This window comes from Cupressus sempervirens, chromosome 10 (assembly GCF_028749045.1).
Source record: "Cupressus sempervirens isolate cs-2001-9-10 chromosome 10, ASM2874904v1, whole genome shotgun sequence".
Classification (NCBI taxonomy): domain Eukaryota; kingdom Viridiplantae; phylum Streptophyta; class Pinopsida; order Cupressales; family Cupressaceae; genus Cupressus; species Cupressus sempervirens.
In genome coordinates this window covers 551,997,410-552,285,767 of record NC_143127.1, presented here as the reverse complement: position 1 = coordinate 552,285,767, position 288,358 = coordinate 551,997,410, and the positions used below count along the sequence as shown (strand labels likewise).

The following is a 288,358-nucleotide window of genomic DNA, read 5'->3' as shown; positions in this document are numbered from 1 at the left end:
AATAATTTGTTTGAGGACTTAGTCATAGTCTTCCTATAGCCTACCTTAATTGCAAATCTTTCCAATCTTGAAATTGAAAGCCAAAATATTCCATAGAATTTAAATAGAGTTCACAAAAGTCCAAAGTTAGAGAAGAGTAGACCTACTTGAATAACTTGATTTGATGAAAGTGGAATGTGGAAATTAATGTGGGATTAGTGATTAAATTATAGAGAAAAATAATTGAATATAATAGTACTCACATAGTCCCATCAACGGAGGCAAATTCATAATCTTTGCATCTAGCTTATGCCCTACATTAATCATGACAAATAAATGCATTTAGTATACTAAAATTGAGAAACATGAGCACACTAAGATAGTCACGTAAAGAAATTTGAACACAAAAATATCTGATGATTCTATGAATGATTTTCACATTGAAAACCTCCACACATGGTTCATACAATAATAGAGTCAAATAAGACCTTCCTTAGGAATACAAGAAGGAATCAAATAGTTTATTTTCTTAAATGATCAAATGTGTGAGGGGATATGAATGGGAGAAAATAGTCCAAATAAGTAATCAATATGAAATGGGAGTTGTGTTGATGTGGTAGATGGAGATATAAATGGAGCATATTTATAGGGGTGAGATGGGATCATTGCATGAGAAATGTGAAGAAGAAAGACTGATAAAATAGATAATTCTTTGTGTTTGATCACACTCTATGATCAGAAAGAAAGAGTTCTTAAGAAGAAGAAAAATGAAAAATAATATTTTTTGTAGTTATCATTTGTTTATTGCAGACAACGTATATAGTGTTTACGCAAAATATATTTCATATTTATATCAAGTTTGACAACTTACTTATTGGGATTCACAAAAACAACATATGTTTACAACAAAAAGTACTCAAATGATATCATATGGTCAAATTGTATTTATATGTCACGTGTTGTACAACCCGTAAGCACATTATAATGCAATTCATTGAAGAAATACATGGTGATTTTAATGCACTTTACTGAAGAAATACCTTGTTCAATAATTATACTATCTTCAAAACCATATGTGCAGATATAAACATTAAGTACAACATGTCCAATATTTTTGCGGATATAAACATCAATTACACCAATTTTTTCTTTCAAAACCATATGTGCAGATATAAACATTAAGTACAACATGTCTAACATTTTTGCAGATATACACATTAATTACACCAATTTTTTTTTTCAAAACATATGTACAGCTATAAACATTAAGTACAATATGTCCAATTTTTTTGTAGATATACACATTAAGTACACCAATTTTTTCTTTAAAAACCAACTCAATAAGGGTACAAGAATAAATTATTCTTGTGAAGAAGGATCATGTTAGATAATACAAGGGATTTTGATCAAAATAGGGAGACAATCACTAGATTGTTGTCTAACTTTCAAAGAGAAGGCAATGAAAAATGTTATTTTCTTTGCAAGAGTTGTAATGACTCAAAGACAAGAAGAATCAAAATCAAAACAACTAAGAGACAATGTAGGGAGAATGGTAACAATGAAGAGGGGTTTGATTATCATCTATTGGTGAGTTGTTTGTTATATTGTTTTTGCAATTAATATGCATATGAACCAAAAAATGGGGGTTTGATTATCACATTGAAGTGGGGTTTAATTATCATCATTTTTATATAGGTCAATCTCCCTAGGTAGTACATAATATGGACCACCACATCTTGGAGGAACATGGAGATGTGAATATGGAGGAACATGGTGGTGTGAGTATTGAAGGAGAAGATCATGATCCCATGGAAGATGATGATCATGCATCAGAAAATATATTGGAAGATGGTGGTATAAATGCATTGATCCATGACACATTTTCTACTAATGTTGTTATTGTTGGTGATGATTATGATGATAATGAAATTGAGATCATCCATGATATACCTCTACTTGAGAAGGAAAGCATGACCCTTTACAAAAGATCCCAATCAATCCTTCTCTATGTTATATTGTTGTTTGTGAATTTGAAGCTTATGAATTGTTTATCCAACATAATAGTGTCACATATGGTAAGGTTTGTCATATATGTCATTATAGTCTATACAAGGTTAAACATGTACCATTAAGATTGTTTATACTAGTGACTTATATTTTTTTCTTTACATTGATAGGTGACTATTTTTTGCCACCATCAAATGTTCTCACTCACTCGTACCAAGAATTATGCATCACTATGAAACATATTGGAATGGAGTATCAAGCAATAAATTCTTGTCCTTAAGATATCATGTTATTTATCATAAAGAACATGAAAATGCAACAAAATGCCCCAAATTCCATATGAGAAGATATTGAGATGATCAAGTAACAAAAAGGGTGCCTCACAAGGTTCTTTGTTATATCCTCATAATTCCATGTCTTAAATGATCATTCAAGTGGAATAGCTTGGCATAATTTATGGATTACCATGTACACAACCGAAGTCAAGATGACATTATTCAAATGCCTATGGATGGTTCAGTATTTATGGACATAAAAGAAAAGTGGCCACACTTTAAAGAATAACCTTGAAATCTTAGGCTTTCTCTAACAATTGACGATGTCAATCCATTTGGAGAGATGAGATATGTTTGCTCAGTGTGGCCTATTTTTTTTATCAACAATAACCTTTCTCCATGGATGTCAATAAAGAGGGAGCACATTATGTTGGCAATGATTGTTTCAGGTATTTTATTACTTTATTATTATCTACATGTAATTATAAGTCTTGCAATAAAATGACCACAATAATTATTTGATGTTGTTCATTCAACTAGGTAAGTACCAAGTGAAAGATATGAATGTATATATTGCACCTATTATCGATGAGTTGCTAGTGTTATGGAATGGTTTTACTATGTATGATATCTCTAGACCAATTGGACAAAAACAATTTCAATTACATGCAATTCTTGTGTGGACAATTCATGATGCCTCAGGGTTGATAGATTTATGTGGTATGTTATGCTAAAATCTAGTTGTATGTGATAATACTAATTCCAAAAATGAACATATTTAATCCAATTGTATTGTTATCTTGTAGGTCTTCAAACAAAGGAAAAATTTGCATGTCCAATGTGTGGTCCAAAGATGAAATCTTGTCATTCCAAAAGTTTGAAAAAGTAGGCATTTGATGAGTATAGGCACTTCCTCCACATAAATCTTGAGTATCGAAGTGCCAAAAAAAATCTTTTCAATGGGAAAGAAGAGACTACCAAAGCTATAAAGAATGACACCTCACCTATGGAAGTTGGAATATAATAGAATTGGAGGTAATATTGCTCCACCTAATGGTTTATGTTTGCAAATTATATATGTTGATTATGTTTTTTTGGCTAATTATGCAATTGATGATCATGGAGGTCATCAAAACATCATTGACCACCTTCTAAAGGGATTAAAATGTTATCCCAAAGAATTTAGTAGGCTTCCCTACTATGAGCAGCTACAATGTGTGCATTATTTTGATACTATTCATATTTGATAGAATCTAAAAGAGACATTGTGGAAAATATTGGATGGAAGTCATGACAAAGAAAAACTTGCCAAAATTTTGTAGTGACATTTATGATTCCAATCATGCAATGAAACATAATATCGAATCAAATAGAAATGGAGACCAGAATAATGCAAGTGTCCTTTCTTGGTTATTAACTAAGCAGCAAAGTAATGTCATAAAAGAAGTCATACGAAATAATCAATTTCCTATAGGATTTTCTGTGAATATAAGCAATCTCATATATATAAAAAAGTGAATTTGGGCTAGGGCTGAAAATGCATGATTAGCATACCTTCATCAAGGTAAATCACGATCTTTTGTATTTGCAATATATTTGTGAAGCTACATTCAATTTTCATTGTATTACATTAGAAAATAATGAAATGATCAGTTGATAATTGTTGTAGTATGTGCTACCCCTATCATTCCCAGATAAATTCAACAACAATATCAAACAAGTGATATATGATCTTGGAGAATATGTGAGGTAAGAAATTATATTTTTCCACTATATCAAACAAGTAATATTTTGTAAAGTCTCCTATTTATATGTTTTTGTGTCTTGAATCCTTGTAGGAGGTTGTAATCTAAAGAAATCCATAAAGAAGATATTAAATATTGGAAGAAAATAATTTGTCTACTAATGTGTGAAATGCAAAAGTGTTTACCTTAACTTTTTCCAATGCACAAGAACACTACCTCATGCACCAAGTTGAGGAGATTGAATTGTGTGGACCTGTACAGCCTAGGTCAATGTGGATGGTTGAGAGACACTTGAAGTTTTTGAAGGATTTGGTTTGACAAAGAGAATGTCCTAAGGGTTCTATGGTTGAGGGATATACGATATACCAAATGATGATGTACATTACTCAATATTTTCCTAATCTTGCAGCAAAGACCCATATAGATTACGTTTTCGATCTTGACTCCATTAAAAAATTTGAAGGGGAGTACTTGGTGGGGAATGGTAGATTTAGGAAAGTGAAAGGTAATAAATAATGAGATGTTATTGTAGTAAGACTCCATCATGCATTGCATCCATAGAATGTCTCCCAAACCTTTGGCAAGTCTATCATTTGCAACTTCACACGGACAATCTGCTCCCACACTAGATTGTAGTCCAAATTGATTGGAAGGCTACTTATTAAGTACAACTAACTCACTTAAACCACACTAACCCAATTCTGTGACATACTTATTTTCACCTACTTTACTCCTATTTTCATGTGATAGCTAGAGCTTGAAGCCTCTCTGATAGTAGAAGCAACCTAAGTGTTAAAACCAACATTTTTTATTTAATAGATCAACTAGTCATCACAATTGCAACGTCATGTTCCTACGGCTAGCCGTCACTTGCACAATATAGTTACCACAAAAGCATCACAATTATGATGACTAGTCCCTACGGATGAACTTTGCTTCCATAACACAGCTATTGCAATTATGACAAATGACTAGAATATTAAGATGTTGTACTTACAACAATGAAGTGTCACAATTGTGATGTCATGAACATGAACTATTTTCCCTTCCTTCTACCAAGTTACAACATTGTCATCCATCGTTATTACAAGACCATTGTTTAATGGCTACAAAGATAACATATAAATGTCAAAAGCATCCTAGAACAATGCTAATATAGTAGAAAGACATAATTCATAATTCGACAATCTTTAAGCATTAAAGTTACCACACTAGTACAAAATAATACCAATCATAAGAGAACAAGCTACACACTAAAAACCTATACTAAATGTTATTCTTGTGTTGTTGATTTATTTGTAAAAAAAAAATTGTAACTTTTCTTATTCTATTTCAAAAAAGGTTATGGTTATAAATTTCATTTATATATAAGGAATTGGGAACCTCATGATATAATGTTTCAAAGAAATATGGCTCCATTATTTACGTTGATTCTAAGATATAAGACATTGATAAGTAAATTTTATTTAGAAAAGTTAAAGAAATGTAGTTGTATTATTAGCATTCTCATAGCACATGTAATATAAGAGTATTGGAATATGGTATGTATGTCTACACAATTATAGTTCAAAGTTGATGTTAAAAAAAAGTTATTCTTGCAACCACTCCAACAATTCTACACATCTAATCTAGAAGTAAATATTATGCACATTTTTTTATAACCTGGTCAAGAAATATTAATAGTTATGAGTAAAAATTATTTAAGTTCAAAATATCTTAAAAATGTTCATATGTAGAAAAGGCTCACCAAATATTTGATAAGAAAACTCAAATAACTTTGAACCCACATGAGATGTCATTATTACCTTTTATGCCAGTAAAAAGAAAAAAAAAGTGATCAATATTTTAGGTAATCTTTAGTGCAGAAGTATTAAAATATTAACCTACATCTTTTAAGAATTTGAAAAAGAATAAGTAATTATCAAACTTACTCGTATATTAAGGGACTCCTTGCTTCTAAAGAATAGCCAAAGTTGGTTATTCTTTTATTTCTTATAGCTCAGTATTAGTCAATCAATATCATTAAAGAGAAAGGACTATAAGAATTTGGTATAGCTTGGATACCATTTAAGAATTTTCCTTAGGGAAAAATTCACCCAAGACCAAGAAGCACAATAACTAGCACAAATAGACGAAGAGAGTATGATCAGAATAACAATATGATATTCAATTCATTATATTGATTGATGTATTAATTGTACACTAGAGGTTCCTATATATAAAGGCCTCTAAGATGCATCTAGAATGTCTATGAGTTAGCCATATGATAAGGCTCACAACTAAGCACATGTCCACCAAGAATGGGTTATCCTCCATTAAGCACAGGAGTTAGTGTGGTGATGAGAGGATAAGCCTACAAAGGTGTGTCATGTAAAATTATGTTGTAGACACCATGTGCTCAATTGAGAGTGCAAACAATTGTGTTGTCAACATGACAACTCATATGAGTACGCAAAATCCTAGGTGTCTATCCTAAGAAATAATAAAATAATGCATTTATCCTAAGTAAACTTAAGTAAAGTCTAAATAATAATTATTTGCACTAATAGGACAACATTTTAAAATGGTGAGAATGGACAACAAACTTCTTATTACATTAGCACACTAGATATATTCTATTACATGATATGTAATTTATCCAATTCAGACACTTATATATATATAAATGTTATTCATGAGACTTTATATAGTTTTTAATCATATAACTATACAATCATTCAATATTTAAAATATGTTTTTGGTTAAATCAACAAGGAGAGGCTCTAGTCGCTTACATAGATAACTCGACAAAAAATAAAACACAATAGCAAACCACTTCTAGTATCACACACCTAGAAGTGAAAAAACCCTTGCAATTAAATAGTCAAAATTTTGTAGAGGCCTTATACCCAGGTAAATATCAACATATATAATCATAATCATATAAGATCTCACCATTGAATATATATCAATAAAAAACTAAAACTAGAGCTATGGTATGAACAATACTTATCCCAATTGACCATGTTGTTTATAGGCACAAATACCATAAAGTAAAGGACAAACTAATTATAGAACATTATAAGACTAATACTAAGAGAACTAAGCTCTAAACTACTACCCTCCCTTCACAAGATATAAATATATTTAACCAAAAAAAGGCCTTTAAACTCAAAGGGAAACATCCACTCCATTAATCATTAGCAAGAAACAACTCCCTCATAGTCACTACAAATAGTGATGAAGGGAACTCCCCTTATTAATCCAAACACACAACATAAAAAACATGTCTCAAAGTTACAAATGTTGAAAATGTCAAATGAATAAGACTTTTGATGAAAAAAATAGATATAACAATAATAAGGAATGTTCTATTATTTCTTAAAATATTGTAAATCTTTCAAAAGAGGGTTTCAAAGGTTTTAAGTACCATTACATAGAATTTCCTAAAAACTTCTTAGTATAAAATATGTTACTAAAGTTGTTCTCTCTCTCTCTCTCTCTCTCTCTCTCTCTCTCTCTCTCTCTCTCTCTCTCTCTCTCTCTCACACACACACACACACACACACACACACACACACACAATTTGCAAGAAATTGAGAATCAATTGCGATCAACATTTGTTATTAAAAATTTCCTTTAAGAGTTTATAAGGTAAGTGATGGTAATTTAAAAGAATCTGTTAAGAGTATCTTAATAATTATGTAGAAGATGTAAATTGTAGTTGCAATGCAAAAATCCATAACTTCTACACATCCTCTTTCCTATCCTAAATTGAGGTCCTTGTAACAAGTTACGCACATTAGTCAAAAAAAATTGCAATAGAATCAACTAAATATTTTTTATATTAATCAGTAACAATCACTAGGGTGTTGACACTTACAAGTCTGTTGTCTAATGGCTACAAATACAACATATAAACGTCAAAATCATCCTAGAAAAAAGATAATATAGTAGAAAGACATAAGTCATAATTCAACAATCTTTAAGCATGAAAGTTACCACACTAGTACAAAATAGTACCAATCATAAGAGATCAAGCTACACACTAAAGACCTAAATACTAAATGTTATTCTTGCATTGTTGATTTATTTGTAAAAATTTTTGTAACTTTTTTTATTCTATTTCAAAAAAGGTTATGATTATAAATTTATTTTATATATAAGAAATTGGGAACCTCGTGATATAATGTTTCAAAGAAATATGGATCCATTACTTATGTTGATTCTAAGATATAAGACATGGATAAGTAAAGCTTATTTAGAAAGGTTAAAGAAATGTAGTTGTATTATTAGCATTCTCATAGCACATGTAATATGAGAGTATTGGAATATGGTATGTATGTCTACACAATTATAATTCAAAGTTGATGTTAAAAAAAATTATTCTTCCAACCACTCTAACAATCCTACATATCTAATGTGGAAGTAAATATTATGCACATTTTTTTATAATGTGGCTAAGATATATTAATAGTTATGAGTAAAAAATATTTAAGTTCAAAATATCTAAAAAATATTCATATGTAGAAAAGGCTCACCAAACATTTGATAAGAAAACTCAAAAAAATATGAACCCATATGAGATGTCATTATTACCTTTTGTGCAAAAAAAAAAGAAAAAAAAAAAGAGATCAATATTTTAGGTAATCTTCAATGCAGAAGTATTAAAATATTTATCCACATCTTTTAAGATTTTTAAAAAAAGAATAAGTAATTATCAAACTTACAAGTATATTAAGGGACTCCTTGCTTCTAAAGAATAACCAAAGTTGGGTATTCTTTTTTCTTATAGTTTAGTATTAGTTAGTCAATATCATTAAAGAGAATGGACAAAATTTTAAAATGGTGAGAATGGACAACAAAGTTCTTATTGCATGCACACTATATAGATCATATTGCATGATATGCAATTTATCCAATTCAAACACTTATATAGAAATTTGTATTCATGAGACTTTATATAGTTTTAATCATATAACTATACAATCATTCAATATTTGGAATATAATTTTGGTTGAATCAACAACAAGAGGTCCTAGTCGCTTACTTAGATAACTCAACAAATAGCAAACCACTTCCAGTATCACACACCTAGAAGTGAAAAAACCCTTGTAATTAAATAGTTAAAATTTTGTAGATGCATCATCCCTAGGTAAACATCAACGTATATAATCATAGTCATTTAAGATCTCACTATTAAATATATATCAATAAAAATCTAAAACTAGAGCTATGCTACTAACAATACTTATCCCAATTGACCATGTTGTTTATAGGTACAAATGCCATAAAGTAGGGACAAACTGATTATAGAACATTGTGAAACTAAGACTAAGAGCACTAAGCTCTAAACTAATATACTCCCTCATAAGATATAAATATCTTTAACCAAAAATAGGCCTTTAGCCTCAAAGAGCAACATCCACTCCATTAATCATTAGCAAGAAACAATCCTCTCAGAGTCACTATAGATAATGATGAAGGGAACTCCCCTTACTAACCCAAACACACGACATAACAGGAAAATCTATAGGAAATTACAAGAACCCAATAATCACAAGGACATAAATACTTTCTTTCTATTATCTTCAATGAAATGACATTACAATATTACAAAATACATACTACAACCATATGAACATTTTCACTACAATAATTTGCAAGATAAAGCCACTATATGCATGATCCAAACTACCCCTAGTGAACCCATTTGTCTTCTTTATATTTGGAAATTTAACCACTCTATAAGTTTTTTGGAATTGTAACCCACATTCTTGAACCACCTCTATATTATTTCTCCCTACATAGGAATACACCCAAAATGTGTTTCGACACTTATTGGAGTATTTCAAAGGACTTTGTATTTTTCTCCTAAAGTAGCATAACATGTACAGGTCATGTCTTTTGATTTGGCAAATGGATTTTAATTATGATACATGATTAGAAAGCTTGAAAAGAGATCTACAATTGTGTTTAGTCAAATATATAAGATTTGGCCTTTTTAACTCAATATGGGGCTTATAAGGCCCTCAAAATGTATTTGAAATTTTATAGAAGAAAATTCCCCAAAAAATGAATATTTCCCAAACCATACATGATATTCCCATAATGGTCCTTGAGACCATTTTTTAAGCTCCAATATACACATATAAAATCTTACTAAAAATAGTAACATTTTCCAAAATAACATTTATTAAATAGTTAGACAATATTTTTGGGATATGCATGATTTCTCTTACACCCTAGATGTTTTTGAATCAAACACCCAGGGTAACTTGAGAAGTGAACTTGTCATATCTCAAGTGTTCAAAGGAAGACCAAGGTGATCATGAATGCCCCACTCAGAGATCCTTGGAACAAGTCTTCAATATAGGCCAAGATTTTAATAATAAATAAATAAAGTATGGATGTACGCAACAATCGACATAAAAGGATCACAAAGATTGCAATGGAAGACTCAGCAAAATTTTGACAACCAATGAATCTCCAAACATCACTACCAAACTAAGACACTCAAATAGAGAAACAAAAACCAAAGACAATAATAGAGCCAAGAATCTTAGATTTGTCAAGGCATGGAAAATTAAGATTACCCAATGGGTAATCAAAACACCAAATTGTTTTTCATAAAAAACAATAGAGATGCCCCTTATTTTCATGTGAGAAAGTGCAGCTAATAGATTTTCACATGAGGATGTACTCCTCTGTGCGAGGATGTATAGCAATCCACGCAAAGATTCTCCCTTTCACACGAGGACTTGCTTGGTCAAGTAGCCAAAACACCCCTAACTGGTGTGGGGTTTCGCATAAGGATACTACAAGAGCTACACAAGAAAACCTAGCACACCATGCGAGCTTTTGAATTCTCATACAAGAAAGTACATTTTCAAGCAAAGATTCAAAATAGGAAGCCAAAAAACTCTAAGGCAAAAACTAGGAAATGAATTTCCTCCACATCGAGGAGTACAAGATCCACAAATTGAGGCAAGGACACTCAAATACCATAACTGCATAAAGGAACTACATCCTACCATCAAAAGCATAATAGTAAAAAAATGTATTGAAGAAACATCGTAGTGGACAGAAATAACATTGCAGTATATAGAAATAACATCTCAATGAACAAGAATAACCAAACTCATGTGTGGTTTATCCCAACCATAATAGCATCGTGAGAACCTAAAGGTCCTAGCAATCCCTTGTGTGTAACATCCCAAACTACCAACTAGATCATTGGAGTTGTCTTATGACAATGTCACTACTAAAATGTACTACAACATAAGAATAAGGAAACCTAACATGCTAAAAGTAAAGCATAAGATAATCCCATAAATTAAACTCATCATCTAATCATATATGCCTAATATCATAATATAGAAATATGTCAAATACTACATCATCCAACATGATATCCAAGCATTCCAAATAAAAGCATAAATTACAAGATAACATACTCTAGAATCTGAAGTACCAAGTGAAACAACAAGAAATCATTGCACTGGAATAAAAGACTATCTTTGTACACTAATCCCTGGTAGTGGTGAAGGTAGCTACGCCTCCCAACCACATGGAACCTGTAGGTCCACTCCTGCCATGCTAATGGAGATAATGATCCAACATCAAACACAAAAAAACCATAATGTCCATGGCTAACACTCATGCCAGACAGTAATGATGACTAAAACCAAGATCATGCAACAATGCAAGTAGAATAGGTCCTAGTCAAACACTCTATAGGTCAACTATGTAGGGACTTTGGTGGAGAGTTGGTAACTCATAATTACCTAAGCTGTAGCACAAAGAAAACCATTCCCCTCAGTACTCCCTTGGGAGGCTAATATACTAGAATAAAAACCATACTCCTTGGTACCACCCTTGGGAGGCTAACCATAATTTCTTATCTTATTTAATTTTCTATCAATTAATTAAGTTATCACTTATTAGAAACTCCTTAACACCAACCTAGGCTAGGATACCATGGTTGTGAGAAAAGCACCTCCATCGACCTTTCCCTACATACCCATGCTCATCCATAATGAGTGCTCATAGGCATGCATATTCCCAACCCAACCCCACATGAACATAACTCAACCAAATTACATACAAGAGATCAGGCCTCATAAGTCACTTGAAAAATGCATACGCACATGCTCGTGTGTGGTGCAGCACCATCATGAAGATCAAACACAAGGGATAGATGAGAACACAAATAGAAACAGAACACTCAACCAAATAATAGCTCAGGAGGATAGATGTCGCATACATCCCAATGCAACATAAAAGTGCAAAAATGATCTGATTAACATCCTATGGATTAGGCAAGTCCATGATCAATAACATGCCAAGAGAACTCAAGAAAACAAGGTGACACATAAAATGAGGTAAAAAACCCAAAACTCAAAAAACTTGAAAACAAAACCCATTAGGTCTTTGGGAACAAAATCCCTGTAAATCCAATAAAATTTGGGTTTGGAAACCGTATGCAAAAATGACCATCATAATGGCTCAAACTCCTAAATCCCTATCTCCAAAATAGGGAAAACGTTCATACCCGACCAACTGGGCAGAACCAGCAAACAAAAATGGAGGGGAACACTAGTTCTTAGCCCCCTAACAAAAAAATATCATAAATGAATACATAAACTAAGTTGAAACAAGAAAATAGAAGAGGCTACCTAACAGCTAAAAGGGTTAAAATGGAAAACAACTAGGTATAATAAATAATCCATAGATATAGTTATAAATTATGGAAAAGCAAGGTCTCCCTTAGCTAGATCCAATGAGTCCATCCTCACAAAGTTCCCACACCCATAGCTCTCACAATGAATAGAAAATCAATCATTCAGAAAAGGATTTTAGAAAAAGCTCTCAATTTTCCAAATTACAGAAGTGAGGAATTAAATTTCAATACTTATTCACTTTTCAAGTGAATAATCAGTTAAAATAAATAACCATTTAAACTAGTTATACTCTGAATCAACCCAAACAAAAATAGGTTATTCCTAGAGTTCATCTATGGAAAAGCTACCAAAAATTAAATTCAAGAAAAACTTAAGCCCGAAAACCCAAAATCACATAAATTTCCTTAATAAATTTTGTGAAAATGTAAACCATTAAAATGCATAAACACTTTCACTAGTCTAGTCACATAATGCAAATGATTTCAGATTCAATCAAATCATTGGAAGGTTTAGTTTAAACAATTAAATAAGGATACTTTGACCATATAGGGACGATATTGGTAATAATGAATAGTTGAATCACTATCTCCAGGTGCCACTACCAAGGATATAAATCTTGGGCACTAAAACACATTATCAAGTGCAATTGCATATAATAACATAGTCAAAGCAATAAATGCATTAAATACCTAATTAAATATTTATTCAATTATACTGAAATAATCCATTTATATCACTCACATTCGCATAATGCATAATAAAACAAGAATGAAGTAAATCACCATAGCAATAAATCCAACATATAACATAATCAAAAATATGTCCAAATAACAGATAACCACATATCATCATAAAACATTTTGTCATCTCAAAATGGCATCAACATACAAATATGATCAACTAAATAGCATAAAGGTCTAACATCTATGATATGATATCCAAGTATAACATACAACCATCAGGTCATCTCAAATACAAATAATAAATCCAAGTATAACATATGACGATTAGGTCATCTCAAAATAGAAATAATAACATGAGTACAAGTATCTCCAAAATCAATATACAACAAGGTACAGATTGCAAACACGAGAGGCACTATAGATCAGCCTCTTTCTTTGACATCCATGTTGAATCTTCAACATGATTTTCTTACCATCCGACCATGTACTCTTTAGATTTCTTGTTCTTGTGCACTTTCCAACATAACTATCAAAGATTTATTCTACCTCCTTTGTATTTGAAGTAGGTGTGGAAATATTCTATTGTTCTTCTACCATCTCATTTTGTATACTTCCTTCATGATACTCTATCAAATCTAAAACATTAAACACAAGTAAATTATCAATTTTACTAGGGAACTACATTTCATAAATATTTCAAGAATCATTTTTCCTCAAGATTTTACATGGTCTGAAATTTTTCATCTTTAACTAATTATAGGTTCCCATTAGAAATGTATTGTTTCTCAAATGAACCATTACCTCATCTCCAATCCAAGATTTTTTATATATCCTTTTCTAATCTACCTTAGCCTTGTATTAAATATTATTTTATTAATGTGTTTTCTCACCTCTTCATGAAAATTATTCATGTGTTTTGCAAAGTATTTATCTTGGGCACTACTTTTCTCTTCATTTTCCAAATTATTTAGTTGTGAAACATTTCTAGAACTACTTCCATGTAAAATCTAGATGTTTATTTATAAATAATCATATTAATAGAATTTTTGTATGCCAATTTTGCCTGTAGTAAAATCAATTCTCACCCCTTGAGTTTATCTCCCTCTAAAGACCTCAACAAATTTTCCAAACTCCTATTCACCACTTCTATCTTCTTATCACTATGTGGATGGTGTGTTAAACCAAACTTTAAATCTATATTTATATTTTTGCACAATGTCCTTCAAAGTTACCCAATAAACTTAGTGTATCAATTTGAAACTATTCTCTTTGGTAGAAAATGTAGTCTCGCCACTTCTCTAAAAAATAATCCCACCACATGAGCCTATCTACCACCAAATAAATAGAATCATGTCCTCTTTAGGTCCTTTGTAAACCAAGAACAAATTCCATACTAGAATATCAACTAATATCATATCTAGTATAGGTAATGACTAATATGATAATATATTCTACTTGGTTCTTTTTCCACTCTAATATATTCTATAACTTTGCACAAAATTATTAACATCTTGTTAAAATTGTGGCCAATAATAAATCTCATAAACTAAGAAATGGTTTTATCTCAATTGAAATGTCTAGCCAATCCTACACTAGACTTCTCTTGAGTTAGATTCTCCCTCGTAGAACTCTTCATAATAGACAATTGGATACCTCTAAATAACATATCATTTGGGATTAATTAAATCCAACCACCTAGTCCTATCTAGAATAACATTTTATGTGTAAACTCTCCATGTGCCAAAAAAATCATAATCATTGAGATACATGATCTTGAGTTTTTGGAACCCAACATCTTTTATTTGCATCGCTGTAAAAAATTTAGGCCTTGGTCTTGGGGAATCTACAACCATATTATCCTTTCCACTCTCATGCTTATAAATAAAAGTATATAACTCTACAATAACTTAACCATTTTAACTGTCTTTGATTTAATTTTCCTTTTCTATTCAAATACAAAGCTTGATGATCATTAAACAAAACAAACTCATTAGAAAAAAAAACAATATCTCCAGTTCCTCAATGCTTTAACTATAACATAAAGTTATTGATCATAATTTTTGTTATTTACTATGGGATTATTCAACTTCTTGCCAAAATAAGTTATGATCTTGACTCAAAACAACTCCAATGACATTTCCACTAACATCATAATTTACTTGAAATACTTAGTTAAATTTAGAAGTTAAAAAAATAGGTTATTTTATAATTTTTATTTTAACAAATTAAGACTATTTATTCTCCTATAGTCCACCTGAACTCTTTTCTATCCTTGTTCATTGTTTCAGTTAAGGATCCACATATACTACTAAAATATATTAAAAAAATTTGTAAAAGCTAGCCAAACCCAATCTTGACTTAGTATTACTCCTTGGAGTAGGGCATTCAAGGAGAGTCATCACTTTCTGTGGCATGTTTTAAGACCATCTGCTTAGATAAAACCTTATGTACACTAACTCCATAAAACCACACTTCTTTAGGTTAATCAGCAATTTTTATTCCCTATAAATATGAATTACATGCTCTTATAATGTAATACTGACAATTAAAATATCATCTAAGTAAACAATAACAAGCTTACTCATACCTCATTCTTGAGATGCATTAATGTGCTCAATGCATTGGTTAGCCCAAGGGGCGTGATCAACCACTCATACAAGGCCTCCATTTCTTGAAGGTTGTTTTCTATTCACCTCCTTATCTAATATAGATTTTTTGATATTATTGTTTAAATATACCATTTATAAAGTACTTAGTTCTACTCAAAAAATGCATAATGTCATCCATTCTTGCCAAGGGAAACTTATCCTTGATAGTAATCATATTGACAACCCAATAATATTTTTGCATCCTTCATCTGCATTTTTTATTGGTGCTAGTACTGTTAAGATAACACATGAACTCAAACTCTCTCAAATCAACCTCATCTACCATAACTCTTGCACTTGTCTGTTCAACTATTCACTCTAATAGATTCATCCTATGGATTATCTTATTCAGAAAATAGGCTCTGGGATTCAACCTTATTTGATGACTAATATTTCTTATTGGTGAAAATCTATCAAGTACATTATAAAATACAATATCCTAAAATTCATTCAAAAAATTTAAAAATTCCATAGGAACATATTTTACTTCTTCTTTATCAAAATTTTCAATTAAAGAAAAAACATATATGCTCATAATTTGTGCCTTATAGAAATTCATTTACATCAACTAAACATACTCTTGCAATGCTACATACCCTTTCCTCTATTTTACTAAATAAATTCAGCTTGTGCTAGAGTCCATCCTTTGTCAAAGAATAATTATTTGCATATCCATCATGTACTAGATGATGATCAAATCATCATGGTCTCCCTAACAGCATATGAAAAACATCCAAATGAATCGTATCATATAATACCTCATCATGATAATTTATAATTTTTAACTTTATGAGATATTGATAAATGACCAAAGCCTTCTGATCCTACTACAACCAATAAATTTGGTAGGAATTTAGATGCTTTCTTCTCTCTATCTTAAATTTATCATCGATTTCCTCTAAAATAAGGATACCATCAATTATGACATTTCATACTTTATGATTGCACATATGACTTGTGAGAATCAAATTCCTCCTTTGGTTCCTATTGACATAAAAGTCTACACCCTTACTTGAGGTATGACCCTCAAGTGACCTCATGTAAAATGGAAATGACCTCTAACTGTGGGACTTGTGCTCTAAGGTTGAATCTCCGGCGAAGATTGGCTTCCATACAATTAAGATGCACCTAACTACTCTTGAGAGGAAAAGGGAGAAAGAGATGCATGAAATCAAACTACCTAATCTAATATAAAAGGGGAGTGATGCACCTAATTGAAATGGTTGCAACTCTGCTCAAGGATGCATAACACATTAATGAAAAGCCCAAATACACAGATCTTAGCTCTATCCTATTTTTAAAGAACTCATATGCAAGTTTAGAATTGATTAAGTGCTGAAAGGAAAGACATCTTCACAAATACAACAACTACTGCCAGACTTGACACAACATATAAATCTTAAAAGCTAGAAAGAAACACTTAAAGTAAGGCAAAACATATGCATAAATCGTGAAAGGTAAGAAGAGGTAAAGAAGATCTATTTTATTAATGGAAAGTAAGGGGTACAGTTACAAAGCACAAGGCTACTGCAAGTAAACATAATAGGACAGAGGAGAACCCTTTTCAATTATTTACAATTGCCTTTTATAAAGTTCAGGCATAACTCTGATACTTGCATTGAGAGTCTAAACTCAATTACTGAGTTGGATTGCAGAGGAGGGTAATAACTATTGATCAGAGAAAATTATGATCAGATGCATCTTTCCATATAGGAAATCTAATCTTGCATGCAAATCTAGTTAGAAGGGACATAAATGGTGGTCATTATTGCTCTAGCTAGTAGATGGATCAAAATGGAAGTAGAAGAATAAAATATACATTTAAATGGATACGGAAAACACCAAAAGGTAGTTGTAGATGATCAAAAGATCAATTTTCCATTAATAAGTTGTTGGTATTGTGTTCTTGACCATGCTAGATCACCCAAATCAGCAAGTCAACTGGAGTCAATCCTTAGACTTTCCACATGGCCCAATCCCCTTGAATTATTTCTCCACCTCATCCATCATTCATCTGTTTGTTGACCCGCAACCCTCATATGTTTTCGTGGCTTTGCAACTAAAAATCTTTATTAACTATTTGACCTAGTGAAACCGTGACCATCCTTCATTTATTAACTATCATTGTTTTGCATCCCTTTTCCTAGCTGGCATTAGATTTTTATGACCTCATGATCATCATGGATCTAACTATTTTCATTTTTGTTCACACAATCACAACTTAAAACTTGACTACATCTTGCACCTTGTGACCCTATGTAGACTGCCTCCTTAACTGCTTGATGCTATCTTGCCACATTGCAACCTATTTTCTTAAACATAGCTCAAACCTTACAAGGTTGTAAAACCTACCTCAAACCATAAATTGCACTATCATGACTTAAATTATCAACTATAGTGTTAACCCCGTGACAATGTGCCTCATGTATGTTGCTGCTTCATAGACCAAACCATGATCAATCCTTGACTTCATGCAATAGTGTGAGCTAAAATGAATTTCCAGTTCACAACTCTGACTGTGGTTAGGTGATAATTTCTTGTGATCATGCAAAGACACCTAACATGACTGCAATTGACTATTGCGTCGTCACAACTTAAAACTTTTGAAGCTAATCAATGGAATTAAATTGATCCAACTAGTTTTCTTTCATTTGATTAACAATTCCATCAAAATCAGCCCTTGTGATAGTGCAATGAAGAGAATCAAATTTAACCTAGCCCACCATGATGCATGTCCATATTTCACCTATTTGTGACCTTAACCTCAATTCCAAAATTTAAACCTATGAACATTCACACAAGAGGGAATCACCATGTCCCAGCTTTAACCATGGTTATCTCTTAACCTTTTGTGACTATGCAACCACCATGCATTTTTCAACCTTGAAACCTACATCTGAATGTGAATCCTTTATCCTATGAAGTTGCACTGACTATTGGGATAACCATGTTGCATATTCACAACCTCCTTGATAGTTCAGTGCTAATTACCTATGACCAAACGATGAAAGGCAATTGCAAGGTCATGACTAACATCTTCAAATGATACAACATGAAAAGATAAAGGTTGAAGATTTTGGGGATAAAAAGAAAAGACTTAGATTTTTTATGTACCCCTATATGCTTGCATATAAAATAAATTTGAATAGTCAAATTTGCCCGTTGATCATAGCTACCACCCTAGTTTTCATGAGATTGGAAATATTTGGAAAACAACAGGGGGGGGAGAAGGCAGTACAAAATTGGTTAAATTTATGGTGATTTAGAGGGGGTGCTTGCCTAGTAAGAATAGGTCCAATGGCCTTAAGCAATCCATTAGGCAATAGAGTCACAAAAGATGAAACTGGCTCCTACAATCAACTAGAAAACTGCAACCTCTACAACTACAAAATTTCAAAAAAATCTATCTCACAGAGAGATAGCCTATGCTTCTGCACTTCTTGGAAAGGAAGAAACATCTAACCTACTATATACAAGAATTTACAGAGATAAAAAGTTAAATGATCCCATTGATTGGTTTGTTAAAGTAGTTTCCCTTCCTTACCATCTGACTTCTTCTTTCGTACATGAGGTTAATTGAAGGTGGCAACAAGCATGACAAGCATGTCATTACACAAAACATCTTCCTTGAAATGTTGAAGATAGTGAAGCTCTCTAGCACTGGGACACTGTCAATCTAGGAAAAACATGCTTGCTCTTCTTTCTAAAACTCTCCCTGATACTCTAGAATGAGCATGACTAGGGGAACTTCTTGTTTTGTTGTAGAGCTAGATTCCTTATGGGGCATCCTCTTGATAGTTTTAGCTCTAATAAATTTTCCTTGACCACTTGGTTGTGCTCTGCAAACTTTGAATCTTCTCAGGCATCAAGGACTAGCTCTACTGGTATAATTGGTGGTGTATGTCCTCCCTCATGTTGCGGCTAAACATGTATTCTTCCTTGAGCCTATTTGAATCCTTGCAAACATGGGGCCGCACTTCTTGCACTTGTATAGATTCTCATGATGTGGAATGGAGGGATATTTTTGTCTCTTTTGCTTCTGGTGTAGCACTCATCATGTTCATCAATCTCTCTTGTAGCCCCTTTCACATTGTTCCTTTTGTGCACCCAACTCCCTTTCAAAAATTACTTCATGCTCTTGTTGTTGGGCATCTAGCCTTCTTGTACACTATACCTCAAATCTCCTTGAGTGCTCTACTTCTAGTTGTTGTAACCTCATCTCCCCCTATAGGGTGTGTGATGCTTCATGAACAAGAATTGATTTTTCTTGAACTTGGGGTAGCAGAGGCAAGGCCTCTTCCTTCATCATATCATGGAAGGCCTCTTGTAGCAACACTAGATCTAGCTTCTTTTCCTCCTACAGCAGGTCTTCAGACTCCTTAGGCTCAAGAGCCAGTTCATGTTCCTCATGAATAGGAACAACCTTTGTGTTATTTGTCTCTCTCTTCTCCACCATTGGCAGTGGCTCAACATCAACTGAGGATTTGTAGACTCCTGATTATTGTGGCAGGGAACATGGACCCAAGGAGGCTCACCCTTTTTCCAAATTGGAAAACTTGCATTTAGGTGGCTCCTCTTCATATGGATTTGGAAATGTTGTTTTTGAGTGAGCCTTTGGCTCTAATAAGCTATTCTGTAGAATGAGAGGGTCATTATGCAAAAAGTGAGAAAACTTTCTCTTTGGAGGCTCCTAGGTATTTTCTTGCAGGATAGGAGGGCTTCTCTACAAGAAGTGGGCATATTTTCTTGTTGGAGGCCCTTGTGCCATAGTAGCTTGTATAGTTGTGGCTTTCTACATTTGGACAAGCTTGAGTCTTGCCTCCCACATGAAATTCTTTAATCTTAACTCTTCTTCCTACTCTTGCTACAAATGGAGGATAATCTCCTGAGCCTCATTCAAGATAAAAAATGCCTCAAATACCATGGTACAAACACCAAGATCATTCTTCCACATTTCCATATCATCATTTATCTCTTTAAGCTAGAAAATCATGAGAAACTTAATATGAGAGAGGTTCCCATAATCCATGTCTAGTTATGGGTTTTCCACATAGTCAAAAACCATTAAAATCTTAGCAAACCCAGATTGCACATTATTTGAACCATCATGAAGCTCAAAAAGCTTTGAGTTGAGGTTTGAGTAATCAGGTAGTGACTGGTATAGGGGGTGGAAGGGTTGAGGAATAGCCTCTTCATGATATGGGGAAGGATGGGAAAGATCTTTATGAAGTGGATCCATAATATGGCATCTAAGAGAATAACCTCATAAAAACCTTAGGGAAAAATGAAGACTGAAGATCATACCAAAAATTGGTCTGTGAAACCAAAATATATATAGAGTTTCCATGGTGTTATATGAATGCCTCCAAAGACTAATGACACTAATAATAACACCCAATTTATGAGTGAATGAGGATCAACTAGCTAACTAGCAATCTTATGAATCTAAATCTCTATCCCACCGAGCGTGCCAAAAAGTGTTGACACAAAATTTTGCATCTTTGCTTGAGGTATGATGCTCAAGTTGTAATCACCTAAAAATGGTCATCTAGACTATTAGCCCCCTTTTCAACATTTTGGCTAAATTAATTTAATCATTTACCTAGACCAAATTGCTAATAATCAATTTATTTGATTATAACCTATAGTTTGACTATGCTATCCTAAGTTCATTATTTGATTAAAAGAACATGTCCCCTTTTAATTAAATAAAAGACCCCATTCTTCTAACCCACTTAAAGTGCACACATAAAGTCCTTTTTCTATTTTGCAATTAAAAGAAAAGGCTTTGTGACTTTTGTCTTATATGACAAGTCAACTTATATTCTATTGGTTGACTTGTGTGTGCACATGGATCACTCCTATTTTCGAATTCAACCATTGATCATCCACCATCTTCATCTTGATCTCCACCGTCCATACATCTTTAAAAGGGAGAGAGCTTTCCCCCTCAAAGGATCCATCCTCATTTTGAATATTGTTATGCTACAGGTTTTCTAATAGGTTTCTTGGAGCTTTGTGGAGAACTTCTCATTTCTTGTCTCATTCTCTCATTTCCATCACATTAGCATAAGATCATATGGCATTCTTAGCATAGTTGCATTTTAGTTTAACTTTGATTCATTTGCAAATAATTAGATCACATAGATTAATAGTTGGATTTGTAACATTCCCATCTCATTATTAGCATAGCTTGCATTGTGCATCTCATCCTAATTTAGTTTCATTTTTGCATTACATGATCTAAAGAGTTCTTTGACACTAGCACTCTTGCTCTTGTCTAAAGAATCTCCCATTTTGTGGTTTACTAGCAAGGGTTGTATTTCTAAGGCTCAGCTAAGAGCTCCTATATACTCATTTGTATGCCCCTTGCACTCCATGACTAGGGAGCTCTAAGTCGGCATTCGAGCTTTCCAATCTATGAAGAATTTCAGATAGAATGATTTAGAGAAGTGCACCTTTTCTAGTGTACATACATTCTCTCATACCATAGCATTTTAGGTTAGATTCATGTTGCATGTTTTTGATAAGGTAAACAGGTTTTAAGGGGTCCTAAAACCCATAAGTTTAACAACAAGAAAGGCTGAAAATAAGCAAAAAAATGCCCAGCCAAAACATAAGCCTTACGGCTGAAAATAAGCCCAAAGGCCTAGCCTGAAACAACTGCCCACTAAAAAGGCCAGAGAACCAACCAGAAAAATAGAGACCAAACAAAAAGCCAAAGCCAGGAGAAACAAAAACCAAAGGACAGAGACCCAACCTAGCAGACTACTTCTCCATCTCGAGCATGGTCTGGGCAGCTTCGACGCACTCTTGTTGCTCTTCTGCCTTATGATCCTGGGCGTTCGTCAAATCCTGCTCCATAGTGCTGTCCTTGGCTTTATCCACATCCAGCCTATCTTTGTCTCTGTTCTGTTTATCATCTTCCTCCATCTGGTTCCTATCTTTGAGATTTTCCAAGAGAGAGAGGATGTTTTCGTTGATCGAAGCGAGGAGGGAGATCATTTGACTTGCCAGGTTGTGATTTTAGTTCTCAATATTTTTTACTCTCCTCTCCATCAGAGTCTCCCAGCTTTTCCGGTCGCCTTGGCTTTCTGCACCTGTCTTGCTCTTGATTTTTTCATTTGGGAAACCCTATCTCTGACATCCTCAAGCTCATGGAAAAGCCATTTAATTGATCTGAAGTTTTCGATCATGCTATTGCGGGCATTATTCAACAGATTCATGCCCGTTTCTCTTGCATTATCAAAAATAGCCACCATAGCCGGGTTAATTAGCTCATTGAGTCTAGGCTTCTCGAGGTCATCCACCAGGAGTTGGGGGTTCATTGCCTCTCTATAGATTCCCATAGTGGCCGTTCTCACATTGAAGTTCTTCCAAGCCTTCCTTCTGTTATTAACTTGCACTTCCCCCTCAATCTGTCCAGAGTTGTCATTTTCCTCCAAAGGAGGCTGAGGATGTTGCATGTTAGTTTAGCTTCTATTTTGCAATAATCTAATCTCACATAGCTTAATATTTGATTTTTTAATACTCTCATTCATGTTTAGAATAGCTTCACTTTTCATATTTATTCTAGTTTAATCTTTAGTTTCATTGCATTCTTGAGGAACTCCTTGGGACATTTGCATTCTTGCATCTTGTCTTTGGAACCTCCCATTGCATGGTTTACTAGCAAGAAGAGTATCTCTAAGGCTCATCTAAGAGCTTTTTTATTCTTGAAATATACTCTCTTGCACTCCATGGATAGGGAGCTCTAAGACGGCATTCGAACATTCCAAACTCATGGAATCATTTGGATAGAAGGGTTTAGAGAGTGACACAAATCAAGTGTACATTTTTAACATCAAGTTATCTTCTAGACTATTTTATACTTGGCTTTGCATCTAAAACTATGGGATCTAAACCTTGTGCTACCAAACTTCAACCAAATCTAGATGATCATGATATCCTCCATGTCACTAAAGAGTTTCAAGATCTATATGCACAATACAAAGAACTAGAAGAGACAAATGATCTTTCTTACCTTCATCTCTCTAAGCGCATGACAGAAATCAAGTCTAAACTTGAAAAAAGGTTAGAGGAGAAGATTGCATCATTACATGAATCTTCCTTAAGGTCTTTACATTCATGTGAGTCACCTTCTTTGAGGTCATCCTCTTCTTCTAGGTCTACATGCTCTACTTCAAGACATCAAATGTCTTCATCTTCTAGATCTAAAGACCTCTTTAGAGAACAAGCAAGTGATACCTCCTTTGAGCCTATGCTAAAATTTCATGATGGACCTATCTTTGACCAAGATAATGATGAATACATGGATACATACCATTCACTTGAGAAACAAAAAAAGGACTCTAGACATACTTTTGAGAGAAATTTTACTCCCTTGGGGAATTCTTATGATGACATTTTGAGAACACTTCTTGGCACCAAGCTCATCATGTTGCCTAAGTCTAGCTCCTATGGAAATCCATTCTTGGATACCTATTGTGCCTATCATCGATCTAATGACCATGCTACTTTAGATTGCATTGAGCTAAAACATAAAATCCAAGATCTTATGGATAATGGAATTATTGGAACCTCTAGTGACTCATGTGCTGAGGATACTTCTCTTGAGCAAGATTACGTTGATGAACCTATGTCTAGTAGTGGCTCCATTACATCCTCCACTTCTTCCAACACTTGTGCATCTCCCAACACTTCAAAGATTTCCAACATGCCTCCATCAAATAAAGAACCTAATGCTTTCCACATTGACTACGTGTATCCTCAAGGGCTACCTCTAAAAGAAACTCAAGCTAACCTTCACTTGGCTGCAAACCTTTTCCATGCTACTAATCCTAAACATCCTCAACCTTCATGCACTACTATGCCTAATCCAAGCACTACTCCATTCACTCTTCATTCTCCCTTGTCCTTAGAAGTGGCTCCATGTCAAGAGGGCTCTCAAAATGAAAAAGTTATAAATGTCAAGAAAGATCAAGATCAAGCACCCTTTCATCTCTTTCAAGATTTTTCCCCTCCATATCCTATATCTTGTCCACCTCCTAAGTATGATGAAGATATCACTTCCACTATCTCCCTTGAGCTTACTGAAAATTATGAGAAAAGTTCTCTTCCTATGCTATCCAAAGCTACTTGTCAAGATCAAAGTGTCCCCTCGTGTTCTACTTCTCCATATCCACTTCAAAATTGTGCTCAAGCTTCAAGTGCTACTATTAAAAATGTTGTTCCTATCAAAGGTAATCATGAGTCTATTTATGGCTTTGACCATGTTGCTCATTCTAAAGATTTTGATATCCCTTCCCACTATCCCTTTGCATCTTCTAAATCTATCCTTGGTCCTTATCCATCTAAGCTAAAGCATTCAAACCTTCCATCCATATTGGGGCCTTATGTTCCTCCATCTCCTACATTCACTCCTAGCTCATCCCCTAGTTCTCCTATATTACCTCAAGATCAACAAAGACACTCATCCTTGATGACTTTTCACCCATCTATACATCTAAACTAGTCATATCATCCTTATTCATCCACAAATCCCAAGTCCCTTGGAAGTGAGAATAAACATAAGAATCCATTGAAAAAGAAAGATCACTATGTCCCATCTAATCGACATGTGAATGCTAAGAAGGAGAATGCACAAAAGAGACCACAAAGGTCCACTGTTAAGAGAGCTAGATCAAAGAGAATATGGGTTCCTAAACCCATTATTGAAGAAATGTGTTTTGAAGTATCCAAAGGAAAATCTAAAGCTATGTGGATTCCCAAGTCTCTTTTAAAAGACTTGAATATTGAAAATATTTCAAAGTTGACATTCAAGCTTCCAAAGGCTTCCATTCCATCTTCTTTCAAAAATCTTCCTAAAAATATTCCAAAGCCTTCCACTCGACTTTTTTCCAAATCTCTTCTACTAGCTCATACATCTAAATCTCAAGCTATTTCATCCATGATTCCTCCATCATTCCAATACCCTTCAAGGTGTGTGTCAATGTCGATCTTGTACAATATTTCAACTACCCTCATGAAATCCTCTAAAGCTTACACTAACTTTCTATACATGAACTATTATCTTCCATATACTCTTCCTACTACCATTTCTCTTTCATCACCCTATCAACATCTTTGAGCATACCTTTCTATGGTCTTGGCTTATCATGACTTGTCTTTCCTATAGGAGCACTATCTACATTCAAAAAGCTTGAGCTCTTTCTAAAAATTCAAAAAAAAATCAAAAATTCAAAAAAATTAAAAAAACTAAAAAAAAAAAGAAAAAAGAAAAAGCGAAAAAAAATTAAAATTAAAATGTGCCTTGGTGAAAACTACTTCTTGTGGCACCGTGGTAGCAAAAGTAAAGAGAAATAAATGCATCCTATGGTGAAAACTACTTCTTGTGGCACCTTAGATAAGTACCATGATGAAAACCTGGCAAATAGGTGTCATGCATAATTCTTCCATCATCCATCTATCCCCTCTTCTCTCTTTGATCTTGACAATGTTGAGCTATCTTTGCATATTGGCTATCTTATCCACCAGATTTTCTATTGTTCTCTCCCATTCACTCATAGCCTCTATCTTGAGCTTTATTCTTATTGCTCTATCCCATTTCTATACTATCTAGTTGACCCCTTGATCTTGATCATAATAAATAAAAAATGGTTCCTAGGTCTCTTGACATGTCTACTCTTTTGGACTACACACTTCATGCTATCGCACTCATTGGCTTCCATCACTTATCTTACATGCTATCGCACTTGTTGGCTTCACCACTTATCCTACATGCTATCTTGCTCATTTCTTCCATTGCTTATCCAAAACCTACTTTATATGGCTATCTTTTCTTAGCTTGGGTATTCTTGAGGAGTGTGTCCTTGAGGATCACTTTGACTTGCTTCATACTCCTTTCTTATCCATCTTTGCTTATCCACTGGCTCGTTGCTCCATCATATCCTATACCTTGCTAGACATTGGGAGAAAATGATGTGATCTTGCTTGAGAACTAGTGATATCTAAAACCTTCTAAATAATTCCAAAAAAAATCATATATGATGCTGAAAAAATCCAAAAAATGTCCTGAAAAAATGATCATCTTAGTGAAAACCTCACTTTGATGTATCACCAAAAAAAAAGTCCTGAAAAAATTTGTCAAGTGGTGAAAACCTGGAAATAGGCGCTACTTGAAACCCTTGCACCTATGTCTATCAAACTCAATCATCCACTTTGCAACACATTTCCTAGCTTGGAATTTTTTCTTGTCCTCATCTTGGGGGCATAGCTACTTAGCCTATTGAGGTATTCTTGTGCATTAGGGTTTCTTCGACAACTCACAAAATAGTGTTTCTCAACACTTCCCCCACTTTGACATCAAGTTTTTTTCAACAGTTTTCAGATAGTTTACCTACGGTCTCCGATGTCGCGATATCTCACTATCAAAATCAAGTCTGGAAGAAATGGCCAAGTGACTTACACACACGCACTTTAACACTTAAACGACTGAGCTATGCTAACATTTATCTATTTGTGTGTTGTCTATGATGATTTCTTTGCCATGTATTCCCTCCCTAATAGTCTTTCAAGGATGTCATTGACTAGAAGACTAGGGGCATGGGACATATTTTCTTGATTTCTGCTTGTGGGTATACTTTTGTTTGTCTATAGTGTTGTAAGCATTCATGCTTGTCCTATTCAACACTTTGACTTATAAATGTATCATCCTTGACTATTTTGCAAGACCGCACTCAGGGTTTATCCTGGTGCTTATGCCTTGATACAGGTGTAATCTTGCTAAATTAAACTTAGGGAATCTAATCACGTAGTTATCTTGACTTACATGTCTCTGATGCTTAGATTGGATTTCCACATACCTATATGATATCGATCATATTCATATCCTCATAGTTATACTAGTGATGGTTGTATGATCTCATGATGTCCCTAATAAATGCTCAATGATGAAATTAAGAGTCTAAATGTTATGCACTTCTTGCTGGTAAACCACTTTTCATATTAGCTTGCATTTTAGGTTCATTTTCTAGCTTAGTCTTGCATTCTTGCATATGGGGAGAGCTCTCTCTTCATCTTTTCACAAACATATCAGCTAACTCTTTTCATATATTTCTTTACTTTCTTCTTGTTCATGTCTTTTCACCTTCTTAATCTTTCACTTCATCTCTTTTCTATCTTGTCATCACATTATATAAAGTTTTGACCTCTTAAATAATTCAACGTACTAGATTCATTTTTGGGATCGAAATCCAAATTTGAGTTCATCTTGATGGTCAAAATTATCTTTTAAAATTCTACTTTCTTCTAAGAAGTTAGCTGACCTTTTGAGGTCTAATCTCTGAATCATCACTAGGGCATCTTCATTTCTTCATGTCTTCATCATTTCCATACTTCATATCTACTTAAATTCACTATTTCATGTCTAAAATCACCTTTCTACTCATTTTGACCTAATTTTTATGCTATATCCTTCAAGGTCAACTCTAGTCAAACTGGGGCATTTTATCAATTTCTTATAGTCATTCTTGGGTTCTAATCATCTATCTGTCATCTTGGACATTGCTTTATTCTATTTTTCTCATGTCTAGCCAGTTTCTGTTTTCTCTTACCTCATTTCAATTTCGATCCCGAGGGGGCAGAAATACTCTATTGCTGAGTGTTATACTCTATCACTTCTTAGGAGCATTTGTTTGATCTTCTCACTTTCTCTCACTCTATCTACTTTTCTAGGTGTTAAAATTCTTCTTGAATTCTAACATTGTTCTCTTCCTAGTGTTCAGTGCTACCACTATCAGGTTGTGCATTCAGGACTTGCTATCTATTTTTGCATTTCATTCTTTGGAATCAGATATCTATATCTATCACCGCCTACTTGGCTTTCTATTTTCTTTGACATAATGTGTTCCCAGATCGATCAGGCATTAGTCAAAGAGGGGCAAATGTAATCACCTAAAAATGGTCATCTAGACTATTAGCCCCCTTTTCAACATTTTGGCTAAATTAATTTAATCATTTACCTAGACAAAATTGCTAATAATCAATTTATTTGATTATAACCTATAGTTTGACTATGCTATCCTAAGTTCATTATTTGATTAAAAGAACATATCCCCTTTTAATTAAATAAAAGACCCCATTCTTCTAACCCACTTAAAGTGCACACATAAAGTCCTTTTTCTATTTTGCAATTAAAAGAAAAGGCTTTGTGACTTTTGTCTTATATGACAAGTCAACTTATATTCTATTGGTTGACTTGTGTGTGCACATGGATCACTCCTATTTTTGAATTCAACCGTTGATCATCCACCATCTTCATCTTGATCTCCACCGTCCGTACATCTTTAAAAGGGAGAGAGATTTCCCCCTCAAAGGATCCATCCTCATTTTGAATATTGTTATGCTGCAGGTTTTCTAACAGGTTTCTTTGGAGCTTTGTGGAGAACTTCTCATTTCTTGTCTCATTCTCTCATTTCCATCACATTAGCATAAGATCATATGGCATTCTTAGCATAGTTGCATTTTAGTTTAACTTTGATTCCTTTGTAAATAATTAGATCACATAGATTAATAGTTGGATTTGTAACATTCCCATCTCATTATTAGCATAGCTTGCATTGTGCATCTCATCCTAATTTAGTTTCATTTTTGCATTGCATGATCTAAAGAGTTCTTTGACACTAGCACTCTTGCTCTTGTCTAAAGAATCTCCCATTTTGTGGTTTACTAGAAAGGGTTGTATTTCTAAGGCTCAGCTGAGAGCTCCTATATACTCATTTGTATGCCCCTTGCACTCCATGACTAGGGAGCTCTAAGTCGGCATTCGAGCTTTCCAATCTATGGAGAATTTCGGATAGAATGATTTAGAGAAGTGCACCTTTTCTAGTGTACACAAGTGACCTTGTGTAACATGGAAACAACCTCCAAGTATGGGACTTGTGCTCTAAGTTTGAATCTCTAGATAAGGTTAGCTTCCTTAGAATCAGGATACACATAACTACTCTTGAGAGGAAAAGGGAGAAGGAGATGCATGAAATCAAACTACCTAACCTAATCTAAAAGAGGGGTCATCCACCTAATTGAAATGGTTGCAACTCTTCTAAGGGAACAACACATTAATGAAAAGCCCAAATACACAGAACTTAACTCTATCCTATTTTTAAAGAACTCATATGCAAGTTTAGAATTGATTAAGTGCTAAAAGTAAAGACATCTTGACAAATACAACAACTACTAGTAGACTTGACACAACATATAAATGTTAAAAACTAGAAAGAAACACTCAAAGTAAGGTAAAATATATGCACAAATCATGAAAGGTAAGTAAGAGGTAAAGAAGAGTTATTTCATTAATGGAAAGCAAGGAGTACAATTACAAAGGACAAGGCTACTAAAAGTAAACATAATAGGATAGAGGAGAACCCTTTTCAAATTTTTAATTGTCTTTTATAGAGTTCATACATAACTCTAATACTTTCATTGAGACTCTAAACTCAACTACTGAGTTGGATTGCAGAGGAGGGCAATAACTATTGATCAAAGAAAATCATGATCAGATGCACCTTTCCATACAAAAAATCTAATCTTGTGTGCAAATCTAGTTAGAAGGGACAGAAATGGTAGCCATTATTACTCTGGTTGGTAGATGGATCAAAATGGCAGTAGAAGAATGAAATCTACATTTAAACGAGTAGGGAGAACACTAGAAGGTAGCTACATATGATCAAAAGATCAATTTTCCATTAACAACTTTCTAGTACCATGTTCTCAACCATGCCAGATTAGGCAAATCAGCAAGTCAACTAGAGTCAATCCTCAGACTTGCAATGTGACCCAATCCCATTGAATTATTTTTCCACCTCATCCATCATTCATCTGTTTGTTAACCCACAACCTACATATTCATTCACTACTTTTTAATTGAAAATATTTATTAACTATTTGGCCCAGCGAAACCGTGACCATCCTTCATTTGTTAATTATTGATGTTTTGCAAGCCTTTTCTTGGCTAGCATCAAATGTTTACGACCCCGCGATCATCATGGACCAAACTATCTGAATCATCATTCGCACAGTCACAGCTTAAAACTTGACTGCATCTTGGACCCTTGCGACCCTACGAAAACTGCTCCTTAACTACTCAATGATATCTCACAACTTTGCAACCTATTTTCTTAACCACAACTCAGACCCTATGATGTTGTAAAACCAACCTCAAACTGTAAATCATGCCATTACAACTTAACTTATCAACCTTAGTGTTAACCTCGTGACGATGTGCCTTAGGTATGTTGTTGCTTCACAGCCCAAATCATGATCAACCCTTGACTTCATGTGACAGTACAAATAAAAGGAACTGCTACTTTGCAACTCTAACTGTGGTTAGGTGATAATTACTTGTGATCATGCAAAGACACCTAACCTAATTGTAGTTGACTGTCATATGGTCACAGCCTAAAAGTTTCAAATCTTGTTGATGGAATTAAATTGATCCAACTGGCCTACTTTTATTCAATTAACAATTCCATCAAAATCGGCCCTTGCAATAGTGAGATAAAGAGAGTCAAATTCAACCTGGCCCACCATGACGTGTGTCTGCCTATTGCCTATTCACAACCTTAACCTCAATTGCAACTTTTAAACCTATGAACATTCACACAAGAGGGAATCACCATGTCTTAGCTTTAACCATGGCTATCTCTTAACCTTTTGTGACTATTTGACCACCATGCATTTTACAACCTTAAAACCTAGTTTGAATGTTAATCTGTTATCATGTTTAATCCGTTATCATGTGAAGTTGTGCCGACTACTGGGATAATTGTGTGGAACATTCACAACCTCTGTGATGGTTGAGTGCTAACTACCTATGACCAAGTGATGAACGATAGTCACATGGTCACGACTAGTATCTTCTAAGGATATAACATGAAAATCTAAAGGTTGAAGATTTTGGGGATAAATAGAAAAGATTAAGGTTTTTTATGTATCCCTATATTCTTGCATATCAAATAAATTTGAATAGCCAAATTTTCCTGTTGGTCATAGCTACCACCTTGGTTTTCATGAGATTGGCAATATCTAGAAAACAAAGGGGGGTTGGACAGGGGGGGCAGGGGCGGGCAAAAATGGTTAATAGTTCCTTATTATCTAGCAATGATCTTTTGGTAACAAGGATCTCTCCACTTTCAACATCTTCAAAATGTGATGATTCAAAATCTTCATTTACATTTGCAACTTGTACATTATTGTTTTTTCCTTAATATTTTTCCTCCCTTGATGTTGAGGACACTTATAAGCTCTATGTTCTTCTTCTCCTCACAAGGATTTAGTTTATTTTAATTTTTCTATTTTCATCTCCTATTTAGAATAATAGAAGATGAAAGGTTAGTAAAACTAATTTTTTTATCAAATAAAAATTTAATAGTTATATGAGAGTTTATCTCCTTAAAAATTACCATATAATTTCAAAGAAGTTATTTATAAGGGAACCCCCATATTAGTTCACCCTCCAAGGCTTCACAGAGGCTAAAGATTAGGGATATTAACCATCCTAGTTAAATATTATTTTTTGGCCAAATTTGATATTGAACCTAAGAATAAGACTCAACATATCTTTGGGGTTTGGTACTTTTTTGATTTGGAACCCAACAAGGAGACACTCCCCATACCCACCCAAAACAACATTAACTATAAGGCTTAAAATTCACAATTAAAGGAAGTACTATGCACAAACCAAGGAAAAATAGAATGTTCAAACAACAAAAAATTCATATCCAACCGAATCGTTGGTTAAAATAATTTGTCTACATCAAAAGGGGAAAGGTCCCAAAATAAGATCAAATGACGTAATGTAACTCGATTGGATAGTGTGCCAAGATGGTGGATCTCAATAAGATCTTTTGATACTAGAACATACCCCAATATACTAATAAGAAAAAATACCATATCCACACTATTTGAACATAAGTAACTTTGAAAGTAAGGCATACATGCAAAAAGAACAATTAATTAGTGTCATATACAAAAATGCAAGTCCCTAAATGGTCTCTATTTTATTTTCTATTAAAGTCCTAGATGGCCCCTATTATATTTCACAACATAAAGAAATATTCAAGTTCATAAAAATATAATGCCCCCAAAAGATTGATTGTCAATAAAAATAGAAATCCTCCACAAGACCACTTCATTGATCACAAAACCAAGAGTTCAAATCCCAATGATCCTTAAATGAAAATCAAACATAAAACTTGCATTACACATTGTATCTACATATAGAGAACTCCAAATTCCAAGTTTCACAAAATTTTAATCATGGTTAAAATTTTTGAAGATGATGTTATTGATGGACCTCTCAAAACACTCATAATTCAAACACAAATTTTCATAATTCTCAGAAATTCCATTAGTTCCTTAGTCAAAAAAATCACAGCTATCAAATAAAATTCACATTTCAATTGCAAATAGAGATATAAATACCATAGTAACATGCAAAACCTCATTTCCAGGATTTAAATTTTAAAAAATATTTATTATGACTATATTGTCCAAAATTAGAAGGTTTAGCACCCATTTAATGTGATTTCATCATTAATTGCATTATCCCCTTTCTCCATTATCTCTTTTCATTCCTCCTAGATGGAATTGGGTAGGACCTAATAAATTCTCCTTGGAATTCCTATTTCATGGTACAAAGATTAAGGTAGGACCTATCTACTTGGTTCCTCTCATCCCTTCCTCTAATAACTCAAAATCTAATTTCTACAATGAAACTAGGCTTTCTCAAGATCTACAACTAATTTCCCAATTTTGGGACCTATTTTTAGACCTTGAGGGTAGTATACTAGGGGTTTCCATACCTAGGAATTAGGGACTTAGTGCACCCCTAATGATGTAGTGCATCATTGATGATATAGTGCATCCTTGCCAGGTACACATTTTGGACCCCCTTCTCAGGCCCTATGTCTAGGTTGATTTGAGGTGTTAATCTTGTATTTGGTTGGATGGCACGAGAGATTTTATTATGAGCCCTTTATAAGCACATCCATTCCCCTCATTTTACAATTAATTTGATAAATCCTTCAAGCATTCCAAGAATCCACACATGCATAAAGCAAAAATGCTCTAACATTCAAGAATTCAAGGCATTCAAGCAAGTTCTCCATGGAAGATTAAGAACTCAAGAATTCAAGAAATTGAAGAATTCATTCCCTAGGTGAATTTCAAGCACATTCACTCATGAAGGTTTTGATCTGATTTGATTTCCTTTCCTATGGTTTTTGAAGTTGAATCAAGGCTATTGAATCAACATACTTTACTAAATTCTAAATTCAATAGAATATTCATGGATTTACAATTATTCATGTTAGGTTTTCTTCAACTACTTGCTAGCATTCTCTATTTTCTATCTTAACTTCAAGGTTAATTCCTAAATTGGGGTTTAACCAAGAAATAAACCCCATCAACAAAAAAAAAAAATCTTTTTCTTGCAAGTTGAAAATTTTAGAAGAAAACATATATAAAATATTTAAATACCCTTTTCACTAGACTTTGGTGAGTAAGAAATTGTTTTATGCTTGGACAATGCAAAGTAGAGATGTAGTGTGACCCTACCAGATCAACCATGCTTCTCTAGATTGACCCTACTTCTCTAGGTCAACCCTATGAGTCTAGGCCATCCTTGAAAAAAAGCCTAAAAAATTCTATTTTTTTTAGATTACATTATTATAGGTTTGAAATCCGAATTCCAACGAGTTTTGTCAACATTTGATAGCTCATCTAGAGGTTTTTATTTTGCAAGGTGCATTATGTTTCCTTATTTATTTCAGTACACATTCCCATTCTTCTTAATTTCAACTTCACATCATATATCTATCTACATAAAAATCTTTCTTTATGGAGGTGGGGGAGAATTAATTGCAGACAATTCACCCTTTTATATTAGGTTATGATTTGAAACTTTATCTTGTGTTAAAAAGGGCCTACATTAGGAGGTGAATTTTGGTTTTCACCCTTCATATCTATGCATAGGGTTTTGAATCCATTTTCCCCTAACACATATTGGCAAACCCGATTGTCAACATTTCCACTTGTGATATTGGAGTTAGCTTTTTGTATTCTATTGTGCGATCTTGGTTCACAAGCTATCTTGTTGTATTAAATTGTGCAATCTTGGTTAGCCTACATCTTGCATTATTAACATAAAGATATTTTGGTATATGACTATTTTCCTTAATATTCTTTTCTTTCATCTCTTTATAACACTTATTAAGTATATGAGAGTTTCTTGCATTTCATATTTTTCTCATCTCTTCATATTTTTTTTCTTATGCTATTATGAGATTAACCAACACACCTTTTTCATTTTTTCAAATCTATGGTTAGGTTTTTATGTGATTAGCTTACTTCTGTTTTAGATTATGTGAGATCCTTAGTTGATGATCCTCTTCCTAATCCTCATAATCCTTTTCCTAACCTTCCTAATCCTCCTCACTCTCCCCCTTTGTCTCCTAGCACTTCTCAAACATACGTTCAAGTTCAAAACATCATTAATAATGAGGTTATTCAAGAGTTCTTCAATCTACCTTCTCCTCTTTCTCCTATTCTTGATGATATTAAGGTAAAGAAAAAGGTCAATTTTCCTTCTCCTATTGTTTCACCTTATACTACCTTTTCTCATGAATGTTGTGAAAAATATCCTTTTATCAATGCTTTTCAAGATATGTATACTACAAGATATAACATGGTTGCTAAACAGGGTTACAAAGGCTTAGGGCTTGGAATTAATGAACATGATATTATATATCCTATTCATATCCATCCTGAGGAGAATAAAAATGGTGTAGGTTTTTTAAAATCTTCAAGAGGTAGTGGATTGTATTGTTAGACCTCCTCTCCATCTTCTACTACCTTCTCCTAATCTTGTTTTTTTGGATACTCATCACAATATAGCTAAGAGATTTTATGTTCAATTAAATGTTGTTGACAAGAAAAAATCTTATACTCCTATTAAGGATGCTATTTCAAAAAATTTGTGTCCATTTCACTATAATCTTTCTCATATGCTTGATGATAGTATCATTTTATGTTTGTATGAAAAGGAAAAAGCCTCTTAAGGAATAATCCCTTATACACGGGAGGTGTTACAACTTCTTCATGATTTCACTGAGCCTTTTCTTTTCACCTATTTGGAAGGTTCCCCATTACATGGCATATAATGAACATTACCTACTATGTTTATCTTCCTTATCCCTTGGTTGGGAGGCAAGGCTCATTTCATTCTTTTCTTGTTTGAGATCTATTTTTCTTCCTATATGTATGTCTTTCATTTTGGAATCATGTGTGGGAGATTAGTTTGGTATCCCTCATTTTCCACCTTTTTATCTATTTTTAGGACCCCGCCTTCTCTCTTGGAAGTTTGTTTCCTTCTTGCATGAATTTTTAGTTTTTTTGAAAGTGCATGGAAATCACATAGAGAGTTAATTTGTTCCTTTCTTCTCATCAAAATTTTTCCCACTTGATTTTATCTTCTTTGGATCTATTATCTCTATATTTTACATCTCTATGAGCTATCTAGGTGTTAACTCTTTTCTTCAGCATGTTTCTTATATTTGTAGGATGTTCTTTAGATTTTATAATAGAATCCATCCTTTCATCTCCCTATCTATTTTCTATATAAATTGGTATTATTTTATGGTACATTATTATCTATGGGTATGTAGTGATTTGTTAAATGCAAGATCATGTGTCTCTGCCTAACAAATTTCTTTTATGCCTTGAATTTATATGCTTCTCATTTAATAATCATATATATTTCCCTTTATATGTGATATTTTTCTAGAAACTTCTGTTGTTGGACTCGATTATCCTATAATGTTTCTTGCTATAATTTTCTCTATGGCATTGCATTATTCTAGGATACTTCTTGTTGGATATAAGGTGATTGTGTTTTGTGCATGGCTGGGATTTTTACTTATAGCTCTCCTTTATGTATTCAAAGATTTTTTTATATAATCTACCTTAGACTTATTTATATTTCCTCACACTTAGGGGGCAAGGTAGTTTGTACATTATTTTTATTTATAAGGATCTACTTTCCTTGGGTTTAAGAGGCACTTGTTTATTGTGTGATATTATTCTTTCCTCATAACTAATTGGCTTGACTATGGATTCTCTCCTTTGTAAGAGTGTATGTCATATGTCATCACCTCTTATTTATCAAAAAATTTATGTCCATTTTAAATAGTTTCCCTTCCTTTGGGTTAAAGTAGGCATCCTTCATTGAAAAATATTATCTCCTCTGGAAACATGGGGCTAGATAGAAGAATGTTTGTTCTTCTCTTCTTTTTCTTAGAGATTTTGTCTTGTTCAAGAAATCCTCTTAGGTATATTTCATCTATCCATGATTTCTCCTATTTGAGGTTCCTCTTTCCATAAGAAAAATATTCTTTGCATGATTATCTTTTTTCTTAGATTGTAAGGGTTAATACCCTTGGGTATGACTATAGTCTACATTGTTGCTTTAAGAAAAAAAAATTTGTTGTCTAAAGCATGTATCCTTGTTCTCTTCCTTATCATGTCTATTATACAAACATGTTAAGGAGGGGAAACATATATGCCTTCCTTTGTATATAGTTTCTGCAAATATATGTTAAATCTTGTACATGGGTAATGCATTGAAAAATATGCTAAGTCCCCACTTGGGTAATGCATTAAAAAATATATGCTAAGTTCCATACATGGGTAACATATTCAAAAATATATGCTAAACACATACATGGGTAGCATATTCAAAACACAACACATTAAGTCTTCCTATGGTTCATAGTAGGGTGGCCAACTTACTGGGAGAGGTAATCACTTCTCTTTCTCTTTCTCTCTTTTTCTTTCATGCTAGTAGGAATAGATAATGAAGCTATGTTTTTTATGATGTTTCTATTGTATTTCTTATGTCATCATTTATGCTCTTGTAATATCCTTCCAAATATGATATTAGTGGGTGAGGCATTAATAATCGGGGTCTCTTCATTGGTTGACGTGGGTTTGTTTTAGTACTAACCCTTTTTTTTTTGTCTTTTTCTTTTTCGCTTTGTTTCTTTTGCTTTGATTTCACACCCTTTGGCATGAACGTGGAGCTAGGACCTTTTATCTTGGGCACTTATTCCATTTGACTTAGTGATGCTCTATCTCATTGTGATTTACTGAAATATTCTTTCTTTACCTGACCATAAGTTTAGGTTGACTCGTACTCTCGCTAAAGTTGGTGCTAAGTGTACCATATTAAATTATAAGCACTTCAATTTAATGATGTCTTTGAACCCATGTAATGTAATTTCATCATTAATTGTGTTCTCCCTTTTCTCTCTTATCCCTTTTCATTCCTCTTATATGGAATTGGGGTAGGACTTAATATATCCTCCTTGGAATTCCTATTTAATGACACAAAACTTGAGGTAGGAGTTATCCACTCGAGTCCTCCCTTCTCTTCCTCCAATCAATTTGAATGGTTTTTCTACACTAAAACTAGGTTTCCTCAAGATCTACACCTGATTTCCCAAAACTGGGACCTATTTAGAGACCTCGAGGGAATCCCAAGGGTTTTCTTACCTAGGAATTAGGGACACAATGCATCCTTGGTGATTCAATGAATCCCTAATAATGCATTGCATCCCTATCAGGGATCCATGTTTGGATCTACTTCTCGAGCCCTATCTCTAGGTTGATCCAAGGTGTTAATCTTGTGTTTGATTAGCCATCAAGAGATATTTTATTATGATCCCTTTATAAAACATCCTTTTGCCTCATTTTTTATTCAATTCAATCTATCTATCAAACATTCATAGTATCCACACATCCATTATGCATCAGTACTCAAGCATTCAAGAAACTTCTCCATGGAAGATCAAGGATTCAAGCATTCAAACAATTGAAGGAATTTATGCAAGATCTAGCATTTTCAACATTCAAGATTTCCCTTCATACATCCAAGATCCTTTGTTCCATCTTAAACACTCATCTCATCAAGATCTGCATTCATTCCTAAGGCGAATTCATAGCACATTCACTCTTGAAGGTTTTGTTTACTTTGATTTCCTTTCCTATGGTTTTTGAAGTTGAATCAACATACTTGACTACATTCTAAATTCAATAAATATTGATAGATTTACATTATTTCATTCCTAAATTGGGATGTGACCAAGAAAAATCCCCCATCAAATAGAAACAAAACCCTTTTTCTTGCAAGCTGTAGATTTTGAAAGGAAAAATAGAGTGCAGATTGAGATACCCTTTTCACAGAACTTTGGATATTCAAAAACCATTTTGCACTTGGATATTGAAAAATAGGGACACAGTGCAACCCTACTAGATCATCTTTGCTTCTCCATATCGACCATGCCAATTGATTGACCCTAATAGAAAGCCTAATGATTTTTGGGTTTTACAAACTTTGTTATTAAATATTTAGAACCAAAATTCCAACAAGTTTAGATATAATTTGAAAATTCATTTATATGTTTATATTTTGCAAAGTGTGTTATATTTCCTTCTTTACTTCAATATACATTTCCATGCTTCTATATTTTAGCTTCACACTGTATATCTATCTACATAAAACCCTTTCATTGTAGAGGTGAGGGAGAAGTAATTCCAAGGATATTTCTATTTTGCATTAGATTATGGTTCAACACTTTATCTTGTGTTAAAGCATGCCTACATTAGGAGGTGAATCTTGGTTTTTCACCCTTCATCTGTGCATAGGGTTATGAATCCATTTTCCCCCAACACACCAACAAGCTAGAATTTGATGGTCACCCCTACCTTGGATCATAATTTTATTTTATGATGACTTAGTCATTTTAACGTCTATCATTTTACATTTTAAGATAAATATTGATTGTCAATTTTTTCTAATGTTTGATAAATCTAATTATTATTTTAAAAGTACTATTGTATAGTATATAATTTCTATTAACTAATTTGAGATACAAAAATGGAAATCATCAATGATATGAAAATATTTTAAAATTAGAAAGTAAGTAAAAATTAGTAATATATGCAAAAAATTCAAATATTATGCATGTTTCTATATTCATATATTTTATCCAAAACTTGTATTTGTGATAAAAATAATATAATATTGAAAATTAGTTATTAATTCATAATATATATACAAAAATATCTAATTAATTTAGAAAGTTTCTAAATTTATATGCTTTATTTTTAAAAGGGATTTTAAATTTCATAAATATATAATAAACAATATTGCATACTAATATTCTTTCATTTCTAGGTCTCATTTTTAATCTATTTAATAGATTATTGGAGCATATGGTTATATTCTTATCATTTCACTTTACTTTTTTTTACCTTTTGGCTTTTATTGTTTCAACTCGCATTATATATATAGTGTTATTTAGTTAACAAATCATTATAGGCCCATTTTTCTTTTAGCTCGAATATGGAAACCATCATTAAACTTTGAGGGCCTACTTTCCAAGCTACCTTTGATGGGCCTATTACGGGAATCATTATTAAAGATATGTTGGTATCATCTCACTTTTTGGTCATAAGACCGGTTTATCATATATTGGGCAAGGAGTTCATCTTCAATCTTGATAGGTACAAAGTATTCTTTGACATTGCTTCAATGTTTTTTGCAAGGGTCCACATGGTGGAAGCCAAAAAATATAGCATTTGAACTCCTATGTAGAAGATTGTTCATGAATATGTATCTTGGTCATTTAGAAAAGGTGTTAATTAAAAATGAAAAATCATATGATCCCAAGGCCCTGCAACTATGACATTAATATTATGGTAAGGAATAATGTCCCACTTTTTCCTATTGTATTCGATGAAGATTGAAAGAGGTTTAATAAGTGGAAATTTGTTGTATGAAGAAACATGGACTTCCTAATGTATTTTCTTCATGTTAGATATCCTCTTGGGTTTGATTCGATTGACCAATTTATGAAGGAGGATCAAGATGGATTATGGGAGGATATAGAAAATATCAATCTCGAATTCATTAAGCCAAATAATCCTTATGACGAAATATTAGATTCTAATACTCTTTCTCAATAATCTGGCTTCTAGCCTTCTCTTTTTTTCTAAGCTAAAGAAGGAATTATTTAATATTTCCTCCATGTCTATGTTCAAGCTATAATATCGAACATTTTGCAGATTTTATGTTTAAATATGTAAGTTAAATAATAATAAGTATCATACTTTCAATTTTTTCTCATGTTCCATTGGTCACTAAATAATAGTTTAAAGGGGATAAATTCCATTGTATTTATGAAGCATACATGTTTTGCTCTAACAACTTGACCGTAGCCTAGTTAATTTTCAAGTGATATCACAAAGAAGTATTAAACTCAAAAATCAAAAGTGGGTGTTAAAATTGGTTTGAATCATTATGAGATGTATATGTAAGGGTTACACCAAGAATACATATCCATCTCTAATCTTTGGTGCTCAGTTAAGATTGATTTTAGTTAAAATACAATATTAGGCCTCACGGCCTCTTACCTGTAAATAGAATATTGCATGCTAATATTTCAAATTGGTAGAACAAGTTTCTAAAAATATTTATTTATTTTAAAATAGTCTAAATTAATAAAACATGTAATAAAAAAAATAGAAACATTTATATTAACAAAGATTTGAGGATAACTAACATTTTTTCAATATGGATATTACTATTGAAAACTAGAAAAATAATGGCTCTCCCATCAAAAACTCTACGAGAAAAATTTCTTCCATCAAAAGCTCGTTCGTTGACCACCCTATGGTCAAATGTTCTACGGTCCTCGTCGAACGCTTCAACGAAAAATGTAGCCAGAACTTATTCATATTTCCATAATATAAAATATGGACAGGAATTGAATCTACCTATATCAAATCAATACGATGTTTTGTATTTCCTCAAGGATAGCACTCCAAAGATCAAGGGCTTAGCGAAGACCACCAATGTTTCAAATTACCAACTCAACCAGAAGAAGCAAAATTATCGAAAGGAAAGCAATAAATCTCAAGAAATATAGAGAAATTATTTTGATAAAACCAAGTATGCGAAAAATATAGGTCAAATATTTTCTGCCCCAAATAAGGACCCATGGAAAGACATGGAAAAAGAACACAAAATCTTAAAGAGGTTGATTCCTTAATCCCCAGTATAAAGGAAGAATCAAAATGGATCCAAGTTTTTAAAAAACACACACAAGAAGTTTTCTCTAAAATGAAGTATGGGAAGATGGATAAATTTGTTCCAACCAGGTCTGGAATTTGATAGCCACCCCTGCCTATCATATTCAACTTTTTCATGACCGCTAAATTTTTTTTATACCTTTCATTTTATGTTTAAAGAAAAAAAATTGATTGCCAATTTTTTTATAAAAATAATTTAATAGATCATTTTAAGTTTAAATATTTTACATTTTAGATAATTATTATATAAATTGGTAATATATGCAAAATTTTCTATGAATGACTTATAATTATAAATTAGTAATCTATATAAAAGTCTCAAATTAAAAAAGCAAGTTTCTAGTTCATGTATTTAATTTAATAAATTTTTTAATTAATAATAATAATATTATTATTATTATTATATATAATATAAGAAAACATATCTGATTTTGTAAATTACTAAAAACAAGTTTTTAAAATTCATTATATTCTATTTCAACAAATTTCTAAATTACTATAAATATGCAATCATCAAAATACAAAATAGAAATATATATAAACAGAATGAAAAAAATAGAAAGATATAAATATAAAATATTATATATTTATCATACATATATATTATACATATTATGAAATCACATTTATGTATATTAAATAAAATACTAAATTTCCTATAACAAATATTGACGGTTTAGTAATAAATTTGCTTGTCATATTGACGGTTCTCTAAAAATTTAGCCTATCAATTCATATGGTCTTACATTTTTTTAGCTCGTCATATACGATTCAAAAGTGCAAAAATGGCCAATACGACCATCAAATTACAGGCCTGGTTCCAGCAACCAATTACCCAATACAATGTCTACATTCTTTCAAAAGTCTAGCAAAAGTAAAGGAGTCATTTTTTCAAGACCCTTTATCTAAACAACAGGTTGCTAAAACATGTATGAAGATTCCCAGATTAGTAGAAATTAATAAGGGATATAAAACATCAACAAATAAGATGCAAAAGAATTTTTTTAAGTCATTAAAAAGCAAAACCCATCAATAAAAACTATAAGGGTTTTAAAAGAACCAAAGCTTACATTGGAAAGAACACCCTCAAATATAATTCAATCCCCTGATAAAATTGTTCAAAAAAAGACAAATACATCAACAGAAAAAAGATTGGAAGGAAGAAATCATAAGGAAAACAAAGTGGAAAAAATAAATATGAAGGAAAGTACACAAGTTAATAATACAAAACTACTTGGAAAAGAAGAAAAAACTTTATTATAAGTAATCATCACTCAAAAACACAATGTTTCATCTATTAAAACTTTGGAAACTATGCCATCTAGAATAATCTTGATCCGACAGAATCAACTTTAGAAAATTGGATAAAAGAAGGTACCAAAGACCAGGTAAGTTTGATTTCTCTCTCAGACTCCATTCTATTTAGTAAATGTGTTAATGAATTGATAAAAGGGGGATTTTTACAGAAACCTATTAAATTTTTTAACGGATATAGTGTAACAATCTATAATTGGGTTTGGTTTAAAATCTAGGTGTGTTTGGTTTAAACTTGTCAGACCTTGTAAAACCTATTTTTTTTAAAAAAAATTGCTCGATTCTAGGTTTCAGGTCCTTGTAAAACCTGGCTGGTTCTTAATGTTGATCTTTAGCTTTTATTAAAGGGTTTCAGGTCCTTTAAAAACTTGTTTTTACCTTAATCTAAAACAATCCATAATTGGGTCCCTGATTTTGATAATATGATAAGAAATAAATGATCTTATTTAAAAACGTACCTATAGAATTAATCCATATTCATATCCTTTAAAAAATTGGAAATTCCTTAGGTGAATTCCTAGGCATTGGTTCAAAATTTTCTTCTTCTAATAAATTAAGATTTTAGTTAATTTATGCTTTGTTAATCTTCAATTAAAATCCCATCAAAATCATTACTAATAGATCTATATATTTATTGGAATGTAAAATTTACCCTAACCATGTTATAAACTTTCAGTTTTTTGACCTAGACCAGCCATATCCCTAATCATTGTTCCCTTTAGAAATTTCACATAAAAATTCTCTTACACAAAATATAATCCATAATCCCTCCATAGAAATAGGAGGAGAAATTTTAGAATTTGAATTCCTTATCCCTTTAAATTCACCCTTAAATTCAAATTTGAAAAAAAAAAAATCAAACGAGAGAAACTCTAAAGATTCTAAGAATCAACAACCTAATAATCATCATTTAGACACCTATTTAGAAAAAACCTACCTCTCAGATCCTTTCTTTTGTAATCAACAAAATACATTTATCAATGACATTAGAGAAAACTTAAAATCACACAATAAACTAATGGAAGAAATCATGTTGATCCATAATGATATATGTGACACACTCGTCATCTGGGATCAGGAATATAATTCAAACTCAACCATTCCTAATTTAGATAATAATGTTTATAGTTTACCTCCTAATTCTAATTTACCATTAAATAAACTAGAGATAGATTCTAAAGATTTGAACTCTTTAAGTAGAGCATCATTTAATACATTAGTACAAGTAGATAAAAATATAGATTACACAAAGCAAAAAAAAACAAGAAAGGTAACAAAAATCAAATCTTAAAACGGAAAAAAAAAAATAGGAATAATATTAACAAAACAATCCTTAGTAAGAATCCCTTGGTTAATCCAGATAAAATTGATAACTATGTTAATAAATCAGATATCATAAAACACCAATCAAAACAAAATTATAGAAGGATCATCTGATTACCCATAGAATTGGAACAAGATAACAATTTTGTTGAAAGAGAATTGCTAGAAAATCTGATAAACACACTTCTTATAACTAATAAAGAAATAAATTTATCTAAATTTTGGAAAAATCAATGAATAAAACTAGACCCTCAAAAGTAGAAGACAATCAATGTCAAAGTTTAATAAAAGATCAAAAACCTAAATTTTCTTTAGAAGAAAACAATAGCTCTAAAAGTGATGATGAATGAGGTGAAGAAGCTCAAAAAGAAAAATAATGGTTGATCGGAAGAATTCTGGAGTTAGATAGATAAATAAGATAAGATAAGATAAGATAAATCTATTAATGTCCAACAAAAGACCACCAAGGGTCTAAGGGATTGAAAGAATACAACCAAAGAAGCAACAAACTACAAGACACGAAACATTGTCTAGGCAAGGGCAAGCAAGAACAAAATAAAAAGAGCAACAAAGGAGTCATTTTTATTTTGTTATCTAAGAACCATATATTCTCACATATATGGTTCTTAGATAACAATTTTTTGAATAATATCAAATAATGGTCGAATGAAGAATCTTTTGAAGGATACAAAATGTTGTGTTTTGTATCAAAATTAAAATCTATAAAAAGAAAATTTAAAAGATAGAATAAAGATTATTGTTGAAGAAAAACTAAGCAATGAGGCAGAACTTATAAATCTAAATGAAGAAACTTGTTGGAAATAATCAAGACTAGCTAGGTTACTGAGAGGGGAGGGGTGAATCAGTAACCTTAAAAACTTTAATTCAATTCAACACTCAACCATATAAATCATTCACCATTCATTCTTCTAATCTACTGCATGCATGAGAAAAGATAAACATTCATAATGCAAACACAGTATTTTGGTGACCCAGAAATCTTCCAAATAGAAAGTAAAATTGGGGTGGGGATGATACCCACAAAACTTCACTACTGTAGTATAAAGTTGGCATGTTAGGGCTTACATTGATCACTTCTAATGATCTACCTTGTTAAGAGCAATTTGGACTGCTAGGTCCACCTTGTTAGAGGTTTTACAAACATACAATGAAGTATGCACTCTGTTAAGAGATTTATACAAAGACTGTTAGGTCTATCCTATTAAAGGATTTAGAAAATTGGTTCACCTATTAGGATGAAGCAGTAGAACTAACTTACAACTTGATTGCTGAGTAGATCTTGAAGTAAAGATCACCTCTTGTGACTGATATGTCTTTGTTGCTCCTTAATGACCTTGTTGAATACTCTGCTCTACTGTTGATTTGCATTCACTCTTCTCAAAACATTACATATCCATTCCTTAACATACTCATTATCATCATATTGCAAATGATACAATACATTGCATATACACCATTTCAATAATTACAATTGCAAGGTTGGCTAAAACACAAGTAAACAAAATATTATTGACTCGGCCAAATAGTAGAAAAATCATGCTCTTCAAGCTGACTTGGTGACCTTCTGATACTCGGTGTCCACTGCATTCCTCGGCATCGTATGCACTCGGTAGCATTAGAAGCTCAGTCCATACTTATCACACAACGTAGCTTGGAACTCAGTAACCATTGGAGACTCGATAGATATAGTGTCACTTGGTAAATATTGAATCCTTTGTTTACCTTACTATCACTAGGTAAACACTACACATCCATCATTCGATAGAAACTGACTTCATAGTACTCAAACTGATAACTAGGTAGATATTGTGAAGCTTGGTGATCACTACATGTTCGGTGAACACTGTAAGCTCAGTATACACTAGTGAACTACACATTCACTCGGCAACTTCAGGAATACTTGGTGAGAACTGCTTAACTGCTAAACTTACAAGGTAACCATTGAATGCTCAGTATAAAATGTAGAGTGAGTGATGAGCTCGGTAAGCATTTAGAATCAAATAAGTGTTGTCACTAATGACAAATACACCATAATGCCAACAAAAACTATCAAAGTAGGTATTGATAGTGAGAAAATTAATAAAGAGAAAGACCTATTAGCCAAACAAGAACCAAAGAGGAAATCTTCTAGAAACAAAAATTTTGAGAAAAATGGTTACTTGAAGGTGACATAAACACTAAATTCTTCCATAATAGTACAATAAGTAAAATAAGTATTAACAAAATCCCAAAAATCAAGGATCATTTAGGTAATAGAATGCTAAACAAATATCATAAACCTTAGCCAAACACTTCTCAAATATGCTTAATAATTTAGAATCTTCAAACTTAAAAGCTCAAACTAAGATGTTAAAATCAATTCCTAAAATTCATGCAAATGAAGATAATATATTTCTTAATAAAAAAATCACAAAAGAAGAAATCAAAGAAGGTCTTTTTCAAATTAGTCCAGATAAATCCTTGGGTCCACATGGCTTTCAACCCTTCTTCTTTCAAAAATGATGAAATATTTTAGGAGAGGATCTTTGGGAAGCAATAGAAGCTACTAGGAACTCAAGTTCCCTCCTAGAAGAAATTAATAACACCTTCTTCGACCTTATTCCCAAGAAATCAAACTATGAAGATCTAGGAGATTTTAGACCTATAGCCTTACGCAATACAATCTATAAGATCTTATCTAAAGGATTAGCTAATAGAAATAAAAAGTTTCATCCTAATTTAATATTAGAGGAACAAATAGGTTTTGTTCCAAATAGATCAATCTTTGATGGGATAATAATCATAAAAGAATTGACCCATTCAATCCAATCAAACAAAGAATCATGCATGTTAATGAAACTATATATTCAAAAAGCCTATGAAGAAGTAGACTAGCACTTCCTATGTAAATCTCTTGAAGCCTTTAGATTCTCACAACAATGGATCAACTTAATTGTTAATTGTATATCTTCTCCCAAAATCTTTCTCTTAATTGATGGTTCACCGGAAGGTTTTTTCAATATTTCTCAAGGTATTAGACATCAAGATCCTATATCTCCATTTATATTCATTATCATAGCTGAAGCATTTGGTAGAGAAATCAACAAAGCTACCATGGATGGGAAAATTAAAGATATTAAAATCAAAAAAAGGAATCCCTAATATAACACATCAACAATTTGCAAATAACACAATTCTACCAGGAATAAGTTTTCTAAAAGAAGCAAGAAAAAAAAAATTTTAATGATTACATGGAGGCCTCGGGAAAAATGGTTAATGCAAATAAATCTGAAAAAAAAAATTCATCAACACTGAAGAAAAATTAGAAAGAGAAATTTGTAAAATAATAGGTTATAAAAAAGGTATAATCCCATGTAAATACTTGGGTATACAAATAGAAAATGGAGTAAAGGAAGGAAAAGTTTTAGATTCAGTAATCAAAAGAATTGACAAGGTTGTAAATCGATGGAAGGGCAAATGGATAACTAAAGCAAGACATGCTAGAATGATTAAATTAGTCCTAAGACCAATTCCAACCAATTGAAAGTCTTGCCTTCCTTTAACCAAAGGTATCAAAAGAAAGATGGATGTAAAACTCAAGAATTCCTTTTGGCAAGGGATTGAAGGAAATAAAAAATTAGCTTTGATAAAATGGGATATATGTAAACCCAAGAATTTGGGAGGACTAGGTATAAAAAATCTCAGTTGGCAAAATGAAGCACTAGGAGCCAAATTAATTTGGAAAATGTATAAGGAAAATAATAGTAAATGGGCTAAAATTCTATTTTTTAAATATTTAAATAATTATAATCGGATAACATTATTTAGGACTACTAAGCCCTCTAAAGGTTCAAGAATCTCAAATTTTATGATGCACTATAGGCCATTAATTTCATATTATCTTACTTGGGATATAGGTTTAGGACAAGATACCTTATTTTGGGAAGGCTCATGGAATATACTCCCACCTCCAGATAAAGCCAACCTTCCACCATATATAAAAAATACATTAATAGGAATTTGGGACAAATATGTATATATTTTTAAAAAAATCTATCTAGGGATGGCAATAGAAATCATTGGACAATACACCACTTACATTAGAAGAAAAACAAATCTTGACTCAATTCCTAAGCATCAATCTAATCATAAGGAAATGAGAGACAAACTTATTTATGAAGTTTCCAAGGGTGAGAATTATAGAGTCAAATTAGTATATGAAAAAATTATTAACTTCAATAAATGGAATAAAATTGATATCCCTCTCAATCTCTATTGGGACCCTATTTGTTTACCAAAACCAAGTATCTTCGTATGGGTGACTATACAAAGGAAAATACTTATAGAGGATAAATTTACCAAAATTGTTTATGAAGGACTTTCAAAATTTTATCTATGCAAACAAGAATCTAAAATGTTAGCACATATATTATACTCATGCACATTCACTAAATCATGTTGGTACTAGTTAAGCAAAAAACTTAACTAGCATTCAACTTTCCCTAATAATTTCTTAAAATTCCTAACTCACTAGCCAAAAAAATTCAGTAGTAAAATCTATAGTAACTTATGGAAAATCTCACCTTCAATTATTTCATGGAAAATTTGGAAAGAAAGAAATAGATGCACATTTTGCAATAAAATTTTGGGTATTGACTCTCTTTGCAATAAAATTGAAGCTTGTATAATTAAAGTAGTGAATAATAATCTAAGAAATACATACAAAGATGAAGGTACTTTCTTAGATTGTGATGTTGAAATGTAGAAAAATTGGACTAACTTAATTAATCCCCCTCTTATATATTACAAACCAAACAAGTTAAAAATGCTTCAATGTAAATGGGAACCTCCTCCTCCCCAATGGACAAAAAACTAAATTTTGATAGAGCATCTAGAGGTAACCCTAAACCAACAAGGCTAGCTTGTATAATCCATTGTGATAATGGTAAATGTCTAATCAAAAGAACTAACCTTTGGGGATTATGTCCAATAATTTAGCAGAACTCAAAGCCTTAATTGAAGCTTTAGACCTTAGTCTTAAGCTTGGTGTCAACAGATCATTATCAAAGGAGACTCACAAATCATTCTTAATGTATTAAGGAAAAAGAAAACTCCTAATTGAGTATTGAATTCCAAATTAGAATATGACTTGTCATTAAGTGAACTCTTTATCAAAATCAGAATCAACCATATTTTTAGGGAATATAATAAAGCAACAAATGCCCTAGCAAACTTAGGAGTAGAAGGTCTTAATATCCTGGAATTTTTTCACCCTTCTAGCCCTTGATTATTTCTCCCTGGTTTTTTAAGGTCCCCTTAGTTCCTTATCTATTTTTATGGACTCTTCCAAAGTTCTCTTCGGCTTAGAGTAGATATATTTAATTCCTAATCCTCAATTCCTAATTATTGTGTTTTATTTAATAATACATATTATATATATTGTTGTTCTCTCCTTTATCTATCATTCCCCTTTATGCCCTTCCCTTAGTAATATATATTCTCTTGTATCACTTCATTTTCTTCATCCTTAATCTTATTTCACTAGTTTCTTAGTTGTTCTTATGACCTAACCCTTTTCAATTTGTATTATAATCAAATATTATACCTGAATCCTTAAATATTAATATCTTTTTAATTCCTCATTACAATACTTAATTGTTTTTAGGAACTATTTTATCTAGTCGAAGAGTTCTATATTTTTTATTCTTGAAAGTTAAACCATGTTCTACTCATTTTCCTATCTAAGTAGTTGTACCATCTTTAATAATGATCTAAACCAAGAATTATTAAAACTATTGTTCTATTTTAATTTTCTTTTTCTTGAATCTCAAAATCAGTGGAAATTGTGTATCAAATTTTGATTAACATTTAGGTGACATCTATTAACATCATTAATTTTCTTGGTAATGATGTTTGCTTAACTATTCTTTTTTTTGCCTAATAAGTCCCCTCATCGAATTCTAGAATTATCCATCACCATGAGACTAGCCTCTTTGGCTCTAATTTTCAAGTTTGCACTTGTTCCTTGGATAAATCTCTTTAAAGATTTTTCATCATGAATAGTGGTATTGTCCTTTTTCATCAATACAAAAATAGGAAAATGTTTTTTCTGGGTTCATTTAAACCTGAGAGATGGAATATTATACTTAAAAGCAAGGAGGATATGGTCTAGTTTGTTGTTGGCAAAGCCCTAGGTGAAAATAATTTCAACTAAAACAATACATAGAGAAACAATAGTGATATTCTAGGTCACTTCATTCCACTATCCTTAAAGTATGGCATGACTCAGTCTGATATGGTCAAACTATGTGAGGCCATTTTTGTGCCAAACTAGTTGAAAGGGTTGCACAATGCGGTGTTTTAATATAAATCACAATATGGAAATTTCCTTTCCAAAATGGTACATGGATTGGCCAATCAAAATTCTAAAATGGGAAAAGGTTCCGGAAAGACAAATCTTATCTATAAGAAATCAGCTGGCATTTGACAAAGTATGGCCATAAATGGAAGCGAATATACATTTTCTGGTTTGGTGATGCACAATCATATAGGAGAGGAACAATTTATGGCTTCTTCCCCTCTTTAAGAAAGGCAATCTAAATCCTACTCTGATTTCAATAAATGACAACCACTTTGGTTTTAATGGCAGACTTCTCCATCTAAAATGATCAAACTATCCTAATAAGGGCAAGAATGCAATTGCTCCTTCTTCTAAGGTCAAGGAAGGAGAGGAGACGAATCAAGTATTTGTAGTAACTTGTCATTCTATATGATATCCTATTAACTAGAATTTTAATCTATGTTTCTTTATAGTTTTTGGTTTGTTATCATATAGTTATATGCACATTTTCATTTATGGTGCAAATTATTTAAATATTCTTTCAAACATACAAACTAATTTCTAATTTGTACTTAATTCCTTAATATAATAGTTTAACTTATTAGAATCTCAAGTTTTCACAAGAGGGCTTTTAAAATAGTAATTTCACATCTAATTTTTCTTATCATAATTAGGAAGATTCGACTATGAGTAAGAAATAGTGAGAACATTGTCTCTTTGCTCTATTTTTAACACTTAGTTATTAGAAATCTTTTGAATTTTTGTCTTCTAGTTATTAGAAATCTTTTGAATTTTTGTCTTCTTAAAATTACAGGTTATAAAATGGTATTTGAATTATTTCCAATATTTACAAAATCAATTTAAGGATGTCAATTTAAACAAATTTAGTAACCATGTTAAGTTTCTAATTGTTTTAAGTTAGTTCATCCTAAAAATCAAGAACCCTTCTAATATAATGTAATTTGTTATGTGTTTTAAGCACAATTGAAGGTTAGTCTTTTTCATTTCAGTAACATTCTATTTTAGCTCTCTTATTTAGTTCTCTTTTCTATTTAGTCCTTTTGTATGTTTATTCTCTTCCTTTCTTTTAGTTTTCCTCTCAGGTTCTTTTCTAGGATTCCTTCTCCCCCCTCCTAATTTTCTTTCCATTTAGCTTCTTATTTAATATTTGTCAAATCCTCCATCTTGTAGTTGTATTTTTGGAATTATTTTTCTCTGTTTGTACTCTTATTTTCTAATTAGTATTTTTCGCTTGAATTTCAATTTCCTTTTTCCACTTCCTTTTTCAACATTTTCTCTAATTTGCAGGACGTACCTATCAATCATTTTTCTTTATAGCCTCTTGTTTTCCTTTTTTAACCTATATTTTTTTCCCTCTTATTAAGTCACAGTTGGATGTTAATGCATAAGGTTTCTTTTCAAAGATGAATTTCCCTAGAGACATTGTATGTTCAAAATAGCTAAAATTTGTTATAACAAACATAACAATGTCACTAGAGATATTATTCCTCTAGTTTCCTCTATTCTTCATTCTATGTCCTCTTGAAGATCATATGTTTCTAAGTATTTTCATGTGTTTTCATGTGGTTTCCTATTCCTTATCTCAAATTTTGGTAAGTCATTTTCTCTTTTTTTTTCATTTGTGCCTTTCAGCCCCTTTATTTCATTTTGAACAATAGTCCTATTTAGTCTTTTCATATTCTTTATCTCTTAGTTTTTTAATTTCGTTAATCTTTTGAAGTTTACTATTTAAAGCGTAGTAGTTTCTAACTTTTAGTAGGTCCTCAAAATCAAGATGGAAGTTGTTATTGAACTTCAAGGGTTTTTACATGAAACAACCTTTGATGGACCTATTTTGAGTATTATGATTAAAGAGATGCTTCTATCAACTCATTTCTTAGTAACAAGTGTGATATATCGTATCTTAGGGAAGGAATTCATCTTCAACACTAATAAATAAAGAGTTCCTTCAAATATTTCTTATATGTTTGTAGCTATGGTTCATACAGTTGAAGCATAAAAATTAGGGATAGATTTACTTTGTAGAAGAGTATTTAAAAGCTTGTACTTAGGTGATTTGGAAAGAATCGTGACCAATATTAATGAAGATGGATTGATTCCAAAACCTTACAATTATGATCAAAATATCTTGAGGAGAAACAATGTTTTTCTTTTTCCAAAAGTCTTTTTTGAAGATCAAAGAAGATTAAATAAATGGAAGCTACTTAGAAGAAATGTTGATTTCTTGATGTACTTCCTTCACATTAGATTTCATCCAAACTTTGGGTGGATAGATAAGTTTATGATAGAAGATCAGGTGGGATTCTGGGAAGATATAGAAAATGTTAGCCTTGAGAATAGATTACCTACCAATCCCTTTGATGAATTGTCAAACTTAGAATCATCTATGTAATAAATTACTGATTTCTTTCATTTGAAATACATAAATGATGTCATAAAGGTTTTCCTAAAAATTGATTATATTCATGCTAACTAAGATTAAGAAATTAAAAAATAGTATTATATTCATATCAATAATTTATAAGTCTCTAAAAAGTTGATCTTAGTCAATATTTCTTCACAGCGTAATATAAGGAGTTCAACTTTAAAAAACTATAAGGTAAGATTCAACTTTTACATATCAAGGAAATTTATTAAAGACACAAATTTATCAAATAAGTATGAGCCCTTGGGCTTTTTATCTATAAAAAAAAAAAAAAATAGTTGTTCAATATGGCATTGTCATGCAACATATATGAAGGCAAAAAGTGGAATCATGCAAAACAATAATAATGTGAAGATAGCAAAACAAATGAGCATTTTTGCCTCAACAAAATATGTGGAGTCCAATCATTGTATGGTCCTGACGATTCCCTTCTATAATCAATTTAGTATATTAAAAAAAGATTCAATTAACAATTTATCACTAGGAAGAACATTTTCCTCTAACCTGGAAAAAAGAAGTACTCTTAGGGAAAATGCACTAACAAGAGATTCACAAGTGAACAATTTTTTAGAAGAATTCAGAATGAACAAAAATTAAATGGTCAAACTGAATTTTTCACTAAAATGAAATATGGACAAAAACAAGTTAAACTAGGGAAAAATAAATCAACAACTTTACAATTTTAACAACTTAGCTTGCAGGATGGAACAGAAAAGATTTCCTTCAAGACATCTGGAGAAGCATTTTGGGTCGGGTGGTGAGGATTATCAAGAATAGGGGATCCACCCTAATTTTGGTGAGAAGTATGTTGGTACACCAGGGGTTGTTAAAGGGATGTATGGTAACCCTGGCGCTATTCTAAAATAAATTGGGGTTATGAAAAACCAAATGCAAATGCTTGGTAGGGATATGCAAGATTTCAGGAAGGAAATTGGACATGCCAGCAAAATTGCCTGCGGAGAACGCACTATTGGGCAACACATTGACAGATTAATGGAGGTGGTTGAAAGTGTTGAGGATGTTAAAAACCTAATGTAGAAGATCCCACATCTGGAGACAAAGAATAGGGAAATGGACAAAGATTTTACTGCCAACTAGGGAAAGATCACAAAGATGGAAACTAAGATGAGCAACCTTGAAAAATTGATTAAACAAATGGGTGAGAATGTGAGTACTCTGTTGAAGAAATTGGAGATGGAGAAAGGTCAGGACTCCCCTTAGGCTATTAACAGTCAAGGTCCCAGCAAGTGCACTAGGGCTCATTCAAAGAAGATTGAGGACATGGGCAAGAAGGATTTTTTTTGTCTTTGTGTTTTCTTTTTCAACAGATCTCTTTGTGAACTCTTCTTTGTTCCTCTTGAGAGGTATGTTTTGTGTTTTCTCTTAACTGCTATCTCTGTCTCTAGCTAGACCTTTTGTATAAAGGTTTTGGGTCCTTTAAAACCTGCTTTTACTTAATCAAAATAAGCTTGAAAGTCTCTCCCATTATCGCGACTATGAAACAATGAATCAAAAGCAATTCTTACACAGGAAAAAGAAAAGAATAATTAGCGATATTCCTAATAAAAGAAACAAGAAATTGTTAAAACTAAGGGACAAACTCATAGAAACTTAAAGAAGGAAAGAAATGCCCAGCAATATTAGCACAAAAAAACTACAATATCAAGGTCAATAAAGATATCGAAAGTAATGGGCTCACTAAATCCTTAGTCCAAAACACCAAGAACTTCAAACATGAACAGAATTTAGATTGAAAAGAATGGTCAAAATCTATGGATAATAATCATCAAACATGTCATGAAGAAGCAAAGAATGGTAAGAAAAATGTATGAATTATTAGTATTCAATTCTAAGAAAATCAGATGTTCAAATGCATTTTAACCTTGGATTGCTTGCAATCTGGAACAATTCAAATCTGACAAAGAGCACTTTGGTAGATTGGTTAATGTAGGTTGCAAAGGCCAAGTAAGTATCCTATCCATATCAGATTCTTTAGTTTTCTTATATTGTGAAAATAAGAAAATCAAAGAGAATTTTTTGATGAAGTTTGAACTTTTTCTAAAAGGTTTGAGTGTGATTTTCAGTAAGTGGTATCCTAATATCGATAAAACCTATATTAGTAGAATTCATAAACCGACATGGATAATCATTAAAAATATTCCAATAGAATGAATAGACATTCATATATTTAAAAGAATTGGTAATTACATTGGGGATTTTTAGGGCTTAGATCCCAATTTTAAAAGTTCCAATGATGTTTAAATTCTAATAAACATGTCTAATGTTCAAGCCTTAGATCCAATTAAGATCCTAACTAATACATTATTTGATCATCTTAAACCTAGTTTCTATGATAAAGAAGTTCAAGAAATTATGTTATTTAATTATGAATCCAGATATAACGACTATAATGTTTAATCAATTATTATTCCAACATTTGAACTTAGTACTAACTCCAATTTGAAGTTAGGGACTCCTTGTAGGGAAGATAGATCTCCATCTTTAGTCAATCAAGTGATTTTAGGAAAAAGTTTGGAAAGCTTGATTCTTTACCCAAACTTAGACATTGAAGAGGGTGAAATAGTGGAAGAAGCAACTAACCTAAGTTCATATTTTCATCCAGATCAAAACATTCCAGAACCTAGTAATCAAATAAAGACTTTATCCAAAAAATATGTTAATGGGGTATACAATGATATAGATACGTGTGTTACAATAGATAATAAAAAGGACATAGTTGTGAATAATGAGGGTTAGCTAGACAATTCAGATTTGGAATATAAGATTGAAAGTTTACAAAAGTGTGAACAATGTAAGAATTATAATTTATTCATTAATGATATAAGAGAAAACTTAAGAATGCATAGTAAACTTATGGAAGATATCATGTTGATACAAAATGATATTTTTGATCAACTTACTTTATGGGAAAAGGCTCATTATCCTCACTTCAATATAAAAGATCAAACCATGGATGACAAATGAAAGTTTAAAAGGTTCAATCGTTAAGAAGTAGTAATCCTTCTGGAAATCAAAAGTTAGAAGAAGGAAAATTGTTGTCAAGTAAATTCAACTCCTCCAAGCAATCTTTTAATCAACAGCTTAGTGCAAACTTGTGTGATACCTAAAATCAAGTAGTAATTAAGTCTCATACCAATAATGAGTCAGTAAGGATCAATTCTATAATTTACCTGTCAGGGTATTATCCCTTAGATCATATGAATATTTTATATAAGGCTTTCAAGAAGCTTGAGTATACAAAGCAATATAGAGGAAAGCCCTTAGAAAGGGCCAAATATAGAAACTTAAAAAAAAAAGATTTGATATACAAGAAGAAGAAGAAATCTAAACAGCCTAGAAATAGAAAACCACCTTTGCTAAAAGGTAAAGACTTTGTAGGAATGGAAAATGATGATGAATTGGAAAATTCCTATGAACAAATTAGAAATAAGAATATAAGTCATTTAGTAACACCTAAGAGGAAGAATAGGCTCTATATTAAAGAAGCATCTAAAGATTCTACAAATCAAAGTTGTCAAAAGACACAAGATACAAAAAAACAAGTTGATATTATAACTCCCTATCAAGGAATCAAAAGTGAAATGAAAGCTATATAAGTTCTCGCAAATGCCAAATAGAGGTAGAATTTCTCCAAAAATAAATTCTTTAAATAAGGTAGACTTATCTACTTCCAATTTCTTCAACTATTAAGGAAAGAGACAACTTTAATATTACTATTCCCAATTTGTCAAACAATCTAACTAATTCCTTAGATCATAATGATCTTAATGAGAACTTTCCAGATTAAAAATTAGGGATGAAGGTGACAAATCATTTCAAGGAGCTAAATTAAGTATCTTGATTAAAGATTCTAATTCTTTTTTAGATATGGTAGTTTAAGAGTACAATGATTTTGTGGAAGACATCGAGACAGATCTAGAATATGAAAAAAGTAAAGAAGGGAAAAAGGGAAAAAGATGGTTGGATGAAAGAATTATGGAAATGAATAAGGAATTGAAAATTGAGGTCCATGAGCAAGCTATAGATTCCAAAGAAAAAAGTGTCTTTGTTCAGATAAAAACACATCTTTAGCACTTTTAGGGGATGAAAATTGTACAACCCTAGCACCTTTAAAAGATAATGAAAAAAATAAGGAATCCATTTTACTATACAATGACAATGCAAATAACTATATAAAATCTTGTTATAATATTCCTATCAAAGTTGAAATTTTTGTTAAAGGAATATAAAATAAATTTTGATGAAGATCCTCAAAATAATAAGGAAGTGGATAATATAAATAGAATTAATCCATAAATAAATCAAAATTGGGAAGAGTTCAAGCTCTTGAATTTTGAAGGTTTCAACAAGAAAAAATCTAATAAAGAAAGTAATGTTGTTCAAAAATCTATAAGATTGGAAATAGAAGGGAAAAATGAAGACGCTAATTAAAATATATAAAAAGAATTGGTAAAAGAAGATTTAGTTTACAATAAGGATGATTCCATAAAAGAAAGTGTACTAAATGCAAGCAATAACACAAACAATCTTGGTATTAAAGAAAATTTGCAAGGATTAGAAAAACCTAATTATGGTATTAAAAAAAAAGGAAGAGAGGGAGAAAATCCTTAGCTGAAATTAGAGTAGTTGCAGATCTGGTTGGCAACCACAAAAAGATTAATAATCTTCTGAATGTAGGGAAGGGGAAGCTCCCCTCTACTTAATCATGAAGTTAACAACCTAGAACATAAGGGGTCTTAATGCCCCTAATAAAAAGCATTAACTAAATTATAACTTGTCATTATTTGAATCTAATATAATTTTAATTCAAGAAATAAAACTTATAAAGAAGGAGAGAAACTCAAAAGAAAATTGGGATTTTAGAAAACAGAATTGGTTGAATCAGATAGGGCCTCGGGGGGTAGTTATGTAATAACCCAATAGGTTATAACTTCTTCAAACACCAAAATCTTCTCTAGTTTAGTGTTCGACATTTTGTCAAACACTTTGCAAGCAAGCTCTGATACCAATGTAATATCCTCTTACAAGGAACTAATATGCAAGTGCAATTCTTTTGGTATTTTCAATGCAAATACATGGAAACTAGATATGAAATGGATACCTATAGCCAATTGATATTTTGAGAAATAATTGATGAACAATAATGACTACAGTAATGTCAAAATTTGATTCTAAATTATCATAGCAAAATCATATACTTATAAAGTACAATGATAACTACTAATAGTTACAAGAGGAACCTGATAATAGTGATGCCCAAGAATGGAAATGAATCAAACATAGATACTACAGTGTGGCATCATGCATGCATACTGTAACAGCCAAAATCTATTCTCCAATTTAAATACAAATAGAACTCCTAAATTGAAACTCTCCTTAATACCAAATTCAGTGGATATTTCACCATCTCAAATAGTTGCAACACTGAAGAGTTGACATTCTCCAATGGCTAACTAAAATCGGAAACCTTAGTTTCTTCTCCCAACTTAATAGCAAATGTAATTCACAATAATCGGATGATAAAAAATGAACCTCTCACCTCTATTTATACTTTTCCTTCACCCTTCTAGAAGGAAATAAAATATTTAATAATTGCATTCTCTAGAAGTTTCTCCCTTTCCAATAATTAATGTGCTTTTAGGAAATTAAATTACTAGAAGTTTCCCCCTTCCAATAATTAATGCACTTGCTAAAAGCTTCTCTCTTGCAATACAATAATTAATTGTGCTTCTAGAAAATTAAATTACTAGACAATTCCCCCTTCCAATAATTAACGCACTCTCAAATAATTGAATTAATTAAATATAAAGTCAAGTTTTTATTTTAATTTATTTAATGACTTTATAAGAAATTAACTTAATCAATTTCTTCTTATTTCTCCACTTAGCCTTCGGAGAATGTCAAGGCTAAGAACTCCACTGAGATGCTAAAAAGAAGGGGACATTACAATCTACCCTCCCTAAAATTGCTTGTCCTCAAGCAACTTCAAGTTCAGATGTTGCAAAATCTCCTCATTCTCCCATGTCACATCCTCTACTGGCGGGTCCTTCCACTTAACCAAATACCCCCTTATAAATCATCGCCTCAAGTTCCTTTCCCTGAAATCAATGATAGCCTCTGGCACCAATATCATTTTTCCCTCACATTCCAAGGGTGGGAACACTATAGAAGGAACAATATGATGTCCTAGCACCCTCTTGAGGCGTGACACATGAAAAATGTTGTGCACCTTACTCTCTGCTAGCAAATTTAACTCATAAGCCACCTCTCTCACTTTCCTAATAATCCTGAATGGGCCGTAGTATTGTGGCTTAAGTTTCTCGACACCACTCTTCTTGAGAGTGGATTGACAGTAAGGTTGCAACATAAGATACACCATATCTCCAACCTCAAAAGTCCACTCTATCCTCTTCTGTTCTGCATATTGCTTCTGTTGATTCTATGCCTTGGTTATATTATCCTTGAGAGTCTTAACAATGTCTTGACTCTCTTGTAACAAATCACCTGCACTGGGCACTCTACTATCACTCAAAAGAAGATCCATAAAATTGGGTGCCTCATACCCACACGGGGACATAAAGGATGACATCTGAATAGACATGTGATAAGTGGTATTGTAGAAATACTCACAAAGATAAATCCACTTTACCCATGGCTTTTGTTTCCCTGCTATATAATTTCAGAGATATCCCTCCACCCATTTATTCACTATCTATGTCTAACCATCTATTTGAGGGTGGTAGCTAGTACTCAGAGTGAGCTCTGTCGCACATAACCTAAATAGTTCCTACCAAAAATGACTCATAAACCTATTGTCTCTGTCACTCACAATGCTCTGATGTAAGCCATGTTGTCTGAATATCTCCTTGAAGAACAACTCTACCATCTATGTAGCAGTGTATGTAGTAGTGATCGGAAAGAAGTGTGCAAACTTCATGAGGTGATCCACAACCACATATATGTAGTCCCTATCTTGGGCTCTAGGTAGTCCTGTGATGAAGTCCATAGATAAACACTCCCACTTCCTATCAAGAATTGGAAGTGGTTGAAGTAAACTGCCTGGATAGGAGTGTTCCTACTTATTCTACTGGCAGGTGGGACACTCCTTAATATAATGAAGTACGTATGCTTTGAGCCCTTTCCATATGAAGTGCTCTCTAATCTATCGATATGTCTTGTAGAAACCAGGATGTCATATCATAGGTGAATCATGAATAGATTTCAGAACCATCCTCCTCACTGTTGAGCCTAGAACAAAAAATATTCGCCCTTTGTAAATGATGAGCTCATTCACAAGTGTGTATCTACTGTCCTGAATAGTTCCATCTATGAATCTAACAATCCACGTGTCCTTTGCATACTCTGTAAGGGTCAAGTGTCTCCAATCCTCTGATATATCTTTCACTAAGCTCAAATGGGGCCTATGTCATAAAGCATCAGCAACTACATTTTGTGTCCCTATAAAATATGTAATATCAAAGTCATAGGACTGTAAATTTCTCACCTACTTCTACTACCTATCATTGAGATCTTGCTACCCCAAAAGTATTTTTGGCTATCATGGTCGATTTTGATACAAAATTTGCCACCTACCAAATATTGCCTAAATTTAGCCAAAGCAAGCATAATGGCTAACATCGCCTTATCATATATGTTGAAGCTCCACTTTGACCCTCTTAATTTCTTGCTTTCATAAGAAATGGGGTGCTTCTCCTGCATAAGCACTGCTCCAATGCCCTCTCCGGAAGCATCACAGTGTAGCTCAAAAGGTTTGCTTAAATTTCTCAAAACACTCATGTGCCTCAGGAGTCCACAATGGCACGAATATTTTTAAGATCCATGTGCATGCCTTCTACACTAATGATGTGACCCAAATACAACAACTTTAACATACCCAAATCACATTTTGACTCCTTTGCATACAAGGACTCTCTGCCCAATATATTCAACATCGTGTCAAGGTGAACCAAGTGCTCCTCCCATGATCTAATGTACACTAAGATATCATTGAAGAAGACAAGTACAAATTTCCTCAACTGACGATGGAAAACCTGATGCAGGAGCATCCAGTGGTGTAAGGGCAATCCTGTATCACCCAAAAATATGCTTACAGATAGTTTTTTTTTAATTTGTTTTTATTTTTGGATACCCATTTGGGTCAAATAAAGGTTCCAACTCTCACAGTTCCACTATTAGTTTTTTGGGATAGAGTTTTTAAGCACCTTGGGATATTTGTAAATGTAAAAAAAAAAAGAGTTATTTTGTAATTAAGCCAAAATTATGATGAGTTAGAGGGTGTAAGTTGGAGGGATGATTATACTTGTAATTTAAAGCACTCCAAAAAAAGAATCAAGTCAAAAGGCTTTACGGTTAGAAAGTTATTGCAGTTTTAATTTTCCTAGAGACCTCTTAAGAGCACTTCAAAGTCAGATTTGGGGCACAAAATGGCCTCCTACGGGGCCAAAAAATGGGAGACGAGAAAAGCTGGTCCATAGGTCTATAGAGCACTTTGACAGCTTTCTAGATATGTAAATGGTTCGTCAATCGAAATCCCAATTCAAAAGTTATGCCTCTCAAAATTTGGACTACCGTTTATGGATTCTTATGATTTTACACCAACTTCTAACGTGACTTCTGGAACCTTCTATTTTGGCGGTTGATGCCAACAAGCATATGCTAGCATGTATTCCTAATCCTAAACCATTTGGGGCTTATTTAAGAACACTTCTGGCATTGTAAAGGCGGTTCTCAAAGGAGTTAGAGAGAAGGTACTATGTGAAGGATTTCTTTCTTCAAAATCATACTATTGTAAGCCCATAGGGCATTTTTCATTGATAATAATATTTCCCTTTTCCTGTTTGTGTCCATTATGGTCTTTGGTTGTGTTTCCATCAAGTGGTATCCGAGTGGGAGTTCTTGAACATGCAGACAGATCACCAAACGTGAGGCAGTTTGCACCAAGACCTTAAGTTGGGTGAAGTTTGTCAAGAATTTCTTGATTGTGTAGACAGATTGCCAACTATGAGGCAGTTTGCGCAAGGTTCTTATATTGCATCAGATTTGTCTTCTAAAGACTTGATTATGGAGAAGAGAAAGAAGAAGATGACTTTTGTGATTGGATGGATTCTAAGGATTCCTCGACTTAAGAAAATTAGAGCAAGCAATTAAGAGGCATTGCGAGTTGATTTGTAGAAGCAAGTGAATAAATTAGAAGCTGAGTTGCAAAAATGAAGAGCGCATCACCAAAAAAAAGATGTTGATAATTCCTTGGATGTGGAAAAGAAAGAAGATCCAGTGGAGTATCAGACATGTGGTACAAAAGAAGAGCAAGAGGATGAAGAGGAAATTATTTGTGAACCTAAAGTTGAAGAAGATGAAAGAGAAGAGGAAGAGCATGAAGATAACCATATTTGTGCGCCAAAAGCAAATGGAGATGATTTGAAGACTACAGTAGTAGAGGATGCATATAATTCCTTGGTTGGAAGCCAAATAGTGAAGCGGTTACATGCCTTGTTGAAGACATGGAAGAAGAAATCAAAGATGAAGATGTGAAAGAGGTAAATTTCTATGAATTATGGGATGTTGAATTTGAGATGAGTTTGAAAGATATTTATGATGGTTTGCATGAGGATCTTGTTAGTGATGTGTGGTATGCAAAGGAAGATTGGTATGGTCTTGCTAAGTTTATTATAGGTGTGATTAATTCAACAAGATTGGATGAGGATGAGATTTATACTTGGATAGAGTTCATTGCAAAGGAGAAATTTCAGCAACAGACACTTGTTTTGGCTAGGTGTTGGAAAAGAAGAAAGAAGGAAATATATCGACATCAGATACTTGTTCTAGCTAGGTGTTGGAAGAGCAAAAAAAAAAATTGTCAGAAATGGCTACTTCATTTTGTGAATCCATATTCAAAAAAAATTCCTACCATGGCAGTCTGATGTAGGAGCATCATGCATTAAAAAAAAAACAAAAAACAAAAAAAAAGTGGGCATCTTCAAAGAAAAAAAAAATTGTGGAGGAGAGAGAAAGTGATGAAAATAGAAAGAAAATAATAAAAAATAGAAAACTAGAAAAAGTTGAGGAAAAGAGAAATTCCTATTTTCAAGGTGCATAGGTGGCATGAATTAAAAAAAGAAGAAAATAGTTGGCATTCCATTTATCGAGGTGTGTAGGTGGAATTCTAGGAGGTTGTGGATAAATCACGTATTTAATATTTGTTGGGTGCTTAGTTGTATTTGGGTGGGAATTAAAATTTATTTAAAGGTAGTTGTATTTACCTTTTATCCCACATTGGTTGTGTTTGTAATGTCTTGGGTTAGAAGTGCCTATTTAAGCAAGGCTTATTATCATTTGTAATCAAGTTTGGGAAGTTGAAGTTCTTGAAGTAGAAGCTCTTGGTGTGCAAGCTAGTTTGGAGCTCTTAGTGAGGAATCTCTCTTATATTGTAAGAATTTGGAGTTCTTTCATTTGGAGAATATTGTAATGAATTTCAAGTATTAATAGATACTTTATGAAGCATTTTGTCATCTCTTTGTCTTCATATTGTTGTGATCTTGGTTGTGAGTTGGTAAGGGTGGTTTGGCCCCTGCATCAAAACCATATTCATTGTTGCCTGAAAAGTAGCAGCTACATTAGTTAGCCCAAATCACATAACTACAAACTCAAAATAGCCACAATGACATCTAAAGGTTGTCTTCTCGATGTCCTGCTCTCTAACTCTAATCTAGTGATAACCTAATCTCAAATCAATTTTTGAGAAGAAGCAAGCTCCATGAAGCTCATCTATCAACTCATCAATCCTGAGAATGGGGTACCTATTTTTAATTGTCTTCCTATTAAGCACCTTGTAATCAATGCACATCCTTAATGTCTCATCCTTCTTCACCAACACCACTGAAGAAGTGAAAGGAGACTTACTTGATCTAATGTGGCCCATAGCAAGTAACTCCTTTATGGTTTTTTCAATTTCATCCTTCAACCTCTTTGGATGCTTGTAAGGTGTAATCATGATGGGCTTAGCCCACTCCTCTAACTCAATGATGTGCTCAATACCCCTATCTGGTGGTCTACCTGGTGGAATGTCATTGAACACCTTAGAGTGTTTAACTCTAAGCTTCTAAATATTAGGAGGATATTTAGACTTCTACTGCCCCTCCTGTGATGGCATTAACATGCACTCTGCTACCCACTCTACCTGATCATGTCAAATCAATCTAGTCATCCTCTAGAAAGAGAACATTCTAAAATCACTATTCCTAATTACCTTAAGAATTTGTGTCTTTCCATTTACTTTAAACCTCATCTCCATCTCCTTGAGATTAAGAGTGAACTCAACAATATCATGCAACCAACTCATCCCAAGGACTATATCTCTATCTCCCATAAGCACAACATAGAAATATGCCTTAAACGCATAATTATTAACTTCCAATGGGAGTCTAGTGATCTTACGATCACAATTGAGGACATAGCCATCAGCTATCCTCACTCTAATTCCCTCAAACTCCTTCGTTTGTATGCCACGCCTTTCCACCAACCTAGCATCAATAAAATTATGAGTAGCACTAGTATCAACCAAAGTTATAACTCATTGTCCAGCAAGTACTCCTCTCATTCAAAATGATCCATCTTTCTTAATACTAATTAGATGAGCTTCCCTAAGTTGCCCATCTCCTTCCCCATCCTTGAGTTCCATTTTACACAAGTTTTCTTTTTTTTTCACCATCTATTTCCTCTATATCAAATTTTCAGTCTGAATTATCTAATTCTGATTCCTCATAATATGCCCACATAACTCTGTTAGCTTTGCCCTTCAGTCTAAGAGGATAGTCATGGTTTGCATCATAGGGTCCCTTACAATTGAAATATTATTTTTTCTTTCTCAAATCATTTAATGTTTCCCTATCAAAAGGTGCTAGAGTTTTATCTTTAGAAAAATCAGTCATCTCTAGTTTTTTATAAAATGGTTCATTATCCTTATTAGAAGATGCTCCTTTGGACTAAAATTTGTTTGTTGGGACTGCATGTTCCACACTTCTTGCCTTTTTCATAGCTTCCTGTAAAGAAATGGGATCAAATTCTTTTATCCAACCTCTCAATGGTTTGGATAGGCCTTCAATGAAAATAACTACCAATCTACGCTCTGAAATGTTTGGCACCATGACTACCAACCACTGAAATTCACCAATGAAATACTCCACTAGTACATTTGAGACCATTTTTCGACCATTAATGGTCGAAATTTTGACCCAATTTTTGACCAAACTTTGACCAACTTCAACCAACCCATTGGTCAAAAATTTTTTGGTCAAAATTTTGACCAACCTTATGTTGGTCGAAATTTTGACCAATACGTTGGTCGAAAAACCTCAATTGCCATTTGCAAGTTCTGATAGGAATTGGTCGAAATTTTGACCAATAAAGGTAGAAATTTCCACCAATGAAGGTCGAAAGTTTCGACCAAGAAAGGTAGAAATTTCGACCAATGAGCGTTAAAAATTTCGTGGATTAAGGTAGAAATTTTGACCAATGAAGGTCAAAAATTTGACTAGTGAAGGTCAAAAATTTAGACCAATGAAGGTAGAAATTTCAACCAACGAAGGTCAAAGAAGTTGAACCAAAAAAAGTAGAAATTTTGACCAATAAAGGTCAAAAATTTTGACCAACGAAGGTAGAAATTTCTACCAATAGAAAGGTGTAAATTTTTTTCAGGCATTCTATAAAACAGTCACATGTCTTGCGTATTATATGACATTTTGCATGCATCCTGCACTCTCTCATCTGGCCGATGATGGATTACGGAGAGTGATCTGAAACCATGATGCTAAAAAACACACACAATCAAATCCAAAATGAACTTGCATTACAACTGGATTGTGGAAATCTGATATTGTTAATTTTGCATGCATGTCTACCAGGACAAATATATGTTTAAGTTGTGATTGTCCTGGTAGACATGCATGCAATTTTACCAATATCAGATTTCCACAATCCATTTGTAGTGCATATTCATTTTGGATTTGATTGTGTGTTTTTTAGCATCATGGTTTCAGATCACTCTACACAATCCATCATTAGCCGGATGAGAGAGAGGGCAGGATACATGCAAAATGTCATATCATACGCAAGACATGTGACTATTTTATAGAATGCCTGAAAAAAAATTTACCAGTGAGTTGGTCAAAATTTTGACCAGATAAATTTTGACCAATGGGTTAGTCAAATTTGGTCAAAAATTTGATCAATGAAGGTCGACAAATGAACCCAAATGCACTAGTATGCTCGCCAAGTTGATTCTTTGAGTTCGGTCATCAAGTCACCCCACCAAAGTGCCTCAACAAGGTCAATCTTTAGGTCTGCTCATCGAGCTTACTCACCAAGTCAGCTTGCCATGTCACATCTCTAAGTGGCCTCACTAAGTCGGCTCGCCAACTTGCCCCACCAAGTTGCCACTTTAAGCCCACTCACCATGTTAGATCGCCAGGCTGGCTCCTAGCCAAGTCAGCTCACCAAGCTAACAATTGAAGTATGCTCACCAAGTTGACTCTCTAAGTTCTCTCACCAAGTCCGCCCCCTAGGCCAACTCTCTAGGTCAGCTCACCAAGTCACCCCCACCCAGTCACCTCAACGAGTTGACTCATTAAGTCAGCTCATGAAGTTGACTCACCCAATGGTTTTACCACCTTGCCCCACCAAGTGAGATCACTCAGTGTGCTTACGAAGTTGCCCCATACAGTTGCTTCTCTAAGCTCGCTCACCATGTAAACTCACTTGGTTGGCACGCCAAGTTTTGTCATCAAGTCACCCCACCAAAGCACCTCATCAAGGTTAGTCTTTAATTACACTTAGTAGGTCAGCTCACCAAGTTGCTTCGCGAAGTCACCTCACCAAGTGGCCTCGATAAGTCAGCTCACCAACTTGCACCACCAAGTTGCCACTTTAAGTTGACTCGCCATATCAGCTTGCCAAGCCGACTCTCATAGTCAGCTCGACAAGCTAACAATTCAAGTACGCTCACCAAATCAACTCTTTAAGTTTCCTCACCAAGTCCACCCTAGGTCAACTCTCCAGGTCAGCCCACCAAGTCACCCCCACCGAGTCACCTCAACGAGTTGACTCTTTAAGTCAGCTCACCAAGTCTACTGTTCAAGTACACACGCCAGGTCGGCTCGCCAAGCCCACCAAGTCATGTCACCAAGTTGATTGTTCCAGCTTTGTTACTTTTATACCAACTAAAGCTTGTGCTTGGACTATTGACTTGACCTATCAGAGGCTCTGCAAATGATTCTTCTTTTACATTGACTGAAGGAAGTGTATAGCCTAAAAAAAAATTTGTACTTGCAGAGTTAAGGGCACTACTGAAAAATGGCCCAATTCCTGATGTTGATGGTTGAACTTCCTAAAATAAGAAAAGACGACATCAATGCATCAAGCAAATTGTTATGTGCTCTACTTTTCTAACAGAAATATTGGAAAAGCACCCAAATGCTATTGTAATAATCAATAAAGCACACAAAATAATAATATGAAAGATTAAATTATATAATGAACATATAACCCAATCAGACTTAAGCCAAGAAATATGACATAACTTCACATTTCATTACTTTGTAAGTCCAATAAGAAAGAAAGCCAACCTGGTTTAATATAGTTTTTCCAATTATAGTTACCTTTTGGTCAACTTAACTAAATTGCTAATATAATAATTTTTTTAGCTCAAAAAAGGGACATGTCCCCTTCTCAGTCTTAATGCATATTAAAAACTTGGTGTATGCAATGTAAAGGCGGAAGGCGATTCAATGATCATTAGCCATGCCACTCAAAGCAGGAGATTTTCAAACTGGACAAGCATCAATATTAAACAAAAACATTGACTTATCCTATATCGTCAGAGCCCTTTCCCTACACCATGTATATAGACTTTAGAGAAATCAATGATGAAGCAACTAATCAACTAACTATACCATTGATAAATAAGTGGAGTGCGTAATTGACAAACGTGTAGATGCGTAGAAATCTTTTGATACTATGAAATTATTAAAAAGCTGTTGTCTCCAGCATTGATCTTCAATCATATAGTTTGGCAAAGGATAAAATTTCATAGGATTTGGCCTTACACGAAAAATTATTGATTTGCAGCATTGGTGACTTGAGAAGCATGCAAATAAACTAATTTCATAAAGAAACATAATGGGTGAGTACAAAAATTGTAATGACATTTATGTAGGAAGAATTATGAACATTAAGTTGAAAGTGACATCTATGCTAGTTGTGATATTCATATCTGTTGATATATAACAGCTTCGGTCAGATTATCTTCATAACAAGTCTGAAACTATACCAGCTTCATATCTAAGTAAGTTGAATCATGTGCATAATATATATATTCAATATCTTGTATATGGATCAATTATATTGGATTCAGTGAGTTACTGAACACTAACTAATCGTGACCTTTCACAATTAAGAGCCATGACCGATCCTAAAGTTGCTATTGAATATAATATATATATGCTTTCCTGATGGGAAGATACACATTGAAATAAATAAATGTGACATACTTCCTACAGTTTGAAGATCATCATATTTGCAGAACAATACTTATCATCTTAATCAACTATCTCATTTTAGCTGGTATCAGAGCAAAATCCGGGAGACATAAAAGTTACAGTAGGATAGTCAATTGGCAGGTGAAAAGGATTCTAGTTGTCCTATATGAAAATAACTTCATGAAGCGATAATGGAAGAAGGGCGTTAACATTAGAGGAATTATTTCAACACCTTCTTAAAATTGCAATATTAGAGCCACTCGATCTTAGGGGTCTTTTGAAGGACTAAAGTTGAATAAAAAATGGATTGCTGATAAACTTGAAGTTATTATGAATATTTGGAGCACAGGTGGTGAGACAAGGAAGTGAGAGCACATGTCCCAAGTTTCAGATCTCCTGCACAGTGTTGTGAGATCAATGTTTGGATGTGTACTTGTGTAGGTCATAGTATAGGATGGAAAGCTTAAATGATGAATCAGAAGTCTATGTCACTCATGAATGTATATACAATGCTTCTTCACTCTTCGCATGGATGTCTTAGCATCTGTGGCACATTTTGGGACCACTTGTAGCTCCCAATCCATGTTCAGGTTGTTGAACACTACAAAACTCAGGCGAGTTAGGCAATCAATTATCAATGTTGTGATAGATGCAAAACATGTTCAACATTCTTGTTTACACTTCAATGTTGTTGAACGTCGGAGGGAGATAAGATGGACAATGCCAAGAAGAGATATTGGAGAGTGTTTGATGTCAATGCTGATGGGCACCATGACTTGGGAATGTTAGAATGCCAATGGTTGATTAATGTCAGTGCTCAAGTCAGCACCAAATGTGGGCACTGTCGATGTTTGATGTTTGTTCTGGCATTGCAGATTAATCAAAGTTTGGATCACATGATGCTTGAATATGGTTGCTTAAAGGAAATGTCACATGATGTGCTTAATCTGCTGATACAATGTTCTGGGAACATTCTGCACATCAAATGTCTAGTACAATCAACATTGAGATGATTTCTTTCAAGGCGCAGTAGAATATACTGAGCACTCCCTATTTAAAGATGAGGATTTGCAATGAACACGGTAGATGCTTGCAGATGATGCAAATTTAAGAGAAATACTCATCTTTCCAAGCACTTGTTGAATGGACTTTAGGGATGACACGACAGTGCTGAGCTGGAGATGTATCATTGGGTTTGATGGATCTATATGCTATTGGGGGATTGGGCTTGCTGGGTGGATGTGCAATGCTATGACAAAGCTCTGCAATAATTGACTTCTCTAGATTGAAGATAAAGATTCATGGTGGCTTGGTGTAGATAGCTCAGCCACGATATGAATGCTACCTATGTGACTCAGCTGATCATTTGGAGTAGATTCGGTGGTTGCCAGGAGAGATATAAAGTAATAAAATTTGCATCAAATCAACTGGAGCTCTTGATTAATATCTTTCTTGTGATTTGATTGATTGCATTTGTACCTACTGAGAAATCACCATAACATATGAGGAAATCATTGTTGGGTAGTACGAGCAGTCATCTAAGAAATTATCGCCATGCAAGATTACAGAATCATAATCAGAAGAAACAGTGAATGAGATCAGAAATGATGAGTATGGGTTATCTAGAAAATACTGAAAAGACTTTGAAGGGTTACTTGGCTTATTGTGGATTTGGACTCTTTTCTTTCCTAAAGCAGTTGCAGCATTGGGAATCTTCTTCATTTGGTTTTATCAGCAATATCTACAAACTTGAGCTCACATGCACTAATTGAGCTGCCTAAGGAAGGAATTGTGGAGCATGATATCAGTGATAGGATAATGGATTATCTTAGTATTCCTCAGATGAATCAATTAACTGGATGGCACAAACTGCAAGGGAATGAGCCTCATGATAATGGAAAATTGATGATAGTGTGATAGGGAAGAGAATTCAATAATAGAGGCTAAGTATACTTTATTTTCTAAGTATACTAACTTCTGCTAATTCTACTAACTGCTACTGATAATGGGACTCCAGGACTGCCACTCCTTGTCCATGTTTGCATTGTATTATTCTTAATGAGATGGGTTCAAAAAAGAAGGCATTCCATCCAGGCAGACCAAAAGGTCAAAGGAATAACCTCCAACTCGAGCACCTGAAACAACACAAACAAAACCGAAGTAACATAACAAAGTAGAAAGTCTACATGTAAAACTGAGCAAATAGAAGCTAGCAACAAGTATTTAAGGAAGGGTTGGGTACTCCTAAAGCAATCTCTCCATGTAGATAAAAATGTTCCTAGTCTAAAACTCATGGACATGTAACAAAGATTTTGGAACTATTATCCATTGCTTAGCCACCTCAAAAGCATGCTTACAAGTGGCTTTGTCAACTGGCCTTTTCCTTCACTTGATCGTACACTCTTTGTATTCTTTTCCTTTTATGTTCTTGGCTATTTGGATATCTATGATAGCTTGAACTTCTTTTGTCTTCAGGGGCAGTTATCATACCTAACTTTTCTTGTAACCTTTTGAAGCTGCTCCTTGTTTTCACAATGTTGTTCTTGCTAACAATAATATGAATCAATATAATGATCATTAGAAAGGACTGAATTCACTAAATCATATTAACGAAGTAGAATTTTCTAAAATACAATGTTGTTTCACATGATGATACTTTATATAAAAACTCTACTCAAATTATATTTTCATCTAATACAAACTAATTCAACTCTCTCTACCTCAAGAAACTTGAAGTCTAGTTGAAGAGTGAAACAGATTCCTTCTTGAGTCATCAATGAGCGAATAACAAGAGAAAACCTTTCAGGTATGCGTATTGGATACTGGTACACGAGTCTGTTGAATTTTTCTGCAAATAGAGACTACACATTAATTTCATTAAAAATGAGATTGCCAATAGGAGTTACAACACATGAAAATTAAGAGAATAAATATAAGACTAAAGAGAGTGGAGGACATGAGGATCACTCTTTGCAATTCTAAATAATATCTTTTGAATTAAGAAATTGATCTCCATGCTGCTGACATCAACAAGGAATACAATGGAAGAGGACACATTTGATGTCCATGCTGTTGACATCAACAGGCATATAGTCTGGCATTGACACAATGTCCATATTGGTGCGCATCTAAAACCATTCACATTCTATAAAAGGAGATTCTGCATCACTGGATAGAGTAACTCAGAGAAACTAAACTAAAAAAATCCAAGGGTCTTTTTTAATACATTGAAGAGAATAGAGACACTCCAAATCTATTCTGTTATTGAAGAGTACAATATAGACAGAAAATGAAGCCATGGTGCAGAATTTATGTAGAAGATACCGACCTGATGTTAATTATTTATTAACAAAGCGCTCTAGTCGTCAATATCCTTAAGATTGAATCATAAGCATTTTTGTAGTAAAATCATGCATCTAGAATTAGAAACAAAACAAATTAGAGAAAATGTCTTCATCACCATCTTCTTCATCTTCACCACTGGGTAACTGTTGTTCCTGATAATCATTTACTTCCTCTTTTGCTTCTTCAATTTCTTCTTCTTTGATCACATTATACTTTATCGGCCTTCCTCTTGGGTCATGTCTAACAACAAATGACCAACCTGGTTTCTGTGGAACACCAAAATAAAACACTTGCTCGCACTGGCTTGGAAGAACATAGGGCTCATCTCCGACTGGCTCAAATGACCTTGTATTAATCATAGTAAATCCACTATCATGTTCAATAACAGTCCTGTCAGGATCATTTCGATTCAGTCATAACCTGAACCATTTGACGACAAATAGAACTATTTTGAATGAATTAAAGTCACACTCAAGTATATCATCCAAAATGCCATAATATCAATTTTTAGATCGTTGAGGATGTATGTCAGTTCTAGATGAAATATTGGTGACCGCGAAGACAGCACTTATCCCGAAATCACACGTTTTCTTCATTTCATCTGACTTTTTGGTGCAGAATTTATAGCCATGGTAGTACATAGCTTTGTGGTGTTTGACCTGCAATTATTCAAACATTTCAAGAATATTTGCATCGATCTGTGAGTTGATATTAAACTTATGTGTGATGATTACTAATCTTATGCATACCTTTGTATCTCTTAAGCCATATATTAGATCAAGTACCATTTCTGTAACATTGGGATCTCCATTACGATGAGCTTCTTTAACCAACGATACAACACCATCCCATGTTAATGAGCAACCATTTTCTTGAGACTGCTCAATCCATACCGTCATCCAATCAAGATTGTTTGCAATATACAAGTGCAGTGCATCCCACTCACGACCAACTATAAGGAAGACAATTACACTAGTTAGAAACAACTTATATATATTGATAATGAATAATAATTATTAAACTACAAAAAAAAAACTTATAATTACTTGTCACCCTCCTCAATCTACCTTTCCCCCTCAGGTACTCCCCTTCGAATTTGTCATTAGAGTTGGGATCCCAAATGCGATCTACATGGATATCTGCTGCAAACTTTGGAAGATATTCAGTAATGTACACCATGGTCTAGTATATCATATATCCCTCTATCATAGAACCCTCAGGACATGCTCTTTGTCGAACCAAGCCCTTCATAAATTTCAAGTGCCTCTCAACCATCCACATTGATCTAGCTTGTACAGGTCCACACAATTCAATCTCCTCAACTTGATGTATGAGGTAGTGTTCTTGAGCATTGAAAAAGGTTGGAGGTAAAAAATTTTGCATTTCACACATAAGCTGTGGAATTTTTTTTCTTCCAGTATTTTATGTCTTTTTTGTCAATTTTTTTAGATGATAACCACCTAAAAGAGATTCAACACACAAAACCACATAAACGAGATTTCAAATAAAATTATACAATAGATTTAAGAGACATCTACAAATCTAAGAAAAAACACTTCTAACCTTGTGTATTTTCCAAGATCATATATAACTTGTTTAATACTGTTGTCAAACTGTTGTGGAAGGGATAGAGGTAGGATTAACTACAATCATTAAAAATAATCATTTCAATATATTATTAAATAATGCAATAGGTAGTACATTCAATCTTACAAATATACTGTAAATGGAGAACATGACTTACCTTGAGGAAGGTATGCCAATCATGTGTTTTCAACCCAAGCCCAAAATCATCTTTCTTTGATAGAAGAGTGCTTATATTTATAGCAAACCTTGTTGGAAATTTTGTTTTTTTTATGACTTCTTTTAATGCATCACTCTGTTGCTCCGTTAATAACCAAGGAAGGGCGCTTGTATTTATGCAATCTCCATTGCTATTTGATTCAATGGAAGCTTTTAGTGCATGATTGGATTCATGAATGTCGGTACAAATTTTGGAAATTTGTTCTCTATCACACCTTCCATCCAACATTTTCCATAGTGTCTCTGTTACATTCTTTCCAATATGCATAGTATCAAACAAATGCACAATTGGGAGATCCTTGTAGTATGGTAACCTACTAAATTGAGTAGGATAACTTTTCATTCCTCTAGGAAGTTGCTCATTGATGCCTTGACGACCTTCATAAGCATCAATTACAACATTAGTAACTATAAGACAATATTAAAATACAAATTTTAAACTTCGGACGACAAATTGGATATTACCTCGAAAATTTAGTCGATCATATTCCAACTTCCATAAATGAGGTGTCATTCTTTGTGGCCTTGATGATGTCTATTCTTTCCCATTGAAAAGATGTTTTTCGGAAATTCGATACCTATGATTACTGTGGAGAAAGTGTCTAAATTCATCAAACACCTGCTTTCTTAAAGTTCTCGAATGACGAGATTTCATCTTCGGACCACAAACTGGACATGCGAATTTTCCCTTTGTCTGAAGACCTACAAGATCATGTAGAAGTGGATCATGTACAATTATCATGTGCAACTTAAAAATTTGATATTAATGTGTAAGCATTATAACAGACCAAAAATATGTGATATTAACAATATAACATACCACAAAAATGAGTTAACCCAGGGGCATCATGTATTGTCCATACAAGCATTGCATGGAATTGAAATTGTCGATGTCCTATCGGTCTAGAGATGTCATACATAGTGATGCCATTCCATAACTTCAACAACTCGTCAATCAGGGGCTCAATATACACATTCATTTCTTTCACTTGGTATATACCTAGCAATTGAATGAACATAAACATTACATTATTATTATGACCATTTTCATGCGCTATTTATAAATTAATTTAGATAACTATAAAATGATAAAAATACCTGCCACAATCATTGACAACATTATGTGCTCCCTCTTTATGGACATCCAAGGAGGAATGTTATTATTAATAACAAAAATAGGCCACACTGAGTAAACAGATCTCATATCTCCATATGGATTGACACCGTCCGCTGCCAATGAAAGCTTCAAATTACGAGGTTCTTCTTTAAAGTGTGACCATGTTTCTTCTATCTCTTTAAATGCAAAACCATCGGCAGGCATTCACATAATGTCATCCTGACTTCTATTGCGTGCATGGTAATCCATAAATTGTGCCAAGGTAGCGCACCTGAATAACCGTTGAAGACGTGGAATAATGGGAATGTACCGAAGAACCTTGTGAGGCACTTTTTTTATTATTTGATCTGATCGATATCTACTACTGTGACAATCAAGGCATTCTGCTGCAAATTCATATTGATTATGATATAGAATGTGATCACTGGGACATGCATGTATTGTTTGATACTTCATTCCAATCTGATCCATAATGTTAGATAATTCTCGATACGAACGAGGCAAAATGTTTGATGGTGGTAACAAAAACTCACTAATCAACCTACAACAACAAATATGCATTGTTAATATAATGAATAGTAATTGTATGCTAACATTGAAAATGACAAAAATGACATACCTTAGCATACGTGACATTGCTACATTAGATATACCATTCATAACCTTTAAGTTCACCAACAACACTATAGCCGAGAGTAGAGTTGTTTGGGAGCCTTCGTATAAGGGCTCGTGTGCCTTCTCAAGCAAAGGTATATCAATACCATCTTCATCATCATTATCAGATTCACTAGTACCATCATTGTGAGCCTCTTCATCACCTGCCCCAATACCATCTTCTTCAATCATGTCCTCTGGCACATTATCATCTTCTTCCATGAGAGTGTTATCCTTAGCTTGGATATTCACACCTTCATCTTCCTCCAGTAGGAAATCCACATTCAGCAATGGACGAAAATCGTGGCCCCCTTCAACATGACCATGTTGCCTACAATGACTCTGGGTTGTTGTGATTAGAATTCTTCGAGTCTTTAAGCCTTTACACTTCTTGCAAGGACAATAACATTTATTAGGTTTTCTTCGAAACTGAGCCCACAATGCAGCCATTATCTCATTTTATTCAGCGTTCATATTGTCAGGCGTGGCCTTTCTTCACAGGAAAATATATCTACAAATAAATTGGACATCATGTGATTAATGTTTATATCTGCACATATGGTTTTTCTTGATTAATGTTTTCAAATGTAACTAAAATGATCCTATAATTTCTAGAAGGCGTAGATGTTTCCAAAATGTGCAGTACCGCCCTTCTACCAACAAAACACACCTAGTATAGAATAATGGATAAGATCAAGACAACAATAATATTGGTCCTTCTATTGATATGCCTTTTGAAGGTTGAATAAGGTCATAATTTTGCTAACCCACTCTGTTTTATCTGCTATACTTTCTGCTTTCAGCACAATTGCACTATGTGTTGGAATAGAAAGCCATGAAACAAAGATCAGCAACCATTTGAGCATAGAAGGTGCCAATTTAATATACAAATATGTGCACTTGTAGTTTGAAACTTGAACCCCAAAAAGACACACACCTTTTAGTACTATTCTGTATGAAACCTTGTTGTTGATTTTGAATGTAAGACTTATAGCTATAGCACCAGAACCATTTGCCTTTTTTGAGTTTTTAGAACTTGATTTAGCTAGAGCTGGAGAATCAGAAGTACCATCATTAATTCATTTATTCAAAGACATTAATTCATTAAAAAAATTTGTGGTGCTTGCTAGATAATGAAGAAAACCAAATACTCCATATAAAATTACACAATGGATAAACAGACAGAAATAATCAATCTCATTTTTTCGTTACTTGATTTAGAAGTTTAAAGGTTCCAATTACAAAACAATTTTTGTATCCTTCGGGGAACTTTTGAAAAAGACCAAAAGCCTTTACAATCACAAGAGATCAACTTATAGTATACTTAAATGTTAGTAAAGATCTGCATTGTAAAGTTTCTTGGAAGTGACTGGTGCACATTACAATTACTATGCCACTTAGGCACCACGATATTGCCACATAGGCACTACGATAAACTTAACCATTTCTATTACTATGCCACTAGCGTAAGAGTCCTACACCTTATCAGTCAAATCCTACAACTCTTGTCATCTTGGTGTGACCCTTGACTAGAGGTGTATCCAACATCTTAGGATTGTCCTACAGTTGAACTAGTGTACCTAGGCAAAGGATTTCAGAACTATGAAGTTAACCTCTCATCCTATCCCACTTGAACTTAAGTCATGTTAGATCATGGGGTTACTAAGGAATAAGATTCCCTCCTTTGGTATTTGAATCCTAGAGATACATGAATTTAACTTCTAATTACAACTGTTGAAGAACATCATCTCATAAATTATAATGATTCTTGCCCATGGATTAGTTTGGTAAGTGTAATTGTAATTTAAAACTTGGCTCCAATGGATCAAATGTCACTATACTTGGAATTGCCCCACATCTTGTCCATTTGTAAGTTTGATCTGATAATTTAGAATTCATAAAATAGTTGAAAGTGTTATAATTTTCTAAATAGAAGAAATATCTTCTACCATCATGCTACATGCTAGAAGGGAGAGAGAACATACAAAATTTAGTTGTGTTACTGGTAGAGTCCTTTGACTGTTAAAGTATCACTTTCATATGCTTTGACTTTTGAGACACAAAAATTCAAAGCTCATTGTTAAGATAGTTTCGTATTATAGCAGATGATTTTTTTTCCATTTACATATTTTATTTTCACATTAAATTCAGTCTCTTTGGTTTTGTCCATCCTATTGTCAACTGATGCAATGGTTTCTTCTTCTAGAGTATTTAGTTAGTTTTCTTATTTAAAAACTATGGTGATTAGCACTACCATTTTTTATTAACAAAAAGGATATACAACATACTAGTAAATGATGTCATTACAATTTTCTCAAGGTTTATTATTTCTAGGTTGTGTATGTTACTATCTAGGCTCAAAAGTTTAGTCTTTTTGAAGATTATCTTATAGGAAGAATTATTAATGTTTATATTTTAAGAAGAATGTAAAGTAAAAATGTAGACATGAATACCTTCTTGGGCATACTATAACTATAGAAGATTCAAGATCACATATGGAAATTTTTTAAGTAGAATAAAGAATTGATAGTCTCTAGGGAGCTACGGCTAAGAGGTTAGGAATTTTGTACATTCTAACTATATATGTTAAGGAATCTTAATGGAAAGATCAAATTAAAGTAAGATTTTAGAGAGATTGGCTACAATTAACATGCCAAAACCTTTGAGAGTTATACGAGGCATAGGTGACTTGTAGATGGAAATGTATGCTAGAAAACTTGGTGCAGTTCTTTATTACTTGAGAGGGGATCTCAGTGATAGCAATCAGTCACTACCTGTGCAGTATTCTACATTAATGCAAACCTGCACTGAACACCAGCAAAAGGAAGGAAACAGAGTTGAATTTGCATAGTCTACTCACAGCACCCACCTGTAGACACTTAGACCATTCTTGGCTCAATTTGTAAATCTCATTAAGAATGGTTCCAATTTTTGCCATCGCTAGATAACAAAGAGGGATGTCAGAGTCATTGCCAGTTTTTTCACCATTCTTTATGCTGAAACAGAGATTCAGAAATGCCTGTAATAAAATCTATCGGATCGCACATGTAAAATTCAAAATAATATACATCCACTATTCATGTTACGTCATCCCCAAAATAAATGAAGATGCATAAAATAAATGCAAAAATACTAATAAAAAGAGGATGAGGATAAACTAAACGTAGAAAAATGCTTCTGAATTGTCTAAAAGGCTCACTTAGATATAAACAACGGAGAAAGACTTCTTTTGAAGGCATGGAAGACTGGATAATCATAAGATAACCATAGTAAATTCTGGCCTAAGATATAAGACAGTTCTGATATGCATAAATGGAGCATAGGAATTAAGGAAGGATTGATGGAAGAAGGGAGGGGAAGATAGTAAGGAAGTACCTTCATTTGGTCAACAATGATGAAGAGTTTGACCTTATTTGAAGGGTGGTAATTGTGAAAGGTTGTGACCAATGCAAGGGGCACATGTGGTGAACAGAAGTGACTCTTACATTGTAAGATATAAAGAAGAGGTTTTGTTTGAGGAGGGCATCCAAGGGAGATAAAGTTGGGGAATAACATATTAATTTAAAGTGGTGATTCAATTTTCATGACAGGTGTTGAACCTTCCACGAATAGTATATAAAAGAAGAAAAAAATTTATGATCATTTACCATTCATCACTTCCAAATACATTAAATCAACACACAATCATCACTCCTCAATTTATGAATTACAACATTCATTTAGTCATCATTCACTAACTACCAAATTGTCAAATCAAAGGAAATGATTCTATCATTCATCAAACATCAGTTGGGAATAAAATAGACTTGCAATCAATTCTTCAATTAATTCAATCTATGTGCCTGCTTTATGTAGCTTATCTTGCAAAGCCCGTTCACAAAAGGAGTGTAAGCAATAACATCAGGTGGAATTTCTTTCTTGTCCATTTCTGCCCACAGTTTAAAAGCTTGTTCTACATTACCATTCTTGAGATGTTCATCAATCAATACACTGTGTACAGTTTTGTCACAAATCAAACCTTCTCCAAACATTTCCCTCAAAAGCAAATGTGCCTCCTGTATATTACCTTCCTTGCATAACCCAATTGTAAGAGTAGTATAAGTAATCACATGAGGCAAAATACCACTCTTTACCATATTATCAAATAGTTTCAATGCAACACTTGTCCAGGCAACCCTGCAGTGTCCAGCAATAATGATATTATACGTAAAGTTTTTTGGAGCCAGACCATTTAGAATTAGTTGGTTTAAGAGTCTGACTGCTTTTTCTAGCCTGCCAGCTCTACAATGACCTGAAATGAGTTGTAAGTGCACATATCAGGACGTATGATCCTTTCAAGTATGTAATGTAATATTTGATTGCCTAGCTTTTCTCTGCCAAACTTGAAATAACAAGCAATGAGAGTGTTGATCCCTAGAGCAACCTGGCTAATGTTGACAGAGAAATGTGCTTGGACATTGCAGGAGTGGATTGAACTTCAAGAAATTAATTTGGATTTTGTTAAGTATTTAAGGAAGATGAGAATTCTATGATAGTTGAGCAGCTATATGTGCTGATGAAGATTTCTCTATTTTTTATCAGAGTGTTGAGCATTAGCATTGATGTAGCCCTACTCTCTCGATAGAGAAATCAATTAACCAAGATAAAAAGGAGAGTGGTGTTAGGATTTCCTTATTTTCTTGCCTAAATGTTTGTCTTAGGCTTCCTTTGGCCCTTACAGCTAAGAAATTTTGTGCTAGCAAATCAACTTTTGAGCATCATACCTGTCAGGACGATATGCTATATTGTAGCTTGTGTAATGTGGAGGTATGTTTTAGATATGTAAAAATTTTCTAAATTGAATTTGCTTATCAAAATCTATAATTAGTGTGGATATTAAATGATTATCACCTAACATACCAATACTAATCTTCTTTAGTTTCAATATATTTTGGTTAAATAATCCGTCGTTGCCTATGCAAGTGAAGGAGAAATGGATCCCAACTCCATCTATTTACAATCAAGTCATATTTTCTAGCTAAAAAATCCTTGTAGAACATTTTTGATGGATGCAAACACTTTTGATCAACAGGGTTTAATAATAAAGCATATGACAAGACTGCATATTAATTTAATGTGAGCATATATATACTCAACCATATCACTAAAGAATCCCACTATCTATGCCCTGAATGACATGATGCAAATCCTTTCACTATATGCCGAATATAAAAAATATATCAAGAGACTGCACTCTATGCTTTAGATCTAAAGAATTTTGTTGCCTACTTCAAAATTATAGTGGTTGATTACTTGGAAATAATGGTACAATTGAACAACCACCACTAGAAATTATGTTCGAAATAACACAACTTAGAAGGAAAATACCATCAAATCGCCTTTTGTTCAAAATACCATCAAGTTAAACCCTTTTTCCGCGTACTCCTGGCCACAAATCGCAGTGGTAGGCCCGTACCGGCCTAAAGAAACAATAGGCTGCTAGAGCAGTTGTTTATCTTCCACCAGCCCAGAAAGTTGTTTACCTTGAATCCGCAGCGGAATAGCAGAGACAGTTGATCGAGTGGACCGAGAAGTGGTGTGCACGAGTCTTCTGGGTGCAATACAATAAGATTAGGGTGGCAAACATAACGTATTTCAAGTTTTTGTTAAAGATGAACCAGAAAGTTGTTTACCTTGAATCCGCGGCAGAATAGCAGAGACAGTTGATCGGGTGGACCGGGAAGTGGTGTGCACGAGTCTTCTGGGTGCAATACAATAAGATTAGGGTGGAAAACATAACATATTTCAAGTTTTCATTAAAGATGAACCCGTGTTGGTTGAAATTTTGACCAACACTTGTGTTGGTCAAAATTTTGACCAACACGGGTTCATCTTTAACCAAAACTCATCACAATTCGACCAAATTGACCCCAAATTTTCAAATGGTCGAAAGTTTTGGTCAAAAATTCGAGTCAAATGTACTAGTGGATCTGCTCTTCTTCCTATTTTTCTCACAGTCTTGAGCACCATCTTCTGATCCACAGACCCAACAACTATTATCTTGTGCATGCTCATCTCTATGTCCACAGTTTGCACACCTGCAGAGTTTTATGACAGAATTATCAGCTAAAGTTTGAATGATTTAAAATATATTATTTAATACCCTCCTTCCTTAGTTTCTCCATATTGATATTTCCTTTGGCAACAGTTCAAACAACAACAATTTTCATTCCACACATTGTAGCACTTGCAGGATTCATTCCATGAGCTGAGACAGTAATGATAGAAGTTTTGATGCCCATCTCCCCTTGCTTAACGATAAGCATATAACCTTTACAATATAAAGGAATGGAGCATCCTCAACATTAATAGTGCCCAATTTCTTTAATCCACTAATAAATGCTCACGCCAAACCATGTACACATTCTACATTTTTTTCAATCCTTCCAGACCATGATAGATTGCATACATAGAAGATATATTGTAATTAATGCCTATATCATGTAGATATTTCTAGTGGCATTATCTTGCCTGATGTGTTGCTCCCTTGTCTACATTTCCATCCTTAGCACAGGATTCCTATGGGAATCCACATTAACTCCAATAATCCTCCCAGACATCATTCATTTTTACTCTTAAGATGTAACCAAGCAATATAAATGAGGGGCCCCCATAGTCCAGGGGGACACCAAATCTTTGAGAAGACCCAAAGATGATATCCACCCCAAATTGTTTTGTGCTGGTCTCATTTTTAGCTTGTCGCATGTTTCCCCAGTAAGACTCTGTGTTGCCTCCCATTATGACTCTAATGCCCATCGGATAATGCATTGGTTTCTGGGAGATCTTGGGTTCATTCTTTACTTCCTTTGCAGTCCTTGACCCCAGTTAGAATCAGTTGTGCAATTGTTTCACCATACTAAGTATTGGTTCTATCTTATATCTCCTCTTAAACTATTGTAAAAGACTTAGCGGAACAGTAGTTGAAGTCATCGTATAGTGATCCATTATGTACAATGTGAGTCATATGGGTACAAAGTGGAGAGTGTCACCACTATGTACATTTATGGGTGTCTCATACACTATGAAGTGGCAAGCACGTGCAGGTTGAGGTGAGTCCTACGAGGCATTGTTGTATACTATGAAGTAGTCATACAAGAAATATCACCCACCAGTACATCACATATTGCATTGGACTACCAGGTTCAATTATTCTTATGTGCACAATAGATCAAGAAAATTTAAAAAGAAAAAGACCCTTCACCCTTTTTTCTAGTAAAAAATTGGCATAATTGTTCATGATTTTCTTGATATTGGATTTGTCTAAAAATGAAAAATACTTCTTGGGCTTTGAGGTCAGGCTGGAGTTTTATGTAGTTTCAAACAAACAAAAGTCTCTCAAAAGAAGAAATCCCAGTTCGTGGCCAAGGAATAAATTAGAGGATGGAACCTGGTTTCATGCGCATGGATTTTATTCGTAGCCATGGACTCGCAGATCTACAACAGAGTAAGTTCTCCCTAACTGTGCTTTCTTAAACATCAATGAGATTTTGAGTAGAAGATTTTGACAAGGAAAAAGTGGATCCAAGGTACAGAACTGTATATTCATTGTGTATTAAGTAGCTTCAGACAATGAGTAACCTTCAGTTCCTTAGCTGTGGGAGAATGCATGCAAAATGGGGAGCCCGAATGCTTCAAATTAATATGATATGCTTCAAACAAACTTTGAAAAATATAATGTTACATTCTTCCTTACTGAAATTTAAAGGCATCTATCGGTTCATTGGAAGAAAAAGAAGTTTCAAGCTTAAAAAATGAAAAACTAGGGCACGCCCACGGCTTCCACTGTTACAGCAAGTCATTCTTCCTAAATACTCCACCAATCGATCTTAGCTCAAAAAGAAAATGGATGAATGAAGACAAGAGAAACTTACAAAGAGGACCAATCGATCTTAGCGTTTCACAGTGAGGACCGATCTTTGGCGTTCAAAGGGCGAAAACCGTTTTTGCAAGAAGCTCCTGCGCGCGGGCAATTTCATGACAATGAAATGCGAAAGCCCTTTTTGAGTTTTGCATTATAAGCCCGTGTTGGTCGAAATTTTGACCAACACGGGAATGGATTTTTTTAAAAAAGATGTTTTCCTTTCAGATTTCGACTAATGTAAAACATTTTAATGGATGGTCGTAATTCTTGGTCGAAAAATAGGGTCAAATGTACATGTGCTCCAAGTTGCCTGTTTGTTTCACCTATGATAATTCTCATAAATAAACATCTGGATCTTTCTTGTCAAATCTTTCAACCAACCCATCCAAAAAGTCTTGGTACTATGTCACCTGATTATGTTGAAGTGTTACCATACCATGGTACCACCAATCATGTGCTACTCTTTCCAAATGCAAAGTGGTATATTTGATAGCTTCAATCTTTGTCATTGGCCTTAGTGCCAAAAATGTTTCAAGCTTATGGATCCAAGCTTGAGTTGTCATCTTACCACTCCCATCAATTGTAGGCATAGTAGGGAATAACCACTCTCTATGCACCAGAAGGGCCCCCCACTTCACAATCTTGGATGAGACTGCACAATCGCAACAGCCCTCCTCTTATGCAGTGGTGCAGGCTTATGGTATTTCTTGGGATGTGTTAGTAGCTCTCTTCAGTTCACTATTTTGACCCCTAGGCCTCCTATCCTAACTGAGTGACCTGTAATGTTCTCTTCTCTGATTTACAATGCATTCAAAGGTCATCCTCTCTCGAACTTGCGGTGCCAATAATTCCCATGCATCATTTGCAGCCATAAGGATATCTACAAATGTCTCATCCTCAACTTCCTCTATTGTTTCTTATGTTGGTTCTTCTCTAACAAAGGTAGGATGTGTGGGCCTATCTATTGTTATGGAAAGAGTTCTATGAGCTCTAGGTGATCCCACTTCACTCTTGTTATCCTCTTGTTTCTAATTTTGTCTATCCTATGGATTCATGCACTCAACCATGGTGGTGAGTGTCTGTAAAGCCTAAGCCACCTACTCTTGTCCTATAACCATTGCTCTATAAAATTCCCTTGTTTCCTGATCCTCATTCCTATTGTTTCTATGTGGGCTATGCTCTTGCCTATCGCCCATGGTGCCAGGTTGCCTATAAAAACCTTGTTCCCTGTAAACTAAAGCTTGCCTATGAGTGGAAAATCTGTGAGAGCCAACCCCAGGTGGCAACATGTGATTCCTAAACCCTTAGGATGGTAGGATTTAGCTCTGATACCAATGTAATAATCCCAAAAGGTTATAACTTCTTCAAACACCAAAATATTCTCTAGTTTTGTTGTTCGACATTTTGTCAAACACTTTGCAAGAAAGCTCTGATACCAATGTAATATCCTCTTACAAGGAACTAATATGCAAGTACAATTCTTTTGGTATTTTCAATGCAAATACATGAAAACTAGATATGAAATGCATACCTACATCCAATTGACACTTTGACAAATAATTGACATACAATAATAACTATAGTAATACCAAAATTTGATTCTGAGTTATCATAGCGAAATCATATGCTTATAAAGTACAATGATAACTACTAATAGTTACAAGAGGAACCTAATAATAGTGATGCCCAAGAATGGAAATGAATCACACATAAATACTATAGCATGACATCGTGCATGCCTACTATAGCAACCAAAATCTATTCTCCAATTTAAACACAAATAGAACTCCTGAATTGAAGCTCTCCTTAATACCAAATTCAATGGATTTTTCACCACCTCAAATGGTTGCAACACTGAAGAGTTGACGTTCTCCAATGGCTAACTGAAATTGGAAACCTTAGTTTCTTCTCCCAACTTAATATCAAATGCAACTCACAATAATCAGATGATAAACAATGAAGCTCTCGCCTCTATTTATACTTTTCCTTCACTCTTCTAAAAGGAAATAAAATATTTAATAATTGCATTCTCTAGAAGTTTCTCCCTTTCCAATAATTAATGTGCTTTTAGGAAATTCAATTACTAGAAGTTTCCCCCTTCCAATAATTAATGCACTCACTAGAAGTTTCTCTCTTGCAATACAATAATTAATTGTGCTTCTAGAAAATTAAATTACTAGAAGTTTCCCCCTTCCAATAATTAATGCTCTCTCAATTAATTAAATTAATTAAATATAAAGTCACCTTTTTATTTTAATTAAATTAATGACTTTATAAGAAATTAATTTAATCAATTTCTCCTTATTTCTCCACTTAGCCTTCGAAGATTGTCAAGGCTAAGAACTCCACTGAGATGGTAAAAAGATGGGGACATTACAAGGTATTATATGAGATATTAAGAGGATATAATTTAATCCACTCATTTCAAGAAGTAATTGGATGAGAGGAAAAGTTAAAAGATTTAAAGTGAAACTTAATTTATTCTAATAATTGTATATGGACCAACTTCAACATCGAATAAGAAAGAATTATGGAATGATATTAGTAATTATCTACAAATAAATCCTTTAAAGAATATTTTTATTGCAAGATATTTTAATGCTATCCTAGACTTTGTAGAGAAAGTATGTGGAACCTCGACTATTTCTCAAGTTATGCTAAAGTTCGAAGATTGGTTTGCAAAAGAATATTCTATAGATATCCCAACAACTAATGAAAACTTCTACTTGGAACAATAGATGAGCGGGTTTTGTAAAATAGCAGAAAGATTGGATAGATTTATATTCAAAGGAAAATTAATTTCTTTTAATTTCCCTTTTGGTGTAGTCATTCTTCCTGATGCAGGATTTGATCTTTCCTTGGTTAGGCCAGAATAGGGGAACCACATAATCCATTCAAAAATCCTTTTAAATGTGAAAAAATGTGGTTCGTAGACAATAATTTTCTCAGTAACATTAGACATTGGTGGAATGAAGAGGATCTTGAAGGATCACGAATGTTCTATTTTATATCGAAACTAAAATCTTTAAAAGAAAAACTAAAGAAATGGAATAAAGAACATTTTAATAACATGTTTAAAGATAAATTAGAAAATAAAGAGAAATTAAGAAATTTAAATGAAGAAGACATCAAGAGAAGAATGGACAATGACAAATTTATCAAAGAAAAAGAACTTTTGGCCAAAGAAGCAATTATTATAACAAAAGAAGAAATACTTTGGAAACAAAAATCAAGGGAAACCTAGTTGCTAGAAGGAGAAAGGAATTTAAAAAATCATAATATACTATAAATAAAAGGAATATAAATAGAATAGTAAAAATCAAGGAACATGTAGGTAGGGTAACAGATTTCTCTAATGAGATAGGTGAAACTTTTGTTAAATATTATACTAATATTCTAAATAATCATGAATCTTCAAATTTAATAGCTCAAAATAATATATTAGGATCAATTCCTAAAATAATAACTTTAGAAGATGATAAGACCTTAAATAAGAAATTTACTAAAGAAGAAACTAAAGAGGCCCTTTTTCAAATTAATCAAGATAAATCTCTGGGACCAAATGGTTTTCAAGCATTTTTTTTCAGAAGTGTTGGGATATCCTAGGAGATGATCTCTAGAAAGCAATTGAGGCAACTAGGAATTTTGGATCTCTTTTGACAGAAATTAACAATACCTTCTTAGCTTCAATTCCAAAAAAGTCAAAATATGAGGATCTAAGGGATTTTAGGCCCATAGCTTTATGCAATACAATTTATAAGATTCTCTTAAAAGCATTAGCCAATAGACTTAAAAAAGTTCTCCCAAAACTCATTTCAGCTGAATAGACCAGTTTCATTCATAAGGCAATCTTTGATGGTGTTGTTATTATTCAAGAATTAATTCACTTCATATAACCAACTAATGAATCTTGTATGCTAATGAAATTAGAACTTCAAAAGACTTATGATAAAGTAGATTGGAGATTTCTCTATAAAACTCTTGAAGCTTTTGGATTCTCTCATCAATAGATCAACTTAATATATAATTATATTTGGACTCCAAAAGTATCCCTTCTTATAAATGGTACACATGAAGGTTTTTTTAAGTATTTCTAGAGGGATCAAACAAGGGGACCCTATTGCACCTTTCCTCTTAATAATTATGGCATAAAATTTTGGTAGAGCAATAATAAAGGCTCAAGTTTAAAGGAAGATAAGAGTTGTTATAATTACTAAAGAAATTTCTTAAAATAATACACCAACAATTTATGGATGATATTATTTTACCATGAGAAAGTACCAAGGAAGAAGCTCAAAATTTTAACCAAATAATAAAAAAGTTATATGGAAGCTTTGGGACAAAAAGTAAATGATAATATAAATCAGAAATTTTCTTCATTAATACAAAAGAGGAAGTGGAAAGAGACATCTGTAGAATTATGGGATATAGAAAATAAACCTTCCCTTGTAAATATCTTGGGATTCAATTTGAAAAAATGTATTAGAGAAGGTAAAGCTTGGGACACAATTATAGAAAAATTAGATTTAAAAAATAGGAAGGTTGGAAAGGCAAAAGGTTAACTAAAGTTGGAAGACGGACTATGAACAATGTAGTTCTTTCAGCTATTGCTATATATCATATGTCATGTCTACCACTACCGAAAGGTTTTAAAAGGAGATTAGACTCTAAACTTAAAATTTTCTTCTAGCAAGGAACATAAGAAAAGAAAAAATAAGCTTTGATAAAATGGGATAAAATTTGTAGACCTACAAAATATGGAGGCTTAAGAATTAAAATTTTGAGTTGCCAAAATGAAGCATTATGGGATAAACTTGTCTGGAGAATGTTCAAATGGCATAAGTGTAAATGAACCAAAATTTTATATCATAAATATTTAAATAGTAGTTATCCTTTATCTCTGTTTAGAACAACAAATCCACCAAAAGGATCAAGAATTTGGAACTTTATGTTAAGTTGTCATCCTTTAATAGCTAGAAACATAACTTCGGATATTGGTTTAGGACATGAAGCCTTATTTTGGAAGGATTCATAGGATGGACTTCTCAAAATAGTGCAAATCTACCATTGAACATAAAACATATCTTGACCAATCTATGGGGCAAGTATGTGAGTGATTACAAAATTAAAATAAATAATAACCAATATTGAGAATGGCAATGGAAATCTTTAGATGAAACCCCTCTACCGGATCAGGAGAAACACATATTTAGTCAAATTTTAAATAAAAGACAAACAAATCATAAAGAAAGGGAAGATAAATTAATTTGGGGATCATCGAAAGATGGAAAGTATAAATTTAAATTAGGGTATGAAAAGATAATAAACTCGTAACAATGGAATAAGATTGATATTCCTCTAAGTTTATGTTGGGATTCAATGTATCTTCCAAAAATAGGCTTCTTTCTTTGGGAAACTCTTTAAAGGACAATTATAACAGAAAATAGGTTTACCAAAATGGGTTTTGAAGGACTGTCAAGATGTCCTATCTATGAAAAGAATCTAAAATTGTTGAACACTTGTTTTTTGAATGCTTATTTGCTAAAGAATGTTGGTATTGGTTATGTAAGAAATTACACTAGAATTTTGCATTTCCTAAATATATTTTAAACTTTTTAAGTAGTTGGCTGAAATATGGTAGTTCTAATGTTTATAATAATCTGTGGAAAATATCCCCATCTATTCTTCTATGGGAAATATATAAAGAAAGGAACAGAAGATTTTTTTTTTAATACAAAGATGAATCTTGCATCCTTCTTTAATAAATTAGAGGCATGCATAAGTCAGTTAGCCAATAATAATCTCAGAAATTCATATAAGGATGGAGGATCCTTTTCTAATTGGAATGCATAAATACAAAAAAATTGGTTTAATCTAATTGATCTTCCAAAGATTTATACTATATAAAAAAAAATTGCTAGCAAGAATGTAAATGGGAACCACCTCTAGTAGGATGGTCAAAAATTAAATTTTGATGGAACATCTAGAGGTAATCAGGATCAGCAAGCCTAGGATGTACAATTTATTTAGATAAGGGACTATGTCTAATTAAATGTGCCAAACTTTTAGGATTAATATCTAACAATCTAGCAAAATTAGAAGCCTTGATAAAAAGCTCAAGACTTAGTCAAGATATTGGAATTAATAAACTAATTATAGAGGGAGATTCACAAATTATCTTAAATGTGTTAAGAAAAAAGGAAACCCCTAATTGGATGCTAAATTCTCAACTTGAGTATGCCTTCGATATAGTCAATAATTTTGAAGAAACAATCATCAAACATATTTATAGAGAAGGTAATAGATAAGCACATAACCTTACTAATAAAGGAGCAAATGGAGAAGAGAAATTAATAAGATTAAATTGATATGTTAACCCTTAGATAAACAAATATGGTTAGATAGTAATAATTGTAGAAGCATAAAAGTTTATTTAGGATATAATCTAACAAGGACTCTGCAAGAGCTAGAGTCCCTGCCTTTTGGTGAAAAAATAGATGATTGTTTTAGTGATTGATTTGTCAAATTTTTTATTAATCGTGTGTGTGTGTGTGTGTGTGTGTGTGTGTGTGTGTGATTAGAACATAATGTACAAATATATAGTATGGATAAGGTCTAATGCATTTCTTGCAAACAATCTTATGGCAACAAAATTAATATTAGTTATTGTAAATAAATTTATTTTGAGATAGACAATAATAAAATAATTGTATATAGTTATTTCAATATATATTCATAGTTGATGTTTTAGAGAAAAGCTATCTAAATAAACCAATTTGTCCCTCAAAATATCACATGTAACAATTAGTCTAAAAATTTGAAGGCAAAAAAAAGATTAGTCAGATAGCAGAAAGAAATTATGAAATTTACTGCAAGATGGGCCAAACACTAGAATATTCACCATGAAAACATAGCCCTATCTTTAAAAAATATTTCCTTTAAAAAGAGATGTCAAAGAATATGTACCTGGCTAAGGAGGAGCTTCACATTGAATGGTAGCACAAACTGAAAGTTAGTAACTACAAATATAAAAAATGCCCAGAACATAGAAAATTATGGAAAGAAGAAGAATGAAGATGTCTGGAGTCTTCCATACAATGAAAAAAACTATTACTATTAATTTCATAATGAGAGTAGACACCCTCTCCTAAAGTATAATGTTGAACACCATTTTTATCCAAGGAGTACATAACACACCACTCTAACTTGGGGTTTTCATTACTTGAAGAATATGAACTCTATATAACTTTATTTTGATGCGTTATTGAGAATGAAATCCCTACAATAAATACAAACCCTTTATAAAAATATATAAGGTTGTTGCAATACAATACGAATCCAATATCGATGTGATATGAACAAAAAAAACTCAAATAATATAAAAGACAAGAAATCCATAAGGAAAAATGAGCCATAGAATATAATGGAGAAAATGGAGAAAGACAACTACACTAGTTTTACTTATCTCCAACCCAACCCAAAAAAACACCAAAGCTTTATGAGTATTCCAGAAAGCAAGTATGAAATATAAAACAAGTGCAATATAATGGCTTGGTACTTGCCTTAGTTTTAATAGTTTTTAGTATAAATCTAATGTTAAAATAATAAATTTATCATAGTATATAAAATATTTTAATCAATGCAAATCTTATATAGTTAAATTCTATTCATATATATCATATATACTATTATAAATAAATTATAATATAAAAATAATAATATATAATAGTGTTTCTTAAAATATTATATAATATAAGTGTAGATAATATTTTTGTAAATATTTTAGTTGAATGAAAAAAATTAATTCTTAAAAATAGAATATTGAAAGTATAAACATCTAAACTAACTTACTCGCAAATAAAAATGTTTAACTTCAATCCTACGCATATAAGACTCAAAATGATTCACCCAATCAAATCATTAAAAAATATTTAATAGAAATTATGTAGTTAAAAAACTTGCATCTAACTATATGCATTTTATAATTAAATTTGAAAATGCTAAATTAAAACTTGTAAAAACAATAAGTTTTAATCACGAGTTAGGCATGAAATGCAATGCACAATAAAATGCATATATGACTACTCAATAAAATGCATATATGGTGAAAGTTTAATGAATATAATGCAACCACTAAGGCCAAATTAATTGTCGCTCCTTTATTTAAGCCACTTTCCTTTCACATAGCAATAAAAGAATTTCAATAGATTTTTAAAAATGTTTAAACCACTAGCAAAAAAAAGTAATAACTAATAAAAAAAAATAGCATTTAAGTGTGAAAATATGTATTTTAATAATAATATTAAGAGACATTTAACATTTGGTAATGTTTTCAGAGTTTTGAAAAAAGTAATAATAGTATAAACAGGGCAAAAACTATAGTCTCTTGCCTATAAGGCAAGGACTAATAAATTATAAATTTAGATGTTTTAAAACAATCTAAAGAAAAATAAATCGAATATAAATATGTATAATCAAAATATTTTTCTAAAATTCATTTCAATTGTCTAATAAATTAGAAAATTTAGACTTGTATTTGATAATGCATTAATAGTGTTTCTAACAACTTGACCTTAGCTTATTTTATTTTGACAAGTACATCAATAAGGATATCAAAAAAGTAGTACTACAAATATGGAAGTTTAAAAGTTAGTGTCAAATGATTAAAATAGTTAATCTTTGATCAACGATAATTATCCATCCCTAATCTTCATACCTCACAAAAGAGGAAATCAATTTTATTTTTAACTTTGGGCCTTATGGCCTTTTACCTATAAAAAAAATTTTATATTATAAATTAGCATATAAATTTATCATATACATATGTCATATACAATATAAAATAACATATATTTATATTATTAAATAAATGCAATATTGTCTATAATACATTTTGATAGTTTATTAATAAACTTATGTGTCATATTTACAAATCTATAAATAATTACCATGTCAATGGATACGGTCCAATAAATTATCAAACTCAAAAGTGAAAAAATGACCAATACGATCATCAAATTCTAGATCTGCATACTAGTATCAAATTGAATCAAACAAGTGAGGAACAACCACAATATTACCCCACATAGAAAAAATAACAAATTAGAGATGCCAAATTCAATGAATGAGAGAGAAACTGGATTTCCTACCTTGCAGAGGAGATAAAACAAAAAAGAAGTTGAAAACAAGCACATTGTTTTAAGGCCAACAAAATAGTCAATACCACAAAGTAATCCTGACACAAACTGAATGAATCCATGCCCACAAAAATTTAGTACCACAATCTCCTCAATCTCCCCAAGGAAGCAAAAATGAATTTCTCCAATGAGGGATGGATAGAAAATTTCCAATTTCACAAAACTAGGTAAGAATAATGAACTCCCATTACAAATAAAAAATCTTATTTTTAGAAAGACATTTTGATAAAAATTAAAATTAAAATAACTTAAATCAAATAAGTCATAAGTCAATTTTAAAACTACCAAAATCTTCTAACACTTAATTTATTTAATTCTAATTGAATAAAATACCATAAAAGATATTTTTCTAGTAATTTTATTTTTAAAATAGTTTAGAAGATAATTTGAACTAGTATTTTAATCAAATGATTCAGTTGTGACAACTATAGGTTACTCACACAAATATAATGGGCCACTCTCCCCGCTCTCCCGCCCAGCCACTTTTTCAAACTAGAAGATCTGCTGCGACTCCCCTGTCTCCGTCCTGTTCCAGCGTAGCTGCTGGAGTCGCTCCCGCTCCTCTTGCGGGTGGGGCTTCTTCTGTGGGTGGGGCTAAGGCTCTTTCTGCATCTCGCCCAGCCTCTTCTGTGGATGGGGGTAGGGTCCTGTTTGCCCCTCTGTCGGCTTCTGGTTCTCCTGCTCCTAGTTCAGGCTCTTTTGGTTCTAGGGGAAGAACTTTCGCTGACGTTGCCACCTTTGAAGCTGGGCTTCATGGTGCTTTCCCTCATGTTAACTCATCTGGCCCCTCTATGGTTTCGCCTGTAAGTGCTTTAAAGCCTATTAGGGTCCCTTTGGATCCAAATTCAGTTGAAGACATTTTCCAAACAGTAGATGACCTTTCTTCTTTTGCTGCAATTTTTCGCTTCCGTGGCTATTGGCCCTCCCTTGCTGATCTACATGGCTGGATCTCCAAGAACTGGTTGCCACTGATTGATTATAATGTTCACATATTTCCGTGTGCTAAAGGTTTTTTTATAGCTAAGTTTCAAGATTCTAATGACAGGAAGATTATTTTATGTCACAATAATTTCTCTTGGCAGGGCAGATTTCCACTTATGGCCAAAACGTGGCATATGGATTTTGATCCTCTCTCGGAATCCTTTAATTAGTACCCTATCTGGGTTCGGCTCCCTAATCTTTTGATTCATCTTTGGCAGGATTCAGTTTTTGAATCTATTGGGAATGCTACTGGGAATTTCTTATATGTGGATGCTGACACTTCGGATATTTTCCACTCGACCTGTGCTCGCTTCCTTGTTGACTTGGATGTTTCTAATGGTCTTCCTGAGGCGGTCTATTTGGATTCCCCGAGGGGGTCTTGGTCTCAAATGTTGGATTTCAAGGAAATCCCTTTTCGTTGCAGGAAATGCCACTTGACGGGTCACATTGTTGCTCGTTGTGTAGCTGGAAAATCCACCCAGGCGTTCTCCCTCTTGGTGGACTGGGGCCTCCTCTGAGCATTATACGGTGAAACAATCCTCGGTTGCTCTTGCGGTTTCAGAGGTTGAGGCTAGTGTTCCTTTCATGCCGGTGGTTGCGGAGGTTGCTTTGGCGTCTCATCCTGTGGATTCAGTGGCTGTGGGCAACATTCTTTCCAAGCTGGTGGTTAAGGATTTGGTCTCTCCCCCTGCTTCGGTTGACCCTCCTAGGGGTCAGTTGTCGTCTGTCTCTCATAGGGTGTTTGTTGAGGCCTCTGCGTCCCCTAGGTTCCACGGGTCTTTGTCCTCTGAGGATTGGGTAACCGAGGCAGCGAAGTTTGAGGACGGTTGGATTGCAGTTAAAGGGAAGAAGGCTAAGCCTTATGCTCCCCCTTTAGATATGACCCTTCGGTCGCGTAAGGGTAACCTCATTTTAAAAGGATAATCTTTTGTTCCCTTATGCTGACTGGTTCTTCTGGGTTGGTGGTATGGTCTTGTCTCTGGTTTTCTGGTATCTGGTTTGGATATCCTTCCTGGCTGCTTTGCTCCAGTCTGTTTGTCCTTTCAGATTCTAGAGTTTTTGGTTAATTTTACTGGTCATATCTGCTGGTTTCAGGTCCCTGCAAAACCTGGTTTAGTTGTTTGGCTGGTTTCAGGTCCTTTTAAAACTTGGTTGTGCTTAATGGTTTATCTTTCTCTTTGATGTAATGGGTTTCGGGGCCCCTTCAAAACTTGCTTTTACCTTAATCTAAAACTATAGGTTACTCACTATAAACAAACACTTCGTTGATCTTTCACAATTAATCTAAAAAGAAGAGCTTTTCTCTCATCACATAATATTAAGAGTATCTAGAAACAAATATATGTATGTCTCAAGTTCTAAGGAGAAGATCTAACAGAACCTGCTTTTAGTTATATTTTCCATGAAACCTAATTTAATCACATAACAAGTTATTATAAGAGAACATGACCAAGGATAACCTCCAGTAGAAACAATGCACTTGTTGCAAATACAACCAAGAAGAGAAAACAAAAAAAAGATAAAAACTACAAAGAGTAGGATCCCCAACAACACCCACTACTGCAAGCCCAAGAGAGAAAGACAATAAGCACGCAGAGCACTCGAAAAAAATAAAGGTACCTTGCCCCATATAGACAACACCCTTAGATGTGTCATAAAGACTAGACACCCCCAAAAGAAGAGGGAAACATCACCCTTTACATCACAATCTTCTTGCTACAATAGAGTCATAGTCTATAGGAACCCTAGCTCTAAAATTTGAACTAGAGTGCAAAAATTTCCACCCATTTTTAATTGTATTGATGTGTTGTGTCATAAAGAACAAAAAGTTTGGGAAGGCAAGGTAAGAGATTGAGTGTTGCAATAAAATTGTCTTCAATTATATTTTGAAATATTTCCATAAATTAATTGAATAAAATCATAATAATGACATTTTCTTATGAAAATTACATTTATATTCCAAATTTATAATATATAATACTTTAAATTTACCATTTTTTTAAAAAAGTTTGAATTGAATAATTCAACCCCTTTAATATTTGATATTATTACTTAGGTTGTATTGCACACGAAATTTAATTTATATTTCTAAGACACATTGTATTTATAGACTCAAATGAATATCCATCGACAATGGATACTAACCACAATTTAATTCAAACATCTCTAAGAACCATATTGTTTATCATGAGTATTTATCTTATATGATATATAAATACATGTACAAATGAAAACTATAGAAACATGAACCACCTTAACTCCTTCCCAAGAAGTCGAAGTATTACAAAGCAATTTCTAGCTACTAGATTGTCAAAATGGAAAAATCAAATCTCACAAATTAATTAAGATAACAATAATAATAATATTTTGACATATTTGCATTAACCATATTAAGTTTGAAATTGCTAACAATAACTTAGGCATAGGAAGAAAAGAAATTGAAAGAGACAAACACTTATATCACTATAAAATTGAAGAAACAAACTCATGCATAAAATAGCCTGTCCATCTTTTAATGTCAAAAGAAAAGGTTTGGAAATGACTAAACCACTAGCCATTACCAACATTTTCATTGATCTTCCAACCTGTTGTAGACTCCCTTTCCACCTTAATGGCAAAAGGGTCCACCTCAATAGGAGCAGGGAGGAGAAAGATCAAAATGATAAGGCTAAATATGTAACACCTTCTTCTACCAACACAACCACAAGAAGTAGCCCATATATTATCTAGCTCGATAGGAGTCTCTTCCACTTCCAAAATCAAAAACATCTCCACATCAATAGGGGATTTCCCCATTTCCTTAGAAGCCATGAAAGGAGAAGAAGACAATAAAACTCAAACCAACCTCCTAGGTAATAACACTCTTCTCACAATCGAAGGGTTCTAAAAATCCCCTAAGTTAGTAAGTGATGGAGTCATCTCATAACCATCAATTAAAGCTATCGGGGATAGAAATCAAGAGTCCTCATTACTATCAACAAACTTAGTTCCATCCCTCCAAAAAATTGAAGAGCTTACAATAAATTTCCCCTACGGCTAGTCATGGCCTACAACAACTCCAAAATTCACAAAGCAGAGCTTAAAGCAAATAAAACTCTTAAAAACTAAGGGCTTCCACCATTCTTTCAGAAGAAGAGCACCCGCATTCAACATCTGTACAGGTAGAGGAAAAATCCAATTGCCACCCAAGAAATACCCAAAAGTGACAAAACAAATAAGAACCAAAACAATAGAACTTGTAAGATCCACAAATAACACCATAGCAGGTCAAGAAAACCTTTTTTCCCTCAACAACCCGCTCCAAACAAAAAAAACAACCATTGAAAGAAATCTTCAGACAAATCCAAACCAATCTTCCACAAAAGGAACACACTACCATAGAGGAGGGTCCATTAAAAAGAGTATATGATGAGGGATAACCTCTAGTAGCAAAAATGCAAGGGAAGAACAATGGACTTGTTGCAAATACAACAAAGAAGGGAAGACCAAAGAAAGGAAAAAACTACAAAGAGTAGGATCCCCAACAACACCCACTACTGCAAACCCAAGAGACAAAGACAATAAGCAGGTAGAGCACTTAGAGAAAATAAAGGTACCTTGCCCCTAATAGGAAACGTCATTAAATGTCTCATAAAGACTAGACACCCCCAAAACAAGAGGGAAAACATCACCCTTTGCATCACCATCTTCATCGTCAACATCACTAGCATTTCTCGTTATAACAGTCATAGTCAATAGAAACCCTAGCTCTAGATTTTGAACCAAACTACAAAAACTTCCACCCGTTTTTAATTATGTTTATGTGTTGTATCATAAAGAAAAAAAAGGTTGCAAAAGACAAGGTAAGAGATTAAGTGTTGTAATAAAATTGTCTTCAATTATATTTTGAAATATTTCCACAAATTAATTGAATAAAATCATCATCATGATATTTTGTTCTGAAAATTACATTTATATTCCAAAATAGTATATCATACTTTAAATTTTACCATTAATTTTTTGTTGAGTTTGAATTGAATAATTCTACTCCTTTAATATTTGATATTATTTACTTAGGTTGTATTATACATGAAATTTAATTTGTAATACTAGACACATTATATTTATAGACCCAAATGCATATCCATCAACAATGGATAGTGACCACAATCTAATTCAAACATTTGTAAGAATTGTATTGTTATCATGAGTATTTGTCTTATATGATATATAAACACATGTACAAATGAAAACTACATAAAGATGAACCACCTTAATTCCTTCCCGAAATGTAGAAATATTACAACACAATTTCTATCACATTTTCAAAAAGGAAAAATCAGATCTCACAAATTAATTGAATAAGATAATAATAATATTTAGGCATTATTTACATTAACCATATTAAGTTTCACCATCGAAATCTTCAAGTGTAGATTGTTGACAAAATATGCAATTAAAATATTCTTAAACTTTTTTTTGAGGTACATCATATGTATGGAATTATATCCACAATCATAACTAGAGGTGCTAACTTCAAAGAATGAGAAAGAAACAAGGTTTTCTACCTTGAAGTAGGGAGAAAAAACAAAATGAGATGAAAACAAGCGCATAAGTAAATATGCTAAGTTCAAAGAATGAGAGAGAAACAAGGTTTCCTACCTTGAAGTGGAGAGGAAAACCTATGTGGAGATGAAAACAAGCATACTTTATTAAAACCAACAAAATCCTTGACACCACAAAGCAATCCTATATTAATGCACACACAAATTTGGGAACACGATCTCCCCAAATAAGCAAAAATCAAAATTCTCCAATAATAGCTTGAGAGCTAATTTCTAATTTCATAAAAACCAAGTAAGAATAATGAACTCCCCTTTTCAAATAAAAAGACTATTTTTCAAAAAGGTATTTTGACTAAAATTAAATTTAAAATAACATAAATCGTAAAAATTAAATTTCAAATTCTAAACTCCCAAAATTTCTTAATAATTAGTTATTTTAATTTCAACTAAATGGGATACCACACATATGAAATATTTTTGAGAAAGTTTAAATTATGCATTAAATACTTTAAACCATTATTTTAATCAAACAAATCAATTTCAATAATATAAGTAACTTGAACATAAACAAACACTTCTCTAATTGCATAATAATAATAGCATCCAAGATCAAATATCAACAGGTCACAAGTTTTAAGTAGAAAATATAACAAAATGTACTTTTAATTCTATTTTCTGTAGAACATAATTTGATCACATAATTTTATTATAAGTTTAAATGATAAATAATCAATTAGATTGACCCAAATTTTATAGCACACATTTTTTAGTTATATATATTTTTATTAGATTATTTCTATTATTTTAATTGGTAGAATCATCTTAATTTAAATATATTGTAGATAAAATGAATTCTAGTTTGTCATTAATGACGTGAGGAAAAATAAGTTATAAAGATGAAAACACTTGTTCTATATAATTTATGATAATATAAATAATAAATTAATTAACTACGTCAAATCTAGATTAGTATAAATGAGTTGAACAATATAATATAACTACATGTAGAATTGAAAATGATAGAGATGTAAATAACCTTAACTAATTTACAAGAAGTTGAGTGTTGTCATATAAGTCATCTTCTATCTATATTTTGAAAATATATTATTGATCTTATAAATTTTATTGATTTTGGATTGAATTGCTCTACCTCTTCAAATACTCATATTTTATTATCATTATATAATTAGGTTCAATATACACCAAACTTAATTTGTATTGTTAAGATACATTTTATTTATAGATTGAAATGCATATCTATAGATATATGGATGGTGACCACAATTTAATTCGAACATCTCTAAGAAATGTATTGTTTATCATGAATATTTGTCTTACATGATATAAATACATTTACAGATGAAAATTATAGAAAATCTTTTGCAAAACAATTTCTATCACATCTTATAAAATAGATAAATCAAATCTCACAAATTCATCAAATGGAATATATAATAATAATAATAATAAAACAACCATGTTTGGAAAGAGTCTAAAAATCTTAAAGTATTATGCCCTCTAATTGTTATCTTAATTATAGGTAAGAGCCTACAAGACAATGGTAACTTGTGAGCCTTTCATAATAATAATTTGCTTAACACATAATAATAATTAATTACAAAACATAACAATAATTAATCTAAGCTTCGACCTTTCCCAATCAAAAACAAAATTGTTACCTTAATTATAATAACTTTTATACTTCTTTTATTCAAAACATATAATCTAATTATGAGAAATTCTACTTCAAATTTATGATCTGATATTATAAACATTAACCACATTAAATTTCACCACTGAAATCTCCTCATCTGTATATTTAAAAGTAAAATATGCAATTAAAACCTTCTGAAATTTTTTTCATGAAACATATTAATATCATATATATGGAATCTATGAGCCAACATATAGAAGGTGAATATATTCTGATCGTGTCATCCATTGACATATTTCGACACATATTTGACCGTAAACAACAATTTGAGCATCCTTATGTGACAGGGAATCTGTATACTCTTACATGTGAGCAGAGAATCGCTAGTATGGTACAAATGGATTTTACCAATTTTTATCTACTCATAAACAACTAACAACTAACAACTATGCTCTTTGCAAGGCTTACCAGAAAAATATGTAGGCGATTCAGACAAACCATTCATCCATTAAGAGGCTTGTAGTTCGAAGTTCTATGTTTTGTTTTATTATGACAGCATAAATGTTAACGACAAGCACTACTGTAACATTCCCAATGCTGTTGAATACTTGTAGGTTTTAATAATCAAAGCACAACTATAAACTTATAAACTTAAAAGTTAATTTCATATATTATAAATTTAAAAATTCATTATTTTAGTCTAACTTTTTTTACTAAAAATAATAATTATGAATAAAAAAATTATCAATTGGTTCGAAGTGTTGTGTAATGCCTATATATATAGACTCTGGTCTTTTGGTAAAACAACTTAAAAAATTATAAATAAAAATTAAGAAATAATTTATATTAATGGGAAAGAAAAAAACTATATTTAATTTTACTAGCTTTTTAAATAATATTACTGAAAATGAAAACAAGTGTCATGCCTTATAGTTAATTCTATTTGTATTGACCTTATTGAATATAAATAATTTCTAAAATATTTATAATATGGTTCAAATGTATCGTGAAAAGTTATAATTAAAAAATTATCAAATATATAAATAAAAGAGTTTAAAAAATTAAAATTTGTTATAAGTATGAATACAATTAGATATTATGTAGAAAATATAATGTCTCATTTTTCAATTGTACGGGATTAAAAATATATTAATCTTTTAGAGAATTTAGCTTGTGCATTAACTGAAAATCTAATCTAATAGTGTTAATGAAAAGTGAAGCATATATGTTTCAAAAACATATTATTATTTTTAAAATTTGATATGTTTTTTTTGGGTTGAAACCAATACATTGATGTGGAGTGCATTTTTATAATTTTTGTCACCTTAATATTTACTTTTCAACTCATCAAACAACTTAGATCTAATATCCAATCCACTCGGTCTCTAATAGCAACTTATTAGTCACATAAACTTGCACTCCACTATCCCAATACTAACAAACTTGCAGAATGTAAATCATCTCAAATAACATCCACACAAGTAAGACATTGTGATCTAACATGGAAACCCAATTCAAGAAAACCAACAGCAACATGTCACAAATTTTTCACTCTTTTAAAGTGAGCTTTGTTAGGAGCCAATCCTATTAAAGGTTACAAGGCACACTATTAAGTGTAACACTGTTAAAGGATTTAATCACCCTACTAGGAGTGGCCTTGTTAGAGGACTTAAGAACATTCCATTAGAATGTCACCTTGATCAAAACATTTACAAATGATTGTTAGGTTAACCTTAATTAAAAGATTTCAAACTGATACAATGGTTAGAAAGTAATAGCGAGTTGATCTGAATAAATACAACTCACTTTGAAAATATAGATCACAAATTCAATCGAACAACTAACTTGTGACTAGCCTCTATTATCATCTTCATCACCGATTCGCATAGCAAACCTTCAAGAACCACTCTTCACCTTAACACTTCACCATTCAACCTTCTACTCAAGTTGCCAATCAACAACTGCTCCAATCTTTATAGGTCTGCTAACCTCTGCCAACCTTTTTAGATTAGCCCTTATGCCTCCTTAAATAGGTAGCTTCATCTTTTGTTGCTTAAACACCAATGTTGATCTTAGGTTTAGGTCAGATTCATCGAATCCTGCCATCTTTTTGTTTCCTCCTCTTTTGGAAAATTCTCAAAACTTCTCTTTGAATCCATGCATCGAAACGCTCAAACGGGATTTTTACTTTTCACCTCATCAATCCTTATCTTCAACACGCTTTACATATTCCAAGAATTCAGTTGTCGATAAGGAATCTCAATTCCTTCACAAATTGTAAAATGTTGTCACTTGACCAACAATGTGCTCCTCGGCCTTGGTCATCACTAGATAACTCATCCATAACTAAACTATCTTTCTTGTCTTACAGTGTCTTCACTTGGTCCATTTTATTGGCGCTCGGTCCAACTTTTTTGTTACTAGGTCATTTACTAGCGCTCACTTGACACTGAATCTGATCGGCTTCTACTATTCACTCGGTCGACACTCGCATAGCTCAACTTCAACTATAAGTTCCTTAATCTTCTTCTTTGAAGCTCGGTTAAGCCCAAGTATTTGTTCTTCATTGATCATTTCTTCTAAGCTTTAAAACAACTGTCTTCTCCACTTGGTGTTATGATTAAACAACACATTATCTTGCTAAAGTAAAATTGATCAAGTGTCCATTGTAATTCCACATAATTCAACATTTCCTCTTGGTCCTCTTGTTATATTTTTTTCTCAAATCCTCTTCATCAATCATCTTAATATGGCACTCTACTCAGGTAGCAACTATCTCACCAATAAATTTGACATCAATGACAATGTAACAACTGTTACAACTGTAGTTCCCAACAATCTCCCTCTTTGGCATTGTAGGGAGTAAAATATAATTTGTTGAATGTTTCTCAGTTGAATAATACATAACACAAGTTATAATTTCAAAATGGGAAATTCAAGATCTATGATGATGAAGGAAATCATATTGGCACTGGAGACCAAACAAGAGGTAAACTATTTTACTTAGATCCTACATTTGATATATGTTTGTTTGCAAAAAGTTAAAGATGTATGGTTGTGGCACAAAAGGCTATGTCATATTAATTTTGAGAATAAGATTCAAAGTTAGTAGAAAGAAAAGAGTTAAAGGCTTAGTGAATTTGCATAAACCTGGGAATGTTATGTCCAAACAATGTCAACTCAGTAAGATGACCAAGTCAAGTTTTTCAAGCAAGACACATACTACTAATGATATTTTGGGATTAGTGCATATAGATTTATTAGACTAATGAGAGTAGAAAGTTATTATCGTAACAAATATTTCATACTATTTGTTGATGATTATTCTAAAATGATGACTGTCAATCTTCTGTAAGTTAAAGTCAAGAAAGAAACAGGTAGACAATTAAAATGTTTGACATCTAATAAAGGTTGTGAGTTTATGTCTGTTGAATTCACTAAATTTTGTATTGAGCTTGGAATTAAGAGACAGTTATTAGCACCGAGGAGTCCACATCATAATATAATTGTTAAGAGAAGGAATGGGTCAATTGTGGATTGTGTAAGGACATTGATAATTGAAAAGGGAATTGCTCAAATGTTTTGGAGAGAAGCCATTAGCACTATAGTTTACACTCTTGACTGAGTTCAACTGAAGAAACGAACAAACAAGAAACCTTATGAACTCTGGTATGGTTATACACCTAATGTTTAAGTATGGAAGCAATTCCTTTATTTTGCATTTTGTTCACAAGTTTTAAGAATGGAGCTTTAGATGTAAGAGTTTGATGAAAAACCTTCATTGAGTTTCTAAAGAATTTGTGATTTCTCAAAAGTTTTGAAACTTATGGATTTGTCTTTGGTGTATTGAAGAAGATTTCCCCTCATTTTTTTCGGAGTTACGCTAAAATGACATTTCTTGGATCTCTTCAAAGATAGTGTAGAAACGTCAATCAAATTTCCTTTATCTTGAGTTCTTTTCCAACAAAATGAGGTATTCCCTTTGTTCAAATAATTTGATTTATGTTATTTCTTAAAAACGAATTATGAAAAAACTAAGATTACACTCCCATCATTTAGAGCTTTTGTGGCTTCTTTTGTGTATTGGATGCAAAAGCACCTTACAGGGATATACGTCTCCTTAGTAGTAAATATAAGTTTTGTAGTCGAGGTTTACTTTTTATGGCTACTTTAAACCCTTCTCTTAAAATGATTGTGTAGAAATGTGCTTAATGTAAAACCTTATTGTCTTGAGTTGACCTTGTGAATGATGTTTAAGGATTTAGGGTTAAATATTGTAAATGTTTTTATACGAACATGAGTTTACTTGTTTAGAGAAAGATAACTTTGTTAATGGAGTTAATTTCTGCACTAATTTGAAAACCTCCTTCCATGTATAATAACACTATTACTTATCTTTGTTATGGATAACTCTTGAGTATGCCATGGGTATTGAAAAAGACCATGTATATAAGATCTTGGTGTGCCTTACAAGATACCACTCGTGAGCATATTTGTGTGCATGTTTTATTATACAAGCAGCAAACAAAAGTGCTAGCCCTTTAAGAAGACAACCAAATAGGTCAGTAACAATGGTGAAGAATAAGCCACAAACAACAACCAAAATAGGTCAGTAACAATGGTCAAGAATATGCCACAAACAAAAAGGGTCAAAATAGATCACTTACAACACACTAGTCAAATAACTAGTAACCCACATCAAGAGTAGAAAATGCACCCACAATATGGGGAAGAGGAAGAACATTTCTTCATCCACCAACAAATAACAGTCCAAACAATACTATCACTCAAAATGCCATCACAAAGGGGTACAAGTGGTGATGTACTCTTTGTGAGACTATCAATGCAAGGAGCAGACAAATGATAGGGCAATATGTCATCTAACAAAGGTTGGAGCAAAACAAGAGCAACAAGCGAAGAAAAGTCCACGCAGTCAAAGGGGAGCGCACCTACAACTATAAGAGTAAGATACACATGGCTTGAAAAGGCCAAACCAACAAGGCAAGGCAAACATCATCCTAGGAAGAATCATCGCCAACCTATGAACAACCAACAAAGGAAGAATCAAAAGCCATGATAGTCAAAAGACCACCATTAGTGTCCTTCCACCAAGTGACACCACCATTATTGCTCTAAATATAACAATTCTTGGCCAAATGATTGATAATGAAGCATCAATGATATCAAAAGAGGAGACCATCATAATCCAACTATTGAGTCATTTACCTATCCCCAACTAGGAAAACCATATCTCTAAGAAGCAACATTGAAATGTTGATCAATTGAAATATATGCAAATATAGAAAAGCCCATGTAGTGGTATCGTCCACCTTCGAGATGCAGTCGACGGAGTTACCAACCACTAACAGATGTGCCTTTTGTTATAATATGTATGGTCACCTTATCAATCCAAACCTCTTTCTTAAGCTTGAGAATTTACTAAAATAACATTAACATTCATAGATCTTAAAATTATGACTATGAATCGACTCTTAATTGTTCGAGTCATTGGGTTATTTACAACTCATTCTTGGTCAAATTGAGAAATCAATTGACAACTAAGTCTATTTCATTTGTCCCGTTTAAGTTAGGAAAAGTGAACACCTTGTTAGTTGCCTTTTTTTATAATAAAAATTATAAGATAAATTAAGTCTAAAATTCTCCTCCAACAATTTTTGGAACTCATGTTTCACAATTGCCTAATTGATAAATCAATGTGCTATAATGCAAGTCAAACTTCTATTTAAATCAAAAGTTATCCCTCATATCCAAGTTCTGCAAGGAAATTGAAAAAACTACATTTGTCACTTGTCAATTGCCTTACTACCCCAAAGTAGTCACTAGGAAACTTTTCATGCGGGAGGCTAGATAGATGTGCCTATTGGGTATGGTAGAGATTGTTGGTTCTTGAGATGAAAGACACGTTGTATTGATGATGGGTTTTGCCATTGATGTCAACATATGTTTTCTTGTTGCAAACAGACTTAGATTATGTATGTTGTAGATAATTGATTAGTACAATATGAACAATGATTAATAGTCTTGGATATGCGAGCTTACTTTTGTGTTGCAGGATAAGTGTGACATTATGTTTATGGTTATTGTAGTCTATGATTGTTTGGTTGAGTTGCAAAAGAATTATTAAACACTTCTTGCAAACCAATAAGCAAAGAATTATGACAAAATCGTTTGCGATATATTGGTTGTAGCTTGATGGCGAGTAAGGATGTTGGCAAGCATAAAGGATGCTAAAAGACTCATTGATGTGCATATGTTCAAATTCATGGCTCATTTAACTAATGTTGGAAAGGTTATTGTAGTCTATGACAATTTGGTTGAGTTGCAAAAGAATTATTAAACACTTCTTGCAAACCAATAAACAAAGAATTATGACAGAAGTGTTTGCAATATATTGGTTGTAGCTTGATGGCGGGGATAAAGGATGCTAAAAGACTCGTTGATGTGCATATGTTCAAATTCATGGCTCATTTAACTAATGTTGTAAAGGTTACTAGTGCATAACATGTGATATATTTAACTCACAACTGACTAGACAAGTGCAACATATTGATTATTATTGGCAAGTATTAATTATAAATTGTAAAGTGTGGAAAACCTTGTCCAATTTGTATAATTAATTGATAAGGCATTTATGCCTTAGCATGGTCCCATGTATTTAATTATACATTGTGGAAGTCATAAGAGGTCCACCTAGTTAATTATTTGTAATTGGTATAAAGGAAGGTCATTTTCTTCATTTGTAATATATGGAATGGGAATACTGTTGTGAGCCTTGATGTTCGAAGACCTGAGCAAAGTTGAATGTTGTTAGATGCCTTGGGAAGGTATAAGTGGAATCCATCATTCCTAGTGGACTTCAAAGGAACTATTTTAGCAAGCAAATCATGGATCAATCAGTTCAAATTTATTGGATTTGTTAATAAAGGTGATTTAATCTTTCATGCTTAGAGCAATGTGCTCAGGCAGTGAGCCTTTTGTTATCATCAACTCCTACCAAAGTTGGAACCTTCTAACAAGGGTTCAAGTTCTCTTAACAAAAATTTGTCCTTTATCATGGACAATTGTACTAAGTGCATTGTATTTGACTAGTAAGAGAGTTACATCCTTTAACATGTAACTTACATATCTAAACATCATTTGGTGGTTAGCATCCTCACCGGAGTTTTTCCCTCTAATCAAGGGATTTCCTTGAGAACAAAAGTATGTGTTATGGTGTATAGCATCTTGTTATTGTGTATTGCTATTTTGGTTATTGGCGATCAATTTTATAAGTTTATAATTAATTATAATTGATAGTGCATTATAAATTATTTGAACATTTTCAATACTATGTCCCATAAAATTTAAAAGAAAGTACAAAATTGTGATAATATCTAAGGTGTTACAATAGGATCTAGAGTGTTATACAAGCATTTATCCATCACCAAAGCACACCAACACTATGATTTTGTAAAACTTGTTTTGCAAAGACCCTTGCAATTTCTACCTATAATTCTTGAAAAACATGTTTTGAACATGTTTCCACCCATCTATTACCTAATATCTTCATTTGGTTTAGAATTTTTTTTATAATATTTTATAATATTGGTTCATTATACACTTGTTACAATATGTTTTTCTTTAAATATTCAATAAATGAATGGTTGTTTAGACATGGTTTATATGGTTGCAAAATTAATTTAGTTCTCTATCATATATTAAAAGAGAGGACTAAAACCTTGTGTGCATAAATTATGTCTAGATATATTATTCTTATAAATGTGTGATTTACATGTAAGAACGCATTTAGAAAGAGTTTAAATAGAAAATAAATGAAATGATGCATTCATCCTTTTCTAATTGAATATCATTTGAAAATCAAGGAATTTAATTATCGTTATATACCTTCTCCCTTCCTTTAATATGTAATATGTTAAAGATAGGGAGTGTTAACCTCTCTCTTCATTATATTTTTACATCTAAAAAATGATTAATATATAATATGTTAACGATGTTAAACTTCATTATATTTTACCCTTCCTAAAATTCGAGATTTTAATTCATAATGAGATAGTGGGTTTCTTAATGATCTTTGGAAAATAAGTCCTTCAAAATTTTCCAACTTCAAATTTCAAATAAAAACATATAAAAACATAAAATTTCTTTAATGCATAACCATGATTTGAATCAAATTTGAAGGCCCAATCTATCTCTACCCAACTCAATTTCTCGCAGCTTACACGCTTACTAAACTTATAATTTATGTCTCACACTCTAAACATAAACATTGTTTTTCATATTTAGTTGACTTAAACACGGTCCCACTACAATCAGTTAGCCCTACAACATTACTTATTCTCAAAGTTTGCTAACAGAAATGACACATAATTTAATTATCAAATCAATTTAACCCGCCAAAAAATAATTTGCTTTCGTTCTTCAATACTAACGTTTTGACTACAAAATAGTACACCTCGATGTCCGCCTACTGTTTTTCTCAATGCAAATATCGAATCACACCGGCATTATGAAAATTCTAAGTGAGCTCTACCTAACCTGACCTCTTAATTTAAATTTTACTAATGAAATCAATGGCAAGTACCAATGTTAATTAACTTAATATACTTTATTCAAAAAAATAATTTAAAAACTATAACAATCTGAGAATCGAACAATGAACTAAATTACAATTCATTACTTAATGAGATTCAAAATAAGGGCCATTACAGCAACCTGATGTGAATCAATAACTCCGTCCCCAAAGAGCCCATTTTTTGGCTGGTTTTCCTGACGCAAAACAAACAGCTCCTACGAGAATCAAAAGAATAATTTAGTTTTTTCATCTATCAAGAGAGGGCCAACATAAAAAAGTAATATCAAACCTCTTAACTTTCTATAATAAAGCTAGAAAGGAGAGGGAAAAAGTCCTGGAGCGAAATTCAGCTTTTGCACTTCATGTAGATGGAAAAACTCCGACAATACGTGCTAGTGACTAGAAAATACGACGAGTGTAGGAGGCGATGGAGGCGAGGGGATGATGGTGCAGACTGAGAAGCCAAGTACACAGCAATCATAAAAGCACAAAAAAAGGTTCACCACAAGCAATAGGGCCAAGGGTCGTTTGATAAATTGTGTCACTACCAATTGAAATTCAGTTTATTAGCTAATCTGTTCACAAAAAATAATGTGCACAAACTAAAATCCCATGCACAATTAAAGCTAGAGCAAAGCAATAAGTAAACAAAAACCAACATGAAGTATACTAATTAAACTAGTTTATAATTGCCTGCTTAAAGCAATGAACATACAAAAACAATGCTAATACGATATAGATGAAAGAAGCTTTCTGCATGCATAACAAGAAGGCCTCATAACTAGCTCCAAAATCACGAAGAGGTTCACCATAAGCAATAGGACCGACACTATAGGCAATAGGACCGACACTAATTTGATGAACTGTATCAATACCGATTCAGAAACAGTTTCTATGTGTTGCTTTATTTCTTATATCATCAAAATTTTACAAAATTTGGGGTCAATTGTTTTGATAAAAAAAATTCTCAATTTTAAATAATTGAAGTTATTTTCCAGAATAATTTTAATTATTTAATTTAACTCCTCAAGTTATTGCCTAGTTGCTCGAAATTTTCAAAATCCTAACAAAAAAGGTTTTTAATGCTCAAAATTTTACCAGCCGTAACCAAATAAGTTTTGAATGCTCAAAAACTGAGCATACAAAACAAATTAGTTATTAGTGCTCAGAAATCAACCACTCATAAGGTTTTCAATGTTTTGGAAATGAGCATTTCTAATTATTCCTCTGAATGCTCAAGAAAGTCACAAGCCAAACCTCCCTGCTTAGGAAAGTCAAAATCATAATCAATTTAAAGGTTATGAATGCTTAGAAAAGGAGCAGACATAACCTAAGGAGGTTATGAATAATTAAAAATCAAGCATTTATCATTTAAGAATAGAGTGCTTTGAAAAGTCAGAATCCAAACCTAAGGAAAGGTTAGTATTGCTCAAATTTGAGCTTTATAAATTTATAAATTTGTTTTACGGATTTACTCAAAAGTGTTTCAGGAAACCATAACCGCCTCACTGGAAGATACATAAATGCAGGAAGCTTTGAAGAAACTCAGTCTTGCCAGTATTCTCGTTTATTCAACTGAGAGTTTTTAAATAGAGAATATGAAGTTAATGCAGCACTGTTTGATAGAATGCATGAATAAAATGCATCCCATGGAATGTAATGACTGCAGGAAAAGCTTTATAATGGTTGTGATTTAATCCTTATTACTGTTAATCTTGCCACAATGGATAAGGGATGCAGGTCGGCTATTTGGTGAATGTTTGTGGAACTGCCTATCAGGCATGCAGTTTATGACATGCTAAAAAAGAAAAGAATTTCATTTCAAGGAGTGACATGAGATGATTTGCAGGCTGCCTAAAATAAATTTGTTGAAAAGAATTTCAAGACCCTCAAGCATCTGATGCAAGTACAGAGAAATTTTCACCACATCCAGCATCTTTCTTATCATGCCAAGATGAGAGCTTTGGAGAAACAGTAAGCACCAAGTTAATTCTTCACATTGCCACCATCGTTCTGAGGTTGTGTGTATTTTAATCTAAGTCTGTACATTAAAGGAAAGAGGCGTGTGGGATTCAAATAGAAAGGATAACGATGAAACATTGGACTGGCATGAGTAGTGGGTACATGAAACACAGGCAGCGCACTTGCTACTCAAGGTAGTAAAACATAGTTCATCATGGATGGCAAAGATTATGAGCATTGAAAAAGATGGGTTTGTCATTGAAGTTGAGTCTTTGAATCAAATGCAATTGGCGAGTGTTAGCCAAATTCATCAAGCACTGAGACACTCTTCTTTCCTGCAAGCCAAAATGCTGATGCATAGATACAGAGACCACATTGGATACTGTTTGGTCCAATGTTCAATGAGACACCATATCATAAAATGCAATGATTAAAACATTGCAATAAACAAATTTAAATCTTCCAAGCCAAACTTGGAAATCTTCCCGAACAGAGTGCATAATATCAGTTTGGGAATTAATTTACACTGTTATATTCAGAAAAAGGAACCTAAATCAATTGCAAGATATGTATTCAAAATACAGACTTACTAAGATATGGAACTATGGACATAGCACCCAAACTGTCTGTTGGTTCCCAAAACCGCAGATTGGAAATCCAAGAGCCTGCCACTTCTCCAATAGGATTCTGCAATCAGTTCTGGCCAATGAACGAGAATCACCTTGATTCCCCTGCACTTTAGGCTCCACTACACCTAGGCGGGTAGACCTTCACCTCAAATGTTGACTGACCAATTCAAGGCTTTTATATAGCGAATTTAAACTTTGTGAGTTCTTCGGCTGGCAAAAACCTCGAACTTGATCTATATGAATTTGAATCCTGAGTGCTTAAATTGAATGTTTTGTGTAAGGTTGTCAATAATGGATTTGATGCTTGTAGGAAGGAAGATATAGATTTTTTGACTTCAATAATAAAAAGACCAATGCCTCTACTCATTCGGGCAGTAGAGTCAACTTCAATGAAGATTTTCAAGGTACAACTTCATAATGTTTTACGCACTTACACTGCATTAAATAATCAAGATGCGAAAGATCAAATATATATGCAATCTTAAATTAGTCCAGAATGAACTTTAACTCCTCTGGTAGGGAGACAAACTGGACACAGATACGGAAACAATGTCCATTTATCTGACATTTGAATTGTATAGAGAATTTGAAAATGATTATAATGGATGAATCATCTGCAGTTTAAATCTCCATGCCATTTAAAGATAAACAAAGGACCTTTTATTTTATTATTAAAATAAAGTATATGAATTTATATTACAAAGTTATTTTAAGCTCCTTATCCCTCCATACAAATATATAATACTTCTTATTTGTAGAATTTTTTTTTAAATGCCAAATATCTTCTCTCCCAAATAAATCTCATATATATAAGTTTGTGCTTTAGAGAGTGTCATACTTCTTAAAATATTATTACAGTTTCTAATCGCACCTTTTCGTTTAAACACAGATTTAGACTATTATTATAACTTGAATAGGATAATATGGATTTACTAAAATATTCATATTAGCCTTTGTATTTTTCCTCATACCTTAGCGGGCTTTGAAGGTTGTTTAATATTTGATAATCATTGAATGTAAAGACCCTCGAATGCCCATTCCGCTAAGTTCATCCATGTAATTGAATAGGTATTTTTCCTCATACCTTAGCAGGCTTTGAAGGTTGTTTAATATTTGATAATCATTGAATGTAAAGACCCTTGAATGCCCATTCCACTAAGTTCATCCATGTATAATATATTTATCAATATCTTCTCCAATTAATTCTTTGCAAATGCATCATCGATGGCACTTAGAAGCCTATGTGGCAAAGATTAATCTAAATAATATTCATCCTGCCCTGGCCATGTATCGTTCTTCATCACCGACTTCATGGCTTCCCATATACTTTCGTTGCCTCAACACTGACGATGCGAACAGTATTCTTTTGAACATGATACAGATGATCATTGTTGTGGGTGAGCGTTTAGGTTGTGTTTCTTCAAAATAGGGTCAGCCGCGCTAACATCTTCATCTCGTGTACCATTTTATGACTTGCGTTTGTAAGATTCTTTGTGAGAGTAACCATCTTCGGAAACAGTTCACTTGCATTAGGTGGTAAGCCAGTGCCATCAATCATCAACAGAGTTTCTTCATTAACAGAATAAGGCTTTTGAGCAGTTTATCATATAATCTTTCCTTGGCTTCATCCATACATATCAATATTCATCCTTGTATTCTGATAATGTCTCAGATGTATTCTGAAGTCTGTGTATGTTCTTGGCTAAATGTCTTTGATTTTGGAAGAGATTCATGCTAAATCTATTTGGAGGGGTATTGTACATATCTAAGAAATTTTGTTGCAGAGATGTACCATATAAAAAGCTATCATTTAGCTGCGATCCAGTGTTTCATAGCTGAAAGTACTTGCACTTGGTCTGAGATCAGAACCTGGCAATCTCCAGATATTATGTTGCTGGCTGGGTGCCGTACCTAGACCCGGTAGAGCCATGCATAGCCCATAAACATAGATGGAACAGATCTGGGATGTTTGGGGTTACATCCTTGGGTTTGGTTTTATATTTCACATCATAAAGACACCTTATCAATCATTGAGTGGCTACAACAAGATGACTAAGGCTGGAAATCATCTGGAATTAACAGTGTAGACCTGAGATGTATTTTGGTATCAACTAAGGTGGATTTTATAAGGTTAAATACTGCTGCAAGAATTTCTCATGAAGAGTGCATTCTAGAGCATGTATTTGTTAAGTTCATGGATCTTCTGCAAATGTATATTCAGATTTGATTGAGGCAGATATTACTAATGTTTACTGCAGGTCCAGTCCTCTATATTCGATCTTGGATGATTAATAATACCTCTGCTATGTAATTCAGAGCAAGTTGAATGCTTGGAAGATCAGACTGCTGTATATGTGTGTCTTCCAAACTGCATTCACAACCCGTACATATATCCTATCTAGATGGTATGTCCCTCAAGGGACATAACCCTTGGCATTAACAAACAAATTGTTATCCCTAAGCCAGCTATCTCTAGCGACAATATATATTAATTTGAATGCCATTCATTAGGAATATATGTAAAGAAGAGCAGGTACGGTCTGTACCATCAGACCTGTAGGTTTATCTAGGTTATATTCTTAACAGTATTGATACTGTTGAGCATGTTGAACTAGGCTTTTAATTTCTTATATGTCCCCTTGAAACTCATTATTCTTCCATGATTGGCTCCATCTCATTTGCTGCTGCTTTGAAGCGTACATGAGTAACAGATGTCTCTGCTCCTTCACAAATGATATTCTTTCTAGCTTCTACTAGTACTTGAGAAGCAACATTTTTTAGCACTGATAGTACATATGAGCGCACCTTTCCTAATGCTCAAGACTGAAACTGTCATCACTTTACAAGGTAAATCCAGACTGCATATTGTGGATTGTTTGCAACATATGAAATATATTCATCAAGCCGTTTCAGCAAAGGAATAAAATGACCACTTCCAACGCTCATATTTGGTGAATAGAACTGTGTGGCAATTGTCTCCAACATCATAAATGGAGGCCCTGATTTATGCCAAAAAATTGGGCTCCATCACTGCCTTGCAGCATAGGCTCCAAGGAGATGGCGCAAGTATGATGCAGTAGGCTTCACAATTCACAGTAATATAAGTTGGACTTCTCGGTTTCACACCACAAAACAAAGATTTTTCGAGTCAATATCAACCACCGTGGCCTAGGAACAAGAGATTTTTGCCAGCTATAATAGTTTAAAATGCTCTCATCCATATGAACATCATCTATAGAATGACGACATCCATCTGAATTGTTTAACAGACACTCGCAATTGCCTCAAAGATATGCTGTCACTTGAAAAGTAACAATTGTTCAATACAATCAAAGTACATACGGAATGAATACATTCGATTGGTTATGGGCAGAAAACCTCAACTTTGGTCGTAGCTGCTATAGGAGAAGTATGTATAAACAGGGCTTCTCACAGAGTATAAAAAAAGGTAAAAATTTCTTCAAAACTAATGACTCGGGTAGCCACAGCAGAGATGTCAGAAGAATATCTATTCGCATGAAAGATAACAAGTGATGTCCTGACAAAGTGTAGTACAACAGTTTTATTGTTTGGCATGGAAACCAAACTCCACTACCTTCGATGCTATCCTTCCTCCGTATCCCACCATAAGATTGAACTGTGGGATTGAAATGCAATTATGAACACTTTTAATTCATCCACATCTTGCCGAACTGAATATTGGAGACATGGTGCCAACTATTTGACAAATTGCCTCCAAGGAGCTCGAACCTACAGTGACAGGAGACATGCATTCGAATGTTCAATCCTTATTGACGCCTCTAAAATGCTTGGCAGAATGCCTCAAAGAAATGATAGAATCATTGACAGCACATAAATAACCGTAAAGAGCAAGTCAGCTCAAAGAATGAAATGAAATGTTTTTAAGTTGCACACACACGGAATGGATGTATTGAAAGGTTTTAGCAACATCAAAATAAATCCAATCAGCATGCGTAAAGAAAATTTTACAAGCTCGCACATAGACTATTTGGTCTAATGCCTTGATCGCAGGTGTACATTATTCATGCGACATTGTTCAGCTGATGGTGTTAAGGAAAATTGTGGGGGTCGTGTGTGTTTAAAAGGGTTGCCTTCTTGTTTAATGCTTGATGCCACCATATTGAGTCTAACCTTGAAGTTGTTTTGTGTTTGCAAAAAAATCCAAGTTGTTTGTTGCAAGTTGAGAGTTTGGAATAAAACAATTTTAATTGGAAAGGTTAAGTACTGAGCGGGGAGGGGGTTTATCAGTACTTATCAATTTTGGCAAATCTTACTTTTATCTTATAACATTTACTGTACTGTTCACCGATGGCAATTTCAGTATTACAGATATGCTGAAAATTAAAAGCATAAAGTAAATAACAATAATACACAATAATACGCACAATCATAACACATGGATTTTTGGTTACACAGAATCCTTTGATCAGAGGGAAAAATTGTTGTGGGGATGATGCCCACAACTTCTTCACTACAGTAGAAAAAGATACTGTTATGCTTACAATATTGTCACCTTCTGAGTGACTCACCCGGTAATGAGTAACTAATACAATGTGAGTTGTATTAACAACCTATTAAGACTACTTTGTAACAAGATTTCATCCTGCCTATGTGGCATTCACCCTGTTAATGGATTTACAACAAGTTCATACACAAACTTAACAATCCTGACAGAGACTACATTGTTAAAGGATTTAAACCACCTTGTAGAAAACTGGTTAGGATTCCTTACAAAATAATTGATATGATTATGCTTCCTTCCAAGCTTGACAGATCCTTTTAATCGCTCTGCTTCTCAACTCTATTTCTCTCTTGTCACTTCTCTCTCCCATCCAATTGCAGTTAATCCTTACATCTAAATTTCCTCATTTTTGGTTGATCCCTTCGTGCAATCTCAACATTTGATTCTAGGATTCATCCTTCTCGCTTTCTCCATAAGCTGTTTTCCATGTTGTCGGCTGTTGTGCAAAACTTCCTTTACCTGATATCTGATTTCACTATATTCCGATATTACTATCTTCTTTTCGATAACTCCACGTTATTCCAATAGCTATGACTACATTCCAATAACCCTTCCTTTTATCCGATAGTATCCTGTATATACTGATAGTGCTTTGCCTTGTAGGTTCCTTGTCTCTTTGACATCAATGACAAAACCATGTACGTATTGCCAACAGACAAAGCATCGAGCTATTTGACAGAGTGCTTCAAAAAGATCTCATTTCATAGAATGATATGAATGAGTGGTATACAGAAGACAAACACATTTGAAGCATATACAGAGACTTAGTATTGTGGAAGAGAGAAACTGTAGAATAATATGGTTTGGTTTGTCTAGAACAGCTATTAACATCCATCAAAGAATTTCTGCTGCAGCTTTAATTGGATTTAGAAATGGAAATGCCTAGAGACAGGGTACAATAAACTATGTAAAATAATGTCTCAGAGTGGCTTTGTCTCATGAAATGTGATAATCGCAAGAACATTCTACGTACTTGTGTCAAATGAAGAATTCAAAACAGTATATCAAACAAACCTCAAAGCATAATGATAGGAGGAATGTACTACATTGCCTACATTTGGAATGTTTGGGATGTAGAAAGCCAAAATAAAGCTTGTGTGTCAAGCCATCATAATGCAGCAGTTACAGTTTTCAGTGATCAAGGTGATGACTCCATCTGCTTTTATGTAGCTATGATCAAATTTCTCAATATGAAAATGTTAAAACTTCTGGGTCAAGTACAAGTATTCTCAGATAAGCAAGTTGAAGTTTGGCACAAGAATTCCACACATTTTTACCGGGTGAATCGAAAGGTGTTATAATACTTTGGGCCATTAGAGTGAGAAAGAGAAATATTTGTCTCTTCAAATGGCTTGACAGTGAAATGGTTACAAGCACTAAAGACCAAGTGGGGAAACACTTAAAACTACTTCAACAAATCTACTATCTTCTTTCTCTGTTATGTTATGGGCTTCGTATCACGTTTTTGTAAAGCGTGATCTTTTTCACCTATTGGTAAAAGTTAGGAAGTTGACTATTTTTGTGCAAAAAGTGTAACCTTATTGCAATTGCACAAAAATAAGTTAGTTACTAACTTGGAAAAAGTAGTTATCATGATGATGCTGATAAATACAAGGCAATTTGTAATGTAAAGGGGGGGCCGAGACTTTTTGCTATGGGGAAACCATGGAGAAATTTTTAGAGAAACTTTTGGTTTGATATTTGTACTCGAAGCCTTTTGAACATGTATATTTTCAAAGAGATAACGAATAATGCATTTTGTTCATATGTGAAGATGTGCTACTAGGTTATTATTACTAATTTGTCACATGTCAAGTTAGTGATATCTTTGTACACGTATAGAATCTTTTGGCTTTTTATCCTAATGACATATGTAATTGATGAAGCACAATCATGCTGTGGTACCTTGGCTTGAATGAGATAGTAACTTGTCTCCTCATATGTTGAGATCTATTATCTTTATTTCATTGTTGCACATTAAAACTTATTATATGTTGGAACACCCTTGTAAATTGTTATCCTTTGAGAGTCTCATATGCTATTTGTATGTCTAGTGTTGGGGTTTATTTGATCTATTTCATTAGGTTTTACTTTGTACTCTTTTGTACTTCGGGTAAAAAGTACACAAAAATCCCAAATACCCACATCATACGAGGGAGCTGCCCCTCTCAAATGTAGAAGAAAATTACAATTAGATAGTAATCCAATTGCAATCTATCAAACTATTGGCTCAGGTGTCACTGCTCATTGGGCGAACAGGGTCAGCTTTGATTATAAGTTCATAGTGGCAAATCTGTTTACCAGCATTTTTTGGCAACCCTATTAGAGAAAAGGACAAACTACCACTGCCTCATTACTCAGAAATTTCGAAGTACATTTCCTGGAATGAAAGCTGGTGACTCCGTTTGAACAAGTGACATATTGGCGACTCTATCTGAAATTTTGAATTCAGAACAAAGGTTTGGTACAAAAGAAAAGTGGAAAGTGAATCTGACAATGATAGTGATCATGAGTACTTTTCATAACAGGGAAAACATGTTTCTTTCATCCTTTGGAATCTCATATGTTCCCTAGTTTTGCAATCTATCCAACTGTTGGCACAGGTGTCACTACTCATAGGGCAAACAGGGTGAATTTGAAGATAAGTTCATAGTGACAAATCTGTTTACCAACAGATTTTTGGTGAATCTACTAGGTGAAGAATAAAGGCTAGTGCCGATTACTCCTCAAAAATTTTGAAGTACCTTCCTTGGAATGAAGGTTTGTCCATTCCAACTTGTGTCTTCTATCACAAAAGCAAGCCCACTTCAAGGAATGGACAACAAAGCATAGGAACATAGCCTTCAAGTGTACCAGCTTGGATGCAAATATTTCAGAGCTTGCTAGAGTCAATATAATGCACCTAGTGGGAGAGGCAACAAAGCATAGGAACATAGCCCTTGAGTGTACCAACTTGGATGCAACTATTTCAAAGCTTGCTAGAGTCAATACAATGCACCTAGTGAGAGTGGCAATGCATTTACATGTGGTTGAAAGGATGTTGAACCAGTTGACGGCCTTGATCTAGATCCTTCTGATGATTGATCATGAATTATAATTGAAGACAATTATACAAAAAAATTAATGTACTATTTCAAATTTCAAATTTGTACTTGAAATGATTTTCGTTGGAAATGCCATAATAATATCAATATATGATACATGACATAACATTGAAAATTGAATTATCATTGTCATTTATCTTTAGCATTGCCATTGGTCAGTGATGAAGTATCATACTATCAATAGTATTTACAATTCTGCATATTTTTAAAAATCCTGCACATTGTATTTAGTATTTACGTTTAGAAATTTCACCTACATTCAGTTCCAGGAACAGTAGGTGACATGTTTTGAGAACTAATTGCATTCATATTGCAAGCTTGTATACCAACTCATTCCTTTTTGGCTGCAACAATTAGTTTTTCCATATAGTCACCTAAGGTCAACTTTTGCGCAAATTTGTCAGCTATTGAAATTCTCTTTATATGGTCTGAACAATTATGAAGCCAGTAGCCTATTTGACTATATTCTCCAAAATGTCACTTGGAAAACATAAATACACATATAATATTTAACAAGGAAAATGATGAGGTGCAAAAGAAAACAGAAACGAACCTTCAGGCAGATCTGGTTGATCAAAAGGCATGCACAGAGTCTTAGCTGCTCCTGTTTCTCCTTTCGTTCTTGTTTTAACATCCTCCTCAACATCCTGAATAGCACAATATTCAAATTCCATTTTAAATGTCAATAATAAGGAGAAACATATGAAAAAGGAAAAAGAAAAAGCAAAACTTGTGACAAGATCAAGCATAGTAAAGTTATGAAATGCAATACTCAAGCAATATACAGCCATGACTGGCTTATTAGACAATACATAATGAGAAAGGAACTATTTACTATGGCAAGTCAATCTATCAAATGATATCTGTCTTGAAATGTAATATTACATCAGAAACACAATATTAAAAGATACTAATGGGGTTCACCACTTAGTGTGTTGATTTAAGTGGTGCTGGTGGTGCCCCAACCCGGTTCAAACCCCCCATTGGACCAGTGTGATCATTAATGTGTTTGTTAAGAGGTGATGCTGTTGTTGTCCCCACCCAGATTTGAACCCCTGTTGGGCCATTGTGAACGCAGGCTTGTACCTTCACTGATCCAATGTGCTCGTGGGTTTGGACATCATTTTTGTAACAAGGGATTGAGGTTCCCCATTTGTGGCCTTACAGGTACATATCTCCAGGTCAAAAGTGTTTCACGTGGAGCCAGATGGTGTGTTGTGCCAGATCACCAGTCACATTAAAAAGTTTACTTGGCACTTAGAAACAAATTTTTAATAAAACATTAAACGATACTAATATTTCACTTTTATTTTTTATAGTTTGAATAGTGGTTGGTTGATCAGATATTTGATCAGCTACATGTTTACTGATCATTATGTTATCACAGCAGAAAACATTTCAGTGTATATGAATATCCAAGGTTCAATTACACAGCCCTGTGATACAAAACAAATTAAAAGCACATGGGAATACTTTCTAAACAAACCGAAAGTCAGACACAGCCAGAAAGGAAGTTTGAATGTTGCCGCAAGCTGATGGAGTGCAGGAAGCCCAACACAGACTGCACCCCATAAGGGGAAAGATCTGCAAAGAAAATTAAAATGCCTATGAAAGTGTAATGCCCCGCCCGGAGATCCTTGGAACAAGGATGAAATATAGCAAGAATATATATATTTTTTTTTTTTTTTAAAAACCAAGTGTAAGTGTACATGGTAACAGCCTACACAGATCAAAAGATTGCAACGGAAGACTAACAAACAACCAACACCAACGGATCTCCAAACGTCAGCACTGACTAAAACATAACCAATAAACCATAAGAGATCAACCAAGTTGAAAGACAAAAGCAAATTCCTGAAAATTGGCTAAGGCTGAAATCCTAAAGCCCTGAAATTTTCTAGAATCTTTATCTTAGCCCGTAGAGGTCTGGAACCTATCTCAAATGAATCGTCACATATATTAAAATATATCTTTAATGATATATTTTAAACCCCTTAGGAAATCTATTAACAACTAGGAAGATGAAAAAACCAAAAGGGTATCCAAAACCAACTTCCAAACTTTTTCCCGACAAGCCTAAATAGCCCTTGTTTTTCGCACGAAAATACAAAACTACAAAATTTCGCGCAAAGAGATGCATTCTCGCGCGAAGAGATGCATTCTCATGCGAAGAAGTGCATAGGCTCGCGCGAAGACTTGCATCCTCACGCGAAGACTCAAATCAGCACGCACACAAAAAGAGTTATAAAAAGCTAAGGAAACTACGAAACAAAGTTCCTCCACACCGAGGAGTACCGGATCCACATTTCGAGGCAAGAACACTCGAATCAAAGCTAAATGACGAAAAAATGGAAGCAAAGTCTAACCATCTAATCAATAGCAAGGGAAGAACAGAAAGAAACATCGTAGTATACTAAAAGCAACATTGCATTAAAACATAAATAACATCGCAATGAGCAAAATAACCAAACTAAGTACGCGGTTCTTCCCAACCATAATAGCATCATCAGACCATCGTGGGCCCTAGCCATCCCCCGCACATAACATTCCCAAGCTACTGATCGAATCATCGATACTTTCATAACGGAAATGTCACTACTAAACATGCTACAAAAGCAAAGGAAATCTAACATGCTAGGAAAAAGCATAAGATAATCCTACTGGCAGATACATCATCCATCATATGCTAAACATCATAATAAGGAATGCATCAAAACTAAGATCGTCCAACGTGATACACATACATCCCAACGAAAGCATAAATCACAAGAAAGTGTACTCCAAAACCCAAAGTACCAAGTGAACACATCCAGCAACGGTCGCACTAGGACAATAGACTGTCTATGTACACCGGTCCCTAGCAGTGGTGTAGGTAGCTATGCCTCCCAACCACGTGGCACCCGTAGGTCCACACCCACCGTGCTGATGGAGATAATGATCCAACCACAAACACACAAAATAACATCCATGGCTAACACACACGCCAAGCAGTATGATGACTGAATCCAAGACATAAACAATGCATAAACTACAAGTCCTGGTCAGACATCTCAAAAGCTACTAAGTAGGGGCTGACATCATGGAGAGTCGCTTGGCATCGAAAAGCCCAAGCTCGGCTCGTGCGGATTCAGCATCCCTCAACAGAATGGCTTGGCAGAAGCATTTTATTATCTTTAGTTTTATTACCACCCAATATTTTCTTTAGCTAACACTTAATTAAGAACTTCTTCAGTCAAACGGGAAATGGACACCAGAATGCACGACAGAAGCCCCCTCCATATGCTACCCTACCCTACCCATGCTCATCCAACAATAAGTGCCCGTAGGCATGCAAATTCCCAACCCATCCCAAATGATCACAACTTCCGAAGGTACCACAGAAGATCGGGCCCCACAAATCACCCGACAGATGTACTCACGTGTGGCGCACCACCATCACAAAGATCATACTAAAAGGACTGGATGAGAACACAAACAAAAAGTCAATCAACCGAAAACATAATCGAGATGACGGATGCTACACGCATCCCAATGCAACATAAAGTGCAAAAGTGGTCTGACAGATATCCAAACGGATCATCCAAGTCCATGACTCAAATTGTGTCAAGAAAATTCGAGAAAACATGGCGGCACACAAAACGAAGCAAAAAACCCCACATTTTGAAAAAAATCCGAAATTAAAACCCATTTGGCATTTGGGTGCAAAAACCCCGAAAATCTAAAAATAATTGAAATCAAACACTGTATGCAAAAATGGCCAGCATAATGGCTCAAAAACCCAAACCCCCATCTTGAAAACAGGGAAAACATTCATACCCGACCAACCGGGCAGAACCAGCAAACACAAACGGAGGGGAACACTAGTTCTCAACCTCCTAAAATACTGCTACAAGAAACGGAAGCAAAAAAATTAAAATGGGGAGGCCCTACCTGACAGCAAAAGGGGCCGAAACTGAAACCCGCAGAATAAAATAAATACCGAAACTAGCGGCAAAGCACAAACTCCCCAAGCTGAATCCAACGAGACCAACCTCGCAAAGATCCCACACTCACAACTCCCAGAATGAACAAAACAATAATCCTTCAAAAGAGGATTTCCAACTTTGCTCTCAAAATTCTATTTCTGAAAAGTGAGAAGTCAATAATGAATTCACTTTTCCAATACTTATTCACTTGAAAAGTGAATAGTCAATTCTAGAAATTAGCCAGCTGGAGTAGCTAAACTCCGAATCGACCCAAACGAAAACAGGTTATTATCCGTAACGGAAATTCACCTAAGGCAAAGCTGCCAAAAATTAAATCCAAAAAGATTTAAAACCCGAAAACCCAAACTCACAGAAAAACACTTTAACACTTTCGCGACAAAGCGAACCTCTTAAATGCACAGACACGCTCACTGGTCTAATCACATAATGCAGATGAGTTTGGATTTACTAATCACCGAAAGGTTCAAATTTAAACAATTAAAATAGGAATACGTCGACCATACAAGGACGACATTGGTAAAATATGAACAGCTGAATCACACTCTCCATGTGCCACTGCCAAGGATATAATTCCTGCACGCTAAAACACATGATCAAGTGCAATTGTATATAATATCATTGCCGAAGCAACATGCATTAAAATATCTAGTTAATCCAGTTACATCACTCGCATTCGCAGAAAGCGTAAACATACAAGACTGCAATAAATCACCATAGCATAAAATCCATCACATAACATAACCAACAATTATGCCCAAATAAACCATATAACTAAATATCATCATAGATCTACTGTCATACCAAATAGCATCAACATGCAGATATGATAAACTGAACAGCATAGCAGTAAAGCATCTATGATACTGAATCAAAGTATAACATCTGACCCTCAGGTGTCTCAAAGTACATAAACAATAAGAGTAACAAGTATCTCTCGAATCAAAATAGACAAGGTACAGACTGCAAACATGAGAAGCACTACAAAAGAAGTAGCATGAAAAAGCAAGTTGCTGATCTTCCATTCACAAATTAGAGGTGACCATTGTGGTTTAGAAATAAAACATACTACAGTTCTGGACAAGACAAATGACCTGCTTAAAGCCCCTCTCAAAGTATTACTGAATAACATGATGGATAATCTCACAGAGTGATCTGTTTCAGTCTGTAACATTTAAATATGTATATCATGTGAACATATCATGAGTATGAAAGTCTATGAAAAAATGAAGTTTTCTTTGAGAACAATGAGTAAAGGTTGCATTTTTAATTCCATCTCACTTTTCTTAAGTTCAGGTCTGAAGGAGATGTTTTCCTAGCCAGATCACCATCTAGGTTCTATTCACACTAGTTACCTAACTTTAGTTAACGTACACATGAAATAGTTTACGTCACAGGGTTAAAAAAAATGTCTCACCTTTGTCTATATAACCATGTGCCATCTTTGTACCTTAATCAATCATCCCAAATCAATTATATTTATATTGTATTATTTTTACATACTTCAATAATAGCATTATTCTCTCTTGTGCTTTCATTGAAGCTCCTAGATCTTGTGTGGCTACATCTTCACCAAATCTTCCATATATAGAGCATTTTGTACCATCTCTTATATGGAATAAGTACACATGTTGATTTTTATTTAGAGATCTATATTAAAAAAATTGGTGGAAAGTCGAGTCTGATCTTTGCGTCATATGATGACCAAAAGAATCAAAACATATTGATATAACTACAAGATCTTGGGGGGTTCCTCTATATATCTTTATATTGAAGGGTCATACAAATTTGAGCTCAGCATTGAGTTCGAGGTGTCCAATAAAATAAGTTTAGCCTTTTGATTGTCCATATTGGGCATATGAGGCCATATCTATGTAATCTCCCCATGCTTACGCCATCTTGTTCTGCATGCATTGACCAGTCTTTCAGTTTTTACCCTAGGTTTTGTGCCATCTTGTTCTGCAAGCATTGACAAATAATTCAGGGTTTATGGTAGGCTTCCACATGCACTAGGAGAGTTCAAATGTTCTTGGTGAGCTCAAATCTCACTAGGTCATTCCCCAAACATTTGACGTAGTACATACAAAAGGATATGCATGTGTTAAGTTTGACATGGAAGGAGCAATTCAATCATATATGATAATTGCTATATAAACAGCTAGAAGCCTAAAACTAATAGCAAGAGAACTTCAAGAATGGATGTATAAGACTACCGTATATTTTATACCAAAGTAACGAGAATCGCCATAAAATCGCCTGAATCGGCGATTCGGCGATTAGATTCAGCAATGGCGATTTTTTTGGAGTCGAAAATCGCCATTGCCAATTTCTTCAAGTGAATCGCCTGAATCGCCGATTCAGGCGATTCAGGCAAAAAATCGCATGAATCGCCTAGAAAAATCGGCAGGAATCGCCCGCGGCCAATAAAGTATAGAGTTGTAAAATTTTAAAAAATTGCTTGGTTTTTTTACTTTGTTTTTGACCATTTCTCTTTGTTATAACCCTAAAGGGCCTTCTATTTATTTAACATGAGTAGAAGAGAGGAAAAGTGAGAGAGAAGAAGAGAAAAGAAAAGCCATAGGTTTCTAACCGGCAAGAAGAAAGAGCACAAAAGAGATCAGCAATCCATTTGGGGAGGCCATCAATTTCATTGGGAGCATTAGGGAGCCAATCTCAACACTCCTCAACTCATTTGCAAGAGGTAAGTGCTCTTTTTTTTTTTGCATGTTAGTGTATTATGCATTTTTTGTTAAATTTTTATAGTTTTCAAGATTTTTAGTTTAGATCTTGAATGTTCTTTATTTTTACTAAGTTGCAAACTAGGGTTTGTTGTTTTGTAACTTTTATTAGCTTCAAACTTTGATATTTTACATATAAATTTTTATTGCAGCAGCCTTTGCTTTCATTTTTTGCAAATTCGCAATGGGTAGAAAAGATGAATGTTGGAAATATAACGAAGAGTTTCCTGGAAGAACCAAATATCAAACAAAATGTATTTTTTGTAAAGAAAAAATAACTTCTGGGGGTATTTATAGATTGAAATACCACATTGCTGCTATACCTGGACACGATGTTACAATTTGCACTCACCAAACTCCTGAGGCAAAACGCACTTGCTTAATGGCATTAGAAAAAATTGAAAAAGACAAAGCCAATAGGAAAATGCAACTTGAAGGGTTAAGGGGTATTGGCTCCCATGTTCCCGCATCCGCATCTGCAGCCGCATCCACATCTGCATCTGCATCAGCTTTTGCATCTGTAGGTTGTGTTGGAGAGGGTTCTTCTAGGCCTCCTTTTTATCCTAGTTCTTCTGCTCGTGCTGGTGCTAGTCGGTCACATACTGAGACAGAGTCCCACACCAACCTATTGCAGCCTAGAGTGCGGAAAAACAGAATGGATAGTTACTTTGTGCCCCGCACTACTCCTGGTTCCCAACCCACGCTTGAGGGCATGGGTTTGAACAAGGAAATTCATGATGCTGCCAGAAAGGAGATATGCAAATTTTGGTACTTTTGCAACATTCCATTTATTGCAGCCAGGTAATTGATTCTTTTTTCGTTGTTTTCTTTAAAGTTAAAATTAAAAGTAAAAGTAAAACTTTAATTATATTTACTTGTTTTATAATTTGAGTCTTTGACATCTAAATTTTTATTTGTGACAGGGCTCCTTATTGGCAGAACATGATAGACGCGGTTGCTATTTGTGGTCCGGGGTTTAAAGCCCCAACTGAGGCTGAGTTGAGCGGATACCTCTTGGATGAGATGGTAGAGGACATGAGGGCTGAGCTCGAGGAGAACCGAAAGGAGTGGATTGCAAAGGGTTGCACCATCATGACTGATGGTTGGACAGATAGGAGGAATAGAACACTCCTCAATTTTCTTGTATCCTGTGGAGGTAATTGATCATTCTACTTTCCTACATACATAATTGTAAATTTTGATTTGTTGAATGCTAATTTGTTGATGATCCATTTAATTTTAATATTCTAATTCGTTGTTTTGTTACTTGTAGGATATACCATGTTCATCAAATCCATTGATGCTTCCGCACATGTAAAAAATGCCACATACTTATGTGAGGCTATTGAGGAAGTCATAGAAGAGGTGGGAGAACAAAATGTGATCCAGGTGGTGACGGATAATGCAGCAAGTTATGTTGCTGCAGGTAAACTTTTAACTTTTCAAGTTTTGAAAATAAATTTATTTGAATTTTGAAATTTGAATTTCTAATTGACTTAAAATTGTTGTAGGTAAACTTTTGATGGAGAGGCACCCCACCATATTTTGGTCCCCTTGTGCGGCACATTGCATTGACCTCATGTTGGAGGAAATTGGCAAACTTGAGTTTGTCAAGTCATGTGTGGAAAGGGCAAAAAACATATGCAAATTCATTTATAATCATTCATTTGTCCTTAGCACAATGAGGAAGTACACAGAAGGAAAAGAGTTAGCTCGCCCAGGTATCACGAGGTTTGCCTCGAATTTCATCACCTTGCAGTCCTTGTTGACATCAAGGGATGAATTGAGGAGCATGTTTGTTGGGCGGGAGTGGATTTCCTCTTCCTATGCTACGACCACTGTAGGGATAGATGTGGCGGATTGCATATTTGATGAGGATGGTTTTTGGAAACCCGCTAGAGAAATCCTGCAGGTAAATTTATTGCAATTTAACATTTAGTATTTTACTTTTACTTTAAGTTATATTATTTTATATTTAAGTTTTGACTCAAGTTTTTTGTTTTACTTTATATGTAGGTCACTGAGCCCCTTGTAGCTTTGCTACGAACTGCTGATGGGGAGAAGCCCTCTATGGGCTACATTTATGAGGGCATGGATAGGGCCAAGGAGGCCATCAGAGCCCAATATGCAGGAGTGCAGGAGAGGTATGGCCCTATTTGGGACATCATCGATAGGAGATGGCAGAATCAGCTCCATCGACCCATCCATGCAGCAGCTTACTTTCTGAATCCGGCATATCGTTTCCGTCCTGAGTTCAAGGCGGATGCGGAGGTTCTCACTGGCTTATACACAGTGATTCAGAGGTTGAGTAGCGATGAAGATAGCGTTGCTGCGATTGTTGAGCTAGACCAGTTCAACAATAAAGAGGGGCCACTTTTCTCTAGCAGGATGGCCATAAATGCTCAGACAACACTACAGCCAGGTAAAAATTAAATAATATATTCAATGTTCATGAATCTAGATTCTAATCTTAAAGTTGATTATGTAATTTTAGAGTTAACTTGTAATTTGTAAATGAGACTAATTGTTTCTATTTTCAATTTTTCCCTTATTGCAGATAGATGGTGGCAAATGTTTGGGGCCACAACCCCAAAACTTCAAAAAATTGCCATTCGTATTCTGAGTCAGCCAAGCAGCGCTTCTGGATGTGAGCGCAGTTGGTCCATGTTCGAGCACATCCATTCGAAGAGGAGAAACAGGTTGACAGTGCAGAAGTTGAATGATATTGTCTTTGTTCATTACAACCTCCGTCTTAGGATCAGACAGATTTTGGGCACTGACTCCTCTCCAATCATTCTAGAGGAGATTGATCCAGAATCAGAGTGGCTCACAGAGGTTGTGGATCCAGTCTTCACTGAGGAAGACCGTGTGTGGGTTGACCAGGTGGATATAGAGGCTGAGGCAGCTAGAGCACGTTCTTCAGGCATTGGTAGACGCACACGTGCACGCACAGGCACAGGCCCTAGCGACGTTCATGAGCCCATCTTACATGCGGGAGATATGGCTCGGCAGTCCTCTAGGACCTACATTAGACGCCTTGCTACTAGGCAGACTGGATACTCAGAGGCTGAGGCTGAGGCTGCAGCCGAGCTTCAGGATGATGTTGAGGATGATGATGATGACTATGAGTCTGAGGCTTGAGCTGGAGCCTTGTTTTTATATTTTGTTTACAGATATTGATACTGAATCATTGATAAACATATGTTTCAAACTTTCATGGATCTTCATCTTAGATTCTTACATACATTTATGATTTGATGTCTTATGGATCATCTTACATACATTCTATGATTTAAATCATTGTGATCATTTGATTTCTATTTACTTCAGCTAGCCTACAATTTACATTTTAGATAACATAGTTACATATGTGATGGATTTTATGTTCCATGTTTATGTATGTTAAGTTTTAACTTCTATTTGATGATGTTATAGTGTGTTTAAGTTATATTCAATAAAGGGTGCATGAAATAAGTTTTAAATTGTTAAAATCTTTAAATTTAAAGGGTTTTTTCAAATTTGCCGATTCACGATTCGATTCGGCCTTGCCGATTCCGATCCGATTCCGATTCTTGTTACTTTGTTTTATACCGATACTCAATGTCAAGAGGGGATAGACTTGAGACCACCAATTAATGTTTCGTGTCTAGATGTTTCTCTTAAAGCACCAAAGAGAACATTAAATAGAGAAACATTAAGCAATGACACATCCTTTATCAGAATCCAAAACTAAGTAAATTATAGCATGCCATATGTTTTGAGAAAGTTCAAGTATCATAGGTTCTACATGTGTATATCCAAATTTCTTCTGAATATGATCACATGCTTCACCTCAACAAGAATGATGGCCATGACAATAAATTTGATTGTATTGTGGCCATAGTATGTATGTGTATTTCACTGCATTCATCATCCGACTTCTTTTCAATTCCATCCTCAATAGGTAAACTAGGCATCAACTTAGGGCAATTTTGTCATTCCTCTAAATGGTCACTTGTCGCAAAGCCACTCTCCTCCTTTAGGTGTTTATTTCAAGCGTTCTATCCTCAAAAAGTGAGCTAAATGAGTGCATAATGCAACAAACATTGAAATAACAACAAAAGATGGGAATTTTGACCATGACATATGTAGAAAACTCCCATCACCAAGAGTTGTTTCAGTATCTCATAGCATATGATGAATCATTCATATGCTAAGAACACCATAAATAATCAAGTTGGAAGTGAAATTAAGAGTGGATTATCGAAGGAGAATTGAATTTATACATATTATTTGTGCTTGGTGTAAAAATGCAAGTTATGTATAATATAATATATTAAAAAAAATAGCTCTAGATTTTTAAATGGTGTTTGTGGATGGTACTAGTTGTTATATGGTCTAATTCTTAAAGAACACCCTTAAGCAATATACCATGCATTTCTCTCTATTTAACCAAAGTCGGCAAACCTTCAAATCTGTAACTTTTGCAGTATATGGCCACAAAAAATGCATTATCTTCCAATTATATTCCAAGTCATGACGAAATATTCAAAACAAATCCATGACTAGAATCATGGATATCATAATTAAGTCTTTGGTAAAATAAAATTAAAATAATAGCCTCAACCGGTTAAGCATGCTCTATGTGAAAATTTAACAAGGAAAATAAGTTAAGCATGCTCTATGTGAAAATTTAACAAGGAAAATAAATGTTAAGTGTTGTCTTCTAGAGTACAGGAAGGTCAATGTCTTGCACATGCCAACATATTGATTCATTCAAAAGTTTATGGAATATGATGATCGATTTCAAGAACAAATCCTTAAAATCCTACTTCTAAAACTTTTACAATGAACCCATTTCATGAATCTAGTGATCATGCCTCGTCTAGTGTTCCCTAAGACCACATTTCTTTGAGGAATCCTTTCAAATAGGATGTGTGCCTTGTCTGCCCTAAATAGCCTCAACCGGTTAAGCATGCTCTATGTGAAAATTTAACAAGGAAAATAAGTTAAGCATGCTCTATGTGAAAATTTAACAAGGAAAATAAATGTTAAGTGTTGTCTTCTAGAGTACAGGAAGGTCAATGTCTTGCACATGCCAACATATTGATTCATTCAAAAGTTTATGGAATATGATGATCGATTTCAAGAACAAATCCTTAAAATCCTACTTCTAAAACTTTTACAATGAACCCATTTCATGAATCTAGTGATCATGCCTCGTCTAGTGTTCCCTAAGACCACATTTCTTTGAGGAATCCTTTCAAATAAGATGTGTGCCTTGTCTGCCCTACATTTGCATATGTGAAATTTATCTCAGATTGGAAACTTGTTTGTTGCATATGGTGGAAAAAAGAGGCACCATAGTGAGGATATATTGCAAATATCCTATCCCATGAGATGTTGCATCCTACTTTTACACGGCCAATAAGTAAGGTTAAATGATTACCTATAGATGTAATAAACAACACCTGTTACTTCTCATTCATATGTATCATTGTGTCTAGTTAAGAAGCAATAGCTATGGTAACATTTTCATGCCTATCTTGTTCTGTATAAAGTGTATGGAGGAATTATAAAATTCACAACTTCTTAAGCCCTTTGAAGTTTCTAATCAGGATTTCAGTGCTGGTTTAAAATTCTTGGTAGTCCATGGCAAAATATATATTTGAATAAACAAAAGCCCTGTTGCCATGTAAATAAGTGGTAAAGGTGTGGAAACCTAACACGGTAACACCCAAATTAGAAAACCTCCAAATTGAAAATAACAAGCTAGCAAACTTGTATTTATAAAATTTTGCATATCATGTTTCTTGTATGTATGAATTACCTTGTAGAATGTCCTGTTTGAGTTACAGGAGATTCATATTGATAAATCCAATGTTGCTTTTTCACCTCCTTCAACTTCAACAACGCAATTTCAAGGGAGGGGAGCAATGCAGAGATTAGTGACCCTAACCAATCTCCATAGGAAATTCTTCTTCTTCTAGTTTGTTTTATAGGAACACCTTCAAACTTCTCCTATTGGGATCATTTCCTAGATCCTCTACCCAAACTCATACCTCAGCTTAAGACCTCTTAATGGTCAACCTCTCAATGTCTACTCATTGATCAATCTCTTTGATCATTATTCACTCTTTTATGACTACTTGCAACCCTTTACCCTTCCACTCAAAGACCCTAGAATGGATAACCTCTTGCCTTGGGTTCCCCATACCCTGCCATGAGGAGAACCTATACACCTTGTATGGAATGACCAAGCCACCCAATAACTGGCCCGAACTTGGTTCACAAATACTACAACAACTATCCACTGTCCCTATGACAGTTACCAGCAATATTATCATAACAGTCCCAAACAAATCCCCAAGCCTTGTGTCCCTTACACCCAAATCATAAAGACACCTTCAAGACTCCCTTTAGACTTTGTCCACATCCCTCCTACACATTTGATTCCTTACTCTATCCACCACAAACTTCTGAAAATCAAACAATTTCAAATTACTTTCACTGTTTGCATGACACTCATAGTTACCTCTGCAAAACCTCACTTGTCCAGCCCTGTCTTTGAGCTCCTAAGGACTCTTCCTCCTACATCCTTCAGTTGCTTCATGACAGTCCCCATTATCCAATTCTGTGGATACTGTTGCTATTGAAACCTCACTGTGACTGTTCATCCTGTTTTGTGCATCAACCAACATCCTAAATCTTGCATGTCCCTCTGCAACTCCAAGACTTTATTGCACACGACCAACCTTATTCTCCTGGCTATGAATGACGTAGGGCTCCATGTAATCCTGCAAGGAATTCACATTTTCACCGTGCGGGTTACCCTATTCTTGGGTTTTAACATGTTTTCATTCAAATCGATAGAACTTTGTATATAAGCCACCAAATGAAATGATTCAAAAGCCACAATGATCCTAACTCAATGCATTAACATCCTAAAACAAAGATCTTTCAAACTGATGACATGCAATCCATCCAAAACATGTGGAATCAGCACTGTGTAAATGAAATTGGAACAAGTTTGCAGAAAAGACTGAGTTTATTGATTCAAAAAGATCATTAATTAAGACATATTATGTTGTTCAGTTGACAACCAAGTTGTCAACTCGACGACTATGCATCTATTGACCCCTATTACATGATCTTACAACTATATTATCACCCTTAAGCACTAAAACTCATTAACTAATCATTAGACCCTACGAGCTTATGCATTAACCCTTGTAGACTTTATTGACAACTTGACCTCATATTGAGCCTTTTATATTAAAATGACCCTGATTACATCATTGCATGACCAAATAGGTTTTATAACGTACTTTATCACATCAAACCCCACTTAAGACCTAAGTCACAAGGTTCAAGTTCGAATTTGAGTTCGACAACAATAAAATTCGACTAGGAAAGAAAGTTCCGAAAAAAATTGAAATTAAATTCGCCTGTATAAATTTAATTTTTTAAAATATAAATCATAAATCCCCCAAACTTAAATAGCATTTTATTAAATTTGGATACATTATAATTATTTTTAAAATAATTCTATATCAGAAATGTCTATAATCATCGGATCCGTTATCCATCTTTCATACCATTAATCCCCCTAAGGGATCCAAATCCTAGAATTTTATGATGCAATGTCGACCCCTCATATGCAATAACTTAAATTGGGATATAGGTGACGGGCATAATGCTCTGTTTTGGGAAGATTCTTGGGATGGTCTTCCAGCCCCTAACAACTTGAGTCATTCACTGAATATCAAAAACACCTTAACTAGTCTATGGGGTAAATCAGTCTTTGATTATCAAACCATCATTGCTTCACAACATTCAGCTAAATGCAAATGGAAATCAGTACCTCAAACAAACCTTTCATTAAATGAAAAAACAAAATATAATCATTTCATAAACCAAAGAATAGCAAATCATAAAAATAGAAATGATAATCTAATCTAGGGAGCTTCCAAAGATGGGGAATACAAAGTGAAAATAGGATGTGAGCTCATCATTAAATCTTGAAGATGGGAAGCAATTGAAATTCCTTTAGATTTCTGTTGGGATTCAGCTTGCCTACTAAAAGTAGGTATTTTTTTATGGGCAGCAATCCAAAATAGGACTTTAACAGCAGATAGATTTATGAAAAATGGGATTTGAAAGGCTCTCTAGATGTTCGCTATGTAAAAGCAACTCCAAAACAACAGATCATTTGTTATTTAATTGTCCTTTTGCAAAACATGTTGGTTTTGGTTACGTAACAAACTTAATTGGCCCATGGCAATCCACAATAATCTTTGGGACCATCTCAAATGCTGGCCTAAGATTGGATCTTCTAAGATCTATAACAATCTTTGGAAGGCATCCCCGTCTATTTTTAATGTGGGAAATTTGGAAGTAAAGGGTAGAATCTTTATGAATGAGGAATTGTCTATCACTTCTTTCTTGAATAAAGTAGAGGCTAGCATTATAGAAAATGTCAACAACAATTTTAGAAACTCAATCAAAGAAGAAGGATCATTTTCTGACAGGGATGAGGACATGAGGAAAAATTGGCACAATCTTATTAACCGTCCTATGATGTACTCTAAAGTTGATAAGCAAGCAAGAGAAAATTGTAATTGGATTCCTCCACCAAGTGGGTAGGCTAAATTGAACTTTGATGATGCATCAAGAGGTAATCCCAAGAATGCTGGGATAGGATGCATCATACATGTTGCTAATCAAGAATGGCTAGCCAAATGTCCTAAATTCATAGGAAAGGCTACAAATAACATTGTAGAGCTGGAGGCCTTAATTGAAGGATTACACCTGAGTTCGGAATTGAGGATTAGGAAATTGGCTATTGAGGGAGATTCTCAAATCATTTTAAACACAATTAGAAAACAAGGAACTCCTAATTGGCAGCTCAACTCCAAATTAGAACAGGCACTAGAATTAATACAGAAATTAGAGGCCATCTGAAGTCAACACATTTACAGAGAAGGAAATAAAGATGTTGACTCTCTAGCAAAGGTAGGGGTGGATGGAGAGGAAATACTTGTTAAAAAAGAACTAAGCACTCTTAATTAATTATTACTCAAATCCACTTATAGAAATTTTAATGACTACATGGATGCTAGTATTCGAAATGATAAAGTAAAATTCAGTTACTAACTTACTACTTTTTCTCTAAATTAGTAATAGTATTTGATCCTTTTATAATGGTAATAGATAGACAACAGAATCAATTTTTACTTCTTATCTTTCTTTCTTTTTTTTTAAAACTAAAAAACGCCCAGAAATTTGTATTTCCAGCCCATGTATTTGCATTTGGAGGAGGCATTTTTGAGTTTGAATTCATGTTTTTGCATGTTAAGAACACGTTTCACTAAGAACACAAAAAACGACTTGTACTTGTGTATTTTTAGGGCACATTTTCCCCAAAAAATGTCCAAGAACATGTATTATGCAAAAACATTTTGCATCTCAAGGGTTTGCCAACTTGCATTTTGCCTTCTACATGCACAAACGCCCAAGTATTTGACAATGGAGATTACCATTTGCAGCTTTGAAATGGTCAAAAGCTATTGAGTTGTTGCATGCATTTGCACTTGGAGAACCCGATTCTGGAGAACACTTGTTCATTTCAATTTCTCTTTCCTCCATTTTTGGCTCCTTGAGCTCCAAGTAAGTAGACGATTTCAGCTGTGCTTATGTTTCTTACTTATTTATGTTTCTTACTTGTTTGCAATTTTTCTTTAAATAAGTTGAAATCTTCTCATTACAAATGCTTGAAATTCCTTTGAACTCCAAAAATGGAATTGCATGTCGAAGAACATCTTGAAGGTTGTCATGTTTGAGTCAATAGCAAGAGGTATAGTATTTTTTTATTCTTAGTTTTTCTTGTTTGTTTGTTGCTTGTTTAGTTTTTTTTTTGGAAGAAAGTTGAGAATTCCCACCCAAGAAGGCAAGTGCATCCACATGTTTTCACCTTCCATGCCAATCCATATTCCATCCATTCTCCAACACATGCAGTTACATCCTTCAAACCCAATTACATGTTTATCTCAAGTATGTAAAATTTATGTTATGTTGTGATCTTGATTGGTGTAAATCTCAATTTTATTAGTCTTGAAATTGAAGATGTTTAGATACTGTTATTGATTACTGGATTGCTATTGAAGATTTAATTTCTTGAACTGGATATATCCTAGATTTTATGTATTATAATCTGCAAGTCAGAAAGTATGATTACCGCTGTGATTGATCTACCTCTAACTGCAAATTATAATCATATTATATATATATATATATGTGAATTGGTGCAGTGAAAAGACGTGATGAAGAATCACGTATCAAACTAAATATACAACCCCACGTTCCTGGGACAAATCACGACGGTTTAACACATTTAATAATATTGGTTAATAAGATTGGTGACCACGATGTATAATCTGCGGTTTGTTAAAGGAAGTTGGAGTAATACGTGATAAGATAGATATCTTTTTATCTTCGGTGGTAAATGGTTTATAATTGCCATCGACAGTATTGATATACTGGTCTTACGTGAGTAATAATATTATTATCGGCAGATCACAATATAGTGAGCTATCGGCAATATGTATAATTATCAACTGATTATATTATATAAACTAATCACAAATATATATATATATATATATAATAGTAATAATGATATATATATATATATGTGTGTGTGTGTGTGTATATATAAAAATATATATAATTACGTAATCAGTTTAAAGTTTATTTGAAAATAATCATAAGAAATTATAAATTCAATTTCACATAGGCTAACATTCTTAACACTCCCTCTTTAGCAAGGGAAATTGAATTACACAATAATATATAATCAACATTATGTTTTAGACTAAGGGAGAGAAAGAAGAAAGAAAAAAACATAATGGATTTTCATAGTGTCCGGCTATCGCCCAAAAGACCCATGAAGGTTATCATTGTGTCCGGCAAAATCTGGCCCAAAGAACAAGGATAACCCAAACTTTCAAAACAATGGGTTTTCATGGTATCCGGCTATCGCCCAAAAAAAGATCCATGAAGGTTATCAATGTCTCCGACAAAATCCGGCCCAAAAGATAACAACAATTTCAACCATTGTTTGAAAATAGATCAACTAAAATAAAGTCGTCACTTTATCATAGGATCAGAACACATGAAAGGTTGTCACCTTTCTCAAGAAAAGTCGTCACTTTTCACAATACAAGCTTGCAAGCAAAAATTAGAAAATAATTTGTATTCATGAATAAAAAAATTCATTTACAACAATATCATACCAAGTTTTTCTTAGAAGTACACAATTTTCAACTTCGCAAGAGGTTTGGTGAAAATATTAGCATTTTGTTCATTTGTATTAATATAACTCAATTTAATGATATCTCTGCCGACCATGTCTCTTATGTAGTGATAAGGAGTCTCAATATGCTTTGATCGATTGTGGAAAACTGGATTTTCTGATAGCTTGATACAACTTTGATTATCACAATGGATCACATTTCGTTTTAGAGGTTTTCCAAATAGCCCAAATAGAAGTTTTCTTAACCAAACTGCTTCACGTGCTCCCATGGAAGCGGCTACATACTCGGCTTCGGTAGAACTTAAGGCAACAACTAGTTGTTTTCTGCTGAACCAAGATAGCATCGCTGACCCAAGGCTGAAGCAACAACCTGTAGTGCTCTTGCGGTTAGAGGAACATCCTGCCCAATCTGAATTAGTATATCCTTCCAAATTTATCTCAACCTTTTCATATTTTAGTCCAAAACCAATAGATCCTCGTAAATATCTTAATATATGTTTGCAGCCATAAGATGGATCTTCTTGGGTTTACACATGAAGTGACTAAGAACATTTGTAGCATAGCATATATCGGATTTGGAATTCACAAGATACATCCAATTATTTGTCTGAAGAGAGTAGGATCAATGTCCTCAGATTTTGATGCTTCTTCTTTTAGCTTGTGTAAGTTTGTTTCCATTGGGGTAGATAAGGGCTTACTATCCATCATTCGAAATCTGGTCATAATATCTTGAGTGTACTTTCCTTGATGTAAGAAAATGTAGTCTTCTTTCTGATTAACTTCTAATCCCAAGAAGTAGTGTAGTAACCCTAAATCTTTCATTTCAAATTCAGCTATCAGATCTTGCTTACATTTTTCAATTAATTTATCATCACCTGTTATCAACAAGTCATCAACATAGAGAACAAGTATTACCATTCCATCACTGGTGATTTTGAAGTATATGTTAGAATCAGCTTCATTTGTTTAGTATCTGAGTTTGGAAAGGTAGTTATCTACCTTTTCATACCAGGCTCGAGGAACCTGTTTGAGACCATAGAGTGCTTTCTTGAGTTTACATACATATAAGTTTTTATCTTTTATGATGAACCCTTTAGGTTGTTCTATGTAGACTTCTTCATTAATGACCCCATTTAGGAAAGCAGTTTTTACATCCATTTGATGAATCTTCCAACCTTTTGAAGCTGCAATTGCAATAATTGTTCTTATAGAAGTATAACAAGCTACTGGTGCAAAGGTTTCTTCATAGTCAATGCCAACTTTCTAGGAGAATCCTCGAGCAACAAATCTAGCTTTGTGTTTTTCAATACTTCCATCAGCAGTGTATTTGATTTTGTATAACCATTTTGAAGATGCAACTATTTTGTTTTTAGGCCTAGGAACAATATCCCAAACATCGTTCTGAATTATGGAATTGTATTCTTCTACCATGGCATCTTTCCACTCTTGTGACTTTAGGGCTTCTTCAACTGTAGATGGTTCAATTTTGTTTATCTCAGTTATAAGAGCAGTATAACATGATAGATTTTGAGTTCTCTTGTTTTCTTTTGAGATCTCATCTGGTTCCACATTGTTTTCTTTAAGCATCTTCCTTGCCCATAATGGTCTTTTCTTTCCATTAGTTATATCTAGTTCTCTCTCTTCAGGTGTATGCTCCCTCTAATTTTCAGTTTGTCTAATTTCCTCATCATCTGAGATTGGTTCATCTTCTATGCTGGTTGAAAGTTTTAAAGCAGAATCCTCTTCAAAAATTACATCTCTACTTATTTCAACGGATCTTTGTCCAGGAATGTAGATTCTATAACCCTTGGAATTTTCACAATATCCTATAAATGTACCTCTCTTCCCAGAAGGTTCAAGCTTAGTCCTCTTTTCTTTGGGTATGTGAATGTATACTGGACATCCGAATATTCTAAGATGACTTAGATCTGGTTTGATCCCTGAGAAGACTTCTTCAGGTGTGGTATTCTTTAGAAATGAATGTGGACATCTGTTTTGAATATATACTGCAGTCTTAGAAGCTTCTGCCCAAAATGAGGCATGCATATTCTGATCATGTAAAATAGCTTTTGCAGCTTCAATAATGGTTCTATTTTTCCTTTCTGCGACTCCATTTTGTTGAGGATTATAAGGTACTGTATACTCCCTCTTAATCCCAACAAAATTACAAAAACTTTTGAAGATGTCAGATGTATACTCTCCTCCATTCTCTGATCTTAATGTTTTAATCCTTTTGCTTGTCTGATTCTCTACTAATGCTCTGAAGGTTTTTAATTTTGATAGAACTTCATTTGATTCTTTGACTTTCAAGAAATAGATCCAAGTCTTCCTAGAAAAGTCATCAATGAAGGATATGTAATAAAGGAAACCTCCTAGAGAAGGTGTGGGCATGGGTCCACAAAGGTCTGAATGAACTAGTTCCAAAACTGATTTTGACCTATGTTCACTAGAGGGAAAAGGTTTTTTTATGATTTTCCCTAGAGCACACCCTTTGCAAGTTCCTCTATGAGATGAATCTAGTTTAGGAGTACCAGAAGTTATCTTATCTAAATTAGGAAGTGAACTAAACCCAATGTGCCCAAGTCATCTATGCCATAATTCATTAACATTGGATGTTTCAAGACTAAGAGCTTGAGTTTGAATGTTACTTAATTTATATAACGTTCCAAATTTGGACCCTATGATAATAGCATTTTTCATATTTGAGTTATTATGCCAATATAGTACTTTGTCTTTGTTGAAGGTGACATGCTATCCATCATTTGTTAACTTTGAGATAGAAATAAGGTTCCTTTTTATGCCTGGTACAAATAAGACATCTTTAAGATTAAGTGTAGTTCCATCCTTTAATTTTATAGAACATGTCCCAATACCTTTTACAGGATAGGTAGAATTGTCTCCAATAGTAACTCCTTCAGTGATATGAGTTCCAAATGTATCAAACACATCTCTAAATCTGGATATGTGACAAGATGCACCACTGTCTACAATCCAAGCTTCTTTATTTGAATTTACTTCACTTGAAAGTGCAGAATAGTATAGTTGATTTTCATCTTCCTTTGTTTCAGCAAGGGAGGCTCGAATTTTTTCTCTTTCTGGACAGTTTTTGAATGTGTGTCCTATTTTCTCACACTTAAAACATTTAACATGAGAATGGTCTTTCTTAAACTTTTTATTATTATTATTATTGAATTTCTTCTTTCTTTTGTTTGAGACAGTGTGAAGAGCCTAATTTTCTCCCTCTTGATTTAAAGTGATCCCTCTGGAGATTAGCCTTGATTCTTCTGCTATGCATTCATTTTTCAATTGATCAAAAGTAGGAATAGAGGGTCTGCTTACAACTTGTATGAAAGTATCCCAAGACATTGGAAGCCCTCTCCAAGCTATTAATGAGAGTTCTTGATCATCAATTTTGTTTCCAATGGAAGATAATTGTTTCTTTGTTTCAGAGATTTTCTCAAAATAAGAGTGAATAGAATCTCCTTTTTCCATTTTAGTATTCAGTAATTAGGATTTTAAGGTCATTAGTCTACTTGAGTTATTTATCTCAAATGTATTTTTTATGGTCTTGAATACTTCATATGTACTTTTGATCTCTGATATGGAAAGAAGGATGTGATCTTTAATTGAATCAACAATGATTTTCCTTGCCTTGTTATTTCGTATTTTCCAGGTGAGTTATTCGGTTTCATCTTGAGGTATTGGAATATCTTTTTCAATGTATTCTTCAAGTTCCATTCTTCCAGAATTGTAATGATACAGATTTTCCAAGAGAAGAAGTTTGATGCACCTTCAAGTCTGTCTTCCACCCTCACATTATTTGCCATTATTTCTTCTTTAAAAAATTGAGATTTCTCTACCAATTTGGCTCTGATACCATGTAAAATTTATGTTATGTTGTGATCTTGATTGGTGTAAATCTCAATTTTATTAGTCTTGAAATTGAAGATGTTTAGATACTGTTATTGATTACTGGATTGCTATTGAAGATTTAATTTCTTGAACTGGATATCCTAGATTTTATGTATTATAATCTGCAAGTCAGAAAGTATGATTACCACTGTGATTGATCTACCTCTAACTGCAAATTATAATCATATTATATATATATATATATATATATATATATAAAATGTGAATTGGTGCAGTGAAAAGACATGATGAAGAATCACGTATCAAATTAAATATACAACCACACGTTCCTGGGACAGGTCACGACAGTTTAACACATTTAATAATATTGGTTAATAAGCTTGGTGACCACGATGTATAATCTACGGTTTGTTAAAGGAAGTTGGAGTAAAATGTGATAAGATAGATATCTTTTTATCTTTGGTGGTAAATGGTTTATAATTGCCATCAACAGTATTAATATACTGGTCTTACGTGAGTAATAATATTATTATCGGCAAATCACAATATGGTGAGCTATCGGCAATATGTATAATTATGAACTGATTACATTATATAAACTAATCACAAATATATATATATGTATATAATATTTTATATATATATATATATATATATATATATATATATATATATATATATATATAATAGTAATAATGATATATATATATGTGTGTGTGTGTGTGTGTGTGTGTGCATAATATTATATGTATATATAAAAATATATATATAATTACGTAATCAGTTTAAAGTTTATTTGAAAATAATCATAAGAAATTATAAATTCAATTTCACATAGGCTAACATTCTTAACAAGATGGTTCATTTTTACCACATGTAATTACCTTTGGAGAACCCCATTTGGGTAAAAGGTCACACTTTTAAACACCGAAGTTGTCATTTTCCACAATTCATGCATCCAACTTGCATTATTGGTCACCCAAAGCAAAAGCCTCATTTTTCCCACATGCAATCTATTAGATCCCAAAACCGCATATTGGAAATCCAAGAGCTTGCCACTTCTCCCACAAGATTCCACAATCAGTTTTAGCCAACGAATAGGAATCACCTTCATTCCCCTACACTTTAGGCTCTCCTACACCCAGGTGGGTAGGACCTTCACCTCCAACGTTGATTGCAGGTTCAAGGCTTTCCTATAGCGAATTTAAGCTTTGGTGAGTTCCTTGGTTGGCAAAATCCTTGATCTCGACGAAACCAAAGTTGGATATTGAATGTTTGCACTGGACGAATATTTTGTGTAATATTTGTCAATAATGGATTTGATGCTTGTAAGAAGGAAGATATATATTTTCTGACTTCAAATATAAATCCAATAATACTTCAACTATAGTTTAAATCTACATGCCTTAAATAAAAATAAACAAAGAGCCTTTTTTTATTATTAAAATAAAATATTTGAATTCATATTACAAAGCCATATTTTTGCTTCTTATTCCTCCGTACAAATGAATATATGAATATATCTTCTTTGGAATGTCGAATATGTCTTGTTGTTCAAATGAAATACTCTCCATTTATATTCTTTCCAAAGATGGGTGTAAATTTTCATATGAAGAATGGTACATGTTAATATATAATCACAACTTTTTAATAATTATTATTTTTAGTTTAATCGCTCCTTTTATTTTTAGAATAGTTGATTTTCTTTTAAATTAACTTGTTCCATACTTGATGAATTTATTAGATATAAATATCTCCCATTGCTCTCTGCCTCTGGATGATAAAACAACATCGGGAAGATGGTTCACGACAACATGAAAAAGGCTTCCTTTCAAAAATTAAACTCCTGACTATGGTTTGGCTTTGTTCCTTTCTAGAAGACATATATATCATGCATTTAGAATCGTCAGGCTTTATAACCATTATCTGCCTTATGTATTTGGCGTATATGAGTATCTCAGACTTATCGTGATTCCTTGATTCACTGTGATTGTTTTAGACCAAGTATTGAATATTTTTGGCACTTATGTCTAATCATCTGTCAACGGACTTACTCCCTCATGCTACTATTTGACTTCATCTTTGTATATTCTCTCAACTTTTATGGCATCTCCTATCACCATCCACTCTTTCTCTTTGTCGTTTCTTTTCATTGGGTTCATATGAATGAGTTTATAGGAGTCACAACTTTATATATTGTAGATGTATGTATCGCACCATTATTTCTTTGAAGATAAACATATTTTCTTCAATTAATCTTTGCTCTTTGTCAACAGTAGAGCCTTATAGCTCTAGCTTAAGAATCGCTCGCATATGTTTTCAAAATATAATGATTAATTACCTATAACATTACTCCTTGCTGCTGCTTGTAGCATCCACAAACATCAAGGGCATGCAGACTCTCTGGCTTTCATCCAATATCCTTTTGTCCCTTTTGAAAAGCATTATTGCACAACTTCTTAAGAGACCAATCTTAGTTCGTTCAGATTTGTGCATCATCTATGTATGACACACTTCAAAGGAACATTTTTTTGTATATACTTTTGTTACTATCTTTAATTTTTTGACAAATGGCATTCTTGATTTTGATTTAGTGATCGCTAGTAATTATGAGCTTGCCTGGTCAGCTATTCAAATCATGCCAAATTCTTCCAACATAGGCATAATCTTCATGGATTCACTTGATATGTACTATCAACATCAATGTGATGATTCAAGGCACAAACTAGTCTATGTTATTAAAGCACCTCCTTATAGATTAATGTTGTTCATGCTTGATTGCTATTTTTACAAGAGTTCCCTTTGAGTCATGACATCAATGAATGCTTCCACCAAGTTTCCAGCATTATCTCTCAAATGAAAGCCAAAAACATTTTGAGCTCCATTACAATCCACCATCTTAAACCCGATTTTGGCCATTTTCTCCCAAAATACAAATAGTCTAATTCATTTCCAGCCACCAAATATGGTCGGTAAGTATCTAATCCATACTATCAGCACTCACCTTTCATAGACCTATCATTAACACTCAAAATCCCAAAGCTTTCATGGATTCGATCCCACGAAACTTTCATGTTGCAGCAAGTCAAGATATGTTAGAATTTCTACAAAAAATGAAAACATCCAATAGTGAAGGGGTATTTTAAATCAAAAGAACCAATAATTCATTTAGTCTCCATTTTCCCAATGGTTGCCTGAAAACCTAAGTTAATGTGGGAATGTGGCAAGCACTTTGCTTCAAAGAAAAAAAGAGTCAAAGGTGCTGATGGAAAATTGTTCCGAATTTACATCCAAACACCATCGAGAAGGTTTTCAAAGTGTCAGAGACTCCAGAATGTGCCAATCTACAAAGGAGAAATCGCGACAACTCAAATGGGAAAAAAACCTAATCACATCAAGTTTCCAAAATGACAATTAAAAACTCATCAAAGAGAATGTGGTGATGCAGAATATTGGAATCCCCTACCCAGTGATCATCATGAAGAACAAGGCTTTTGCTAATAGTCTCTACATTTTCTTCAAGTGTTTTCCATCTTTGTAGATGCAGAAAATAGATTGTATGTAACTCACGCATGTAATGCAATCCCATGTAATCCAATAATTCTTCTCACCTAATTTTACTGGGTCAAAGTGGTTGAGTTGCTCCCACTATTTCCTCCTTTCTCTCATTTCTTTTCCTATATAAAAAGTGCCCCCTCATTGTAAAAATCATCTTTTATTTTATGCAAGAAAGCTCTGCCAAACTTGTGCAAACATAACTTTGATTGTGTGCTACCAATTTAGAAGAAAAGTGAATAAAAAGAAGCAATTGGATTCAAGCTTTGACTAGAAGCAATTGTGATAGCACAAATTGGATACTTTGATTGCAATTTGTGCCTATCATATTTGATTCATGTTTTATTGTATGTTTAAATAATAGAGCATAGTGAGTTAAGAAACAACTGGAGCCAAAGCTTTAACTAGGAACGATTGTGGTGATACATAGCCTAGTATTACCATCTCAAATTTATGAAAAATAGTTAGAATTTCCCTACTTCTGGAAGTCTTCGCAACCCAATGGTAGAGATTTTTCTTCTAGAATAATTAAAACTAAAAATAAGTTATAGAATAGCAATCATCTACTTTTGGAAGTGTATGTGGCACAAAGGTAGTGATTTTTCTTATAAATTGGACAGACAAGACTTAGAGCCAAACCGGTATGCTTTCAACTAGCTTTTGAGTTGGTGTTTGGTATCGATATCACTGTTTCCAACTATTAGATAGAAGTGTACTTTAGAGATTTAATCTTGCCCATTACTCGCTCCACGGGTAAGTGGATTCTTTCCTGAAAACTAAGAGGAAAAAATATTGGTAACACCCCTTGCAAATCTCTCAACTTCTTGCTTACCTTGAGTTGATCCAAGGAATGGTGAGAAAGGGAAGCCTTCCCTTTAAGGTAGAAAAGACTTTGTCTCATACACTGTGGCTGGTCTACCTATTTTGCAACTGGATTTGAACAATTTGTCGGTTGCAAAATATCAACTCGATAAGTTATATTGGTGCCATTGATGTCAACTATTTTACTAAATATTTTAACATGTTACCGCATATTCTTTGGAGCAAAGGACGAGTTGCACTATGCATTGCGTGTTGCTATTGTACAAGAAGGTTAATTGATGTGTCATGATGTTGAGTTCATGATAGCACCCATTTATGTGATGAATTCAGTAAGTTATGTGTGATGGAATCAAACCAGGTATTGTTGAGGCGGTCAATGATGCATCGAGGGTTTGATAAATACTCCACATAATCATGGCATTGTTTTGCAATAGCTTCTTTTGATATTTTATGCCAAAATTGTGGATTCAAAGCTTTTTGTCTTTTTTATTAACAAAAATCAAAGCGTTTTGAAGAGGTGATCTCAGTCTCTTAATAACAAGAGGGATGCCTTGGTTATCCAACATCATTTTGGAAAGCACTCGTGTTCTAGTACTTGGACATGTACAAAAGTTTTGTTGAAAACAGTCGGCTGATCAGATAAGGAAGTTCTTAACAAAAGGCTCATGTTGCAAAGCATTTTGAAAAGGAGGAATCAGCCTTCTATATGTTTGCGGCCAAATGACCAGCAAATTATGTCAAGTCTTTTGTAGGGTAAATACTAAATAGTAGAATGGCCACCAAGAGAGGGTATTAAAATAATATTGTAATATTTAGATTATAATGGTCATAATACGAAGTAAATGGAAAATATTTGCTTGATATTAACAGTGATCATCAAAGACATCAATTTCTACAAGAGACTAAACGATGTTTCCTTAAGGAACAATCGTAAAGAATAGAAACATTCTAATCTTTACAAGAGATTACAATAGATAACCATTAGATACTAAACAAAGATAATAGAAACTATCCATTATCGTAATATCTTCCTTAATGGCTAATCTATCCATAGCACGAAGTTGTCAAAAGGTGTAAAAGGCAAATTTAGGCTACTCAGCGTGTGGTGTCATAATTGCGACCATTGAGCTTCTGATTTCCCTTGAGCGAAATATTACTCAAAGATGCCATAACACATTTTTCAATGAAAAAGCGTGAAAATCTATGATAGCACGTACTTCAAGGCAAAAAATGGAAGACCCAAAAAAATGAAGAGGTACATAGAAGTGAGCTCAAAAAACCCAGAAGGAATATGTTGTCAAATTATGGATCTACAAGCTTGAAAAACAAGGCAAAAAAATCAAGGCACCTAGAAAAAACCGACGACAACCCAGAGGAGCTCTCGAAAAACCCACCAAGAATATGTAAAAATATTACGGATCAGTACCTGAAAATTTAGGTTACGAGCAAAACCCTTGTCAGTTGCATAAAAAATTAGCAAAATGATGAATTTGTAGAGAAAATCGCAGATTGTGGGCACGAATTAAGACCAAAGTTTTGTAAAAACCCTAGACACGTCCAAACACTGCAAAAAATGACTTTTTTTCATAATGGTAAGAATGGGTAACAAAACAAACATGTCATTTTCAGAGAAATTTGCACACAAGTGGCAAAAAAATTTGGGCATGAGCTACAGAGAAATGACGCTCAACAGACCTCCACATGAACAACAGAGAATAACCCTCGATTTTAAGAGGATTTAGTCGCACTAGTTGTAGATAGAAGGGCGCGAGTTTGTAGACTAGAAAATATTGCGTGAGTTACAGACAAAATGGCACAATTTTTTGGCAGAAACCCTAGTCTAACCAGAGGTTTTCGAAGCAGCTATGCATGAAAATAATTTTAAAAATGGAAGGTAGATAATTTCGACCAAGAAATTATAATTATTTTCAAAAAAAATTTAGAGCATTGGCCTTGCTAACGTATTATGGAGTAATTGGAAAATATTTGCTTGATAGTAATTGCGATCAAGAGAGCAATTTATACAAGAGACTGAACGATGTTTCCTTATAGAACAACCATAAAGAATAGAAACATCCTATTCTAGAAAAAGGGAACTAAATAATAGAAACATTCTAATATTTACAAGAGATTACAATAGATAACCATTAGACACTAAACAGAGACAATAGAAACTATCTATTATCATAATAGGTCATTTGCGTCATCTACTTCGTTTAGTTGAGAACTTTCTATTTTGTATAAGCCAATTGGTTACTTTGTTAAATTTATATTTTGTCTTTAATTCTCGGTTCTTTCCGTTATAGAAAGATCTTGTAATTGTCTATTTTCGGAGAATTACTCTCCTTTGTTTATATCAAGTTTCAACATTCAAAATTATTGTTTCACAAATGTTGACCTTGATCTAGATCCTTTTGATGATTTATAAAAATTATAAAATATATTAAAAACTATAGTATTTATTTCAATTTTCAAATTTTGTAATTGTAACGATTTCCATTTTAACTATCACAACCATTGATCAATGATGAACCATCATAAAATCAAATGTATTTACAACTTTGTATATTTATTCAAATATATTGTACAACCATACCCAAGCATACCGTACCCAAGATAAAAAATAATAATTGAACCCACGTACTGAAACACCATACATTAATCCAATCCCATACCAAAACCATAGGTTAGCCCTTAAGCCAATAGCCTTTTTGTCTTGCATGAGTTAACACCTTGGATTGACTTAGGATTAAAGTGACCTTAAAAACTTGAGCATCAATTGTTACCAAACACAAAGTTAGGCTACTTTACTAAATTAGTCTCAATTTTATTCCAATACGTCATTACCTCGTCAAGCCTTGTTACCAAGACCCATCTTTGAGTCCTTTTGATCTTGTATGTACATGTTGTATATGGAATCAAACAAAGATGTATAAGAATAATCTGCATGATAGATATAAATGTTCAATATATTTAAATTTGTTCATATAACAAATTCTAGTTTAGTACAAGTTTTTTTTTACATTGTGCATAGAAACCCATATCAGCTATGTACAAAGTGTAAATAGAATTTATTCCAGTTAAATAAAGGGAAATTACCCTTATGCAAGAAGATTGGCAGTTGCCTCCTTCAGCTGTACATTTGATTTGTCAATGACAAAATCAAACGTTAAAACCCAGTCCTGGGGCAGTTTGTGTGTGCTTAGTCTCACAAATCTATTTTAACAATCAGAACTTGCATACAGCATTTTTTCTTAAATATTCCTCATGATATCATCTCCACAGTTAGTATTCTCTAAGCCAATGGCTTTTAACAATAAAGCCAATTGATTCAGACAAAAAAAATTCAAAATGGATTCCACACACCACATATTCATGTCAATGGCTATCATGTTACCAAACTAAATTTAAAAGGTATTTTTGGAAATGTAAAGGAAAAAAAGAATCCCAAGCAAGATAACAGATAACTAATATATATGCCTTTCAACAAGTGTGAAAGAGAAAAAAGTTTGTACCGGCTCATCACACCATGGAGCAAGGACCATCATTTTGTCATTAAGAGCACACATGAATTCATCCCAGTTTCCTACCCTCTTAATACAAGAGTCTCTTTTAAGCTTTGCTCTTTCAAACATGTCATTTTGAATCTCCTCCAAGAGTTCTCCAATGCGCTTAGTCAAGTGGACCAAAGGCACATCCTCTTTCGCAAAATTATCTCGACGAACAACTCGAACCTGCCAGAGAGGTAGAATCGTAAAATTAAGTTCTGACAAATGCAGATTTCACCTACAAATTAACTATGGTTAACATTTCACTATAAAGAAAAAAGAAGAAAAAAGGTAGTGCTCAAACAGGAATGATTTTTAAGCAGTGTTTTAGGATACTTAAAATTCAGCTCCATGTGTGCATACAAAGAATCAAAGATAGTATAATTAAGTATGGTAACACACAACAAATATTGTTTTAACTCTTAAGCAATATTATCTTACATACATAGCAACATAGGTATTAAAATACCAAATCCGAAACATCCGCACATATATGCACAAAAATTTCTGTATCTAGAAAACAAATTACATTGTATCCACTAGGGTAGATCAAAGATAACAGAGAATAGAAAAACAAACACACCGACAGCCTGAAGCACTCTACTGATTTACAAGGCATCTATTAGAATCAAGTGAACAATTTAGAAAAAAATCCCATTCTGTGCTTTATGTGCAAAGGAGTTAACTTGTGAATCATAAACCATGGGAAATAAAGGTTTCCTTGTTTTATGTTAATTGATCCTAGCAATACTTGAGTCTGGCCGGCATAGTGCTCATATGATGGAAATGGAAAAGCTTGGCTTCATCACTTACTCCTCAAAATTATTCAATTTATATCATACAAACTGCAATGTCAGCATTTCTTTGCAAGTGTTTTTCTGTGTGTGGATGTTGGTGTGTGTTTACTTTATTGTACGTGCTGTTGTTTGCATAAGCGTGCATGCCTGTGTGCACATCTCTGTGTGTCTTTGAAAAAATTATATTGGAACAGTGATCAATGAGGTATTTCAGGGAACACAATTCTAATAAACACGGTCTAAAAAAAATAACAAAAGTTCATGCCAGACATAAATATCAATTAAAAACCTCAAAATTTTGAATTTTATGTATTAGAACATTTAGGACATGGGAGTTTATGATAAAACAAATTCCAGACCATCATCAACAATTTTGTCAAAATATACAAAGAGGTCACTTCCAAAGTGTGCCAGTGAGATGAAGATAAATGGCTGAGGATCTGGCTAGTTAGACCCACTGTAAGGCTCATAGGTATTGGTGCATCAAAGTAACCAACTGATCAGGGTTTATCATGACCCCCAATTGGAATGCTGATGATCCATCTCCTTATGTTATGTATATTACCTTTGCTTCTGGCTCGTTCATCATTTATGTGATTATTAACATGCTGATGTATGAGAACCCATAGCTTATCCTTGTATTGCATGACCGTATAGGTTTGGATGCAACTATGGTTAGAGAAAGATCCACCTACCGTATGTTCTCTCTAATCACCTGATTCATCACATTCAATGGTTTCCAGGTGCCACATATCTATCTTGTATATGTTATTATCCTTGGATGCACTGTGGTGTTTCATAAGTAAGTATGATTGACCCTCTTCATGTCTATATGTTACTATCCTTGGATGAAATGTGGTGTTTCATAAGTAAGTATGATTGACCCTCTTCATGTCTAGAGGAGTAATTCCATAAATGTTGGTATGGAACTTCTTAGTGACCTCATGGCATTTCATTATATCATGTTGAACTCCATTTCTCCTCTATCTCCGCTAAATAATATTATTATTACTACTAAAGTGCTTTTCAAAACTAAATTAAATTATAAACTTAAACAAATATAATATAAAATATGAACTTAGGCATCTAGTTGGCCTTTTGGCAGTTAACCAATTTGGGGTAATTTTTCTATTATGTGAGAGCGAACAATAACCAGTAATTTTTCTACTGTGTGAGAGTGAACAATAACCATTGACTGCACTTTGTGAGGTTAGGAGAAGAAACCCTACCTCTGTCTCAGCAGATACAAACCAGAGTTTGTAGATTGGGATAATGTTTGTGATCTCATTTTCAATTTCGTAAGTACGGGGGCTGAGGGAGATTAGGACTACAATCAAGCAATGCATATGCAAAAGTCCATCATCATATTGAGGGAATCATACCATTTTTGGAGGATACTAACGAGGGAATTCTGTAGAGAGCTGATCGAGCGAGATTCAGTTCCAGTTCACTGCTGCTTTAATACTACCAAATCTTGAAAAAATGTGATGACAAGAAATTCAATGTCGTCTTCATATTTGCTAAATACAAGCTCGACTAGATAAGGTTTTATAGAATATGATAGAGCTTTCATTTTATCCTCATGAAAGATGTTCTGTTGCATAAAGATTCCAAGAAGGAACTGAAGGCATACAATGTGAATTTGAGATCCACTACTGCTAGACATCTTTTGCCTTCACCACTAATGACTCTCTCTGTTATGGTTCAAATTTTCCATATTGTTCTTGAGACGGCCTCGTGTGTATTTGAAATTTACAAAGAGCCTTGCTTGAATTTTTATATATATGGATAAGTGTTTACTCTCTTTGCAACAACGGGTAATGCTTGAGATAATTCACATTAGTTGGGAGGTAGCTATACCATCACCGACTTGGAGATTTGATTTTCAAAGCTATGCAAACTTGGGCATTTTTGTATGCTTACTCCAGGTTTTGAAAAATATATATCATAGTTGTAGATGCATTTTTTAATCAAATGAAGGTTTATTTAATATTATACAGGGGAATGGATAGAGAGATCCTACTGTACTCAATCTTATTTCATGAAACTATGCAAAAGGACCTTTATGAAAACAATTTATGAAGAGGGTTTACATACATAAAAAATAAATTGCATATTTTTGCATTGTGAAGAATGGATCCTCATGCTGGAAAATTTGAAAATCAAAAGGCTCCAGTGCAGGATTATAAGCATTCTCAATCAAAAGACATGCTTTTCGTAGATTTTAATGGTTCCGTTACATATTTTGCATACATGATTGTTGGATGTGTGTTCAGAACTTCAGATGCCCTAAAACACTTTGAGTTGCTTAAGCAGTATAATAATGTCATAGACTCAAAATTTCAATATGAAAAACTTGAAAAGCATATAACAGAAGAACACATAAATATATATTCTAAATCTTGTATTTTTGTGAGCTATTGTAATTTTGCAGTCATGTTCAAAATTTTGGGGTCACATTTGGCTAACACGGTTGTATTTTGTGCAGTCTAAGTGTATGCTAATGCCGATAGAAAATTAACAGTCAGCTATAACTATTGCATCCAAGGTTGGTGGTGCTAGTGCTAGTGAGAGGCTGGAGCAATTGCAACTATGCTCAATATGAAAGTAAGGGATGTGATACTGTCTTCCATTACAAACAAAAATCTATGCCCATGCCATCCCCTGGAGGATCAATATTAGACATCTTCCACTCATTAACATCAGTCACATGTGCAACTAGGTCTTATTTTCTTAAAGCTATCGATAGTCTATTGAAACACAAAGATAAAGGTTTCAAATTCCAAATTTAATAAAAGCCCATAGTCAAGGTTAGCGTCTCAGATATTTATAGTTGATCACTGATTCAGCATGAGTACAAACTAGCTAATATGATTGTGGAGGATACTTCTAAACACATGTTATGAACCCCATGTTGGGTTCATGCATTCAAAGTAATATTGAAGATAGATTGGATGGAACTTGGGTTGCATGGGTACACAAACCCACACCCCTACAACACATACACCCCAAGTACCGGGTACTCGGTGGAAAGCATCATAGCTAAAGATCTTGATTAAGATTTCTGATTTTTGTTTCACTTCTTTGTTTGCATATCAGCTTTGCTGTTTATCAAGCTTATTTCAACACGTAATCAGTTTGAAACTTTGATACAATACTGATTAACAGTAAATTTTATGATCTTCCTGTTCATTCTTAAAGTCTGCGTACTCTGCTATGCATCTAAACATTTAGTATATATTATTATTAGAAACATATCACAAATCTGAAGCTGAAAACAATACATTACATCTGGCAAACTTCATCACTGTTCTTGTTTTGAAAAGCCATTGTCATAACTAATATTTTCAGATTTTCTATAAATATTAAATTATATTTAAAAAATTGGCATACACCCATTTCCTATTTTGAAAAATAACCATACCCATACCCTAAGTACCCCCATCCCCAAGCGATCTTGGATGAAACAAAGGGTGGAAAAAGCTACAGCTATTCAGATGTTCATTTGCAACAAACACAACTCACTTGCTCATCTCATGACTTCGTAAAGAAAGAATTCCTCAAACCTGTTGAGAATAGATATGCTACTTATTTCATTTTGTAAGATATGATGCTAGGGGTGTAATAGCCTCCAAAAGTGATGTTGGTAACTTTATTAGCGTACGTAGCCTAATGCAAATAATCCTTAAAAAAATGTCCAAAAATGATACATTATAACACTTAGTAGTCCACTATGAAATTTTAAATTGCTGATTATATTAATAAGCTGTTCAGTTTATTATTAAAACTCAGATTCTCTTATTTGTAAGTTCTTAACTTGTTGATTGATTGAGTCTTCTTCTTTTCCAGATAAATGATTTGCAAAAATGTGCTTCTTCATGTTACATATTATAAATGTCATAGAGATGCTGATATGAACTCTCCTACTATTGAAGAGATTCATCAGACATTAGACAACATGGTTGGATGCATGAAGCAAACAATATAAGATAAGACTCCTAATTTGTGAATACAATATAGCGAAGTAACGAGACTCGGACCCGGCTCAAACTCGGCAAGGGTAACTTGACTCATGAACCGGCTCGAACTCACCTGTGACTCGGCAATGACTCGGCAAAGTGATAAAACCCTTGAAATTTAGAGATTTTTTTGGATTTAAATTAATTCCATGGACCCATTCTTGAATAAAGATTAAAGACACAATAACATCATAAGATAGAAGGTAATTTGATCACATACGTAACATACGTCGATTACGTAACTACAAAGGCAAAAAATTAAAAATCAGCCGAGTCACCTAGGCGAGTCAACCTAGTCGGCCTAGTTGACCCGCCAAGCCAGGGTCACAGGTCATTTTGACCCAGCTGAGGTAACTTGACTCGCCAACTCGAACAACTCGCCCGACTCGCGGCGAGTCTCGTTACTATGCAATATAGGCACTAAGCCTAATATAATGCAACAATGGAACATTACAAACACCTTGCTTCATTGGTAGCCTCCTTGTGATGATGAAGTGAAAAATCAAAAAAGGGTTAATAAAAGCTCTTCAAAAGATATATTCAAATGAATCACTATACTCCATTCACAATGGCTTGCATTTACTAATTTTAAGGGTTAATAAAAGCTCTTCAAAAGATATATTCAAATGAATCAACTATACCCCATTCACAATAGCTTGCATTTACTAATCTTCAATGTCCAACATCATAGTTATACCACCCTTGGCGATGGGGAGACGACAAAACAAGGGGACAAGTTTCCCAGATGGCAGGACAAAGGGGCCTTAATTTGGGGATGGTGGGGAAACAGTGGCGGGGGACGAGAGGAGTTGTATATACTACCATACATATAGTACTTAATATACTAGTTATGAAAAGATGTATTCAATATAAGATATAAAGATGTAAAACCGTAAATGCTTGAAGAGTGCATTGAATTAGAACATTGAACACTGAACATAAATATTCAAATCAGCAAATAGTCAACACTGGGACGTCCCCCCATCCTCAGCGAACGTGACAAGATCTAGTGGCGCCACTGGGAACGGTGGAACGGAGTCCCCAAGTCCCCGATGCCTCCCTGTCACCAGAATGTGGGGCAAAAAGGGGTGGGGCAGGGGGCAAGTTTCTTGGACAACAAGACAAAGGGGCCTTAATTTGGGGACAGTGGGGGAACAATAGCGGGGGACGGGAGGAGTAATATATACTACCATACATATAGTAATTAAAATACTAGTTATGGAAAGATGTATTCAATATGATAGCCCTTATTTTCACTGTGCCAAAACTTTGGAAATTTATTCTGAAAATATTTTGAAATATGTTGAATTGTTAGGGTTTCTTCTTTATTTGTTATCAGCTCACCAAAAAACAACCCTAAACTAATCATTTTGCCCTAGCCTAGTTTGAAAATCTTGCCCTAGAGGGTTAGTCAGATATCCTAAGAATTATGTCTTTACCCTGTCATGAAGAATTTCCTTAAAATCTGTGATTCAATCATAAACTTACCCTAGGTTTTGTGTCCAGTGAGAGATCACATGTGATTTTCAAATTTTCCATCAAGAGATACGATCTTACGAGCGGGGTTTCCAAGTGTCTAGTCATAAGCTCAATTTTTCCCTCTCCCGATGTTACGAGATGTAGGCTACCTCTCCTGATCTTACGATATACTATATGGTCATAGCATCGCAGGTGTTTGTGATGAAGGTTCCAATCTTACGGTCATCCTTTTATTGTCTCATCGTAAGTATCTTATGGTAAATGGCAAGTGTTATGATGCTACAATAGAATGTAAAGCGTATAAGCGTAAAGGTTTTCAAGGAGACTTTCAAAGCTACGAAAGTAAGGATGTTGTAAGATCGTAAGGAAAGAAATGTTGAAGTTACGTTATAAGATGTTACAACAAGCTGGTAATCGTGGGATCGTAAAGGCAAAATAAGAGACTTTCGACCATACGAAGGATGGAGGATCGTGAGATTGTAAGTGTTCCTGAAGACACTTTTGAGGTTACGATAAGGGAACGATCGTAAGATCATAAAGCAAGAAATGTTAAGTGATACAGTGATGCAAAGTGGGGCCAGGCACATGAGCATAAGATTTTGACACACATGGCAATTGATATCTCCCAATGCTACGAAGAGCAATAGATCATAAGATCACAAGGGCAAACCGTGAGCTTTACGAAGCTACGAAGTAATGCAAGGCGTAAGATCATGAAGGTAAAAGTCAAGGCTTATGATGCTATGATGAAGAAAGGATAACAGCTAGCATATGGTCGAGAGTCAAAGGCAACAATTAAGGGGTAATTTCCAAAGTTAAGAATTGAGTTAATTCCCTGTGATCGAGAGATCGTAAGATAAGATAAGTTGAAGCCCGATGCTACACAAGCCTATGATCGTAAGATCGTATGGGCTAAGGTGCATGTTGGCAATGCTACAAAAAGGTGTATAAACTATTCAGGTTAAGTTCACGGCTCTAGAAAATGACTTCCAGTGTTTTGATCTTACAATGAAGCTATGGCTCGTAAGATTGTGAGAAACTTGAGAGGCCTCTTCGAAGACACTATAAATGGTGTATCATAAGATCATAGAGGCCGTTTCCCAGGCTTACGAGAGTGAGATAAGGGTTTGATTTCCAAGTGATCATGAGATCGTAAATCCCATGTTCCTCGCCTAAGACGATACAAAGGGTTTTAATTTTCAAAGTGGATCGTAAGATTGTAAACCCTAAATAAGACATTAAAATACTTTTTGCTTTTCTTCTGAGTTGGAATAACAGCATATGTTCTCAACCAATGAAGTTTAAGTAAAGTACAAAGAATGCAAAGCTGGAAAGTTATGTCGACACTCCATTCGGATGACAAAGAATGGTGAATTTAAAGCTTGAGCAAGCAGGAAATCAATGCACAGAGAAACGTTAATGAAGTACATAAAATTTAAAGACATTCTCTAAGACCAGTAACAGCTTACCATTTACAGAAAGAAAGGGTTTCCAGAAATTGTAGAGCTTTCAATACGAAGGATTCACAGTTTTCAGCGCTTATTGCAGAGTTTTCCAATGTTTCAGTCTATAGTCAAGATGTCTGATAAGGAGGCTGAGGAGATTCAAGCTACAGACATGGAAGTTGCAGAGACTTCTACTTCAAAAGGAGGAAAGAGGCAGAGGAAACCAAACCGGTTTGCAGATGAATGGATCAAGTTGTTCCTAAATCTTCAAATGTCATCTCTACAAAAGACAATGACTTCCGAGAGCCTTATGCTTTCTGCAAGGATGCTACTTGCCCTAGTGTTAATGGTTATGAGTTGTTCAGGTATTTCTATAACAATAGGACAAATAAAATTCATGTTTGCAACCCATGGGAAAAGAATCTGGCAAATCTCATCTTTCCAAAAGTATTCGTAGATGTTGATTTGGTAAAGGCTCTGATTAAATCATACAATCCAGCAGCCAAATCATTCCATAGGCGTGAGGGGACCATTCTATGCACATTGGACCGTGCTTCTATCATTGAAGACTTTGAATTGGAGGGTGCAATTAGTGAACCAATAGATTTAATTGACCTTCAAGAAAAAATTGAGAGAAATACCAAAGCTTATACAAGGAAATCTATGTTGCAGCACATCCCAATGGACCTCAAGAAGGTGGGAGATTACCCTAAGAAAATAGAGAAAAAGAGACCCCTGGACAAATTCAAAAACTATTTTGTGAAGACAGTATATGGTGTCCACAAAGTGGTAGGCAAAGATTGATCTGATATAGTCTATGGGGTAGAGTACATTCCGGCCAAAGATGTACAAGACTCACACCATGGTGGAGAGTATGCTTATGTGGAGTATATTCTTGAGAAGATGAAAGATAACATTGGGCTGGTATAGAGTGGAGAGATGGGGAATTTCAAATTCCATCATTACTCATTGCTGATGCATCTAATTTTATACAAGAATGTGCAGTATGTTAGCTCAGATTTTATTGATCACACATCTGATGCAAATGGAGAGCTTTCATTTCAACTATGGACACTGGTATGTGATATTTATTATCACTACTCTGACTCTATTTCCTTTTTCAATAAGTCTAGTTTTGTTATTATGAAGATGTTAGACCCTAGTTACCTTAGGGCTCTTGAATATTGAAAAGTCTTTTAAGACCAGCCCTCCTCCCTGAAAGTAAAAAGTTAGACCACAATTGGGGGGATATATTCTTGTTCCCAACATTTTCCCTCATGAGGGTATATGGTTGCCCTCGGCCTCCCCATATATTGCCCAAATATATCCCTCCTATACTAGCCATCATTGAATTCATGTAGCAGTTGATGATGGTAAACAAAGAATGCCTAGGGCTTAAAGCGCATAGAGGTAAATTTTTGTGTAGGTGCTTTAGAATACGAGACTTTTCAATTGGAAAAGAATCCTTAGATCAAATTCATTATTTTCTTCATGATTTTAATTTGTCAACTGCTCCCTATAGAATGTATGACCCAGACAATTGGATGAGGAACGCCCAGAAAGAAATTAGGAATTATGTATTGCCTAGCACAAAATAATTACCTTATGAGGACCTCATTCCCAACATTGTCGCTGAGAGGGAGGTTGCTGATAAATTAGCAAAATTTCATGATGTTTTAAGGGTGGAAAGGGAGCTGAAAAGGGTAGATCTAAACTTTAAAGGTTTTTATATGGATGTCCCTTACCCACAAAGGATAAAGAAGATGGTGATTGATCATGCTGAGATCATGGCACAAATGCCAAAGGGGCCAATTGGAGAAGAGGAAAGGGTAAATCCTGATATCAGGAAGTCAAATGTAACTCTGGAATTTGAAGAAGATGAAACTGCTGAGGCATCATGGGTTACCAAGGATAACAGAAGGCAGAAGATAATCCATATACCTAAAAGGGTAGATCTAAACTTTAAAGGTTTTTATATGGATGTCCCTTACCCACAAAGGATAAAGAAGATGGTGATTGATCATGTTGAGATCATGGCACAAATGCCAAGGGGCCAATTGGAGAAGAGGAAAGGGTAAATTCTCATATCAGGAAGTCAAATGTAAATCTGGAATTTGAAGAAGATGAAACTGTTGAGGCATCATGGGTTACCAAGGATAACAAAAGGCAGAAGATAATCCATATACCTAAAAAGGTAATGCAAAGGACATTGCAGATCCTACCTGGACGAAGCCAATATTTTGCTCATTTGAGGCAACAAAGAATTCTCTGACTGATTTAGAATTGGTAACAGCAAGGTTGGATGACATGGTCATCCAAGCTCAACAATTTATAGAGGATAACAAATTCATCAAATCTACTGAGTTCAAAAGCTTCCTCTACAAAGTTCATGCTTGAACAGATCAGGAGACAAGAAAGTGCAATATCTTATGAGGCATATGGTATTCGTAGACTTCAACAGGGATCAAGATTCAATATTGATTCCAAGTTTCTAGCAGTGTGGAGCATGGCTCCTGCAACAAATAAGCCTAAATTAATGGATGTACAAAGTATCGATCAAGGAAACATGATAGTATGGACTCTACAAGGTACCTCAGGTACAAAAATCTCCAAGGCAATGAAACACTTCTCATTCATGAATGAGGCTAAAGTGGAGGAGATGGAGACAAATCTGTCTAGGACTTTCCATGACTATATAGATGTCAGGAAACTTTATGAGGAAGAGCTCAGCAAAAGTAATGCATATAAATAGAGGAATTGGAGGAACTGGAGGCTAAAGCTCAAGGGCTAGAAGCTGAAGTTGCATCTTTGAAAGAGCAACTAGCTAGTGCAGAGCAGAACAAAGAATAGAGCATCTAGGAACAACCAACTGAGGTCACAGTGGAAAGAACTACACACACAGAGGAGCTGGAAACAGAAAAAACACAGCGAAAAAGATTGAGCATTGATGCTCCATCTCCACAGCAAGGTGATGAGGTAAGGACAAGTGTCCTTAAAAGCATGATAGCCCATAGAGTGCAAACTCCAAAAAAATTTATCTTAACAGGCTCATGCTCTTTTATCTCTTTACAAGATGTTGAGCATGTTTGCAATGAAGCACTTGCATGGCTATCACCCACTTTTAATCTATGGGGGCCATACACTCAATTTTTAGAGAGGCTAAACATCATGATGGCGAAGAAGCCAGATCTACCTAATAAAATCATCATAGTAAAGGAGGGCCTAGAGATAGTGAAAGAATAAATAGGCTTCTTTACTGGCAAATTGCAAATTATACAAGGATGAAAGTCTTATCACAGGAGATTGAGCCCCTGCATTCCACCAATTTTGGATGCTGATAGTAAATTGAAAGACTAGCAAGAGCGGTAAGATTCTTTTGATTCAGTACTAACTCAAGCAAGCACAACATCAATTTTTGAAGAAAGTAGTGATATCCCTTTCAATAACCTAATTGATTCATTACTTAAAGTTGAAATAGACTTGAATAAGCTTTCATTAGAATCAAGGGTAATAACAGATGCCAGGTGGACTAATGTGACAAAAGAGTTTGATGAAGTCAAGGCAACTAAATGGCCCACAAACACAGAAATATATGTCTAGGAAGCAATGGGAGCAATTAAGGCTTTGTCGGTGGTAAGTAGTTGAAGATTTACGCACTAAAAGCAATAAAAGACAAAAGGAAATGAAGTGAGGACGCCTGCAATAAATTGTCCCTTGTTGATCTTGCAACTACCTTCCTATTTTGGTTTGAATGCAAAGGATGTTTTAATTGTAGCTTTTCAGACATATCTTGCCTTTCTTTTTCCATTAAGGTTTTGACATGTGTCCTCCCATCTGAAGCTTGTTGCAATCCTCTATATAAGAATTTCCAGGATGTGGAGTGAGGGTCTAAAGTATATAGAATTTTCAGTGTTTTATGTTATTCACAGTCGGTCCAGTTTTTGTAAATTGTATGATTGTATTCAGTTTTGCAAATCTAAGAATACAGTGAATATTGAGTGATTAAGTTTGTCAAGTTTTGAGTTATACTTTGAGTTTACACCAGTGATGTATACAAAGAAGAAGTTTTGCATATCTATGTCTCTGAGTTTTGTCTTCATTTTTATATATCTGTAATCTTGGGATCGAAATGAACAAAGTTCTTTCATTTTAATATAACTTGGATGAGTTGTATATCTTTTATTGATTGCTCTTAATTCAAAGAGTTAAATGCTTTCAAAAATTGATAGGGTTTCTAGATATATGGAAGAGATATTATAAGAATGAAATTCAGGGTTAACTGCCTGACAAATTTAATTGCAAGTCAATTAAATAGGTTGAGGGTTGCTGGTTTGACTCCATATAACAATGGATAAAGCACTGATCAATTAATTAAGTTGCACGTTGATATGTTCATGCTATTGCACAATACATAAATCAATTAAAATCAAATTTACTTTTCTAACTAAAGAATTAAACTGCTTGTCATTACTTATTTGTAATAGTTTTCCTTAGAGAAAAAGTTAGCTATTGTAATCAAGGAGCCAATTGCAAATCCAAGAAGAATGTTGACCATTTTCGGATAGATCTGAAAATAATAGTGTAAGTGAGTTTTGAAGAAGAATATCAAAAATAACCAATCATTTCCATCCCTAAGGTGCACCTCCCTTGGCCCTGCAATGCCTAAAGTGTACAAATTCTCTCTACTCTGTTGAAATTGGTCCAGAGCTGAGATTAATCCTGCTGAAAATGGGATCTAGCTAATCCTTAGGCTTGTGTTTTGTCTCCTGCATTCTGGTATTGGATTTAGAGCAGCCTAGTAGTTCCAGAAAGAAACAATATAAGATGTAAAGATGTAAAGAAGTATAAAAACGTGGGGCAAAAGGGGGGAGGGGAGTGTGTCCCTGTGTTACTATGTCCAACATTCAACAAACTAGAGCAGAAGATAGATAAAGTTCATTAGCTCAAACTACTCTTATGTAATTCCTTAAGTAAGCTTAAGCAAAGTATAATTAGGACCTAGGTGACAATTAGCTTTCGTAAAATACCTTAAATACATCAACAAACTATCAACCTACCAGCCATCAATATTCCACATGGTGATGTCATTTTGTACCCAATTTGCATTTAAATCAATTAAATATATCTAGACTCGAGATCTTCTTTCATTTACTCATTTATAGACTCACTAGATGCATCCCTTATTGAATTTTGCAAAACAAATCCATTTCTAATTAAATTTAAGTAAACTTTTATGCTGCCAAGTTTTCACCAAGATCAAAGAGTTTCGTTAAGTTTGAACGGAGAGTACGAGTGGGAAGTTCCAAGTGGGTAACGATCATGGGGTTCTAAACCACAATTGTAATGTAAAGTAGGCGGAGGATGATGGAAATACGGATGACCCAATGGTACCTGTCAACAATGTTGCAGCTTTAACAGCTCCTAGTGCCCCACAAGCAAAATATGGTGGGGAAGGGCCTTCACATGTGGAGAATACAACACGATTTTTAGGCAATCCACGTGAGTCTGGAGAGGTGGGTCAGGGGGATTTGGAAAAATGTCCCCTTTGTTCTTCCTTATTTCGAAAAAAGCCTGTGGGTAAGTCTTCGTTCCCACCTATCACTTCTAATTCTTATTGCGAAAAAGGCGAGTTTCAAGTTTCTATCATAGATACCATTGTGGATCATTCGATATCTTCGATGGAATTTACCTTGGTTGTAAATCTTTGGGGATGAGGCCTAACCTTGAAAATCTGAGGTCCATGGTCAAAAGGAAATGGGCCATTCATCCGTGGTCCATGATCCATGGTCCTTTGGAGAAAGTTCTCTGACTGTGAAGAAACGGGAACCTAATTTGGATCTATCAGATGTCTTTTTCCTAACACCCCTATGTGGGTCAGACTCTTGGGTCTTCATTTGGAGTTATGGCATGAAGATGTTTTTAAAGGTTTCATTGGGGCTTTTGGAGAACTAATGGCTATTGACAATAAGACAACTGCTAGGTCAAGGCTGGTGTTTGCAAGAATGTGTTAAGGTGCACCAACTCAAAGATTTGCCCCACAAGATTGATATTTTCTCTAAACTGGGAAAATAGTCTCAGGAAGTGGAGTTTGAAGACCTCCCTAACGCCTGCTTTTACTGCAAAAAGGTGGGGCATTGGGCTAAGAAATGTCCAAAAAAACCAAAGGCCAATAAGAATGTCCAAGCGGAAAAAATGGATTGAAAACCACAAGTTGTGCAAGATAAGGACAACAAGATAGAACCAATGAAGGAGATCCAATAAGAAGCTGCTAAGGTTTTTGTTGAAGATCAGGCCAGTATTGGACAGGATTTGGGAGCTCAAAATAAGATTAATGCTAAACCTGAGAATAGGGTCACCCCTCCCCCACCCCTGGAGGGGAACATTGGTAAGGAAGATATGGCTGTGAGTAGGTCTTGAAGGACTAACAATCTCATAACAATTAGAATGATAGGGACTTGCTAAGCCAGGAGGAAGGTACTGAGGAAGGAGAAGTCCAAGAGAATGATAATGAAGATCAATCTGGAATCTTGGTGAATAAAGTGGAAGATTCGTTGGATGAAGGTAACCCCTCAGAGTCAGAACCCTTCTTTGAGGAACAATCATGTGGTATTTAAGGTTTTGATTCCCCCTCGGTTGAGTGTGTGAAGTCAACCAATCTGAAAGATTATGCTAGAACTAAGGATTCTTAGGATAGTTTACCTACTAAGAAAGGGAGCTCAGCTGTAGTGGAAGAAAAAAGGTAGAAAATTGGAAACAAAAAGAAGATAGAGAAGGAAGGGTCCTCCTTGTACTCTCTTTGGTTGGGGTGTCAACTAGAAGAAAGAAAACTAATATGGTATCCCCTGTTGTTAAAGCAGATGTTGGTTCTCCAGAAAAGTGGGAAGAAAAAGCCTAAAAAATAAGAGTAAACAAGAAAGTTTGCAGAACATAGCTGATGGAAAGCCGGCTACTATTCTAGAATTTACACCCCAAAAAAATGAAAATCATATCTTGGAATATAAGAAGGCTTAATAGCCACCATAAAGTTGATGTGGTTAGGAATCTTGTTCGTGACCACAAGCCGGACATTCTTGTGCTTCAAAAGATTAAGATGGATAAGGAAAAGGCAGAGAAGATTAGGCCTTTCAAAAATTGTGGTGTGATGGCTAGTAGTTCTGAAGGGGCATCTGGGGGTACGATGGTGCTTTGGAACTAGTGTTTGCTGAATTGACAAATCATTGATTCTATTAAACATTTGTTGGCTCCTCAGCTTCACCACTCTAAGTTAGATGTTTGTTACATCCCGGTTCACATTTATGCGCCAAATAATAAAAATGCTAGAAAAAAGTTTTGTAGGTGGATTATGATTGGGGATTTTAATGGTCCCCTCTATGATCATGACAAGATGGGTGGTAATCCAAGTCACTCGGAAGATAGACTTGATCTTGTGGATTTTATAGATCAAGAAGCTATGGTGGATATGGATCTTCAAGGAATTAACTTTACGGTTGGGGAGAACTGTTTTCAAGCTCGTCTTGATAGAGTTCTTATCTCTCATGATTGGATTCAGAATTTTGCTTGTTCCCTGTTCTACATTCCTAAGGTGGCCTGTGATCATTATCCTTTGGTTTTTGGTGCTGATTCCTATTCAGGGAGAAGAAATTTCCACTTTATATTTGTAAAAATGTAATTTAGCACCTAAATTACTTGCATGAGTTTGAAGGGTGGTGGAATATTAAGGTGAAGAGGTCATCTCTCTTTAGAGTGGCCAAAGAAACTGAGATATGTTAAAGATATGGTGAAAGTTTGGAATAAGACTTCTTTTGGGGATATTTTTCAGCTAAAGACATTTTGAAAGGAGAACTAAAAGAGATTCAAGATAGAATTCAAGTGGAAGGGTATACTGCTGATCTTGTTGAGGAAGAAAATGCTAAGTTGGTAAGGTATCATGATATTGTTGCCACGGAAGAGATTTTTTGGAGGCAGAGGTCGAGGACTATATGGTTCAAGGAAGGATATAGAAACTCTAAGTATTCCATTTAACTACTATGAAGGATAGGGCAGCAAATAGAATTTCTAGGCTGAAGACTGATACTATAGAGATTTCAAATGATGAGGAAATTACAAAAGAAATGGTGGCATTCTTCTCCTCTTTATTATAATCTGACCTGAGAATTTTACGAGAAAGTCAGGGTGAGATTTTGGAATCTATTCCTTTCTTAATTTCAGAAAAGCTGGAACAAAATGTTGGTGGCAATCCCTTCAGTTGAGGAAATTAGGAAGGCTGCTTTTTCCTTTGAGGGGGATAAATCTCCAAGGCCGAATAGTTTTCCTATTTTTGTCTTCTAGGTTCTTTAGGAAGTGATTGGTAAGGATGTTTGCAATGTTGTCAAGGAGTTTTTGGGGTAAGGAAAATGTTAAAGAAGATTAACTCTACTTTCCTCTGTCTTATTCCAAAGAAGGTTGGTGTTGATTCTCCTAATTCTTTTAGCTTGATTAGTCTTTGTAAGTCGATCTATAAGATCATTTCGAAAGTTTGACACTGAGGATCCTTAAGGTTCTCCCTAATCTTATTTCGGAGCAGCAGAATGGGTATGTCCTTGGATGGCAGATTCTAGATTCTATCATTGTGGTTCGTGAGAATATCCATTCTATGGTGACATCCAGTTCCGAGGGTTTTGTGATGAAGGTGGATGTATCTAAGGCTTTTGATCAAGCTGAATGGAGTTTCCTTTACAAAGTTCTTAGAGCCTTTGGATATGGTGAAAGGTGTATCCAGCTCATTTCCCCATTGGTCACTACTACTTCTTTGGCGGTTCTTGTTAATGGGGCCTCCTCCCTCTTTTTTAAACCTACTAGGAGGTTGAGGCAAGGGGATCCAATTTCCCCTACTTTGTTTACTATAATGGCTAAATGTTTGGGTGGATACATTGGAGGTCTTCTAAATAAGGGAGCTATTCATGGTATTGTGCCTTCATCCAATCCCTTGCCGTGTTCCCATTAACAATTTGTTGATGATACGATTTTTATAGGTATAGCCTCTATAAGATAAGGTAGAAACTTCAAAAAGACCCTTAATCCTTATTAAAACACTTCTTGTCAAAAGGTTATCTGGGAGACAAGTTCTAATTTTTTCATCAACGCTCCTATTTAATGATAGGTAAAGATTGCTAATATTATGGGTTTCTTTATTGCATCTTTGTCGAGAACTTAATTTGGCCTTCCCCTTAGATTAAAGTCACCTGAGTCATTTTGGGATTCGCTTGTGGATAAATTCAATATGAAGCTAGCTGGCTGGAAAGGAAATTTGCTTAGCCAATATGGTAAAGTCACCTTACTGAAGTCATGCCTTCAAAGCTTACCTACTTATGCTCTAAGTCTCTTAAAAATCCCAACCAAATATGTTGATGCTATTGAAAGAATTAAACTTTCTTTGGAAGGGGACAGAGGAAAAGAAAAGAATGCCTTTGATTGCTTTAAACACTGTCTCTAGGCCAAAAAGTTTAGGTGGTCTTGGTATTAGACCCATTAGACTTATGAATAAAGCTCTTTCTTGCAAAGCAGGGATGCAAGGTTTTTGAGGATGTTAAGGAATGGAGCACCATTTGGAAACATAAATATTTGTTTAATACCTCTTCTATCCAAGATTTCAATAATTCCCCTCCGGTTGCCAATGTTTCCTCCATATGGAATGTTGTTCAAGGGGTCAAGGACATTGTTGCTTTAGGGCATAGATGGAAGTTGGGCGATGGAAGGAGAGTGAAATTTTAGGAGGACTATTGGCTTTTGGATTATCCTCTGTAGAGTGCTTTTAATTATAGAGATACTATTGAGAGATGTAAATAGAGATATGAAACTGTGTTTCTAATTATTGGAAAGATGGGAGTTGGATGAATATTGTGGAGATAAATCAGGACCTCCGGCTTATACAAAATTCTCTCAATTCTACCTATTTTAATTTAAACAATGAAGATACTCTTGTTTGGGATATCCATCTTAGTGGGAATTACAAAGTGGCCACAGTCTTTAAGGTCAAAGCTGATGATAAACCCCCAACTTGGGCAAAAGTCTGGATGAAAGGTCTTGTTCCTAAGATTGAGATATTCTTTTGGATTGCTCTTTAGAACAAAATCCTAACTATTGAGAATCTTAATAAAAGTGGTTTTCAATTTGTTCATAGATGCAAAAAATTCTCTCAATTCTACCTATTTTAATTTAAACAATGAAGATACTCTTGTTTGGGGTATCCATCCTAGTGGGAAATAAAAAGTGGCCACAGTCTTTAAGGTCAAAGCTGATGATAGACCCCCAACTTGGGCGAAAGTCTGGATGAAAGGTCTTGTTCCTAAGATTGAGATATTCTTTTGGATTGCTCTTTAGAACAAAATCCTAACTATTGAGAATCTCAATAAAAGTGGTTTTCAATTTGTTCATAGATGCAAACTTTGCAAGAGAGATATTGAAAATACTGATCATCTCTTCATCCACTGTAGCTTTAGTCAAGATGTGTCGAAAATTCTTTTGGATTATTGGAAAGTTTCTTGGGTTCATGCAGAGAATTTGATTGATTGTTTTGTTAACTGGAAGTGTCCAACAAAAGGTCCTGAAGCCAAAGTTTTTTGGAACTTCTCTCTTCCTCGGTTGCATTGGGGCATCTAAAAGAAAGGAAGAGTTGAATTTTCAAGGATAAAGATTCTCCTTGGGTTGTGGGTCAAAAAATCATTAGAGCTATAAGAAGAATTTCATCTCCCAGAATGGAGGGAAAGGGGATTTTAATATTATGGACCCTAGTATGAACATTTATCTGAAGCCTAAATCAAAAAGAGATGATGCGGTCTGGTTGTCCCCTCCAAATGTTTGGTTAAAAGCAAATTTTGATGGATATGTGAAACGTAATCTTGGTAGTGCTAGATATAGTGGAGTTCTAAGGGATTATTATTGGAGAGTGGTGGATGCTATTGCAATTCCCATTGGCATATCTTCTAGTCACATTGCGGAAGCAACTATTGCATTGTTTATGGTTACAATGGCAATGGAAACTGGATATTGAACCTTCTGGCTGGAAGGGAACACTCTCAATATAATCAACACTTCAAACAATAAAAATTCTATTACTCGGACTATTGAACCTATTATTTTGGAAATAAAGGGCTCCTAAATAATTTTGATAAAGTTCACATATCCCATAGCTATCGGGAAACAAATAAGGTGGCTAACTAGATTGCTAATTTTGTCGTCAGCACTGGGAGACAGATGACGTGGAGGGATGACTTAAGCACCAACACGGAGCTTTAGGGTCCGTTTGGCAGCAGGAATACAAGTGGAAGAGGCATATGTAAATTCTTAAAATTTTGAATTCTCTGTTTGGACGCACCAAATTCTTAAAATGAGCATTTGCTTTTCCACCTAAATAGGTGGATTTGGAAGACGTATTCCTATTCCAATTTTATTTACTTTAGAAAACATAAATTTTTGGGTCCGTGAATTCCCCATCAAATTTTGGCTCAACCAAACAAGAATAGGAATATGTATCCCCATTTTCTATTCGAGAATAAGTATTCCTATTACCATATTTATATTCTCGCAGCCAAACGGACCCTTAAAGATTTATTAAATTTTGATGTGACTAATGCTATTGTTGGGAGAATTAATTAATTATTTTCATTTGTTTTGCGGGAGCGTTCGTAATAATGATAGTATTTATCAAACTTCGCAGATGTAACTTTTCATTATTATCAATTTAATGTGGCAACGTATTTTGGGTGCTAGCAAAGGATTGTTTTGGTTTCAAAAGATTTTTATCTTTTATTATTTTCCTTAGTGTCATTACATCTCTGCGAAAGTTCTCTATGATTTCATTCAATAAGATGGGTGGTGAGCTGAGAAAGCAAGAGCCTTCAAATTGTAAGTACTAGAAGGAGAATAAGCTAGTATGGGAACAACTCAAAAAAGGTAAGCTAACCTATTACCTTGAGAAACTCCATGGTTTTAATACTGAGGAGTTTTTAAAAAATTGGGCTAGATAGAATGTGCGTATGTATTGGGTTTATGTAACTATAATTGAGGATTTCCTTTTTAAGATCACTGGGCTTACTAACACGGGGATTAAATTTTCAAAAGGAAACAAAAGCTTCTAACGCTGCCCTGAAAAAGTTTCCTACAACTCTAGAGGAGGAGAAGTTGGTAAAGGTGGGGGATTTTTTGGATTTAGACCTGATTAGGGAAATATGGCAGGATGTTCTATCCTACATGAGCGAATATTTTATTCTAGATGGTCGATCTAAAAGAGTTCATAATTACCATTTCATTTTCCTGAACCATTTTATGCATAAGTACAAGATTTTGTTTCCTTATTACCTGAAATAATCTCTCTTCCAGGGGCTTAGGGCTCACCATAAAAAAGAGAGTAGGCTTGTTCTTCATGAGGGCTCAGTTTTCTTTATTGCAGAATAGTGCAGGGATAGGGTTCTTGGGGCATCGATGTCGTTTGTGAAGAAGAAACGGAAATCACTCAAGGGCTCCTTGGAGAAGACTGATGTGAAAAAAGGTAAGGTGGGTCCTAAAGGGAAAAAGAAAGCAGAGGCTCTATGTATGGAGATGGAGTCGGAGAGTGTTTCTGAAAATGAGGAGGTGACAACTCTAGAGAAAAGGAGGAAGAATGTTTCGAAAATGGGAAAGAAGAAAGCTAAAACTAGGGAGATGGTAATTGATTCGGAGGATGATGTGGAGGCTAAGTAGGAAGAAGAAAAAGGATAATGTGAGTGGTCGGGACAAAGAGACTAAAACTAATACCAATGGTTGTAATTCAAATAATGATGGCTACTCTGGTAGCCAATGGGAGGTTTATGTGAAAACTATGAAAATTAGGAGTGCTTCGAAGAAGATTTCTGAATATAAGTTTAATATTGTTGAAACCGCAAATTCTGAGAAGAAGATTAGGAAAGGGACTCAAGATGTTCACCCTTCGGAAACTAAGAGGAACCCGTGAAGGATAATATTTTGAGGCTTGATATTAAAGAGGAAAAGGAGCCACGTGAGGATAAGAAGGAAGAGCTGCAGCAAGCCCAAAACAGTCCATTGAATAATCCTATGGAGAATGTGCCGACCAGAAGGTTGACAGGTCAAGTGATTGTTAAAAGTGAGAAAAACTTAACTGAGGGACCTGAAGATTTTAAAAGTGGTCGAGGCATTAAGGATGGCAACTACACTATTGAGGATCCAGATGAGATGGATGGGGATGAGTGTGGTGGAAATCTTGAATTTCACCATAAAGCCAAGATGACAGCTAACATCTCCCTTATGGCTGATATGTGGATATATAATGAGATAAATTTATTGAAGAAGCTTGATAGGGATTTGCAAGCTAGTCTTGAGGTAGAGAAAAACAAAAGGATGGAGTTGGAAGCAAAGGTTGAGGAAATTCATGGTATATTCCTAGACTATGAGGCGAAGTTGCAACAGCTTGTCAAGAATAGTGAGCAGAACATGAACATGGTTACCTCCAGTTTATGTGTCGCTACTGCCAGCCTGGGAAGGAAAAGTGCGGAAGAGATTATTTCCCAGTAAGCATACAAGGTTGAGTACAAAGAAGGCTACTGAGGCAAGTTCGGGTTCGACTGTTAAAGAATCAATAGAAGAGGTTGCTAGTCTTGGGAAGCACCTGGCTAAAGTTGTGAAGGAGCTAGTCTAGTGCAGTGTTCTATCTTTTTGTTCTTTTTGTTCTCCTGGTCATTCTTTGTGCTCCAGTGGTTCTGGTCCCTGGTACTGGTCTTTGGTCACAGTCGTGTTTGCTGGTCTCTGTTTCATCCAGTAGCAGTTAGGTGTTTCCCTTGGGGGATTTTGCTATGAATTGTAATGTTTTACCTCTGAGGTTTCAAGTCCTTCTAAAACTTGTATCTTTTTCTGATACTATGGACTTTATGCTTACTCTTGGATAATTTTTGTATGGGGTTTGGGTCCCCTCAAAACCTGTTTTTACATCAATCCAAAATGTTTTTACCAAAAATTTCCTACCATAGGCAAGTTCTTGTTTTTAACGAGTTTTTCAACTACGCAGCATGTGTTATCCGCTCCTACTAATATAAAATGAAGCTTATCAATAAAAAGAAACTAATTATCGAATACAAATTTATGAGTTAAAAATAAAAGTTTATTATCAAATAGAAATTTATGAATTAAGAAAAATTAATCAACAATAAGAAATTACAATGAATTTTTAGAATGCACTCACTAGAGTCAGCATCTAGATTGAGCTTCAGCATGTATTCAGAATATAAAATTTGATTGGATGCACTAAAATAAATGTTTCTCTATACAAAGTAAGGAAATCACACCGTCTAAAAGAAAAGATGCAAACACTAACCTTGGTATTGAAATAAATTTGGTCATGCTAACATTGAAACTCACATATTATAACTATTAATTCCCTTAATCCAATACTAATCATGCAGAAAGCTTGGGTTTTTACTATTACTACACCCACCCAGCTGAAATAATTAGCTAACACCTAAAAATTTCTTGTGATGCTCAATCCCCAACCCATGTCCTTATGTTATGTGTTATCTGCCAATCCAATGTGAATTCAATGTCTCACATGGATGTATGTAAACTAGGCCCAAGTATTTATAATTTCAATGTAAAACTGTGAACTGTTAATAAACAAATTGAAATAAAAATGAAAATGTAGATAACAAATGTTTAGACAACAGGAAAATTCAAAACTAACAGATCCCTAGTAGATTGTATAGAATTAGATAAAATATTAATGGACCAAGTCGACAATAATGTCCATCCTTAAACAAGAAGACTTCATAATGTAATAAAAATCAGATGAATTACAATTTTCACAATAAAGTTGTACATTTTTTTAAAACAACTGATTAAATGTACTAGTACATATTAAATGATTATAAAACTGAAAAAATGCAAGAAAGAAAAAATGTTTTCCTATATGCATGGAAACCCACATTAGAACACATAAAAGAAAAGAAAATGCAAACACTACAGGTTTTTAGATACCCCAAATTTGCACTTTGTCCACAGAGAATTTAATAAATAGGCAATCCATGCTCTATACTTACTCCTTGTTGGAAGAAGTGGAAACATAGAACCAGAACATTTATAATCTATACATCACCTGATCACTGAATTCTAAAAATGGAATTTGTAGACATTAAATGTAAGGACTGATCCATAGTTATATGTCTTTATCTATACCTGTTTGTTTGCTAGATCCTTGGGACCAATTTCAATGCGTAGAGGAACCCCTTTTAGTTCCCAATGAGAGTATTTCCAGCCAGGTGAATAGTTGTCTCGTAAATCTTCTTCTATGCGAATACCTGCTTCCCTCAGTGTTTGCACTGTTTCAATACATGCATCAAAAATTGCTTGTGTGTCCGCATCTTTGTATGGAACTGGAACAACAATGATTTGCAGGGGTGCCACTCGTGGGGGTAGTACTAGACCTTTGTCATCCCCGTGAATCATCACCATAACACCAATCTGAAAATAAAATAAAATATAGATCATAAAGCTATCTTAAAATGCAGGAAAAAGATACTGCTCTTTTAGTATACGAAATGGTTGACATGGCTTACAACTTAAATTCATTTTCTTCTGCTTCCTTTGTCTATTACACAAATTCTACCGATAAATTTCAATTATAAAACATGCATGTCCAACTGGAATTTTAGTTCGCCAGACTTGCACATAACATTCACACTCACTTGAAATATTCATCGTTCTGATAGAAACATTTATCTCATCACATCCTAGCTGTAATTATTTTGTATTGCGCTAAATGATTTCACACACTAGTGATGACCAATTATCTTTATTTGATATAAGTTTACGTAAGGAAATACAAAAATTACATTTTTAGAGTTTATGTCTTTGTTGCTGTTTAAAATGTCTAATTGATGCTTAAAACAAGGGCATGGAACAACAAAATTGTAGTGGATAACATGAGTAAAAATGATTAATCTAGCCTACTTGGTATATTTTGTGTCCACAGCATTTATCTAGCTACACCATCTTTATCTTCCATGTTCATGAGATGAGTACAAAATATTTATTTAGATAGTTGAAACATTTCCTAGGTATGCTCATTTATGCATCAACAACTATAACTACACAAAAGATACAATTCCATGGATAAATGTGTAAGGCTTTGCAACTTTCAAGCATAGAATGCCTGACCAAAACCGTGACGACAGAAACAAGTAAATATCATTTTAAAGTGTTGTTTCATTACTACTTTCAGGATGAAATTTGCAAAGCTTCATCCCTGTTCCCAACAATACATTTGGGAGTTTCTTAGTGTTGCATAGTCACGTTGTAAGATGGCTCAAATCACAATGCTTCCACTCCTGAACTATTACAAACAAAACATTTCTCAGTCCATAGAAAAAACTGAATTTCAATGCTGATTCCATCATCATCACAATGCATCCAGCCTCAATTTCTACTTTCAAGGCCTCAAGGCTATAGGGAATTCAAATGTGAATTCGAAGAGATGTCTCTTTTAACTTTTAGGCCTTCTGTTCTTATGAAAGGGTTGCCTCCTAAATTCTCCCCGAACAATTAAATTGCTTGTATTCTGGAACCAAGTGGCTACTTAAATGTACTGCCACCATTAAGAGTTCAGAACTCTTTCTAAAATACAAATAATTTAACAACCTTAACAGATAGCTAACATGTCAACATTTCAAGCATGCATAAATGATGAAGATGTATCCAAAGAGAAATATCAATACAGATATTGCAAGACAAACAAACTTACAACTAAGATTATACCACGAAACGTGATCTTTTTTAAAGGCACATTCTTTGGTGTTTTCTTCATTTTTAAAGAGACAATGTTTCATAACTTTTGGTCGACAGTGTTTTTCCTTATGACCAAAATTGTTGCATCTGAAACAGTAGCTGATGAAGGGACGATAGCTTCTAGTCATATTTACCTCCCTTTGTGAGAAGAATTTTGAAGGTGTGTGAAGAAATATATTCATGTGTTTTATGAGAGTATATAATTATATGTTTCTCATGATCCATTAACCAATAGAAGTTTGACAAATATTCCTTGCCTATTGATGTCAAAGTGGGAGATAGAATGGAGGGGAGTATTACGAGGTAATTGGTAAATACTTGCTTGTTATTAACAGAGACCGAGAGGTCAATTTATACAAAAGAATGATCGTAAAGAATAGAACCATTCTATTCTAGAGAAAGCAAACTAAAGCTTAAGATATTTACAAGATAACCATTAACTAATAATAGACGACTTATCTATTATTGTAATACACTCCCTTAATGGTTAATCTATCGAACACACCAAGCTGTCCTCTGAATTTGACAAACTTATCAGGACCAAGAGGCTTGGTGGGAATGTCTGCACTCTGATTTGAGGTAGGAACAACCTACAGATCTATAGTCCCGTCTTCAAGCAGTTGTCGTGTGTAATGACAATGAACATCCACATGCTTGGTTCATTCATGGAAGACTTGATTCCGTGCTAATTTGATAACGCCTTCGTTATCAACAAACAGAGTAGTCGGTCCTACCGGTGACATCTACATATCCCCAAGTATCCGACGAAGCCAAACAGCTTCACATCCTGCCTTAACAGTCTCTTTGTATTCGGCTTTGTAGAAGAGAGAGAAACTGCCTGCTGCTTCTTGCTGGTCCATGTGACTGCACCGGATCCCAAACTAGACACATATCCAAAATGTTGACTTTTTATCATCAACAGAGCCAACCCAATCTGAATCTGTGAACCCACTGAGTTTAGGACTAAAACTCCAAGATTATAGAAGTCCATAATCTGAAGTGCCCTTCACATAACGAAGCACACACTTTGCTGCCATCCAATGATCAGCCTTAGGAGCTGTCATCAAGCGTGAAATATAGTTGACTACGAAGCTGATATCAGGCCTAGTAGCAGAGAGGTAGATGAGGATGCCTACTAGTTTCCTGTATGTAGTATCATCAATGGAAGGAGAATCAGACTTTGTTGATAACTTGAGACCTTTCTCCATAGGTGTAGATGCAGGTTTGCAATCTTGCATTCGAAATTTGTCTAACAGGGCCCTAGCATATTTGGACTGAGAGATGAATATACCAGAAGACTGTTGCCAAACTTCAACACCTAAGCAATAATGCATGAGCCCAAGGTCGGTCATATAAAAAGACTGGCATAAATTATGTTTGATTCCCTGAATCAAAGATGTTGAACTACCAATGATGATCAGATCATCTACATAGATAACTAGAAGAATGATGTCACTGTCAGTAGTCTTGATGTACAAATTTGAGTCTGAAGAACTCCTCTTGAAGCCTTGATCACTGAGGTACTTATCAATCTTGATGTACCACACCCAAGGGGCCTGCTTCAAACCAGAGAGAGCTTTTACAAATCTAAGAACCTGATGGTCTTTACCAGCAACCTTGAAACCAAGAGGCTGTGCCATGTAGACCTCTTCGTGGAGATCACCATTTAGGAAAGCACTCTTTACGTCCATCTGATGGACCTTTCAGCCAAACTGTGCTGCAATGGCTAGGACTAATCTATTGGTGCTCATCTTTGCAGTAGGAGCAAAGGTCTTCTCATAATGAATGCCCTGACGTTGAGAAAAGCCCTTCGCCAGTAAACGAGCTTTGTACTTATCCAAAGTACCATATGATTTGTATTTGATTTTGTAGACCCATTTGCAGCCAATGGGTTTCTTCCCTGGTGGAAGATCAGAAAGGACCCAAGTGTTGTTCTTTAGCAGGCTCTGATGTTCAAATGTCATGGCCTGTTCCCACTCTAGAATTCCTTTAGCCTCGAAATATGTTTGAGGTTCAAACACACTGTGAATGTTGGCCATAAGAGCAAAGTTAACAGAATCTGTAGTTTTGCTCTTTTTCTGAGCAATTCTCCCATCAATGAGCTCATCATCACGAAGATCGGCAAGTGTCTTAGCCCACCACTTAGGCCGGATAGGAGAATGACCAACAATAGCACTAGGAGATGCTTGTTCAACAGGATCCTCAGCAGAAGAAGTTGGATCAAACTCAAGTGAAGCATCTACAAAGCGAGGTGATCCTGCAGGAGAAGCTAGAGGAGTCTATACAGGTATCATGGGAATAACTAGAGCTGCAAGAGTTATTGGAGCCCGCCCATCAAGTGGACCTAATGGAAGCTGAACTCCCAAATCAGGAGCCTGCATAAGCTGGTCTGCTGGATCAGGAACAGGAGAAACGAGCATGAATGGTCCTCGCTGCTCATCAAAGACTACATCACGGCTGTATATGAGATGAGATGTCTCAACATCAATCATGCGGTAGACTTTGTGAAGACTGCTATATCCAACAAGCATCAATTTCTGACTCTTGGCATCCAACTTGGTGCGTTGAGCATCAGGGATCCAAACAAAAGCAAGCAAGCCAAAAACCTTCAAGTGATTGATTCAGGACTTGAGACCTGACCAAGCCTCTTCCGGAGTTTTACCTTTGACCGCCACTGTGGATGACTAGTTCAACAGATAAACTGTAGTATTAACTGCTTATGCCCAAAACTGCTTCGGAACATGTTTGTGTTCGAGCATGGAACGAGCCATCTCATGATTGTCCTGTTCCAACCTTCAACTACACTGTTTTGTTGTGTCGTGTGGTGAACTGGCGTTGGATGCCATGTGTATCCAAGAAGCTGGAGAAAACATTAGAACAAAATTCCCCCCCATTGTCTGATCTAAGAGTAATAATAGATTTCCCAAACTATTTTTCAACTAAGGGTTTAAACTTCTGAAATATAGTAAATGCATCTTATTTCTTTTTTAAGGAAATAAACCCACATTTTTCTACTAAAATCATCTAAAAAACAACAGAAAATACCCGGACCCAGGGACAGAAGGAGTGGCTATTGGGCCGCAGATATCGGCATCAACACGCTGAAGTACCTGAGAAGCTTGCCAAGAAACGCCACAAGTGAAAGGTGTGCGATGTTGCTTCCCAGCCTGACATGCGTCACAAACTCCAAGGTGTTGAGTCTGAGGTGTTGAGTCTGAATCTCTGGCAAACCAAGAATAGGCTCATCCCGAGCAAGCTGTGAGAGATAATGCACATTTAAGTGCCCATATTGTTGATGCCAAAGTGTGCTGACAGAAGATCACCGAGCAGCCATAGCTAAGTCCTAAGAATCACCAAAATCAGTAAGTCTGAAAAAGACCATGATTCTCAAGACCTGCTGCAATAGTAGACTTAGTCGCCCGATCAGTGATGGTGCACTGATGTGAACTAAAGGTGACTGCCAAGTGTAGAGAATGTCGCAGCAACTGACTAATTGAGAGTAGATTTAGTTCCATCCCTGGAATGTAGTACACATCAAGGAATATGAGATTCCTCACACAGACTGAATCTAAATGTTGCTTTACCGACAATCGTGTACTCTTCTCCACCACCAAAAATAACAGGATTTGAATAAGGCTAGTAGTCAATAAACCAGTCTCTGTGGTGAGTGAAATGTCTAGAGGCACCTAAATCAATGTACCAGGCAGATGACTTCACATGATCTGCAAGTCTTTTAGCCATGAAGGCATAAAAGGCAAATTCTGTCTGCTCAGTGTGCTCTGCACTGTTCGCTTTGGGTTGCGAACCTGATTGCTTAGACTAGGCAACTAAGCATTTCTAACATTCAACCTTCATGTGACCAAACTTGTGGCAACAGTTGCATTGAATGTTCTTCTTTTTGGTACCATCAAATGCTAGAACAGAAGACTTCTACTGAGATGGTTGCTGAAACTTGCCCTTATCCTCCGGAAAGGATTTCGTAGTAAAGGCATGCTCTGTGGAAGTGGAACTAAAGCTGCTACTGAATTGTTGTTTCCACCGATCTTGCTGACACAACAGGGTGCAAAAATCAGTGAACTTCAGATCAACACCAGTAGATGTGATGTCGAGTCTCGACAAAATGCTCATAGGATTTTGGTAAACTCCGAAGAGTGATTACCACAATATACTCTTCCTCCATCTTGCGACCGATGGCAATTAGCTGATCACGGATTTCCTGAATCCGATTCAAGCGTGGTGTGCTCATCCATGACAATAGAAAACAGAGTGTTTTTCAGAAAGAAGGCTCTGCTCTTGTCGGAAGTCTCACGAAGACCTTTCAAATGTGTCCAAATTTCGGCAACTATCTTGCCGGATAGAATTTGAGAACGCTGATCATCAACCACGGATAATTTGAGAAGCATCATTGCCTCTCGATTATTCGAATCCCATGTATCTTGATCAAGACCCGGAGAAGTTGGATGCTGCGTAACACCCAGAACAAGTTGATCAGTGTTCCGATATTCAAAGATTGTGATGATGCGCTACTTCTAGGTTCCATTATTGCGACCATTGAATTTGGAATTATGCTCGAGCAGAATATTCGTCAAAGATGGGATGGCATGTTTTTCAAGGAAAATTGTGAAAATTTGTGAAGGTATGTTCTTTGAGGCAAAAATACGAAAGACCCAGAAGAATCAGAGAGTGATCCAAAAGAGAGCTCGAAAAAACCAAAAGGAATCTATTGTCATTTTCTAGATCCGCTAGCACGAAAATCGAGGCACCCAAAAAAAACGAACGACAACCCAGTTGAGCTCTCAAAAAACCCAAAAAAAATTTCGAACCCAAAAATTAGGGCTTCGAGCAAAATATTAATCGATAGCCAAGGAGGTCAAAAACAGCAAAAAATGGTGTTTTGCGGGTCAAAAAAAGCTCGTTTTTCTTCAAAACTGAGGCGTTTTTTTGCATGGACAGAAGAGAGATTGAAGATCGATGTCCGAAAGTCACAAGATCAAGAAAAAAGGCACTTTTTTTGTTCTGGAAAAAAATGTAGACACAGGCCGCAATTTGCAGAAAAAGAGTTTGCAACTCATGGTTTTTTCCTCAAATAGACCCGTCTTGCAACTCAAGTTTCCACGCAATTTGCAGGAAAAAAATGAGTCGCAACTCGCTATTTTGGAGCAGAGGAAACATGCGGGCCGAGCGATTTTCCAAGATAAAAAACGCCAATAGCTGAAGACGAGATTTTCCAGTCGATGTGCAGATGAACACACGATTTGCACAGAGGGTTCAAAGTCAAACCCTAGCTTGAGTATTTTAGGCTGATACGAATTTCTCAACAAAAACAAAAACCCTAGACGGGCTGTTTGAGAAAAACCTCAAAAAATAGTTCGAAAAAATTTAGCAAATAATTTCGAATGAAATTAAAAAATTTTCAAAGAAATTCAAGTATTGGCTCTGATACCATATTACGAGGTAATTGGTAAATACTTGCTTGTTATTAACAGAGACCAAGAGGTCAATTTATACAAAAGAATGATCGTAAAGAATAGAAACATTCTATTCTAGAGAAAGCAAAAAATGAAAGAAAACTAAAGCTTAAAATATTTACAAGATAACCATTAACTAATAATAGACGACTTATCTATTATTGTAATAGGGAGTTAGGAGACTATGTTGCAATCAATGACTAAGGGGGAGATTGTTGGAAATGCTGTCATTGATGTCAAGAAGGTAAGAAGACAATGTTGTAGACAAGTTTTTCATTGATATCAAGGATTGAAAGTTGTTGCAGATGTCAAAGCAAATGAGCAACACTGTTAGCAAGCATATTGTCAAAGGAGAAATATTGTCATTGATTTTGTGTTGATTCTTGTTTAGGAAAATGTTCTTTGACATATTGCATAAATGTTTATGATATCCTTGATATGTCTGTGAATCCCCATTGGTCGGAAAAAAAACTTGAAGAAGTGACAAGATATAAATCAGAAAATTCTACAAGAAGACTTCAACATCTCATACTAACGTAACCCGAATGCCACAATCCATGAAGTCAACATCTCATTCCGTAGAAGTTAGAACAATCTGCATAATGTGCATATCTAGGTTCTCTCCTATGACAAATGAAATTGAATCTGATGTACATATGTTGTTCCTAAACAATGTAACTGAATCGTTTTCGGTGAAGCGCTTGACTGATATGGGTTTCAAATCTCAAGTTGTTGGAGTTTGAGATGAAATTAATAAGCGTATTTAATATTAAACAATGTGTGTACGAACTAGAGCAGCATCAAGGTAGTGACTTGTCTAAAATATAGTATTGGTCAACTTTGTTTAGAGCTAAGCAATAAGGCAAGTGAAGCAATTAAAAAACAAACTAGAACAGTGATCTTAATCTTGATATGAGCAATGACATATGTCTTGATGACTTCTTTTATAACTTCCTTATGATAGCGATTCTACATGCAGTGGTTTGCAATTAAGAACAAACTACATACAAAGCGGCAATTATAGATGATCTTGAACAGCTGAATTATATACTCATATGAAAACCAACTAAAACTTGCAGTTAATGAGCAGCGACAATTATGATTCAAAGCGGCAGTGATGTGCATTAAGTGCACTGATTAAACATATAAAAATGATGTTACTAGATAACAAATCCAAGACAATGCATAGTAATCATTTAAAAGTCTTCGCAAAAGCAACAACAGAAGAAAAATGGTTTTGGACTACTTAAATATTCAAGTTTTTTGTTCAAGCAGCAGCTTCGAGTCTGTGGAGTTCCTGAGCATTGCAGGAGAAAACTAAGGCAGCGACCATGTAAAGGAAATATGAATATGAGTGATAAGCCTCATGATTAATAGAGCAATATCATATTACAGCAGCGATAAAATTATAAGGTGATTATGATCGAGTATACATGCAACATAAAGAACAGCAATTTTATGTTGAGGAAAGATCAGAAAATAAATAAATAATTATAGAGCAGCAATAACAGCATCATGCAGTTAATAGTATGGAATTATGTTAAATAAAAGTACAACATACACAATGAAGAAAATCCAATGTAACACGAGTACTGGGGTACGTCGGGGTGCCAGGATGAGTTTCCGGGACGGGGAAAAATGACCCTCATTTTTGGGACAGCCAAGGGACAGCCAGGGGACGGCGGCAAGGGGAGGACAGGGCAGGGAGGGGTGTTGAATAGTATACATATATAACTTGAAATGCTAGTTATGAAATGATCTATCTCTTTTAGTAGACCATACCAAGTCAAAATACTTAAATATAGAAAATTGCAACATGAACTAGACATTGAACATTCAACATAGTAACATATTATATACCCAAAAGTAACATTCAAAAATCAAAATTCAAATAGAAATTCAAGTACCCATCCCAGCAGCGGCATGGTTGCAAAATGGCGGATGTGGGGGTACTTGGGTACTAAAGTACATGGTGCGGGGACGTCGAGGACAAATTGTAATGACCCACCTCAAATCTGCTCTCAAAAATGCTGATGAAAGCTCAAAGAATTTCATCAAACAACTCACATGCAAAGGACGTATGACTGATATAGTATTTCAGCTGGCTTTAAATGACTCTTTTTTCAATTTGCATCAATGAGAATCTTGTGCTAGAAGACTCCAAATGGGCTACACAATGACCTAACGTGAGTGTGCTACCAGTTTTGACAATATTCAGTGCATATATATGATCTAAGCATGAGAAATGAACACCTACAGCCAACTGGCATTTTTACAAACAGTTAGTATGCAAACTAACTAGCTGATAAATAATGATATTGAATTGCTCAAATGACACCAGCAAACTATTATCTTCTTAATTTGCAATGAAATTTCTAATACAATGCTCATGAAATATGGCCAAGACTTCTTGCATTTACATGGATTACAAAATGATAATGCTGGTATAATGCACACTTACAGCTGAAACTTATAACACCTAAGAAAGCAATACTAATAAAGGAATCTGGTTGTAGATGGCTGTAATAATTTTTCTTCAATGCTGCCCCTTCTGCTTTGCTTTTCCGATTTGCTTTTTTGAACTACTTTTTCGGATATGCTTTTTTGAACTGCTTTTACGGACTGCTTTTTTCGCCTACTTTTTTGGTTCCGCTTTTTCAGACTGCTTTTTCGTATCTGCTTTTTCGGACTGCTACCATGTTGAATCTCAAGACCATATCTTTCAATGGCGTCAAGATTTCCAACTTGAAGGGATTTCGTCCTTCAAACTATTAAGACATAATCTCCAGAAAATTTTCCAATTTCTTTGATATTTCCAAGCATGCTTAAAAGAAGCTCTTTCCATTTCTTTTATAGTGTTCTCACAAGAGCTCCGTCCTTCATTTTCTCAATGTGGGATAACACATAACTCCCTTTATGTAGCTTATGTCTCCAATGTGTTATAAAATAAAGAGGACTCTTTTAATTTAAATATTTCCCACAAACAATAGTCTATGCATTAATAAAGTTAAATATTTAAACTTAACTTTATAAAATAGCTTTATCAATGCATAACAAATCTTATCAATGATAAACTAGTCTTCTTGTCGATTTTAAACAATTACCATCGACATACCGTTGCCACTGGATGTCGGCCCATGTCCAAGATGAATTACTATAAATAGTAAGTATACCCAAAATTGCCTCCAAACCCCTCAAAAAGACCTGCAACTGAAACTATCTAGGCCAAATGGCCTCTAAGCCCCTTTAATGTCCTAGTTAGCCTACGGGACCGTGGGGAAATAGGCTAACGACAACATCATGCTATGAATGCTAAAAAGGGGACATTACACAGATACTTCAAGGTTTGGGAGAGGGTGTGAATCCCCGTGTTCCACTAAGAAAATCTAATGTGATTTCATCATCACTAATAAGTGTGATTGTAAAATATTAGTGCTTGGTGTTTATTACCGATAAATCATAAAGCATATTATTAGCAATTATCTGGTGTTTTATTTACCAAATTAGCCTTCAACCACAAGCTTACTACTAAGATTATATTATGAAACATAATCTTTTTTAAAGACACAATATTTGGTGTTTTTATTCATTTCTAAAGGCAATGTTTCATAATTTTTGTCCTATGGTCTTTTGCCTTATGACCCAAATTGTTGCATCTAAATCAATAACCAGTGAAAGGATGATAGTTCTAATCATATGTACCTTCCTTTGTGAGAAGAGAATTTTGAAGTGTTCTAGTTATCTTCTTGATATGTGATTTGCTTTGCTTTGCTACATTCTTCTTTATCATCATAACTCTTAGGACTTTCTTCACTTGATTTCTTTTGATGTTCTATAGCCGTTGAATAGCCTATTTGTTTTCTTGAAACCTAGGCCCAAATTGGATTGAAGATGATCTTTGAGAGTTGAATAAATTTTTCAATATTTCACTACTCTTTTCGAATTGAAGACTCCCTAATTTGTCATTTGTGTTGAGGTATAGCATCAATTGAAGTGATATAATCATTACATTGAGTATTTGTATTCATGATTTATATGAACATTGTTTTATGTCTTATATAAATGATAAGAATTATATATATATATTATTTATTTATTTATTTATTTATTTATAAATGACTTAACTAATCGAGCTCTTATAATCAAAAGAGACTATTATGTTATTGGGTTTCTGAATGTAATTGTTTTACCATTGCATGATTGTCGATTGAGAAGCAAACTAATTGTATTTACTTATACACAGACAGTGATCAGTTATGTCCACATAGGGACATGACCCTACATGGCCTTTGGCAAGGCAGAGTCATGTCTCTACGGGGACATAACTTTGTTGTTAAGGTTGTAGCTTCTGTCGGATCAATTTTATAATGAGATACCTTGTTTATGATAAATTATCTTTAAGATAAATATCTTATATATATAACAAAGTAACGAGAATCGGAATCGTATCGGAATCGGCACGACCGAATCGAATCGTGAATCGGGGGTGAATCGCCGGTGAATCGGCGATGAATCGGCAAATTTGAAAAAACCCTTTAAATGTAGAGATTTTAACAATTTAAGACTTATTTCATGCACCCTTTATTGAATATAACTTAAACACACTATAACATCATCAAATAGAAGTTGAAACTTAACATATATAAACATGGAAGTTTGTGTTTACCACATGGGGTAAAGAGTTTTTATAAGACAGCTTCACATCCAACACCTACTCCAAGTGCTTCAAAGCATATCACCCCTCTCGAAAGGCTTGCTCTATTGTTCTCTCCACCACAGACACTCAATGCCTACAACAGCTTCAAGTCTCATCAACTGGTGAGACTTCCCACGACTAATAACCGCAGCGACTGGGGGTCTAGGGGGCAACGCCCCCAGCGGGGTCGAGGGGCAACGCCCCCAGCGGGGTCTGAAACCCACACAAAACTATATGGAACACAGTGTTTTTGTGATTTTCTTCTAATCCCACACTCTTTCTGGGAACTACTGATGTTTTACTACCTGATTATGTCTTTCCCTTCCCTTGGGCATCATCCGTTATGCATTCTAAACATTTTTTATGTCGTCGTTTTTTTTTTTTTTTTTTTAATAACCTATGGTTCTTCTTTTCTCTTCTCCTCTCTTCTAGTCATGCTTAACAATTAGAAGGCCCTTTAGGGTTATAACAAAGAGGAAAGGTAAAAAAGAAAGCAAAAAACATAAGTGATTTTTTTATTATTTCCAACTAAACATGCATGCTGTTGCCAGCCGATTTTTGGCGATTTCTAATGGCGATTCAGGCGATTTTTTGAGTGAATCGCCGATACATGCGATTCAGGCGATTCACCCGATGAAATCGCCGATCACGATTTCCGACTCCAAAAAAATCGGGGTGCATGAATCTGATCGCTGAATCGGCGATTCACGCGATTTCAGCGCGATTCTCGTTACTCTGATATATAATTTATATTATACATTATATAATAGTATATTACATATATGGTTAATATATTAACATTACATATATGCTTAAAAATGAGTTATACACATGGTTATTTATTAACTAATGATGATTAACTATAGAGACATGTCTCATGATGAGACATGTCTCCTCCTCTCATATTTAGGAGTCCTCAAATCTGCATTTGGAAGACATCAATCTCATTGGCAATGTTACAACATTTGCAGAAATGATTCTTTAATAAAAAAAGGGAAAGTCGTATATATAGAAATTAAGTATTGTGTTATCTTAATTCTATTATCAAAATAAAAGAGATTATCATGTTAGTAATGGATATGAGTTAAATTACTAACATTCATGTTGACATTCTTATTTATACAACCTAGAGCTATCTACCTTGATCTTTTTCTCTGAGTATGTTCTTGCACGAAAAAGAGGGAGATTAAGAATCATGGATGAGTTTCAGAAAATGGAAGGACATGTTTGCTTCTACTATTAAGCTCAATGAATGTTTGGAGCTTCTATGGGTGAAGAAAGAAAGTTGTAACTTAGAAAGAAGTCACCAAATATGATGTGATGCAAAAGTGCTCAAAGATATAAGGGTGGGAATTTTACATTGTGGGGGGAAATATTAACCAATGTTTGATTCGCACTTGAACCATCTTTAGTAAGGAGATGTTCCATGACCCTCATGGGCAGATAAGTACTCTATCTAAGAATGTTCTTGCGGGAAAAGAAGGTTGGTACCTTACACATGCTATCAAATATTGTGTAGACGAGAATTCATTAGTCATTTGACGATCAAGATAAAGTGAGGATCTTGAAATGAATATCTTTAATGATTGAGATTATGAGTATCCTTCTACATCAAGAGGGAGTATGACACTTCTTTGAAGGCAACGCAAGAGCATAGAAGATAAATACTCAAAATACATGTGTGTGACTCCATGATGTTGATGGGCCTACTCCTATGCATATCATGAGGAAGTGATGACTTATCACCAGAAGATCACAAAATCGATATCAAATTCAAAGTGAGTCTGACAAGAATCCTTGGGTGAAGAAAGCCTCTAAGGGAGTAACTAGACATCCCAGGATCATTGTTCAGATGGAGAATTTTGAGGTGCAATCCTTTGTGAATGATATCTTCTCTATCAAGAGAAGTTATAAGTAAAATTATTGTAATGTATTCTTCTCTATGAGATAGAATTGAGATGAAAACCTTTGTACGACCCTCTCCCTGGATGCATGGTGGGTACTAGTTGACATATGATATGTAATGAAAGGTGACAATCTTTCATTGACATATATAAACAGAAGGTAACCATTATAAGATGACGAGTTTATAAATGGTAGACCTATTATCATGACAGACTTCATTAAATTGTTGTCCCAGAGTATTGGAAATCACGATAATGAACAAACATAAGGAAATCTTTATAAGCTAACGATCTTGCAAATGATAGGCCTGTTATTATGACAGTTTTGTTCCGGATACGCAAGAAGTCATTGATAACGAAAGCATTATGATTACTCTAGATATTGTTTTGGACAATTAGAGATCATAATATATGTTATGATAGTGTTCATAACATTGTGATTGTAGTTATTTAACAAGTCAATATTTCAGAGTGTTAAAGTCAGATAATATGTTAGCGTATAGATATCCTTGATACTGATATCTCATAAAAAATAATTGTCATTTCTCCCTTAGTAAGAAGCAATGTTGAAGTATAGCATCTGTTACAAGATTCAAGAAGAGTTGGCAGATTAACGGATTTCCGGATAATTCATTGATCAACAGAGGAACAAATGTGTTCCTTATAAAGAATTACAAGGACGTTGTTTCTAAAAGAAACAACGTAGACTAAAGACAGAATTAGAAACAAAACTAGAGACAGGATAGGAAACATTCCTATCTGGACTGAAGGAAAAAGAGACGGGATAGGAAACATTCTTATCTAGACTGAAAGACGGACTACAGACAAGTAGTTGACTATTATAGAAAGTATAAGATATTATCTTAATAGCATCAATCGAAGTGATATACTCATTACATTGAGTATTTGTATTCATGATTTATATGAACATTGTTTTATGTCTTATATTATTGATAAGAATTATATATATGTCTATTTATTTATAAATGACTTTACTTAACTAATCGGGCTCTTATAATCAGAAGAGACTATTATGTTATCAGGCTCCTGAATGTAATTGTTTTACCATCGCATGATTGTCGATTGAGAAGCAAACTAATTGTATTTGCTTATACACCGACGATGATCAATTATGTCCACATAGGGACATGACCTTACATGTCCTTTGGCAACGTAAGGTCATGTCTCTACGGGGACATAACTTTGTTGTTAAGGTTGTAGCTTTTGTCGTATCAATTTTATCATGGGATACCTTGTTGTTGGTACATCATCTTTAAGATAAATATCTTATGTATATAATATATATTATATATGTAATATAATGTATATTATACACATTATACATTATATATTATTATATAATATAATAATATATTATATATGGTTAATATATTAATATTACATATATGCTTAACGATGAGTTAAACATATGGTTATTTATTAACTAATGATAATTAACTATAGAGACATGTCTCTTTGAAGAGACATGTCTCCTCCTCTCAAGAGACATGTCTCCTCCTCTCATATTTAGGAGTCTTCAAATATGCATTTGGAAGACATCAATCACATTGGCAATGTTACTACATTTGCAGAAACAATTCTAAAAAAAAAAACAATTTGATTTCCCAATTCACCCTAGTGATGTGATCTGAAGTTCTAACTTCTTGTATTCTAGAACCTTCTCTTTTAGTTCATTCCTAACCTATTCCCCGACTTGCTTGACCTCTTCAATTCAGGTCCATTAGAATTTTGTCTGATTTTTCTTTTATTTCCTCGTCCTATACACATTGTTATTTTACCCTTGAATTTCTCTTCTTGAGTTTCTTAATCTTAAGGTAGGCGAAATCAAATTCCTTCATAACATTTACTTATTCATCATCTTCGGCATATTCTTCGTATATGTTGGATCCTTCTTTCAACTTCCAATCAATATGAGTTTCCTTTGCATCCAATACATTGCTCAAGTTGTTGCTTGGTTCATGTTTTAGGTTCTTCATCACAATTGATGATTTGACAAAGTCAGTATTTTAAATGAGTTGTGATGGTCTTTTGTTGTGTTTATACTATATGTTAGGTTCTTTTTGAGAATGGCATAAGAGCATTCAAACAATTAAAGACTCACGTAAAACTAACTCTATGTAGTATGCACATTATGCCAATGTTTCATCTAAGCAGAAGTAATTTGGGAACCAAAATACTTAATTGCACAAGTATGATTCAATGTAATCCAATACAATGCATAAATATCATATTTGTATTTGTTTATGAATAACAGCTCTAACAATTGAATATCATCGCATAGATTTAATTAAAATAGTCTTCGATGAAGCACATACATATATAAGACTCCAAACAATCGTGGGGGAAGAAACCTGCTATTCCCACATTCTATAGATTCACCCATGCTAGTTGACAATGTCTGGGCTACTATTGAATTCCTTGACTTGCAAGGTACACAACTAAAGAATACAAGACCCTGAAACAATCTTTGAAACCCACCACGATGAGTCTTACACTTGAGAATGCAACTTCGAGTATTCAATCTGATTCGTACACTACTCAGAACTCGGCTTGCATTACCTCCTAATCTACTAGCCAAGATATTGTGGGTTCAATCTTAGCACAATCCCAAAAGTGCAGTAGCAATATACTTCAACTTGCGATAACATCAGAATGCTCAAGTTTCACTGCGAACCAAATTGGAATGATTGCATTTGGGGTTTCGTCCAAATGACTGTAGATAGGATATCGTCCTATTCTAATAGAATTGCAAGGATGTGAGGATTACCTGAATTTGCATACCTTCCTTCTGCCCAAACATCTCCATAAACTACTCACAATACCTCCAGCGGTGACCAAAACATTACAATGTAACCATCATGCAAGTGTTACAGAATACCATAGAAGGCAGTTAGTGAGGTGGCAGCCAAGTCAGGAGAAGATGACAACAAAAAGCCACGCAAGCGGAGACCACAACAAAAGCACAAAAAATGGGAAGAATAATAGGTGAGGTGGAGGATTTTAAGTATAATAATCTTGTCCCTTTCCACGCTCAAGTCACCCCTAAATAAAATACTTAGGCCTATCAGGGTGTAGAATAGGCTAAGTGCCAGCTTAGAGTTTTAGTTAACGAGAGGGGACATGACTGTCCTCCCTCCCTGAGATTGCGTGGCCCCAAGTAATCGAAGAGTTGGGTGTTGGAGAATCTGATTACCTTCCCAAGCAGCGTCTTCAACTGGCAAATTAGCCCATCTAACTAAATACTCTCTAATGGTTCTACTCCTTAATTGCCTTTCTCTGGTGTCCATTACTTTTGCGAGAACCAATTCCAATTTACCCTCTTCATCAAGTGGTGCAATCCAAGTGATCCAGTAACATGTTGCCCCAAGGCTATTTTTAGACAAGAAACATGAAAGATATTATGAATCCGGTTATCGGATGACAGCTCCAACTAATATGCAGCTTCCCCAACTTTCCTTGTTACCTTATAAGGTCCATAAAATTTATGGCCTGAGTTTCTTGGTCCCACTCTTTTTCAGCTAGCTCTACCTATAAGGTTGGAGTCATAGAAAAACCATCTCCTCATCCTCTAAAGCTCTCTAAGGTTGCAGTCGTACAATTTGTTGATGGCATTCCATTATTTTTTGAAATAACAAAGACAAACTTTAATAATATTATCAAAAGATTGCAACCTTTTGTGCAGCCTCGAGGTGGAAAGCCTCTCCACATAAACAACTTTAATTGGCTAGACTAAAAAGCCACCTAACTGGCTCACAAAAATGGAATGGCAGTGGGCTGACTCCTAAAGGATGGTAAGTATTTAGGTATTACCCTTTTCTATTTCTCCCTCCCCAAGAAAGCATGTGGGAAAGAGTATTCCACATGTGGCTAGACTAAAAAACCACCTAACTGGCTCACAAAAATGGAATGGCAGTGGGCTGACTCCTAAAGGATGGTAAGTATTTAGGTATTACCCTTTTCTATTTCTCCCTCCCCAAAAAAGCATGTGGGAAAATTTTTTAAAAGCACATCAAATGGAAAACACGCTTGTTGTCTCTTGCAAGTAGGATTATAGTAGTGCAAAAAGTTATCTAATCTCGCACTTTTTATCATTCTCATGCATGGTTATTTATCAATGTTCAATTAGTAAGTGTCAAAAGATTTTGAGAAAATTTTTATGGTCAGAGAGTGTAACAAGAAGCGAAACACTGTGCATTGAATTTGGTATTGCTTGCTAAAAACATATGGGGGTCTAGTATAAAAATCTTAGAATTCTAGGGCTTTACCTAGCCTCCAAATGGATATCTAAGGCCCTGGATGTGGATGGGCTTTGAAAAGGTTTTATTAGAAATAATGTAGCACTTTTGAAACCAAACAAGGGTAAACAATGGGATCTTATGCACATACAAGGTATTATGTTTGGTCAATTTGAGGTTAGAGTGTTTGGCTCAATTGTGTATTTCATTTTTTGAATGGCAAGGACTTGTATAGAATCAAGGCTGGGACTTGGTACGAACTCGACAACACTAACCTGACTCGGGACTCAACAAAAAATCAGCAAGACTCAGCAAGGCATAATAAAAACTTGGCAGAACTCTGTAAAAAACCAATTTCCAATCAGCTGTACATACGAGTACATTATTTTACTATGTTTTGCTAAGTGATCTTAGTTGATAAAATATAGAGCTGCTGCTCCTCATAATATAGTCTCTGTTCTGATAGACAATATTTTAAGTTTAAATAAAAATGTCAACGATGCATAGTACAAATGAATAGATGAAAAAAGATGGGTATTTTTATCTTCATTGAGTTCAGTTTTCATCTTTCAATTCAATTTTCATTATTGCATATGCATTCAACAAATCTAACTATCACCTATGACTTTATGTTTTGGAAACATTACACATGTAAGAGAAAACCACGTCAGCGAAAAGGACTTGTAAATCATCACAACATGCATGACCATATGCTTCAACTCTGAAAATTCAAAGAGGCCATCAGAGTACAATGGTGGTTCTGATACTTTCTTCTAAGTTGCTGGTTCAGATTCCGGTACGGATGCGGGTTCGAAATTCGTCCAAATTTTTTGGGGCTTGGGTTCAAATTCGTTTTGGGTTCATCCATACAAAAACATATGTTTTTTTTAAAATATGTATATGTGTGTGTATATATTGAACAAAAAATAAATCCATACTTGAATCTGCTAATAGTAAAGGAACATAGCAAAATACACCCCCAAATCTATGTTTCAGTTCAATAGGAAATTAATTGCATCATTTAGCACTACATACAACTTGATATACTTTCTTGGTCACATGCATGGAACATATTTCCATATCATGGGGATGGTTTGACAGTGAAACGAATTGTCTATAGATAAGTGTACTTATCTGAATTTTTATTTTGCATTGGTTAGAGCATTTGTAACCAGCTATATCAAAAGGTGGGATACAAATTTGAGGTCCCAAGTTCAAACATATAATTTCTTTCTAAAGACATCCCTCTGTAATCATCAATTTAGATGTCACATATATTGTCAATTTGGATTTCCTTTATAAGCAAGTTTTCATTTTCATACATAAATGCATGGATAGCATATTAACATCATTTTTGGTCTTTTTAGTGGTTACAAGAGGGTTGAGAAGTCAAAATAACACTTTAAAAAGTCTTAAAAAAAATTCCAAGACCAAATTCAGCCCAGGTCTAGACAACAAATTCTTCAAAATTCACTGCAAATTCTGCCAGGGTTCCTGTGACAGAATTTGCAGCAAATTCATAGCTCTGCAAGAGAATTCAGAGAGAATTTGACAAGGACCAGACTTTGAACAGAATTGAACCAGACTTTGAGGGTTGCTGGAGAGAATCTGGTAACTTAGCGTTTCTTTAATGTGGGAAATTTTATAAAACCTAGCTATATTCAAATTCAAAAAGCATTTCCTCAATTCCAACTAAAAAGGCTTTCCTTTGAGGCTTTTCCTACACAGAAAAAAACTGTAATGTGAGATGGAGGGAATTTCTGTGGATGGTGCTCCAAGAGAATGGGGTTCTCTAACCCTCTCTCTGGGCCATTCTGATTTGATTGGCTGACGATCTTATCGTGGAGGATTGTCTTGATTAATAGTCCAAAGAGCAAGAATTTGTTTTCTGAATTCTAGGCAAAAAGGCCCTGCACTAGGAGATTTAAGTTTTACAGATGGATAAAATACTTTGTGGAGGGATATGGAATGCCACTTCCCTGCTATGTCCAATATTTTCTTTGTAATTCAGTTTCCTTCAAAGAATGATCATGATTGTGATTGAATCAATGGGTTCAGGTTTCATCATAGGAAAGAAGTGTACATTTTCCAATGTAAGCTTTTTTGTCCGTGGAGCTGAAATCTTTTACTGGATTCCCCTTTGGAATCATCTCTAGAGTCCACTTTTGCATTATCAAAACGAAACTTTAATCAACTGTTGGCTGAGCAGATGGGTGACTTCTTAAGATTTAATTCTGAAATGAACAGCTTTTAAAACAATTTTGTGATTGTTTGTGTTGGATTTTGTGCTATGGTTGATCTCTCTAAAATCCAAAAAAAAGAACATTAATTTTCCGCACACTTAAGAGTTCTTCGTTAAAGTATTGGTATTTTGAAGGCTTCCCCTTAGTGTATTTGTTGCAACTAAAGTGGATAGTGACTCACAAAAGTCTTTTTATTTTATTTTTCAAAAGTTTGCACAAGTGTACAGTTAAGCTTTGGAGATTGGTGCTGAAAACAGGGTGTACAGTTTTTTTTTTAAACTTTCTTCTTTGAGAGATCCTCAAGCTGCTCTTGCTTTCCAGGATTCAGATATTCCCTCAGTGAAGGAAAATGCAAAGTTCTGAGGGCTTCTTAAGGCAGAACAATTTTTATCTCAAATGCTAATATGAAGCAGGAGCGGGATGAATGCAAATTACTTCATATTCTCCTGTTCAACCAGTTTCATTGGATGGCTTGGGTGGTATTGTCTCTAGGTGAAAGTTGCAAACTGTGTTGCATCCCGAGAAGAATTTAGGGCATATGTAAAAAAGTTGAGAAACTTCAGATAAAGACACAGGAAGACACAGGAAACAGCAGATGATAATTTCCAGTGGAAAACAGTAAGTCCCTCACTAGCAAAGGTAAGAGAGTTATAACTGCCAATTCTGGGTTTCTAGAATTGTTTATGACTATTTTTACTCCTGAATTTCTTGTCTTCTTTGAGATAGTTGGCTATTTCTTGTGTTGCTAGTTCAGTTAGTATATGTGTTTGAGATTTTTACTGTTCAATATTGAATTTCTACCTTCTAAGTGGATCAAATTTGGCTTCTGTCAATTCACACTACAGTTATGTCTATCTTTATTCAATTGAGGACCCCTATCTATCCAACATTAAAATATTGTAATGTTTCTTTAATGGTCATATTTCTAAGTTTTTAGTTTATTAGATAGTTTATGTTGGCAGTGGACCACCATCCCTCATGGGGTTCGCAACATGTCTTAACCACCTCCTATGTCTTCTATAAGTCTAGTGGTTGTATCAGGCATTAACAGGTCAGTTTTGGTGCAATGGCAACCCTAGCTTGTAACAAGTGGAACCAAAGCTTTATCACAGGTTTGAATCCACGCTGACTATGGCGATAGACGCTGGGAGGGGGATTGTTGGTAGTGGGCCGGTGTCCCTCGCAGGTTTGGCGACATGGCTTAACCACCTCCAATGTCTTCTATAAATCCAGTGATTGTATTGAACATTAACAGGTCAATCTTTTGGTGCAATGGCAACCCTAGCTTGTAACAATTTTTATTTTTGCCTTTAGTTCACGATTTCTTCTTTTAGAAATGTCATCTTTGCAAATCTATACTAAGAGCTTTCATCTCCTCTAATTAATACAACATCGTTTTAGTGTAAAATTGTATCAAAGTGAATCAATTGGATTTCATAAAATTTGGCAATTTTTTTGAAGGAAAAATTCAAGCCTCTTTTGATCTTGAAATTTTTTCTCAAAAATATGTTTTTCAATTTTTAAAAATCATTGGAGGTATTTTATGAAATTTTTTGGTTCGTCTTAGAAATGTTTTGCTAAAAATCACAAGCCTAATCGAGGGTTTTGATCATGCAATTTTCTAGTTTGAGCAACAGTCTCTAATTTTCAAAGGTTGTATATTGCATGTACTTTTTGTGAGTTACATGTTGCTTGCATATGTTGTTTTCCAGGCAAACTCTCATGTTTTGCCGCATGAAAGTTTCTCTAATGGGTTTCCATAATTTTGTCCATAAAAAACTTTTCATGGGTTTTTTATAATTTTGTCCTTTAAAAACTTTCTAATGGGATTTCAGAATTTTTTCCCTTGAAACATTTCTGATTTTGTAATTCGCAAAGTTTTGTGGGATTCATTTGTGAGTTTTTAACATTTTCTCCGAAAAAAATGATTGTAATCTTGGGTTTGGCAATATTTCCTTAAAATATCTTTGACTTTTTGCACTTTGTTTTGGGGCATCATGCTCTTCTACAAAATATTGGAGAGTCTGCCAATGTTTCCTTAAACTTGTGTCAGTTGTTCTTAATATCTCTTGCTATAGGTAGGGATAGCTTTGTTATCCAGCATCAGGGTGGACATTTTGTTACAATTTTTGGTTAGAAGTTTTGCAGATTCAAGGAGGATTAGTGGCGAACTCATCTCAGTGGTAGAATCAATGAGAGGCTCTTGTCTCTTGTTACAAAGCATTTGGAAGAAGGGGGCAGCCTTCTCTATTTTTTTCTAGACAGATTTAGGCTAACTCTTGGTCATTGACATTTTGTGGATCCAAGGAGGGTCTCAACAACAACAAAATGTTCTCAAGAATTTATTACCACGAGACATGTACAATCTTCTACAAGATGGTTAGATGGTAACCATAAAGGGAGGGTATTAGAATATTGTAATGTTTCTTTATGGTCATCTTAGTTAGTCGTTGGTTTATTAGGTAGTTTCTATTTTTGTTTTTAGTTCAAAATTGTTTCTTTTAGAAAAATAGTCTTATATTAGGAGATTTTATCTCCTCTATTTAGTTCACCATCGATTTACCATAACACTCAATACAAACATCACAATAGCAACAAGAAATATGCTAAAATGACATTGTAGCATAACTACCCTGTGAATGTTGTGAGGCCACATTAAAATTTACAACTTTTGACAAACCCAACAATTAGCAACCTTGAGAACTAGGTCATATATGAATACTTTTAGAATGCTTAAAAATGAAGATAAAAAGGAAACAAAATAAAATAAATGTACAGTAAAAGAATAACAAGATTCCTTGTAAGATGCATTTTTGTTTTTTCCAGAGATACACAAGGACTCGCACCCCCCTAAAAACCTCAAAGTACCCATCCCCGCGATGTCCCCGCATCAGGTACTTGGCGACCCCTACCTCTGTGATTTCGCAACCAAGCTGCTATCGGGATGGGTGCCTGAGTTTCTATTTGAATTTTGACTTTTGAATGTTACTATTGGGTATGTAATATGTTACTATGTTAAACATTCAATGGTCCTGGTTTGTGTTGCAATTTTGTTATGTTCAAGTATTTCAATTTGGTATGTTATACTGAAACATCATTTCATAACTAACATTTCAAGTTCTATATATATTGTATACAACACCCCTTGCCCCTCATCATCCCCCTGTCATCCCGAAATTGAGGCCTTTTGTCCTCCCAAACCCAAAACTTGTCCCAGCGCCCTAGCACCTTGAAGTACCGCAACACCAATATTACACCGGCTATTTCTGACAAATCCAAAACTTAATAACCTTGACCACCAGCTCACACATAAGTACTTGCATGCATAAATAATGATGGTGTTATATAAGCAAAATCAAAGAAGATAGACAAGACAAGAATAATAAGCTTCCCCCTAAGGCTGTGGTTTTGTTACATTATTGCTCCTCTTGCTCTCTCTTTTACTCTTATCAAATTACTGAAAGCATCATTGTTATATAAATACACAGGAAGGATGCAGCATTGGATGCAGGTGGTAGTGAGGGTTAGTCTAAAAGGTAAGAACACAAGTTTATTCAATGAGGACAAATCCTAAATGCGAAAGCTAACAAAGAAAACTAGCCTCAATAAACTTAATATAAGGTGTAAATAAACTTACAAGTATCTCCATGAATTTGCTTCCTCTATTCCAATATTCCTCGTATAACTTTCCCCAACTTCTTAAAGGAAGGATCCAATCAGTAGATATGTCAGAGGTAACATTTATCGTCATACATTCAGGTCACTTGAGCCTTTTCCATTGCAACTTTTCAGCCCCAAGATGGATTTAAATTGCAAGCATTTCTCAAAGATCAAACAAGTGAAGATTATCCATCTGTGCTATCCCAAGAATAAATCCCCTTAGCCAATTAAGGGTGTTTATTCTTTCTGGTTATGGCTAAGAGAAACAACCATATTTCTCTGCTGATAGCATCAATGAATTTTGATCTTTTGTATAGGAAATCAAGAAGTTACCTAGCCAGAGCTTTTGTTATCACAAAAGCAGTACTTGGCCCTTACCTTGAGAAGGTTGTATTTCCACACACCTTTCCTCACTGAGTACAATAAATATCAAGCTGATTTCCTCTACTTGGCCTGTTCAAGCTATTGGAGGTGTCAATTGCCTTTTGAATACTGACTTCGGATATTTAAGCTTTACAGTTTATACACAAAGGCAGCTGTCATATGGTTTCATATGTCAATTTTCGCTAGCAATTATACATGGAAGCTTCATTCTGATACATATTCCAGTTTATGACTATTTATCACAGCCAAAGCTATCTTTCAAAAGACCTGAATTATCCAAATATTATGAGGGCAAATAGAGTTTCTTGTTATCACAAAAGAGGTACTCAGCCCTTCAACTTAATAAGGTTCTTATTTTCACACATCTTTTCTCATTGAGTACTATAAATAGTAAGCTGATTACATCTAATCGATCTGTTCAAGCTATTGGAGGTGTCAGTTGCCTTCTGGACACTGATTGGATACTTAAGTTCTATAATTTACACATAAGGGCAGTTATCAGATGGTTCCAAATATCAATTTTCACTAGCAATTTTTAAAAGAAGCTTCATTCTGATACACATTCCAGCTTATGACAATTTATCACAACCAAAATTATTTTTCATCGTTGACACAAAAGAGGAGGTACTTGGCCCTTTAACTTAAGAAGGTTCTTATTTCCACTCTTTCCTCACTGAGTACTATAAATACCAAGCTATTACGTCTAATCAGCCTGTCAAGCTATTGGAGATATCAATTACCTTGTAGGCACTGACTTTGAATACTGAAGTTTAACACTCAAAGGCAGTTATCATATGATTTTGAATGTTAGTTTTGTTAGCAATTTTAAGTAGAAGCTTCATTCTGATACATCTTCCAGTTTATGAATGTTTATCACAACCAAAGTTATTTTTCAAAAGACTCAAATTATCCAAGTATCACCTTAGCATTAATTAACTCTTAATAACGACTAAAAAAAAGTGTGGTAACCAATTCAAATATAGTATATCTTACTGTACGAGTCGTATATGCCCATGAATTTTGCCAAACCATTGACCTTTCTCCTTTTTCATTTTCAAAAAATATTTCAAACATCTTTGCAAAATTTTGCCCAAGGCAGTGTGATGTAGCACCCTGTATACCACGTCCTGTGTTGGGAATGAAAGCCTGCAACAAAATAACATATCATTCATACCCAGTACTTTCAAATATTACATTAAATGCCATCCTAATATCTAAATATTATTCCAAGTAAAGATGTTTAGCACCTAGCTTTCGACTATAGAAAAAGGCCATACCTCCACAGTAGTAGTGTAAAGACCACCAGCAAACTTTTCTACCTCACTTTTCTTTCCCTTTATCACAGGAACCCCAAGATATTCTTCATATATTTTGCGATACAATTCCAAGATGGCAAGCACCTATGTTTAAGCAAAGAACGTGTCAACCCCTAGAAAAGTACTCAACGTGATTTGGGATTTCTTCATCATCTCAATAAAGCTGAAAATACCAAGAAATAAAATACCATATTTTTTCCTAGTTAAGTAATATTATAAAAAAGGTGGAAAAACTCAAAAGTAAAAGTAAAACATCTAAATTTTTCATACAAGAGAAAGATCTAATGGTTTTGTTAACTAAACCAATCTATCTCTAGATGCAATTAACTAAACTGACTTTGTAATGTCCCCTATCTGAAGTAAAATAATTTAAAAATTAACTAAAAAATTAAAGAATAAATATTCAGCCCACGTTCAGCCACCGAGCAGCAAATTCTTCAAATTCGCTGCAAATTCTGTCCAGGTTCCTCTGACAGAATTTTCAGCAAATTAGTAGTTCTGCAAGAGAATTTGACAAGGACCAGACTTTAAGGATTTCAGGAGAGAATCTGGTAACTTAGGAAAAAACAAAACACAATTTTTAAAGAGAAAAATCAATCAAAACTGGACACTTAAACATCAACGAGTAGCTAGCACAAAATCCAAGACATGGTTTAGCATACAAAACTTCATTTTTTTTTAAATAATAAAACCCCATACATGATTTTTGAGGCCAAAATATGCACAAACCCTACAATAATTTTTTATGGGAAAGAATTCTAAAACCCTCCTGGAATTTATTAAGAAGAAAATTACGAAAACCCATTCTAAATTTTCTTTTAAGAAAAAAATTTATGAAAAACCCACCAAAAATTTTTGAAGGAGAAAAAAATATTAAAACCCACCCACTATTTTTTTAGGTTAAAAACTAAATAACCCATTAAAAAAATTTTAATGGACAAAATTATAACCCCACCATGATTTCTAAGATAAAATCATGCAAAACCCTTGTACTGCAGAAAAAAGTCAGTTACAGCAAACAAAACAACCCATGACAAAACACCAAAACTTCGCATGACAAAATACCCCAAAAAAGGCCAAACTTCATCAGGTAAAACAAGAAAACTAGCCGAGAACAAATTGTCACAGAATCCATGATCCTTCAACACCCAATCAAAAAAACTAAGAGATTTTCAACAGAGCTGAGAAATCCTCGCACAAAAAACAGCACATACTCTGAGACCATGTTATAAAACTTTATACTTTAAAATTGAACAATGGAAACAAAGTCTCCTTATATAGAAAAGTACAAGACAATGTTTCCAAATAAAAAAGGCATTAACTGAATACAAAAGCCTTAAGAATAGAATCATTATTTTACTATTTATATATCTGATATCAACAATATATACATAATATATAGCATAAACCTAAGTTGCCAGTTCAGATTCTGGTTTGGATGCAGGTTCGACATTTGGGTTTGAAATTTACTCAAAGAAAATTGGGCTGGTTTCAGATTCGTCCGTACAAGTTTGTTTTGCTTCTTCTTCTTTTTTTTAAATATGCTGCAGCAAACAAGTTCATACACCACTATGCTAATATTAAAATATATAGCAAAATACACCACCACGTATATTAATGATTTTGTTCGAATGGCATGACAAAATATCAAAATACGCTACCATAGCAATGTTTCAATTCAAAAACTTTAAAACAGTAATGTCAACATTACTAATCAATAATCATTCATAGACTCATGTGATCAAATATCAATCTATCATCAAAGAATTCAACATCAGTAGGCAGTTGCTGATTAGAGCCACTAGCATCAGAAGTTTCAGCCGTAGTCTCAGTCGTAGCCTTAGGATCAGCTTCTTCATCACTATGTATCTCAGGATCACCATCTTCAATTGCAAGTGCATCAAAGTGGACTTCCAACTCCATAGCCTCTGGTTCAACATCCCACTGTTTTGCCTCACCCTCTTTGTAGCTATTCTCTTTATGAGTTGTGAGCCTCTGAATGCACAAACACCAAGTTATCTGCCTTCTTGGAGTTTAGTCGGTTGCGTTTTATTGAATGGATAAAGGAGCATGTGCTCCTTCCTCTCAGATGATGATGAACTAGCAACCTATCAAGATTTGCAAATTTCAAATTATAGAGTGAAGAGTTTTGAATATTTACTAACAAGAAATTAGAAATTAGAATCTTAAGATTAAAGAACTTACCTATGATAAAATTTTGATGGGAATGGGCTACAAGTGTTGGTATCTTTGTCCATGGAAGTACCACCATTTATGAGCATCAACATTGTTCTTATCTTCAAGAGCACCAAGACCAGAATCATCGGTGCTCACAAAACTCATTAATTTAGACCTCACTGCTGGTTGTAGGTGCTCAAAAAGAATGTTTGAAGGGCTACCTTGTACTCTAAAGCAACTTCAGGATTTTTGTATGGGGCAACTCTACCGGTACTCCCCTTGAGGACCAATAAGCTATAGAACCTGGGGCCCAATGCAAAGGCAAGTAAATGCAAAGGGTTAGTCATTTTGTTCCATCTCTCTAACATGATTACCTACAGCTCCTTGAAGAACTTTTCATCGAGATCTTGCTCTTCCTCATTTATGATATTAATGTCCTCAATCATGGAGTCAATGCTATCATATACCTCACCCAAGTAAGGCGAATCCATGTCAGTGTATCGGATCATGCTCAATATAGGCTCAGTGATCTTCAAAAGGTACTTAGCACGATCCTACCAATAGTCCTCTAGTATCATTGCCTTTATGGTGGATGTCTTGGCACTATTAGATTGCCTCTATATGCTCCAATTAGCATTGGTCACCATTCTAGACAATGTCTCTTTAAAATTTTGGCAAAGCCCTCACATCTCTTTAAAATTTTGTTACCATTCTAGACAATGTCTCTGTTTATCATTCTAGCAAAGCAAGTCTCAGCACTTATTTTAAAATCAAAACAATAATAGATTTAAAATTTGAAAACATAGAAAGTTTACTAAACTAAAGTGACTAGATTCCTAAAATATGTTTAAATTTTAAACAATTGAGCTTACTTTCAAGAGCTCCAATTTGAGAATTGTCTAAAGATGGCTTGAATCATATGGTGGTTTGTGACAAACATTTGGATCTCTTCTGCCTCTTCTTACATTTTTTTAATCCACTAAATCTTAGTGCCAATTTTTTGCAGCATCAAGTTGAGTCAATGCACAGCACAAGGTGTCCAAAAAAATGTGTTCATACAGCTCCTCAACCAATAAGCCAGCAGCCCTACATTCTTCGCATTGTCGGTTATTACTTGAACAAGATTTTGAGGGTTGCTGAAATAGAAAAACATTTGATTTGTCTTTCTCATTTGGTGCAGGTTTTGTTTAAACCATTTTTTTTTAATTGCTTTAATAAAGTTTCCTTGAAATTAAATTTGGGAGGATTTATGTCAAATCTTTAAAAAATCAAATCCCATAGTACTTGGCATAGTTAGAAAATCAAGTTGTTTTAGGCAAACATGGGTACAATATTTGACGTGTATCCAAGTAGTATCGGATACGTTTCCAAATTGGATAAGGGGATACGAGCGCCCTAGGAAAGACAAAGGAGTTTCCAGCAACTCTGCTTAATACGTTAATTGTTAAAGGTATTATGAATCAATTGTTTCTGCATAGTGATGTATGGTAATTATTGGGAAATTGGCAGTCTACTAGTGAGGAAAATTACAAGGACTAGGTTAAATTGCCATTCCATGGTATCTAACACAAACCAACCCTAGTATCTAGCTATATATTAAGCTCGTTCTTCTAGAACTGTAGTTAATGGTCATTTAGGCTTTCTTATTTAGTGTGCATATTTAGTTCTTTATTTAGTCAACTTTGTTTTTTGTTCACGCTACGGTTAGCATTTCTAAAGTCTATTTAAGAGTTCATTGTTAAATCAATTATAATCCCGTATCTTTGGTTGAAAATGTATAATTAACAATTAACAATTAAAAATTAACAATTAACAATTAACAATTGACAATTGACAATTAACAATTAACAATTAAAAATTAACAATTAACATAAATATCACTTGCAGCGCCAGATTAAACCATAATAAAAGCAAGACAAAAAAAATTATTGTGTAAAATGTCCAGACATGTTTCTGGGGAATTTCACCCCGTCATCAGTGGACTTACGATAATATTACAATAAAACAGTTTAAATAGAAGTGAGGGGATAACCACCTCAACTTCCAAGAAAACCAACAGTCATGCTTAAAAAATTAATCAATTAATTAAAAAGATTATTTAATTAATCAATTAATTCAAATTAATTAATCAATCAATTAATTAATCAATCAATTAATTAATTAAAACATCACTATGAAAAGGAGAAAAAGACCAAAAATAGGCGTGCGGGTACTTTTTGGCAAAAGCCATAAATGTCTAGGGTTTAGGGTTTAGGGTTTAATAATAACATGTGATTTTATTTTTATTATTTATTGAATAATATAATATTATTTATTTAATCTTAAAATGGGGACATGACATATGCACACACACGTGAGCACCAAGCACTAATCATACACATCCACACATTGATGGATCTGGAATTTGTTATGGTTGTATGATAACCATGTTTCAAAACACAACAAAGCTAACCATTTTCACAGTGTTGAAATTAGGCTAGCATAAGGGACTGCCTAACATTCCTTATATATGCCAATCGACGCCACAGAGATCTCCTCCACAGGGATTAGAGACTATGTTTATGATTATGGATATCACTCCAAAGCTAGCCTTGACCTCTGATTTGAACAATAAAAAACATATTTTGAAACTTTGTTTTATCCTTATAAATGACTTGTATGCTGTAATTTAAATGCTATTATTTCATGAGAAGCTGTCACCAAATCTTAAACAGAAACCAAAGGTACAAACTGGTTTTTAAAGCCAACTCCTACTGGGGATAAACCAATCTTGTGAGACATGGAGCTGAATAATTCTCCCCCAAGAAGGTTTGCTGAGGCAGTTCATATCGAGACATGGAGCTAAAAAGGAAATAAATTCTGAAAATTCTTAAATACACTGAGCCATAGATAAGTAATCTGCTTAGATTTGCTTCAAATCTAGTTCAGTCCGGACTTTCGTGTATGGCCAGATTTGATTCCCAGAATTCTTGGCCAGCCCAACTTTGTTCTATCCAATTTGAGCAGATTTATTAGACATCAGAATTTATCCAATTGTGCATAAATTTGAAAATCCTTGTATGGATACTTTACCAAATTAGTGTTTTGAAATTGATGGATTTCTGAATTCTTTTGACCTCCTTGTCCTGAATGAATATAACTTTTTCAGACCTGGTAACTATCTACTAAACCACATTGAATGAAAAAAATAAGTAGAGTGACAAAATCAAGTTACAGATCAAAGCAAGAAGTCTAACTGTATTGTCATCATTGTTTCAGGTTAACCAGACTAAAAAGATATTGATCAAATGGTTAAACTTTTTAAAGATTGTCATCTCTCCCGAAACAAGCTGGGGCGGTAAACAGTATATAAGTAAATTCATTTGAATAATATGGAATGGCAATATTCAAGGAAACCAGCAAAAATGGCACATATTCCCATGCAAATGATGGGTTAGCTGGTCAAAAAATATTAGAAACAATTTCATTGTCCTGATTATATGCCCAGTCCAAAAGTTACTAGAACAATGACAATGTCCTAAATTTATACGTTTCAGTCCTAACATTACTAGAAACAACATCAATCTTATAAAGTTACACATCGATCTATTCCTCCCCAACTTATAGAAGACTAGCATACTAATCTGAATAATCAAATTTCACCTCTGACTGTATTTCCATTAACAAGGAAAGATGGAATCAACTTCAATACATGCAAATAACTTTATACATATCCTGCCACACAATATTTCAGAAACCTATGGCTAATATAGAACCACATATGTTTTAATCCTATTAAGGCATACAAATATAAATAAGCATATCAAGAATGTGAATTGTAGATCAGTGTTATTAAATTAGGTCATTAGTTAAAATTGAAATGACAATTAATTGTTATTCAATTTTAAACAAAGGAGAGGAATTCTCCTTAAATATTGATTAAATGCAGAGTTCCTAAAACAGAAATGGAAGACTGAAAAGAAACTTTGTAAAATATGAACTAACTATGAAAAGGAAAGAGATACTAGCTGAATGGCCATTATAGAAACATTACATAATCTGCAGGTCAGTTGGCCATCAATGCATTAAAAGTATGCCCCCCTTTTCTTAAGAGCAATCTACGACATGAGCCTAATGTAGAGACCCTCCCAGTTCTACAAAACTTTTGGATATGACCAAGATTACCACAAGCTGTCAACCACAATCCTTCCAACCTAGTGTTGAACTGCAAAGCCATCCCTCCTGTTAATGTATATAGCTTATGTCGGATGACATTTTAAAATAACTGATATAATTAGAGATATATTATTTTTGTCTCTAATTAGTTGTGTTATATTTATATGTAATATTTATATATTATATTAATTTATATATATAATATATGTATATTATACTTATAATTATTTTATATATAAATAACTATTTAATCTTTACCTATCCTAATTGGATTTCAGAATGGACCCTCCTAGTTTCGGCATGCAGAGTTGTGCATTGGACATTGAACTAGATAGTACGATATACTACTGCACACGTTTGAGCATCTGCTTATTAAACTTTATTACCCTCACCAATTTTCCATGTATATGGCAGGCCCCCTCCTTATCATGCTAGTTGGAAGTGATTTTGATCAACACAATAACCGCATCATTTTTCCTTGCATCGAGCTCTGTGATGGAGCTCTAGTTTTTGGCAGAAATAGGGCATCCGTTTATAATGTTGAAAAACTTGGGAAATCATTGATGCCAAAGATTGATAGAAATTCTAATAGGAATGTAAACCAACAGTTGTTGATGACCACTCGCTCATGAAAGGAGAGGCAATTAGGATCTTTTAGACATTACATAAAGGCATGATATTTAAAAATAAAACATGAAACTCTACTTTTAAGGATCCAAGCTACAAAAGCTGTATAGCTTTGCCCATCATTTCCTCCAAGGGAAAGATACAAGGAGACAAAGCATCTAGGTGATGATCCTTTTGAGTTGATCCAGGAAAGATAACATTCAGATTTGTGCAGACATAAAAAGGTATGAAACAGAAATTTATGTTGATCAGGGGTTACTTCTTTGTGAGAACCCATTGGAGAATTTAGTCATAAAATTGGATAGAACGGTTGACAATATATGGCATTGACCAAGCAATGGTGTGCAGCAGACATGCAGATAGAGACATGGCTGATTCAGATTCAGTTGGGCATTAAGCTATCTATGGACTTGTCACACAAGTCATAGAGATACTTACCTTTGATTCGCACACACTTGGAGCAACGGAGTGATACAATGTTTCTTATATTTGCAGTAACAGGGGAATAGTTCACAAGTCAGATTGATGAAAAATAGAGCAGTGAGTCATGTCATATATATATAAGGTCCGAAGACAGCAATAGAGAAGTTTCAGGACTTAAATGTATTCAATATTATCATTAAAAATAACAGATGAAATATTGCTACAGAAAACTAGAATCCTCATCTTGGCAAGGTATGTCTCACAGAAAGGGATTCAGACCTGATCATACAATTCATTAAATAGACAAATCACAAAATATCAAAGTAATCAAATAACGCACCCACACAAGCATACGAGCAATGTGGATGTAACCCAAGCGAGAAAAGGGAGTTTAGTTGTATCATGGCTGAAGACATAATTAAAGGTTTGGATGCACGTCTTCATCAATTCCTTGGTTAAGCAACTCTGTCTATGAAGTGACCTGAAAGCTGGAGCCATTATTCTCACTACCATCAAACTTGGAGGGCAATGAACCACTTTGTGGTTCTGTTTCTCCACTCATATAAGGTGACCATTTGGAAACCCGCGAGGAGGAAATTTGAGGTGTTTGGCATCTGTGTCTACCAGTGCAATTTTCGATGCATACACCCATCCTACATTGTCTTTTGTGCAACGGTTTTATTAATTTCCAAATGATTCAATGTTTCCAGTTTGGTCGGGATTGGGGGATCCCGTGTCAATTCCTTAGTATCAATATCCTGTGTTTAAAAGCATTTTGAGGAATAGGACAAAGATGATCTTTCAGTGTTGAGTTTGAAGATTGTCTTCTCCCATTTGAAGTTTATCACCGTCCTTCAATGATTTTCGCATATAGCCGCTAGAGCATTGACTGTCACAAAATGTGGTTGGCTACTTATGTCTAACGATTTGTTGTTTTTGGCGCAGGTATATGGAGTATACGATGGAGAAGAATTGGAATACCTAAGAGTAGTGGCATGACTAGCGGCACATAACGGTGCCTTTTGGAAGACTCGCGAGAATGTCGGAGCCAATCAAATAGAGCAACAGGCATGGGAAGGACTCAAGATTAGAGGTTGGTGATTAGAGAAGAACCCGTGTCTCTCATTTAAACAACACAGTGTATCGTCATCATGATTTCAATGTTCAAAGGCTCAAGATGTGATGGCAGCCTGATTACTTTGCAGTGCATTAAGAGAAATTCATATAGATGCAGGCTGACATATATATTTTGAATCCTCTTCTCTCTATTAGTTTTAGCAGCAATCATTATTGGACAAAGTGCTTATCACTAGAACATGAGGCAGCTATAAGTTTGTAATATAATTGTCTCCGATTAATTGTTAGTTATGAAAAGGTGTGGTGCTTGGAAAGCAACCAACACCATTCTAAAATCTATAAATGAGGATATAAGATACAATTCATATTGATAGACAATTTCCAAAAAATCTTACATATTCATACTATTACGCACTCTTGATATATTATATTCTTTTATAGGCGAAGAATGAATTTTTTAACTAAGCCCGTAGATTATGGATTGTTGAGTAAATATTTTTATATGCGTTATCGAAACGAACTGTTGTGGATGGATCATCCATAAGGAGTGTCTTCATTGCATTTTTTATTCTGGCGTAACCAATAAGAATGTTCATTTTATTTATATGCATAATGCTTTAGACTTGGAAATGTTATAAAGTTCTGTCCTTTACAATTATTTTTTAAAATTCTATAAATAATTTATATGATAGATAAGTGGACAGGGTCAATTATAGAATTTTAAAATCGAACATCATAGGTATTGAGAAATATTTAATTGTTTCTGAATCTATGCCTAGCTCGTCTCCAAACCACAAGAGTTAAAATACATTCTAGACTATTTTAAAATTGCGTCCATATATTTGTTCCATCTCATCTTGATTACTAAACTATTTATAGTCGATGTGTGTAGAAATTTATAAAGTTGTATGTTTTAAACTTATAATATTGACTCTTATCGCCCATTTGATTTCGGCACTGGTCTTTATGTTATTCATAATTCATGATCCATACGCTGGCAATTATTACATTTCTTTCCTTTGAAGAATTAATATATTAATTTGTTGCAATCATCCATAATAATTATTTTTATTTAAAACATCTTGACATTCATTTATTATTATCAGTTCATAATTTGCAAGTTAAAAACTTTCTATAATTCTTGCCACTTTGGAAGCTTTCATTATTGTCGTACTCTAACCAATCCGCTACAAGGATCGTGGATTTAAGTGATTTACTTAGAATCAATTGCACCAGCCTTGACCTTGCAGAGCCAAAAGTGCAGAAGATCGAATTGATCGGTCTTGTCAAGTTGGCCATAACCGGTTGGATATCCCAGCATCAAGTTGGCAAGACTCGTAGGATTCCAATCTGCAGTTTTGGGAACCAACACTCTGTTCCTAGTCATGTCATCTCTTCCTTTCTTTTTGAACGGCATTTATATCAATTGCTTGCACTTAAGTAAGCCCATCTTAAATGCATATCATCGAATATCATCGAATATCTTGTTATTTACTGCTAAACCATTGACATTGATCATGGAATGTGATTAGAAAAACAAATCAATGCGAGCGATGGTGTGTCACTCGACTGTAAGGGTATGTGTGAGCTTAAACATATGTGTCGCTTGGCTATAGGGGTGTGTGGTGTGTCAGTCGGCTGTAGGGGTATGTGTGTGGTCACATCCCTTTAACAAATATCATATATAATATGAGTAAGACCTCTCTTTTGAAAAGCACATCAATTATCTAGTGTTATTACATAAGAAAGATCTAATCTTAGAACACTTATAAATATAATTATAAAGAATTTCAAATTATAATAATCTGATCAAATTAATATGGTATCAGAGCAAGTCTGAAGAAAAGATCACATCAAATTATTGAAGATTATCATAATCATTTCTGAAATAACCACACTATTTCAAAATGGTAAACGGCATGAAACTTGAAGACGGACTTGAAGGCACTTCTAATTTTGAAGCTTGGAAATTACGAATGATGCTAATTCTAAAAAAGCATGACCTAATAACTATAGTGAGTTCTCCCAAAGAAAGACAACGAAAAGAATCAATGGGAAAAGGACAACACAAAAGCAATGAAGTGATTGGTGGATGGAGTGAAAAATCATTTACTACCTATTATCACCAAGTTGGACTCTGCATATGATATGTTTAAAGCATTTGAAGACATGTTTGAAATCAACACTAGTAGGTGTCTTACTTTGAAGAATCAACTTGCTACTATAAAAATGAATAAAGGAGAAACCGTCACCTCATACTTTATGAGGATAACGGAATTAAGAAACCAACTTTTAACAATTGGTCACATCTATGATAGTAAGAAGTTAACTATGGTAACATAAAATGGACTTCCTAAATCATGGGAAAATTTTAGACAAGGAATATGTGGTGCAGGAGCACCCCATCAAAATTAAGTGGTCTAAAAGTCTTCTAGGCCTTCTCAAACTTTGATTCTAGCATATTTGGTTAATTAGACTCTTTCTTGCATATTGATCCTATTTGTGTGAATCCTTGAACAACTTTTGTATTTGTATAAACCAGTTGTTTCATGAGGTCACAAGGATCTTGTAGTCTCCTAGGGTCATGTTAAAGGTCTTAGGAAGTGTTAGGGCCTTTTAAAAGTCATGGTAGAGTCATAAAATCAAAATAAGTTGCATAACTATACAATAATGCAACATTAACATAATATTAATAAACTTTTATTTGTAATAAGTTCCCTCGAACGGTCACAACCTTCAAATTTCAGTTGGACCAGTTGGGGGAAGGTCTTCATAAGCCCTTACAAGCGGGTGGAAGATACAATGATGTATTATTTGCTTGTGAATCAATAAAATACCACTGTTTTCTTGCAAAAGTTCTGGCTTTCTGCTCATTGTACAGAGATAGGTGCTTGGAGGGTCAGATTTTATTAAAGCTTAAGGAGTCACCTTTCTAATGAGCCTACTCTAAGCTCTCGAATCGCCAGGAGATTGGAGATATAAGGGTTTTTGTAAAAACTGATCTCAAACCCTAACTATCTAGGGTTTTGGAGAAAAATGGCAATATCTCCCATTTCCACCGTTGGAAAAATCTGATTTTCAGGGGAATGGGAGATTGTAAAGTGTATTTTAGGATTTTGGAGGTTTCAGGGCAGGAGCAGATGGTGGCCGTACAGTATAAGCAAGAATGAGTTGGCATCTCCATGTGACAACTCTACTACATACTAAGATTTTCTGAATTGCACGCCTTGGGGTTTGAGCCAGTGAATGAAACTCTGGAATCCCTCTTTTCTTGCCCTAACCTAACTATTCTATACATTGGTTTGGTCCTATTCCTTGAATGTTTGGTACTTCCTTTGTAAAATAGACCTAATTGGGGCAATTAGGCCTGTCATGGTTTGCTATTTTGGAAGGTTGAAATGTGGAGTTAGAACCTGTCCTTTTGGGAGTATGTCAAACTCAATAAACAGTGCCAGAAATGATGATTTGTCCCTTGGGTCCTTTGGAGGATTTTGCACTTGTGGCACTAATTGACTTTAGGAGGGCTACTAGGCCTATTGCTGCATTATTAGGACAGAATAGTGAAAGTTGGGATTAGATTGCTGATTGGCAGTGATTCCTTGTTCTTTTGAACACTTGTTCAACCCCTTGCAAGTTGATGGATCCAAAAATGCGTGGGTACACCATTTGAGGATGAAGAGTCAAGTTTGCCAAGTTGGAAGTTGAATGGAATAGTCATGGTTCTTTAGTGATATTCTTGTATAAAGGTGTAGAACTTTGGGTGAGTTATCAATCAAGTTGGATTGGTGTCAGCCTAAATTAGGTTGGTGCTTATTAAACCCTTACCTCTGCATCAGTATGTGCTTGTTCCAAACTCTCTAAGTTTGATCGACTAAAGGATGACTGCATTCAAGAAGAATGTAATCTAATATCCAGTGGAATCAATAATGAATCCGAAAATGAAGAGCTTCAGATTCTCACCACTAATTTAAAATGGAAAAAGGGCAAGTACTCTAATAGTAAACATTCGCACAAGAGACAAAGACACCTCTCCAAAGTACAATGTTACAGCTGCAACAACTATGGACATACTACAACAATATGTCTTCGCAAACTTAAACATCAAGCCACTTTTTCTGAAGTCAGTAATCCAAACTTGAACTTGGAGAATTATCCATTCCAAAAAAATATTCTTAAAATTAAAGTAATATTAGATTAAGAGGAAGTTTACAATCATTTTCTATCCACACCAAGCCTTTGAAACTAGAACACTATCGAGGTAAAACTTTGTATGTTGTAATTATTGAGAAGGGTCTCAAAATATTTGATTATTGTACTAATGAATTGCTTTTGTTTCATATGAGCCCTATGTACATCATGAGGAAGTGACGACTTCCAAATGATTATCACTGGTATTTGCACAAGTTATTGAAAGGTGACGACCACGGCCTTCTATTATGATGGACATATCCTGATGTTAATGTAGATCACAATAGAAGATATCTTGCATGGTGGATTAAGTTCCTTAAATAGACCATGGCCTTCTATTGTGATCGGCATCTCATGTTGTTCATCCAGATCACAACCGAAGATATCTTGCATGGTGGATTATGTTCCGTAAACAAACCATGGCTTTCTATGTTGTTATGAATCATTTCATTATTTTAATAATTTCATATCAATATATATATATATAACTATTTACTCTTTATGGGTTTGTTGGGCTTTGTGAGTCTTCGAGTCTGGTGATCTTGAACAGCCTTTCCTACTTTCCTGGATCAGAGTTCTTCACTTGTTGGCCTCATGGTGGTGGTGCTAGTGTTGTTGATTATGTCCTCGCCTGTCCCTCTTTCATTTCTTGCATTCGCAGTGTCACCATTATGCGCCTTCTTCTTGTGGATCATGCTCTCCTCAGTATTCACCTTCGCGAGAATGACCTCGTCCGCGACCACCACTTCATCCGCGACCTTGTTCACCATTATATCTGTCATCCTTCACAGCTCCCGTAACCAGTGATTTCGCGGGCATTTGGTGTCAGATTGTTACTCATGTTCTACTCATTGGTTTGCTTGATTCGGTTATCGCAAGTTTTTGGTGTCAGGTGTCTGGTGTTCAACCCGTGTTATTTGGCGTTATACTCACGTCCTGTGTTACTCCACTTGCTCGTGAAGACGTATTTTCTTTGCAAGACTTTGGCTACGAGGGGTTCCGCCTAACCTTTGGCAGTGTGAGGGTGCTCCCTATTCTTTGCGCACTGCCTATTCTGTGTTCCCGTCCTCCTGACAGTCGTGACTGACTGTGTTTGCAGTGAGTTTGTGTTTGTTTTGTGTTTGCAATGAGTTTGTGGGAGTTTGGGTTTGTAGTGAGTTTGTGGGAGTTCGAGTTTGTAGTGAGTTTGTATTTGCAATATCTTTGCAGTTATTTTTCGACTATGGGACTTCGACGACTTTATGCTCCATTCTGCCACTTGAACACGTGAACTCATTCTCCTTCCTGTCGTGTTATGTTGTCTTCTCTCTTGTTCGGTTGTGTTCTTGCGTGCATTTTTGTGGGTTTTCTACTCTTATCCTGTTATGGCTGACAGTGAGGACTCTTGTTCAACTCAAGGCCAGCAGCTTCTCACTACCAACGGCTGTGTGAAATGGACAATCTGCAGTTGAGGGAGCAAGTTATCTCATTGACAGATACCATTTCTGAACTCAAGAATACCACAACCTCCAATTTAACCTTGATCGAAAGGTTTTCAAATACTTTCACCTCTGAGGCAGCAGGTCTACAAACTAGTATCCAATCCATTATTACACAACTCAAGGGACTTGAGGCCATCAAAGAACAACAATCAGTTATTGCAGCCAAGCATTCTTCTCTTATTTTTGAAACTGAACAGAAAGTTAAGTCATGGGCCTCCCTTTGTAGTAGCACAGATACTACACCTCTTGCTAGTTTTAACAAAATGGTACAAGGTAAGATCGAAGATGAGAGGGTGAGACGATTTCGTGAGCTCAACCTACGGGTTCATGGGCTACCTCGTACTCTTGATCCTCTCGCAGTTGGACGCTCTTTCCTCTACGATCATCTTGTTCTTACTAATATCACATTGGATAGGTGTTGGGTTGGACATGAGGACATCCTATTCATCAGATTTTTTTCACTTGCTAACAGGCTTCGAGCTCTCCGAGCTAAGAGGAAACTTTTTTCTCTCCCTCCAAGATTTTCTTAGATGAAGATCTCACGAAAGCTCAGGTTGTCGAGCTGAAACACGCTCGTGGGATAGTTGTGGAGGCAAGAAAAGCTGGTAAATGGGTAGTTATCAGGAATCTAAAAAAAATTATTTGAGATTCTCCTCCCAGTGGTTAGGAAGAGAGGCAGGCCCCTAAGGCCAAATGACGGTCCCACCAGCAGTTGAACAAGAGGGAAACCCCCACTTGCTCCCTTCTTGTTAACTATTGGAATGGCAAAATGGGTCTTTTTGGTCAATGCCTGGCCTTTTATGTGATGCCATGTGATCTGCAAATATTCTTGTCATCACTGAGACTCATGAGAGTCTTGTTCATCCTCTTTCGATTGTTTCTGGATATCAATAGTCATCTATATGTAGAGAGGAGGTTCATGCTTCTGGTGGGGTACATGGCTCGGGTGTCGTGGCTTGTTTGATCAAGGAGGATATTTTTAGTGGCACTTCTATTGTACACTTGGATATTTTTGCCAAATTTATGTGAGTCCACATTGACCGTAAGTGTCACCGTCAGAGAGATCTTTATTTGGCCACTTGCTATTTCCCGCCAGCTTCCTCCCACTATGTTATTCATGGTATCGAGGACGAAGACCCGATTGTGACCTTCACGAGACTATTTCTCAGTTTGCTGCTCTTGGTGACATTATTATTCTCAGGGATTTTAGTGCGAGAACCAAGGAACTCCAGACTCCATTTTATGATCGTAGCTCAGATCCCATTTGCTCCACTAAGATGGATCCAACTTCCTTGGGGCTTCAAGAACATTCTAAGGATGCTCCTGAACTGTTATCTATGTATGGTAGACATTTGTTGTGGCTTTGTGAGTCTTCGAGTCTGGTGATCTTGAACGGCCTTTCCTACTTTCCTGGATCAGAGTTCTTCACTTGTTGGCCTCATGGTGGTGGTGCTAGTGTCGTTGATTATGTCCTCGCCTATCCCTCTTTCATTTATTGCATTCGAAGTGTCACCAGTATGCGCCTTCCTCTTCCAGATCATCCTCTCCTTAGTATTCACCTTCGTCTTCCGCCCACTCTCTCGGCCCCTCATCTCTCTTTTGTCACTGCTTGCTCACCCATTCGCTTCCGTTTTCTCGAAGGTGATTGTGAGCTCTTTTCTGCTTATCTTTAGAGGCTCCTCAACCCTTCATGCTTTTCTAACTCATGCGAGACCCCTTCCATGTTTGACCTACTTGCGTCGGCTATTCAGAAGTCTATCATTCTTTCCGTTCCTCATCGCCCTCCTTTCCCCCTTCGCAGCAAATGTCGTAATACTTGCCCTATGAACCAATGGTTTGATACAAACTACAAATCTTTCCATCATTATATGTGTTCTACTTTAGAGGCTCGCTCCACTAACTTTGTCCACATTTGCTCTTCTTATCTTCGCTTTCTTCGTGGTAAGAAACTTTCTTTTGCCGCTTTCAAGTGCAAATCCCTCTGCTCCACGCTGATCCGCAATCCCCAGCTCTTCTAGCGCACTCTTTTCCCCCGCAGTTCTCCTCCACCCTCCGCCCTCGACTTTCGCTCACTTACCTTACACACCACAGCTCTTTATGAATTTTCAGGGCAGTCTTCTATCCATCCCATTTCGCCTCCTTTCGACCACTTGTTCACCCCTTCCCACCTTTTTGAGGCCATCAAATCCATGAAGTGTAATAGAGTTGCTGATGAGGAAGGTTTTCAGGCTGAACTTTTTAAGTTCGGTGCCTTAAATCTGGGACCCTATCTCTCTATTCTTTTTATCTCTCTATTCTTTTTAATAGTGATTCACACTAATTTTTCGACTTCTTGGTCCAAGCATTTGATTTATCCTATTCATAAGACCGGCCCAGTCTCTAATCTAGGGAACTACAAAACCATCATAATTGGACACACGCTTGCCAAACTATATATGACAACCCTTAATACTATGTTATCTGGTGAGCTAGACAGGATTGGTTGCAGGGCTAGAGGGCATGTTGGTTTCAAAGAAGACTATCAGACTATGGATCACATCTTCACTCTACGAGCTATTATTGAGGAGGTTAGACACAAGTCGGAGAAGATTTATTGTTGCTTTGTCAATTTTCTCAAAGCGTTTGATTCTGTTCCCAAGGTGGCTTTGTTTGAGAGGCTTAGGGAGATTGGCATCTCTAAGATAGTACGTACCGCTATTATGAGACTACATGACACTGTGGTTGGCAAATTCAGGACTCTTGGGCGTTTCTCGGATCCGATCCATAGCACCATTGGGGTTAAGCAGGGTTGTCCTCTCTCTCCTATGTTGTTCGGGTTATATATTGATGAGCTTGAGGACTTCCTACGGAGGTCCTCGCTCCCTGGTGATGGCTGCTATCTTCACCAAGTTTTAATCTCCATCCTTCTTTTTGTCGATGATGTGATTCTCCTTGCTTCTTATCCAAACAGTTTACAGAGGCTTCTTGATGGCTTGGCTTCCTTCTGTGATTTGCAACAGTTTGTGATTAACTTAAGTAAGACTCGGATCATGATCTTTAATTGTTTAAAGACTTTCCATCTCCACTTCTTTTTCCAGGGTTAAGAGATCAAGATCACTACATCCTATACTTATCTGGGGGTTAAGTTTTCTGGACCATGATTCAACATGAGGCCATCTATTTAGCTTAGAGTTAATAAGAGTAGGGTTCTCTTGCTTTGCTTGAGAAATAGTGTTTCAGGCACCACTTTCAAGATACCTCATCTAAATTATCTCTCTTGGACTCCCTTGTGAGGCCTACTGTTCTCTATGGTTCTGTGGTTTGGGGCCCATCTCTTCTTGGTTCTGATTGGGCCTCAATCGAGCGGGTTCAGACTTTATGTTTAAGGCGCATCATTAGATGTCACAGGTTCACTCCTCATAGTATCATTCTTTCGAAGTTCGGCACTCATCCTTTCATTTTTACGGCCATTTTTTATTTGGTTTGGTTCCTCCATCGTCTTCGTGGTTTTGCAAATCATGTTGGTGACTGTGATCTAGTACTCCTATTTAACTTATTGTTCGTTTGTGTCTACTGCGAGTGTTGAGTCTGGTTCTCGCGAAGGTTGCTAGTATATGCAGGCCTCTTCTCTGCTCGGTTCACTTAGGATTGATATTGACCGCCTCCCCCCCTTTTAGTTCTCGCTGGATGCCCCGATTCATCTTCTCCCCTCTAGACAGGAGTTGAATGAGCATGTCAGACTTGACATTTATAGACAGTACATTGCCACTACTTGGGTTAACCCTCCTAGTGGGTTACACTCATGGATGTCCTTTTACACGAAGCACTTCTTGGAGATATCTAATGGTATTATTGTTCGTCCCGGCTATCTTTCCTGAAGGTGGTCTCATGCTTTGCGTATCTCTTTGGGGTCTTTCAAAGTTAATTATCATAGTCTTCGAATTCAAACTGACCATCATATTGATAGTGGGGAGCGGATCTGCAGGCTTTGTACTTTGGGTGAGGTGGAGACTGAGACACACTTCATTTTTTGTTGCCTCATTTATTATGATATCAGACGGAGATTTTTTTCTCTGTTCTGAGAATGCTTCTCGCTCTATGATTTCTTCAACTACTATGATCAGCATTGTCTTGCACTTTACATTCGGGAGGCCACTATGCTCCATGATAGCACAATCCAATCACTGCTTCCGCATTGGCACTCATTTACTCAGCTCATTATTGCCCTTTTCACACCATTATCCCCTTTGCGTGTGTGAAAAGGCCTTCTAGCTCCACTAGACCTACCAGGCCTCCACTAGACCTACCAGGCATTCCAGATGTGTCAGATCTCGGACCGGATATTTGCACCAACGACACTCCTCTATGAGTGGCCATAGACAAAGCAAGGCCTTTACTCTTCGGCATGCTTATCATTCAATGACTGATTTCTTTTCGCCTAGAAAGGACTCCTAGTCTCTCTCTTTGCCTCCTCTCTAGTTCTCTGTTTGCTTTCTCTTGTTGTTATTTGTATTTATTTTTCGGACACCTTTGTGTGCTCCTGCTACTGTCAGCCTCATTGATGTAATCCTGCAGCCCCATAGACCTTTTGTTGGTCTTTTGTTGGACATTAATATCATTATCTTATCCTTACCTATCGTAATCTAATTCTAGAATGGACCCTCCTAGTTTCGACATTTTGAGTCATGCATTGGGCATTGAACTAGATAGTACGATATACTACTAAACACGTTTAGGCATATGCTTATTAAACTTTATTACCCTCATCGATATTCCTTGTATATGGTGGGCCCCCTCCTTATCATGCTAATTGGAAGTGATTTTGATCAACGCAATAACAGCGTCATTTTTCCTTGCATCGGGCTCTATTCCTAGTCACGTCATCTCTTCCTTTCTTTTTGACTGGCATTTATATTAATTGCTTACACTTAAGTAAGCCCATCTTAAACACATATCATTGGCTATCAAGGATTATATGGCATGAGTTATATTGGCCTACACTTAATATTTGATGCGACTTGTTATTTAGCACTAAGCCATTGACACTGACCATGCGATGTGATTAGACAAACGAATTGATGTGACCAATGATGTGTCGCTTGGGTGTAGGGGTATGTGTGGGGTCACATCCCTTTAACATATATCACATATAATATGAGTAAGACCTCTCTTTTGAAAAGAACATTTATAAATATAAATTATAAAGAATTTCATATTAGAATAATCTGATCAAATTAACACCTCCCTTTATCCAAAAAGGCCAAGATCAGCTTTAAAAGATTCGAGATTTGTTGACAAAATAATTGGCAAAAAACTGAAACAACAGCTTTGGAAAAGATCATTAAACCCTTGATGCAACGGTGAAAGCAACCATCCATTTTTATGAAAAAATAGAAAACAAACCCAAAAAACTGCAACAGAAAACCATGATTTTAAGGACAAAATCTTGCAAAACCCTCCCCAATTTTTAGGGAAAAATTAATGCAAACCCCCGAGATGATTTTTTGTAAAAAAATTTAAGAAAACCATCCAGCAAGAAAGAGTCAAGACCCATAAATTTTTTGTGAAAAATTTGCAAAAACCATTGCAAATCTAGACAGAAAACTGCAGAAGCAACGATTTTTGTTCTTAAAAATTTGTCAATAAACAATTAATCACAATTTTTAAGAACAAACCATTAAAAAAAAAAAAAAACCATTACAATTGTTTTGTAAAAAAAATGCAAAAACCAACAAAACAACCACAATCTTATGGAAATTATGCTGTGCAAAACCCAAAAAATCACAAACCAAAACCTTCTATTATTAAAAAAGACTTCACTCACAATTTGCAGCGCAATTTGAAAATCACAAATTCGAAAAATCCTTGATCTGTTTTGAAAACTTTGATTTTATCCAAAAACCAGTAAATATCTTCTAAAAAATCAATGAAATTCTAGGTAAGCCTCCTAAATTTTTCCAAAAAAATCATTAAAAAAATTCGGAAAACATGATCAGATATTGAAACTACAAATTCTAAAAATTCACCAAAAAACTAGCCTATAGGCTCTGATACCATGAAATGATAATTGATCAATAATCGATATTGAACGAAGGTGAGGAATACTCCTTAAATAGAGACTACATGCAGAGTTTCTAAAGCAGAAATGAAAGACTATAAAGAAACTTTTTAAATAAGAACTTACCACAAAAAGGAAAGTCTAACTGAATCACCATTATAGAACATTACATAATTATTCCAACAAAAGAAAGTTTGTGTGCAAGCTCCAAAATATTTTGTTGTATAATTGCTAAATACAGAAATCCTCATTAAGTAAACTACCTGATTGTTTTAAGGTTTAATGATGTACCTCTTCATCAGCTTCCTCTTTGGTAGCAAAGGCGGTATGACCTTCTTGCCAAAGAAACTCGCGACTCCTGCAAACACACGAGAAGCTTTACTCTGCTAACCCAACCTCTCAAACTAGGTTCTTCCAGCTAATATATCTTACCCACAAATTTAAAATCGTGATTTTCTAAAGCCCTAAAACTAAAGCTTGTACTTCTAAAACGCTGTACAAATCAAAAGGTTCTTATTTTTTTTATATTCAGTGTGGTGCCATACCACATGTCCCTAGGAAAGCAGCAGCACTACATTCTTATTCATAGATTTGAAATACATTACAAGCTTCTACTTAGCCTAGCCTGCATCCTCTAATAGTAATCACTTGAAGAGAATCTTCAAATTCAACAAATTAACAAAATGGTTACAACTTTATATGCAATTTATCTTATGAAGAAGGGAGACAGACTCTGCAGTGATTCCAGGATGGAAGAACATTTAGGCATTTATGGCTCCCCTATCTGAAGTGTCAATGTGAAATTCAAATTTCAGAACATTTTATAAAATAACTCTAGAGAATCAAGAATGAAAATTGATAAATTTAATTAGGTAACATAAGTAACAGTAACCATCAAGTTACTTTATATGTTTGTACTTTATAATTAATGTCAGTCATTTTTAATTTCTTCATTTACCCCATTTTTAATTGTTCAAGTTTAGAGGAATTGAACTTATATTTATGCAGTTCTATATACTGACAACACATTACAGATCCTGATCTGGATCTCCTGTGGATTCCAACAGGATCCTGTGAAGCAGACCTGGGTTCATCTAAATATGCCACAGAACTGTGCAACAAAAAGACCTCTTACTTCATTTTATCTTAATTTGACCTCCTGCATTGACTGGTCAACTTATAAGGACAACTCTGTATCCCAAAGTAGATCGTACCCATACCCCTGGTACGCATACCCAAGTACTGTGTACACAGTGGGATACTCAGTAGAGAGCATCATAGCTAAGGACCTTGTTTATGATTTCTCATTTTTGTTTCAGTTTATTGTTTGCATATCAACTTGCTGTTTATCAATAGCTTATCTCAATATATTATCACCAACCAGTTTGAAATTTTGATACAATGATTGTATGACATTTCAATTTGTGTATTTAATCTTCAACGTTTTTGTTTGACAGTAAACTCTATCACTGTTTTTATTTTGAAAAGTCAATGTCATCATATTTTCAGATTCTCTATAAACTATAAATTATATATTTAATATTTGACATATCCAAAGTACAGGTCTCCCATTTCAAAAAAAATAGCCGTACCCGTAACGTTACCCGTCTCCGAAATACCCAAGTACCCATGTCCCCGTGCACCTGCTAGACCCTAAAGTTGACCTAAGCACACTTTGAAACACAAAAATAGAGCACATTTGTGAAGGCAAAACACAAAAAAAGATTGCTGAACTTTCACTTTTGTTGATTATATTATTATTGTTCAATGAATATCTATCATGACATTCAAGTTTGATAAAAAAACATCAAATGGTATTTTTTTAATTTTATGGTAGTTTTGTTTGCTATATGCATGTTACGTGATATTGTAGACTTAAGAGGCTGCAAATATGCTTATATTTATGATTTTTATATATTTTTATGTATAGACATTCACAAAATGAATGTAAACCCAAAAAACTGCCACCAGTGTACTTGTGCCATTAACTTAGTTTGTAGCATACACTCTTCATACTCTTAATCATCTATTCAATCTATGAACTCTTGTCAACTACCTTAACTCCAGCATCCTGCATATGCTTTTTATCTTAATCTGGCATCAGAACCATTATTTGATCTTGATTTATCTTTCTGCTTTGCTCGCTGGCTTTAGGTGTCAATAATCCACTGAAAGAACTAATAGTTTAAGTCTTTTGTGAATGAAATATTATGGTCAAGAGGCTTGATTGTTGATAATTCAACTTTTGGAGGGGGTAGAATTTTAACTCTACTTATCTGAGAGATCCCACCTATATATAGGTTTCAAGTCTCAAGCATAAGTTAGTAGGAACCAAGCTGAGGAGAAGATATTCCCTCAAAACAGCACTGCCTGCTCCTAAATGAAACAATCAAATACAGCAACTAAAATCACCTATAGAGCCTGATAGTAGGACTGAGCACTGATTATACGTACTTCTCAATTTCAATTACCTTACCAAATAATTAAAAAATAACACATTGATGAAAGAACTGCTGCCAAAATTTTACAACCTGAAGCTTAATTGAACCATATCATATGCAATAACAGCCAACCAAATCCACTGACAAAGGACCACTTGCCTGATAAAAGGTGTCGGATGTTTAAATTCCCATCTAACAACATTGCACCACTGGTTTAATTTTAGAGGAAGATCTCGATGACCCCTAATCCATTTTGAAAATATAGGGTACATTACAGTTTCACTGGTAGGGCGAATTGCTATGGGCATTTCAAGATTTGTTTCCCCTGATTTGGTTACCCAAGCAACCTGGAAAAGGAGAATAGCTGGTCAGTGAAATTAAAATGAAATATATATAGTGACAGAATTGAGCAACAAAATTCACCTCTGGTGCAAATCCTTCAATGTGATTCTTCTCTTTTGTCAAGGCTTTTTCAGACACAAAAAGAGGAAAATAGGAATTCTTGATCCCCATCTTCTTTATTTCTGCATCAAAGAAATCCTGCAACACAAATATGACAACCAGTTTCAAATTTTAAAATTCACTCAAAAATACAATTTAAGTTCTATAATTGCAGCATTGCAAATGTGAGAGAAGAAACAATATCTATAAACACTCTGGCAATTAGCATTGTTAAATACAAAATAGTCATTTGTACAGTTACAATATTGAATTGTAACTGAAATCTCAGTCTGTGAAATAAAAAAGAAGTGTGTAACTCAACCAGAGATAGGGCAGTGTGGTAATTCATCTAACTTTTGTCAAATAAAAAAGGAGCATGTGAAGTAATCCCTGCTTAAGAACAAAAAAACGGTTTGATAAAAAGCACAAAACCTAGATATGCATGATATTGTCGCTATCTTTCAAATGAGACTTGCAGACTGACAAAACCATAAATGACAAAAATAATTGGAAGTATTAAGCAGGTGTGATAAGAAATCATAGTAATCAACATCCAAGGGCCAGATCCAAGGGTCAAAGATAACATTCGAAACCATGAGAAAGAAAGCAATGACCATTTGGTCCAAGGAGTTTCAAGGAAGGGAGATAGGGAGACGCCTAGGATTTCTTTTAAAGATAGGGGAATGACAGACCATAATTTCTAGGAACAACTAGCAGCAGAAACATATATGCACAATACATGAGCCCAAAACACTTTTACTTTTTGCCTTTTGAAAGTGGAGTGGAGGACAGAGCCCACAAAAAGTTTGAGAAGCAATCCATCTTGCAGCAGCTTGTAGGAAACACTGATTAAAATGCCCCTTACAGATTTTGTGTAGCATTTAAGACAAAATAAACACCTTCATGGTGGATGCATTTTTTCATAATTTTATCACTATGTTTTGTTCAACGCCAAAACTCATTATTACCAATTAAATCTTCATTCTCCAAAGAATGGATGGTGAAGCTAGAGAATCTAACTAGTTCAAATGATAAAAGTTCCCCTTGTCCAAAAGCGAGTGTGTTGTTGCCAACAGCTAGAGGTCAAGATGAACCATCATATTCCTCACCCTAACTTGATCTACCATATTTGCTCCCTCTAGGAGTTAGAAACCATGATGACCGTGATGCATTTCATCTTGAAATGCCCCAATTACTTTAAGTGTGTAGAAGATACTAATGCCTCTATAGAACATCGGGCAACCATCTCTCTGCTTTCTTTAGATAACCAAACCAGCTTTTTGTGGCACTTTATCTTCAGAAGGCCATTAACCTTTAATATAGATCACCCAAGTCGATCAGCTCCATCCAACACATCTAGGAGATTAGCAGCTCTAACTGGCCTTTGAATACCACTACATTCATAGGCACAATTGGACCTATGAGATGGTGTCTCTCACAACTTCTGCCTTGTTTCCTCCCACCAATGTAGTTCAACTTATTGTTGGACCAATCTACACCTCTCTAAGCACTCCCCGAACACACCAACAAATGCACATTGTGTTTTGTCAACATTAGACGAGTCAGTTTAACCATTGATGTTAAATGCTATCCTAGGGGGTGTACTCTGCTTGATCCTTTTAGCCCTTGGCACTCCAAAATGAGCATTATCAGATCTGATATCACTGCCCTTGGTAATGACCAGTGTGTTGGAGATATATCTTCGGGAGATCTCTTTCTCCCAATTTCTAAGATAGCCATCTCTCTTTATAAAGTTTGCACAGATGTTTCTAGTTCATAGACAGCGGTTGTTTTCAAATGGACAGACGCTCATGTGGACACTGACAGACACTTAAGTCAATGAAGAGTCATTTCATTTGGCATCACTTGTATTGGTGTCACTTCACTGGGAACGGCAGACTCTTCATTATCGAAGACAATGAGAGTCCGCCTCTTCATGTGTAGAGACATTATTTACAGGGAACTATTCTTGATATCTGGTGCTAATTGTTCGACTGTAGTATTTTGTTCATTGTTGCATAGACATAGAGATTTAGAGGAGAATTTATTATTGCTTTACAATCAGACTTTTGTTTTTCATTAATAAAGTGATTCTTGTGCGGCTGGGTTTCTCCCCTCAAATTGGAGGGTTTTCCCAGGTGTGTTGTGTTATCTATTTTGTGTTTTATGCTGCTTCTATTCATCTCTGAGATAAAAAATCAACATGGTATCAGAGTTTGTTCAAGGATTCCAAGGACGGCAAATTGACCATGGGAGGGAAGCTTGTTTTGATTTCAGGAAATTGCGAGAAACCAGAAGAAGAAAGAAAGCGCAAAAAATTATGAGGGTGATGGGAAAAGGAAGTTGTTTTCGGGTCACAAGTGTTGCAGTGCTGTTTCTTTTCGTAATTAAGAATACAATTTATTCTTTCTTTCATCCACTGTACAATTTTATTTTTGTTTCTCTCGAGGGCAAAAATTAGAGAGCACAGAAGAGATGCATGACAATTACCCAGCATGATCATTCTGGTTTGCCATCTTGAATTGTGGCTCTTGAGATATTGTCGGATCAATTGATCATTAGTTTGTGTGAGGATGTTGTCTTCGGGTGGTCAGATTTTCTGAGCAGGGCTTGGGAATCGAATTTGCAGAGATGAACAGCAAGTGTTGATAGCTCCTGTTGTCTGCTTCAATCATTGGGCATTTATGGGACTTTGTCTGCGTTACAACTGTTGTGATGTTTGGAATATTCTAGAAGCTTGCAAAAAGTTAGCTTACATGTATGAGAGTTTTAGGGCATCATGGCAGTGAATGTGATCAAGGAATCTGATAGCCAGAGCTGGTTTAATCTTCGCAAATTGTCCATAATTCATGATGTTTGCTTCAACTATTGAAAATTCTGTGACATCCAATCGAAGCTTTCTGAATGAAATAAAAGCTATTAAGCTTCTGTTGGGCAAGCATTTTTGTGACATGATATGCATGCACTCTACAACATTATAATCCCTTGGACATACAATAGTTTACAGAGGACCAGGTGAGGACATTGTGGCAGATCTGAGAACTGGAAGTGGGGCTGGTTTCTGAATTGCGTGGGTAAAATATGATAGTTGGGAGAGCTAAAATTTTATTATTGGGTTTTATCCCAATGTTGAGGCCACTAGATGGACCTTCACATGCATGTAACGCGATGGTGAGGCTCTCTTTCTGTGCCTCTACTATTTGGAGGCTCTAGTGATAGATAAGACTGAATATCTCGTAGAAGAAGAGAAAGGCAAGGTGGAGCTTCTCGAGGCTGTTCATGAGCTTCAGGAAGTGCTCAAGGGCTCGCCTTCTCAATTTGTTGAGACCAGCAATCGGATAGCTCTCTCATCTTTAAATGCTCTTCTCCACATATATCTTCTATATAGTCACCTTGCGACAATTTGTTGATCGAGATCTCTGTGTTGGGTTGAAGCTCAAATGGAGCTTTTGCAGCAGATCATAATCTTATTTGTAGCAGAAATCACATTCACAAGCTATATCTTCATTCTTGTGCTAGTGGGCCAGGTTGATCATGAGAATTGACAGATCACACAAGTATATGGTCATAAAGATGCCCAGAACATGCAGGAAACGTGAACAGCGTGAGATTGGAATATGCAAGGTCAAATATATCCACAGCAATCCCTGGGTTGTTCAACCGATTTGATCATGTGACCAAGCTGGCCCTCAGGTGTGATGAAAGCAATCTTAAGGAGGACTGGTTTGTGTGGCAAAGTAATGAGGTTGTATCCAATTCCTCTGCTCCAGAATATCGGGTCTCTTGCTGAAAATTTGCAGATAAGTCCTATTATCTAATCTAATATTATCATTGTTTTGAGAGTTTACATTTTAAATTGGGATATTATAAGTCCATGGATAGATTCGTGACAGGATGAGTTTATTTTACCCACAGGATAATTGAAAGAAGCATAAAAGATTACAGTTGTTGTAGGTCAATAATTATCATTGTAAAGTAATGAGATTATCTGGAATTGTTATTATTCATATTATTTGATGTCTTGCCTGCATATTCTAATGGAAGCTGTCTTGTATTATCAGGCTTGATGTTTTAACATTCATCATCCAAACTTTCTGATGTTGGCAATTGTAAATTATATGCAGTCAGAGACACTACAGTGGTATAATTCCAGACTATTGAGCCAACATTATTAAGGAAACCTTGGCAGAATCAAGAGAGGAATATTTCACATTTACAAGGAAAAGTATTGAATCGCATTTACAAGGAATATTTCACACACTTGCAAAATGTTGTTATATGCTGAGCCATAACCGAGAACACAGGCAATCATGTGAGAAAGTTCCTATTCTGGAGTAGATGACTGAGTATATGGGTGTCAGAGAATATATGGGAACAACTCTTTCAGCTGCTGGAGAACTGTAATCGATGGTGCAATAATAGGATAAGCTGAAAACGCCTTTAACAATTATTACCTTGTCGTTATGCGACTGACTAAGAACCAACGAATTAAGGGGGCAGATAATATCAAGAAGTCAAATTGGAAGAATGACACGAGAATGGCAACTATTATAGAGGGATAATTCATCGACGGCAATAAACACAAAATGTTGGACACTAATTGATTACAGCAACTGTCATCTTTTCACGAGATTGGCATTACAAGTGTTCAGGCAATACATTGTCGATAAACTCTTCTAGGTGTTACCTGGCTCAGCGACGAGGACAGCAGAGTTTGAAACATTTATCATTTGTTGTCGTGAAGGGAATATTTAGACTTCACAAATTTTGTAAATAGGGCCAACTTTCATATACGGTCTGAATGGGATAAGAAAACATGCGAGTTTATTGGAACATCTGGCATGAAGGCATGTAATGACCCTAGTTGGATTGAAGCGCCCTTGTGAATAGATGAAGAAGCAACCTAACTCCAATTGAAAATGTGTTCTTCCAAGCCAAATTGAGCTCTCTAAGCCAGCCGCCCCTGTTCCGGTCTGATCTTGAAAATAAAATAATATGCAGCATATAAATTCCGTCTCAAGCACCAAACATCATCTCCAAGATCCAAGGAAATGGGCAACCCAAGCCTTGAATGAAATCGATGCCAAATGTGAGCTCCACAACCAAAATCGCACTTACCAAAGGCGCCCTTTCAAGACTGTAATATCTGATTTTAATATCAGATTTATTCACCAAATCTGCTTTCTTCACCAAGGAAAATCGATGCCAAGAATGATGAACCAGCTCCAAAGGATAGCTATAATCTCCAATGCAAATAGCAACCGATATCATGCAAAATTGTGGCCCTAACATGCAGACTTTTGTGACTGAAACATCATATAAGCAATTCTGGAAATGACCAATGCTGCAAGTAGAACCCTAGCATAGCCAAAGATGAAGACTTTGATCACCAAAATGTCTTCAGCATTTCCTCAAATTGAACCATCCCAAACTTGGCTGAAGGCCACACGATTTTAAGCAATGAAGCACAAATGAAAGTCTGAAGTAACTTTCTCCCAGCTGCAATAATTCAAGTGATATTTCACACCCTCAAAATTGCGTACTAATTGAGAGTTTTCGTTCTCAATGACCAATTGTGACTACTGCAGAAACCCTAGGCTCCACAATGCATGTCAACAACAAACATCAACAACAACAAATCTGCTTGGTGAGAATGATGCCCAGGATGCCTATTTATTCTGTTTTCTCCACTTTCTCCAGAAACTTCTAGAACATTATTTTATTTTATTTATTAAGTGACTTTATAAAATATTTTATAATTCAAGTCACTTTAATAAATTAATTAAATATAAAGTTACCTTTTAATATTTATTTATTTGATAACTTTATAAATAATTGACTTAATACCACTTATTTATTTAATTAAAATAATTAATTAGTCATCCTCATAAAATATTCATTATTTTGGACAACTTATTTAATTAAATTAATTAAATCAAATTACCTCCAAAACGGGGACATTACAGTCCACCCCTCCTGAAATTGCTTGTCCTCAAGCAATTCGCCACCTGGATCCCACAAGAAGAACTGCATAATGTCCCTATCATCACCAAACAACTCCTGCAACATTTGCTCAAACTAAAACTCAATATCATCATCAAGTGTTGTAGAAGTATAAGCTTCAAGTGGAAGCAAGCCAAGAGACTAATCAACCTTGCCTCCAAACTTCGTACAAGCTAAACTATCATCCCAACTATTCAGCACATGCGCTCCTGAATTGTGCATCATGAATAGGTCATGTACATAAGAATCAAAAATGAAGCTGTGAGCATTCCTCACCATGTACACCTTTGAAATCTCCTTTATGGGCCCCGTTTGCAATCCTAATGCACTAGTAGGCTCACAAATACTATCAACAATGCTCATCTCAAGACTGGAATCAAGAGAGCTATCATCATCCAAGCCATAGAGTGGATTGTCATATGACCCAGCGGCTTCCACTTCGAACAATGGATTGAGAACCATCTCATGTTTCTCTTGAATCACCTTTTTCTTTCTCTTACTGTCTAGCCCTCTGATAGAATGCAAGCCTCCATCCGTAATACCCCTCAATACATGCCTCCTACCATCAACCTCAAAAGACATTTCCATCTTAGGTACATTGAGGGTAAATACTCTCAAGTCCTGGAGCCACTTCATTCCCAAAACTATGTCCATCTCTCCCATGTTGACCACATAAAAATCTGAATGTAACTCATAGTTGTTCAACCTCAAGGTTAGATTAACAAACTTTCTAGTGCATGCGAGAGTATATCCATCTGCTACTCGAACTCTAAATCCATCAAAATCCTCAACCTGAAGTCTGCACCAAGCTACAAAATCTCCATTAATAAAGTTATGTGTCGCACCTGTATCAAGCATAGCGATGCAACGTTGTCCATCAACTGTCCCTCTGAACCTGAATGTAGTCTCATCCTGAACATTGGCAATACATGCCATGGGAGCAGAAGTATCCTCACCCTAATTAAGTTCTAAAGCAACCTGCAGATCAACTTCATTAGAATCGGAGCCCTCAAAATACGCCCACATGGAACGGTTTGCCTTGCCCTTAGGCCGCATAGGGCAATCATGATCCTTGTTGTAAAGCTCCTTGCACCAATAGCATAATTTTTTCTTCCTCAAATCTTCTCGTGTCTCCTCATCCACTCATCATTCATCATTTCGGACCTTCTAATCTCTTCAATGCCAAAGTACACAAAATCAGTCCTCAAGATATCTTCATGTCCTCCAATGGGTGTAGTGCTGCCATCAAGAAATGATATCATATCTTTGGCCTGTTCATGATCACAAGCTTCCTTTTCATGAGAATGATAATGCACTAGGTTGCTGTCCTCAAACCAATCTGTTATGACATCATGCCACTGTAGAATGCCTTCTTCATTATGTGAAGAAAAAACACTAGTGGCTGCTCCACTAGGTAGAGGATCAAATTCCATATCCTCCCTTATATCTTGTGCCTCCAATAGACTTCCATATGAATCAACATTCATTGAACTACGATCTGATTCTTTATCATGATAAGAGGAAGCAATGTTAAACTCACCTATTGAACCATCACAAAAAACCATATCTTCATGTGGATGCTGTAATAAAACTGATTGGTCTTCAAACACCTCTTGCTCTTCTTCATCCTTGAAGTCCTCCTAAAGTATTTGGTGCCCAACATCTTCCTCCAAGCTGGTCTGAATTTTGTCCTCCCTAGATTTGGCTATATGCTGGTCACCAACTGTTGCAAACTCCTTGTAGAGATTTCTAGATACCTCTGTAATGACCCTGCTCAAATCTGATTGAAAACTTTTGATTTTTGGCCTTGGAAATTTTGTAAAACACTACACATACAAGGGTCATATGACTGATATAACATTTCAGTTTGCTTTAATGACTCTTTTCTTCAATTAGCATCAATGAGAATGCTTGCAAGAAGACTCAAAATTGACTAAACAATGACCTAACATGAATGTGCAACTTATTTTGACAATATTCAATGCATATATGTGACTGAAACTACTTGCAATATGCAGCTACAGCAACTAGTAATTATGACAAACACTTTGGAAGCAACCTAAGATGGCATTAATGCACTTACAGCCAAGTGGCATTAATACAAACACTTGGTATGCAAAATTATAACAATATTTATGCCAAAAAGAGAACCTACAGCCAATTGACATTTTGTCAAACAATTGGCATGCAAACTAATAAGCTGATCATGAATGATAAAAACATATTCAATTACAACTATATTAGACCAGCAACTTATGTCTCCCTTATCCATCATAGGTGCTGATTTCTTTTTCTTGTCTAATTGTTGGGGAGTCTCATTGCTTGTTGAAGGGATTTCCTTATGCAAGCTCTTGCTCTTTGGTGCTGCAAACTCCATGCTCCTAGCCTTCTTCATTGCCTCCTAAAGAGTAGGAGGATCAAAGGCTTTTATCCATCCTCTCATTGGCTCCAATAAGCCCTCCATGAATAACACCACCAATCGTCTCTCTGAGATGTTGGAAACCATCACTGATAATCTCTGAAATTCTCCAATGTAACTCTCCAAACTCCCAACTTGCTTGAGTTGAGCCAAATCTCTAAAGTATGATTATGGGTCTTTCTTGTCAAAGCGTTCCACCAATCTGTCCACAAACTCCTGATAAGATGTGATCTAATTATGCTACAAAGTAACTAACCCATGATACCACCATTTGTGCGTTGCACCCTCCAAATGCAAAGTAGCATACTTAATGGTTTCCTCTTCTGTCATGGGTTGAAGAGCCAAGAAAGTATCCAACTTATGAATCCATGACTATGCAGTAGATTTGCCACTTCCATCAAACATTGGTAATGTAAGCTTATTAGTAGCCTGCTTGAGATCATTATTCTAATTCTGAGGTCTCCTCTCCTATCGAGACCTATAGTAGTCCATCCTCGTTTGTACAAAACAATCAAGATGCATGAGCGCTCGAGCTCCTGGTGTCAATCGTTGCCATTCATCATGAGCAGCCATATATACATCAGCAAAGGTAGGCTCCTCAACATCTTCATCATTCTCTTCTACTGCACGTTCTTCTCTCAAGAAGGTAGGTCGTATAGGTCTATGTCCTGTTCTGGAAAGAGTTCTATGAACTCTAGGTGATCCCACTGCATTCCTGTTATCCCCTTGCTCTTGATTCCGTCTGTCTTGTGTGTTCATCCGCTCAACCATAGTGGTGAGTGCCTGCAAAGCCTAAGCCATCTGCTCTTGTCCTGTAACCATTGCTTTGAAAAATTCCCTTGTTCCCTGATCCTCATTCCTATTGTCTCTTGGTGGGCTATGCTCTTGCCTGTCACCCATGGTGTCTAGCTGCCTATCAAAATCTTGTTCCTTGTCAAACCCAACTCACCTGCAAGTGTAAAATCTGTGAATCAACCCCAAGTGTTTGCATGTGATTGCTAAACCCTCAGGATGGCAGGAATTTAGCTCTAATACCATTGTAATAACCCTAGTTGGATTGAAGCGCCCTTCTGAATAGATGAAGAAGCAACCTAACTACAATTGAAAATGTGTTCTTCCAAGCCAAATTGAGCTCTCTAAGCCAGCCGCCCCTGTTCCGGTCTGATCTTGAAAATAAAATAATATGCAGCATATAAATTCCATCTCAAGCACCAAACATCATCTCCAAGATCCAAGGAAATGGGCGACCCAAGCCTTGAATGAAATCGATGCCAAATATGAGCTCCACAACCAAAATCGCACTTACCAAAGGCGCCCTTTCAAGACTGTAATATCTGATTTATAATCAAATTTATTCACCAATATAATCTGCTTTCTTCACCAAGGAAAATCGATGCCAAGAATGATGAACCAGCTCCAAAGGATAGCTATAATCTCCGACGCAAATAGCAACTGATATCATGCAAAATTGTGGCCCTAATATGCAGACTTTTGTGTCTGAAACATCATATCAGCAATTTTGGAAATGACGAATGATGCAAGTAGAACCCTAGCATAGCCAAAGATGAAGACTTTGATCACCAAAATGTCTTCAACAATTCCTCAAATTGAACCATCCCAAACTTGGCTGAAGGCCACAAGATTTTAAGCAATGAAGCACAAATGAAAGTCTGAAGTAACTTTCTCCCAGCTGCAATAATTCAAGTGATATTTCACACCCTCAAAATTGCGTACCAATTGAGAGTTTTCGTTCTCAATGGCCAATTGTGACTACTGCAGAAACCCTAAGCTCCACAATGCACGTCAACAACAAACATTGACAACAATAAATCTGCTTGGTGAGAATGATGCTCAAGATGCCTATTTATTCTTTTTTCTCCACTTTCTCCAGAAACTTCTAGAACATTATTTTATTTTATTTATTCACTTTATAAAATATTTTATAATTCAAGTCACTTTATTAAATTAATTAAATATAAAGTTACCTTTTAATATTTATTTATTTGATAACTTTATAAATAATTAACTTAATACCACTCATTTATTTAATTAAAATAATTAATTAGTCATCCTCATAAAATATTCATTATTTTGGACAACTTAATTAATTAAATCAATTAAATCAAATTACCTCCAAAACAGGAACATTACAAGGCATACGTGGCTTAAGGTAGTCGATTGTTTGCAAGATTAATGCATTCAATAACAGCAAAAAGCGAACTTGCAAGAACACAATACTAAAATAAGGATGTGAATTTGATTATTAAAATTGGCAGACTATATATATATATATAAGTTGAACATGCGTTCACAGTTCTACAAGAAGGCTTATGTGTCAGATGCAAATAATAAATGGTGTGATAAGGATTACTAAGTCTATATTCATTATTAAATTTTAATAAAGATTCTTTGTCGTAACTGTTTATAATCAAAGTTGCATCAAAAATGGCATTACAATAGCCATATTGAGTACTCCCCACACCGTGAATGCCTTAAGACAAAATATTTATATGATTTGAGAATATTGGTATAGCATTCTCAACATTGAAGGTTTGGCTTCTTCTTAATTATAATATTCAAACTCAAACATAGGCAAATGTAAAACAATACGAGGATAAAACCAGAAGATTCTTCACAAGTTAATAACCAGTCCCTTTCAGAATAATATTCAAGATTTCAAGCATATAGAAATGCATTACAGACCCACAATGATAAAACCAGAACACTCTCATACAACTCCGTAAACATGTTATTGCATTATACAACAGCAATACAATAACCAGTAAAAAACCCAATCTTAAATACAGATTAACAGTCAAATTGGAATACTAGAATAAGAACTTGTAAGCATGAATGAAACACCTGAAATGATGTCTCCCGGACAATGGGTTTGCGTCCACTATCTGCCGGCACAAGGGGCTACGTCCTCATACTAGCTAAAAGGTGAAGCTTTCAGAATAACTCTCACGAGAGAAAACTGAAACTGAATCATAAATCAAGCATGTCTTAGCAATGAGCCTCTTTCCCCTTTTAATACACAAACTAAGACTCTTCGACTCCCCTCTGGTTTTCGTCCTATTCCCTTGTGACTCTTCAACTTCCCTCTGGCATTTCGTCTTATTCCTCCTTGACCCTTTTCCCTCTTTATCACATTAAATTGACCTATGATATTGCTATCAAGATTTAACTATGTGATTTTTTAGTCAAACTCATTGACCCATGTTTCATGAGTAGTGATTCAACGTAAATCCATCTCAGATGAGAATAAATGGAAGACTTAGCACTCATTGGATCTAGGTGATGCTCACAAAGGTGAAGCACCAAGACTTCCTAGGAGGTCACCCATCCTAGTACTACTCTAGCTTGAGCGCGCTTAACTATGGAGTTTCCTCCATGGTTAAACCCATTTTGCTTGCAACCCCATTTACAAAACCTTCACCAAGTGTTGTGCCTTATGAACCATTTATTAGAAAGCCCCTTAAGCTCATCAATTGATAAGTAAGAGATAATTTCCACAGAAAGTCAAATTGTGATATTGCTACAGGATTTAACTGTGTGATTTTTTAGTCAAACTCATTGACCCACGTTTCATGAGTAGTGATTCAACATGAATCCATCTCTCATGAGAATAAATGGAACACTTAGCACTCATTGGATCTAGGTGATGCTCATAGGGGTGAAGCACAGGGGCAATGCTCTACAATGGTTCATAAGGCACAACACTTGGTGAAGGTTTTGCAAATTGGGTTGCAAGCTTTGGGTTTAACCATGGAGGAAACTCCGTAGTTAAGCGCGCTCAAGCTGGAGTAGTACTGGGATGGGTGACCTCCCGGGAAGTCCCGATGCTTCACCCCTGTAAGCATCACCTAGATCCAATGAGTGCTAAGTGTTCCATTTATTCTCATGAGGGATGGATTCATGTTGAATCACTACTCATGAAACATGGGTCAATGACTTTGACTAAAAAATCACACAATTAAATCCTGATGGCAATATCACAATTTGACTTGCTCTGGAAATTATCTCCTACTTATTAATTGATGAGCTTAAGGGGCTTTCTAATGAATGGTTCATAAGGCACAACACTTGGTGAAGGTTTTGCAAATGGGGTTGCAAGCTTTGGGTTTAACCATGGAGGAAACTCCGTAGTTAAGCGCACTCAGGCTAGAGTCCTACTGGGATGCGCGACCTCCCCGGAAGTCCCGGTGCTTCACCCCTGTGAGCATCACCTAGATCCAATAGGTGCTAAGTGTTCCATTTATTATCATGAGAGATGGATTCATGTTGAATCACTACTAATGAAACGTGGGTCAATGAGTTTGACTAAAAAATCACATAGTTAAATCCTGATAGCAATATCACAATATGACTTGCTGTGGAAATTATCCCCTACTTATCAATTAAATTGACCTTTTAATAATTTGAGTGTATGTTTCAGAGTCAATTTTAACATTATATAAAATAGGACTTCAATATTTCTAATGTCCCAAAATGGGGACATTACAAATCCCCCCTCCTTGAAAATGGTTGTCCTCAAGCAATCAGTACTAGGATCCCATACAAGTCTGCAAGTAGCCCTATACTCCAAACTGAAAACGATTCCAACCACACTGCAAAGCAAGATGTCACTCTGCAATCTATCTCTCAACCAAATCCCTAGATCCCATATAACTCTCTGAAAAAACTCTGCACCTATAAAATGAACAACTCTGATCATCACTGATACCATTGAATCCAACCTCAAACTGAATAGAGTTACAACAAGGTCCTCAACAAGCCAAAAATAAATATGATTAACACGTGGATCCCAAACCCTATTGTCGTAACTAGCCGATATGATAAGATAGAAATGTATCGATGAACTATGCATACCCCCAGTAGATGGTGACAACCCAACCTAAACAGATGATGTAATAAACAAGTCGCTCAAAAACTGAGTGTAACATCCTGTTGCAACAAATACCAAACTGTCGTCTTCCATCTAGAGAATCTCCGAGTACATAGGTACTATAAATAAGAATGAAGCTGAAAGAGCATTCCCTATGATCAACACATAACTCTCCTTAAAACTACACCAAAAACTATCCAAAGGCTAATAAAAATAATCCAACCAACTCTGGTATGGTGTGAAATCAGGAACCCAATGTGAGTTGTTCCTATGATGCACAACCGTAGTCAAATCACCACTTCCATCCTATGACCCACATTCCATGCTAGGAATCATACCAGGATTCCATATCTTGAAATCAGAATCATCTTCATCATGATAATCAAAAGAGAGTCATCATTTATCTCAAAAAAAGGATTATCGAAAATCCAATCAGCATCTACTTCAAACACGAGATCATCGATAAGTTGAATGTAATCTGAAACTTTGATACTAGGTCTTCTGGGTCTTCTGGGGCAACTATCCAAGTCATCAGTTTGTTGAATGCTATCAAGCTCAACAATGACGTCTTTGAAAAACTCTTGCCTCATCTTACCCTCATGTTCCTAAGAGTGATTCGTGACCCTGATCTAATTTTTTGCTTTTTGAAGAAAAAAGAGCCTCATCCAATGCCTCATGAGTATCTTTAAGCTCCCTTTTGAGCTCCATAATCTCATTCCTTTCTTTATCCAGCTGATCAACATGTATTTTACCAACCTTAATGTTATCCCTGTCGGAAAGCAAATACAAATAATCTGATTTCATAGTCTCAAGAGCTGTTTTGATCATCTGCAAATCAGCAACAAGCGAATCTCTTTCCACTCCCTTTTGAGCCATCCAATAGAGATCTTCAACCTTTTTGTGGGTGTTGTCATAATGTACCAAAGATGCCACAACCATGTCATTACTAATCTTCAACTGATTCTTTAAGGTATGCACTTCGTTATTGTCCCGTTGAAGTGGTTCATTGTCTTGCAATGTCATCTTAGATTGTTCCTCTAAATTCATGTCATGGGTATCAGAAATATAAGGTTCACCATAAAATTCCAATCTGCTATTACCTCACGTGCAACCGATCTCATCAACCTACTTGTCAACACTAACCTCCACTTCACCAACATAGAAACTTGCACCTTGTGTAACATCTTCTACATGGTCGCTAGAAAGTTGTAAATCAATGGTAGTTGACTACTCTTCTTTTTCAAGAACCTCTCTTAGATGATCTTGATCTACTGAAAATTCTTCATACACATTTTTGCCCTGGACCCTTGCAAGAAGATCCTGAACCAAATCCAAATATTTCATTTTTGTCGTATCAGTCTTATTTTGTTGTTCTAGATAAAAATCCAAGTAATCATCGAATGATAAATCATTCTGAATTCAGGTAGGAAGTTCTTTATACTCTCCATAAATGTCGAGTATTTCAGTTCTTATATTTGATTCGGAATTCTGGGCTAATTGCTCTTGTGGCTTCATAGTACCCTTCCTAATTTTATCTCAATATTTTCCCATTGCTCAACTTGTTATCCTGTTACTGTAAGCCTGACAAACAACTACATTCTAACCTTGAAATACACATGTTGTCTAAGATCTAATGCATCGTGTTCTTAATCAAATGTACGTTTGCTGGAATTAGATGTTTATATGTTGAGACCACCCAAAGACACTTGCCACGATTCAAAAGTATGATCTACCTTTTTAAAATGTGTTAACTGCTTTCAATACAATGTTACTGTCTTTGCTGAAAGTTACCACTATTACATAGTTTTGATATTAGGAATTCATGACTCACTGACACCAAACCTTCAACATGAATCCATTTTCTTTTTCTACAGAGTTGACATCTACTCTAGCTTGTATGAGATTTACTATGATCTCTTTGTATCTTCAGATGCAGCCAAAGCAAAGCTCAATTACATAAGTAGCAAGAAGGGTAAATGTCTTGATTAATAATTAGCATTTGACATCGCCCCTCAATGCATCTATAACTGCCTCTTTCGAATGCATATCACAAATTGTCACTCGTCCATATGTAATACAGGGTAAGATGGATAATTGAAGTCCAAGAAGAAATGATGATTAAATGTCCGATTAATAATTCTCGTCTACTCACTACCCCTCGATGCATCAATTACTGCCTCCTTCAAATGTTGTCACTCATTGAGATGTGATATTGAAGTCATCTTCAACTGGATCAAAGATGCAACCACCAACTTATTGAACTAATAGAACCCTGCAGCCACATCCCCTAATCACATTAGAGGCGTGATGCCTTCCACATGTTATTCCACATAAGTTTAGAGAACACCATCTAAACATCCGCAATGAGTGCACCTTGTAAAGCAGTCCATTAATACGATTCACAGTAACATCAACAGTTGTTTTATTGTTTAATATACGAGACATGCCATCCCTTACAAATGTATTTTGTTTATGAGGAATCCAAGTCATGAACAGTGAAGAGTCATGTTTGATAAAACACAATCAGCCATTTATCCATCCCAGGCATATTGAGTGGGATAAATCGATACATTGTCCTTCACATATACTACTTCGGATCCATCAGACCCAGGGCTATTAGGTGAGGTGTTTAACTGTTCTTAACTCTTCTCCTTGTTTCTTGACACTTGTAAGCCCAAACACCTCAAACTATCGAAGTCCCGTGCAACAGAATAATGTCTAGACAAGGAACCGGCAACAGTTACACATGAGCATTCATATCCTCTCAAAGAGATTCGCACTAACCTTGACAAGTGACACAAACCAACATACCACAGAAGAATGAAATTATTCACTAGTTCAATCTCGACTTATAGGCAACTGGCAGATATGCATTAAAATTCACGTTACTATTTACTAATCCTCCAGCGGTTACAAAAACGTTATGACCCCTTCCACAAATGGCATTATACTAACTTGAATATGATGCTCTGCACGTGATATGTACTGGAGTTGATTCAAATCTTCAAAGCTCTTGAATATGCGTATGTTTTACTGAATGAGGTTTAACAACTCTTTCCAATCACCTAAGATTAGCAGTATCCACAAAACCCAAGATTCCTGATCGTCTCCACTCTACGTTACTCTATTTTCCTCTGGCAAATGCGAACTGAATTCTCGCTTCACGGCATCCTCATCGTGTCTTACAGTCCATCCATGAGCGACTCCGAATGGTTATGCACAAACTGTCTACCTCTAATCTTTCGGCAAGAATAACTTAATATTGTTGTATGTGTCTTGCGAAATTTCGAGCTCTCTAGCTTCCGTTCTCCTATGAATTTTCTTTTTGGTATAAATTTCCTTTTGACAGAAACATATACATTTCCCTGAGTGACTCAACTCTTCTTATCACCACTAGTGGGACCCTGACGTGGTGTAAGAAGAAATAGCACTTCCGTGTCCAATACTTTTGACCTTCACGGGAGTCATAAAGCTTTTATTTCCCCGATTGAGATCCATCTATAGTAAAATAATCAATTGACAGGAGTTATATTCTTCTTCTTACTTGTCATTTTCAAAGCAAACGTCTTTCCTCCAAACAAATGCTTCCTTCAATACTCCCTGAATTAATATCAATCTTGAATCCGTCTGCGCTTCATTGTAATTTCTTATTTCCCAAATATCCTTGCGACGGCCAAAAATCAATTTCTTTCAATTTTCATGAATGTCTTTTATAATCAATAGGTATAGTCTGCGGCTCCAAAATTTACCCTCTTGCTTAGTTTCTGTGATTCCCTGAGAAAGCTTGATTAAACACCCAATGCCTCTACCGAGCTGTGTCATTCAAGTTCTGACCAAATACGCGAAACACTGGTCTTCATTGAGTTGCTTAAGAGAAACAAACTTCACAATTTCCTTCTATCTGACTATCTTGGAAGATATGCGTCGTAGAAGATTTTTTGGATTCTTTGTTCCAACTTCTATCATTCGTTGCTATGTCATGCGTGACCTGTATCTATCCAACACAGTTACAAAGACCTACCACATTGGTCTCCCGCAATCACCTGGAAGTCACGTGGCTCTCAACCCAACCCTTCTTCAGTTGGTATTGATCTCGCCTTTCCTCTGATACGGCTATGGTGTATAACAATTTGCCAGTACTGGATCTACAGATTGCTACAGCTACCCAACTGAATGCAAAATGACTTTCACTGGTGTTAATACCCTATACTAGGCCATACCTATCTTGGCCATTGAACCTTCAATCACTCTTCTTCTTGACGTGGAACTCTAACCTTCTGTAAATTGATGTATCAATTTGAAACTCAGTTCTGAAAGTGCAAATGCAAGTACTAGGTTTTATAAACTCAATAACCTCACAAGATGGCAAGATGCACGGCTCTGATACCACTGAAATATCCCTAACTGGATATTTAATATATTTCCCTTTTCAACAATATATTCAAAACTAAAACATTACAGATGTATTCCAACACAATCGAAACCAATACAAAATCCAACGGATGTTTACCCAGCTTCTTCTTAATTATAATATTCAAGCTCAAACGTAGGCAAATGTAAAACAATATGACGATAAAACCAGAAGATTCTTCACAAGTTAATAACCAGTTCCTTTTAGAATAATATTCAGGATTTCAAGCATATAGAAATGCATTACAGACCCACAATGATGAAACCAGAAAACTCTCATACAACTCCGTAAACATGTTATTGCATTATACAACAGCAATACAATAACCAGTAAAAAACCCAATCTTGAATACAAATTAACAGTTAGATTAAAATACTAGAATAAGAACCTATAAGCGTGAATGAAACACCTGAAATGATTATTGCATTATACAACAGCAATACAATAACCAGTAAAAAACCCAATCTTAAATACAAATTAATAGTTAGATTGAAACACTAGAATAAGAACCTGTAAGCGTGAATGAAACACCTAAAATGATGTCTCCCAAACACTGGGCTTGCGTCCACAATCTATTGGCACGAGTGGCTACGTCCTCATACTAGCTGAAAGGTGAAGCTTTCTGAATAACTCTCACAAGAGAGAAAATTGAAATTGAATCATAAATCAAGCATGCCTAGCAATGAGCCTCTTTCCCCTTTTAATACACAAACTAAGACTCTTCGACTCCCCTCTAGCTTTCGTCCTATTCTCTCATGACTCTTCAACTTCCCTCTGGCATTTTGTCTTATTCCTCCTTGACCCTTTGCCCTCTTTTTAACATTAAATTGACCTTTTAATAATTTGAGTCTACGTTTCAGAGTCAATTTTAACATTATATAAAATAGGACTTCAATATTTCTAATGTCCCAAAAAGTGGACATTACAAACATGGGACAGGTCTATTTACGGGTAGTATGGAGGTAGAAGGCTCTTGTGGGGCTACCGACACTAGTGCTCTTGATGAGCATGTTGAAAACAAATTGAAGACAGCCAATGAGGATGTTGATGACATGGATATGTATGATGAAAGCACAAGGATCAATGGTTTCCAATCAGCTTGAGGAATTAAAAGTGGAAGGACTCGTGAACAAAGGTGAGGTGTATTCCGAACTTTTTATTGGTGATTTGCAAATCCATATTGACGAGGAGGGAAACTCCTTTGAAGATACAATAGATGACCGTATTGTTATCCCACTTGTGTTGCATGGAGAAGGCATGACTCCAACCATAGAAACAATTTAAGTGTGATGATTGTGTTGCTCCAACAATTGAGGGTAAATCTGAAAATGCGTCACATGATAGCCCTTACCCCTTAGATAAATTTGAAATACAGCCATTGTCATTTCAAGATTTAAAGGATTTATTGTTGATTACAAAGGAGAAGGTTGTACAAGTTTGAACTAGGGCGGATGAGTCTCACAAATACATTGGAGATCTTATGTGGAAAACTCAAACGGATGAGAGGCAAACAGAAATCCGTGTGGGATCACTAGTACACAATTCCGCACAATCAAAGAAGCTTTTGAAAGGTTAAAATCAGAATTTGCAGCTATTTTGGGATAAGAATCTTGCTTTCAAGTTTCTGGAAGATAAGGAAAGGGAGATAGATGAATTATATCTCCAACTAAGAATGACATAATACTCGTTGTATCAGGCTGAAAATCAACCTTCCATTGCAGCCAACCAAAAGGAAGATGAAATTAAATATAGCACTATGGAGGTGGTACAAATTGTTGAAGGAATCAATACCATTTGTGGGCATGAAAACAAGAATAACGTTTCCACCATTCTCCATCCTGCTGAGACACTTTGTGCTAATGAAGACCATGAGGACCAGCATGAGGTCAAACACATGAGTTATGATTTCTACAACAGCAGCTACATGATTTCACCATATCATGGGGTAGAAGATGAGACAAGTGATTTTACTTCAAAAACTATGTGTGATGGTGATCATTTCGTTGATGGTGGTGTTAATTTTAGTGATGATAATTATGGTGAAGCAAACAGTTCAGATTTGTCTTTAGTGTGTCCCAAGGGTTTTTATAGCTTACCTAGAGATTTATCACCAATTTTTTATGATATGACAGTTGTCGACTTATTGATTGGTGATTTTATCTTTTTACATACTCCAGTTATCAATGGCTGCCCTTACTGGACTATCAGTAGATTTTCAAATTTTGTTTGGCTTGCAGGGGTTAGTGACCCACATGCAGATGAGTGGGAACCTCACATGTTGCAACATATTCCATACGGAGAGTTTACCTCTCCAGTTCAGCGTTATATTGGTGACAGTGTTGACAACAACATCTTGAGTCATGATGAGTTGGCTTCCTTGCATATGGGCAGTGCGTTGGGTATATATTTATTCAGTTGGCCGACTCAAGAGGTTAGAAGTTCATCAATCATTAATTCCTACATCTAGGATCACATTGATAGGTTGGTTTGAGATCCACGTGTTAACAAGATATATATTTTACATCTTGTGGATTATGTTGTGATGTTACCCAGTCAAAAATTTATGATCAAAGTTGTGCAGCCTGCAGACACATCGGAGTTTCAGAGATTGATTTGGGACCCTGGTATGAATTGCTCAAGCACAAGCAATAACGAGAGGGGAGGACATGTAATGTCTCCTTTTTGGGACATTAGGAATTCCCAAATTAAATTTGTATAATATTAAATTTGACTTATGAGGTCAAAGGAGGAAAAGGACGAGAGGCGAGGAAGGAATCTCAAGGGTCACCTGTTGGGTCTTTAAAAGAGGAAGGAGTTCACTTTGGGCATGCTTGGATTGGTGCTTTGTTAGGTGAATTTGAGTTTCTCTTGGAGAGACATAGGGAGAGTTTACATCTTCCATTTCAGAGCTGAGGACGCAAACCTTCAAGGCCATCTCTAGTGGATTGGACACAGCCCCAGTTCATCACTGCAGTGGATTCAAGATAAAGTTCATGCTGAGCTTATAAGTTCTTTTATGTGTTTCCAATCTGACTGTTATAGTTGTTTGTAAGATAGGATTTTACACATGTTATTGTATTACAAGGTTATAAATTTATAATACAACAACAAATCTGATGTGTTAAAACTGAGTCTTTTGATCAGCATATTGGTTCAGTTGCTGGTTTATATTATTGGTTTGGTTTGCAAGAGTTGTCTATTATGTGCTGAAATCTGTTTGTGAGAAAAATTGGTATTAAAATCTGTATTATCCATTGGGGATAATAAACTACATCAAAATCCATAAGAGATTGTATGTTAAACAATATCATCACATTGCATAACAAGCACTTTATAAGATATTATAGATGGCTGCCTTTTTCCTAGATTACACTAAGACTCGGAATTCTTATTCCATCATGATCCTTTTTTTAACGCTTCCACAAATGAGGCTGCATTGCTTGTATCTCCTCCATAATGGATAGGGTCATACCTATTTGTCTTGAAATGATACACCTATATGCAATTGATGCCATTTTAAAAAGTCACAACTTTCCATCATTATTTCCCTTTGAAAGAATACAACATTCCATCCTTAATCTGTCTTAATTCTTAATTTAATTTAAACTGAATAATTTTTTTGGAATCACTTCACATAGTAATCATAATTTAATATTAACAACCATATTTATGGATTCCTGCCCTTTGTATTTCCTAGGCACAAGTTTAAAGGCAGAAATTGGAGCGCTTTAGTGCTATGATTTTCATGTAAGAGCAATACCCAAGTCTCGTGTGATTCTAATACTTTATTTATTTGTGAGGTATGACAGAAACTGCACAAAGCATGAAGACCTGAGGACTGCTACTAATAGAGACAAATTGAGGGTTTATTGGTGAAGCATAATAAAGAGCCAAAGCGATATAGAGAAAAACTCATTAAAAATTTGTCAAAGTTATTCTTGAAAAACTAAGGTTTTCTGGCAAAAATTCTACATTTTATTTTGAGGTAAATTGTGAGTCCGTGATTCATTAGGCTAAATCATGGGTAACACTGAATAGAAACTATGTGCAAAAATTTCTAAGTTGCAGATTCGGTACCTACATCCCATCATTTCCAGACATGAAACGTACTGGAAGCGGATGCAATTAAAATATCATTTAGATTCGTACCTAATTCGTATTTTCCTTCTCTGAATCATTTTAATGGATTTCCTCGTGAATCCGTCGAATCCAGTTGCTATTGGAAATTTCCAAAACAAATCTGAGATATTTACACGAATTTGGTAAAGATTTTTCCGTTTTGTAGTTTGTCATGATTTTGGAATGATTTTTCTATTTTATTAACCTTTAAAAAATACCTTCTATTTCATACACGGGATTTGCAAAAATAAATAGATGGCAATGCTTCCTGTTGGACACAACACGATTTGCAAACGTTTTTGGAGGAGGACGAACAACTGGCGGGAATCATTTTGCAGAGGAAAAATGACGGACCGCGGTAGGACACCAAGAGGCAAGAGGCACTCAGTTAAAATGCAACCTGAAACTTTAAATCTTTCCTGCATTTATCTGTATCGCACGCAATTTCTGAATAATTCCTCTCTATTCGTAATAATTGAAAATCTAACATTGGACTATATAGTTTATGTTGTTTATCATTACCATATTTATTAAATTGAAATTTTCAATTTTTCAATAGTTTCTAATAATAATTTGTTTATTAAATTTCACTACATTGTCTTATTTTCTCTATATTTGATATTTCTTTCTTATATAGAATAAACATTGATTATTATTAATATTTTTATTTTATTTTCATTTTGAAGTGTACAAATCTTTATTTTATAGCTAGTAATTTTATGGTGTTAATTAATGTATTTTAATATTATGATGTCTTTATATTGGAAAAATTAAGTTAATAAAAAATCGTATTATTAAATTAATAAAATATTATCAATTAATTTGTATTCACATATTAGAATTTAACAATGTTAAGTTTATAATATCTAGGAATATATATTAATTCTAATATTTAGTAAATTTTTTGTAAAATAAAAATATATATAATGAAACTAGTATATTGTACAATGTATTTTAATGTGTTAATTAAAAAATATAGATATTAAATAATTAGTAATAGAACTAGAAGTATTAAATAAATAATAATAAAGTAAATTTTCTATTAAAATATGACATAAATTTATATTTATAATCATCTTAATTAAAAAAAATTTATAGTTGATCAAATATTTGACCTTTATTATTTAATAATTATTAATTGCTTTTTGAATTTTTCGTTGACAAGATAATGGCAACTAATGTTAGCTCTCCCACCTTCAAGACCGATCCAAATTCACTTCTATGGAAATATGTCCAAATGACAGAGCAACTAAAAGGGGGTGGAACATTTGTTTGGATATGCAATTTTTGTAATGTAAGGTACAAAAGTTCATATAGTCGTGTGAAAGCCTATCTTTGTGCGATTTTGCAACAGGGAATCAAAGCATGTCCAGGAGAGAATGGTAATGGATTACCACCTCAACAAATAGCAGGATATTTTAGAGAGCAAGAAGAAGCAGATGCAAGAGTTTCTCATGGCACAAACCATCCTTTAAAGAAAGGGAAGAAATCAAGTAAGCATCCTCCATCTCATAGTGACTTTCCTCATGTTGTAGTAGAGTCACCCATTTTTGGGTAGAATTAAGGAACTTAATAATGTAAAAAGAAGCAAGGGGCCATTAGAGAGTGCATTTAAGAATGACGCTAGGGAGATTGTAGATCAAAGCGTTGCAAGATGTTTATATGCAAATGGTTTGTCATTTAACGTTATACGATCACCTTATTGGCAAGATATGTTGAGAAAAGTAAATGGGCTCCAAAAGGGTACATGGGGCCAAAATATGAGAAGGTGCGTAGCACCTTATTAGTAAAGGAGGTAAAAAGCATTGACACTGCATTGGCTCCCGTTAGGAATTCATGGAAACAAATAGGTGTGTCAATTATTTCTGATGGGTGGAAAGATGCCAAAAATCGGCCTCTAATCAATGTGATTGCAGTGTGCCCTAAAGGGGCAATGTTTCTTAAAGCCGTAGATTGAGAAGGGCAAGTGAAGGATGCACAATTTATTGCTAACATCCTTATACAATGCATTCAAGATGTGGGCCCTCAAAATGTTGTCCAAGTAATAACAGACAATGCAAAGAATTGTAAAGTTGTTGGCATGTTGATTGAGTCACAGTTTGAACACATATTTTGGACACCTTGTGCAGTGCACTCTCTCAATCTTATGCTACAAAAAATGGGTAGGAAAATAAATTGGATCAAAGAAATCTATGCAGAAGCTAAAGAGATCCAAACATTCATTTCAAATCATCACATATCACAGGCCATTTTTAGATCATTTTCGCACTTGGAGTTGCTAAAGGTAATTGAAATACTTTAGTTCTCAACTCTTAAATTTTGTATTTCACAATAATAATTATGAATTTAGTTTTTAAAGTTGAGCACATCTTTGTATTTTAAACTTCATTTTTTTGTGTTTGAATAGGTTGCCGAGACTCGATTTGCATCCAAGACAATTGTGTTGAGGAGACTTGTTAAGGTGTGAGAGTCACTTGCTAGTATGGTTATTAGGCCCAGCTGGTCACTATGGAGGCAATCTAGTACTGAAAGGGCTACAAATGTAAAACGAATGATCTTGGATAACACTTGGTGGGAACAAGTGGAATATCTTCTTAGTTTACTGAGCCCATCATGAGTATGATCTATTATACTGGCATGGATCATCCATGTTTAGGAGAGGTATATGATGGAATTGACTCAATGCTTGAGAAAATGAAACGTGTCATCAATGAAAAGGAGCAAGATCCTAAAGAAACTTTCTTCAAAGAGGTGTAGACAACTTGTATAGAGAGTTGGAATAAAATGACCACCCCTCTTCATCTTCTTGCATTTGCATTGACTCCCAAATTTTATAGTGATGAAATTCTTTCTATGCCTTCAAGGGTACCACCATATAGAGATGCAGAAGTTACTGGGGGGTGCAAGAAAGCACTTACAAAACTTTGCCCCAATCGTGAAATGGAGAATATAGTTAACAAGCTATGTTACCCCAAGTTTCCGGGACGAGGGGACGGGGGGACGGGGAAACGGATTTCCGGGACGGATTTTTTTTTGCCGAAACAGGGGACGGCAGGGGACGGCTATATATATATATATATATCTGAATTTTCAAATATATTCATCAATTCTACATTCATCATAGCAACATAGTTTTAAATTATCAATTTCATTCATCAAATAATGATCCATCAATGACCATAGAGCATAGCAATCAGCATCTAATCAAATCATCGTAGAAAATTCTAAATAGCATCATTTTCAATCATCATTTAAGTACTTAAGATACCATTAGCACATAATGAAATGAGTCAAATAAGAGAATGAAAAACATCAACTCTCAATAAAATGGAAACATTGAATAGATAAAGACTCAAACTTTAAAGTTTTAAACTTTTGAAGTATCAACTATAGTGTATCAATGATCATATAATATTATAATGTCAAGACAAAACACTCCAAGTCCGAAACATCAAAGTCAAAATGAAAACAAAAGATACTAAGGCAGCGGCCCCTAATCATCCATATCAGAGTCACTATCACTATCATCCTGAGCTTCAAAATGAAAACAAAGATGGTATGATAGTTGCCCCTAATCATTCATTTTATAACATATTTTATAAAAAAATTGACTTCTACATGTCCGGGCCTGCACATGACTGGAAAATCATTTTTTTAATGGTTTTTTTGAGTTTAATAAATTTTGATAGGAAACCTTTTATGCAGTCCCCGGGACGTTAGGAAATGGAAAAACAGTCCCCGAAACGGTCAACGTGGTTCGGAAACTCGTTGACCATTTCCGAAATTTCGGGGACGCGTTTCCTATTTTCTTCTCCAAGTGGGGACGCCTGGGAAACGTCTCCTGCCGTCCCCCCGTCCCCGAAACCGTTCCCGTTTCCGAAACTTCAGGTTTAGGGGTGGAAACGCGTCCCCGGGTAACATAGTTAACAAGTTAGTTTGCTGATTTTGTAGCTTCCAATGGTCAAAGTGCTTCCGCTCTTCGTGACAAGTATACAAAGGATGCTCATGCTTGGTGGTATCTTAATGATCATACATCACCACACCTCCAAACCCTTGCAATCAAACTTTTATCAGAAGTAAGTTTTTTGTTTTCAATTTTCCATTTTTATTGCACTCAAGTTATATTGTTTACTATTTGTAAAAATAAAAATAACAAAAATTATCAACTTTAAAATTTGAATGATAATTTTTATCCATGCATGTTGTGTCGCCATAGATCGCACACACTGGTGACAAAGGTATTGAGACTACTCCAGATGAGAAACTAGTTGAGCTGATTTCTGATTATTCTGTTAGTACGAAGGATTTTTGTGAGCATTGTGTTTGGTAAAAAGAATAGATTTTCATTTCCTAAAGGAGTTAATAGAGCTAAGGGACATTTGGAGTTTATTCATTCAAGATGTATGTGATCCAGTGAATGGTGGCTCTTTGAAAAGATCTCAGAACTATGCTTCCTTCACTGATGACATCTCAAGATATGCAATGGGTATGAATATTGCTCTAGGGAATTTGATGAGTTTTGCAAACACGCAAGAATTGTTAAGCAAAGACTACATCTTACACTCCCCAACAAAATGGGGTAGCAGAAAGAATGGACCACACATTGATGGAAAGAGTTAAGAGCATGTTAAGTAGTGCTAAGCTAGATAAATGTTTCTGGGTAGAAGTTGTTGGTATTCCTTGTTATTTGATTAATAGATCTCCTTATTCAGCTCATGTTGATAAAACTCCTTACTTAATGTGGTTTAGCAAAAAGCCTTCAGTATTTATGGGTCTTTGATTCTGAGGCTTTCATTCAATTACCTCGAGAGAAGCAATCTAAATTGGATCCAAAAGCACAAAAAAGCATCTTCGTAGGATAAGGAGAGAATGTAGAAGGTTAAAATCTTTGGAATCCTCTAACCCAGAAACTGATTTTTTCTACAGATGTGATTTTCAAGGAATTTAGAGCAGACCTAGTTGAAGAAATACCAAAAGAAAAGTTAGAGACCATTTTGAAACTAAGCAAGAAGATGCACATGTGAAAGAACAGAGGGATGTACAAGAAGTTCGAGAAGAAGAGAGTTCAAGTGAAAGTTCAGAAGATTTGGTTGTGATAGAAGAAGTTGATCATAACGAGAAAGAACATGAGAAAGAACCCCTTCCTCCACCTTTGAGAAGGTCCACAAGACAGTGGAATCCAGTTGACTGGGAGGCACTCTCTTCACAAAAATAGAGTGAATATTGAATGCAGGCCATGCAGTAGGAGATAACTTTAGATAGTTGTGACACCTGGGATTTTGTTACGATGCAAGCGGGTATTTGAGAAGAAATTTGGAGCAGATAGTCAGTTAGAGAGGTACAAAGCCAAATTGGTGGCAAGAGCAACTCGCAGATAGGAGTTAACTTTGGTGAAATATTCTCTCCTATTGCTAAGTTAACTTCTATTAGATTCCAATTATATATTGTTTCTGCTTGTGATTTTGAGAAAGAGCAAATGGGTGTTAAAACTGCTTTCTTGCATGGGTATCCTGAAGAAGAAATTTGTACGCAACAGCCTAACAGTTTTGTTGAGAAAGGAAAAGAAAACTTGGCTTGCAAGTTAAAGTGGCCATCTAATGGTTTGGAATAGTGACCCGTGATGTGGTACCCAGAGTTTGATGAATTTGCATAAAAGTTGATTTTATATTAGAAGCGAAGAGGATCACTGCTGGGTTGTAGTGTATGTTTATGGTACGTTGTTATCGGTAACAACAAGGCAATGATTAAAGAGCTCAAAACTAATATTTCTGTCACATTTGAAATGGAGGACTTGGGGGCTGCTAAATATATTATTGAATGGAAATTAGCAAGGATCAAGTTCACAGAAACCTTTGGTTAAGTCAAGGTAAGTATGTTGACACCATTTAATAGAGATTAAAAATGCAGGACTGTAGGACCATCACAATTCCATCTCCAATTGGTACTAAGTTGACTTTTAACATGCGTCCTAAATCTGATGATGATATTGAAAAGATGTCTAATGTTCCTTATGCCGGTGCCCCAAGTAGTTTAATGTATCCAATAATTTGCTTTGGACCAGATATAGCCCAAGCTATAGAAATTCTAAGTAAGTTTATGTCTAGCCCTGGCAAAGAGCATTGGACTTCTTGTTTGATCGATAAAGAGCATTGGACTATTGTTAAAAGGGTTTTAAACCATTTGCGAGTTACTTCTAAATACTATTCGGTTTATCATGGCACTAATGATGTCAATAAGTTACATGGTTTTGTTGATGCAAATGTGGTAGGAAACTTGGTCAGTTGAAGGCCCAAAATGTTATGTGTTTAGATTGTTTGGAGCTTCAATGAGTTGGATGAATAAAAGACACCCTAAAATTCCATTGTCCACCACTGAAGCAAAGTATGTGGCTGTTACACATGCCTCCATGGAGGCAGTTTAGTTATAGAAAATTGATAATGGTATTGGTTTTGATTGCACAACGGTGAGAATTAGATGTGAAAGTTAGAATTGACCAAAAATCCTATGTACCATGCTCGTAATAGATATGTTGATGTTCAATATCACTTTGTGTATGAAAAGTTTGAAAGTGGACAGGTCTTGATTGATAAAGTTGATACTTGGATTATTTTGCAGATTCTCTCGTGAAGTCAATGACCAAGATAAGTTCTCTTGGTGCAAAAAGGCCATAGCAGGTCTTGCTCGCTATACTTGATTCATACTTGGAAACTCTATGGGGTAATTTACAATGTATGATGTCAAGCGGAAGAACGTTAGGGTTTAGGTGCCATATATTTTGTAGATCTCTAATTTATTATTTTTCTGATAACTTTTGTTATTTACCCATAAAAAGTTGAATCATTTAACCAACTGTGGTGAAGGAGACTGTTTAACAGCAAAGTTACATTTATCTTTTGTAATTTAGGAAAAAGACAAAATAGTTAGGTGTCCCCTTTTCAGATTTTCTATTTTGAAGTGTTTGGACACTTGTTAGGGGTTGTTGTAAGACCATCTATGACTGTTACGACAGCTGTCATAAGTGTTAGCATGAATGCTGATGATATTCCTATGGGGGGGTATCCTAGCCTTGTTGAAGCATTGGAGAGATTGACATCATGATTGTGTGTTGCATTCATAACTATGTTTGTCATTGATGTCAACATACTGAGAAGATTCGCAAAATAGCAAACAGTATTTTAGGTTGAGTATTCAAGATGAAGTCAAGCATAGTTGGGGACATGTTCTACCGAGTAACTTGATTCAGTAGCTAAGAGCACGTGCAAAAAGTCAAAGACTGGTAGCAGTTATTTAAGATCTACAGATGATAGTTTGCAAACAAAGTTCCTAACAAGTGGTTTCTGGTAATTGGATAATATCTTTTAACAGGGATAGAATCCGGTTAAGCGTAGTTAGATAGAGGAAGAAGACATCTTGATGATGACATCAACGAGTGGATGGAGTTCAAGGTCGCACGTGTGACAAGTTGTAATTACTGTGAGCTGATAGTATTATGTAATTATGAAAAGATGTAATGTAGTGTGTTATCTTAATGAGGTCCTATTGTAATTGTAATTTGAAAAGCCTCAAGAACTACTCATTGAGTTATTTTCCTTGTGATGAAGTGTGCAAGTTGATCAAGTGTATGTGAATGCAAAGTATAATGCGAGTAAGCGATCAAAGGGATTATTGTGATGCAAGTTTGCAGATCTAGTATTGAGATCTGAAAAGTGTTTTGGTGTGGAAGAGGCACACTAAGAGTACAGAGCAAGAATTTGAGTTGTTAAGTTGTATTTCTATTATTCTAAAAGGAATAATATAGAGGCCAGATGGGCAGTGAGTTCGGTGGTCTTGCCCGTGAAGTTGTTTGGACAGTGGATCCATCTACCTTCTATAACTCCTAACAAGGTTAGAATCTCCTCATAGGGATTCAAAGTCTCCTAATAGGGACTAATATCCTAACAAAGTTCATCCTCTTACAAGGAATATATATATATATATATATATATATATATATATATATATATATATATATATATATTGGTACATCATTTTGTGGGTACCACTGGGATATTTCCTCTCATCAAGGGTTTCCCTAGTTAAAATATCTAGTGTTATTGTGTATGTGTATCTTCTTATGGTTGTTGATATTGATCACATGTTTAAAGTTTAATAAGGTTGATAAAAGTTGTATTGATCTGATAACTGATTCAAACACCCCCCCCCCCACTCACTTATCTTGGTGGACTTTACTTTCTAACAATTGGTATTAGAGCATCAGGTCCTTGAAGAAAAAACTTAACAGCTTAAGGAGATCAATGGCAAGTCATTTCAGAAAAGAAAATCCTAAGTTTGGAGTTAACTATGACAGCTAAAAGGAGAAGATGAAGACACATCTATTGTGCATGGGTCTAGAATATTAGTTGAACATAAAGAATGGGAAGACCATTGTGGAAGAAAGCAAACTTGAAGAATGTACTGAAGCTGAAAGAGATTTGTTCATGTGTAACATGCTTTCTAGAGAAGCACTTCTATCAGCTTTTCCTAAAAATGAGTACAATTAGGTAAAATATTTGGGATTATCCAAGGAAATTTGGAAAGCTTTGGAATCTACTTATGAAGGTGATAGACATGCTAAATGGGTTAGATTGCAAAATTGGATATGTTTATTTCAAGAAGCTATAATGATGGAAGATGAATCTGTAAGAAGTTATATTGGTAAAATATCACAAATTGTTGTAGGAATAAAGGCTTATGAAGGAACTAAAGAAGAAGATGAGATCACATGCAAAATCTTAAAAACTTTGACACCACCATTCAAGCAAACATTGCAGATGATTGAGCAAGTGATGCCTTGGACTAAAAAGTTTTCTAGAGACTCTTCTTGGAAGATTGGAAGCAACAAAAGTAAGTTTGAAGTGGTCTAGAGATTTGCCTAGAGTGGAGACTATCTTTAGTGCCCTGAGTGTTCCACCTGGCTTATCAAGAAGTGCAAGTACTAGTGGAGATTATGCTAGCAGCAGTAGATCAAAATCTGAAGAAGACAGAAAGATTGAAGAAGGAATTGCCTTGCTTGTAAGGAGAGAACCAAATGGTAAGAAAATCTTTAAATGTTGAACTTGTAATGAATTTGGTCAATATGTTTTTAAATGTCCTAAAAGAGTAAAGAAGTACAAAAGGAATTTCAAGTTTAGAAAGCCTAAAGAATGTTTGTATGCAAATGACGATGATGAATCAAATGAATGAGTTCAGAGTGAAAGTGATGATGGGTTAGAATTTGTTGCTATAAAAGGAGAAAATCCTGAAATGAAGTTAGAGAGGAAAAGGCCCTAGTGTCACAAGTTGAGAACAAAGCAGATTGGATCATACACAATGGTTGTTCACATCATATGATTGGTGATATGAACAAATTTGTTGAGTTCAATAGTTGTGATAGAGGAATTGTTAGAGTTGGTAACATTGCGGCTTGTCATATCAAGGGAATGGGATCTATTACTCTTGATGGTAAAACTAACACATATGATGTTTATTTTGTAGATGGACTAAAACATAATCTTCTAAGTGTTGGACAGTTGGTTGACAAAAAATTCAAAGTTTATCAGATGGATGTGAAGTCGGCATTTCTGAATGGAAAACTTAAAGAAGTCTACATTGAGCATTGTATGGTATGCAAGTTGAAGAAAGCACTGTATGGATTAAAGCAAGCAGCTAGAGCCTGGTATGCAAGGTTGGCCAAGTATTTGGCAAAATTGGGATGTGCTAAAGGTACTAAAATAGTAATCTATATTTGAAAGAAATTGAGAATGATTTGTTGATTATTATGATATTTGCGGATGACATAATCTTTGGAGGTGATGATGAAGCGAATGACAAATCTGCTAATGAAATGAAAAAGGAATTTGAAATGAGCTGTCATGTCCCCTCTTTCACGCTAGTTCTTTTGGCGCCTGGTTAATCTATCTCCACATCCGGATAGATTAACGGCATTACCAGTAAGGATGCCTGCCAGTCACAAGGGAAGATTTTTGTCTTATGTTCATCATTTAATGTATTAAAGTACTTTAATAAAGTTACTTTATGTTTTATTAAGACAGTCACTTTATTAAGTGACTTAAGTGACTAGAAGATGAATTGGTGTTTTATCCCACATCTCTTGTTCCAACACTCTTCCCTCACTTCGAGGTTATAAATAAGAGGCTCAGTCTTGGGAAAGACACAACGAATATATGTTATAAAACACAAATCCAATAAAGTCGCTTAGATGTGACTGGATATTTCCTAAGAACAAAAACTCTTGAGGAAAAAACAGTGATGCTAGAAGCAAACTTGGCACTCACATTTTTATATCAGTACTAGAATTCAATTAATTATCTTTGAAGTTGGCAATAAGTGGAGTTCTCTAGATGGTAAGGGACACACAAGTCAGTATTTGAGAATTGCAAGCAATAAATGCCATTGATTTGATTATTCCTTGGACGGAGGGCAGAATAGCTGAACGTTTTCCCTATAGTAGTAAGATTGCCTCAATGTAAGTACATTACATGGGTTAGAATTGTTGAACCTCTCAGTGCCTCTCCCAATATCACATTTGTAACAGTGGAACCCATGTATAAGGGAATGAGTTGAGCAATATTCAAGAATCACCTCACAGGAAATACGTGAATGAACATCTCCAGCAGTGACGTGTATGCAAGTGTTTGTTGGAACAGTATCTAGGTAGCAGTGTTGGTTGCTAGTCGCCTAAGACTTCAAAGAGTATCACACAAACAAGTCATGAACTTCCGCAAGATCAACTGAAACAGACAGAACTCTTAGAACTGGTGGTATCGGGTCTGCAACTAAAGACTTGTTGAGCACGAGGATTCCATCATTAGCAACAAAAGAACACGAATCTGGGTAGTTGGAAGTAGCACTATCTATTGTTCAACGTCAAGGGAAGGTGGTACCAAATTTTCATTTAAACATTGTGAATACAGGCCGCAATAGCTCCCCTGCATCAAATCACAGAGGCAGATCAGTATCAGCGACTAACTCCAGGTTCTTCATTTCTTGTTTGGTATTATTGGGACTGTAATCACCTTTCCAAATATAGAGATTGAACCCAATTTATTATCTCTATCATACTTTCAAATAGATTTGCGAACAGAATGCCTATATAATATTGTTGTTCTAAATTTTGATTTGTATTTGAGTTCCATCTCATTCAACTATCTTCGACCTTGGCATGCATGTATGAGAAGTGGTATATTTAAATGGCTTCCTAGTTAATACAGAAAACCATTCACCAATTGTTTGACAAAAATACAATCAGCACTAGTGCTAATATTTTGACCCAATTTAAGAAGGATTATTACATGAGCATGATTGGTGAGATGAAATATTTCTTGGGTTTGCAAATTGTGCAGAGTAGTGACGATATTTTCATTTCTCAAACTAAGTATTTGAAAGACTTATTGGAGATATTTGGTTTGGATAGTTGTAAGCCTGTTGGTACACCTATGATAATTGGTCACAAGTTATCTAGCAAAGATGAGACACCTACTGTTGAGCAAAAGTACAGATCCATGATTGAAGGTTTGCAATATTTGACTCATACAAGACCAGACATAGCTATTGAAGTTGGCATTGTAGCAAGATTTCAAGTTGGTCCTAAGGAAGCACATTATGCAGCAGTAAAGAGAATTTTCAGATATTTGAAGGGGTACACCTGATTTTGTGTTGTGGTATGACAGATCAAATGACTTTGCTCTATGTGCATTTACTGATGTGGATTGGACAAGCAGTATGGATGTCAAAAAGAGTACAACTGGTGGGGCATTTTTCCTAAAGGGAAGATTTGTTTCTTGGCTAAGCAAGAAACAAGATTATATTTCACACAATACAGTAGAAGTAGAGTATGTAGTAGTAGCAAACAATTGCAATCGAATCATGTGGATGAAATAGATGTTGAAGGATATTAGGATAAAAAATTTCAGAACCTATTACCATAAATTGTGATAACACAAATACAGTGAGTATGTCCAAGAATCATGTGTATCATGTTTTGAGAGAGAAAGTTGCAAAAAAAGAAATCAGATTGGAGTATGTTAATACAAAGGAGCAAATTGTGGATATATTTACAAAGCCTTTGCCTAAAGATACATTTGAGTATCTGAGAGGGTATGCTTGGGGTTATGCCCCTACCTGCTTCAGAGTAGATGATACAGAGATTGCCTCAGTCCAATGGTATAGAGCACTATTATTAATCTGGACTGAATATTGATGCTTCCTCTATGGGGGAATATCAGTGTTTGAACAGAGTCATAAAGGACTCTTGCTAATTGATATTGAACAGTGTCTTTGGATGCTTGAACTAAGTGAAGGCATTGAGAAGCAGATTGACATAACGATGCCTTTGTCTTTGTCATTGATATCAATGGAGGATAAGTGAGTGCATGAAAAACATCTTCTAAGAATAGGGGAGAGTTCTAAAGAAGAGATTGATATAAATAAGGGAAAGTACATGAGAAAGATGAGCCTATAAAATGGGGGAGAAGTATATCAGTGGGAGCAGCAGTTGTTCCTAAGAGATTCAAATTTGACTGATGAAGAGGACTTGAAAAGATAAAGAGCTACAGTAGCAACAAAACAATATCAATTAGTGGACTTAGATGTTTTTCATCTATGTTGCCATCAATGCCAAAGGGGGAGATTGTTAGTATGAATACTAACATTATTCCTATGGGAGAGTATCCTAGCATTCATGAAGCATTGGAGAGATTGACAGCATGATTGTGTGTTGCATTCATGACTATGTTTGTCATTGATGTCAACATACTAAGAACACTAGCAGAGTAGCAGATGGTATTTTAGGTCGAGTTTTGAAGATGAAGTCAAGCACGGTTGGGGATATGTTCTTCAGAGTGTCCTGATTCAATAGCTAAGAGCACGTGCAAAAAGTCAAAGACTGGTAGCAATTGTTTAAGATCTACAAAAGACAATTTGCAGACAAGGTTCCTAGCAAGCAATTTCAGGTAATTGGATTATATCTTTTAACAAGGATAGAATCTGGTTAAGCGAAGTTAGACAAAGGAAGAAGACATCCTAATGATGACATCAGCGAGAGCACAGAGTTCAAGGCCGCACGTGTGAGAAGTTGTAATTATTGTAAGCCAATAGTATTATGTAGTTATGAAAGGATGTAATGTAGGGTGTTATCTTAATGAGGTCCTATTGTAATTATAATTTGAAAAGCCTCAAGACCAAGTCAATGAATTATTTTGAGGACTAGTATAAGGGAAAGTTATTTTCCTTGTGATGAAGTGTGCAAGCAAGTTGATCAAGTGTATGTGAATGCGAAGTATAATGCAAGTAAGCGATCACAAGGATTATTGTGATGCAAATTTGCAAATTTGGTATTGAGATCTAAAAAGTGTTTTGGTGCAGAAGAGGCACGGTAAGGGGACAAAGCAAGAATTTGAGTTGCTGAGATTAATTGTATTTCTATTACTCTGAAAGGAATAATACAGAAGCCAATTGGACAGTGAGTTCGGTGGTCTTGCCCTTGAAGCTATTTGGACAGTGGGTCCATCTGCCTTCTACAACTCCTAACAAGGTTGGCACAACTCCTAACAGGGTTGAAATCTCCTCACATGGATTCAAAGTCTCCTAACAAGGACTAATATGTACTAAATGTAATTCATTGACTCCTAACAAAGTCCATCCTCTTACAAGGAATATATTTATTAGTACATCATTTTGTAGGTATCATCCCCACCGGGATTTTCCCTCTGATCAAGGGTTTCCCTAGTTAACATATCCAATGTGTATCTTCTTATAGTTGCTATTGGTATTGATCACATGTTTAAGATTTAATAAGGTTGATAAAAATTGTATTGATTTGATAGCTGATTCACCCCTCCCCCCTCTCAATTATCTTGGTGGACTTTACTTTCTAACAATGACTTTTATTGAAAAAGTTGATCCTCGGATAATTTTGCAAATTCTCTCATAAAGCCAATGACCAAGATAAGTTCTCTTGGTGCAAAAAGGCCATACGCCTTGCTCACTATACTTGATTCATACTTGGAAACTCTATGGGGTAATTTACAATGTATGATGTCAAATGGGAGAACATTAGGATTTAGGTGCCATTAACTTTGTAAATCTCTAATTTATTATTTTTCTGGTATCTTTTGTAATTTACCCATAAAGGTTGAATCATTTAACCAACAGAGATGAAGGAGACTAGGTAATAGCAAAGTTACATTTATCTTTTGTAATTTAGGAAAAAGACAAAATAGTTAGGTGTCCCCTCTTGAATTTTTCTATTTTTAAGTGTTTGTACACTAGTTAGGGGTTGTTGTAAGAGCATCTATGGCCATTATGACAGCTATCATAAGATTCTATGAAAACACTTATGACAGTTTATAGTAGATTCTTACACAGGTGGACATGCAAGAGAGATGCTTTATAAAGCTAAAAGAGCATCTGTAGGAGAGTATTTTGGGGGGTGGGTGTGAGGCTTTTCTATGTGGTTTTATTCCCTGTGGTTTTATGATACCACAATGGTCATCCTCACAAATTCCTATAAATTTGGGTGATGAGCTAGAATTATTCATTTGTCTTGTTCAATTTCTAGGGCAACAAAGTGCTGCTAGATTTCTACACAAGTCTACAAAGAAGAGATCATTGTTGTATTCTTCATTGGATTAGTAATGTACTTGCCTTTTCATGTGGTGGAGTTTTTTTTCCTGGGAGGGTTTCTCCATGCAAAATTCATGTTTTATGTGAAATGGCTTTCTAGTTCTTGTTTTAATTCTACAATCACTTTATTAAGGGTTCATCTTTATTGTCATATTTGCATTAATATTCAATTTGAGTTCATATTGAAATCTTTCTTCACCTTATTTTTATTAGATTATTTTCTGTATCCTAGGCTCTTGCTATATTTAGCTCCTTTCTAGAACCTTAGTTAACAGCCATTTAGGCACATTTTTAGTTTTCTTAATTAGGTCTATTTTTAGATGTTGTCTTTATTTAGACAGTCTTGCTTGTTAGTTCACTCTACTTTTAGTGTTTGTAAAACTCTATTTAAGTGTGTGTATTATCAATGCAATCTATTCCATTTAAAGTTTTACTTATACAACATTGAAGAGTTGTGCACTAAGCTTGTACAATAGGACAAGTGGAAGAAATAATTTGGTAATAGCAGTGAGATAGAGGGATTCCAACAAACATTTACAACCAAAGTCAAGGACAAATGTAAATGATCATAGAAGAAAAAACAAGGCAACCAGTGGGGAACCTAATATAGCTTACAACCACTGGACCTAATTTAAGCTATATTGTTAGTTTCATTTCCAAATTCATTAAAGCACCAAAGATAGAACGTTAAACTGCAATATCAAGGGTGTTACAATATGTGAAAATGCACTAGATCAACACAAAAAGATACCAATATCACCGTCCATGGTCAATGAGATCAGTCTTATCTAAGTGATATAGCAACAAAATTGTATTTCCCAACCCATGGCCAGTGACATCTGCTAGAGATGTACAATTTCTATGCTTATATTCGAGTTTTATTTTATAAATATAACAGCCAAGATGTTTCCAAGTAGGTTCACATCTGTAGGAGTTATTAAAAAAAGTTATTGGTTCACTTCTTCGTATTTAGATGTACCCAAATTTCAAATTCTTAGTACTTCAATTGCAAGTACATTTATATCTCTACAAGTTATTAAAAAAGATGGTTCACCTCTTCATATCTAGATGTGGCCAACATTCGAAGTTGTAGCATTTCATGGGTTCCATATTAACATGATAGTTTCTAAATGTTTATATGTGGCAAATTATGCATGGTACATTAAGTCGCTGTCTAGTTTAAAGAATGCTATGGGTCAACTGCTCTACCATGGAATTTGATGACAGAGAATCAGCTAACGCAAGATAAGGCCTGCAACCCTAAAAGCTAATAATTAGAAATGGGACAACAATGTTCTGGGCGTACCATTGTAGAGTGGAGCAGAAAGATGACAAATTGTTTGGATTTGAAGTTTATTCATCTTTGACAAAGGCATCAATATGGATATAAGCATCAAGATGCTGTAGAGCAGGCAATGGAATTTTTTTTTAAATGTTGAAGGAACTAATGCTGAAAAGTTGTTAACTTCTCAATCCTAAACCTGTTCTGAGCTTAAATCTAGGTTCAGCAAGGACTGCTGCTTCAGTTGACTTTGTTTCTAGGTCTGCATGTTCTAGGTCAGTCCACTCCAAGACTAAATACTTTGAATGTTACACAAATTAGTGAGATGAAAAATGTTCTATTTGGAGCTAGCGAGACATGTACAATCCGTGATTCAATGCAACAGTCAGAGTTTGTTATCATGAAGTCCATTGAGAAAATGTGGAAGTCAAACAAAGTGAATGCTACAGAAAAAAGTTGCAGGGAAAGAATATTGATGCCATCTGCAAAATTTTGAAGGTTGAAGTCAAGGGAAATAAAAATTCATGCATAGAACAGACTTCAAGAGCTCAACCATCTTCCTCGTATTAGGAGAGACAACAAAATCTTAAGGAAATGTGACTAGCAATTAGCTATCAAGAGTTTGGGCTCCTTGATTGAAATAATTGACTCTTAATGGCAGTAATATTTTTCTCAAGATATGTGGGCATTGCATTACATGAGTAGGCCAGTAGGCAGCCACATTGGCCACCTAGTTCCCTTATTCTGTTTCAGATAACTAGCTAGCTCCCAGGACTGTATTCTACAAAGATGTGTAATCTGTCATCAATGGGTTTTTAAACCCTCCCTTTAACTGAGGCCCTCCCTTTAACTTAGTGGCAGTATAAGTTCGATATCCTTGTTTAGATCGCTGATAATTCAGACTGTGATGGAAGACTTTAACACTTAATGATAATCATAGATTTCATAGATTTCATCAATGATGATATGAAATAATTATCTATTTTATCTATAATTATCTATGATATGATAATGCTGTCCCATAGGCTATTTTTGGCCTCGTGGACGTTAAAATTTTATCTATCTATCTATCTATGGTTTTTTTCTCTGCAAAGCTCTTGCTTTTCAGATTTTCGTTTCTTGCAAATTCTTTCGGGGCAGCTTGCCCATTTCTGAAAGACCCTATTAGAACAATCACTTCATACAGTATCAACTTAGTTAATAGATTGGCTTTCTTTGCTACAAATTGTTAATGTTGGCTAACTCTCTTGCTGGTATCAAGGGAAAAGCACCCTGCTTTGGTTTCAGAATTGGGTATGGATACAGTCCGTTTTGATTTTTTTCACATTTGTTTGTTTTGCTTTTTGGCCTTCATAGGTTGACCAGCCAAACTGATCCTGCCTGTAAATTTCAGCTCCAAACCACTTTAAACATGTATATATGTTCTTATCTGAACTTAAAGTCCCATTTTGGGGCTAAAATATGTACACAATGAAGATTTTTATATATTTCTGTTATACAGACGTGCCCAAAATGTACCCAACCCAATATTTATGTTGTACCAGCATACCTGAACCCACACTGGAAATAAAGTTTATTAACCATGAAAAGCATATTTATATCAGTTGTAATTACCAATTATTAAAAATTGAAATGAGATGCATACTTTTAAGGAGTCCCATATAGAATAAGACCAGGGTCTTAGGATGTAGCAACCAGACACATCGTAATATTCAATCATTTCACCTTGAACAACGACCTGCACTAACAAAAAAAAATATTAATGCAACATAGAGAAAATGGGATTGCCAAAATAACATAAAAGTCAGCTAGTGTATCACAAATATTGAGAGGAACAAAAGGCTCAGTAAAATAAGAAGAAATATGAGCCAGCTAAAGCTACCAGCTAGAGACCAAATAAAAAAAGCCGTTGATCCGGTAGACATGTTCAGAGGCCATTTCTAATATTAGGTGAAATCATTTTTGCTTGGTTCTGAGAACGACCGCTGTGTACAAATTAACAGTAACTTCTGAAAACGGTTAAAATACCTCAGAATACCAATCTCCAAAGTTTTCATCTTTTTTAGCCGAAAGCCCCAAACCCGTATCTTTCTTCACTTCCTTCTTTTTTGCTGCAAAAAGAGCCAAAGGTACAGTGTTTATAATCCAAATTTATTCATTCCAGCAAATGTGTTTAGTGATAGTCTAATAATCTAAACAAGAATAAATGCTACAAAGCTACAGAAAACAATTATCTAAATTAAGAGAGAATTTGTTCTCGCCTATAGGCTTCTGAACTTCATTTTTCTCCTTTGGAACCTTTTTTGGTTTGTTTTTCTTCTCTCCCTTGACATCGTCTTTTCTCTCGTTGCTTCTTGAATCATTATTTGCATTTGGACTATCAACTCCATGGTCAATCCGTGTTTCTGAAATATCCTTAACTACAGAATCAAAGGTTTCCTGAACAACAGAGAAGATTCAAAATACTCATCTCCTTGTGGTAGCTAAGATTAAATAAGCAAAAGAATCAGAGGACTTTTTCCACTATAAAATGCTAGAGGTTTGTAATATTAATATTGTTAAATCGAGTTAAGTTCAAACTAGATGTAATACTGTTAAATCGAGTTATGATCCAACTAGATTTAATTATTAAATCGAGTTAATGTCAAAACACTAAAGCGGATGGTAAGAAACAAGATTTGAGTTTTGAACACGTTTAAGAAAATAGCATACAAAACTTGGAATTGAATTCGTTATATTCCGCTCATAGAACAGTCATTCCTTTCACTAATAGCAGCTATGAAAGATCTAATTAAATGGAGTGTTTATTGTGGAACGTTTTTGCTTTCCCCAATATCGAAACAGGGGGAAACAAGTTATGGAAAAAGTACAGAATAAAATAGAGGCCCTACACTGGTAGACATGCTGAGCGTGTAAGTATGACGGAGTGCCTGCATTGACATTGAACGGAACGAGGCGCGTAAGTAGCTCGTAAATCCTAACATCGAAACTATTTATTCCCCTTACTCTGCAATGAAAACACGAAATTCCCATAAGCTGTGAAGGGAAAATAGCTGTCATCCTAAGAAAAATAAACCTGAAAGCTCGCGTTCCACCAAAGCTTTCAAAAGATACACGCCCGTAAATGCCCTGCGAAACCAATTGTCGTATACAAATGTTCAGGCCAAGACGACTTTTTTCCTTTTGCTTGGATGTTTTCCCTTTTGAATCGAACGAGCAAATTTGCAAAATCAATGGCACAAATCACATAAATAGAAAAGGCGAGATGATTCAAACCTCTACAGCCGTTGATCGTTTCCCAACGCTTTTTTGTTGCCTAGGGCTTTCAGATGTTTTACCTGCACCATGCCAATTTAAATTTTATCTATCTATCTATCTATAATTAAACTAGCAGTTACATGCAACAATAAGTTCATACAAATATAGATAGATAGATAGATAAAAATTTAACGTCCACGAGGCTAAAAATAGCCTATGGGACAGCAAGACAACTCAAGCAGATAAAAGTAACAATGTTCGTTGCTTGTGTAGGATGATGATGAGTCCACCCAATTGCTCAATGTACTCTTCGTTGAATAAGTTATGCCAAGAACTGTCACATATAGTGTCCGCAAATTTATCTGTACTACTCTTGTAGGCTTCACATTGTAAAATAAAGTGTTGTTCAATTTCCACTTTCCCAGAATTGCAGAATCTGCAAATTCTTTCTTCCCATGCCTCCTTTGGCCTCTTCCAACGTCCGGTCTCACAATGAAGTTGGTGAGAGTTGGTTCTCAGCTGAGCAATAAGAATTTTAGCCCTCCAAGAAATGTTGGCTCCTATATACATGTTACGTCTTTAAAATTGTTAAATAATAAATAGACTATTAATAAGTTAAACATAAAATCCTATGATTTGTTATTAATAACTATTTTTAATTAAGAATAATATTTTATTTTATTTATTCACATAAATGTTTAATTATAATAGTAATAAGGCAAGAGCCTACAACACAATGGTAAATTGTGAGCCTCTTATCGAAGAGGTCTTGGGTTCAAATCTACTCGCAATCACACTTAATAAATTATAATAATAATTAATTACAACACATAATAATTAATCTTGACTTCGATTTCTTACCGATCAAAAAAAAAATTATAATAGTAATAAAATTATTAACATTTTAAAAAATAAGGTAGACTTCAATATAGCTTATATACATATGTTGGTTGTAATTATAGAATTGAAATTAGATCATCTAATAAGAAAACATACTTATTAAATGCATTTTTTAAAAATATGTTTTTATTAGAATTAGAGGTTTAGTAAAATATTAGATATAAAAAAGTGGTTTTTATTTATTTAAATATTTTGTTATAATTAATTTTTTATCCAACCTTATGTTCTATTAAAGTTCTACTAAAGTTTTGGTAATAAGTTCTATTAATTTTTTAAGAAATAAATATGTATAAAATGTGTTGTTAAATTTTTTTATAGTAAAAGAAAAATAATATATGCGTATCATGTATAATTTAATTTAGATAATAATTTAATTTATATTAAATTTTAATTTATGAATATGTTAAAGCAATTTCCCTACCTTATCAATTAATTCATTTATATTGTTTACTTTTGAAAATAATTAAAATAATAATGCGAATAACTTTATATGTTCCCTACCAAAATAATTTTTATATTTTTGCACTATTCTTAAACCTATATCTCAAATGAATATGTTATTATAACATTGTGATACATGTTTTCAAATAGAACACCCTTCAAATAGAATACAATATAACTTATATAGATATGTTGGTTGTAATTTAAGAGTTGAATTTTCAATCATCTAAGAAGAAAACGTTCATTTGCTTACTATATTTATTTTTATCAGAATTAGAGGTTTAGTAAATATATTAGAAATGAAAAATAAGATTAGAAAAATGAGTACAATTAGTAAGTATTTTTTATATATTTATATTTTGTTTTATTTTATGTTCTACTAAAGTTTTGGTAATAAACTATTACTTTTTTAGAAATAAATATGAATGTAATTTTTTGTTAAAATTTTGTAAAATAGAAGAAAAATTAGCATATTAATATATTTTAATTTAGATAGAAATTTTATTTATAATAAATTTTAATTTATGAAAAGCAATATTTCTTATCTCCTTAATTAATTCATTTAGATTGTTCACTTTAGAAACTAATGAAAATAATAATGAGAATAAATATATGAGTTCACATATCAAAATATTATTTATATTTTTCAATTATCCTAAAATAATTGCCATGAAAATGGTTTATGTGTTTGCAATATTTTTTTGCCTCTTTAATTTCCATGGTAAAAGTTAAATTGAGAAGAAATTCTAAAATACTTACAACAAATGTCAAATCTAACTCTTGGTGAAATCACAAATTTTTGAAGGAAACAATTTATTTTTTATAAATAAAAGCTAATTAAAATCCATGAGATTAGGAGAAAAAAAAGAAATTGGAAACAAAATTAGAAATATAGAGTATAGTGTGACATTTAAAAAGTGGAAAACAAAATAGTAAGTTTTATTATGATTGAACATATCAGAAAAATATAAAAACGAGAAGGGCTGACAATTTTCTGGCAAAAATTTACAAAAATCGAGAGCAAAGCTCCTACATATAAGCCTATCGGCTTAATGATAAAATTTAAATGTAGGGTTAGCTTATGGGTTTTATTAATATTATTATTATTATTTAGAGGGTATCTAGGCTTGGCAAGGGAAATTTCGAAGGTTGGTTTTGGACACCTTGTTATGTTTTACACCTTCCTAGTTCAAAACAGATTTCCTATAGCATTTAAAATATATCACTTAAGTATATTTCAACTTATACTTAAGATATATTTTAATATATGTGATGAGTCTTTTGAGATAGGTTCCAGACCTCTACGAGTTAAGATAAAAAATTTAGGAAATTTCAGGGCTTTAGAAATTCAAACTTAGTCAAATTTTAGGGCTTCAAGATTTCAGACTTAACCAATTTTCAGCAATTTTCAGGAGTCAATATTTGTCTTTTAGTATGGTGTTTAGTAGTTGAGTTGTGCTTCCTTTGCACCCTCATCGTGTGTGAGACCCTGGTTGGTCTCTGTTGTTTTATTGTTTATGTTTTGGTCAGTGGTGATGCTTGGAGATCTTTGGTGTTTGGTTGTTTGGTTAGTCTTTTGTTGTGAGCTTTGTGATCTTTATATTGGTTGTTGTGTGCTTCCATACTTGTTAAAAAAAAAGTTGTTTGACTTTTATCTATCCTTGTTCCAAGGATATGCGAGCGAGGGATTACATCTTTAAATTTAGGGTTAGTTTATGAGTTTGATTAATATTATTATTATTTAGATAGTTGAAGTTATTTGAATTGTGGATGAGGCTTTTGTACAATGTTTGAAAAGTTATAAGATGGTTTCTTATGTAAAAATTAAGTCATTGGATTCAATAATTTCAATTAATGTAATGTTTATGCAATAGTTTTGCTTATAGTAAATTATAATTTAAATAATATTTTAAAGAATATAGAGCTCGTTTGGTGGTGGAATTGAATAGGAATAGAGGTCTACAAATTCTCATATTTTCAAATGCTCAATTTGGGTGTACCAAATCAAAATTGGGAATTTGTATTCCCATTTTGGCCCCAACATAAGCATTTGCAATTCCACTTAAATAGGTGAAATTGAAATTGTCAATTCCTATTAAAAAATTACTTTTTAGAAATGATAAATTTTTGGGTCCATGAGAATATTGGCACTCAACTTTGGGTCATTCTCATTTATGTCAGGCTGGAGGAATTTTGCTCTACATTTTTCTCATGTATGTGCAAAAGTTTTTTTGTTTTGCATCTACGTGGAGGAAGGACCTATCATTGCTACCTTTTGTTGTTTTATTTTGGTTGCCCTTTCCCTATTTGATTTCTATTTGTGGGTTTTTTTTTAAAAAAATCTTTGCAGATTTGTTGTTCATTTGTCATTCTTACAGGTTTTTTGTTCTTTACAAGTTCATCAGTCTTTACAATTTTATCGTTCTTTATAGGTACATCGAGATTTCTACATTTTTTACATTTTTATATTATAGGGTTCTTTCATTTTAGATTTTATAGCATTAAATCCTTAAAGGGAACAAAAAATTTCAAAGTCCCTTGTTATCTCGGCCCATACTTTCAAACTCCTTTGAATCATTAGCTTGAGAAGCCCATACCCATTTTATGTATTTTGCCCACAATGTTTTTCTATCCTATTGCCATTTATCTGCCTGATTTTGTATATTAACTCCAATGCTTTGCTATTCCATTTCATTGCACAACATTTTGTATAGTTGTTTTCTTTTAACATATCTATTGTTTACAATTTTAGATTTAGGGTTCTTCTTCTAACAATCTTTTTGTGTGTGTTAGCGTCAAGAGCTTGAGGTCATTACCACACTTTGCTTGTCATCAGCTTCCTCTACAACTACCAATAGGACCTTGCCAAATTCTCTGCTTCAACTATAGGTCATGTTCTTTGTTTGTCTAGAATCATTAATAGAGGCTGACTTGTTAATTTGCAATGTTGATTGTAATGTGTGTGCTTTTTGTGTTCTATTTTGAGCTTGAATTGTGAGTTTTGTTGAATCTTTACTAAAGAAAGGCATGGACAAATTTAAAAGTAACTTTAGATTACATGTGGCTAAGTAAAAGTTATGGAAAATCTTCATTAAAGACTTTCTTAGTAAACGTTGCTCTAAAAGTTTTACAATTTTTTGGTTCTGAATTTTAAATAGAAAAAAGCAAGGGTTGTTCAATTAAACTTATAAGATTTCCATGATTCAAAAATAAGTAACGAGGAATGTTTTTGCATTTTAAATGAATATGAGTATTTCTCTAATAATTTTCACTATCGTCTTGTACCATGAAGAAACATTTATATTAAATTACACTCAATTGCAATTTCAATAAATAAATAGATGTAGAGGTTGCTTGCTCAACTTGTAAGTAGTGAGAATATGAGTATGAGAGTCTTTCAATTATTACTATACAATAATTTTAAAATACTAACTACATTTCTAATAAATAGAAGAAGAAAATGTTGATTGTCCCAAATTTGGTAAATATAGAAAATAGGGATTTACACAATTAATTTTGAGTGAAAATATGAATATAAGCATCTCTAGATTGTATTACCTATGTAATACTAATTCACAAACAATTACAACTTGAATTATAGAACTGTAAGTAGGATTGTTCGTTTCTATGTGACCCATAAAAAGGGATTAACAATTGAAAAAAGCAATGCAAGTGTAACCAATGTTAAAAAGGTTGGATCAAAATTGTATTGTCCTATATTTTATCACAACAAAAATGTAGGCAATAATAAGAAACTTTTTCAACTTAGTTTTGTATTTCTTTGAGATAGTTCATTATTTAATTGGCTAACTTTGATCAACGAGTCAATCCCAATTGGTATAATGGGTCATTTTACTAAAGGCTTTCATCAAGTCCTTTTCATTTTCATTTTAATAAGCCTATGACTGATTTTTGAAGTCTTCAACATCCTTTTCACATTTTTAAGTGTGCATTTGTTTTCTTTTGGTCTTTTGATTTTGTTCAATCCCTTACTTTCAGTTTTCCCTTTGACTCAATTAATCTCAGGGCTTAATCGGACTTGGCAATCAAAACGTACAATTATTTAAGTGCCCAAAAGGTGGACTCTCCAAATGCAATCACCTATTTAAAATATCATGTTATATTTTAAACTTGACACTCACTTTTTGAAAAATATAACATAAATTCACTTTATATTATGATTTTAAGTTACTTTATCACTTAAAATTATCACTTACTTGACTAAAGAGCACTTTATATTATATTTTCCTATTGAGTTGCTTTTTAATTTTTCAATTAAGTAACTTTATTAATTATATATTTGTTGGAAGTATAATTGGGAAACTAAGATACTAAGAAGGGGGGTGAATCAGGATCTATAAAAAATTTAATCTTTTAACAACTTTAATGCATTCACCATATTGACCTTCTCGTAACTAGTTTATGCGTAACATAACTTGTAAAATCAAATGTTGTAATAAATAGATCCAATTATGCATCACATCCATGAAATGTAAACACACAGACAAAATATTTGGTTGCCCAAAAACCCTCCAAGGTGAAGGTAAAACTAGGGTGGGGATGACTTTTATCTCTAAAAGTTGTGTCTCAACTAGATTCTAAAATTTAGTCACTTCGAGTAACGTGGAAACACTCCTAGGTAGTGATTGTACCAAGGTTAGGAGTGAATCTTTGAGTTATAGGCCGGTTCCTTATGATGTTTCACCTATTTGCTTCTTTGAACATGAAACCAAACTTGAGAGAGAAAGGGATAGAAGGATGGCTTAAAAGTAAATGTTGAAAAGTAATCTTGAGGTGATACACCAAAACATTAAGATGAGAATATTGCTGGCTTGACATGACTAAGCATTTTTGAACAGTTAAGGTGAGCACACTATTGACCTCTAGAAAATTCATACATAAATATCTCACAAGAAGGATATACTTCAGACAAGATGCTAAAAGGAATGATAACATTCATAGTTTTACATAACTTGAAAGAAAGCACAATGTCACGACTTGCAACATATATGAATACTTTGAACCTCACTTGTAGATAAAGATTGAGACACTAAACTTAGGGATTAAAAATAAATCATAAAAGTTATATTAGATCAGTGCTTTAAACAACAAAATGAGACACAAGAAGGGTTTCTAAATTGTTCTTTTATTTAAGCTTCAAAGGTAGTTCTACAACATTTACCAAGACTGGTTTGCAAAGTAATCTGTAGAAAATTTCTATGAAGGATTCTCAAGAAATCACGACAACACTATTTTTTGCATAAAAACTCCAACCTTTTAGCCCTTTTTCCACATATTGAGAATCCTTATAAAGAGAAGGATTACAACAAGCTTCAGATGGGAGGGCACATGTCAAAAGACTATTGGAAGAAAGAATACTGAGATATTTTTAGAATGTTACATTCTACATTTTTTATATTAAGGTAAATTAAGAAGATAGTTGTGAGATCGGCCAGATGGCGCTCACTACAAGAGCCTTTTAACTAGTTATGTTTGTCCTCCACTGCTTTTAATCATGTAATTCTTCAACTGCCTCTATCGACTGAGCCATGACATCTTCAATTGCTTCTAATACACTTATTTCTTTTCTAGGGCCGTTAAAAAATATCTGATTTTATCTAGACCACTTTCAGCTTACTCCATTCGAAATCAGATCTTCATACCTCCTTGTTCCAGCTCTGCAATTCGAAACTTGAAATTGTTATTTCCACCACCTTCATTCAATCTCCAGCTAACTACCGAGAAAGAGACACGTGTCACTTCTTGATTGGTTAGACCTGTCTCCATGTTAACTTTTCACAACCTTGCAGCTATCTTTCTTTGTTGACCATGCCAACCCGCAATGTTGTGAACTCTTCATTCTAAACCTTATCGTTTCTTTGCAGCTCCTTAACATCTTAACTCTTTAACTGTTGCGACTAAGCAATGCATGTTACTTGACCATTTTGTAGCCTCACGACTGCTAGCGGTCTATCCATTCATACCTTTGCTATGTTGTGATGTCTAATTTTGCCCTTTTAATTGCTTTGTAGCTTGTTCTCTAGTCTAGGTTGTGAAGTAGTGATACATATGGAGCGTGTCATCGTAGAGTTAATAGTAAGGTTAAGGCATTGAGTTGAGATGGTGTGGTCATAGTTAATTTGGTGGTTTTGTGAGGTCAGAAGGGTTAGGGATGCAGTCAAGTTTTGAGTTGTGACAGTGTGAAAGCTATGTTGACATTCATGGGGGTTGCAAGATCGCAAACATTTCATGCCAACTAGGGAACAAGCTAAGAAGCAGCGACAAGGGCAAAGTCAGACATCGCAACATCGCAGAGGTATGAATGGATAGACCACTAGCGATCACAAGGCTGTAAAATGTTCAAGTAATGTGTATTGCTTAGTCGTGGCAGTCAAAGAGTTAAGATGTTAATGAGTTGCAAAGCAATGATAAGGATTAGAATGAAGAGTTCGCAACATCGCAGGTCAGCATGGTCAACAAAGAAAGATAGTTGCGAGGTTACAAAAAGTTAAGATGCAGACAGGTCTAGCTAGTCAAGAGGTGGTACATGGCTCTTCCTTAGTACTCAGCTAGAGATTGAATGAAGGCGACAAAAATAACAATTTCAGGTTTCAAATTACAGAGCTAGAACAAGGAGGTATGAAGATCTGATTTCAAATGGATTAAACTGAAAGAGGCTAAGATAAAATTATATATTTTTGAATGGCCCTAGAAAAGAAATAACTATGCTAAAAGCATTTGAAGATGTCATGGCTCAGTCGGTAGAGGTAGTTGAAGAATTACATGATTAAAAGTCTCCTATAGTAAGTGCCATCTGGTCGATCTCACAACTATCTTCTTAATTTACCCGAATACAGAAAATGTAAAATGTAACATTCTAAAAATATCTTATTATTCTTTCTTCCAATAGTCTTTTGACATGTTCCCTCCCATCTGAAGCTTGTTGCGATCCTTCTCTTTATAAGGATTCCCAAGATGTGGAAAAAGGGCTAGAAGGTTGGAGTTTTTATGCAAAAAATAGTATTGTTGTGATTTCTTGAGAATCCTTCATAGCATTTTTATGCAGATTACTTTGCAAACCAGTCTTAGTGAATGTTGTGGAACTACCTTTGAAGCTTAAATAAAGGAATAGTTTGGAAGCCCTTGTTGTGTCTCATTTTGTTGTTTAAAGCACTCATTTGATATAACTTTTGTGATTTATTTTTAATCCCTAAGTTCTATGTCTCAGTCTTTATCTACAAGTGAGTTTCAAAGTACTCATATAGGTTTCAAGTCGTGACGTTGTGCTTTCTTTCAAGTTTTGTGGAACTGTGAATGTTAACATTCCCTTTAGCATCTTGTCTGAAGTATATCCTTCTTGTGAAATATTTATGTATGAATATTTTGAGGTCAATATTGTGCTCACCTTAACTATTCATAAATGCTTCATCCTATCAAACCAACAATATTATCATCTCAGTGTTTTGGTGTATCACCTTAGTTTTACTTTTCAACATTTACTTTCAAGTAATCCTTTTATCCCTTTCCCTCTCAAGTTTAGTTTCATGTTCAAAGAAGAAAATAGGTGAAACATCATAATGAATTGGCCTATAACCCATAGATTCACTCCTAACCTTGGTACACTGACTACTTAGGAGTGTTTCCATGTTACTCAAAGCGACTAAATTTTAGAATCCAATCGAGGCGCAACTTGTAGAGATAACAATTCTGGTATGCCTGGTGGGATGAGAAAAGTGGTTTTCAACCTTTTCTCTATATTTTCTTGTTGTTGGTGGTGTGTACAACAATAAATCAACTTGTTCAAAGGTAAAATGAATATACACATCTAGCGACTCTAAACTATGGTAAGAAATATTAGTGCCTATGATTTATGAGAAGAGTGCAGACAAGGAGTAGGTTTACAAGTTTTGAATGGAGAGAGTTGTCCCCACCTAGAAGGAGAAGTAGAACAACCGAAAGAATCCAAGAAACCCTTGTTCATATGAGAAGTGCCAGATCTACTCCTCCACCAGCAAGTCCTGTCATTGTTGCAAAACAAATCACTATTCCAAGAAGGAGAATTTTCCAAGTACCAATGGAAAGGTAATTTGAATTCATCCCTTTCAATCAAGAGATTCCACTAAATTTTGCTCAACATCATGATATTCCTCTAGCTACTTTGAAAAGTTTACCAGACTTCACCGGAGAAGGCCAAATGACAACATTTGAGCATATCAGAGATGTTGCAACATTATGCAATGTACATCATATGTCGCTAAGGAAGACATTGTTGTGAAGCTGCTTGCAGCCTCATTCAAAGGGAAATCTCTACAATGGTTTTGAAGCCTTGTTGTGGGTTCAATTAATTCATGGGATGCATTGGGAGATGTCTTGATAAGGCACTTCAAAGATAAGTTAGATTTTATGTCCCCCGTTGAGCAACTCACAACCATCAAGCGTACTCCTCACGAGTAGATGATGGAATTTAATTATAGATTTCAAAGAACATAGAGCAAGATACCAAACTTGGTAAGGCCTTCAACAGACCATGCTTTTCTTTATTATTGGAGAAGCTTAAATAGTGATATCTCTGTTATGATGCAATCTATGGGGGGTTTTTCATTACCACAAGGTTATGACATCACTATAAGAGTTGAGAATATTCTTGTTCAAGTGGGTAAAATCACCCCTAGACCTCCAATGCCCATATATCCAAATATCCAACCTAATAAATTGCTAGTGGTACCATCTTTTAATCCATTACTAGTTATTCCAAGCCAAGAATTTGTAGTTGTAGACCCTTCACAAGAACTGCAAGAGATAAGAAATGACCAGCTTAAGATGGGAAAACTCATGCAAACTTTGCTAATGAGCTAGTAAATATTAAGAAGTAGCAATTCCAGCTAGGTGGCCATCCCAATCTCAAAATCAAATTTCAAATCAACCTACCCAACAACAATTTCAAGGTCAGTATCCACCAAAAATGCAAAATTTTAACCAAAGACCTTTCAAGCCTTTTAACCCAACCCCTTTGAATATTGATCCTCTAAATACTATCAGAGATATTGCCCTTGCTCAGAATAACTTAGCAGTAGACTACGATTAGTGTTATCTTTGTAATCAGCAACACGATCAGGCCACATGCTCCAATGGGGTAATCAATCAAACCTTAATGGTTCAAGGCACTTTTAGTACGCAACCTACACCCGATGGTGAAGCTGAGAGACATTAAGATGTTCATCCTATAGATGCTACATTCATGAAGTGGTGAGAGGAAGAATATTATGTTGTGAATAGAGATAATGCCCCAATTGGTGTATGTACTCGAGCAAAGAAAAGAGCTTTAGAAAATGAAATGGTGACAAGTAAGGATATATCAACTGAGAAACTATATGTACTTCAAGGATAGAGAGACCTACACAAAAATTCTCATGTTGTGACTCAAGAACACCCACAACAGTATATACAACCTGATGTTCCTAAAGTCCAATCAAAGATGCATGTAATTGTACCATTTAATATTGTAGAAAACATGAAGAGGATGAGCATCACATGTCTATGTGGGATTCTTTGGCTATTCTGGGGCAAATTGACTAGTTAAAGGAGGCCTTGGCTGTAGATATTCCAAATCAAATTGCTAACGAACCTCACAGGGCTATATTCACAAACCAAGGAGTTGTTACTCAGGACATCAACAAGAGGGGAGATCAAATCCAAGGTAAGGATGTTAAACCTCCACAATTTTATGTTTCATTGATTATAGGAAACAAGTTGGTTCATAATTGCATGGTAGATAGTGGGGCCACAAGCTCTGTTATGCCCAAGAAGATAGTAGACCAACTAGGCTTAAAGTATGAGCCCTTAGAGAAAGGTGTAGTCCAACTGGATGGTCCATGTGTTGACATAGTAGGTCTCATGAAGAATGCAAGTTTGACACTCCGTGTCTATCCCTACTTTTCTATTCACCAAGATATCTTTGTAATAGATTTGCCTCCATATTTTGCCCTTTGCTTGTCAATAGAATTCACAACCAAGATGAGAAGCTACTTATTTACACATTGATCGCATATGTTATTTAGGACTAGATATGTGACCAAAGTAACAATCAAGTTTGAGTTACTTGCAAAAGACCACATTGAGCCTTACATACCCAATGTGATCAATGCCAATTGTATTGTGCTTGATCAAGAAGAAAACTTTGTTGCCTAAGATGCAAATACTCAAGTTGATAGCATCCCTGATGTCTTTCTAGATGAGTGGGCAACAAAGAGTACCTTAACAAATGGAACCAACAATATCATGGATGCTAGTCTAGGAAACTATGCCTTCCTGGAGGCTGGGTTAGTAATGCCAAACCTTGTCAAGGGCACAACTAGTCATTTTGAGCAACAAAATGAGATCTTGGAATTATACTTTGATGGCTCTAAGAGCATAAATGGTTTAGGTGGGGGAGAAATGTTGATCTCCCCTCATGGAGATAAACATTATGTAGCTTTTCGTTTTAATTTTGCATGCACAAACAATATAGTTGAATATGAGGGGCTAATTCAAGGTTTGCAATGGGCTAGAATGAGGGGTGTCAAATGCATAAAAGTATTTGGAGATAGCAGGTTAGTTGTCAACCAAGTGAGAGGATTGCACCTGACCAAGAATGATAAAAAGCTACAAACAAAGAGTTTGGGATATAAATGAAGATTTTGATGCTTTTAATGTTGTCGTCATCCCTAGAAGTTTGAATCAGCATGCTAATAGATTAGTTGTTGTAGGGGCACAATTTGATATAGTTGAAGATATTAGTAAAGGTGTACAAAAGCATATCAAAGTTGTGGTTAGACCCTATATACCCGACAATGATGTTAATTGGCAGGTTTTTGATAGTGATAAATAGATTTTGAGTTTTCTGCTTGAAGAAGACATGCATTTTGCCTTCAATCAACATAAAGTGAAGCAGCAATAGGGTGATCAAATTATATAACTGTGTAAACACTTAAAATTGTCCTAAACAGTATATTAATTAATTTAATATTACCCTTGAGATTAAAATTATTTATTTGTTAATTAATTATATTTGTCATATTCTTCTACCTATTTAATTAAGTAGGTTCACTTTCCTAAGGTATTTTAATTTAATTTAAATACACCCCCCCACCCCACCAATGTATTAAATTTATTTAATACATGATCCTCCATAATCCCCCTTTTAAATAAATTCTATTTATTTAAATCCCTCCATCTCATTAATTCCTCTAAACCTATGATTAAATTAAATCTTGTTTAATTTAATCTTAAACCTAGCCTAAAGCCTAGCCTACAACCATCACTTTCATCCTCCTAAGCCTATCCACCATTTAATCTCACTTAATTACCTTAATCATCTTGCTAAACCCTCCTTAAGCCTAAGTGTGTGCTCACACACATGTGAGACAACTCCCTCTTGCAAGCTTTGTCCCCCACTCATCTCTCCAAATTTTCTCACACATGTGTGAGCAAACTTTGAATGTTGATCACTTGTGTGGCTTGCTTATGTGTCTCCTTGTGGCACTATGTGGATGCCACGTAGATGCCCCCTCACCCAAGGTCTCCCTCAAGCCTATAAATATATCCCTTGTCTCAAGCATTTTCATCTCCTCCACATGCATTGTTATCATGTTAGTTTGAGCTTTGAGCTTTCATAGTGTTATCATGCTAGTTTGATTTTTCATAGTGATTTCATGTTGCATACTAACCCTTGGTAGCTAATTTTAGATTGCATTTGCATTGTTACATTTAGCTTATTCTTGCATTTCGAAGACCATAGTCCTCATGTCCCATCCAACCCCAATCCTCCATGCAATTCCCCATACTTTGAGCTTAATGTCAAAAACCATCACCCCAATCCCCTACCCATAGTTCCACCTTCACACAATCCTAATCCTCCAAAAACATCATCCCTACCTCGTAATGGTTTTTCTCACACAATTTCTTGGCCAAGCGTAAAATTCAAAATGAAGCAATCCAATCAACCAAAGTCATACCCCAACTACCATCTCAAGCCCTTCCTCCAAAGCATGACATTATAGAGTCCTCTTCTCCTCTAGATCTGAGCATTTCTCCATCCCCTCGTTCCCTCATCCCTCAAGATCCATTTATCAATCCTAGTCCATCTCATGATCCTCTTCCTAATCAAGATCAAGACATTCCATGTATCGCACAAATTACCAATTCCACTCCATCTCAAGAGTTAGCATCCATAGATCCTCCCCTTCATGAAGAGGTTCCTTCCACTCCATCCACTAATAATCTTCCATGTCAAGATCAAATCACTCAATCTCATGGTTCCATTCCCTCCACTCCATTATATTATTCTAGTCCATCTCATGATCCACTCGTTCCGCTACATGATCCTCTTTTAAGTCAAGATCAAAGCACCCCTTCATTTTCCTTTCATGATCCTCCTCCATCTCAAAACCCTATTATCCCTCATGATCCTAATCCTTCACATGATACTATCACACCTATCCAATCCACTCATGAACCCCATATCCATGGACTCGCATCCTATGTGGAAACTGATAAGTATCCCATTGAAGAAATAATGTCTCAAGATGTTGGTACACCTTCCACTCCTTCCAAACCTAAAATTCCTCCATCCAAACCTACACATTCCCATCATCCATATTCCCAGTCCATTTTGGGACCTTATATCCATATTCCCATTCCTTCCTCATTTCCATCCATTCTAGGTCCTTATGTTCCACATCCAAACCCTTCATCCCTTCCTTCCATCTTGGGACCTTACATACATCCATCCACCATATCCATATTTTCCACTTCATCCACTCATGCTCCTAATCAAGATCAACAAAGGCACACATCCTTGAATTCCTTACAATGTTCTCCACCCCATTTATCTTCATGCACCCATACCATGGCCAATGGAAGCAAATTGGATGCCAAAGAAAAAGAGAATCAAGCCAAAAATCCACAAAAGCCCAAAGATCAACATGTAGCCTCTAAAAGACATGTTCAAGAAAAAAAAAATATGATCCAAAGCAAAATCAAAAGGCCACAAAGGCTAAAAATCAAAAATGCAAAAAATTTGTGGATCCCAAAGCTACTTAATGTAGCAATGAATCTCAAAAAAAACTTCAAAATGACATCCAATTCTGCTAATCCAAAGGCTTCCCTCATTCATAAATCATCCAAGCTTCCATTTTCCAAATCCATTTTGGGTCCTTATATACCCAAATCCACCATCCTACATCCATCGTCTCCTTCATCCATTTTGGGTCCCTATATCCCAAAATCCAAACTTTCTCCTACCTATCCTCCATAATTCCCTCCTTTCCATCACCCTTCAAGGTGTGTGCCAATGATGATCTTTCAGCCTCCTTCATCCACTCATTCACTAGTCTTCCAACCTAGTATCCATCAACCATGCCTTCCTCCCACCCATTCCACCCCCTTAATCCAAACTTTTTCATAAGTCATTGTCCTCCATTCCCCAATCCCCTTCATCCTTCTTTTCACTATCCTACCAACATCTATGAGAAACTAGTACAAATTCCTTGGAAATAATAGAAAAAGAGCACTAAATATCAAGGGATACCATCTATGTAACTAGATGTTTGAGTCCTCCCTTCATTTTCCTATCATGTATCCATTATCTTCCAATTCCACTTATCCATCCATTCACTTTTCCTCTTCCACTTGCACTCTACACTGGGGGCAAGCTCCATCCATACCAAACTTCCATACTTCCATCTACCGTTCATTATCCTTTTCAATCTTTGATCTTCACTTTCACTTTCCTTTCATCCATCCATATGTACTTTCCATGTCCCTTTCTCGTTATCCATCCATTACCCTACATGTTTTCATATCTTTGATCTTGACATGCTATCCATATCTCACATCCCACAGTCCTTGGCATGTTCATCCATTTTCTATCCATACTCCTACATAATTCCATGCTTCTTTCATATGTCCTTGGTCTTGGTTATCCTATCCATTTCATCCACTTCATATCCACATTTCATCCATATCCTTCATATCATTATCCATATCATATTCATACCCTCCCTCCCATATCCCATATTCATTCACCTTTCATGCCGATGCTCGTGATCCATACTAGAGGCACAAGAAAAAAAATTGTTCATCCATGTTTTGGACATCGACATGCCTTCCCTTCCTCCATACAATAGCCTTCACACCATCTTTCCATGTTCACACATACTTTCCCACCACATTTCCTTCCATTTTCATATCCTTGGTATGGGGCATTTTTGGTTACTCCTTTGAAACATGGTCCTTGGCTCCCCATTGTCCTGTTCTAGATCCTTTGGTCCCCAATATTCCTTTCACCATTCCTTCCACCCATTTATTATTCCCCCATTCAGATATCCCCATCTTGCCCAATCCATTTACCATTCCTTGGTTATCCGTTGTCATTGGTTCTAATCTATTTCACCTTCTATCGCTTTTTTTTTTACTTCTTCCAATCCATTCAATCAATTCATTTCTCCTCTAATCTAATCGTATTCCCTTCTTCTAATCATTTCATTCAAATCATTTCCATAATCAATTGCTTCATTTTTCCATCTATTTGCATATACCTTGCTCAACTTTCTAGTCTTCCATTAAACACACTTTCCTTTATCGAACATTTATCGCTTCCTCTCTCAAATTCCTCTTCCATTCCAATTAAATTGATCCATAATCTTGTCTTATCCAAATTCTTCTATTTATCTCATGACACTGAGCTTCAACCATCAAACTGAGCTTCACCCCATCAAATTGAACTTATCAAATAGTGATTGCAAATAAACTTACACAAATTCACACTAATACTAAATGATTCGAGAACCTTGTTCCTTTCACACAATTGCCAATGAACAATCACAAACATTTCAATACAATTTCAATCAAACAATCAATTTTTGCCTTACAGGATGAATCCTTCCTACACAGGCTTAACAAATCTCACTATCAGAATCAAGTTCATGGCAAGAACTATGGATTGAATGACTACTTGGTCATAAGGTCTTTTGGTGATTTTATCTTTGTGTGTCAGCAATAACCTTCCCACATGTGCCTCAATTTTCAATGTCTTGGTATCATTTGAATGGCTTAACCTAATTACATGTGTCATTTTGCAATATGATCTATTTTCATGATTCTCTAGCACATCTTTAATGGTTTTTGAGTTATGCCTATGCATTGCTCACTAGGGGCACCGTTTAGCACACTTTCCACCAAGATCCCTAACAAGATTTTGGGTGTGCCCAGACCTCTCCAGTGTGTATATGTCATTTGTTCCATCATGACTCTAAAACCTACATCTATTATGTTGAGAATCTAGTCCACACAAAGGAATCTTGTCATCTATGCTACTATAGCATTTGATGCATAACTCCTCTTGCAAAATCAAACTAAGGTGTGCTCTCCCATATGAACATAACTAAATCTCACACATTCATGTAGCAAAGATGCATTTAGATTAATCATTATCCAATTCACCCTGCTTCATTCTGAGCTTACCAACAAGTCATGCAAGGCCTTTCTTTAAGCCTTTTTCCTTCCCTTTTCTTTCCTGTGTCTATTTTCAAGAAAATGGGGTTGGGGCACCCTCCTCCTCTGTCATCGCTCTTAGGACTCCTATCCTCTCTGGGGCAACCTATATTTTTTTTCTTTGATATAATGTCGTCCCAACATCACATCAAAGAGGGGCAAAATGTAGACACTTAAAATTGTCCCAAACGCTATATTAATTTATTTAATATTGCCCTTGACATTATAATTATTTATTTATTAATTAATTATATTTGTCATATTCTTCTACCTATTTAATTAAATTTATTTAATTAAGTAGGTTCACTTTCCTAAGGTATTTAAATTTAATTTAAATACCCCCCCCCCCCCCCCAATGTATTAAATTTATTTAATACATGATCCTCCATAATCCCCTTTTAAAATAAATTCTATTTATTTAAATCTCTCCATCTCATTAATTCCTCTAAACCTATGATTAAATTAAATCTTATTTAATTAAATCTTAAACCTAGCCTAAAGCCTAGCCTACAACCATCACTTTCATCCTCCTAAGCCTATCCACCATTTAATCTCACTTAATTACCTTAATCATCTTGCTAAACCCTTCTTAAGCGTAAGTGTGTGCTCACACATGTGAGACAACTCCCTCTTGCAAGCTTTGTCCCCCACTCCTCTCTCCAAGTTTGCTCACACATGTGTGAGCAAAATTTGAATGTTGACCACTTGCATGGCTTGCTTATGTGTCTCCTTGTGGCACTGTGTGAATGCCACATAGATGCCACCTCACCCATGGTCTCCCTGAAGCCTATAAATAGAGCCCTTGTCTCAAGCATTTTCATCTCCTCCACATGCATTTTTATCATGTTAGTTTGAGTTTTGAGCTTTCATAGTGTTATCATGTTATTTTGAGTTTTCATAGTGATTTCATGTTGCATACTAACCCTTGGTAGGTGATTTTAGATTGCATTTGCATTGTTACATTTAGCTTATTCTTGCATTTGGATCTTCATTCCACTTGCATATTAGCTTAGCTTGCACATTAGCTTAGTTTTTTTTATTACATTCCATCTCCACATCCTTGAATGCTCTCAAACATGGCTTTCTCCATAGCCATTGTTTGAGGTGTTCTTCATTTCATATAGTATAGTTTCATAGTTTCATCAATGACATTTGCACCTTCACATCAAGAGATTCAAATATAGTTGTGTTTGAGGAGAGCACACCAAACATCCATCCAATCCAACACACCAACAAGGCCTCTCATGGGTACCTTTGTTGAGTTGTTTGAGGTTGCTTGAGGACTTGTGTTATTGGTTGCTTTGAGTTGCAAAACTCAAGCAAATGTTAGTTAGCTTTTATTTCATTGTTGAATCTTTAATGCATGCACATCAACTAATATTGTGTGTTGATTCATACTCCCAACAGGTCACTTTCTTTAGCATACAAACTGAATTCCAATAAACTTCCCAAGGGGTTGGTTACTCTAGAATCCATCTTTAACATGGATGATCAAGTCAAAAGGAATAAAACTAGCTTGCTAGTTCAGAAAAATCATTATGAAGACCTTGAGATTTCAGAGGGGAAGAATTTGAAATTTGGTAAGGTAATTCCTGCTAAAGAAAGGCAATCTTGCATTCATCTTTTCCAAGAGTTCAATGATGTCTTCACCTGGGAATATGTAAACCTCAAGGGTTTTGATCCACACCTTGCCCAACACACTATTGAGTTAGAACCCAATTCCAAATCCATAAGGCAAAAGCAAAGACTGGTCAACCCAAAGCTTGAACCCTTAATGCAAATGAATGTTTTCAAGCTCATTGAGAGTGGTATAATATTCCCTATCAAGTACACCATCTTCGTGTCAAATATGGTTCTTGTTAAAAAAAAGAATGGAAAGCTGAGATTATGTGTTGACTTTAGAGACCTTAACATAGCGTCATTAAAAGATCATCATTCCTTTCTATCTATGGAACAAATGCTCCAATATGTTTTAGGTTTTGAGAGGTTTTCACTTCTTGATGGATACTTTGGCTATAATCAAGTTTTAGTTAAGGAGGAAGATCAATTCAAAATTGCATTCACAATGAAGTGGGGTACTATGGCATATAGAAGGATGCTCTTTGGCTTGTCTAATGTAGGGGAAACTTTTCAATAGACCATGGAAATGGCTTTCAATAATTTGATGTACAAATTCATTTTGATCTATCTTGATGATATCACAATTTTCTCCAAGCATGTTGCAAACCACATCAAACATGTCAAACAAATCTTAGAAAGATGTAGGGAATTTGTTATATCTCTCAATCCAAAGAAATATGTGTTTGTTGTCCATGAGGGAAAATTATTGGGATATGTTGTATCTAAGCAGGGTATTACTATTGATCCTAGAAGGGTTGCAACCATTATGGAGTTACCTTTGCCATGTCATAAAAAAGGATTGTAGAGTTTCATTGGGAGAATCAATTTTGTAAGACATTTTATTCCAGATATTGCTTACTTACTAAAACCATTAACATTAATGCTTAAGAAAAATGTTGTTTTCAGCTGGTCAAAAGAAGCCAAGTGTAGTTTTGAAGCAATAAAAGAGGCATTATTAGTTGTTCCTACCTTGGAAAATTCTAATTTTTCAAAAGACTTCATATTGTATGCATATGGTAGTATGGATACAATTTCTATAGTACTGGTTCAACAAAATGATCAAGGATTAGAACAACCCATTGCTTTCTTCATTTAAGGTTTAGAGGGGTATGAACAAAGATACAATTTCATTGAAAAACATGTGCATGATGTGGTGAAAAGACTAAAAATGTTGAAACATTTTATTTATAACAAGGTTCGTCTTATGGTGGCTCATTCTAGTGTGAAGGAGTTTTTGTTAAGCAAAGATCTCAATGAGAAAAGAGCTGGTTGGATAACCCAGGTTATGGAATATGATATAGATATTCAGGTTACTAAGCTTGTCAGAGGGAGAGGCTTATGCAAGCAATTAGTAAATGAGAAGGATCAAGCTATAGATGATATAGCAAAAGTTGTCCTTGCTAATCAAGACGTCCACAAACAAGACCAATCAAAGAGTTGGCTACAAGAGACGATTCATTTCCTACAAATTGGAAAATGTTCTCCATTGCTTCATAGAACCAAGCAAAGGTATTTTGAGGTGCAATCTGTACCTTATGTATTAGTTGATGGTCTTTTGTTTAGAAAATATATGAATGGAGTCCTCCTTAGGTGTATTAACAATAACCAAACCAGCAAGTTTTTGGGGCAGTTCCATGATGTGAGAGGTCACTTTTCCCCAAAAATAACAACCTATAAAATTATGAGCGCTAGGTATTATTGGCCCAACTTGTTTAAAGATACTCATGCTTGGGCAAGAAAGTGCAAACAATGTGCATTATTTTCTAGAAAGGAAAAGTTGGATGCCTGACCCCTACATCCTATGCTAATTGATCAACCATTTCTAAAATGGGGAATCAATTTTGTGGGTCCTATAAATTTGAATTCCAGCTCTAATCACAAATGGATCCTAACTGCAACAGATTATTTGACATGCTAGATAGAAGCAATAGCTTTGAAGGAGGCCAATGAAACTACTATTCTGAACTTCTATCATGATAAGATATGTAGATTTGGAGTTCCTAAATCTATTATATTTGATAATGCTTTAGCATTTGTGGGGGCAAGAATAACTGAATGGGCCTTGAAAAATGAAGTTTACCTCAATTCTTCATTAAATTATTATCCCCAAGGCAATGGTTTAGCTGAAAGTACTAATAAAAACTTGTTGAGATTAATAAAAAGGACTTTGGTAGAAAACAAACATGATTGGCATTTTGAAAATGAGATCAGCCTTATGGCTTGATAGAATCACTCCTAAATGAATTCTTGGCAATTCACCTTATGTTCTAGTATACAGGAAACAAGCCAAGCTGCTTATTTCTATAGAATTCCCTTCATTAGAATTGGCTGATAATCTAATGTTTTTTGAAGAGGAGGATCTATTAAAGCTTCAAGGTATGCTAAGTTGCTAGAGCTAGAAGAAGAAAGGAATAAACCATTATAGACAATGGAGTACTAGTAGATCCAGACTAAGAAGGTTTTTGACAAGAAATCTAAGCTCAAAAATTTTAAGGAAGGAGATCTAGTTCTATGTTGGGATGTCTTGAAAATAGACCAAGCCACCATAGGCTGAGCCATTCATAATTATAGAGTGCAAAGAACATAATGCCTAGTAGCTATCAACTATGGAGGGAGATGTTTTGCCAATCCCTATGAATGGGATACACCTCAAGCTTTGCTTTGAGGTATGATCAATAGGTCTCCTCTTATATATAGTTTTCTTGCTTTCTTTTTCCCTAAGTGTTGTTCTAGCACAAGCTTGCTTTAGTTTTATTTTTCCCACTTTTAGTAAAAGGTTCCTAAGTTTCCAAAGAGCTAAGCAAGCAAAGTTGTCGCATGCATGCTAGTGTAGCAATGTCCTCAAATTCATAGCAAATTTTGTAGCTCATGTACAAGCCCAAATGCATACACCTGAATATGGACACCTGGTTCTGAAACCCATTATCATACCTGAATTGACTCTATGCCCAATAGATTGCTTAAGGCTATTGGTGTGATGTCTAGCAAGAAGCCATGTAGTAGAAGTTTCCAAAAATGTTACCAATTTTTATCACTATGCAAATTGGTAGAAATGTTGACTAGTCTCAGACATCCAGGGTGGTAACCATGACCCACATCCTTGTATTATTCATAGTTGTCATGCATGCATGAGAAGGACATGCAAAATGTTGATCTTAATCCACCTACTATATCCCTAAGTCTTCTAACCCTTATATTTGCATGTTTTATGATTAATCAAAGTTAAATTACGACTTCCCAATTCATGCATGCTCGCATGATCACAAGCACTTATGGCCTAATTGTCAAAAAGGTGGTGATGGTGCAATGCAGTCTTCTCAACGGTCAGGGTTATGATGTTCGTAGTCATAGTGGTCAAGCTAACCAAGGGGTTAGAGTGGTGACATAGTGAAAAGACTTCATCACATCATTACAAGAGGATAAGGCTTAACCAAAGTTTGGGCCGTGATGCAGCAATTGCTTTGATCACTCATTTGCACGAGTTAATAGTTGAGTTAAAGATTAAGTTGTGAGCTTGCAAAAATGGTGGGCTAGGCATACATGCGGTCTCTTCGTCACAAGGTCGCAATGGTTAGTAGAAGGCATTAGGTAGTCATGATAGTGTGAATAGGTAGTGTTGGCACATGAGGAATCAATTAATTGTAGCATCGCAAGAACCATCTTCGAAGGAGTTATTCATCAAATGAAAGAAAATATGATGGATCAATGTAATTCTATCAAAATGTGCTTCAATGTTTTAAGTCATGACCATGTGAAAAGTCAAACAAATCAGTCATTTTCAGTGGATCACACAATTGCAAAAAGTTAGAGTTAACTCAGGGTGTAGATAGTAAAGCCGCAAATGCCCTTGTGTGCATGGTCACAATGTTAAATTCTTAACCCATAGTCAAAGTTGCGAAGTGGTGATTTCTTTTGTTTGCATTATCACAAGGAGTTGAGAGTAGACCCTAGTCTAGGCTGTGAAGCACTGATACATATGGAGCACATCATCGCAAAGTTAGTAAGTTTAAGGCTTTGAGTTTTGATGGTGCAATCATGGTTAATCTAATGGTTTTGTGAGGTTGCAAGGGTTAGGGATGTAGTCAATCAAGTTTTGAGCCACGATAATGCAAAAGCTATGCTGGCAGTTAAGTTCACGGGGGTCGCAAGATCGTAAACATTTTATGCCAACCAGGAAACAAGTAGTGACACAGTGAGAAGGGAAAAGCCAAACATCATAGAGGTATGAATGGATAGACTACTAGCAGTCGCGAGCCTACGAGATGGTCAAGTAATGTGCATCACTCAGTCATGGCAGTAAAAAATTTAAGATGTTAAGGATCTGCAAAGCAACGATAAGGGTTAGAATGAAGAGTTCGCAACATCGTGAGTCTGCATGGTCAACAAAGAAAGATAGATGCAAGGTTGTGAAAAGTTAACATGGAGAGAGGTCTAGCCAGTGAAGAGGTAGCACACGACTCTTTCTTAGTAGTTAGTTGGAGATTGATGAAGGCGACGAAAATAATGGTTTCAAGTTTCAAATTACAGAGCTAGAACAAGGAGGTATGAAGATCTAATTTTGAATAGAGTAAGCTGAAAGAGGTCTAGATAAAATCAAATATTTTTGAATGGCTTTGGAAAAGAAATAAGTGTGTTGAAAGCATCTGAAGATGTCATGGCTCAGTCGGCAGAGGCAGATGAAGAATTACATGATTAAAAGTAGTGGAGGACAAATACAATCAGCTAAAAGGCTCTTGCAGTAACTGCCATCTAGCTGATCTCACAACTGTCTTCTTAATTTACCCTAATATAAAAAATGTAAAATGTAACATTCTGAAAATATCTTTGTATTCTTTTTTCCAATAGTCTTTTAACATGTGCCCTCCCATCTGAAGCTTGTTGCAATCCTTCTCTTTATAAGGTCTCCTAAGATGTGGAAAAAGGCTAGAAGGTTGGAGTTTTTATGCAAAAAATAGTGTTGTTGTGATCTCTTGAGAATCCTTCATAACATTTTTCTACATATTATTTTGCAAATCGATCTTGGTGAATGTTCTAAAACTACCTTTGAAGCTTAGATAAAGGAATAGTTTGGAAGTCCTTCTTGTGTCTCATTTTGTTTTTTAAAGCACTAATCTGATATAACTTTTGTGATTTATTTTTAATCCCTGAGTTTTGTGTCTCAATCTTTATTTACAAGTGAGGTTAAGAGTACTCATATAGGTTTCAAGTCATGACACTGTGCTTTCTTTCAAGTTTTGTGGAAATCTGAATGTTATCATTCTATTTATCATCTTGTCTAAAGTATATCCTTCTTGTGTAATATTTATGTATGAATGTTCTAAGGTTAATATTGTGCTCACCTTGACTGTTCAAAAAAGTGTCATCATGTCAAGCCAACAATATTCTCATCTTAATGTTTTGGTGTATAACCTCAGTTTTACTTTTCAACATTCACTTTCAAGTAATCCTTCTATCCCTTTCCCTCTCAAGTTTAGTTTCATGTTTGAACAAGAAAATAGGTGAAACATCATAAGGAACCAACCTATAACCCAGATATTCACTCCTAACCTTGGTACATCGACTACTTAGGAGTGTTTCCATGTTACGTGAAGTGACTAAATTTTAGAATCTAGTCAAGGCACAACTTTTAGAGATAACAATGACACCCACAAATCTTCACTACTACAGTAACAAAGTTAAGTTGTCAAGGTTACAATTTTGATCACTTTTAATAATCTACCCTATGAGGGGTCAGCTTTGCTAAAAGCATTTAAGACTATTAGGTCTTACCTTGTTAAAAGATTTTACACTTAAAATGAAGTAAGGACCTTATTAGGAGATTTATAAAGGTTTGTTAAAACCACTCTGTTGTCACATTTTCCTTGATTCAATCTATTAAAACTAACTTAGTACCTGATCCTTCGGTCTACACTTATAATTGTTGATTACAAATTTCCTCCTTCCAATCTCTGATCTAATCTCCAATCTATTATAGCTTTGCTTAGTCCTTTAGTGCTTCATTAGGTCACTAAACTCTATTATTTCCAACTTTCATATGCGGCATCCAAAACTTAACTCTCCCACACAATACTTTGTTTCCTTTGCACACTTCACAATCTCTTATTGTTTTGGTGTATAACATTAGTTTTACTCTTCAACATTCACTTTCAATTAATCCTTCTATCCCTTTCCCTCTCAAGTTTAGTTTCATGTTCAAACAAGAAAATAGGTGAAACATCATAACGAACTGGCCTATAACCCAAAGATTCACTCCTAACCTTGGTACACAGACTACTTAGGAGTGTTTCCATGTTACTCAAAGTGACTGAATTTTAGAATCCAGTTGAGGCACAACTTTTAGAGACAACAATGACACCCACAAATCTTCACTATTGTAGTAACAAAGTTAACTTGCTAAGGTTACAATTTTGATCACTTTTGATAATATACCTTACGAGGGGTCAACTTTACTAATTTAAGCATTTAAGACTGTTAGGTCCTATCTTGTTAAAGGATTTTATACTTAAAATGAAGTAAGGACCTTATTAGGAGATTTACAAAGGTTTGTTAAAACTACTCTATTGAGACATTTGCCTTGATTTAATCTATTGAAACTAACTCAGTATCTTATCCTTCAGTCTACACTTATAATTGTTGATTACAAATTTCCTCCTTCCAATCTCTTATTTGATCTCCAACCTGTTATAGCTTTGCTCAGTCCTTCATTGCTTCATTAGGTTGCTAAAATTTGTTATTTACAACTTTCATATGCAACATCCAAAACTTAACTCTCCCACACAATACTTTGTTTCCTTCACACACTTCGCAATCTCTTATGCGATAGCTCACTCCACTTATATATATATATATATATATATATATATATAGAAGGTCTGGATCTACCTATTTAAAGAATTTTTTAGAGTCTTCTAGATGCTTCCCTTTTTGCCTCTTTGTCTGATTGGTTATTCTTTCCACATAGGGATCGATGATCCAGTTCGAAATGTGTAACAACTTTTATAAAAACTCTAGGATCATTAAATGGCATGTCCACGTTAGCTCAAAATGGTTTACCTTAAAGTTTGTATCATTCTAGACTTTATGTTCTCTCTATGTTATTCGACACTCACTATGTCTAATGCTTGGTCATAATTGTTCTTCATTCTGTTGCTCGACCTTAACTATATTCGACTCCTTTTGTATAACTCGACATCAATGTGCTCTATCTGCTTGGCATTCAATAGGTCTAGCTTGTACTAAAAATACTCAATGACCAAAGACTTACTCGACTCCTATAGAGCTTGACATATACATGATTATTTACAAGTCTTTACATGACTTGACCCATATAGAGTAGCTTAGTCGCAGTGATGATCGACTGACTATGCCTTATATATGACTAAGTGTTTGACATTAATAGACAACAAGACTTAGAGATACTGATAATGTCCCCCTTTGACATTAGTGGAAAAAATACTTTTTCATAATTACATCTTTACAATAAGAGAATAAGAGTACTCCCCCTTAAGCCTATGACTCAGTTCTTATAGAACTTCAAAACTTTTCTTTACAATACTTTACATGACTCAAATTAGTCTGATTTTAACTTTGTCATACATTGTCTACTTTCTACTCTCTAAACTCATCATTTCCTCGTGATCATTTCACTTATTTTCCCCCTTTATTCTTTTATCATTTCCTCCTTATTTTTGACACTTATGTCTACTGCTTTTGTTACTAAGGTTGTGAGGGTGGAATTAAACTGTATTTATCAATGAATTGTTTATGAATTTGATTCATCATATCAAGTGCATCATCCCATGTGGTTCTTTCTGATGCCAAAACATGAATCTTCAACTCCAAATTTGTTGCTAAGTCAATTAAGTTGTCAGCAATCAAAAGATTATGATCTCTTTGCACTAGATCCTTCGTCGAAATCAACTCTTTTTGCATAACCTCCAAATGAGGTTTCAACATTAATTGTATAAAGATTAGTTTGGTCCTTATTCTTCTATATGTTATTTATAGCTCGACCAACCTCCCTTGTGCAAACAAAAATTTGTTATAGTGCATTGAGCTTGATTCAACTAACTGAGAGATAGATCCTCCTAATTGCTTCATATCAGTCTAAATCCTCTATGTGTTTTCTTGAAATTTGCTTGTAAACCTTGGCACATCACAAAGCATATTGTACAGATCTTGTACTTTCTTTACAAGTTCTTCTATATTCTGTACAAGTGCTTGCAATTCCACTTTTCTAACTGCAATCACAATAGAAATTTTCTCC

At 34.7% G+C, this 288,358-nt stretch overlaps 2 protein-coding genes across 4 annotated transcripts; one reads left to right on the top strand and one right to left on the bottom strand.

The window, feature by feature from the left end:
* Window positions 1-108,803: 108,803 nt before the first annotated feature.
* LOC149535081 (Class II aaRS and biotin synthetases superfamily protein) lies at window positions 108,804-261,681 on the bottom strand. 3 transcript variants are annotated; one of them, XM_089807314.1, is made up of 15 exons: window positions 261,619-261,681; window positions 261,419-261,471; window positions 261,234-261,272; window positions 260,604-260,781; window positions 260,371-260,453; window positions 259,988-260,080; window positions 220,542-220,658; window positions 220,278-220,465; window positions 217,969-218,035; window positions 197,473-197,595; window positions 197,189-197,341; window positions 171,977-172,261; window positions 149,009-149,227; window positions 119,783-119,876; window positions 108,804-109,206 (listed from the first exon to the last, which is right to left on the bottom strand). In XM_089807314.1, exons 3-15 carry the CDS (start codon window positions 261,243-261,245, stop codon window positions 109,142-109,144), a joined length of 1,677 nt encoding a protein of 558 aa, XP_089663440.1. In that variant the 5' UTR covers window positions 261,246-261,272; window positions 261,419-261,471; window positions 261,619-261,681; the 3' UTR covers window positions 108,804-109,141. The 3 variants fall into 3 exon arrangements, with proteins under 3 accessions (XP_089663440.1, XP_089663439.1, XP_089663438.1); XM_089807313.1 differs by lacking the exon at window positions 261,619-261,681 and having other exon boundaries at window positions 261,419-261,566; XM_089807312.1 differs by lacking the exons at window positions 261,419-261,471; window positions 261,619-261,681 and having other exon boundaries at window positions 261,234-261,341.
* Window positions 125,544-129,148, top strand: LOC149535082 (uncharacterized). The gene is made up of 6 exons (XM_089806394.1): window positions 125,544-126,751; window positions 126,874-127,106; window positions 127,224-127,376; window positions 127,462-127,862; window positions 127,967-128,372; window positions 128,508-129,148. The coding sequence occupies exons 1-6, from the start codon at window positions 126,135-126,137 to the stop codon at window positions 129,089-129,091; spliced, it is 2,394 nt and encodes a 797-aa protein (XP_089662520.1). The 5' UTR covers window positions 125,544-126,134; the 3' UTR covers window positions 129,092-129,148.
* Window positions 261,682-288,358: the final 26,677 nt, after the last annotated feature.

Excerpts from the sequence above, each read along its gene's own strand:
- LOC149535082 (XM_089806394.1), top strand. The coding sequence starts at position 126,135 with ATGGGTAGAAAAGATGAATGTTGGAAATATAACGAAGAGTTTCCTGGA. Across the intron at positions 126,752-126,873 it reads ATTCCATTTATTGCAGCCAG|GGCTCCTTATTGGCAGAACA; the intron begins GTAATTGATTCT and ends TATTTGTGACAG. Across the intron at positions 127,107-127,223 it reads TTTTCTTGTATCCTGTGGAG|GATATACCATGTTCATCAAA; the intron begins GTAATTGATCAT and ends TGTTACTTGTAG.
- LOC149535081 (XM_089807312.1), bottom strand. The coding sequence starts at position 261,326 with ATGTTAGGATTTACGAGCTACTTACGCGCCTCGTTCCGTTCAATGTCA. Across the intron at positions 260,454-260,603 it reads TGAAGTTCAGAAGCCTATAG|CAAAAAAGAAGGAAGTGAAG; the intron begins GCGAGAACAAAT and ends CTCTTTTTGCAG. Across the intron at positions 197,342-197,472 it reads TTTACACTACTACTGTGGAG|GCTTTCATTCCCAACACAGG; the intron begins GTATGGCCTTTT and ends ATTTTGTTGCAG.